This window comes from Rhineura floridana, chromosome 16 (assembly GCF_030035675.1).
Source record: "Rhineura floridana isolate rRhiFlo1 chromosome 16, rRhiFlo1.hap2, whole genome shotgun sequence".
In the NCBI taxonomy this organism is placed as follows: Eukaryota; Metazoa; Chordata; class Lepidosauria; order Squamata; family Rhineuridae; genus Rhineura; species Rhineura floridana.
The window spans coordinates 6,361,565-6,649,922 of NC_084495.1; the positions used below are offsets into that span (position 1 = coordinate 6,361,565).

Sequence of the window (288,358 nt, forward strand, 5' to 3'; positions counted from 1 at the left end):
CTCACAGAGCTGCAATTTATTGAGTTCCCCATGGAGGGGGATTTGTAATGTGAGTAGGAACTCAAGTGAATTAGATATAGTTGTATGGGGGAATCAGTTGGGAGAGGGACCAGTAGGAAAACGAAAGCAGAGCTCTTGGTTATGCTGCAACAGACTGTTAAGTAAAGTTTGTTCCTTCTAACAAGTATTTGTGATTCATTTCAACTCTTGCAAATATTACATGGTGTCAGAAGACTACCTAAAAACATAAGGCAGTGAAAAATGGACCAGTTGAAGCCTCCAGGAAAGTTGGTGTTTGAAGGAAATGCAGCAGAGAACTGGAGAAGATGGAAGCAAGGGTTTGAATTGTACTGCATTGCAAGTGGAGCAGATAAGAAAGATGAGAGGCTCCAGTCAGCATTATTTATGCATGTGGCAGGTGAAGAAGCAAGAGAGGTATTTAATACTTTCCAGTTTGATGATGATGCAGATAAAAATAAAATTCAAGTTTTGATGAATACATTTGAAGCATATTGTGTGCCCAGAAGAAATGTTACTTATGAAAGGCACAGGTTCTTCACTAGAATACAGAGTGAAGGAGAAAGGATAGACCAATATGTGACTGAGCTGAAGCTTTTGGCTCAGACCTGTGAATTTGGGGAGCTGTGTGATTCTCTTATTAAGGATCGCATAGTGTGTGGCATTCAGACAGACAGATTGAGAGCCAAGTTACTGAGAGAGAGTGATTTAACCCTTGAGTGTGCAGTGAATATATGCAGGGCAGAAGAAGTGGCTGCAAAACAGATGAAAGATTTTGGGGCAACAGAAAAACAAATGGATGCCTTACAGGGCAAAAGTACCTTTGAAAAGCCAAAAGTAAGCCAACCTCAGAGCAAATGGAGCTTTGGCACTACTACCAGCCCCCAAGAAAAGGAAATGCCACGGAGGCCTGTAGAAGCAGCAAAGGCCTGCTACAAGCGTGGTATCAGTCATCGTGACATAAATGCTTGTCCTGCAAATGGGAAGGAATGCAGAAGATGTGGCAAACTTAATCATTTTGCTAAAATGTGTAAAACTAGAGATGGAAAACTTCAACACAGAGAAATGTTCTCAGTAGCAGATACAGCTAAAAATGCTCATGATTTCTTCATTGGCACATTGAATTCTACAGCTCTGGAAGATGAATGGTGTGTGGATCTTCTCATAAATGATCACAAGTATGTGACCTTTAAGATTGACACAGGAACACAGGCTAATGCAATGTCTTTAAAAACATACAAAGCCTTGCAAGCTGAACCACTTCAGCATTCAAATACCAGATTAATAACCTACTCTGGAGAAAGACTGCATGTGTCTGGTAAATGTAACCTGGATTGCAAATATAAAGATCAAAGAGCTGAGTTGGAATTTCACATAGTAGACTTTGATGCACAAGCTGTGCTTGGTCTCTGGGCTGTGACTAATTTAAATTTGGTGCAAAGAGCTAATTTAATGAAAAGAGCTCCAGTAGATCAATGGAATGCTGCAGCTGAATACAAAGATGTATCTGAAGAAGCTGAGGTTGCTGTTAACCTCATGTTCTCTTATTTACCAATCTCCGAATCAAAACTGAAAGAATTTCAGGTGGCTACTGAAAATGATAGCATTTTGCAAATCCTGAAAAATGCCACTTTGCAGGGGTGGCCAGATAGAAGAGTAGAAGTTCCAGAGTGTATACGTGTTTATTGGAATTACAGAGAGGAATTAAGTGTTCATGATGGACTCGTTTTTAAAAGTGCCAGAATCGTAGTACCACAAGATTTGAGGAAAGAGATATTGAATATTATACATGAGAGTCATCTGGGTGTTGAATTATGTAAAAAGCGGGCACGAGAAGCTGTATATTGGCCAGGTATGTGTTCCCAAATTGAAGAATTGGTACTGTCATGTACCACATGTCACACCTTCAGAAATAAAAACCAAAAAGAACCAATGTTACCTCATGAAATTCCAAGAAGACCTTGGCAGAAGCTAGGAATGGACTTGTTTGAATTTGAAAGAAAGGACTATCTACTTTTGGTTGATTATTATTCAAAATATGTGGAAATATGTTTGCTTGAAGACACTACAAGTAGATCAGTAATTTTACACTGCAAATCTATATTTGCAAGACATGGTATACATGAAGAGGTTGTCAGTGATAATGGCCCTCAGTTTTGCTCTAGAGACTTTAAAATGTTTGCCAAAGATTGGGACTTTGTTCACACAACATCCAGTCCACTATTTCCTCAATCAAATGGAATGGCAGAAAGAGCGATCCAAACAGTAAAGAGGATTCTTAAGAAATCTAGTCTGAATAACACAGATCCTTATCTTAGTTTATTGGATTACAGAAATACGCCTATAGTAGATACAGCCTCACCTGCACAACTTTTAATGGGGAGACGTTTAAGAACCAGGTTGCCTACCTCAGCACCGTTGTTACTACCTCAGCAGGTAAAAGGTGACATACAGACACATCTGAAGAGAAGACAAGAAAAACAGGAGCTTTACTTTGACAAAGGTTCAAAGCCTTTACCACCTTTGCAGGTTGGTGATTCTGTTAATGTTCAGCAAGATGGAGTGTGGAAACCAGCAAGAGTGACTGGACAAAACATGACTCCAAGATCATATTTGGTTCAGACTGATGATTTAACTGTCTACAGACGGAACAGAAGAGATCTTCAAAGCACTCCAAGTTGTGAACCAAAAATGGATGAGATTACTGAGACTGCAACTGCACCTCCATCAGAGGTAAACCTATCAGAGTCTCAAGACAACAAAAGTGGAACAGCTGTAGCACAAAGTGCCAGTGATATACCAGAAAAGATTTTGGACTCTGAGTTACCTGTTACTACATCAAGAGGCAGAGTGATCAGAAAACCAATTCGATATAGACAGTAGTTTCTATCTTTTTCTTTTTTTAAAAAAAGGCAGATGTAATGTGAGTAGGAACTCAAGTGAATTAGATATAGTTGTATGAGGGAATCAGTTGGGAGAGGAACCAGTAGGAAAACGAAAGCAGAGGTCTTGGTTATGCTGCAACAGACTGTGAAGTAAAGTTTGTTCCTTCTAACAAGTATTTGTGATTCATTTCAACTCTTGCAAATATTACAGGATTGACTATTAAGCCACTCTGAAAATTGTGCGTCTGTGCGGGGGACAGGGGTCTCCTAACAACTCTCAGCTCACAAGTGCCTTACAGCCTGTAGGTGTGAGTTGAATTGGGGACTCAGAGAGGAGAGCTCAGGCACCTTATTCCCTGCACTACCAAGGCAAAGAGTTTCCTCTCCACTAGTGTTGCCATTGTGATCAAACCGAGAGCACCCTGCAGCTGGATTAAAATACCAACAGAAAAGGTTCAAGGTTTTTGTGTTAATTCACAATGCCCTAAAAAGTTTGATCCCAAAGTATTTTAAGGACTGGCTGATTCCTTATGCTGTGCCTCAATTGCTGAGGCCGTCTGATGGGGCACTTTTGGTGGCCCCACATGCCCCTAAGGCTTGGCTGGCGTTTGCCAGCATCTAAAACTTTTGTGCAGCAGGCCCTGCCCTGTGGAACTCCTTGCCAACAGATGTAAAGCAGGAGTCATTCTAAAAGTTATATTATTCAGACAAGCCTTTCATACTTGAGGTTCTTTGCCAATCAGCTTTTATTGACATTTTAAATTGCTTTTACTGTAATGCTATGTTTTTAGGTTTCATACCGCCTTGTGATTTTTTAATACAAAAGTGTGGTTTATAAATGTTTAAATACTGGGGGGCCCTGCCCTCCTGCTTGCTCTGCTCAACCCACTTGCCCACCCACGCCACCACCCGTCAACCCCATGCCCCTCACCATCCTGCTTGTCCTGCCTGTTCCTCTGCTACCGCTACACTGCTCCACTGCCCTGGACAAACACTGCCACCGTGCCACACACCCAGGCCGCATACTGGCTTGCCTCACTTGCGCCACAACTGCCTGCCTCACTCACCTCGCTCACCCATCATCTTTACTTCCCTCAAGCTCCAGCCTCACTTGCCTCACACCCGCTCATCCTGCTGTTGTGCCACGCCACACCCCCAGGTAATGCTGCGTGGTGGTTTACTAAAATGTTATATATATACAAATCAATATTAAAATAAAAGCTGGGAGATCCAGTCATCGTGGTAATGTGTAGTTTGACCCTCTGCTGTCCTATTTCTGTACTCTCCCCCCCAGCTCTATGACACACTTTAAAGATGATGAAACAGAAATACAATGTTCTAAATGTGGCTGCATCATACATTCATTTTTATGTAAGTTCCCCATTACAAAAGGGCACACTGAACTCTCAAAAGACAGAGGACAGAATAGGCAAATCCTAGCAAGAGGTCAATTTTGAAAGTCTGCTGGTTCGTTGGATAGTGCATTGCTGCCCATGTGATGGTATTAACTAGCTGTTGGAAGGTACATGATACTATTGCACATTTCAGTGCTGTATGTAGGTCTTTTTTCTTTTTCTTTTAATGAGTTGTAAGTCCAAGAAAGACCCTCTTCAAAGTTCCAGAAGGTACACAATTAGACTTCAATTCAAAGTCAATCATCATTCTATTGAAAGGCAATATTATTAAAGTATGTTCCTCAAATGGAAGAGCTTTGAGAAAGACTGTGGCTCAGTGGAGGAGCACCTTCTTTGCATGCAAAAGGTCCAAGGTTCAATTCTTGGCACCTCCAGGTAGGGCTGGTTATTTCCCCTTTCTGAAACTCTGGAGAGCCACTGTCAGTCAGTGCAGACCACTGTTCTTCAACCTTGACTCCCCAGGTGATGTTGGACTACAACTCCCACCATCCCCAGACAGCATGGTCACTGGTGGGAGATGATAGGAGTTGAAGTCTCTCAACTTCTGAGGACCCAAGGGTGAAGAACGTTGGTGCAGGCAATGCAGAGCTAGATGGAGCAATGATCATCTGTCCCACTTTCAGTATAAGGCAGCTTTTTATAAGATTTTATCTTGTTGTACACCGCCCTGGGAGCTGTTAGCTATAGGGCGGTTTAGCAATGCAACTAAATAAATAAATAAATAAAATAAACCCTTTGTTCCTAGCAGAGAATTATGTATCCCCCACATAAAGGCAATTATTCAGGGTTTACCTGCAAGGTCTCACACTCTGATTTGTTTTATACCATTCTCTGTGACTCAGGCAGACATGCAGTCAAGGTGGAATGCTGTTGAGGAGCCTTTTGAAAAAGAGGGACGCTGCATCCTGACTCATCTTGGCTTTGCCTGTGAATGTCCTCGCAAGGTAAGAACCAAACTGGAGACTCTCCTCCTTTCTGTTTTGACTCCAGTACAGCTCAGAATTCAACTGGAGCTGTAGTGGAGGGTGAGAGACAGCTTAACCCTTTCTAGACTGGCTGTCTGCCCATGAAAAATCCATCTTTATTTATTTGCTTATTTTATCATGTTGTACACTGCCCTGGGAGCTGCTAGCTATAGGGCGGTTTAGAAATGCAACTAAATAAATAAATAATAATTTATTATCTGATTTATATCCAGTCCTTCCTCCCAGCAGGAGCCCAGGGCAGCAAACAAAAGCACTAAAAACACTTTAAACTATCATAAAAACAGACTTGAAAATACATTTAAAAAAATCTTTAAAAACATTTTTTTAAAGCTTTCAAGACATCTTTTTTCAAAAAGGTTAAAAACATCTTGGGTTTTTTAAAAAAAGGTTTAAAAACATATTAAAAAGCAATTCCAACACAGAAGCAGCCTGGGATAAGGTCTCAACTTAAAAGGCTTGTTGAAAGAGGAAGGTCTTCAACAGGTGCCGAAAAGATAATGGAGATGGCACCTATCTTTCAGGTATCCTGGTCCCGAGCTGTATAGGGCTTTGTACACCAAAACTAGAACCTTGAACTTGGCCTGGTAGCAAATGGGCAGCCAGTGCAATTATTTCAGCAGCAGGGTAACATGTTGGTGATACCTTGTCCCAGTGAGCAGTCTTGCTGCAGCATTTTGCACCAGCTGCAACTTCCGAACCAACCTCAAGGGCAGCTCCACATAGAATGCATTACAGTAATCCAGCCTAGAGGTTACCAGTGCGTCGACAACAGTGGTCAGGCTATCCTGGTCCAGAAACAGCTGCAGCTGTCTTACCAGCCGAAGCTGGAAAAAGGCACTCCTAGCCACTGAGGTCACCTGGGCCTCTAGCGACAAAGATGGATCCAGGAGCACCCCCAGACTACGGACCTGCTCTTTCAGATGGAGTATAACCCCATCCAAAGCAGGCAACTGACCAAATATCTGAACTCAGGAACCACCAACCCACAGCGCTTCCATCTTGCTAGGATTCAGACTCAGTCTATTGGCCCTCATCCAGCCCACCACTGAGTCCAGGCATTGGTCCAGGGCTTGCACGGCCTCTCCCGATTCAGATGTTACGGAGAAATAGAGCTGGGTATCATCAGCGTACTGTTGACACCTCGCCCCAAATCTCCTGATGACCGCTCCCAAGGGCTTCATATAGATGTTAACCAGCATGGGGGACAAGATAGACCCTGCGGCACCCCACAGCACAACCGCCAGGGGCCACAAAAATACAATCACCCAATGCTATTCTCTGAAAATGACCTTGGAGATAGGATCAGAACCACTGTAAAACCACCTCCAATACCAATCTCACCAAATTGGCCTAGAAGGATACCATGATCAATGGTATCAAAAGCTGCTGAGAGATCCTTCTCCTGATAAAGGTCATCCATCAGGGTGACCAAGGCCGATTCAGTCCCATAACCAGGCCTGAACCCAGACTGGAATGAGTCAAGATAATCTGTTTCATCCAAGAGTACTTGCAATTGCTGCACCACAACCCTCTCAATCACCTTCCCTAAAGAGGGGGTATTTGCAACCGGTCGGTAATTGTCGCAGACCAGTGGGTTCAGGGTGGGCTTTTTCAGGAGCATTCGGATCACTGCCTCTTTCAGGGTGGCTGGAACCACTCCCTCCCACAACGATGCATTGACCACACCCTGGATCCACTCGGTCAGACCCCCTTGGCAAGCTTTAATAAGCCAAGAAGGGCAAGGGTCGAGAAGACATGTTGCCGGCCGCATCATCACAAGCACCTTGCCTACGTCATCAGGCCACATCAACTGAAACAGTTCCCAAGAAGTTGCAGCAGACATTGCACTGGACACCTCATTGGGGACTACAGTAGATGTGGAGGGGGCATCAAGACTGCTACGGAAGCGAGCAACTTTACCCTCAAGTGCCTTGCAAACAATTCACAGTGGGCCTCTGAAGGGTCTAAAACTCCATTTCCTGGAGTTGATGTCAACAGACCCCGGACAATGCGGAAAAGCTCCGCTGGATGGCTACTTGAGGATGCGATGGAGGCAGAGAAGTGGCCTTCTTCACCACCCTCACTGCCACACAATAGGCACGGTTATGATATTTTACTTATGCCCAATCAACCTCACAGCACGTCTTTCGCCAATTGTGCTCCAGCTGTCATCCAGCTTGTTTCATTGCCTTTAGCTCATTGGTGTACCAAGGTGCAAACCAGGCTCCACAATGCCGGAGAGGGCGCTTGGGGGCAACCATGTCAAGAATCTGATGCATCTTGCTGTTCCACAGCATGACAAGGTCTTCAACAGGGTCACCTGCTCTATCTACTAGGAACTCCCCCAGGGCATTCAGGAATCTAGTGGATCCATTAGTCTCTGGGGTGGGCCATCTTAATCTGTCCACCACCCCTGGAGGGAAGGATCGGAGCCGTAAGTCTATACGTCACTAGGAAGTGGTCTGACCATGACAATGGGGTGATATCTGCCCCCCTATCTCCAGACCACCCCTTCCTCCATCTGGAGCAAAACCCAAGTCGAGGGTGTGCCCTGCCCTATACGTCAGGCTGGTGACAACTTGAGGCAGCCCCATGGTTGTCATGGAGGCCATGAAGTCCTGAGCCGGAACATTAGAGGCAGCCTCAGCATGGACATTGAAATCACCCAGCACTATCATTCTGGGCTCCTCCAATACCACAGCTCAGTTGACCTATGCCAGCTCAGTCAGAGAAGCTGCTGGGCAGCAGGGTGGACAGTACACCAGCAGCAACCCTAGTTTACTGTCTCCTTGGCTCGACACCAGGTGCAGGCCCTCACAGCCAGCTCCAAGACAGAGTGGTTTCCTGGTGACAGAGATGGAAGTTCTGTAGACCACAGCAACTCCTTCCCCCCATCCCTGCAGCCCTGCTGGTGTTGCACCGAGTATCCAGGTGGGCAAAGGTGGGTCAGATCAACTCCTCCCAGCTCACCCACCCAGGTCTCGGTAATGCACACCAAATTGGCACCTTCACCCACGATCAAATCATGGATGAGTGTGGTGTTATTGTGTACCGATCTGGCGTTGAACAACGCACACAGGCCAGTGGACACAGCAGATGAGCAACGAGGAACCCACCCAGCAAGAAACAAGGCGCAGATAGCCTTGCCCTCGTCTTCTATGGTAATTCACCACCTCCCTATAGCTATACCTTCCTCTACCCATGATCAAAATAGGGGTGGCATCACCAATGTCCTTCCTTACTAAGACTCCTCCTACACACCTGATCGGGCCCAACAAGAGCCCATGAACAAAACCTACCTGAACCAATTATCCCAGCAAGCCTCTGTGAGAATTAGGAACAGTAAGACCCACTCAGTATTTTTCACACAGGGCACATCTACTTCCCCTCTGTCTCACACGCAGGGTGGGCCAGCCTTCTGCTAGTTACAGACTCTGAAGGCATCTGGCAGCTCTCACCCTGCGCAGGCACTACACGTGAGCCACACACCCTCCCCACTACCCAATCTCCTCCAAAACAAAAGAAAGAAAGAAATAGAAGGGGTAGCGCCTTCGCCCTCAGGACTCCCTAAGGAATTCCCCAAGGGACAACCCCCTTTGGTGTCGCCCCTTTGTTGGCGACCCCACCAGCAGCAAACCCACAGCCCAAGGGCAGCTGGGCTTTTATGCCTCCTGACCTAGCCAGGAGCTGATGCAAGAGGCTGCACAATTAACTGCAGCCTCTCTCTGGAGCCAGGGTCAGGCAGGGGGTCCCAGTCCTTGCAGCACTTACCAGGGACTTCCGCTCTCTCAGAAGACCTTCCCGCTTGGAAGTGATTTCCCACCAGCAGGACAAAAGTGATCAAACCAAACTATGAGGAGGAGTTTCTGGCCTAGGCTAAAGACGGAAGCCTTGTCTTAATTAACCCTGCACCCCTTTTAAGGATCTGGCCATGCTCACAGCCATAGGGATATGTTTTTTTGTGAAGGATCACTTAAGGGTTTTGATTTGTCACATTTGGAATATCCTGAACTCTGCCTAGTCTGAATGAATGAGCCAGACTCACCATCATCAGCCAGGTACTTCTCTTAAGAATCTTTGGGCAACGAAAGCAATGTTCAGGGGGCCACCTTGGCATGACATCTTCAGAGCTACGAGCTGGAAGTCCAGATCTTTCTTTCCCTCAGTAAATACTGGAGGGGACAAACTTTGTAGCAATGCAGAACTGTAGAGTTGAAAACACACTGATGGCCATTTGCTTCAGTTTATGTATTTATTTCAACCATTTTTATATCACTTTGGTACCATCTTCTCTATATACAACAAAGAGAAAATCTGTTACGGGACTAACCATAAAATCAGAAAACGTACTTAAAATTCCTGCTGGAACAAAAAGGTCTTCACCAGGTGCCAGATTTAACGCTGGCTTGGGCTGGGACCTTCAGTTTGGACTGTCTTCCACCCCGTGGTTAGGAAGCTTATGCACGAGTGTGCTGTGCTCCCAAACACTTCCCCCCTCCCCTCCTCCCCCGCATGGCCATTGTTGCAGCTATGGAGGATGGGCCTTGAAGGGAAGTCCAGAACTCCACAGCCCAGGCCTCCAAATGAGCACCCAAAGAGTGGCAGATGATGAGGGCTGTGGGAAATGGGTCTAACATCACCACCTGGGCTGGCATGGGCATGTCAGGCGCTGCCAAGGTCAGTGCTGATTATTGCAACTTTGCAGCTCACAGGTTATCAACAGCAGTTGTTAGAAGGCAGGCAAATGATAGAAGAGACCCCACTCAAGGATTCTTGAATCTTAGGAGGTACCAGAAATTTCTATTCTGGACCCAGACTTCAGACTGCAGAATAATCTTTATAATATGAGCTATTTAATTATTCCTATCTTGCACACTACAACTATTAAAATGCATTCTAGGTGGCTTTAGCCAGCATAGCAGAAACAGAAAAGAGGGATGCATAGCAGCAAGTAAGACATGGCTGGATATCCATTTAACATCAACGTATAAGACTTCGAAGGCACCTCTCACTTAATCAAGTCACAATAGATGGAAGGACTGGGTTACGACTCACAGTCTTGTTACAGAGCCGAAGGAACAAAATACATGGAAATACATGTCATAATACGTCACCCATCAGATGTCATGGAATAGATGGATCATTCTCCTGCATTCTCTTTGGCCCTCACTGCAGCCAGAGTTGAGGGTAGTGAGTGCTGCATAGCCTGGCTTTTTACACGTTTTTGCATCAAAGAGAGGGCTTGTTCCCATGTCTTCCCAGTTGCTGCCTTGCCATGCTTTTTCCATGCCTTCTCTAGAGAAGGCACGTATGACTAATGTCAACAACTAGTTTGCCTAGCCGGACAGACTCCTTGAAAAGTCAGCTTGCCACCTTTCTCTCTCATCACAAAGCTTATCAACAAATGGGAAGCCTCACTTAATACTCACGAAGGTTTACAAACACAATGGAAGAGTTGGCTGCCATCCTAGACTTTTATCACTTTGTACTTCACTTCAACACTCTCATAGACAAATACTGCTTTATTCAGAAGGGAGGTCCAAGAAGGTCCCCCCTTTTTTTACTCTTTGCAACTTACGCATCAGTAAGCTATAAGCTAAACAAATGTAAGCAAATGCAAGCGATTGCAGCAACTTTATGCACATTTTAAGCCAATATTTGGGCTGGCTCATTACAGGTAGCTAACCATTTTCACCCTGTGGGCTGCATTGACAGTCAGCAACCCTTCCAAGAGCCACATGTCAGTGGTCAACGTATCCAGTGTGTACATGAGCACATGCTTGTGTGCATACATGCAGACCACACAGACATGCACAGTCATCAGATAGACAGCACACACACACACACAGTGCAGCTCCCCAGACATCCAGGCACACAGCATTCACCCTCCCTCTCTCTTTCACACACACATATGGTCCCTCACACACAAACACATGCAGTTAGCATTTCTAGCCTTCCCCACTCCAGCGCCAGGGTGGGGGCTAGAAATGCTTCCTGTACTTTGCACAGATCATTCCAAGCAAAGCAAAAGGCAGCATTTCTTCCTAATCTCCACTCCAGCACTGGTGTGTGTATGTGTAAATGTTGTCTTTTAGTCTTAAAGAGCAGGCAGGCTCTGTTTCCAGTCTTACCAGCCTGGTGCTTAGTGTGAAGATCAGAGATAAAATGTGCGTCTGGCTGCCCATTAGAGAGGATCTAAAGCTGTGGGAGCTGGTGGCCCACTTCCTGTGGTTCAGATCCAGCCCATGGGCCGCAGGTTAGCAGTGCACCCCTCATTTATAGTCAGGGGGAGGTGGGTGTGTCCATTGTTACAGGTGTTCATTTTATTATTATTATTACTTTAAAATATATTGGAAAAGCAGGATATAAATCTAATTTAAAAAATATATTATCCTTTCCTATAGCAAATCAAATGAGTTTTGCATCAGAGTAGCAGAAACAGACTTCATTTCTATAGCCACGGTGGTGCCATGATTAAAGCAAGTTTAAAATGTGAACCTGTACACACTCAGAAAATGTATTTCTTTTTTGAATTGGGGTTGGCAATCTGTCCCACCCCCTTCTCTTCTAACATTCCAAGGATCTAGAAGTAGTTGTAAAGCCTAGAATGGCAGTTGGGGAAGGGGGAGGCGGGGGAGAGAAGAGTTAACTGTGTGCCTGACAAGTGAGCTAAGGCACATGGCCATCTCAAGGAGGCTCCTGTGCGACAAGTCCAGGGTCTAAACTTACCTAGCTGTTTACGATGAGCTTTAATTCCTTATTTCCTCTTAAACTACAGTTTGCTGTGTGGATTGGCAAACTGTGGTTTGTGTGATTCCCTCCAAACCAAGATTGTGAAGGGCACAGTTTGATCCTGCTTAACAATCCGTTGTTGTTGGCTTTCCTCTTACTGCAGTAGTTGGCTAAAACATTCTTTTGGGGCTCTATCTAGTACACTGATGCAGGGATGCACAAAGAGTTTGCACAGACAGTGCTTGGGTGTAGCATGGGGGGGCCTCTCAGCACTGTGCCCTTTGAACAGGGAGGTTCCATTTAGTCACATGACTGATAGGAAGAGCCAGAGGTAAGAGGGGCTTTGGATAGGTGGAGTCATGGGAATGTCTGACAGTGAGCAGCTTGGCAGGGTGAATGGCACTTGTTGTAACACTTTCTCTACACACACACACACACACACTCTTTTTGGAAGCACTACATGCTGCTGGCAACAAGCTACATATACACACTTTCCTATGTTTGAAGTAAAAGAGAAAAAGAACTTGCTTGCAGATGTCTTCTTGCAGTTCCAGCCCGATTTCTCATCAACGCTCGGGGGTTAGCAATGATGTGCTCTGTGCATTGGATGGACCCAGATGCTCAGAAGTAGCATCATGTGCCTGTTCAGAATGATTTCCTAGAAAAGGCAGAACTCGCATCAGTCTTGGCAGGCTCTTGGATCTCCATGGATATTGTGTAACTCACACGGACTTTATTTGTGTGTGTGTGTGGGTGTGGGAGGGAGAACAGTGCAGTGCAGTTTCATAAAACACATCATCTAGAAGAATTTTATTTGCAACATTCTCTCACTCTCAAGGAGGAGCAAAAAATCAAAATTACCTACATGTAATTAATAAAAACATTAGAAACAGTGAACAATAGATTTATTAACCCCATATGGATAATTTTGATTTTTTTGATAATGAAATAAATATGCAAATATATGAAATTCTAGCTCAAATTTACTGTCATTTAATAAATTGCATTAATATGAAATTTTGTGAAACGGATGTTTATCAGAGCATTTATTTATTTATTCATTCAATTTGTTTATATACTACTCAATCATTTGCATGTCTAAGTGGTGTACATAAAAGCAAGCCATACATAAAACAATAAAATCCTTGCTACCTTAAAATGTCTGCTGGAACAAGACAGTCTTGAAGATGGAAATGGGCTGCCTTCAAGTCGGTCCACTTATGGCGACCCTACGAATATGGTTTTCATGGTAAGCGGTATTCAGAGGGGGTTTACCATTGCCTTCCTCTGAGGCTGAGAGGCAGTGACTGGCCCAAGGTCACCCAGTGAGCTTCATGGCTGTGTGGGGATTCAAACCCTGGTCTCCCAGGTCATAGTCCAACACCTTAGCCACTAATTAGTCTTAGAATGAACTAATGTGCCTTCAAAAAACAAGAGTTGGATATTGTAACCAGTGGAGGGTCTTCCACTAGAGCTACTGGGACATGGCTCCCAATGAGAATGTTAATTTTTTTTAAAAATCCCCCCAAATCTCAAAGCCACACACTCTTTTCTGTCCCACACATATTTTATATTTCTGTGGATTTACAGGCACTTGTGGAGTCATTTCGGTCAATCTCCTGTTCTCTGGCCGTTCAGCTGTCTGTACCATTTAGCTAATGCTAATCCAAAAGTACTCCTATGGCAAAGATGTCTTTCCCATATATCTCTGGGCAGGAAAACCATGGGACTCATTTAAATTCCTGTTGGGCAGGGTCCCACTCCCTCTGTTATCTGCAAAGCTTTGAAGAACAGCCCTGCACCATGTGGTAGGCTATCAGAACCATCCATCTGTTCTGTGTGTGCACATAGCTTGTAGCATGTCCTGGTCAAGAGAAAAGCAACAGGGAATGTTTCCTACTTTCAGGAGCTGTTTTGTTTTGTATTTGTTTTGTGACCTTGCTAGAGAGAGAGAGAGCGCGCAACCAACCATGGACAGCGTGAGTCTCTTATCTATCTAGTACATTTTTTACTTAATAATTTTGCATTTATTTTTGTGATTTGGATTGGGAAATGGGGGATGGCTTATGTATGTGCTGCAGCTAAGTCCCATTCATAATAAACCCCCTGAAATTAACGAATATAAGTTAGTCAAGTCTCTTAGCCAGCTAGCATTGAATACCACCCTTTTACGTTAATGTGACCCAAGACTCAGGAAATCTGAAAGATGCACGCTGAACCCAGGCAGGCACTTCAGACTTGTAGGGGGGCAAAACACAATTGCTTTATTATTAAACAAACTCCTTGCAAATATTGGGAGTCCTGAATGAAGTCCCGCAGGGCCCTTCCTGTCAGCCGGGTAAATGGGATGAAGACACCTCTTCCCTAACACAGGCGTAGCCGGCTGCCGGATCTCCTGATCCTCACAGCCATTCTGTCCCATGCCAACTCTCTCTCTCCAGCTCCTTTCCTTGATTCTTCCTCAATCTTCTCTTTGCAGAGCAGCTCCAACACTCCCTCTTCAATTGCCCTGTTCCAACTTTTATCCCTTTCTCCTTCTCCCCCAATGATTTGTTCCCCATGCAACTATTGCTTATGAGGGTGACATGAATCATTTCCCTGCATTCACTCATTAAAAGCTGCAGCAACTGCTGAGTGTGGCAGAGCCAGTTGATTTGAGCCATGTGCAGTTCCAGAATATTTTCCAGAAAAGGTGCGTGGTTCTGCTTCCAACAAGCCCTTCCCCTCACTTAAATTCAGAATATTTTAATGTAGAATTTGTGCGTGTGCGTGTGCTGCTGCTGCCATTATTTCATGTTTTTTTTGTGTGAGTTTGTCAGTGAATTTTTAAAATGCAGAGTTTGTGCTCTATGCCTGTCTGGATATCACACTGACTGACTCCACATCCTTCCCCAAACCTGGAAGACATTCTTCTTAAGCTCAGACATAAGAGGTGGTTTATAATTACTCTGGTGTGATGTGCTCTGCAGATGAGCAGAGATTATTACTTCACATTTTCAAGACTCAGCCATGCATTGCAAATATGTTCTGCTGTGCTCTGATGTGCCCTGGCTCAAATGAAACAATCATTTTTTGCCTGTTGGTTGGAATACTTCATTCTTTGAATTTAGAGAAAAACATGTTTCTCATAATTTTGTGGAGGGAGGGAATCTGCATACAACCGGAAGCAAGTGTTCCTCACATTTTAAAAGTGTGTGTGTGTGTGTGTGTGTGTGTTTAGTTTTTTGGCAATGGATGTGCAGGTATAATCAATACATGAATTCAAAAACATTTTACCTTGTATGCCTTAGTTTTTAAGTAAGAGATATGGAGTCAATCTTGTCTGAAAATCATACTTGGCCCTCTTACATGGAAGCTCTTCCATTTCCCCTAGCTGTGGCATTCTGCACATGTGCAAAGGCACACTTTCCTAAATAAATGTAGCACAAGTCCTATTGTGATGAAAACAGCAAGGTTAAAAACTGCAGTCCTACACTGACTGTAACTTTTCTTATTTAACCCATTTCCTAATTAGGTTCTAATTTAAATAGACATTGATAGCAATATGGGTAGCAAGATGGGGGAGGGGGTCACAATATGTGGTTTGCATCAGATGCAGTTATGGTTAGCTATGGCACTGCTTGTCCTGAATTTTCCAACATTCAGCTTCATTGGTTGGCCCTGTTGGGTTCTAGTACCGTGTGTGAAAGAGAAAAACTTGTGTTCACAGCACTACAATGTCCTTGCATCAGTTTGTGTTTTTATGAAACATACTAGGGGTTCCACCCCTGCTTGCTTTGCTCGCCAGCTCCACCTACCACCACCAACCCCCTTACCCCCAGGTCACCAAAGCCCACCTCCCTCCCCCCAGTTTGCCATAGCTTTCTCCCTGTTCCCCTCAGGTGTCGCTAGAGCTCCCCTCCCCCTTCTAGCTCCCCCACCACCCCAGGGGGTGGCACAGCTCCCTCTTCTCCCCCCTAGGGGTCGGTAGAGCTCCCCTTCTTCTTTTCCCACCACCACCACCCCAGGGAGCGGCAGAGATCCCTTCCCCCTTCTCCACCCTCGCCCCCAGGGGGTTGCAGAGTTCTCTCCCCTTTCTCCTCCCACCCCAGGAATTGCCAGACCTCCTTTCCCCTGGCCAGCCTCCTACTCACCCGGTGAGGTTGCGCCTGCCCGCTGCCCTTGCCTGCCTCACCTAGAAGCGTTATACTGTACTACCCATGAATGCTTACGAAAATATAATATAGGTAGACACCCAGAGGAGAGGGAGCATGACAGTAAAAAAGCTCAGGTTCATATGTGCAGTTTCCTGGACTTTAGATTGCAACAGAGACTGGCATTTTTTAATTGTCATCTCCTCTCCTTCCCCCTCTCCGGGCAACTCCTTGCATGCAGAAAGTTAGCATGCCAGCCCCACTTTCTCTTTGGCATACTATTTTAAAATAACTTTTTCATGGAACAAGCAGCACTAAAAAGTGGTACAGTCCTTATTACTCACTGCACGTGTCATCGGGGTGTGAGTACTTGCCAGCCCTATGGAGCTGCTTCCTCCAACACAGCCCTCCCAAAACCAACCGTTAGTAAGAAAAATGCTGTTCTCTGTGCCACCTCCATTTGTTTCTGTGGCCTACAGCTTGTGCTGCCTTGTTGCAGAGCTGACCATGGAAGTCTTTCAGGGTGTTGCAGCCAGTAGGAGAAATTGGTCCCATCGCATCCTCGCTGGGGGAATTCTCAGTTGCTTCTCATATGTACCTCTTGCATTCTTGCGCTCAGATTTTGACAAATATGTTTACGTACAACTTCAGAAGAGCCTTCGGAAGCATAATGAGGCTTAGTGCTCACTGCTCAGCTGGCAAAATGTTGCAGGGTACAAATTATATTCACTACATTAAGTTCCAAGCCTCGTACTACACTTGCCTAAGAAGAAAATTACATTAATATTTTATGTTCAAATGGATAAACTTATTAAAACGGCAATGCAAATGTTTGTCTGTAGCAGATGCACAAACTTTTGGTTAATCCTCAAGAGATAAATCCTAATTTTGTCCTAAAGCTCCAGGGAGCCATAAACAGGGCTTGCATCCTTTCATATACTATATTAGCGTTGAGACTATTTGGTACACTCTTCCCTTGGAAACAAAGCATGCGCCAATGATTCTGTTTTTGGCACCTGCTGAACACTTTTTGTGTCACCACCACTTTATCAGATCTTTATTTTTTATTATTTGGCCCAGCACATTAAACTATGAATGTATGAAATCAGTATATTCAATTTTATTTTGGGTTTATTTTGTGTATACTGCTTTGATATTTTTAATGTTAAGCAGTTAATAGATATTTTAAAAATATTAAGGGGGGAATTAAAAAGCGATTCAGTGGTGGAGGGGCCTTTGTCTCACACGTGTCAAATATCTCACAGAAGAATAGTATATTTAATATGAATGCTCCCAAACCTGAACATATTTCCTCTGAAGTATGTCCTATTGATTTTGATGGTCTAATCCAGGTTTCTCCAATTTGGGGCCTGTTTTGGACTACAACTCCCATCAGGCGCCGCCAGCCCAGGTGTATGATGCTGGATCCGATGGGATTTGTAGTACAAAATGTCTGGAGGGCACCCAGTCAGGGAAACTTTCAAGTAAGCATGTTTCTGATTACAGCCTTATTTTAGGTTTCAGTTCATTTATAAACTGTGAAAAAAGCAGACAGAGCTGCCTTGTTCTCTGGTATTCCAGCAGGCAGGACTAGAACCCATGGGTAGAAACTGCAGGAAAGCAGGTCTTGACTAAACATGAGCAGAAACTCCCTCACACTAAGAGTTGCCTGACCATGGAACAGAGAGAGCTTCATGGGCTGTTTAAACAGAGAGGCTGAATGGCACTCCATCAAGGATACTGCAGTTGCCCTTCTGCATTGCAGATCCTGCACTGAGCAAAGAGGTTGGACCAGGACCGGCGCCAGGCTGGGACAGGCCCATGGCACCTTCATGCACCTCTGTGGCCGCCCTGTCCCGGGTCCTGATGTCAGCATGCTGCGTGCACACTCTCTGACGTAACCACGTGGAAGCCCACGACAGCTGTGTGTTGTCTGTCAGGGTGGTGGATCACCTGCTCTGCGTTCGGTGTTGGGGTATGGCCACAAATCAGGCTCTGCAACCTGATGCTGTTGTGGATTGTGTAGCTCCACCCTCCCAGTCCCAGCCTGTAGATCTAGGCAGGGGGCCTCACAAGAGGCCCAAGTTCTTGGGAGTAGCCGGGGCCTTTGGCCCGTGCCTCACCTGGCCAGCCACTGGTGCTGGGCCTAGGTTGGACAGCGTGACCTCCAAGATAACGCTCAACTCTGTAACTTGGAACATAAAATGACTTAAGGAAATTGACCATTCCTCCCCAACTCTGTGGGCCCCGTGCCCCCAGAAAAGTCTCTCCAGATAATTGGACTCCTGAACAATGTGAGATAGGGCGTCTGAATTTGGGGGGGGGGAGGAAGAGGGAAGAGATGGGTAACTTTCCTTCCATGAACTTTCTTAAGTAAAAAAATTCTTTTGTTCCAAATTTAAGCTCCCCTAGCAGCCCCATGGATCCCATCATACATAGTTCAGGAGGTAGGCCCAACCCTCCAGGGGTTTTTGAAGGTCAGAGATGGCTGTGATTTAAAAGAGGAGAGACTGAGGCTGTGGGCATACTAGTCACTTAAAAAGCAGCGCCAATGGTTTTTCTGGCTGCGTTTGGAAGCGACTCTGCCCTCGGCTGGCCACATTCTCCATTCCCCACTGCTGACTTCAGACCTTTCAGAACTGCCTACAGCAAGTGTTCAGCCAATTGTTACGACACGTGTTCTTGGGAACCTGAGTGTGTGAACTTGCCACCCACATGTCCCATGAAACACACCTCCTTGAGAGGAGGGGAAACTTTTGCTAGGGATAAAACAAGCGCTCTGCTCTGAAATGTACTTAAATGGTGCATGTATAACTAGGGTTGCCAGGTCCATGGCCTGAGACTGATCCTGTATCTTTAGGAGAAGAGAAAGTCAGCCAAGTGCAGGTGTTCTTGCAACCCTGTAATGGGAAAAACCACAAGGTGGAATTCTCCCTCCCCCCTCCACAACTTTTAAAGATACAGAAGACCTCTTGGAGGACGGGCCTGGCAACCAAGAGGTCTTCTGTATCTTTAAAAGTTGTGCAGGGAGAAGGGAGAATTCCACCTTTGGCTGACTTTCTCTTCTCCCAACGATACAGGATCAGTCTCAGGCCAGGAACCTGGCAACCCCTATGTATAACCCATGAAATGCAGGTCCAAACCAGACTAAAGCAAAGCTATCTTTTATTGAGAGAAAAAAACAGAATAGCATTACAAAATTACTGGGTGCGTGGCAGCATTAATCATTAGTATCCTAAGCCATTCATAACTTCAAACTAAAGAGATTAAAGGACCCTATTACTCTAAAGAGTGACAGGTAGGAGAGATTACCTAGCGTAGGCCCAGGAGTGAGCAGTTGAAAACAGCTGAAGCAATACAGAAGAGCTCTGGTCCCCAAACAGGAAGGATTCGGTTTGTCTCAAGGCTGGTGCTGAGACACAAAATCCCTTCCTGGTTCGTCTCCCTGCAGTCCTGCGTGGAGAGTGTTGTTACACGTGTTGGAGCTCAGATAGCCATTACCTCCCATCCTCTCTTTTTAAAATACACTTTTTCTCTCTCATCCCCTGCGAAAGGAGGGGGTCTGGGTATGAAGTGATTTTGTGTGTGTGTGTGCCTGTTTCTTGCTGACCCTGAGAAACTCGGGATACTTTCTAATACTTTGAACAATGGGATAACTCTGCTAGGTGTGAGGGAAGTCTGCCAAGGAGAAGATAACATTTATTCCAATTTCTCTTGGTTCTTTTTGTTACTCCCAACATGTCCTTGAGCGGTCCCTTACTCACAGACCTTTCAGAACTGCCTACAGCAAGTGTTGAGCCAATCACTGTCTCTGCCTGAGCCTGCAACAAAGCATTTCTATTGGCCACACTTGGAAGACAAATGCATTGAACTACCAATCAGCTGCAAAATCTGTCAGAAGCTGAATTTTTTTAAGAAGCACTCAAGCTGATCCGACCAGAGTTTTAGGGTAAAAAGGGGCAGAGTTTGACTAGTGTCACATGTCCCTGTTTTGAGAAAAGAGAGGTGGAGATGAAATGGAACCAGCGCAACAGTAAGTGGGTTGGTTCACACTGCAGCCGACTTCAGCTGAATTGCGGATTAAAGAGGAAGCTTTTCTCATCGCGATAGGGTTTAAAGGTTCACACTTCTTACCTTATGTGAGCCCTCAAACTGCTTTTTTCTGTTCATACTGAAGGGAAAGGGTTAATCTCACAGCTTCCTAATGACCACGCCCTCTTAAGGTCAAAGTATCTCTTCCTCTGGTTACTTTGGGAACCGAGCATGCTCAGTTTGTTCCAGAGTAAAAAAAAAAAACAAAGAGAGGAGGAGGGAGTGGGCGGGGACTCGCCAAAGCATCGGAGCCAAACGGCCACATGCCCTTAGAGACGCGAAGCACAGGCGGTTTGTCCTTCCCTTTTCGGATTTAAAGTGAATTGATTTGCTTCACATTTACAGGGGAAAGCGGCAGGACCCTTTGCCTCCAATGTCATGTGATTGCTGCGAATTTAATAGGTATGCAAGGAGACTTGATCTCAGATTAAACTGCTGTGTGAATGAACCAGTCTGTGTCTCTGCCCTGAGAGAGGCGGGACCCTGAAGGTTTTCTCTGAGGGAATTTCAGTCTGTTAAAACCCATGTATGTGTGACTCCCCCAGATGTGTGTACACTGCAAGAGGTCCAGCATGTATTTGGAGCTAACAGGATGTTTTATTGGAGTTAAAAACCACATGTTGCCCATATACAGTAGGGCCCCACTTACCGGCGCTTCGCATTCCAGTGTTCTGCTGATGCGGTGGCTTCAATTAGGGGAAATTCCCCTTTTTAAAGCCATTTTTGCGCTTTTGCAGCATTTTGCGGCATTTTCGCGCGATGCTCCCCATTATACTCAATGGGTTCCGCTTTATGGCGATTTCCGCTTTACATGTAAATGTGTTTAGCATTAGGGCAGCGGAAGCAAGCTCTATTCTATTCCTGGAGTTACAATGGTGCTATGATCTATGTGACTTTAAAATGTGGAACTGCACATGCTCAGAGTATTTCTTTCTTTTTAAAAAAATCAGGGTTGACAAACTGTTTTTTGTTTTTGGCTCCAACACAGCAGGAATGTAGAAGCAGTTGTACAGCACAGAGTGGTGGAAGTGGTGGGAGAGTTAATTGGTGTCCATCACAACCTAAGTAATACATAGGGCCATCTAAAGGGGGCTTCCCATAAGACCTTTAAGTCCAGAGACTAAAATTACCTAGTTGCACCACTAAACATGAGGCTAAATAGGCCAATGGCCTGATTTGAAGGCTGACAGCTTTATGTGTTCAAATTCCCAGAGGGATCTTTTGAATAACAAGACAACTTGAGGAACCACCATCATGACCATAGCGATGTTGACTTGAAATTATATTCAAAACTATGAGTTTATGGGAGTCAGAGACAGACATTTGCTCTGATTATCCTTCAGATCTTCCCTTCTTACTTTAAAATCTTTTTTTATTGGACATTTCTGAAGATATGTCTCTGAGGCAGCTGTATAAACCTTATTAGACTGAGGTCAATTTCTAGCATTGTTTTAAGTTTGAGAGATCACACAGGTGGTTGTCAAGGCAGTTGTAATTTAAACTCCTGATAACTCTCACAACTCAGCAAAGCCACAGAATGCATTTTTGAGGCTATAAAAAAATGGGAAACCAAAGAGTACTCATCTGTAGGAGATCAAAGTAAATAAAGACTGATTTTCCTGTCTCCGAGGTTTACAGTTTAATCACGTATTGAGGTGTGCAGAACAGTTACAAGTCAAGTGCTATTGATGCATGCAGGTTTGGGAATGGAAATTTCACACAACATGAAACGCACCAGACATGGCTCATCAGAGGAGGCTTAAGCTGTGATCTGGTCACAGTGATATCTCTTTGAACATGAATGGAGAACCCATGACCTTACAGATGTTGTTGGACTTCAGCTCCCATCATCCCTGACCATTGGCTATGCTGGCTGGGAATGACGGGAGTTGGAGTGTTCTGACCCTTTCTCTAGCCAAAGCTTTGGTGGAGGCTGTGCCAACTTGTCCTCAGATCTCCAGGTGCTGCTTGTCAATGCCACGTCAGTCCGTAATAAAATCTCATCCACGATTTAATCGAGGGTGAGGGTGCTGACCTGGCGTGTGTAACCGAGACCTGGGTAGGAGAGCAGGTTGGGGGTAGCTTCGCCCAGTTGTGCCCACCTGGGTACTTGGTTCAGCACCAGGGTAGGCTTGATTGCTGTTGTCTACAGGAATACCATCTTGCGTTCTAAGCTCCCTGTTTGTCTGAGTGTCATTTTGGAGGGCTTGTACCTTTGTGTTAGGCCAGAGGGACAGACTGGGGATGCTGTTGGTGTACCGTCCACCCTGCTGCCCAACTATCTCCCTACCTGAACTGACAGACGTGGTCAGGAATGTGGTGCCGAGGACCCCAAGACTATTCATCTTGGGAGGCATCAATGTTCATGCTGAGTCTGCTCTGTCTGAGGCAGCTCAGGACTTCATGGTCTCCATGGGACTGTCCCAAGGTGTCTTTGGGCCAATGCATGTAGCAGGGCACACTCTGGATTTGGTTTTCTCAGTTGGACACAGAGAGGGTGATCGGAAGGTGGGGGACATAAAAACAGTCCCCGTGTCATGGTCAGATTGCAGGGGTGGGGGACCTGTTAAGAGTGTCCACCCTCAAAGACTGATGGATCCTGTCAGTTTTTAGAAGTCTCTGGGGAGTTTTCCAGTTGCCTTGGCCGCCTCTTCTGTTGAAGCCCTGGTCGATCTATGGAGTAGAGAGATGACTCTGGCAATTTACATGATTGGACCTGAGCGCTGTCTCTAATTGGCAGAGCTCAGAAAGTTCCATGTTATACCCCAGAGCTAAGAGCAATGAAGTGAGAAGGGAGACGGCTTGAGCACAGATGGAGAAAAACTCCTAACGAATGCATCCAAACACTGGTACGTGCTCATGTTTGAGCCTACTCAGTGGCAATGGAGGCGGGAAAGAAGACTTACTTCTCTGACTCCATTGCGTCCTCAGCTTGCCGTCCAGCTGAGCTGTTTAGAGTGGCTAAAAAGGCTTATGGCATACTGGCCGTAGGGAAGTGATAGAGCCATCTAAAGCCTGTTGTGACATGTTTGCTAAGCATTTTGAGGATAAAATTGCTTCCATCTGTTGGGATTTGGACTCCATTGTTGATGCTGATGATCCGGATGAGGTGTCCGGAGCACTTTCTTGTCCAGTGTTGTTGAATGAGTTTCATTTGTTGTGCCCTGAGGACATGGCCAGTGTTCTTGGTTGGGTTCATGTAGCCACTTGTGTCTTGGACCCTTGCCCCTCATGGCTGATAAAATATGGCAAGGAGGGGACAGCTGGATGGGCCAGGGAAATAATGCTTCTCTCCAAGGAGTGGTCCCAGGCTGCTTGAAGGAGACAGTGGTAAGACCACTCCTGAAGAAGCCTTCCCTGGACCTGGAAGATCCAAATAATTTTAGACCAGTAGCAAATGTCCCTTTTCTGGGCAAGGTTCTTGAGAGGGTAGTTGCCAGCAAGATCCTGGTACTCTTGGAGGAGACAGATTTTCTAGATCAATTTCAATCATGACTCAGGCCTGGGTTGGGTATGGACACTGCCTTGGTCACCCTGTATGATGACCTGTGATGGGAAAGAGACAGGGGAAGTGTGACTCTGTTGAACTTCCTTGATCTTTCAGCTGCTTTTCATGGTATCTTCTGGAGTGACTGTCCGAGTTAGGTACTGCGGGCGCTGCATTGCTGTGGTTCCATTCTTACTTGGATGGCCAGTTTCAGAAGGTGGTTCTTGATGAGTGTTGCTCGCCTCTATGGGTTCTCCAGTATGGAGTCCTGCAGGGGTGGGTTCTGTCCCCCATGTTTATCATTTACATGAAACCACTGAATGGGTTCATACAGAGTTTTGGAGTGCGTTGTCATCAGTATGCTGATGACACACAGCTCTATTTCGCCTTTTCATCTTCTGCAGGTGAGGCAGTGGATGTGCTGAATCAGTGCTTGGTTGCGTTAGTGGAGGGAATGAGAGGGCCAATAAACTGAAGCTTAATCCAGACAAGACTGAGATCCTGTTGGTGGGTGGTTCCTCTGACTGGCTAAGTGGTGTGCGGCCTGATCTATATGGGGTCACACTCTCTCTGAAGGAGCAGGTTCATAATTTGCAGGTTCTCCTGGATCCGTTGTTGTCACCTCAGGCACAGGTGGCTTCAGCTTTGGCTGGTGGCCAAACGAGCCTATCTGGACAGGGAAAATCTGGCTACAGTAATCTATGCTCTGGTAACCTCAGTGCTGGATTACTGCAATGCATTCTATGTAGGGCTGCCTTTGAAAATGGTTTGGAAGCTTTACTTAATGCAGAATGCAGCTGCCTGATTGTTGACAGGTTCAAGGTGAGCAGAGCATATAACACCTATCCTGTTCCAATTGCATTGGCTGCCTATACGCTTCTGAGCCCAATTCAAAGTGCTGGTTTTGACCTATAAAGCTCTTTGCAGCTCAGGACCACAATATGAACCTACTCAGACCCTTAGATCTTCCTCTGAGGCCCTTCTCCAGGTCCCTCCTTTGAGGGAAGCTTGGAGGGTGGTGACAAGGGAGAGAGCCTTTTCAGTTGTGGCTCCCCATCTGTGAAATATGCTCCCCAGTGAAATTCGCCTGGTGCCTTTGTTGTCATCTTTTCAGCTCCAGGTAAAGACATATCTTTTCTCCCTGTCATTTGATAGATTGAGATGATGTTTTGTTTTTAATATGCTGCCAGACCTTCCTGTGGCTGTGTGGGGGGTGCTATTGCTATATTGTTTGTTGTTACATTTTTATAGTGTGTTTTATTTGTTTTGTTTTAACATTGTGTAAGTCACTTGGGGACCTTTGGGTATCAAGCGACTAATAAATTTAATAAACCACACCAACACCTGGAGGGCCAGGGGTTCCCCGCCCATTTTAGAAGCAAAGCCATGTGGGTAGCTCACTTATACAGACAGGATGGCATGTGTGAGAACAGGTTGCTGGATGGGCCATTGACTTGATCTAGCAGGCTTTTCTTATGGTTTTAACATGCATTCTGGGGTTGTTCCTATGTCCAGCACTGACGGCAGTGACCAAGATACCAGTTTTTTACCTTGGGTTGTATATGTGTATTGTGCTTCTGTTCTGGGACTAAAATGTTTTTTCACCTTGCCAGCAACCATGCTTCCTTCTCATACTCCCAGCTGAACAAAATCTGGGAGCATGTCTACTGGTGGCAGTATCTGCCAGCATTGTAATTGCCAACACGTGCAACTGAGGATTTGGAATGTTTTTGAACATTCCATGATGTCACAGCAACTCATTCATTGGAAAGGCAACAGATAGTTTTTGGCCATATATATGCATTTGCTTTAGATGTTAATTTATTTATTATGCTTTATTTATTATTATTTTGCTTTAGATGTTAATTTATTTATTAGATTTATATCCCACCCTTCCTCCCAGTAGGAACCCAGGTGTTGCACAGCCAGACAATTTACTCCAAAAAAATATTGATGAAAGCTGATTGAAATCTATGAAGGGATACTATTAGGGAAAACTCTCCTTTATAATGTCCTTGTTTAGTCCTGAATACAGAGGGTTGTAGTCAGTGCTCATCCAATTCATTGTAGACCCCTTGAAGTTAGTAGGCAAGACTTACTGAAGTATATTAATTTCAGTGGATCTACTCTGAGTAGGACTAGTCTTGGTTACAGCCCAGACCCTAGAGTAGGGATGGGGAACCTTTTCTTGCCAGTGGGTCAGATTTTCTCCTCATCCCTTGACAGGTCAAATCTGACAAGTAGGCAGGGCTGCCCCTGTCAGTCATCTGACCTCATAGTGACATGAAGTGATGCTGCCCTTTGAAGTCCCGATTGTCAGAACTTCAAAGCGCAGCACTGAAAGCCTGTTGGAAGCAGCTTCACACCCTACTGAAGGAGGAGGAAGTGGTTTCTATTCAATGAAAACTATTTATCCCTCCCTGTGATTTCAGAGGTTTAAAAGAGCAGTGCAAAGTGGTTTCCAAGGGGCTTTGCAATCTTCCCTGTGTGGTTCCTTTAAACGTCCAGTTTTGTGACTAGAGGTCATGCAGAGTTGAACAGGCCACTAATGAGTTTCTCCAAAGCAAGCAAGACATTTGCCAAGATTCCAATCAAATATAATGCAATCAGAGATTCAGTTCCTTGAAAGGTCATAATACATTTTATGATTTCACTCTTTTTACTGCAAACCATTACTTAGCACTAAGAAAGGGCACATGTACCTGGCATTGGGGGGAGTAGGAGGCATCAGGTGTGAGAGGCATCTGCTGAAGTCCAGAAACTGTTGAGGGCCCCACATGAGAAATCTTTTCCCATGCACATTAGTAGCAGAAATCTTTGGTGCAATCTAGAGATGTAAATTTCATAAATGTATGAAATGAGAGGTGCTGCCTGGAAGGAACAGGCTTTGATCTTTACTGTTTTGAGTCTGGTTTGGTATGAGAAAGCATAGCATCCATTCCCTAGGATGGGTCTTTTTTTTTTATGCACCAAAGGGCAAAATGCCACTAGCTGGCCCACAGCTAACCCTTGCCCAAAGAGCCCCCCAAAATCCAGTCCAACTCTAAGAGGAGAAGGGATATGATCAGATACTGTTCAATGCACATCAGATCCCTGACATCCATATGTTGCCGCCCTGGGCTCCATTTCAGAGGACGGGTGGGATATAAAATTTAATAAATAAAAATGATGTGTTGGGCTTGCACTATAGTTGAGAAGAAGGCAATGTTAGTCCAGATTCAATTTGCATGATCTAATGAGCAAAGGTTGGATGCAGGGCTCTCCTGGTCAACAGTGTACTTGCTACTGAAGGGCTTGAGGACACTGTACGCCCAGAGGCAGCCTGCCTTGGCATGATGTCATGGCGTATCAGTCAGTCAAACTTATTTGTTAAAAACCATTGGTCATTGCCCCTTCCCCTGACATAATCAAGGTGAAAGGTATTTTTTAAGCATAAGTGATCCCCAGTGCATTAGGCATCATTTCGTATGATACATTTTTTCTGATCTGTTAGGCTGGCAAGACAAACACAGAAACCGTAGATGTAATATACCTGTATTCCTTACTGACAAATAAGTAACAGATTTTATACCTACTGTCCAAAAAAATAAAATGTCTCAATCTCTTTCGAAAACCAATCCCTGGGGAAGGAGGCACCAACGTGGCACTGGAGAGCACTTGTGCACCAGCAAAAGCCTTCTTTGGTGCACACAGGGTCCCCTCCCTGTGCCTCCCCCCTCTGAAATTAGGCCTGAAAGAAGCATTCTAATATAGCAGCAGAAGAGGCGGCAGTGTGTGCTTGGTGTCCACAGCAGTCTCTCCAGTTTCCAAATGTGCCTGTGAGCCAAAAATGTTGGCAACCATTGCCCTAGGGCACGTCCCTTTTCCTTGGCCTTTGACACCTGAGATCTATGTTTGAGGACCATCCATTTCTCTTGACTGTAATTTGTTTTAACTGATTTTAAGATTGTATTTTTAAATAATTGTAACCCACTGTGAGACCTCATGATGAAGGGTAGGTTAGAAATCTGAATGAAAATAGTACTACTACTAATAGGAACGATAAATAACACATAGTGAGCAATATCTTCTATCTCTCTCTGGCCCGAAAGGCATAAGCGACCATTTTAAGGCCTTCCAGCATATCTCCCCTCTCACTGAGGGCATTGCTGTGGGCATTGTTTGAAATCCCAAAGCAGTAACTGACAGATAAATTGGGGGGGGGGAACAGCCTGGAATGTCGTAATGAGTTAACAGAGTTATAAAATAGTGAAAACTGCATAGCTCAAAGTTAACATCTACTTGACTAAAGGTTCCACTCTTTAACTATTTTAATGCACTGTTTTGGTTTAGATGCAATGGCATTGTTGCCCCCCCCCCAGTTGTCATGAGCCCCAAGGAGAACCTCTGGCAATATTGTGAGGATGAAGAGTGGGTTACAGATGTCACGGAGGGAGTTGGGGAAAACACGGGAGAAATGTTTCCAGAAATCTCTGGTAGCTCTGATTCTGGTGAGTCTAATGGTGCCCATAACACCCTTGTGTCTATGACAGAAAGAGAAGAATTCTCACTGGCACCCAGACCAGACCTAGATGTTGAACAGATAAAACTTAATAAACAGCCTGGAGTAGTCCAGAGAGAGCAAAGTGAAAGTAGTATGTCAGAGTCAGAGACTACACTTTCAGTAAGGTCACACAGATTAGACAAGAGACAGCAATAGCTAAAGAAAATGCTCTCTGCTTCTAGAAGCCTTTGACTTGCAGCAAAGCTAGAAAGTACTAGAGAATGCTCAGACAAGTAATGTGCCTGCCCACCTCTCTTACATTTAGGATGGGTGGATAAGATTAGGGTATTGTGACAACAGCCTGCTGTTGCTTCCACATGTGTAGTTTATATCATGATATATGCCTAGTCTGTTTCTGAGATATGTCTAGTCTGTTAGTGTTCTGAATCATGCCTAGAATGCCTGATGCTGTCTTTCTGTACTGACTTATGGAATAAAGCTTTATGAAAAATCCATCTCCAAGTCCTGAGTCTGCTTCTTTGGTTGGGAGCAAGGACAGCAGTTGGCATAGGAGGCCTCTGTGTGTATGTGGAGATCCCTACCACAGAAACCTTGAGAGCAGCAAACTCCTTTGCCAGAACATTCAGGATTCTGGTGTATTCAGTGGCCACATGAGGGACTCCAGGATCCAAAATGGATTCTGGAAGTGGGGCAAGGGAGGGAGGGTCAAAATGAGCCTGCTGAACCTGTTGCCAGCGTGTAGGTCATTGCTAACTGCTCCTTCCATTTAAGTGAATCAGTAAACCCTTGTGGGCAAAATAACTTCGCGTTTCTAATGAACTGCTGGATTGGGAGTGTTTGGCTGCAGTTGCTGGTGGCTGTTCATTGATGTGGAGTGCAATAATCCAAAGTGGCTCTTTCATGTTTGAAGGACCACACACAGCTCCAGCCTTTGGCTTCCTATGCAGTTCATAGGACTCCTGCTGCAGAATGAATTGCTCACTTGTGTGGAAAAAATGGATTGCCAGCAAGATTGGTTTTCTGGCCAGTCAGTAAAGGCAGATAATTGAACCCAACAAAATGCTACTTTCCATTTAAAATTATTTTTATCAAATGGTTCAGACTTCATGTTCCAGAATCCCTCTGAACAGCCAGTGGTTTTTATTAAATAGTTCTAGGGAAGGCTATTGTTTATGATGTTTTCTGTATCATTTGTGTACCTAATGCCCCCCCCCCCAGTCCAAACTGTTAATTATACAGCAACAAAGTTGCCCAGTTTCTTCTGTGGCTGGTAATTCCAGCCTCCCTTGTAGAATCTGGTTCCATATTTATGAGCTGGTCAGGTCTCTCGCCAGGCTGTTCCTCCATTACCGCAGAGGATTTAATCAAATGCAAAAATAGTTTATTCTCATCCTGGTTTGAATGATGTGCGAATGTGAAAATGTTGCAGATGTATGCCAAGGAACATTTTAATGTACAACACGGTGCTCAGCAAGCAAACATCATTATATCAATCATTTCTACAGAAAACTCTGGGGCTGAGTTCTTGACTGAATTTTCTTGCAAATTACTTTCCAAAAGAAATTTCTATTTAACATATAGCATATGATGGCCGACCCAAGGTGAGTCTGTGGCAAAACTGGTGTGTGTGTGTATTGAATTCCTGGGCAGTTAGTTCAGACAACTTGTTAGTTCTGGCAAATGGCTGCAGTGTCTCAAGCCTCCGTTCCTCCAGAGGAGGATGTGGATCAGCGTTGCTTGATGTCTCACCCAGTCTCTGCTTATTCAAGGGGTTACCACCATCCTTGAAGTGTGAAATCCCAGTGCTAGGAGTCTTTCTGCCCGCCCCCCTTGCAATGGACTATATCTTCTGATATGGTTAGTAGGACTATCTAAGGAGTCCAGCATTCATCCTCCTTACCCCAAGGAAACATGCTCTGCTGGGCCCCTAGCCAGTATGGGTTAGGTGCTTTCCCTGGCACATTGTGGATATCTGAAGCTGCCCTCCATCTCTCCCCCTTCAAACACTACAATACTAAGCCATGGTTAGGGCTACACCCCTCCAATTAAGGGAAACTGTGAACTATCTTGCAGGCTGCATTGATAGTTTAACTTGACATCTCCAAAGACTGCAAACAGATCCAGCTACGACTGACTTCCCTGAACATACGCTTTTAAAGCAGCTTTTCATAGAATCAAAGAACCATAGAATAGTAGAGTTGGAAGGGACCTATAAGGCCATCGAGTCCCATCCCCTGCTCAGTGCAGGAATCTAACAGGTGCCTGTCCAGCTACCTCTTGAAGGTCTACAGGGTTGGAAAGCTCACCACCTCCCTAGGTCATTGGTTCCATTGTCATAACTCTCTAACAGTTAGGATGTTTTTCCTGATGTTCAACCAAAATCTGGCTTCCTGCAACTTGAGCCCATTATTCCACTCTGGGATGATCGAGAAGAGATCTTGGCCCTCCTCTGCGTGACAAGTGCTGTCATATGTCCCCTCAGTCTTCTCAAGGCTAAACATGCCCATTTCTTTCAGTCTTTTCGCAAAAGGCTTTGTTTCCAGTCCCTTGATCATCTTCGTTGCCCTCCTCTGAACCAGTTTGCCTGCATCCTTCTTAAACTGTGGTGTCCAGAACTGGATGCAGTACTCAAGATGAGGCCTAACCAGTGAAGAATAGAGGGGAACTATTTTTTTATTCATTTAGATTTCTTACATGTTACGTCCCAAGTTGACAAGGCCAGACACAATAGCCCTTATTTCATTTCAGCCTCACACCAACCCTGTGAGGTAGCTTAAGATGAGAGATGTCAACTTGGCCAAGACTCACTGAGAGTAGGAATTTAAACTTAAGACTCCCGCACCCAACTAACCTTGTCCAAAACATCACAATAATGTTTGCATATAGCATTGTAACAATTGCTTAATGTTACTGCAGTCATTTAGACCCTTAGGCCAAAAAACTCTCCAAAGTGATTGGTTTGAGATCAGCAGCAGTTAAATGCAGATAATGGTGCTCACCAAGACTGCTGAATTATTAACAGCACATGTGGCACCCACTGGTAATTCACTTGCACTTGAAATTGTGCCTGCAGTCGTTCCTGTACTGAGCCAGCTGTTGGGCAGGCAGCTTCACGTGACAGGACTGGCCTTTTGCATCCCATAAAAGCCAATATGGCTTACCTCAAGCCTACAAGAAGATGGATCTCATCCACAGTGGCACATACATATGGCTGGTGCACCGCAAGCAGAAAACCAGTCTGTACAGCTGTTTCAAGTACATTTCCAGATACATTTAAGTGCGTGCAGAAAATGGTTGAGTGAATCCAACTTACTATTTTATTACATTTCTACCGCACCTTTCTTTCCATGATAGAAACCCAAGGTGGCTTACATATGGTTTCCAGACAGTCTCCCATCCAGGCACCAACCAGAGGGTGCTGGCCTCATGTGCCTTCAGACCACAGCCTGGGACTTGAGTTGGCAACAACACAGAATAAGGGGCTAAGGAGGAGTCATTTACTGAGCAATGGCCAGAGAGGTTAACAAGTGGGTCCCAAGAAGAGATAAAGCCCCATTGAAAGAATTTACCCTTAATTAAAAGGTTTTGGTGCTATTGCGCTGAAGATTGTGTCCCTGGATCAGGTGCCATTTGGAGAGCTAAGGAGACCACCAAAGAGCTACTGTTGTGCTGACAGATTAAATTCGTTGAGACTTTTCCTTTTTATGGGCTGTGACACACAAGTGTGCAACATCAAGTGATCACTTGCATGTATGAATGGGACATTATATGCTGAATATCACTAGTAGATGAGAGTTCCACCGGTCACTTTGAAAACAATGTTGGAGTCCGTTCAGAAATTCAGCTGCAAGGCAGAGGCCATTGGCAGGTCAAAAGTTGACAGAGAAAGAGGACACGCAAGGGTTCAACTCTTGATCAAGACTCCAGGGGGAAAAAAGACAGTCTGGAGCAGGTGTTTCAGGACCCTGGACAGAGCACCAGGTCCGAGGAGAGCTCAGCCTCATCTGAGCTCTTTTGTACTTCTGCGCCTCATTGCCCCTTTCAGGATCCACCCGATTGCTGAGGTGCACAGAGCTTCAAAGGAAAAACAAGACTCTAGTGGCCCCTTAAAGACTAACACATTTAGTATGACAGACAATGAGGACATTGAACTTGTCAAGGATCATTAATACCTCGGCACAGTCATTAACCAACATGGAGAACATAGTCAAGAAATCAGAAGAAGGCTAGGACTGGGGAGGGCAGCTATGAGAGAACTAGGAAAGGTCCTCAAATGCAAAGATGTATCACTGAACACCAAAGCCAGGATCATTCAGACCATGGTATTTCCGATCTCTATGTATGGATGTGAAAGTTGGACAGTGAAAAAAGTGGATAAGAGAAAGATTAACTCATCTGAAATGTGGTGTTGGAGGAGAGCTTTGTGCATACCACGGACTGCAAAAAAGACAAATAATTGGGTGTTAGAACAAATTAAACCAGAACTATCCCTAGAAGCTAAAATGATGAAACTGAGGTTATCATACTTTGGACACATCATGAGAAGACATGATTCATTAGAAAAGACAATAATGCTGGGAAAAACAGCAGGGAGTAGAAAAAGAGGAAGGCCAAACAAGAGATAGATTGATTCCATAAAGGAAGCCACAGACCTGAACTTACAAGATCTGAACCGGGTGGTTTATAACAGATGCTGTTGGAGGTCGGTGATTCATAGGGTCGCCATAAGTTATAATCGACTTGAAGGCATATAACAACAACAACAAAAGCTTTTGTGGATAACAGACCACTTCATAAAACCTATTTTGTGAAGGGCTGGTTTGTTAATGCTATAGTGAAAGCGGGGAGCTCTTCCCCGTCTGCTCTCACTGTCCTAGGAGTCAATCCCCGGCCTTGGGCAATTGATCCCAGCAAATCCTGGTTTGCCAAGGTTGTGCACGTCAACACCAACCCTGCAAGGTAGTACTGCCACCACCCTTCAACTGGTTAGCTACTCTGGGGCGAAGGGAACCCCAGAGCCCACTTAAACACCTGAGGCTCTCAGGACCAGAGTCTAGATACACTCCTGGCCTCTTCTGAAGTCTTAGGTAAAAACGTTTCTCTGTTACACGGTAGTTGTGGTCAAATGGCAAGGACTGAATTTAGGAACTGACCCCTTTCTCTGGAATAAACACACGCTGGTTTAAAGTAACTAAAGTTTAGTAAAAAGAAAATAAGAAAAGCATAAAAAGGTTACAAAAAGCAAAAAGGTACACACAAATAATTTGTAGCAGCAAACTGAATCCTAAAACCATACACCCAAACGGGTAAGGTGTTTAGTAACAAAGGTAAAGGAAAGTTTCTTGGCACAAATCAAAATAACAAAGCTGTTTGCCTAGCTATACTTACAAGACCATAGGATCTCTCAATGAATAGTCTTCTTCCCCTCAGGGAGTTGCAAGTCAAGATGTAAATGGAGCCACAACAGACCATCACCATAGGCAAGGTGGTGCTCCGAAGTGGGACACAAACCCAGAGTTCTGAGCCTCCTCTTATGGAGGAAAATTCCCTCCCAGCCGGAGACAATTAACCAATTAACATTTTCATCAAAGGGATGACAAAACAAAATTACTGTAAGCGGGTACAGCTGTGTTATAAAAATTACCAAGTCACAGTGATGAAAGAACATCAAAGATTTAACTGCTTGCTAGCATGCTAACAAGGAAGATGTCAAGGGGAAGAATTCCCCATAAGGCTTTGGGAGTTAGCCATTTTAACTGCAGGCCAGGGTAAGGCTGGCAAGCTGGCATGACAAATGCTACAAATAAAAAAATAGAAATAAATATGACTCTTGGTGGGTTTTGCTGCAGCAAATGAAAGGGTGCCAGATGTGGCCTCTATCTCAGGCCCCCGGGACTCTCCCCAGGACATACTCCTCACTGGCCCTCCTTGTGTGATTTTGCCTGGCTGAAATGTGTCCTTGAGCTGAAATAATGCCTCTGGCTTTCCAGGGTGGATGTCCGTGTGCATAGCAACCTCTGGCTTTTGTGTGGCTGGAGTGTAGTCTACCACACACAAGTCAGAGTCACAGCCACTGGCCCCACCCAGATGCGCGCCTGAGGCGAGCCTGTTGCTGCATCCCTCCTGCTACTTATAACAGCTAATTAATGTGTATTTTCTTCATCTCCCCCCTCCCCAATGTCTATATACCCACAAGCACCAAACAGTGATTCCTCCACTTCATTTAATTAGGATCCACGTCTGTTTTATTGCAATGGCCTGTTAGGAAGAATTGCTTTTCAGCAGAGACCAGTGGAAGCTGCACTGCAAGGTTGCCTTGTTTGTTGGCGGATGAGGTGATAGAAGCAGATCTAAGCGGGGAGATGAATTTGCTGTGGACACACAATGCGGGAGAGTATTTGCTTGCCCCCTGCCCTGAGAAGAGTCTTTTCCACATCTGCTGTTTCTCTTCACTTGGCTGATATGTCCAGTCCGCTTGGGAGAGGTAGAAGTCTAATAGATCATCTGAAAGTAGCAGCCTGGTGGCAGAAGGAGAGAGCAGCTGCGTGGCTTCCCTGAGGTCAAAGAGCAAGCGAGTGCAGCAGATCTGAGAGCTTTACACAGGCATACCCTGCTTTAACATACGCAATGGGCCCAGAGTGTGCATGTAAAGTGAAAATGTACTTAAAGTGAAGCAATTATCTATGCATGTACTGCACTGAAATCGCCACTAGATGGCAGCGGCGTCATGCCATTAAGTGCCCGTAATTGCGAAGCACGCGTACGTTAAGCGGGGTAGGGTGGCGTATGGAGCATGTCTGTTATAGGGAGGCGACGTTAAGTGAAGCGACGTTAAGCGGGGTATGCCTGTATGAGAAAGGGGCTGCACGTTGGTCCTGGGGCATTAGCTGACTCCCTAGGTATTAGGCCAGGAAGATTCCAGGCTCTTGTGTAAGTGTCCCACCTGGAACTGCTTGCCATTCTATCCCCTAACCAGCCATTCTGAATAGAGCTCAGGGATCCCAATTTGATCTGTGGCAATTGATCAGAAAGTAGAAAGTCGTGGACATTGGATGATAACACTTGGTGGTGCTTGCTGGCAATGTTTCTTTTTGAGCTTTCCTAAGCGGATGATATAGTTGGTGGTTTTGAAACATTGCTCCCAAAGTGATCTTGTCTTTGTTTTGCAAAAGGCATTCCAAGATATTTCCCCCTGTGCACAAATAATGAAAACCAAAGAAAACTCCTCTGCTCCTCTCCAAATGCTATAGGTTTTTTGTAGCCATAAGTTTGAACCCTTCATCCAATATGGACCGCCTGTTGCGCCTCAGCCTCTTCTGCCTCTGGAGGTAAATGATCACTCCCAGAAAGGTGCTGGCAACAAGGAACAGCACAATCCCAGACACTGCAAGGAGAATAATCATTGCTTCTACTTGCCCATGTGCCAGCTTTGATCCAAACAAAATGACAGCATGGTGGTTGTCTTCATCTTCTAGAGGTCTCTCTGAGAACAAGTGGAGAATGAAAAATCCCATGTTAGAAAAAGGAAATGAAGCTGTATAAGGGAGTTAAGACTTGGGAACAGCAGCAGCGAATAGCCATTCTGCTCTTCTATCAGAGTATAGAGTCAATTCAAATGTTCCAGAAAAAATGTGGCAAGTCCTTGTAGGACTGTCATGCTACGTGTTGTTCAAAAGCTCCCTGCAGGTGGATAGCTGGAAGAGAACTCTTTTTCATTATGTTCTAGCTTTCTACATTTGGGGAGATTTTGAGCTGGGGGAGAATATTTAATCAAATAATTAAATTTCCCCCAGTAGTAATTTCCCGGGAGGATATCAGACTTTCCAAAGTGGAAGAAAGTTCCCTCCACACTGGAGAAGGAAAAGAAAGTGTTCTTTGGCATCTGTCTTGGATTTTTTTGATGCTATTGGTAGCTAAGCCAACATAGGACTTGGAGAGTCAAAATGCTTATTCTATAGAAAAAGGATTTTCTGAATATTATTTCTTAGCAACAGGCATCCCAACAAATGATAGGCATCTGATGACATTTCCCTGTTAGGGCCAATTTCCACTTCAGCACACAGTAGGCTGGCTTTAATAATGTGGGTTATTCTGTGCTTGTAATGAGAGTCTCCGGCTGGTCTTCTGCATGTGGTTCTAAACCATGCCCGTTCCCATCTAAGGAGTACACCAGAGGGGGTGGAAGCTGGGGTGTCCCAGAACATGTCACACTGGAATTCTGATCAGAGTGTCACTGCTGCAAGAAGGGAAGGCCAACATCCATTCCCAAGGCACCGAGGAAGACTATCCTGGCCATTATTCCTATTGGACTTCATGCTGAAGTCTCTCATGACCAAAGTGACATCTTCACAAACTAGGTAGTGTGGCATGGCACTGAAGCACCCACCATTTGACCAGAACACAAGACAAGCAGAATCATGGCTTCTGTAGGAGTCACTGCTCTTATACAATCACCTCTGCTTGTGCCAAATAACTGACACCACAACTGAAGTGGTCTTGTGAATGGGTTGGCTGACATGCTAATAAATCTCCAACAGCCTCTAGGCACGATGACAGGCAGCTCCCAAAACTCCCCGTTCCAGCACAGATGCAACACTAGCTCCCCACAAACCAGGTCTGGGAATGAAAAGCCATTCTGGGAGACACATGCTTGCTCTCTCTCTGCCTTGAGTATACGGATTGCAGTATATGCATTCATACCATTTTGCTATATTAAATATAATGAACTGCATAACTGAAAAGGCTCCGGTTCTCAATGATGCAGCAGAACTACCTAATACAGAAAAACTCTTTGTCAGAGATGAAAAAAATTAGTTAATGCAGTGTCTCAATAAGCATGCAAAACCCTCAGAAACACACAAGCCTCTATGATATAGTCCCCTTGGATAGGCAGATAAAATATTCCTTATGAGGAAGTCCATCTCTCCTTACTGAACAGAGACTGATGCTCCTAGGGCATGCACATTTCTGATGTGTGCAGTGTACAAACTGACTGCATAAACAAGGGTATACATACAATCTGTTTGGAGTTCCTCTTCGTTGGGAGTAAAGCACCACCGTTTGTAACAAGTAAACTGAACCTGTGTGTATGTGGCTCTATACAGAAAGGCAACCTGTTCTTCCCTCCCTGATTCCTTCTTTAGTTGATATGTAGATTATTTTCCTTCCTTCCTCCTTCGTAGTTAGAGTCAGGGTTAACCTCGTGACTCCAGAATGGCCACCTGCATGTCTGCACTCACAATGGCTGAGGAGTAATAAACTTGAAGTTTCTGTATTCTTTCAACCACCAGTCTTACCAGACAATTCATTTCTCCACTCTGCTGATACATACATACATGTGTGTGCGTGTCAAACTCCAATACTCTTCTTCCATGAAGGCTGTCACTCTCTTAAATAAAGGGTAGAGTCACACATACTCTTGTGCTGGTTCCAATGTATCTCTGCCTTTCTTTTCTGAAAACAGGGGCAAGTGATGCTATTCAAACTCTGCCCCTTTTTATTCTAAAACCTGGTGGGGAGCAGCTTGAGTGGGGTTTTTTTATAGTTTTCTCAGCTGATTAGCAGATCAGCCCATTGCCCCTCCAGGTGTAGCCAATAGAAAAGCTTTGCTGTAGGTGACTAGTTTGCCCACAGCCAAAGTCTCTGGTTCTTTTAGGTGAGCATTGGGGAGCCTCTTGCCCAAGGGCCACATTAGGCCCAGAAGGGATCCTAAATGTCCTGTGGGGTTGTTTTCCCCAAATCACATCCACCTGCTCCATACCTGATGTCATGGTTAAATCTGACAAGATAATTTGCAATGAACATGGAAGAAGGTAGCTGGAGGGAGGGAGGGCGCACAGCCAAGACTGACTCCCAGTTTGCATGCCAGGGTTTGCAGGGAACCAACAGCTCTGGACCATGGGGTGAACTTCAGGAACATTGCAAGAATAATGGTGGGCAGAACTAGGGTTCACACCAGGAATGCCCTTAACAATTAGGAATACTCAGAAGGGATATATATAAACCTGTGATGAAATGACAGCCATACCTGTAAAGGAATTGGTGTTCATAAGTACAGAATCTGAAAGGAAATAAATACAAAATTTAGTAGGAAGTTATTGGGTGGTACAAAAGGACAGCTCAGGAAGCGGCCTCATACTGAGTCAGACCAAAGGTCCATCCAGCTCAGGGCTGTCTGCACAGACTGGCAGCAGATTCCCAGGGTTTCAGACTGGGGACAATTCGCAGCCCTACCCCAGAGATGCCATTGGGGATTGAACCCTGTGACCCGCTGCAAGCAAAGAAGATGCTCTAAGCACTGAGCTACAGCCCTACCCATATCGGGGGACACTGACACATCAAATCTGTGTTGGAACTATTTTCAATGGATTTTATGTGTGGGATTGTTTTTAATTGTTTCATATATGGACTTAGTTTTAATTGTGTCCACTTTTTAATAGTTGTAGTGGTTTTGTTTTCTAATTGCATATTTTGTTGTTGTAGCCCACCCTGGGACCTTCGGGTGAAGGTGGGAGGATACGAAATAAAATAAAATAAAATAAATAAGTGTGAGATAATCCCTGTGTGAAAGCCAGTGTGGCATAGTGATTAAGGTGTTGGACTACGACCTGGGAGACCAGGGTTCGAATCCCCACATAGCCATGAAGCTCACTGGGTGACCTTTGGCCATTCACTGCCTCTCAGCCTCAGAGGGAGGCAATAGTAACCCCCCTCTGAAAACCCTCTTCATAGGGTCACCACCAGTCGGAATCGACTTGAAGGCAGTCCATTTACATTAATCCCTGTGTGCAAACCAGCCAAGACAGGGCCCGTCCATCACATCCTGCCTGAACTGACAAAATGCATCTTTTTCATTCAGGCAACGCTCCATGCCCCTATTTAAAATCCCTGTGTTGCGTGTGACTAGGACTGGGCTGAGGTCAGAGATTTGGCTGGGACCCTCTTGAAATGAGCAGGAGAGCCCTGCCCTTCAGAAGGCATTGATTCTGGCTCAGCCACAGATCCCCAGGTGCCTGGGAGCCCCTGTCCACTCCTTACAGCAAGGTAGGTACATCCAGCCCCCTGTACCTGCTGCCCCCACACTCTATGCCTTCTTCCAGGCAGCCAGAAAAGATTGCTTTCCCTCCCAGCCCTCATCTCTCATCCTCGCAAAGCATCCACCTTCCTCCACTTATGGCTCCCCCACTCCACTCATCCTCAAGGACTTTTTCGTGGCTTATGGAAGTCTGCACGCTGACAGCAACATATCACTTCCACCTTGACCATGCAGTTGTGCCATGGCACCACTGGATGGTTGCACATGGCACAGCCCAGACAGGCAGACATCCCTCCCTGATGATGTTTCAGAGGCTTCTGAAAACCATCTTGTACCTTTCAGAGGGACTAAAGGGAGAGCCTGAAACTGATTTCATTCCCCTCCCCTTTGTTTTTAGGTTTACCTCTTTAGCCCCCTTTTATTATCATGCCCTTAGATTTCTTAATTGCATTTTACATATTTTTTATATCTATTTTTGTGGTGTTTTTTTTACTGTGTATGATTTCATTATGAGCCACCCCGAGTGCCTTATTGTAGGGTACATGGGCGGGATAGAAATATTTTCGATAAATAAATAATGAAATAAATACTGGACAACTGCTGTCTCCTTACCTGGCCTGGGTAAGACAGTGAAAAGTGTCTCCATTCCAGCATGGATGTGGTCAGCCACATGGCAATGAAGCAGCCACGTGCCAGGATTGCCAACCAGCATCTCAACCATTTCAAAGGTCCCGGGGAAGAGATCGACAACGTCTGCTCTGTAAGTCTTGCCACTCTGTCACACAAGGGTTGCAGAGAGCAAATATTAATTTGGAACAGAAAAGCAAAGCCGGGGTTTAGCTACTGCTGAATTGTGCAACTTGTACATGTTAGGCAAGCGAACTATAAAAACATTTCTTAGATTACACGAATATATTCTGCAGCTTTAGGCATATCTGGCTAATTTATTCTGCTGGTGGTGGTCATGGAGAGGAGCGAGACGTTTGGCTGGGCCTCAAGGATTACCCCACCCAATCCAGATCACTGGAAATTCTTAGCCCACAAGAGATTCACTAGGAACTGCTCACATACCTTTAAGAACCATAATGTCTAGAAACTTGCTTTTAAAAATAAAAGATGAGTATAGAAAGAAAGACAGCAAAGATTCTCAAGAAGCTGAATTTTATACCCAAGACAACACTTGGCACTTACATCACAGCCTGACTGCAGTTTGCCTACCTTGCAACAGGAATAAGGCAACAGTGACAATGAACTGTACCTGTAACTTTTGTGAAGCTCTCGCACAAACTGAACTAAATAACAACAGTAATGGACAGAATCATGTCATCATAGAATGGGAGTATTGGAGGGAGCCTGTAAGGCCATCAAGTCCAACCCCCTGCTCAATGCAGGAATCCAAATTAAAGCATACTTGACAGGTGGCTGTCCAGCTGCCTCTTGAAGGCCTCCAGTGTTGGAGAGCCCACCACCTCCCTTGGTCATTGGTTCCATTGCCGTACCCTTCTAACAGTTAGGAAGTTTTTCCTGATTGCAGCTGAAATCTGGCTTTCTCTAACTTGTGTCCATTATTCCGTGTCCTGCACTCTGGGACGACCAAGAGGAGATCCTGGCCCCCCTCTGTGTGACAACCTTTCAAGTACTTGAAGAATGCTGTCATATTTTCCCCAAGTCTCCTCTTCTTGAGGCTAAACATGCCCTGTTCTTTCAGTCTCTCCTCTTAGGTCTTTGTTTATTTTATTTTATTTATTTATTGTTTGATTTATATCCCACCCTTCCTCCCAGCAGGAGCCCAGTTTGTTTGAGACTGAGCCATTGACTCTCAGCGTTACCCTCTCTGTGGCCAGGGTGCTTCCACATAACGTACAAAGCTGGCATTTAGTGCATTTCTTCTTGCCCTTACTCTGCTGCCTCTTGGGATGCCAGCAGTAAGCTCAGCACCTTTTGCACTCCCCCTTAAAAAAAAATCAAGTACCCCTCCCACACCTCACACCCTGAATGTGGGGTGGCAAAACTGGAGGAAGCATTTCATTCCCCCCCCCCGGCCATAATTTCTGCCTCTAAGTTGAAGACACAAAGTTTTATCTCCTAGGAACAGAGGAAGTTTATACCAAACCAGACCACTGGGCCATCTAGCGTAGGGTGAACTACAGCTCCTATCAGCCCCAGCATCAGACGGCCAGGCCGGCTGGGGCTGATGGGCTGTAGTCTAAGTCATCTGGAGGTTCCACATTGAGGAAGGGTGGTCTACACTGACTGCCAGCAGCTCTCCAGGGTTTCAGGCATGCAAAGCAGGTGCCACTGAGGTATGGCTGTTGCCTTTCGTAAGAGATGCTGGCACTCCAGCACAGAGCCAAGGTGCACATGTGAGAGAAGGTGAGAGTCCTGTTTCTCCTTCAAGAACTTGGCTGGCTTGGCAGGTGAAACTCTAGCAGCAGATAGAAATGTGAATCTAGGCTTGCAGAACGCAAGCAAAATTTACTGCAAATAACAGTGAAGCATACAGATTAGCTCCAAATACGAGTTTTCTAAGCTCTTGGCGTCAGAGCAAGACTCACCTCCGCGGCTTTTCCCTGCATAATCTTTCTGCCTTTCTCTCCCATTATGTTCCTGCCCATGAAAGTCACTCTCACAGCTTCATCCACCCACAGATCTCTCGCCCTTTCGCTCTCATGCGGGGCCAGCCATCCTCCCTCCTCAAAACTCACCTTTTCCTTCAGGCTTTTGGCTTAATTACCATCATTTTAAAAACATTTCTAGACGGCTCCTTCGTATTTGTTTCAAAGGTGGATAATATTAGCAGCACATTCTGTTGTGGGGTGGGGCAGGGCAGGGGGCAGACTCTCCCTGGATGTGGAGATAGGTGGTGTCGGCTGCCACCTTCGTGGGTATGGCAAGAGGCCCTGGTGACTGAGGGTGGGGCTGGCAAGACAGTGGGGCTGGGGGGAGGCTCCAAAGTCTGCCCCATTGCTGTGGTGATGGAACTCCTGCTGTGGATGTCTCTCTGAGGCCTGAATGCCTCATCACGAGAGGCCTCTGGGTGCACGCAGGGTTGCCATGCTGACTTCAAAGTGCAGAGGGATGAAGCTGAGAAGGGCACTTACCCCATGGCTCCACCTCTAGGGGGCAGACTACCTGATGGATTCACTAGGTGGAAAAGCTCTGCTGGTGGCAATGGACTGAAATGAAACAGGGTCACAAGGATGCTTCATCAACTGCTGGGGAGTCTCACCCGATATATGAATGTCTCAGCGTGGAAATGAACCGTGTGAATGTCAATCTCCTGGCCCATTCCCAGCAGGTACCAGTTCACCCAGTCTCCTTCATACATTGTCAGCCCAGGCAAGTTTGCATAGAGCTTACCGTTGATGGCTAAGGAAGGAAGGAAAAAAGGTCTGTTTATTACATGGCCCAGTACCTACAGGAGGGGTGAGGTTAGGATTGCCAAAAAGCATAGGCTCTTCTCTGTGGTTCTGCAGTATAATCCAGCACAGTTTGCCTCAGTAGCCAGGAATTTATGCAGGAGTAGAAATCAGTAGTGGATGGCATGGCGTGGTGCTGATGCTCACCTGACCACCCAACCTCCTGACAGATTGGCTCCTGCCGGTGCATTTGTACCACGCCAGCCTCCCTGCTGCCTCCTCCTCCCAGTATGCAACAGCAGCTCAGCACACAGGAGGTCACGTGAGCACCGCCGGCCCACCGCAGCATCTGCTACTGATAGAAATTTTACAAGAGGCTAAATCACCATCGTATCAACCACTGAACGGCTATGAGGTACTTTGTTCTGGTGGGTGGACTTCAGGCTGCATATATTTCAGCCTTGTCCAGCCTGGTGCCTTCTGGGAGTTTTGGACTACAACACTCTTCAGCCCCAGCCCCACACAAGCATACTGGCTGTAGCAAAGAACATCAGGGGGCATTAGGTTCGGGAAGGCTGAAATGTTTAATCCTCACCATTGAGACACTTCTGCTGAAATTAAGGAAATACATCCGGTTTATTTTCTCTTGGGATGCTTCAGTGGATGGATTTCTTTTTTCCAAATTTGGGATCTGGATGACTGCCCTATCTGGGGTCAAAGAGGAACCTTCCCCAGGTCAGACTGGCTAGTGGCCTTGGTAAAGGTTTTATTTGCCTTTCTATAAACCACAGAGCTTCGGCTATGGAGCGGTATACAGATGTAATAAATAAATATAATGTGGCTTGTTTGCAGAAGTCATCTCAGCTGCTTTGCTTTGGAAATCCTTCCTTCAAGCCCCCGCACTCTGCTTGAGGATTTCAATTCCATGGGCTGTTTTGTGGGATGGCTGCACCCACAAATGCTCAACACCCTTCTTCTTGGCTTCTAACTGTATCATTTATTCAGAAATGGGATCCAAGCTACAGCCAAGAGGCAAATCCTAGTGCTTTTTGGAGTCTTTCATAGATTACTTCAAGGAATTAATCATGTGTAAATTGCCTACCAGCAGGTTTTCATTTCAGTCATTAGAGCCGAGCTTTGCTTGCAAATGAATGACTGAGCCGAAAGCAATATGGATAGAGACCAGGCAGCAGCTTTTCCACAGGCAAAAATTCTACTAAGGTAAAGAGAAAAGCTAATAAACTGCAAAGTGGTGGAATCTGAAATTGGTGTTGGTGCTCCCTTTCCAGTCACATTCTTCCTTTGAAAAGGGCCTTACTCCTCCTTGCTCAGAAAGTGCATTGTGCAGGGTGCCAACTCTCAGCTGATGTACCTGATGGCTGAGGGCACCCTAGGATAACAAGGTGGAAGTAAACAATATGAAAATATGACACTGCTGCCCATCTATTTCTTTTTTTAGAAACTACCTAGTTCTTTATTAAATCCCATATGGTCAAGGGCACAAAAACGTTATTTCCCACTGCACAATGGCAGATTTGTGTTCCTTCCCCTGTACAACTTCTAGTTAGTACAAAGAACTGCAACACTTCCCATCATTGTGCTGTGGGTCTCCCCATTTGCTCTCCACCACCTCACTGGCTGCCACTGGCGAGGGCAGAAAGCTCACAGCCCAATGACGGCAGGTTGCATAGTTGCTAAACTGTATGGAGGAAGTTCAACACAGGGCTGCTAGTTTTGGCAAGAGACCCTTGTTCCTCAGTTCACTGTGGGCTGGAGTCTGATGCTCCAAACCCAAATTTGGGAGAAGGCAGACTTAAAGTCTATAGCATGGTGAGACTGGATTACATGTTCAATTAAAATGAACCTATTGTGTTGGGGGGGGGTCAGTTTATTTATTTTATTTATTTATTTGTTTCATTTATAAACCGCCCATAGTGAGTGGCTCTCTGTGAGTTCTGTGAGTTTGCAGGAGTAATTAGTCCCATAATACACTATTAATATAAACTTATGAAGGTTTTAAAGGAGCCAATCTTTACCTTCATTTTCTTTCTTTTTATCTTTTCTCATCTATTTCTTTTTTAGAAAATACGTAGCTCTTTATTAAATCCCATATGCCCAAGTGCACAAAAACTTATTTCACACTGCACAATTCTTTTTGACACTGCACAAAATGTGTCTAGCTGCCTGTTAGATTAAACCCTGAAGCCAGGATGAAACCAGGCTCATCCTGTAGCAGAAAAATGAGCTGCAAGTACAGTCTTTTTATATTAAATCTCTCTTCACACTAAACGGAGTTTCTGAAATGGTTTCTGAAGGAGCTTTATTAAGGGGAGGTTTTGTTTTGCTTTAGTTAGGGCTGTGGCTAAAACAAAATTCAAAGTTCTTCCTCAAGAAACACTCAATTCTGTGCCTGGCATAAACTGCGGAAGCTCAGCTTTTGTATGCATCTCCTTATTTTACATAATTTAATTTGCTTTTTTGCACATCTGGAAGGGCCAGGAGCAATGCAGAGGGCTGAACCCCATCACCCGATCATGGGGAATTCTTTTCACAGCCTTGAGGGCTAGAAACTTGGGGGTTTTTTTCTAAATATGAAGCCTGAGATTCTCTGAATGCTGGATTCTTTCCCCAGTATCAAATCCCAAAAGTCCTCCTACCCCTGTATTTAGTGGACAGGGACAAGCAGGGAGTATTCTTAGCCATTTCTTTATTTTTAATGTTGTTATGCTTTATGTGGCCTATCTTATAAACAGAGTTTTGCCCCTATCCTCCTGAAGCCTTTCCAGTGAGAAACCTAAATAAATAAATATGAACATTTTTTTAAAAGATGAAACCCCCTTCTGGTAGCAGTGAGAAATAAATACCCCAGTTTTCCATACAGTCAATTTAGGCAATCCTTTGCACTCAAGTGCAATGGCAGCCATGCAGGGAGGAAACATAACATGCAAAGTCACCATGCATTTTGTTGCTTTCCAGAAATTCTTCATCCTCTTGACGGGAATGGTTCCAATTTCTTTGGGCATACTTTTGCACATTCTCCTCAAGGTACCAGGACTGATTTTCATCAAACACCAAGAAGAGGAGTGCAAACTCCTTGTTTACACCTTTCCTTCTCCCTTCAAAATCCAGCGTCCCTTTACGGCAGACCTTCAGGGGACCAATGAGGCCACTAAACATATCCTAAGGAAAAAGGATAGAGAACAGTGGGAACTCTACCCTTGGCTCTTGCGCGCAGCAGGACTACTCATAGAGCTGTATTAGCTGGAGCTGCTTTGGAACCAAAGGAATTCTGCTCCAGAATCCATATCTGCAGGCCTCAACCATGGATTTCTACAGAAAATCCAGCCCCCCCTGTCAGATTTGGGCTGGTTCCCTTTGCAACTGCTGACTTGCAGTTACAGCTGCATGCATTGGTCACTCACAGTCGCACTTCATCATGGGTTTGGAAGATTACAGCAGATGCATAGACACCTGCAGTTCCTATTCATGTCCATTTCATTCAGTTGCACTGCAGCACAGGCATTAAGATGGCATGCACATTTGGCAGTGAAAATCACGAAACCCAGGATGCTAGGCAAAATAACCCCCAGTTATGCAGCAACTCATTACACATCCTTCATACAAGTGCAACATTGCATAGGAACTGGGGATAGGAGAGAATATCCACTAAATCCAACAATACCAGATTTTGACTGAATTGCTGTCTTTTCAGACCGGCACTGATTTCTTGCAGCAGGTTGCGGTTGTAATCAGCATAGCTTTTTTTTTGCGAATTTCCCCCCAATGTTATGTAATTATCTTCATAATTACAATGGCTATTATCCACTAACTTCCATGGATTTACATAAGCATTTATGTTAAAAGTTACATAAAGTTTTTTCACCACAAAAAACACACACCAGCAGATCAAATCAGCAAGTGCAAAAGCAAGTGGGAACAAAAAAGGCAGAACGGGATTGAACAATGGACTATCGGAATACAAGCAGTGAACCCCACCCCTAACTAGGCAGTGAACCCCACCCCTAATAGGAACAGAGGAAGCTGCTTAAAACCAACATAAAAACCAACAACAAAAAATTCTATAAATACATTCAAAGCAGGAGACCATCTAGGGAGGCAATTGGACCCTTGGATGATAAGGGAGTCAAAGGTGTACTAAAGAACAATAAGGAGATTGCAGAGAAGCTAAATGAATTTTTTTGCATCTGTCTTCACAGCGGAAGATATAGGGCAGATCCCTGAACCTGAACTAACATTTGCAGGAAGGGATTCTGAGGAACTGAGACAAATCGTAGTAAAGAGAGGGGAAGATCTAGGCTTAATAGACAATATAAAAACTGACAAATCACCGGGCCCGGATGGCATCCACCCAAGAGTTCTCAAAGAACACAAATGTGAAATTGCTAAAATATGTAACTTGTCCCTCAGGTCCTCCTCCGTGCCTGAGGACTGGAAAGTGGCAAATGTAACGCCAATCTTCAAAAAGGGATCCAGGGGAAATCCCGGAAATTACAGGCCAGTTAGCTTAACTTCTGTCCCTGGAAAACTGGTAGAAAGTATTATTAAAGCTAGATTAACTAAGCACATAGAAGAACAAGCCTTGCTGAAGCAGAGCCAGCATGGCTTCTGCAAGGGAAAGTCCTGTCTCAGTAACCTTCTTTGAGAGTGTCAACAAGCATATAGATAGAGGTGATCCAGTGGACATAGTGTACTTAGACTTTAAAAAAGCTTCTGACAAGGTACCTCACCAAAGACTTCTGAGGAAACTTAGCAGTCATGGAATAAGGGGAGAGGTCCTATTGTGGATAAGGAATTAGTTAAGAAGCAGAAAGCAGAGAGTAGGAATAAATGGACAGTTCTCCCAATGGAGGGCTATAGAAAGTGGAGTCCCTCAAGGATCGGTATTGGGACCTGTACTTTTCAACTTGTTCATTAATGACTAGAATTAGGAGTGGGCAGTGAAGTGGCCAAATTTGCATACGATAATAAATTGTTCAGGGCTGTTAAAACAAAAAAGGATTGCGAAGAGCTCCAAAAAGACCTCTCCAAACTGACTGAATGGGCAGAGAAATGGCAAATGCAATTCAATATAAACAAGTGTAAAATTATGCATATTGGAGCAAAAAATCTTAATTTCACATATACGCTCATGGGGTCTGAACTGGCGGTGACCGACCAGGAGAGAGACCTCAGGGTTGTAGTGGACAGCACAATTAAAATATCGACCCAGTGTGCGGCAGCTGTGAAAAAGGCAAATTCCATGCTAGGGATACTTAGGAATGGTATTGAAAATAAAACAGCCGATATAATGCCGTTGCATAAATCTATGGTGCAGCTGCATTTGGAATACTGTGTACAGTTCTGGTCACCTCATCTCAAAAAGGATATTATAGAGTTGGAAAAGGTTCAGAAGAGGGCAACCAGAATGATCAAGGGTGTGGAGCGACTCCCCTATGAGGAAAGGTTGCAGCATTTGGGACTTTTTAGTTTAGAGAAAAGGCGGGTCAGAGGAGACATGATAGAAGTGTTTCAAATTATGCATGGCATTGAGAAAGTGGATAGATAAAAGTTTTTCTCCCTCTCTCATAATACTAGAACTCGTGGACATTCAAAGAAGCTGAACGTTGGAAGATTCAGGACAGACAAAAGGAAGTACTTCTTTACTCAGTGCATAATTAAACTATGGAATTCGCTCCCACAAGATGCAGTAATGGCCACCAGCTTGGATGGCTTTAAAAGAAGATTAGACAAATTCATGGAGGACAGGGCTATCAATGGCTACTAGCCATGATGGCTGTGCTCTGCCACCCTAGTCAGAGGCAGCACGCTTCTGAAAACCAGTTGCCGGAAGCCTCAGGAGGGGAGAGTGTTCTTGCACTCAGGTCCTGCTTGTGGGCTTCCCCTGGGCACCTGGTTGGCCACTGTGAGAACAGGATGCTGGACTAGATGGGCCACTGGCCTGATCCAGCAGGCTCTTCTTATGTTCTTAGCAAGTCAGACCATGAGGTTCATCTAGTTCAGTATTGCCCGCACTGGTTGGCAGCAACTTTCCACCATTTCAGGTGTGTGTGCACGAGACAAAGACAGGACAAAAGAGTGGCAACACTGTAAATATTAATAGGCCTAACAATACATCCTCCTGCACCCTGCATGCACACACACACTTTTGCTACCATAAAACACGAGTTTTAAACCAAGAACAGGAGTTCCCAAGTATCAAGAGCCATTGGCCATGCCAAATAGGAATGGGATGTTTTATTTATTTATTATTTGATTTATATCCCGCCCTTCCTCCCAGCAGTTGACTAGTTTGCACCAATGCAAGTTGGCGCAACTTCTCTTTACTGACACCCTCTATAGGGTGAATTTGATAGATAAGATGCATTTGCCTAAGCAAAGGCTAACCATGCACAGGACCTCTGTAGGAGCTCCTTGGAAGCATCTCGCTTCGGTGTTGTTCACACATGGAGTAAAATGTCTGTCACAAAAGAAAAGAGAAAAGAAAAGGCACTTTTTAGAGGAGGCTCATGGATGACATAGGAAGGCCTTTGGTCCATCTAGCTCAGTATTGTCAACACAGACTGGCAGCGGCTCTCCAGGATTTCAGGTAGGAGTCTCTCCTAACCTTACCTGGAGATGCTAGGGACAGAATCTGAGACCTTTTGTCTCTCACTTTTACTGTATGAATGGAGCTCCAGTCAGCAAGAGGCTTCTGTTTGCACAATGTAAATGCTTGGACAAATCTGGATTTGTTTAATCTGGATTAATTTCCTGGTGGAAATGATAGGGTGGATTAGTCTTCTCCCAAAAGTTAGTGGAAAACTGCAAACCTTTACAGGGTCCACACTGGAGTAGTAGATCCAAGAGGCACAGGCAGAATCATTTGGTCCTGGACCAGATCTTTCAGGAACATCCCACTGGTAGGTTATGATTTCACCTGAGAGAGAGAGAGAGAGGACTCATCTACATGAGCATTTCTTTGTAGCAAATAAAGTCCATTTACCTTTGTTATAGATTTGCTCTGTCCACAGAGCTCCTGCTCAATGTTAGCTGCGAATTGCTTTTTTCCATTCACACAAGTAGGTGTTCCTCTGAGAAGGATTAGTCTCACTGTTTCCTTGTGGCCCCACCCTCCAATTATACATTTCCACTCCCTCTGATTGCTAGGTGACTGAACATGCTCAGTCTGTTCTACCAGCTGCAGTAGGTTCCTTTTAAAAAAAACCTGGAAGTGCAAATATCTGTGTTTTCCATGCTTATGGTTGGTAGGATACAGCTGAAGTACAAATATTTGTTTGAACAGTGTTATGCTTTTGCACACAAGTTACGGGGAAAAGAAAATAAAGGCACTGTTTGCAGCAACATAAAAAAGGCCAGCAGAATGGAGGAGAGCAGCGGACGTTGCTTGTCAGCCCACAGAAAACAAAATGAAAGAAGGGAGGAGGAGATAGTGGGTGTGGAGAGGGAAAAGATTGACACAGCCACCTAAAAGGATCAGAGCAAAGTGTCTGCAAGCATTAGAGATACAGAGTGGAGATGTTTTTCCTCCTCTTTTTGTATTATCAGCAGATCGGATTAGTGTGGATTTACAGAGGGAAAACTGCATAATACCTTGTTTGCCAGTAACATCATGTGAGCCACTCAAATTTAAAGAAGATGTGAGTAGCACCAAACACACAGCACACCACCATGTAGATGAGCCCAGAAAGAAAGGGAGGGGGGAAATGTATGGACACTTTCCTGCCTCTGTTAGGAATCTCATCTAAAGGTTAGTTTCATATCTTAAGATTAATTCATCCAAGTATTACATCCTTCTTATGGACATTTGCCGAACTAGGTGGGCAGTCATTATATAACAACTAAGAAAACACTGGGCCAGCTAGATCACACAAGGTGCACAGAATTACTCAGCAACTGTGCACAGTGGCAGCAACTGAAATCAGGACATAATTTGTCCAGAGTTATGGTACCTAGTTCTGTAATGAGCAGCAGCATGTATACTCTCTTCTTTGATATATTGGTTAGCTTAACAGACTGATGCTACATATTACTACTATTGCAGTCAGTTAGACTGCATGCTCTTCTCTCCAACAGCACTGCCCCAAGACCAGTGGACGCTGGTACATTGGGGCAATGGGGCAGTACCCGACCAACCTCAGTCTGCCCTCAGCCAGCCCCCACCTGCCTGCTGTTGGTGGCCCTGGCTGTTGGCTTCCTCCTCCTTAGTCTTGCGTGTTGCCCCTTGTAGAACTCAGCAGAGAGGAGGAGGAGGAGGGTGACAAAACTAGAATAAGCTAGCTCCGCCTGTCCTGGGCTCTGGCTCCACCTACTGTTTGGCCTCCCTTCCTTCCACCTTACCAGTCCCAACGGGCACCAGCCACGACTGCCCAAGACAAACAGGTTAACTTCTGGCCAATTTAATATTGCTACCTGCTATTATGCAATTAGAGGCTGGTTGGGTTGTATATAATTTGCATATGTCTGTTATCTTGCAAACTATATTTGCACAGTTTTATGCAATTTATACTGAAGTATTTATTATCTATATTGCCTGCTCCACTTGATTCCTGCAATAGGCTTTCTTTGGTCATCTTAGCCTTTTGCTTTTAAGGCCATATACGTGGCTTGTTTTCCTGTATACATATGTGCCAATGGCTAAAACAGCAGCAATGATGACTGACTGAATAATAAAACCAGTATATTATTGAGGGACAGAGATGTATAGCGGTCAGAGTGTCAGACTAAGTCTGGGGAGACCCAAGTTCAAATTGTGACTCAGCCATGAATCTCACTGGGTGACTTTGGGCCCTTGACTCACCCTAACACCTCACAGGATTGTTGTGAGGATAAGTGTGTGTGTGGGGGGTAGGGGTAGGAGAACCATGTGCACATTGGAGGAAAATGCAGAATATAAACGGCAAAAATAAAACAATGCCAAAAATACAGTTACATGTTAAGAGTATGAACCGAGAGGACAGGAGCAAACCAAACTAGGCAGATAGATGTTCTCAAGTGTTGTCAAGGGGAAAGGCCACAGCTCAGTGGTGGAGCCCCTGCTTTGCATGCAGAAGGCCCCAGGTTCAATCCCCAGTGGCATCTCCAGGGAGGGCTGGGAGAGAATCCTGCCTGAAATGCTCAAGAGCTGCTGCCAGTCAGTGTAGACAACACTGAGCTGGATGGAACAAGGGGCTGATTCAGCATAAAGCTGCTCCCTCTGTTCCGAGGGGAGCTTAATATGAAAGGGCTCAAAATGGGAAATTGTTCCCCACCTGGAAGGCCTTCTTAGTCTCAACTCCAGTCTTCTGGCCTCTCCAGGTGGGCCCAAGGCATTTTTCTGCCTGAGGCAAAGTAGAAGGCGGCGCCCCCTCCCAATCCTAAACAGACGCCAGCCAGACTGACAGTCATCACTCAGTTCAGTACTGGCAATGGGGCAGCCTCCTCCCCTGTACCTCAGGGCAACAGGCGAGCTTAGGGGACACAAGGCAGGCCCTGCGTGGCACACACAGCTCCATTCTCCTCCAGTGCCTCATCACCCCACAACATCACCTCTGCTTAATGGAAGGGCCGGCCCCGGACCTCCCCTGCCTGGGCCGCAGGAGACACTTGCATCAAGGTGGCAGTGCATGATGCGGGAAGGCTCAGGATTTAGGTCTAATTAAGGGGCATTTCTAAGAATAGGGTGGCTTTTTAAAAAAAAAAAAAAGTGGACCAGGAACTCTTCAAGAGCAGCTATAGCCCAAGGGCTCAGTCAACCTAGTGCATGGTGGCCACCCAAGATCTCAGTGGGCAAGACCCCAAAGGCCCCGGAGCTTCCTGGGCCCTCTTGCAGTTCCCTCCCAGAATTCACAACATAGCCAGATCACCCTTACCAGGGGTCGTGGGCCTAAGGCTGCAATTTGATACAGTCTACTCAGAAGTAATCTCCATTGGGTTCAGTGGGACTTACTCCCAGGTAAGTGTATATTAGATTGCAGGCAAAGGCAGCTTTCTTCAGCTTGCCCCCCCCCCCAGATGTTGCTGGACTACAACTCCCATCATCCCTGACCATGGCAAAGCTGGCTGTGGATCATGGGAGTTGTAGTCCAACAACTTCTGAGGATCCCCAAGGATAACGAACATTGGACTGAGGCACACATACACGCACGCGCGCACACACACATTGTCACCTTGAGATACTCCCAAATAGCTGCCCTGCACGAGCTCCTGAGGAAGGGCTTGTCTCCAGGGAGTTTCTGTGCACTGGACGAGAGTAGCCTGGGCCCTTGGGCGAAGCTCTTTTCTTAGAAGCTCTAGAGCAGGGGTGGGGAACCTGATCGGGCCAGATTCTCATTTCCCCTACCCCTTGTGGGTCAAATTTGACAGGTGGGCGGGCCACCCACTACTTCTCTATCATATGACATCAGGTGATGATGGTTGGATTTCAACGCACCACACAGGACTTGCAGAGGACCCTGCTGTGTGGTGCTCTGAAGCTCCACTGATCAGCAGGGTTGAAGTCACCACCTACCAGCTGACAGGGAATGATTTCAAGCCTGCTTTCTGCAGGCATCCAAACAGGGAACTCAGTGTCATGCAACTGATCCAGTGGGCCCGCTGAGTGGCGACTTCAAGCTTCTTAACTGCATGGGGAATGCAGCCAATCAAGCTATATCTTTACCAGACCCACAGCTGACGTCACATATGACATCAGGTGCAGGGCAGGAGGGCATGGTTTGGGGAAAATAGCTCCATGGGACCTGTGCCGGGTCAAACTGCCTTTAGGCCAGAGGTTCCCAACCCTGGTTACATGGCCATTACTGTGCTCAGCTACAGTCTGGGTACAGCCACGGCCCAGGGGGCTCCATGCACACACAGCAAACAGAGGGTGGATTTGGGTGGCCCAGGCATATGGAAGTCCTCCACATGCTTGTGCCCCTGGAATTCAGAAAAGGCTCCTACCAATAAGTTTCCAGCTATCAATTTTGGGATCACCAAACGCCATCACCTGTAGCAGCTCTGAACACTGGGTCAGACAGGATAACTATGAAGACAAGATGAATTTCAAGAGATGTGTGTCTTAACGTCCCTGAGAGGTGTTATGAAAGGAAAAAGGATGAAGCTGTTTCGCTTCGTGTCTCTTATTAAAAAATAATCTACTGGGGATAAACTTAATAAGAAGCTTGGTCACTCTGTACACATTAATACATGACACAGACAGGAGTGCAGGCAAGTGGAGGTCTGCAGACTCACCAGGCATTGCTGCTTTGGAGCCTCTGTTGCTCTTCTCCAAGACGCCATGAGCATGGAGGGAGTATGGCCGAGTAGCATTGTTCCGAAATACAATATTGAGAACATCTCCCACTTCTGCCCAAAGGAAAGGACCTGGAGGGAGGGAGGGAGGGAGGGAGGGAGGAGGCACTTGAGGGCACAAAGACGATGGCGTTGGTACAGTGGACAGGAATAAAAAAAATGCACTCTTGAAAGCAATATGTGACTGACAGCAGGACAATATTCTGATGTGCTCCTACCGTAGCTGTGGTGGTTGCTGGGACAGTACAAAGAAAGCCCAGCTTTTCCATAGTGCAAGCCGCAGGAATAATGGGATATATTCAGGCCTGCCAAGAGGTGCCCAGGGAGAGGGAGGGCTGTTTGCAAGGGATATTGCTGTACCACGGCCAGAGCCGGCCTGGGGCCCAGACTCGAAACTTTCTTCTATTCTTTTTTCAAGTAAGTCTCAAAAATCTGTCTGAGCGATACCAGGCCTAAGACTTGCTCTATATGTGCAGAAGCATGAAGTAAAAATATGGCAGGCGGTAGAATGGAAGATACCATTTCTGACTGCAGGGGATCCTGCTCCTGAATGTTCTCCTAGATTACCAAACTAAACAATGAAAAAATCCTCCTGCAAGTAGAAAATTGGCAGGGCAGGATCTGAATCTTTCTCCCTGTTGTAACAATCTGTAGTCGGGTAGCCAACCAAGTCAGTCTATCACAGTACAAACAATGGAGTGTCTTGTGGCACCTTAGCACATTTATAATACATTAGTCTTCTTCACTTGCAGAGGATGTTTTACATGGGGACAATTCAGAAATGACCCCCCCCCATTCGCAGACCAAAATGGGGCAGTTCTTTCTACCACCTCCAAATCTCATTTTGCTACGTGTGTTGACCAGGCTTAAAACTGAGGGTGCTTCCAGATGAGTGTTTATTGTGGGACTGGTACACCTCAGGCGTGCAATTTTTTTGCAGTGTCAAAATGCCAGTCCATATTTTATTCCAATCCATATTTACCCTTTTCTGTGGAAAATCTGATAGATACTCAAACAAACAACCCTGTTGCCAAAGACCCGTTTGCAATTGCAATATCTCAATACCCTGTTTGCAGAATAAGCCCGTCTGGAAGAGCCTCAATCTTGCCTGATTGGAGGCAGCACCTCCTGCAGGTAAATCCTTACCCAGTATTCCTAGATGCTCCTCGCCATCCGTCCTGTTCTTCGGGGTCTTGAACGACCCATCAGTGTATTCTCTGTAAACAGCTTTCTTGTACTTGGAGCCAAGGAGTCCATTCCCACAGCTCAGAAATATATTGCCGTAGCTGCGGATTTCAAAATTCCTTTTTGCATTAATGATGCTCTGTTGGCATTAATAAAACAACACAAATCTGTATGTGGCTAGACAGATTTGATCTCTGGGAAGCAGCTGAGATGAAAGGCTTCAAGAGTCATGAGGAAAAGGCTTAGCTTAACAGGGAGATTGTATGGACCCTGGACTGGGGAGAACGAAAAGTGCAAATATCCCGGGGTGCCTCCTTGCTGACACTGGCGGAATGGCTTTGGGGGGATCCCTTAGGCCAGGGGCAAGGAAGCTTTTCCAGCCGAGGGCCTTATTCCCTGATGGGCAACCTTCCAGGGGCCGCGTGCCAGTGGTGGGTGGGGACTGAGGCAAAAATGGCTACTAGCCATGATGGCTGTGCTCTGCCACCCTAGTCAGAGGCAGTATGTTTCTGAAAACCAGTTGCCGGAAGCCTCAGGAGGGGAGAGTGTTCTTGCACTCGGGTCCTGCTTGCGGGCTTCCCCCAGGCACCTGATTGGCCACTGTGAGAACAGGATGCTGGACTAGATGGGCCACTGGCCTGATCCAGCAGGCTCTTCTTATGTTCTCATGTTCTTATGTGCCTCTGACCTTTGTCTGAGGCTTTTCCACACCGACCCATCAACTCTCCATCCAGGCAAGGAAAAGGTGTTACGTTCAAGGGCACATTCCAGCCAGGCAGCAGCACTCAAGGGGGTGCAGAGGTTTGCTGCTGAGAGTTGTAATCCTGGGATAGGGGCTGTGGCCTGGGGTGTCCACAGGACTGAAGAAGGCATCATTTGGCCCCTGGCCCGAGGTTCCCCACCCCACCTTAGACCATCTTGCTGCAATCCACATATCTAAGGCCTCAAAGGCTGCCCGTCTCCTCCACATTGTATTGCTGGGAAGGCACAGCAGAAGAGGGTCGAGCAGGTTTGAGGCCCACACGCACATCCTTTTAGGTGCAGATGTTTGAAAAGGTCAGAATGGTATGCAACAGCAAATGTCAGGCGTTTCAGCTGGAGCTCAGCGTCCACCCAGCAGCCAGGTGGAAGGGAGAGCAAAGGAACCTTCACTGAATGCTGCCTCTTCCAATAGATTGTGGGGAGGGGAATGGGGGATCCAAGGTGAAGTGTGTGCTCTCCAGGAGTGCTATCTGGGGAGGGGGGCTGTTATCCAATCCTGTCCAGTGTTCTAGAGCACTGTTCTTCCACCTTGGGTCCCCAGATGTTGCTGGACTACAACTCCTATCATCCTTGGCCACTGGCTGGGGTGGATGGGAGTTGTAGTCCAACAACACCTCGGACCCAAAGTTGAAGACACAGTTCTAGATCATTTGGGGTAATTCCACAAGGAAACATCCCTAATACTTGCCCACTTACTTGTTCTGCAATCTAAGCAACTATTGTGTGATAAAGAGAGAAGGAGAAAAGTTTTTCCTCTGTTCTTGTTGCATCGTTTTTGTTGCATTGTATTTTTACTGTATATTTTTTACTGTTTATTTCTTATGTAATTTTTTTTGTAATATGTTTTATAATGTTTTGTTCACCACTTTGGGGGCTTTTGCCCAAAAAGTGGTATATAAATTAATAATAATAATAATAATAATAATAATAATAATAATAATAATAATATTCAATGGGCCCATGTGCTTAGGTATGAATCCTCCTCGGGGACACACTGCAACAATTAATATGAAGGAGAAAAAGTCACAACGACAACTGTGCTTCAGACTCACTGCTTTCCTTTGGTTTTGGCAAGTGGACCTTGAACGTGTCTTCCAGTGTGGGCTTTTGAGCTCTTTGCCTTTCTACATGGCACCACTGAGGCAGAGCATCCTTCCTTCCCATCAGGAGCACAAGTAGGGCATTTTAGACCTTGGACTTAATGGTCTTTTGTGGTGGTGGTGTGCTTTAGATGTCCATGTGCATTACTTTGGATGTGAAGGACACAATTAACATCTCCACCACCTTGCCCTGGCCATTCCATGCTTTTCAGCTGTTTCTAGATTCTTATTTATTATTTATTTATTATTTAATTTATATCCTGCCCTTCCTCCCAGCAGGAGCTCAGGGCGGCAAACAGAAACACCAAAAACACCTCAAAACATCACAAAAAGACCTTAAAATACACTAAAACAAAACAACAAAAACATTCTAAAACATTCTAAAAAAGATTCTTGAGACGTTGGAGAAAAAAGGAGGGGACAGGAGTTTGCCAACTCCTATTCAAAAAGAAATAAATTGTCTTGAGTTATGTGGGGTTTTGCATTTTAAAATCTCACTTAAATCATCATATATAATCATGAATAAAATGGAGCTTGTTCCTGCAGCCATAAACAGATTGGGAAGAAATTACCTGAAGGGCTGCCTGCACCCGGCCTTAGAGACTTTGCTGGCCTGCCACCAAAGAGGATGGAAGAGACAGGATCTTTTCACGGTGGCCCCACATGTTAGGGATCTACCTCCCAAGGGAGGTCCATCTAGCTCCTTGATTGCTTTTAAGTGGGCTTTAAAAACTAGTTTATTTCAATCTGCTTTGAGTTAAAATGATGTGCTGGGTTTTTAAACTCTCTGTTTTAAAATTGTAACCTTCCTTATGGGTATGGATTAGGAATTGTCTTATGATGCTCTTTTTAAATGGTAGATTTTTAAAAATGAAACTAAGCTGCTGTGTGAAAACATTTGTTTTGAAAGGCAGCATGCAAATTTGTAAAGTGTTTTTTAAAAACTTACATCGGCCAATGTGGCATGGAGATATCAGACCTAGCCCAGACCTGGTGCCAGACTCTGAGTCTCCAGAGGATGAACAAGACACCCCACAGGTCAGGGACCTTGAGGAACAGGCAGGGCCCCCTGAATCCAAACCTTGAGGGGCCCTCTGGGTTGATACCTGAGGAAGAACCTCTGGAAATGTCAGAGGAGAAGGTGCAGGCCAAACCCCCAAGTCCTCAAGAGTGCTGGCACCAGAAGCTTCAGGTTCAGGCCAAAGAGCAACACCACAGTAAGTGTTTTTGGACCCAGAGTCAGTGGTCTACTTGTGAGTAAGGGGTCAACCCATGCATAAGCAATCCCTGATATTTCTTCACTGCCAGCAGCTGTGGGTAGGGTCAGTTTAGGAGGCCAGAGGATACAAGCACCTCTTCTGGAGCCTTCCACTTGCTAGACACAACCCAGGTCTCCGGCTCTGTGTTCCTGGCACTAGTGATGCTGCCCTGCTGTACCTGTGGAATACCTGGCAATACTGATCTTCCTTCTGGACTTTGTTTTGTCCTATATGGATTCTCTGTGTTTGGAGTATGCTGCACCAGAAGCCCTATCTGTCCTGGTAAGTACTTTGGTGAGAGAGCGCAGGGACCTTACTCCAGAGGGTGCCCCCTGGAGCGTGACAGGAGATGAGGCAGAAGTCATTTCTGAACCTGTCGCAATACCTTTCCTCCGCAGAGCTGTTGTGCCTTTCCAGCTCCCAGCTGCGGTCTGGGGCGTAGTCCCACTCCATCTCCTCTGCCATGATGTACACGGTCCTTGCTCTCTCGTATTGTTGATCAGGAAATGGTGTCTTCCTCCCACACGGCTGAACTGAGTAATGTCCTCTCATCCCAGACTGATAGTGGTTGCTAGTCTGACAGTATACCTGAAAAGTCCCTAAATGACAGCATAAATGACTTGGGTCCCAAATATCTGAAAGACCACCTCTGCCCCCCCCCGCCGCCCCCAGACCCTCTTGGATGTTGAGATCAGCAGAAGGTGCCTTTTTGGTAGTTCTGCCACCCTCAGAAGCTTGGGGTGGTGGTGGCCCAGGAGAGGGCATTCTTTGTGGTAGCCCCTAAGTTGTGGAACTCCCTTCCCACAGAGGAATTTCTGGCAACTTCACTGTTCAGTTTTAGGTGAATGCTGAAGATGCTCTTCTTTACCCTAGCCTTTGACCCCTGACATGAATATTTTTAGGGTCTACCCTATTTTTGTGGTATTAGCTTGTTTTAAATTGTTTTTGACCCATCCTGGGACCTCTGAGTGAAGGGCAGGCAACAACTTTTAATAATAATAACACCCAAATGATGACAAAGAGGCTCCTTCAGCAGAATTATACTAAGTAGCCTTTCCCATGCTTGTGCCTTCCAGATGTTTTTGATTACAGCTCCCACCAGCCCCAGACAGCACCGTGTGCTCTCATGAGCCCCAGCATCATGTGGTTGATCAGGCCGGGGCTGATGGGAGTTGTAGCCCAAGCATCCAGAGGGTGTCAGGTTGGAGAAAGCTGTGCACAGTGGCTTCTCTACCTCCTGCGAGAGCCCACCTTTCTCCTGGCTTTGTCATTTGCAGGACAGACTTGTATTCTATCAAACCAAACAACGGGTACTTCAAATCAAACAGGGCTTCCAGTAGTGCTCTCTAACTAACCCTAACCCTACTGTTATTTATTTACTACATTTTTCCTGCCTTTTCTCCAAGGCAACATACATAGTTCTCCCCCCTTCATTTTATTTTTACATCAACCCTGTAAGGCAGTAGTTCTCAAGCTTTTTGTTTTTTGCACAGACCACTTGAAAATTGCTGAGGGTCTTCGCAGACCACTTAATGATTTTTGTGCCTCTTGTAGCAATTGCCATGCGCTCAGCTAGATGCTGTATGATCTTTAATTGGATGTTACTGCTTCTTTTATGTCCATAGGATTCAAATGGTGATGCAATCCAAGAAATAAAAGCAACAACAGAAATGCAATGAAAAATCAACAGGAACATTTAATGCAATGGATTTGCCACCTCTTGTCTTCAACCATACATCCACAGACATGCCATGGGACATCTGAATGAAGGTTGCAAACCACCGTTGGGAACCCCTGCTGTAAGGTGGATTGGGCTGGGAAACAGTGACTGGCCCAAAGTCACACAGTTAGCTTCATGGCTAAGTGGGGGTTTGAACCCAGGTCTTCCAGCACAAGAGCATACACGTTCATAGATTACCTTCGTTTGAGAAACAACAACTTCTGCAAAATGTCTCTAGGGATTCTGGAGAAGGGAGAGGCGTCTTCCATGTCAGTTGCCACCATCCCTAACAGGCTTTTGCTGCAATCTTGCAGAACTGCCCCCCCCCCCGCAGTTCACCCTTGGAAAGGAAAAGTTATGTTTGCACTGCACATATCGAGGGTGCTTCCAGACAGACCCTGCTGCTCTACAAATGGCATGTCTGCCTTCACTGTGAAAGCGGCATGGGAAGCCCCACTGGAAGGACCGTAGGAACCTGCCTTACAGTCAAGTCAGACCCATTGGTCCATCTAGCTCAGTATTGTCTACACTGACTGGCAGCAGCTCCCCAGGGTTTCAGGCAGGGGACATCCCCAGCCCTACCCAGAGATGCCAGGGATTGAGCCTGGGACCTTCTGCATGCAGGGCAGATGCTCTGCCGCTGCGCTATGGCCTTCCTTTCCCCAAGAAGCCCAATGGAAACCTGAGATGGGGGGGTGGGGTCAGGCACTTACCTTCGCTATCGGGCTGCATGAGGGCCGTGGCAAACGTGTGAGGGAAGAGGTTGGCTGCATCTCGCCTCATCCCATGGATCAAGACCGTATTTCCCTCGAAGACTGCGCCATGGATGTCTGCTTCAGTGCCAAGGCCCAAGAGATGCCACGAGACTGTTTCCCCCTTGCATACATCCAGGAGAGGCACATTGCTGAATATGAACCCATTAATGGCTTGAAGGAGGAAAAAAATGAAAGGGAGACAAAATGAAAAGACATGGATTTATTTGACTCTTCGTCCAGTTAGGGTCACAGGGTGGTTCATAATATCGTAGAAGCATTTGCAACACCATGCATAAAACCTCTCAATATCAGATGAAACCAGGAGTGTCAGTGCAGCAGCCTTCCTCAACTGCTGCCCTTTAGATATTGCTGGGCTACGACTCCCGCCACCTTTGACCATTGGCCATGCTGGCTTGGCCTGACAGAAGTTGTAGTCCAACAATACCTGGAGGATGCCAGGTTGAGGGAGGGGGGCTGCAATACAGCATCTGGCAAAAAGACAACACGGATGCCTCATGATACAGCTGGCCACTGGCCACAAGAGCCTAACAGCTTGCCCAGATGGCAGCTTCCCCCAATGACTGGCTCTTCCCCGTAGGACTAAACTGAAAAGGGAGACCGAGGGGGGGGGGAGGAAGCGTCAAAGATATATTTGAGGGAAGGGTGGGCTTGTTTCTTTTGAGCTGCCATTTAGAGCACCGTGGGGATCGGCCCAGTCCTCATCTGACGATTGCACACCTTGTATCATAGTACGGAAAATACTGCAAGAAGCATTCCTAAGATTAGTTGCAATGCAGAAATATTCAGTGGAGAGGGTTGTTTTGTTTTAAAAAATTGCACATGAGACTAAAAATAGCAACACTTTTTAAGAGAGCAGGAGACCTGATCTCCTCTCTGAAATATTGGACTGCCCTACAGATTTGTCAAAATGCAAACACAATTTGGGTGGTCTTCCACAGTCCAATCCAATTCCTGTGTATCTTGGAAGCATTTAGTAACATGTGCCTCTAAGCATATGGTGAGTGGTTGCAATACCTGCCATCTGCAAAGATGGAGAATGACATTTTTGTATGTTTGTTGGTGTTCTTCTTATTTTACTTCTTCCCTGTGTTACTACTGTTTCTACAGAGAATTTAACCTAGAAAATTATATTTCTCTCATTATTCATCCTAGAAATCTGTGTCAAATTTATTTTTATTAATTTCAAAGCCTTTTTATTGGTCAATGTCATATGATGGTGAAGACACTCTTTTGTGTTTCAAGTTGGAGGTTATGCTCCATTTCTGTTTGGGGCGCATCAACCGTTGAATCTGAAACTGCAGTTTGAAGTAAAAGCAGATGGATTACAATATATGCTGCTACTTAAACAATGACTCTAGCTGTTGGAAAAAACAACCTTGGCCTGCCCAAGATGCATGTTTTCAGCCTGCTATGCGTAAACCATCCCACTTAAGGAAAGGCGGGCATGGTCAATTAAAAACATAGAGCAACCTAGAAATTTGCTAGAATATATTGCACCTCCCACTGTTTTATCTTGTGCAAACTGAGACACTCATGTCCATTGGAAACTATTCTGCAGAACAGTCAGTGCCATTATTCCACAATTGTTTTGGAGCTTTTTTAGTGTTGCAAAGTGTTGCTGCACTTCACATATTCACAAAAACAGAAGCAAAAGAAAATGATTTACTATAGGAAACTTCACTAAAATTGCAAAATAAATCAAACATATTTAAAGTGAACTGTATCAACTGTCTTAATACTGTTGCTTCCTCCATGCTAAAACAAGACCAACACAGCACGTATTTTTTCTGTTATTTGGGCTGATTGCAGGTGTTGCCACCACTCACCATACGCTCAGAGGCACGTTACCAAATTCTTCCAACCTACACAGGAAGTAGATTGGACTGTGAAAGACCAACCCAAATTGTGTTTGCATTTTGACAAATTTGTAGGGCAGTCCAATATCTCAGAGAGGAGGTCAGGTCTCCAGCGCCTCTGGTGCATTCACTATAGTTGCCCAATTTCCCTGCTTTTTAAAGTTTGACAGAAATATCTGTTGGCTATAGGTACATTCTTACACTGCAAGGTTTTTTTGGCCTATTAGTGAATTTCCCTGCTTTTTAATCCGGGAGCTAAGAAATGGGATCCTGCCCAAGTTTGCTGAGAATGGATTGATCATTTGCATGCTTATTGAGTTCAGTGGGGTTTACTCCCCTGCAATCATGCTTAGGATAGGTGAAACTGACCTGGGGGAGGGGCAGGGAGGGGAAGAGATTGGGTGGGCGGACACTGGGCAGAGGGGAAGCCCCTTTACTTTCCAAAAGGGAAACATTGTGAACGGTATCATTCTTTTTCAGCATTTCCCCCACCTTATTATTCTACAGCAGGTACATGTAATCTCCCACCAAAATTTAAACCAAAACTGTCCCTGGCGACACCCACACCAGACCTTTATTTAACTTTAGACAGTCATGGATTCTCCCAAAGAATCCTGGGAAGTGTAGTTAGTGAAGGGTGCTGAGAGTTGCTAGGAGACACCCTGTTCCCCTCACAGAGCTTCAATCAGAGCGGCTGACTGTTAAACCACTCTGGCCACTGAAGCTCTGTCAGAGGAATAGGAGGATTCCCATGATTCTTTGGGGGAAGCCATGACTGTCTCAAGTGAAGTAAAGGTCTGGCGTGGGTGTGACCCCGATTAGGCAAGCCAAACAGCTGTGAGTTTGGCTTTTAGAACACTGACAGTGTTCTTACTGAGCATGCCTGATGTAATAATAGACTTCAATGTTAAATTTCATAAATTAATTAAAAAACAGCCAGGCATTTTTTAAACTTTTAAACTGCAGAAGATGAAGGTCAGAGTATGGGGCAAGCTCAACTATAGGATTATAGGTACTCTGTGAACGTGGCTGATTTTTAATTATTTTCAACAGATTATGAGAACTCTGACAGAAAAATGTCCAACAGGTCTGTTTTTTCTCTTTCTTTTTACACTTTGAACTCTCAGTTCTCTCTGACTGTTTTGTGTATTGCCATGAAAACTTAGAGGGTTGTTAAGCAAGCATTTCTGAGTTCAGGACTATTCGTTTTGTAAGATTTTGTTTTGAAATGAACTTATGGGAAGCATGAGAATGGCATGGGGGTATTTTCCATTTAACATTGCAGAATGCAAAAAATCCACGCAGGCTATAGTATACAGCCACTCTTGTGGCTGTATAATAAAAAAGAAACAAACAAATAATAATTGCCCAAAGTAAAAATTACAGAATGCTTATGGATAATGGAATACCCTTTGTAACTTCCAGATAACCTGTTTATGCTTCAGAGATGGAAAAGAATAAATAAATAAAAAAATAAAAAAGAGAAGAAAGCAAGGTCTTTTGTAGAACATTAGAAGCTTTCCATTTAGTACTGGACCTTCATGTAACATCTTTAAAATAAAGATGTATAACGATCTTAAAATAAATTAATTAAAGGTACAATAAATTAAAATAAATAAATAAAAAGATCTGAATGGCATGGGGTGGTATTTTCAATTTAACATTGCTGAATGCAAAAAATCCATTCTGGCTATAGTATACAGCCACTCTCGTGGCTGTATAATAATAAGAGCAGCATACAGCTCCTTTAAGCCAAACACTCTCAAACAGAGTTAGGCATGGTCAACATCTATACAAAAATACTGTGACAAAGTTCCACACAGACATAAAGTAACAAAGCTTACCCAACTTAAGCTAAATTGTCACAGACAGAAAAATATAAGAGCAGGTCCCCTTAGCTCCTTATACCAATAGACATCACACAGTCAAAATGGAATGGAGCCATCAGCTATACCGTTAGCCCTTCTTTTATGGGAATTTGCCTAGCAACAGCAAGAGGGTCAATTAGCCAATCATGGCACCTCTTGATGATGGAATGGTCAAGAAGCTCATTGCAAGGACAGGGCTACTAATTTATGGCTACTCAGGCCTCCTGACCTGTACCAGGCAGTACAGATAGATACAGCTGTCTCCCTTTTAGACCAACAAGCAGCTGGACAGTATGAGACACCCTAATTTTTCCCAGCTTAAAGCATCCCAGAAACCTACGCATGATATTCCCCATAATCCCTCCAGGCTAAACCATTTTATTTTGGCCAACCTTTTCTTGACCACAGTATCTTTTGCACTTTTCCAGCCACCCACCCTTTGTACAGGTGTGGGGTTCAAGCAGATGATTTACAGAACTGGAGGTTTAGGAAGCAAAGTGAGGCGAGGCAGAAATCCAATGGGATTGGGTGTCCGTGTGTGAGGGAATCGTGACTCCTGGGGTGCCCCATCACATTGGATCGAGCTCCATAAAGGAGAGAGCCTGTGGCAGACAAATTACTTATCAGGATCCAGAGTGGGACCTTTGGCTGGGTCTTTCCAGCCCTGTGTTTTAGTGCACCAATTGCCAATGCGGTTGCCATGGGCACACATGTGACCACAGAGGCCTTCCCTGGTGTTCACGGGGTTCCCTCCCCCACTGAAATTAGCTTTGAAAGAATCATTCTACTGTAGCCAATAGAAAAGGTTGTGGGGTGTACTTGGTGTGTGTGAAAGGGGAAGGGCCAAGCGCAGTGGCAGAGCATCTGCCTTGCATGCAGAAGGCCCCAGGTTCAATCCCTGATAGCATCTCCAGGTAGGCTTGGGAGAGACCCCTGCCTGAAGTCCTGGAGAGTCACCGCCCGTCAGTACTGAGCTAGATGGACCAATGTGTCTGACTCAGTATAAAGTTCCTATGTACGCGCAACAGCTTTCTCCTGTTTGCAAATGTGGCTGAAAAAGGTTGGCAACACCTGTTTTAGTGCTCAGGTTTTGAATAAGAAGGCCAAGCCTTCCAGCTGGAAGGGGTGGCGGTTCAGTCCTCTAAGCTGTCCTTGCATACTTGGGTGACCATCCATGCCTGTCCCAAGGATTCCTTAGCCTGTCCACCTGCCCAGAATCCAGTTTGAGAAGCCAGAACCATATTCAGCAAAAGGTAACTTGGACTTTCAGTACCAGCTTGGGTGCCTTGGTTTCTCAAAATCTCACACTACAAAGACTGTTGGGTTTGCTTGGGAACTGCCGTCTCTCAGGGCTTGCCTTGGGCTCATTCCTGGAGATTCGTTCTGTCTGATATATCTCTGGGCCTGAATCCTGCCAGCATGCCACAGTCACCTCTAGAAAGGGCCAAACAGTAGTCATTGCTTCCTCAATATGAGGACTGGAAGTGATGTTTAGGATTGTCAGATGGCATTCCTTATTGCACAGAGCGCATCCATCCAGAACATCATAGTTCTGGAGGGGTCACAGCACAGCTGCAGAATGCACAGGAAGGGTTATAGCTTAGTGGTACCTGCTTTGCATATAGAAGATCCCAAGTTCAATCCCTGCCATCCCCAAGTTGGGCTGGGAGAAACCTCTGCATGAAATACCTGGAGAGCAACTAACAGTGAGTGTAAACAGGAATGAGCTAGACAGACCAATGGCCTTCCTCTGTATAAGGCAGCTCCCCATGTCTTGGCTTCTCTTTGTATAATTAAGTACTTCTCCATACAATACATTATTAAATAATGGGATTTGATGCCTTTAATTGGGGTTAGACAAATTCATGGAGGAGACAACATCTGTTAGCCATGATGGCTATATGGAACTTCCCATTTCAGAGGAAGTCTACCCCTGAATATCTGCAGGAAGCCAGATTTTGCCTGGACATCAGGAAAAACTTCCTAACTGTTAGAGCCATACAACAATGGAATCAATTACCTAGAGAGGTGGTGGGCTCTCCGACACTGGAGGCCTTCAAGAGGCAGCTGGACAGCCATTTGTTGGGAAAGCTTTGATTTGGATTCCTGCATTGAGCAGGGGGTTGGACTTGATGGCCTTATAGGCCCCTTCCAACTCTACTATTCTATGATTCTATGAATACTGGTTGCTGGGGGGCATGAGCAGGGAAGGCTATTACCTTCAGGGCTCTTCTCCCATTTTCCAGATAGATACTATGGGAAGCAGAATGATCAATGAAGCTTTGGTCTGATCCAGCAGGACGCCTCTTATATTCTTATACTCTTGATTGGATTATCCTGAGTGAAAGTTCAGACTGGAGGTACAGAAGCATCAAATACCTATTACTTATCCCCATTATCATTTAGTCTCTTTTCCATTTATGCCAATCCCCACCCACACACATGCAGTTATTTATGCCCATCTCCACAAATTTTAGATGCAACTATTAATCGCTATGTCATCTAATGTTTAGCTGAGTCTTCATTCCCTAACCTCCAAGAGCAGGTATGTGGACGTACCATGCATCCTGTTGGACTCCTTGAAGGCTTGATCCTCAAAAGCATGGTCGTTGCTCAAGAAATATTTCAGGTTTGCATCCAGATACCAGCTTAAGTTTTCATTAAACACAGCGAACAAGAGATAGAACTCCTTATCCACACCTTTCTAGGATAATGAAAACACACAGGGTGTCAGGTTTTAAAAATAGGCAGATTCTCATGTGCCAATAATCTGTCATTTATAGACTAGCGCGCACCAAGAATGCATTTTTATTTCTTATTTTTACTGCTAAATGGTGGACTGAAAGCAAGGAAGGCAAAACACACACATGTCTGGGGATCCCCAGTTGGCAATTCCAAGAAAAAACAAAATGGAACCTGCTTAAAAACAGACGAACCACCCAACTAGATCAGACCAAGGTCCCTCTAGTCCAGAATCCTCCTCCCAGTGCTGGCCAAGTAGCTGCTTCTGGCAGCAGGGCTGGTAGCTGCTTCTGGCAGCAGGGCAGAAACACAAGAGCCCCTTCCCATCGTTTCACTCCCAGCAACTAATGCTGCAATCCTAGCCCCACTCACCTGGGGCAGGCCAAGCCCTACTGAATTCAATGGGACTTATTTCTGAGTAGACAGAGCCTTCAGATAGGGTTGGGCAAACCTGTCCAGTCTGGGCTCTCTCCGTTTCTCATTTTCCCAGTCTTAAGTTCAGCTGTCCACACTTTCGTGCTGCTTTGCGAATTTTATGTTTAAAAAAATGCTCATGAAAATTCATCAGCATTTGAGTGCAAATTTCTCCTAATATACACATTTTTGCAAGCAATTTCCCCCTACTATAATGCACTTTTGTATGCTCTTTTCACAAATGTATGCATTTTTATGCACACTTTCCCCTAACCTTTGCTTTTCTGAACACACCACTCGGCTAGAGAACTGCGCTGCAAATTTCAGAGAAGATCAAATTTCAAAGGGTAGCTGTGTTTTGGTTTGCATATTATTTCAGAAAGTATGAATTAGGGAAGCTCACCATTAAACGCAAACTGAATCAAATTTCTTCCCTATTTCTCTAGTTTTTGCATACAAATATTGTCTACCCTCAGAACTTTATTATGAGGGGACCTTGCACTTCTGAATTTGCCACTACACTACTAAATGTGTCAGTGCCCTGCTTTTGCTTTTGTTTGCCGCCCTGACCTCCTGCTGGGCTAGTTAATATGTGTTTTTTTAAATAATGTTTTTAACCCTTTTAAAAAGATGTTTTTAAAGCTTTTTAAAAAAATGTTTTTAATGTTGTTTTGTTTTCATGTATTTTAAGGTCTGTTTTTATGATGTTTTAAAGTGTTTTTAGCGCTTCTGTTTGCTGCCCTGGGCTCCTGCTGGGAGGAAGGGTGGGATATCAATCAATCAAATAAATAAATAAAATAAAGTAATAAATAAATGTGCCAGGTTGCAGGTTTATCAGGTTGGAGCATCTCATAGGTGCCCAATGCACCTTATACAGAGCCAGTTTTGTATTATTTATTTATGATGTTTATATTGGCCACCCGAGTATAAAAGTGTATTAAAAATATAATAAAAGCAAATGCAGCATAAAACATTACCAGCAGAGAGACACCTAAAAGCCAAATTCATAGTATAACTGAAAAGATAGCATACAATCAATGGGATAACATTTGAAAAAGCCTGGCACCGGAAAGACCATGAAGCTGATAGCAGGGAAGCCTCCCTGGAGAGGCAATTCCATAGTTGAGGTGCCACTGCTGCAAAGGCCCTCACCCTCTTGGTTACTTGCCTCCATTGTTCAGTGGAGGTCCTCAAACCAGGACCTCTGAAGAGGATATTAAGGTCTGGACAGATATATATATGGGAGAAGGTGGACTTTTCAGGTAACCTGTTCCCAAGGGCTTGAAAGACCAACATATTACATTCTTCATCCTCTTCATCCTCCTGCAAGTCCCCACCCACCCACCACAAACCACAGCAAATCAAGTGGAACAGAGGAATTCAGACCTTGAAGGGCTGGCAGTTTTGATGGTGGAGATGCAGCAGCCCTAACATAGTTTGGGACTCGAAAGATTACCTTCTCCAGTTCCTTCTGCTGATATCAGTCAACAGCATAACTACAGAGCAATATAACTTACCTGCTTATTCCTTTCATTGAGAGTTCCAGGTCTACAGATGAGTAAGGGGCCCACTAAGCCAGAATTGGTGTCTCTCACCGGATCCACTGCAGAAGAGTACATCCACGTCAGGCAAGGAGGGTCTGTTGCTGTGGGCCCAACATGCTGCGGGACTTTCCAGTGGTATACGAAGTTCCCAAGAGGTTTCACGGTACCCCCGTTCCTGGACAAACCTTTAACATGCAAGAAGGATCATGCTACTTGTACCTTTAGTATTAAGCCTGCATTTGCAGGCCCTTCAAAGCAGCTCAGAGGAGACAGTGCAAACCAGGGATAGCCAGCCTGGTGCCCTCCAGATATTGTTGGATTTCAGCTCCCATGAGCCTCAGCCAACATGGCCAATGATCAGGGATGATGGACACCACAGTCCAACCAATATCTGGAGAGCACCAGTTTGGCTATTCCTAGTGTAAACAGTTAGAGCCAGTGAGAGCTCTTACTGCTGATCAGTGCCATTTGATGGCCCCAAGGCCATTATGAGTGGTAGGCACACATTTTTCTAGTTCCATTTTCCAAACCATCCATAATTTTATATTCACTAACAGGAAAAAAAACCTTGCGGTTTAAGAACATACCTATAGCCAACAGACATTTCTATCAAACTTTTAAAAGCAGGGAAATTGGGCAACTATAGTGAATGTACCAGCGGAGCAGGAGACCTGACCTCCTCTCTGAGATATTGGACTGCCCTATAAATTTGTCAAAATGCAAACACAATTTGGGTTGGTCTTTCACAGTCCAATCCACTTCCTGTATAGCTTGGAAGAATCTGGTAACATGTGCCTCTGAGCTTGGGTGGGTAGACATTGGGCAGACAGGAAACTCCTTTCCTTTCCAAAAGGGAAACATTGTGAACAGTATCATTCTTTTTCAGCTTTTCCTCCACCTTTTTATTCTACAGCAGGCACATGTAGTCTCCCACCAAATTTTAAACCAAAGCTGTCCCTAGCCACATCCACACCAGACCTTTATTTCCCTTCAGACAGTCATGGCTTCTCCCAAAGAATCCTGTAAGAGTAGTTAGTGAAGGGTACTGAGAGTTGCTAGGAGATGCCCTGTTTCCCTCACAGAGCTTCAATCAGAGCAGCTGACTGTTAAAGCACTCTGGCTACCAGAGCTCTGTCAGGGGAATAGGAGTCTCCTCTCAGGCCCCTTCATAAACTATACTTCCCAGGATTCTTTGAGGGAAGCCATGACTGTCTAAAGTGAAATCAAGGTCTGGCATGGGTGTGGCCTCCTGATTAGCCAATCCAAACAGCTGTGAGTCTGGCTTTTAGAACATTGACGGTTCTTACTGAGCATGCCTGATGTAATAATAGACTTCAATGTTAAATTTCATAAATTAATTAAAAAACAGTCAGGCATTTTTTAAACTTTGAAACTGCACAAGACGGTCAGAGTATGGGGCAAGGTCAATGATAGGATTACAGGTAGTCTGTGAACATGGCTGATTTTTAATGAATTTCAACAAATTATGAGAACTCTGACAGAAAAATGTCCGACAGGGGTCTGGTTTCTCTCTCTTTTTACACTTTGAAAGCTCAATTCTCTCTGACTGCTTTGTGTATCACCATGAAAACTTAGAGGGTGTTAAGCAAGTGTTTCTGAGTTTAGGACTATTTGTAAGGTTTTGTTTTGAAATGAACTTATGGGAAGCATCAGAATGGCATGGGGGGTATTTTCAATTTATTGCGGAAAGTGAAAAACCCATACTGGCTATAGTATACAGCCACTTAATTTTTTATGAATTTGATTTGTTTGTTTTAGGTATCTATTTGCCCCCTTGTCAGAGCAGCTTGTGACAGGAATATAAGCAAAAGTAAAAATGCATACAGCGAAGTTTTTGGAGAGGGGATGAACAGAACAGCACATGATATGCCAAATGTAGGTGCACCATCCATTATTTCAGGGATAGGGAACCTCCAAGTTTGGGGAGGGTCAAGCGAAGCCCTCCAGGCCATTCTGTTTGGCCCTTGGGACTCCCCCCTGGCCACACCCTCTCCTGAGCCACAGCCTTTGCCGGCCTGCTTTGAGTGTTTCTGGCTGGCTGGAATGAGTCCCTGAACGCTGGACATGCCTCTTGCTTCCCTGGGTGGAAGATAGAGGTGGGGTGTCAGTGTGTCTGCAGAAACTAGCCTACTGTACAAATGTAACACTCAGACTTGCTGCCCTGTCCATTTTTGTCTCTGCCTCTGCCCACCAATGGCATGTGGCCCCCAGAAGATTGCCCAGAAGGTAATGTGGCCCTCAAGCTGAAAACGTTTTCCACCCCTGATGTATATAAAGGCATTATGATACTTGCCCTTTCATTGTCAATCTTTTTTGAAGTAGCCGGCGCTTTTTGTGTGTGATGGAATTCACCGGTAAGAGTACTGGCACCTCTTCTTTTGGCTGTCTATGACAACCATTTTGTGCTATTGCCCAAGGGACTCTTATCTGGCACCTCTATTTTTTTTTACCAAACAAACCCACGGGAAGTAACTGAAATTACTCTCTAGTTTCTCAGACCAAGTTATTTATCCTGGACTTACTTTAGCTAGTGCAGATCACAGTTTTTTATACAGCTAAGGTTTTTAAACTGTTCAACTTCTATGCTAAAATGAAAATGCACAAGTAAGAACAAACCATCATGGTATGGGGTTCCTTCCCATTCCTTTTCATAAAACACACCATGGGGCTGAATACTGAAAGGCCAAGAGGCCTTGTTGGCAAATGTAACCTGGATGGTATCTCCAACTTCAGCTTTGATCACTGGGCCTGCAGGGGGGGAAAGAAGAGGCAGGAAAGAGGCCTGGATGAGCTGATATCCAAAATGACTAAGAAAATGGGGGTTTTTTTGGAGGGGAGGGAGTTACCCATGGTAGTTTGTTGCAGCAAAATGAACAAGGAAGTTTGTAATACCTTAACGATTAATGCATTAAATAATGTATTAACCAAATAAATAAATAAAATTATGACCTTAAGCCCTTAACACTTTGAACTTAAATAACAGCAGCGTTGGTGTCAGATGACCTCTCTTATAGAGGAGGGAGTTCCACAAATGGGGCAGGCAGGCAAGAAGGCCCTCTCTCTAGTTGCTACTCAACTCACCTGACCTGGCACGTAAGCTCTGAGGAAGCCCTCAGCAGATGTGCACCTGAGCAGATTGGCTTGGGAAAAGGCGTTTCTTTAGATATCTGGGTCACTAGCCATTTAGGTCAGTGATGGGGAACTTGTGGCCCTCCAAATATTGTTGATTCCAACTCCCAGTAACTGGAGCCAGCATGGCCAGTGGTCAGGGATGATGGGATTTGTAGCCCAGCAACATCCGGAGGACTACAGGTTCCTCACTCCTGGTTTAAAGTTTTATAGATGCACACCAACTCTTTGAATGTGTGCATATTGAACACGCTAATTAATTAATTCCCCTTGAGGATGCACACCTTAACGTGGTGAGGGGGTTTGAGAGTGTCAAGGAAACAGAGCAATGCTTTCAAGAGTCTAGACCAAGAGGCTAGACTCCTAGCAGGGGCACCCAAGGTGGAATGGTTAAAGCTGAAACACCAGATTAAGATGCATCCAGACTCAGAGGAAGGCAATGCTAAACCACCTCTGAATGTCTCTTACCACGAAAACCCTATGAACAGAGTATCCAAAATGCAACACGAGAGAGTGCTGGACAGGGCCAGCTCCAGACATGCCGGGGCCCTTGGGCATCAGCTTTCCCTGGGCCCTGGCATGCTTGCGCATTCGCGCTTGCATGCTTGCACGTTTGCGCCACCCACACACCCACCTACCTTTCTCCTGTCTTTTACATTGGCATTAACCAAGATGGCGGCCGCAGTTTCCCTAAGGGGATGAAGCCTCCACCACCATCTCTGTTGATGGCATGCGTGCGTGCTACATCTCTGCCATCAACTAAGATGGCGGCAGGGGCTTCAGTACTTTAGGGAAGCCGCGGCTGACATCTTCATTAAGGGCAATACTAAAAGGCAGGAGACAGGTAAGTAGGGGGTGTGGCGGGGCCGCGAATCGCTGCGGATCACGGAAGGGGAGCGGAGGGGCCGCTGAGGGCCCCTGTTACCCTGTAGCTCCAGGGGCCCTCGGGCCAGTGCCCCACCTGGCCACCCTTTAGAACCAGCCCTGGTGCTGGAAGATGAGACCCCCAGGTCAGAAGGCACTCACCAAGCTACTGGGGAAGAACAAAGGACAAGTACGAGTAGCGCTGCAACTGGGTCAAAGCCGAAAGGAAGCCCAGAGGCTGATGCACACACATGCGAGTCTGGAGTTGTACGACACACACAATAGGAACATGGAATGTAAGAAGCACAAACCAGGGGAAATTAGAAATTGTCAAGCAAGAAATGGAAGGTATCAACATTACAATACTTGGTGTGAGTGAATTAAAATGGACGGGAATGGGACATTTTCAATCAGACAACTACAAAATATTTCATGCAGGAAATGAGAAATTAAGAAGAAATGGGGTTGCTTTAATTGTGAGAAGTGTTGTAGCAAAAGCAATTAGGAGCTATTAACGCAAGGTCTGAGTGAGTGATATCAATGAGATTAAACGGGAAACCTATTAACACAACCATCATCCAAGTTATGCTCCAACAGCAAACACAGAAGAAGATGAATTGGAGAGATTTTACGCAGAAGTACAGGAGGAAATTGATCACACACCAAAACAAGATGTGATGATAATCATGGGGGGCTGGAATGCGAAAGTAGGGAACAGAGAAGAACTAGGAATTGTGGGGAAATGGGGCTTGGAGACAGAAATGAAGCGGGAGAAAGACTTATTGAATTCTGTGAAGCCAATAATTTCTTGCCAACACATTTTTTGAGCAACCAAAAACATGACTGTACATGTGGACATCACCAAATGGTCAGTATAGGAATCAAATTGATTATATAATTGGTAGCAGAAGATGGAGAAGTTCCATACTTTCTGCAAAAACAAGACCAGGAGCAGTCTGCAGTACAGATCATGAACTGGTCGTATCGAAAATCAGAGTAAAGCTAAAGAACAACAACAAAGCAATCATAATGCCAAAATATAATTTAAATAACATCCCAGAAGAATATAAAGATCAAATAAGGAAGAGGTTTGAGGCGTTAAACTTGGTTGAGAGAGAACCAGAAGAACTATGGATTGAAGTCAGAGACATTATCAGGGAAGAATGCAAAAAGACAATACCTCTTGTTAAAAAGAGAGAAAGACCTCAATGGATGACTGAAGAAACTCTTAAAATGGTTAAAGAGAGAAGAAAAGCAAAAGCAAAAGGAGATAGAAACACGGTCAGAACAATAAATGCAACAATACAGCAACTAGTACGTAGGGACAAAGAGAACTATTACAATAGTTATTGTATAGAAATAGAAGAGGACAACAAAAAGGGTAAAACAAGAGCCCTATTCCAAAAGATTAGAGTAATGAAAGGGAAATTTAAACCAAGAGTAGGGATGTTGAATAATCAACAGGGGAACACACTGACTGACCGAGATGAAATAAAAGAAAGATGGAAGCAATACACTGAAGAACTCTATAAAAGAGATGCCAGGATGACAGATTCATTCATGAAGGAACCGTATGATGAAGAACCAGAAATTATAGAATGTGAGGTGAAAGCTGTTCTGAAAATACTTGGAAGAAACAAATCACCAGGAACAGATGGCATGCCAATAGAGCTGCTACAAGCTACTGAGAATGCATCAGTCCAAATTTTGACAAAAATTTGTCAAGAAATATGGAAAACTAAACAATGGCCCACAGACTGGAAGCATTCAATATACCCAATTCCAAAGAAAGAGGATCCCAGGGAATGCAGTAATTATTGAACTATTGCCTTAATATCCCATGTAAGTAAAGTAATGCTCAAGATTCTACAACAAAGGCTCTTACCATATATGCAGCAAGAAATGCCAGATGTCCAAGCTGGATTTAGAAAGGGAAGAGGCACCAGAGATCATATCGCAAACATACGTTGGATAATGGAACGGACCAAGGAATTTCAGAAGAAAATCACCCTGTGCTTTATAGATTACAGCAAAGCCTTTGACTGTGTAGATCATGAAAAACTTTGGAATGCTTTTAAGGAAATGGGGGTGCCACAGCATCTGATTGTCCTGATGCGCAACCTATACTCAGGACAAGAGGCTACTGTAAGGACAGAATATGGAGAAACTGATTGGTTCCCAATCGGAAAGGGTGTGAGACGGGTGTATTTTATCACCCTATTTATCTAATCTATACACAGAAGATATCATACGGAAAGTAGGATTGGACCAAGAGGAAGGAGGTGTGAAAACTGGAGGGAGAAATATCAATAATTTAAGATATGCAGATGATAGCATACTACTAGCAGAAACCAGTAATGATTTAAAATGAATGCTGATGAAAGTTAAAGAGGAAAGCACAAAAGCAGGACTACAGCTGAACGTCAAAAAGACTAAAGTAATGACAACAGATTTATGCAACTTTAAAGTTGACAATGAAGACATTGAACTTGTCAAGGATTATGAATACCTTGGCACAGTCATTAACCAAAATGGAGACACTAGTCAAGAAATCAGAAGAAGGCTAGGACTGAACACTAAAGTCAGGATCATTCAGGCCATGGTATTCCCGATCTCTATGTATGGATGTGAAAGTTGGACAGTGAAAAAAGCGGGTAAGAGAAAAATCAACGCATTTGAAATGTGGTGTTGTAGGAGAGCTTTGCAGATATCATGGACTGCAAAAAAGACAAATAATTGGGTGTTAGAACAAATTAAACCACAACTATCATTAGAAGCTAAAATGATGAAACAGAGGTTATCATACTTTGGACACATCATGAGAAGACATGATTCACTAGAAAAGACAATAATGCTGGGTAGAACACAAGGGAGTAGAAAAAGAGGAAGGCCAAACAAGAGATGGATTGATTCCATAAAGGAAGCCACAGACCTGAACTTATAAGATCTGAACAGGGTGGTTCATGACAGATAGTGTTGGAGGTTGCTGATCCATAGGGTCGCCATAACTCGTAGTCGACTTGAAGGCACATAACAACAACAATTAATGGCTACCTCTTATACGTCTGCAGTCACTGCTGGTGTGGAAACTCATTTGGTGGGCAGTTTGTCCTGTGTGTGGTGATGTTTTGGTGAGTGGTCCCAATCCACCTTGCTCCCCACCTGAGCACAACTTAGCCATTTGGTTTCCAGTAGCCCAAACAGTATGAGGGCACCTATTTCCACTGATGACTTCATGCTGAAGGCACCTCCTTATCAGAATGTTGATAATAGCTGGACTTCCGGGAAGGGTGACTTCGCTTGTGCCTGCTTTTGGGACGGGCTCCCGCCTCAAAAGAAGCTTATTCAGATATAAATCAGTCAGAACATTTTTTTTTTTGACTGATGAAATTTCTCCCGGGCAGGGAGAAACGTAGAGATCAACCTCAAAGCCTGTTTTTGTTGGGAGGACTGGATTTCATTAATTTATGAGATAAGGTCCAGCCAACAATGCCGGACGGACTTCCTAACAAGCTCTATCTGCTTAAGCGATACGTTTATCTTTTCTTGAAAGAGAGAACGGACTAACAGGCAAGCACCCTTCTTTCTATTATTTTTTTTACTTGGTTTAAATTGTTGCAGCAAAAGGAGATTTGTCAGATTGATCGGCTTTGGACAACTTCTGGGTGAGATATAGCTCTTCTCTGTTATTCACGAAATTAACAGCTTATCTCTGTTTCTGTCGCAAAAAGCTGTCCTGGAAGTGCATTCTAAAGATAATAAACAGAAGAGAGATTTCTATTCCTGATTTCTATTCCGAGGAATATTATATTGTCTGGGACTATTCTCTTTTTGGTCTATTTTATTTTGACGAATCTGCTTCTTCACGACGCCACTAACTGTTTTGATGCTGGGAACTAAATTTATTTTGCATTCTTGAATATAGAGAGATAAGGCAGGTTGCTCTGTTTATACTGTGATGTCATCAAGCCTGGAATATTAACCCAATTGTTGCTGAAATAAGAAGTAGTTCTTCTTTATTTTTGTTTTGTTTTGTTTTTGTGGTTTTAAAAATGGCAATCAAGAAAGTGGCTGAGAATCTGGAAGTAATTATGTTTCAGAAAATAATGGATGAGATTGAGATAACAAAACAAACCCTGCGACAGGGTAGTAAGGAGCTGAAAATTGAACTGAGCAAAATGACGCAGGAGTTTAAAGAAATAGGGGACCCTGTGAGAGAGGAGAATGAGATCAGAGATGAGAAAAGAAAAAATAAAGGGAAGATACAAGCCCTGGAGATTGGAACAAATGTGGAATTGGAAAAAGATCTGGAGTTTATGGATTTTAGAAATAAAATCTACTGTTTGGAATTTAACGTTATCTCTGAAGAAATTAATGAAGATATTAGAGATAAAGTTATCAATGGCTTGGATAATCTTCTGGACTGGAATGATGTGATGGAGCTTGATATAGAGAAAATCTATGGAATTAACTGCAGTCATGTGACAATGGAAAAACTCTCAAGAGATGAGCCAGTGCATTTTCTAAAAAAGAAGAACACAGATATGAATTTACAACAATGTTTCAGCAACTTATTCAGAATGGATGGCAAGAAAATATTTGGGATAGAGGAAATTCCCATCAGACTCTTATTATATGACTATGGCTACAACAGCAAGATTATTATGGAATACTGATAATGGAAGATTGGACACTGAAATTACTGGACTTAACAGGACTATTGAAGATGGAAGATGGAACTAATAGGGATAATGGAATAATGGCTATTGAAATTATTGGACCTAACAGATTCTGATGAGATGGATTAATCGAAATGTTTATTTGGACTATGATTATGACAATAAGATTATTATAATTATTAACGAGATGGATTAATTGACATGTTTATTTGGAGAAAAATTGATAGATATATTTCTTAAAGAATTGAAACCTCTCTTTGACTTTTTGTGGAAAGAATAAAGTAATGTTTATGAGATTTGATGATTAATTAAGATAACTACTGGAGGAAAGTGATTTTATAATATGATTTAAGAGACAGGATTGTTATATATTGTAGACCTATAACTGATTTGATATGTGACAAATGGGAAGTCAACATTTTATTTTTTTTTGTTTAATCATTTTTGTTTTGTTTTGTTTTTTGTCTTTGAATGTTTTATAATTTTGTTTTCTATGTTTTATGAAAATTTGAATAAAAATTATTGTAAAAAAAAAAAAAAAAAGAATGTTGATAATAGCTAAACATCAGTCTTGTGCATGACTTCTACAGTAAAACACAAAAAGATGGATAGGAATGTGTTCGTGTGTCCCCACAAAAAAGGTTGAGGCCTCCATTTTGCCCATAGTAAAACACAGTACCTAGGGACTGGGAACTTTGGCTTTTTTGCACTTGCACGCTCCTGGCGGAAAAAAAAAACTTTTAGAAAAGATGTGTGTGCGCAGTTACAGAAATACTTACATGGATGCCCAGAACAGGGAAAGGTAGTGGAGGGAGAGGAGCAGTAGTGATTGGGGAGGGGGGAAATCAGAAAACATTCCACCAACTGCTATCCCATTGCTGTGGACAGGAAACAGCATAATACCTATGAAAAATCTAAGACTGAAAAACAGTGTGTGTGTGTATGGTCTCATGCCAATGGTGCAGACAGAAAAATTGGATCTGAACAATTTGTTTGTGACATAAAGCCCCCGTGTGAAGGAAGCAGCCTCAGTGATCACACACAGATTGTGGAACTCTCTGCATGCCTAATGGCAATTGATCCCTCCTTGATTATTTTCCATGGCCTCATGAAGACATTTTTATGCTGGTAGGCACTTCATATTTTGGGCTGCAGATGTTTTCAGGTTTTTGTGATGCTGCATTGATCTGCTGTCTCTGTCAAGAATGCCTGGTTTGTTAAGGTTGTTAATTAAAATGGTTCTGTGGCAAGGAATTGTGTGTGCGCGTGGGGGGGACATCTTGCCTGAATTAGGGCCTCTAGAAGGCCATGAGACTGTCAGTTCCCACAGCTGAATCCAATTAATTAGGCAGTGAGTAAGAACACCTGCTTATCAGCCTAAGACTGGTACCTCAAGGCCACAAGCCTGGGAAAGTTGGAGAAGCTCACAACCGTTAGCCGTGAAAGCTTTGGAAGATTTTATCATCAGAAACCCCCAATTGGGTAATTGATTCCTGGCTATTGCTGGGCTTTCCCCCCATGTTCCTTGGTGCTACCTGATGTTGGGGTTCTATCTTCAATCCAGGCTATACATCTCTGGGGGAGATATAGAACTCAACCCTGGTAAGGGAGGCACAGGTTGTGCCTGGCTGGGAATAATTGCCCTGGGCTTGGGAGTTAACCTCCTGATGAGAATTCCTTACAGTCTCCATTTCCCATTTCTTAAAACATTTATAATTGATGCAAGCTGTCTTGGATGTCTCTTTTGAGACAGACAGTGTGGGATACAAAACTTCGAAATAAATAAATAAACTTTCCAAGGTGCCTCTCAAAATTAGTTGCTCATTCCTGCTGGACAGCAGTAGCGTAGTGGCAAATTCAGAAGTGCAGGGTCCCTACATATTAATCATAGTCATGCCCTTCCTCACTTTTTTTTTTGGTGTGGGGTTGAGAATGAGATCCTTGTTAATACCTAGGAGCCAATCAGCATGGAAGATGAGAGTGTTAGCACTGATAAGAGTCTTCTCAGTGTTTGACTCTTGTCCTTTTACTCTGATTGGCTCCAATCAGCAGAAAAGGAAGCATGTTCCTTTTCTGGGGAGAGTGTTCTTGCACTCGGGTCCTGCTTGCGGGCTTCCCCCAGGCACCTGGTTGGCCACTGTGAGAACAGAATGCTGGACTAGATGGGCCACTGGCCTGATCCAGCAGGCTCTTCTTATGTTCTTATGTTCTTATGTTAGAAGACTCTTCTCAGTGGCCAACACACTCCCCTTTCATGCTGATTGACTTGTAGGATGCTGGAGATATAGCCGTCTAAGACCCGCTGAGACCCTGCACGGCTGCACCCCTGCTGGACAGGAAATTCAATTTTGATGTATTACCCAGTATCCCAAGATGTTTCTCTTCTTCTGTTCTCTCTTTCTCCACCCGAAAAGTTCCATCCATATATTCAATATATTTGGCCTTCCAGTATGTTCCCCCAATCCGCGTGGAAGTTTGCTTGAAAAATTGCTCTGAAAAACTAAACACAAACAAGCAAACGTGATTCTAGAACACACAACAACAGTCAAATCTTTAAATTTGGCAGCTTTTGTTTTTTAAAAAAGGGTGCACTGTTGCTTTTGCAAACCCAGCTGTGTCGGAGACTGTAGTAGTTTTCATGCTGTTCTATGCAAGAGACTCGGCAAACCGAAAGGATTATTTATTCATTTATTTCTGTATTTGATTTATATCCCGCCCTTCCTCCCAGCAGGAGCCCAGGGCAGCAAACAAAAGCATTAAAAACCTTTTAAAACATGATAAAAACAGACTTTAGAATACATTAAAACAAACACCTTTAAAAACATTTTTTTTAAAAAAAAGCTTTGAAGACATCTTTAAAAAAAAGATTAAAAACATATTTTTTAAAAAAAAAGGTTTAAAAGCACATTAAAAAGCAATTCCAACACAGAAGCAGATTGGGATAATGTCCTGTAAATTTCTCAAATCAGATTGGTTTAACTGAAACAAAGCTGAAGATATGCAGTAATGCCATATAGCCCCTGAATAAATGTGGACTCATTGCTGTTTTTAACTGTTGTTTTATGGTTTGCACTTTGGAAGAGAATATATTTTAAATTGTTATTCAATGTGCTATTTTTCTATGTCGGCTTGACAATGTTTCATTATAAACGTGGGGTATATCTTTTAAATATACAAATAGGTGCCCTGGGACTTTTTTGAGAGGAAGGGTTGGGTTTGTTTTTGTAATAATAATAAATTCACAATAATAAAGTACAGGCGGGCCCCGTTTATACGGCAGGTTCCGTTCCGGACTGCCACCGTAAAGCGGAAATCACCATAAAAATAGCCATGGACGGTTTGCCCATTTCACCCAAATCAAGAGAACACCAGCTTTGAATGAAGGAGCCCTGAGAATGGCAGTGAAGCTGGTGAAGGCCCTGGTCGCACTGTGGAATACGGAAATGACCCGGGCTATTGACACGATCGCTCCCGCGCGCCCCCTCCGGTGTAGAGCTCATACCACTCCGTGGTATACCCCGGAGCTGAGAGCGATGAAACATGAGAGGAGGAGGCTGGAGTGCAGATGGAGGAAAACTCCCAGTGGATACAATCATGCCTTGGTAAGTGCCACCAATAAGTTGTATACAAAAGCGGTAAGGACAGCAAAGAAGCTTTATTTTGCTGCCTCTATTAGATCATCCCTATGCCGCCCAGCGGAGCTTTTTAAAGTCGTGCATGGGCTCTTACACTCTGGCCCCCACGATACTATGGAAACATCGGAAGCCCGCTGCAACGAAATTGCTGGACACTTTCAAGATAAGATCGCATGTATCCGCAGGGACCTTGACTCCGATGTTGCGACAGATGAATCCATTGAAGTGTCCGGAGCACGGCCTTGTCCTTCATTATTGGATGAGTTTCAGTTGGTGCAGCTCGAGGAAGCGAACAAGGTGCTTGGAATGGTTCGGGCAACCACGTCTGTTCTGGATCCTTGCCCATCTTGGCTAGTGAAAGCTAGCAGGGCTGGGACCACTGGTTGGGCCAAGGAAGTGGTTAATGCCTCCTTGAGGGAGGGAGTAGTCCCTGGTAGCCTCAAGGAGGCAGTAGTGAGACCTCTTTTAAAGAAACCCTCCTTGGACCCAGATAACTTGAACAACTATAGACCGGTGGCAAATGTCCCTTTTTTGGGCAAGGTTTTGGAACGGGTGGTTGCCGGCCAGCTCCAGGCGCTCTTGGATGAAACCAATTATCTAGATCCGTTTCAATCCGGTTTTAGGCCCGGTTTTGGCACCGAAACAGCCTTGGTCGCCCTGTATGATGACCTTTGTCGGGAGAGGGACAGGGGGAGTGTGACTCTGTTGATTCTCCTTGATCTCTCAGCGGCGTTTGATACCATCGACCATGGTATCCTTCTGGGGAGACTCGCGGAGTTGGGTGTCAGGGGCACTGCTTGGCAGTGGTTCCGCTCCTACTTCGCGGACCGTCACCAGAAGGTAGTGCTTGGGGAACATCACTCGACACCATGGACTCTCCATTGTGGAGTCCCTCAGGGGTCGGTCTTGTCCCCCATGCTTTTCAACATCTACATGCAGCCGCTGGGTGCGGTCATCAGGAGTTTTGGAGTGCATTGCCATCAATATGCTGATGACACGCAGCTCTATTTCTCCTTTTCATCTTCTTCAGGTGAGTCTGTTGATGTGCTGAACCGTTGCCTGACCGCGATAATGGACTGGATGAGAGCTAATAAACTGAGACTCAATCCAGACAAGACCGAGACACTGCTGGTGAACGCCTTCCCTGCCCAGATGGTGGATGTTCACCCTGTTCTGGATGGGGTTACACTCCCCCTGAAAGAACAGGTACGTAGTTTGGGGGTTCTTTTCGATTCTTCCTTGTCTCTCGAGGCCCAAGTGGCCTCGGTGGCACGGAATGCATTTTACCATCTTCGTCTGGTAGCCCAACTACGCCCCTATCTGGACAGGGATGACCTCGCCTCCGTTGTTCATGCTCTGGTAACTTCAAGATTGGATTACTGTAATGCGCTCTACGTAGGGCTGCCCTTGAAGACAGGTCGGAAGCTTCAGCTGGTGCAGAACGCGGCTGCCAGACTATTGACGAGGACCAGTCGGTCTTCGCATATAACACCTATTCTGGCGCGTCTGCACTGGCTCCCTATTTGCTTCCGGGCGAGATTCAAGGTGCTGGTTTTGACCTATAAAGCCTTACACGGCGTGGGACCTCAATACCTTGTGGAACGCCTCTCTCGCTATGAACCTACCCGTTCACTTCGTTCAGAATCTAAGGCCCTCCTCCGGGTACCAGCTCATCGGGAAGCCCGGAGGGTGGTTACTAGATCTAGGGCCTTTTCTGTGGTGGCCCCTGAGTTGTGGAACAGCCTCCCCGAAGAGGTACGCCTGGCGCCTACACTTCTATCTTTCCGGCGCCAGGTAAAGACCTTTTTATGCTCCCAGGCATTTTAATCTTTTAATTTTCTTAATCTTTCTACTTTTAACATGTATCCTTCTTAATTTGTGTTGTATTTCGTTTTTGTTGTGCTTTCTGTTGTTTGTTTGTACATGTTTTTGTGATTTTTTACTATGATATATTGTATTTTATCTTGTTTGTTCACCGCCCTGAGAGCTATTCTGCTAAGGGCGGTATATACATTGAAATAATAAAATAAATTGAAATAATAAAATAAATAAAAGTGCAGCTGTTCAGTAACTGCAAAAAAACCAAACAACTGCCAAACAGTTTGGGATCAGGAAGAGATGAATAGAGTACAGACCTGAAATTGGGATGCAGAGCCACCCAGCCTGTTTCCTGCAGCTGAGCTCACAGCAAGGGCTCTGGGCTGCAGCAGGCTTTACTTATACTCCTCACTCACTCTGGGAAACTACTCCAGAAGATTGCAAAAGATTTGTGTTTACAAAGATATGTGTGTGCATTTCTCGGTATGGAAATGCAAAGCATTGTTGAGGGCTTTTGGCCCTGAAGATCTACCCCCGCCATTGTTAATATTTCATTGCAGTTTTGATTTTCCATTTGTAGTTCTTTTGCTGCTGAGCATTCACCACTACTCTCCTTTATTTTTGTTCCCCTTCTTGCTTCTGTAGCCCAGTGAACTGTGATCTAATATGTCGCCTGAGGCACGAACTCACCAAATGGACATTGGCAAGTCACTATTTCTTATCCCTTTTGTTCTCGTTACTGATTACTGAGATAATGTATTTTTTAAAGTTTCTTTTTTTTAAAAAAAGAAGAGGAAATCCTACAAGAAGGAAACTAGCAGAGTAGGGGGAGAAAGTTTGTAGCACAAACCTCTTTCTGCTATGCTACCTTTCTACTTGCAGGGAACTGTGTTTTTTCTTTTACATAGGGAAGCATTAAAAATGACATCCCCCCTCTCTGTCTGACATCACACAGCCTGTTCTGTCCTCTCAGGAGTCTACAAACTCCTTATCACTAAATTTGGCTTCATGGGTAGATCCAGTCTATAATGAATGACTGCTTTCCTGGGTCAGACCATGAAGGTTTACCTAGTCCAGGGTTTTGTTTAGAAGCAAGATGCGTTTGGGAAGCTCACACAGTGCATAAATTATGGGATTCTCTCCTAGACAAGGTAGTGATGGCCACCAACTTAGATGGCTTTAAAAGAGGATTAGGCAAGTTCACGGAGGATAAGGCTATCCATGGCTACTAGCCACAATGGGTATGGTCTACCCCAGCCTTTCCCAACTAGTGGGCCACCAGATGTTGTTGGACCACAATTCCATCTTTCCTGACCATTGGCAATGCTGGCTGAGGCTGATGGGAGTTGTGGTCCAACAACAACTGGTGGCCCACTAGTTGGGAAAGGCTGGTCTACCTCCACTGTTGGAGGCAGTCTGTCTCTGTACACCAATTTCTGGGAAGTGCAAGGGGTGGGGGCGAGCGCTGTTACACTCAAGTCATGTCTGTGGGCTTCCCATAGGCACAGGATGCTGGACTAGATGGACCTATGGTCTAATCCAGTGGTTCTCAAACTTTTTTGGTTCACGGCGCACTGTAAAACATATAAAAATTTTCTGGTGCACTTCATGTACAAAATTAAAAATATATTAATATATTTTAAACTATGAATAAAAATAACTTAAAGTTTACAAATGGGTTTCTTCTCATTTTTAAAATATACTTTCATAATATTCGTGGTACACCTAGTCACCTCTTGCGGCGCACCAGTGTGCTACGGCGCACTGTTTGAGAATCACTGGTCTAATCCATCAGGGCTTTTCATGATGCTGATGGGCTGTCCCATTGCTTGTCCCCAGCATGTGACTGAGCAGCAGACTGCTCCTGTACATGAAAGTTCCACAGACTGAGTGGCCTCTCCTCCTCCCCCACCATTGATCTGTCTAATTTTGTTTTACTTTCACTTAAACTGGTACCCATCCACCCACGTCTCGTGTCAGTGAATGACAGAAGTTTAAATACTTAGGTGTTGGGTGGAGATTTCCTTTGCCTTGGCACAGTCCTGAAATGGCTATGATCATTTTTGCTGGGTGTCCCTGACTTCTTATCTTGCAGGAAGGAGAAGAGAATTCTGTATGTGCAGCATAACAGGTAACAGCCGTTGGGCTCCCTACAATAAAGCAAAATAAAGCAGAAAGCACCTGCCACCTTGTGTAAGTTGAGGGATTTGCTGCGTTCCTAAGAACAGCACAGTTGTACTCGCTTCCCGACCAGGCAGAGGGTGGCCAGGGAGATACCCGGAGGAGTTTTTAAGGGAGTTGACAGGGGTGTAACACACCCAGAGCGGCTTATGTTGACTACTCATTTTTTTTCACACCTCTGATGCTTGGAAAGCCGGTTTTGAATGCAGCATAGCAGCAGTAGCCCTTTTGCTTACCTCAGAAAAGTGTTTCAGAATTTGTCAGACAGTTGCAGAATCACAGCTAGGTGTGGCTCAGGAAATGGGTGCTGAGGCCCCTACTTCCACCCTGGAAACAGCACCAGGGGAGGGGAGGAACCTGAGCCCCCCAAAAGGGTGTGGCCCGGTCAGCGGGGGTGGGAAACACAAGCAGGTGCTACCTAGCTAATAAGGTACGTTGGTTTCTTAGGATGCTATTACTAGTGACAAGGTTGGAGGTTTTTTTTAAAATGTACCTAGTGTTTTGCTTCCTGAGGAAGCACAACAAATCATATTACTTCACCTTCCAGTATCTAACTGATTTCTGAATTCAGCAAACTGCAGGGGCCACCCTGTCCAGATATTCCGCTAACATCACAAGTCAGTCTTCCAGATGTTTCGAATGAGAGCTCCTGTCAGCCCAGGTCCAAAACCCCTTCAGGGCACTGAGCTGCGGGTGGCTGTGCCAGAGAGTTTAAGGCAGTCTAAGAATGAACTGGTGCTGCCTGCATACAGATGCTCCCTGCTCCCCTCCCCCTGCTGGCTTTGTTCTCTAGTTCTTCTTTGGACCTCAGCCTTTGCACTGGCATAGATTTTTTTCTTAGCAGCGCAGTTAATGTCTTTCTGCCATATCTGGAAGGCTTTCCTTTTCTTGTCAATGATATGTTCAATCTCACTATCATTCTCAACAAACCAGTCCTTACGCTTCTTAGTTTGGTATCCGTGGCCTCCTTTTACCAGCTTTTTATCTCCTTTTGGTTAATGACTGTGCCAAGGTATTCATAATCCTTGACAAGTTCAATGTCATTGTCAACTGTAAAGTTACATAAATCTTCTGTTGTCATTACTTTACTCTTCTTGACGTTCAGCTGTAGTCCTGTTTTTGTTCTTTCCTCTTTAACTCTCATCAGCATTTGTTTTAAATCATTACTGGTTTCTGCTAGTAGTATGGTATCGTCTGCATATCTTAAATTATTTATATTTCTCCCTCCAGTTTTCACACCTCCTTCATCTTGGTCCAGTCCTGCTTTCCGTACGATATGTTCTGCATACAGATTAAACAAATAGGGTTATAAAATACACCCCTGTCTCACACCCTTACAGTAGCCTCTTGTGCAGAGTTTAGGTTGCGCATCAGGACAATCAGATGCTGTGGCGTCCCCATTTCTTTTAAAGCATTCCATAGTTTTTCATGATCTATACAGTCAAAGGCTTTGCTGTAGTCTATAAAGCACAGGGTGATTTTCTTCTGAAATTCCTTGGTCCGTTCCATTATCCAACGTATGTTTGTGATATGATCTCTGGTGCCTCTTCCCTTTCTAAATCCAGCTTGGACATCTGGCATTTCTCGCTCCATATATGGTAAGAGCCTTTGTTGTAGAAACTTGAGCATTACTTTACTTGCATGGGATATTAAGGCAATAGTTCGATAATTACTGCATTCCCTAGGATCCCCTTTCTTTGGAATTGGGATGTATATGGAACGCTTCCAGTATGTAATTGGGATGTATATGGAATGCTTCCAGTCTGTTTTCTGTGTTTCTGTTTGCTGCCCTGGGCTCCTGCTGGGAGGAAGAGCGGATATAAATCAAATAATAAATAAATAAAATAGTTTGTTCACATGCTGCAATAATGGATGTCTTCAGTTTAATCCAGTGTTCCTCGACATTTTCAGGGAGTTCCATCGGTAGATGTTTCTTAAGAGTTGTTTGAAAGCAGGCTCGCTTAATAGGATCTTGAAGGGCATGGATGTTCATTTTACGCCTTGGTTTTCTTCCTTGGAGCCTACGTTGAGGAACAATATTAATGGCCATAGTAGGTGAAATTAATCAGTGATCTGTCCAACAGTCATCAGCACTCGGCATGGCCCGAGTGAGAAGTACATCACAACGATCTCTGGCACGGACAATTACGCAATCCAGAAGATGTGAGCTTTTTGACTGAGAGTGCTTCCATGATGTTTTAAATTTATTTTTCTGGTGAAAGAGTGTGTTTGTAATAACAAGATTATGCTCTGCACATTTAGTCAGAAGTAGAATGCCATTCAAGTTGCTATTGCCAACTCCTTCTTTCCCAATGGTTTCTGGCCATAAATCAAAATCACGCCCAACTCTTGCATTGAAATCGCCCAAGAGGATAATTTTATCCTCCTCAGGTATCTCTGATAAGATGGTGTCCAGCTGGTTATAAAAATTTTCCTTGATGTCTTCATCAGCACCTAATGTTGGTGCATAAGCACTTAGAATAGTTGGCTGCTGGTTTTTGGCAAGTTTTAACCGGAAAGTTGAGAGTCGTTCATTAATGCCAATAGGAACTTCTGACAAGAGCTTCACAAGATTGTTTTTAATAGCAAAGCCTACTCCATGTATTTGTCATTCTTGTTCAGGCAGTCCTTTCCAGGAGAAGGAATAACCTCCTTTTTCTTCCTTCAGTTGTCCTTCTCCTGCTCTTTGAGTTCCTTGGAGTGCTGCTATGTCAATATTAAAACTTCTCAACTCTCCTGCGATGATGGCAGTCCTGCAATACAGTATCTGTATTGTCCAGCAATGTCCATATATTCCATGTTCCAAAGTTCAATTGTCTTTTACAACCGCTAAGCAGTGACTCCACTGGATGTGGTAATCCACTCAGGGAGAGAGATGAGGCAGACTCTGTTTAGGGCACCTTTTCTAGCCCCCTCCCCATACGGGGTAAGCAGAGTGGATCCTGAATAAGACTACTCAGTTGTGGATACAGCTGCTGAACTACTCAACTGCCTCGGTCCTTGAGCCAGAACGACTGAGTCTGTATCCACCACCCATGTGCCGGTCCATGACTAAGGGCTTCCGAATTTCACAGTCTGCCCCCGTTGCCATTCGCCAATCGCCATGGGACTTTTGGTTTGGTTTGGTTAGAAGACGCCTGTGCGTGAATTTGTTTTATGTGAGGAGATCCGCGCACAACGATCAACACACAATCTTGACAGAAAAAGGCTTTGATCCAATGGCATGGATACCACGACGATTGGAAGTCTTTTATCTGCTGCAGCCTTCATCCGCCTTCACAGCCGTTGGAACATACACATTCACATACAGTCACATACAGTCAGGGAGGTGGCATAATAACAAATGGTACTGAATCTAACACACATTGTCTTCAGAGTCTCTTGGTAAATATTTAAAGGTGTTTCATTCTGAAACTGGTGGCAGCTTCATACCATCAGGGCAACTCTTGAAGGAAAGGTTTGCCTCACATACACAACCTAGCAATAACTATAACTACATGGGGTTTGGGGGGTACCCAGGATCACCCAGAGATAAGGGTGGGATACTGTGGAGTGCCCAGGTGTGGAGTGAAAAACATTGCATGGAAAGGTTGGGAAGTACGGTATAGCCTCTGTACATGTGTAGAGGGTAAATTACAGAGACAGGCATCCCCCTCATCTGCTGCAGGAGGGCAGGGATAGGTGGGTGGGGACATTACAGTCTCCTCCCTCCTGGGGAAAGAGGGTATAAATCCCGCAGTTGGGTCAGTGGGACAGCAGCAAATGCTGGGAGGAACCCCCACAAGCAAGCAGTTCTCTTCCAAAGGCCTCCTGGTCTCTGGTCATCCCCACTTGTATGCTGTTAGTAGTCAGAAGACCTGAATAGGATGGGCTGTCCAGCAGCAGTGTGGCTTCAAGAAAGAACCACAACTTTTTTGGCACTTCTTCTGGGAAGTGAGGATGGGGGCATACAGCCAAAATGCAACTGAAAGAAAACACACTATGGAGACAGGCTAATGTTTTGATGATTTCCCTTCCAACCATGTGAAAGGGCTTGGGAGCTCTAAGCATCTGCAGAAAACTAGAATTCCCAGAATTACAGTTTGGGGTTGTTGTTATTATTATTATTATATAATGAAAAAATGAAATGGACTGCCTTCAGGTTGATCCCGACTTATGGCGACCCTACGAATAGGGTTTTCATGGTAAGCGGTATTCAGAGGGGGTTTACCATTGCCTCCCTCTGAGGCTGAGAGGCAGTGACTGGCCCAGCGTCACCCAGTGAACTTCACGGCTGTGTGGGGATTTGAACCCTGGTCTCCCAGGTCATAGTCCAACACTCTAACCACTATGCCACACTGGCTCCATTAACAATAACAACAACAACAATATAGATTTCTAACCCACCCTTCCACCAAAAGCAGGACAGCCACCTAGGGCTTTATTGCATGTTTATTTTGACTGAATATTCTTTGTATTACACTGACAGTCCCTGGTTTCTTTTATTTTGATTTTATTTTCCTGGAGAAGAGGGTGGGGAGGCAATATGGCTCAGAAAGAGAGTGGAGGAGAAGCATAGGGGAGTCCTGCATTCCAGGAAAGCGTACATGATGCACCTCAAGGGAGCAATACTTTTCCTGCTCTTGGTCCTTTGGTGTGCCCAGACCGGAATTCAATCCACCTGCTATTTAAGACCCGTATTTTGCTGCCTTGTTATCAAATGGACCACAGGTAGACAAACTGCTACAGGTCACTAGTTTCAAGCTGCTTTATGTTTATTGTATGAGTTTCCTGTATGGAAATTCAACAACACATTACAAAAGTTCTTCAGAGATAAACTGGTTCAAAAGATTTCAGTTCTGTCGGGCTGTGAACTTCAGTAAATCACACATTTGCGACTTACAAAGTGCAGGCTTAACAACTCTGCTGAAAAGTTCAAGTTTTCCGTGATGGGCCCCTTTCAGCACTGTGTAATGCACTGCTAGCCAAAGCAACAACTCCACTTTACCAAGAAAAATCCCCTTACCTGTTTGGCTCCAGCAGGCTTTTTCTACTGCTCAGGTCTAATCCTGAGGGTCCATAATTCCACTGAACTTCCTTTGCTGCTATGTAATATTTCCGAAGTTTCCCTTTCAGGGCAGCCTCTAAATTTTGATAGGAGCAGTTCTTGACTACGTAGAAAGCCTCCATCCCAGCTGTAGGAAGCATAAAGGATACATGCTCAGCCTGCCTCACCTGTCAAAACAGCCTCCCAGCCCGTCCCGTCCCCCAAGCCACATGTAGCTTTTTATATGAAATATCTTTCCTTGTACATTAGTGATTGGTGGTAACACACATATTTCAACTCACAGGGTAACTCAAGGCAACACAAAAAGAATACAGTAAAAATGCAAAACAGTTGGCAGACGTAATTACATCAGCTGCCGCCCAGAACGGCTACATGAATGCTGCCCCCTCTTTCTTCAATTCCTTCCTCCGTCTGCACTGACACCTGTCAAGGAGAAACTAAGCCCAAGAATGAGCAACTGCAGGGGTATATCTTCTCATTTGCCTTGCTTTTGTTTTCTCTCCCGGTGTTGAAATTCAGGATCAAATTATTCAATATGTTAAATGGGTGTTTGCATTTCCATATCTTTAATTTGTTTTAAAATAGCAGCTGTGCCCCCACCCAATCCAGATCAGGAATTCAGCATCATGGTTGGAGAAGGTTTAAACCTGTTCCTCCTGCCCTTTTCCCGAACAAAATTACCCACCCCAATGCCCTGGGATGGAAGCACATCTTTGTATCTACAGCAGCTTCAGAGACTTCTATCAAAAAATGTGACAGGGACAGAGGGTTAAATATATACACACACCCATTTTGCAGTCCTAATCCAGATCAGGAGATCTGCAGGGTTTTTTTAAAAAATAATTAAAGGCAATACTTCTAGATGGGGGCTTAATATTGCAAACAAATTGTTCAGCTATCACAAACAGACCATGGGCAACAAGCTTCTGAGTTGTACCTGATCCTATTTCTACTCAAAGTAGACCCATTGCCGTTAATGGACATGGCTAATTTAGGTTCATTAATTTTAATGGGTCTACTCTGAGTGCAAGTTAGACAAATACAATGTTTTTAAATTTATTAGATGTTCCTGGAAAGGGTAAAACTGGATTAAAGGTGTGTGTGGGGGTGTAGGCTACCATTTTGATGCTAACACTGTCATGTGGATGCTGTGAAAAACTTACAAGCATAAGCAGCAATGATCCCACAATAAACACCTACCTAGAAACTCCCAAAGTTATAGAAATGCAATCACACATTTAATGTGCTACTTTGACCCTCAGAATGTAAGCTTTTTGGTACAGGGAGCTGCCTTTTTGCTTATGTTACCCAATAACAAGGGCCATGATACCGATGGCACTATGTGTCCTGGGTCACCGTCCCAAGAACACTAGGACAACGCTTTTACTTTCAAGTAACAGATTTATTCAAGAGAACTTGACACAGGTTCAGAGGCAGGCTGGGCTTCAGATGGTTGCAATGCAAGAGTCTAGGACAAGAACAGGCTCCAGAGTTGGACAGTAGCAATGAATGTGTCCGGACAAGTTACCACATCTTTCTTGTCTAGATTTAAAAAAGCAGGATGCTGTGAGCTCACTCACACAACTCTTGTCCTGTATGAGAAGACAACTTCCCTGGATCTTCCCAGTGAAGTGTCCTGCTGTGGGGTCGCTGCAGGAACAAGAGCTGGAGAATCTGCCACCTCTTCCCTAACATCCTGAGTCCAGGGGGCTGGGTCCTCATCCCCCTCCCAGTTGGCCCCAGCTCAATCACCCCCTTTGCTAGTTCCTCCAAACACTGTCATCATGGTCCAGATCCTGCTGGGACCATGGAACTCATGGCATCGTATCAAAAAAGAAGACAGACTTCTATGCAAGCAGATTGACTGCGCAAACATCATATGGATAATGCATGCAACCGGAACAATAATTCACTGTCCTCCCCTTTCCCTACATTTAGACCAGTGGTGTCCAATAGCTTTTTCATACTTGCCAAAACTGTGGCAAATGTGTTAACATTTTCACCACAAGACAAAAAAAAGTTAAACTGTGTCTTTGAGGGTGGAAAAATGCACAATAATGTTTTGAAATTTATTGATAGAATTAGTGAGAAATCTGACATATCTTTTTATTATGTGGTGCACGGAATTCAGGCATAAAATCAGTTAGACTATACCTCAACTCTGCCTTCAAATTTTCATCCAGTAACAGTGACCTATATTTTGATTTCACCATTTTTACCACAGAAGAAGTTGATTCAGAGTCACATTGAACCAAAAGTTGAAAATAGTTTTGGAATAACTATATAGAACTGAGAACTCATTTCAAGTTAAAATACTAGTCTACATCACAACAACTGAATCATCTTCCAAATGTTGAGTGCTTTGAAGTAGAATTACATCTGTTTTGAAAAGGAGCCTCTTCAAAGAAAGAAGTCTCACAAGCTCTTGAGACAGCTGAGAACTGTAGATGTCAAAGTGCATTTTTCAGCATATAAGACCTAAGGATGAATCTGCGATTGTTAAGGGTGGATGAAGGACACTTTTTCAAACTGGGACAAGTACAAAAGAATTTTATTAAAAATCTTCTATTTAAAAAGTAAGTGGTACAAGTAAAGCACCAATTCGCCACAGGTCCATAGCTATTTTGCCACATGTGGCAAGTGGCTACCGTGTTGGACACCAGGGGCTTAGACTGCAAGCTCATCAGAGCCGAGTACTATTCTCTTGTACTCCGCAAAGTACCATGCACATAAAACGGTGTTATATAATAATCACATTTAATAAAAAAAAAATCTAATAAAATCTAATCTCAAATGTGAAACCTGAAAATATGAAATTCACATGCTGGGATTTGGTCTGATTTTAAAATTCTGCCAAACTTTGTTTTGGTTCTACATTCAGCCCTCCTTACAGTCTATTACAGCCCTCCCCAACCTGGAGTCCTTGAGGTGTTTTGGACTACAGCTCCCATCAACATGTGCAGGCTGGGGTAGATGGAAACTGTTGTCCAAAACATTGAGAAGACACCAGGTTGGGGAAGGCTGGTCTATTCAGTCATCTGTGAAACAGGGAATCATCATTCAGCCAGCTGCATGTCCACTTGCTGTAGTGGGCAAGGAAGACAGAGAAGAACTAGCAGCTACTCTTGCTAAGGGAGCTCAATTTGGGATGCTGCCTTACCTTCCAGGTGATCGTGGACCTGGCAGCTCAGCAGCCATTTCCCAATGTTGTGCGGGACCATTTCAGCTGCCACAAATGTGGCTGGGAAGAGGCTGGCCACATCAGTCCTGTGGCCTCGGACAACTAGGGTCTGTCCATGGAAGAAGGCGGTATGGACATCAATCTCACTGCCCATTCCAAAGAGATGCCATGATACATGATCCCTGGCACACATGCTCATCTCAGGTAAGTTCCCAAAAACATAACCGTTAATTGCTGCAGAAAGAAAGAGCAAGATAATGGGTAGAAACACACTTGCTGTTCTGCCAGTTCCAGTGCGTCTCCACCTCTCTCTTCTCAAAACGGGAGACACACGGCACTAGTCAAACCCCGCCCCTTTTTACTGCAAAGCCTGGTGGGTGAGCTCGAGTGCGGTTTTAAAAAAATTCAGCTTCAGAGATTTTGCAACTGATCGGCAGATCAACCTGTTCCCCCTCCAGGTGTGGCTCGTGGAAACACTTTGCTCTGGCAACCAGTGTGTTCACAGCCAGTAACAACGTAAAAAGGTTTTGTATCAGTTCAACACTGAATTTTGTGTATGTGGTTTTTTGTTATATTTGTTACTATCGTTACCTGCCCTGAGCCCTTGGGAAGGGATGGGGTAGAGACTGAATTTTAATACATTTATGTATACAGAGCACTTGTGTGTTACACATCTTCATACATGCAGATCAGAACCCAGGTGAAACGGTACCCAAAACCCCCTATGAGCAGCCCTCCCTTTCAATTATGGCTCAGATCCTGGACATCAAAGGAACCAAGGAAAGCCCACCATGCATCTTGTTGCTCTCCGTGAACTCCTCGTCTTCCTTATCGACAGAGTCTGGATCTTTGCAGAAGGAGGCAATGTTCTCATCCAGGTGCCAACTTTCATTCTCATCAACCACAGTGAACATCAGAAAGAAATCGAGATCTGCATCATGACGTTTTTGGGAAACACTTTTCAGAGTCCCTGGGCCAGGAAAGGAGAGGAGTAAATGGAAGGCGCAAAGCAGGCCTGATGCTATGTGGAATCCGTTGGTTTTCTTTCTACTGTCATGAAAATCCACCTCTCTTAGGACTCAGAGGAAGCACTTCTGCTCTCAAAGCAAGTCTGATCAAGAACTGAGATACTAGCCTCATGCAATGGTGTGAAGCATCCCCCTTTGTGGTTGCTACCTGCCAACATTTAATCACCCTTGTCTTATTTCAGATCTACACCTTCCACAGAATTAGGTAAGAGATGGAAGGCCCCTGCTGACATCACGCTTAGAGTGTGGGAACCCCGGCAAAGTGTGCTTCTCTCAACCTGTATCTCTTCAAACAGCCTCCCCCAACCTGATGCCCACCAGATATTGTTGGACTACAACTCCCATCAGCCCCACCATCATGTGACCACACTGGCTGGAAGCTGCAGTACAAAACATCTAAAGGGCTCCAGGCTTGTGGAGTCTGCCTTGGAAGATATGGGCCATGTAGGAGGAGAGGAGCCCACCCTGTGGCTCCTTCCAGCACCACTTAAGGTACACATTTAATACCCTGAACTAAAAATAGTATATAAGCTAATGTAAGTATTCCATAAAACCAGCATAAGCTCACTAGCAAATTTCCACATGCTCCTACAGGGAGGAAGGGCGGGATATTAATTAATAATTGTTATTAATTTAATAAACAAACAAATAAATAAATGCAACTTCAAATCAATGCCCATACATAATAAAATACAGAGCGCGGCTAAATGCGTCTCGACAGATGTCTTCCTCAGTAGCCAGCAATATGCCTATGAGGACCGTTTAACGTTGCTCGAAATATGACAATAGGTAGAAATGGGATTTGAATTCTTTGAATTTCAAAATGATCAGCCTCCATTTATGAAATAAATATAAAATTTGTGTTCTTATCAGTTACAAGGTTGCCGGAAAGGCCATGAATGGGCATTGATCTGTATGCAGAAGTTTGCTAGTGAGCTTATGTTGGTTTTATAAAATATTTACATTAAATTATGTTCTGTTTTTAATTCAGTGTATCAAATGTGTACAGTAACTCTTTTTTTAGCATACTGTTACTGTTAAAATGGAAATGGACCGCCTTCAAGTCGATCCTGACTTACGGCTACCCTATGAATAGGGATCTCATGGTAAGCGGTATTCAGAGGGTGTTTACCCTTGCCTCCCTCTGAGGCTAGTCCTCCCCAGCTGGCTCGGGCCTGCTCAGCTTGCCACCGCTGCACAAGCCAGCCCCTTCTTTGTCCACAATGGCCAGCTAGGGGGCAACTGGGCTCCTTGGGACTATGCCCCTTGCCCACGGCTGCACAGGTGGCAGGGTACGTAACCCTTGAGCCACTCACTGTGGGGTGATTTTTAGCTGGCCCTTGACGCCCAGGAGACACGAGCGGGGATTTGAACTCACGGACTCTGGACTCTCAGCCAGGCTCTCCTCTCCTCTGTGCTATACCAGCTGTTGTTACTGTTAAGGTTGATTTAAATTTCCCAGTGTTTGTTTTCCTTCCAACACTAGCATTGGCTCTCCCAGACAGCAAAGCAACCCTGGTGTGGGGATGGAGGAGGTGCAGCACTACTTTCACCAATGCAGCCTGGAAACTCGGTTAGCAGAGGAGTGTGGAAGACGCAAGGAGCCCACACCCTGCAGGCAAGGATGCAGTGGGGGTCACCCTGAAATGAAAGACTTCTGGACTATAAGAGGAACTAAGGAACTATTAAGGAACCCTTTGTGATTTATTGCACCATTTCTAAGAGAATTTCAAAAAAAGGGCAGTCTTACCTTCTCTACATATCAGCAATGGCCCAATTAAGCCAGCAGCAATATCTTTTGGTGCATTGATGTGAGAATGGTAGATCCATGTTAAACAGGCAGGATCATCAGCGGTTGGCCCATGGTCCTCAGGAATAGTCCAAGTATAAGTGTGGTTCCTTCCTGGTGGGATGGCATCATCCTGTTTAAGATCTTGTGAGGATGCATCAGGATACAGGGACCCTGGAATAATTGAGCAATTGCAAGATCCATTCAGTTTTAGTTTGTACAATAAATGTAGTCCACGCATCAGTTTTCATATAATACTATTGCACTATCCTTTTATATTATTGCAAACTACCTAAAGCTACGTTTTTATAATATATTTTCACATTTTAGCATCCCTCATGATTGCCTGAAACAGAGGAAGGAATCTGTGGCCCTCTAGATGTTGCTAGATTATAACTAGGCCAAATTTCAGGATTTTGGTTTTGGTGTACAAAGCCCTACAGAGCTTGGTACCAGAACACCTGAAAGATCGTCTTATCCCTTATATACCAAGTTGATCACTGCGCTCTGCAGGTGAACGCCTCCTGCAGATATCATCTTATAAGGAGGTCCATTCCGCACAACATAGGAAGTGGACCTTTAATGTTATGGCACCTCCCCTTTGGAATTCCCTCCCCTTAAATATTAGACAGGCACCATCTCTGTTATCTTTTTGGCACCTACTGAAGACTTTCCTCTTCCAGCAAGCCTTTTAAGTAGAGGCCTTATCCCAGTCTGCATCTGTGTTGGAGTTGCTTTTTAAGATGTTTTCAAAGTTTTATATTAAAGTTGTCTTAATACATTTTAAAGTCTGTTTTTAAGATGTTTCAAAAAAATTTAGTGTTTTTGTTTGCCACCCTGGGCTCTTGCTAGGAGGAAGGGTGGGATATAAAATAAATAAATAAATAAATGTCCCTAACCACTGGTCGTGCTGGCTGGGGCTGATGGGAGTTGTAGTCCAAAGTGCTTGGAGGACACTAGGATGGGAAAGGCTGACCTAGTGAGCTCATTGAGAATAAGATTACAAATGGCTGCTAGTCATGATGGCTGTGGACTACCCCCAGTATCAGAGTATGCTGTTGATATAGAATCATAGAATAGTAGAGTTGGAAGGGGCCTATAAGGCCATCAAGTCCAACCCCCTGCGCAATGCAGGAATCCAAATCAAAGCATTCCCGACAGATGGCTGTCCAGTCGCTGAGAATTATGAGAGAGTGCTCTTGTGCTCATGTCCTGCTTGAGGTTTTCCAATAGGTATCTGGTTGGCCACTGTGAGAACCGATCCTGGATTAGGTGGCCTTTTGGCCTGATCCAGCCAGTGGAGACTGGTGGTTCCGATGTCAGTGGGGCAGTGTATCAGTTCCAGGTTTTACATTGAACTTTCAAGAAGCTGTCCAAGGCGCTGAACCTATTTTGGGAATAGGTTTCAGCACTTCAGACAGCTCCTTGAAAGTTTGCGCCCAACACCCAGAGTTGATTCACTGCCCCACTGACGTCAGAGCCACCATCCTCCACTAGATCCAGCACAACACTTAGGTTCTTATACTTTTGACAGTTTCCATTGGGACAGCAGCCTCCACACTCTGATGCCCCGACAATTGCTGCTGTAAAATGGCCCAAAGTTTCAATGCCCCCATATTCAGGAGGGCCAGCTATGGGGTTCTCTGCACCGCGGCTGATAACGTTCGCTGGAGGAGCTTCCCTTGATATAGACCTATGCAAACTGCCAAGCCTTGCAGAAGAGTTCATGAGCCAGAGTAAAGAGAAAGAAGCTCATTTACCTTCCGAGTCCTTTGTGTAAAAGACCCCATGAGGATGGATGGTGAATGGTCGGCTACCAAAATTTTTCAGGTGTACGGTGATGGTGTCACCCACTTCTGCTCGTATGATGGGCCCAAGGAATCCCAGCCAGGCAGGTTTGGGTACTTCTGATGTATATGTGGAATCTAAGTATTGCTTATAGACAGATTTCCTGTAGATGCTGCCTATTCTGTCCTTGGCAGGCTGGAGGAATCTAGAGGCTGCCCTGAAAAAGGTGGGAGAACAATAACAATATTAGCAGCAACTTTCATGCTAAGATGTCCTATGAAGCAGCTTATCGCCTACTACCTGTATGCACAGCTGACTGTTCTTAAGGCAGGGAAGAGAGCCAAAATGAATCGAAATGCAATGTAACTTCTTACTAGTCTAGCGTTACACAAGTGCACCTCCAATTTACAAAAGCATGGATATTCAGAATGACTTAAGAACTGAGGCACAATTAATCTGTATTTAGTGGATCTGGAATATGCTCTCTTGCAGCTTAAGAATTTCACCAGATCCAACCGAGCAACACTGACTCGAGCACTCTTTACAAGAACCAGTCATGTGTTAGAGGTCCCCCACCAGAGATGGGTCAATGGTTCACCAACTGGTCATCCGTTTCCGAACACTGTGAAAATACAGATGGGAACTTCGGGTTCTGCTCTGGCAGAGAACTAAGTGATTACTTTTATCAAAGATAAAACAGCCAGTGGGAGTCCTAAGTCCAAGCGAGCAGTGACACACTTTTATTACTATCTACAGGCGAGAGGAGCACAGTCATTAATGTGTCAGACCATGGCTTCTAGAAGCACTTCCCCCAGATCTACCCCAGCCCCTTTCCAAACGCCTGTAATCCACTCTTTTCCCCAATTGTGCCAAGAGATCTTCATGGATCCCATGGCAGAGACGACTCTCTTGTAGCATTTGCAGTGACACAGAAAATGGAATTCTAACTGACACAACTTCTCCCCCCATGTCACATAACAAGCTACACCAGTCAAAATTCCCTCTTCCATATAACGATGTTCAGGAGCACTGCTGTCCTCCTGTAGGCATTTGAAATACAATATTTATATTTATATCTATATTTGTAGAGCGAGGGGACACAGTGAGTGTCTTTACTCAGGAAGCCCCTTCAGGCTCCCTTCTGATAACATTGCTGATTTTTCTCCAAATTCCTTCTGGAGCTGTGACATTATTTTTTAGAAAGAGGGAGGCACTCAACTCTTCAGAGCCAGAAAGTATTCACAACTGAGGACACCATATGTTGATTGTCAACTGTAGACACAGAACATTATCCCTGCTGTGTGACCAAGGAAGTTCCCAATGCAAATCTCGTCTTTGCCATAGATGGCCTTGTGTGAGCCTGCCCTAACAGTAACATCAGGAGATAAAGATAGTCACCTACCTTGTTCTTAGGTTTACTGAAGGCCAAACTGTTTTTGATTTGTTTTCTTTTAAGTAGCTGAGGGGCGCTCAAATCAGACTAGCACCACGGTAGTGGGAAAGGGCAGTATAACTTTTTCAGCCAGTACTGACACTGATTAAGAATACCTCTTCCCTCAAAACCGTTATTTGCTTCACAGGGAAGAACTTGCAGGTACACATGTACTTACAGGTATAGCTATAATTTCCCAACATCATCAGCACACGTGTACATGACAAAGAGCAGTTTTGAGAAAAATATTTGAATCAGGGAAATATCATGTGGGAAAGTGTTCAGCCCCCTCCCCTATTTGGGGGCTTCTGAGGCTATTCGTTTTTTGGGAGATCCTAATCACAAACCTGCCATGTCACATTTAGCTCGGCTATGAGATGTTTGAACACCTAGTATGATACTTATTAGAATAGTAAGATCTCGGGCAGGAGTGGCTAGCCTGTGGCCTTCCAGATGTTGTTGGAGTCCAACTCCCATCAGCCCCAGCCAGCATGGTGCCTCTTGCACCTCTGCTGTGCATATGTTTGAATTGATGCTCTTCATATAATGGAAGTGAAAAGATCCAGAATGATGTTGCCTCTTGGAAGTTGTACAAGCATTAATCTTCTTTAATGTCTCCACAGATGGCTTCAGGAAGGTGATTGCTCTGGAGAAAGGCACCATGACCTCTGACAAGAATTCTGCCAATGATCAGCGCCCATTTTTCAAATGAGGCAAAGCCAACTTGCTGGCAAACATCAAGCTGAAGGTATTGCACCTCAGTTCACAGTTTTAAATGTGTGCTCTGAAACCACTGCAGAGCCTTTGTGCTGGCATGGCTAAATGTCTTCCTCTCATCAGTCTTGGAGGGAAGATATAAAAAAAATCCCCTATTGTGAACACAAGTGCCCTTGTGATTCCAGAGGTCAAATTAGTAACCCACATTCTTCTGTACTGTCTTTTTTTATCATGATTTATGCAAAATCTTCATTGCAAAATATTATATTGAAACTGCCAGGACCACCGGATACATTTCATGTCTCTCTGCTCCTCTGTGATTAAATTGTAGGCACATCTGTCAGTGTAGCTAAATTTTGTGCTGCTGTGTGCAAAATTAGTCAAAAGTCAATTCTAGCCATCCTCTAATCTTCCCTTTTGGAGTCTGTGATATGATCATATCTTTGAAATATTCTTGCTCAAATATCTGTATCTTATTCTCTTCCGTGTCATGTTATCTTATTCTATGTTATTTTATTCTACATATGATATGATTTATTTAAGTTTTTATAAGCTGCACTTTCATAAAAGTGCATGAAGGTGGCTGACAACATACAAAAACATTATAAAATTAAAAACCAATAAAACCATCATTAAAAACAATAATAAAAGCATCAACAAATACTGCATTGGTTAAAAGAAAAATACTTCATGTTGAAAGGCCTGCCTAAAAAGGTGCTTGCATTGATGCGGCCAGCAACGTGTCCTCTCGACCCTTGCCCTTCTTGGCTTATTAAAGCTTGCCGAGGGGCTGTGACCGAGTGGATCCAGGGTGTGGTGAACGCATCATTGTGGGAGGGAGTGGTTCCCAGCTGCTTTGAAAGAGGTGGTGATCTGACCACTCCTGAAAAAGCCCACCCTGGATCCATTAGTTTGTGACAACTACAGACCGGTCACAAATACTCCCTTTTTAGGGAAGGTGATTGAGAGGGTTGTGGCGCATCAATTGCAAGTATTCTTGGATGAAACAGATTATCTTGACCCATCCCAGTCTGGGTTCAGGCCTGGTTATGGGCCTGAATCGGCCTTGGTCGCCTTGATGGACAACCTTTATTGGAAGAAGGACAGGGGGAGTGCGACCCTGTTATTCTTACTTGATCTCTCAGTGGCTTTTGATACCATTGACCATGGTATCCTTCTGGGCCGACTTGGTGAGATGGGTATTGGAGGCACTGTTTTACAGTGGTTCCGATCCTATGTCCAAGGTCGTTTTCAGAGAATAGCATTGGGTGATTGTCTTTTGGCCCCCTGGCACATGTGCTGTGGGGTGCCGCAGGGTACCATCTTGTCCCCCATGCTGGTTAACATCTATATGAAGCCCTTGGGAGCAGTCATCAGGAGATTTGGAGCGAGGTGTCAGCAATATGCTGATGATACCCAACTCTATTTCTCCATAACATCTGAATTGGGAGAGGCTGTGCAAGCCCTGGACCGCTGCCTGAACTTGGTGGTGGGCTGGATGAGGGCCAATAAACTGAGTCTGAATCCTAGCAAGACGGAGGCGCTGTGGGTTGGTGGTTCCCGAGTTCGGATAATTGCTTAGTTGCCTGCTTTTGATGGGGTCATACTCCATCTGAAAGAGCAGGTTTGTAGTCTGGGGTGCTCCTGGATCCATCTTTTTCATTAGAGGGCCAGGTGACCTCAGTGGCTAGGAGTCCCTTTTACCAGCTTGGGCTGGTAAGACAGCTGCAGCTGTTTCTGGACCGAGATAGCCTGAACACTGATGTCCACGTGCTGGTAACCTCCAGGCTGGATTACTATAATGCCCTCTATGTGGGGCTGCCCTTGAGGTTGGTCTTGAAGTTGCAGCTGGTGTAAAATGCAGCAACGAGACTGCTCACTGGGGCAGGGTGTTGCCAACATGTCACCCAGCTGCTGAAGAATTGCACTGGCTGCCCATTTGCTACCAGGCCAAGTTCAAGGTTCTAGTTTTGGTGTACAAAGCCCTATACAGCTTAGGACCAGGGTACCTGAAAGACCGTCTTATCCCTTATATACCCAGTCTATCACTGCACTCTGCAAGTGAGGGCCTCCTGCAGATACCATCCTATCGGGAAGTCTGTTTTGCACATTATAGGAAACGGACCTTTAGAATGGTGGCACCTACCCTGTGGAATTCCCTCCCCTTAAATATTAGACAGGCGCCATCTCTGTTATCTTTTCGGCACCTATTGAAGACCTTCCTCTTTCAACAAGCCTTTTAAATTGAGGCCTTATCCCAGTCTGCTTCTGTGTTGGAACTGCTTTTTAATATGTTTTTAAAACTATTTTTTAAAAAGCCAATGTTTTTAACCTTTAAAAAAAAGGCTTGAAAACTTTTTTTAAAAAGTGTTTTAATGTATTTTAAAGTCTGTTTTTATAATGCTTAAAATGTTTTTAGTGCTTTTATTTGCTGCCCTGAGCTCCTGCTGGGAGGAAGGGTGGGGTATAAATCAAATAATAAATTAGTTAATTAAATAAATAAATAGTACAGTTTTCAAGAGATGCCTGAAAGAAAGAAGGGATGATTCCTGCCGAACCTCTATTGGCAGGGAGTTCCACAGGGCAGGCCTGCCTCACTCAAGGTTCAGTCCCTAGTGGAGGCCCACTAAACCTCAAGGGTGTGGGGAACCACCAAATGTGCCGCCTCAGAAGATCCCAGTGATCGAGATGGAATATAAGGAGTTAGGCAGTCCTTAAGGTACTTTGGGCCCAAGTTGTTGAGAGCTTTGTGAACAACACAAGTACCTTGAACCTGACCCGGAGGCAAATTGGCAACCAGTGCAGCTCCTTTAGCAGCGGGGTAACATGTTGCCACTAATCCACTCCTATAAGCAGTCTGGCCACTGCATTCTGCACCAGTTGCAGCTTCCGGACCACATACAAGGGCAGCCCCACATAAAGCATGTTACAGTAATCGAGTCTTGAGGTCACCAACGTATGGACCACTGTGGTCAGGCTGTGATGGTCCAGGAATGGTCGCAGGTGGCATACCAGCCAAAGCTGGCAGAAAGCACTTCTGGCCACACAGCCACTAGTGACAGAGGTGGATCGGGAGTACCCTTAGTCTGCATACCTGCTCCTTCAGAAGGAGTGCAACCCCATCCAGGGCAGGCAATCGATCTATCTACTGGACACAAGAACCACCCAACCACAAGGCTTCTGTCTTTCCAGGATTCAAGCTCAGTTTATTGACTCCAGCCCACCCACTGGTCCAGGGTTTGCACTGTCTGTCCTGGTTCAGATGTAATAGAGAAACAGAGTTGGGTATCATCAGCAGACTGATGGCACCTTCTTCGGAGACTCCTGGTGACCCTTCCCCATGGCTTCATGTAGATGTTGAAAAATACTGGGAACAAGATAGTACCCTGTGGCACTCCATAGTATAAACACCAGGGGGTCGAGGAGCACTCTCCCCATGCTACTCTCTGCCATGACCCTGCACACATGAACAGAGCCACTGCAGAGCCAGTCCAGAAGGACACCATGGTCAATGGTATCAAAAGCCACTGAGAAATCAAGCCGGAAGAGCACCTTGTCCTTCTCTCTATAAAGGTAATCCATCGAGGCAACCAAGGATGACTAGGTCCCAAACCCAGGCCTGAACCCAGACTAGAATGGATTCAGACAATCAGTCTCATCCAGGAATGCCTGCAGCTGTTCCACCACAACCCTTTCAACCACTTTCCCAGGAAGGGAGTATTTGAGACTGGGAGATAGTTGTTACAGTCTATTGTTTTATGCCACTGTCCCTCAACTTCGTTGGACTACAACTCCCATCATCCCCAGACAGCATGGTCAATTGTCAGGGATGGTGGGGAGTTGTAGTTCATCAACATCTGGGGACCCAAGGGTGAAGAACGCTGTGCTGTTTTCCAATGCTTTCTGTGTTGGTCATTGACCATGATAAAGAAAGAATGACTGCTTTTAAATGTTACTGCGGCGAGATTAGTGAGCAAAGAGTTCCTGCTTGTGCGTGCCAGCATGTGCATGCGTGAGGGGTAGGTAGAAGGGAGGCGCAGCTTTGCTAATGAGTCAACAGTAGCAGAATTTACAGCTACCTCGTTACTGCTTCAGTACATGATTTATTTCCCACTGCCTTAAGATTATTTTGAGGTACAGACTTAGCCAGCCTTTCCCACCCCAACATCCGCAAGACATCTTGGACTCCTACCAGCCCCAGCCAGCATAGCCAACGGTCAGGGATGATGGGAGCTGCAGTCCACAGCATCTGCACGGTCACAGCTTAGCTACTCCTGGCCTGGTTTAGGATATGGAATTGTGTGATACAATTGTACAGTATTCTGCATGGTGCACTACTGCAGTATGGAAATTCTTCTGTTCCTTGGATGAAAGAGGCTAACCATTAAACCAGCACAGATCAGATACGTGTCAAGCATATATTATATATTATCAAGCAACTCTGAAATGATCAGTATAACTGACTTCCGGGAAGGGTGACTTAGCCTGTGCCTGCTTTTGAGACGGGCTCCTGCCTCAAAAGAAGCTTATTCAGATATATCAGTCAGTTTTTTCTTTTTTTTTTGACTGATTAAACTTCTCCCGGGTAGGGAGAAACGAAGAGATTAACCTCAAAGCCTATTTTTGTTGGGACGACCAGATCTCATTAATTTATGGGACGAGGTCCAGCCGACGAAGGTGGGACGGATTTTTAACAGCAAGCTCTATCTGTTAAAGCGAACGTTCATCTTATCTTCTAAGAGAGAACGCACTAACAGGCAAGCACCCTTCTTTCTATATTTTTCTTTTACTTGACTTAAATTGTTGCTGTTTAAAAGAGATTTGCCAGATTGATCAGTTTTTGACATCTCACTGGGGAGCCATAACTTCTCTCTGCTACGCACTAATTAATAGCTTATCTCTGTTTTTGTTGCAAAAAGCTGTCCTGGATTTGCATTCTAAAGATATACACAGAAGAGGGATTTCTATTCCAGATTTTTATTTTGAAAAATATTATACTGTTTTGAGACTACTCTCTTTTTGGTCTATTTTATTTTGACGAATCTGTTTCTTGACGATTGCCATTAATTGTTTCGATCCTGGGAACTGCATTTTGTTTACTTAACTATTGGAGAGATAAGGCTGTCTGCTCTGTTTATACTGTGATGTCACCAAGTTTGGAGTATTAACCCAATTGTTGCTGAAATAAGAAGTGGTTTTCCTATATTTTTCTTTTAAAATGGCAATTAAGAAAGTGGCTGAAAATCTGGAAATAACTATGTTTCAGAAAATAATGGATGAGATTGAGATAATGAAAATTGAATTGAGTAAAATGAAGCAGGAGATTAAAGATATAAGGGTCCCTGTGAGAGAGGTGACCCTGGAAGGGGTCCCTGTGAGAGAGGAGACCCCGGAGATTGGAACAGGGGTCCCTGTGAGAGAGGTGACCCTGGAGACTGGAATAGGGGTCCCTGTGAGAGAGGAGATCCCGGAGATTGGAACCAACGTGGAACAGGAACAAGATTTGGAGTCTATGGACTTTAGAAATAAAATCTATTGTTTGGAACTCAATGTTATCTCTGAAGAAATGAATGAAGATTCTAGAGATAAAGTTATCAATGGCATGGATAATCTTCTGGACTGGAATGATGTGATGGAGCCCAATATAGAGAAAATCTATGGAATTAACTGCAGCCATGTGACAATGGAAAAACTTTTAAGAGATGACCCAGTGTATTTTGAAAAAAAGAACAGAGATATGATTTTACAGCAGTATTTCAGCAACCTATTCAGAATGGATGGCAAGAAAATATTTGGGATAGAGGTAATCCCCATCAGACTCTTACTATATGACTATGGCTTTGACAGCAAGATTATTATGGAATACTGATAATGGAAGATTGGATATTGAAATTACTGGACTTAACAAGACTACTGAAGATGGAAGATGGAAAATGGAACTAATAGAGATAATAGAACAATGGCTACTGAAATTATTGAACCTAACAGATTCTGATGTGATGGATTAATTGAAATGTTTATTTTGACTATGGTTATGACAATAAGATTATCATAATTAGTAATGAGATGGATTAATCGATATGCTTATCTGGAAAAAAAAATTGATAGATATATTTCTTAAAGAATTGAAACCTCTCTTTGACTTTTTGTGGAAAGAATAAAGTAATGTTTATGAGATTTGATGATTAAGTAAGATAACTACTGGAGGAAAGTGATTTTATAATATGACTTAAGAGACAGGATTGTTATATATTATAGACTTATAACTGATTTGATCTTTGACAAATGGGAAGTCAATATTTTACTCTTTATTTTTTATTTTTGTTTTTTTTTTCTTTTTTTCTTTTTGTTTAACTATTTTTGATTTTGTTTTTTGTCTTTGAATGTTTTATGATTTTGTCTTGTATGTTTTATGAAAATCTGAATAAAAATTATTGAAAAAAAAAAATGAAATGATCAGTATAACTATCTTAATCAGATGGGCCCTGGTAACCAAGAAATTAAACCCACCTGTCATTAGCTATGCTTTGTCCTGTGACTGCGTTCTTCCCCAGGGGAGCATAGTTCCATTCCACTTCATGGATGGCCACGTAGTAGACTCTGGTGGCACCTTCTGCCAGAACAAGGACAAGGAAGTGGATGCAGAGTATGGCATGCAACATTTGTTGATGGGATGGCATCTCAGCTCTTGCAAGGTCTGTTCAGGAGTCAAGATCTTCAGAAAGGGAAGAAAATTAATAATAATAATAATAATTTTATTTATTTATTATTTGATTTATATCCCACCAGGATATCCAGAAGGTTGCAAGTGAAGAAGCATGAGTCCCAAGGCAAGAAGTAACACAGGCTCGGTACTGTCCATGCTGACTGGCAGCTGCTCTGCAGGCTTCCAGACAGGGACTGTTTCCCAGCGCTAAATGAAGCCACCAGGGACTGAACCTAGGACCTTTTGCATGCAACAGTGAGCTACGGCCCTTCTCCGAGAAAGGAGGGCAGGAAACAGTGCAACTGCCAAACCCTCTGGACTCCAGTGAAGAAGTCTGTACAATCTGCAGATTTTATTTGGATGCAGATGTCATGGAATCAAAAACAGGAGAATACAGAGCAGAACTGTGCATTTAATAGCCAGGGGACGTAAAGTGGCATATGCCTACAATGATGCTTTTGCTCTCTTGGCTTTGGCAGGGGGTCACGTCAGCCAGGATTCAGACTATGGACTTCTAGACACCACCCTTTGTGGCAAATCATGTGAGGGTGAAGATTGGAGCCGCCCTGGGCTCCTACTGGGAGGAAGGGCGGGATATAAATCGAATAAATAAAGAAAATAATAAATAAAGTCAATATTGTCTTCCCAGGCTCAATCACCAGCCTGACTGGCAGCCCATCAGTTCCTCTGATCCCAGCTGGGGCCTTTGCCTGAACAATACCCAGGCCTGTTTGCATGGATTTCTCAGGTCTCTGGCCTGGATCAGCCTGCCTCCGGTCTACTCTCCAGTAAACACATAGAGGATGGGGCTAAGATGAGATGTATCTAAATGCCCCCTATGAAAATCTCAACACATGATGGGATAGAACAGCCTTCCACAACCTGATGCCCTTCAGATGTTTAAACTACAACTCCCGTCAGCCCCATCCATCGCAGCTGTATGATGGTAAGGCTGAAGGTAGCAGAGCCATGCTGGGGTTAATGTGAGCTGTAGTCCAAAACTTCTGAAGGGCACCAGAGTAGGGAAGGCTGAGAGAGAATCTCAGCATGCAATGCAAAGCAATATGCCTCTCCGCTATAAAATATCACAAAAGCCCTCTTACAAATATGTTGCTAGCAAAAAGAACTACTGTATATGGAGTAATATAGGAACATTTGTTTGTGTATGTGTAGCATAAAGGTTAAAAAACAGCACTATCATCAATGCCCTGGTTTTATATTCTTCTTCTTCTTGTTACCCACCCTTCACCCAGAGGTCCCAGGGCAGGTTACAACAGTTTTAAAAATATTTAAATACATCATTAAAACCTAAAATCACAATATCACAAAAAATAGGGTGAGTCCTATAAATATACGTCTCACGTGTCAAAGGCCTGGGTAAAGAGGTGCATCTTCAGCATCCGCCTAAAGTTGTACAGTGAAGTTGCCAGACACATCTTGGTGGGGAGGGAGTTGCACACCTTAGGGGCTGCCACAGAAAATGCCCTCTCTCCTCCCAAACTTCTGAGGGTGACAGAACTACCAAAAGGACCCCCTCTACTGACCTCAACACCTGAGAGGAGCTGCAGAGAAGGAGGTGGTCTTTCAGATATTTGGGACCTAAGTCACTTAGTGCTTTAAACATTAAGGTGAACACCTTGAACTGGGCCATGAAATGAACTGGCAACCAATGCAGCTGTTTTAAAACAAGGGTTATATGAGTTCTAAAGGAACTCCAGCTAGTAATCTGGCTGCTGCAGTTTGGACCAGTTGATGTTTCCAAGTCATCTTCAAGGGCAGCCCCACGTAGAGCACATTGCAATAATCCAATCTGGAAGTTACCAGAGCACGAAGCACTGTTGCCAAGTCATGTCTGTTCAGCTGGAGCTGTTAAAAGGCACTCCTAGCCACCAAGGCTACCTGAGCCTCCAGTGATTATGTTGCATCCAGGGGTACTCCCAAGTTGCAGACCTGCTTCTTCCAGGGGAGAGCAACCCCATCCAGAACAGGCTGTATCCCCACCTCCCAGACATGAGAACTCTGGACACATAATGCATCTATCTTTCCAGGATTGAGCCTCACATCCAGCCCATCACTGCCTCCAAACACCGATCCAACATCTCAGCTCCCTCTCCTGATTCAGATGGAACAGAGAGATAGAGCTGGGTGTCATCTGCATATTGATTGCACCTCACTCCAAATCCCCTGATGACAGCTCCCAGTGGCTTCATATGGATGTTAAATAGCATGGAGAACCAGATGGAACCCTGAAGAACACCACAGGGCAGCTGCCATGGTGCTGAACAGTGGCCTCCCTATTTTTGGGGAGCTGAACCAATGAAGCACAGTGACCCCACCCCCACCTCCCTGAGACGCTCTAGAAAGACACCATGGTCAACAGTTGAAAGCCTCCAAGAGATCAAGGAGAATGAGCAGCGTCACACTCCTTTATCTCCCGACAGATGTCATCAACCAGGTGGGCCAAGGTGGTTTCAGTGCCATGGCCACGCCTGACGCCAGACTGGAATGGATCCAAGAAATCATGCAACACACATAGCAAGCTCAGATGTGCATTTGAAGCCAAACCATTCTTGATTTTGTCTTGGGATCTGTGACAATGACAACCTGTTGTTTGGCCACAGAGCCCAAAAAGAAAAGATCCCCGTGTTTACAGCAGCACACAACATTTCCAGTTGGCAATTGCGTTTGAGACCTATGCTTTCCAATGGGGTCAGACGCTTCCATGCTTTATTGAGAGTGCTCCCCCTTGGCTGCCAGACCAAAATGATACCGATAACTGGCTGACCTCATATGACACCTTAGCATAGGTGCGTTTCTGAGAATTCTCTCTCTCCAAAAGTGAAAGGAACTTTAGCTGGCTTTTTCATTAAGGAGGGCCAACCAGCTGCAAACCTTAATTAGTGCCACAGTGTAAGAACAATCGCAGGCCAAATAATGTCCTCAAAAGTGACCCCAGATAGGAAGGAGTCAGCCAGCAACGGCCATATGCTGCCAGCCGTGCCCTTCTGCTTCACTGGAATCCTTCCCGGTAGGAAGCTTATTCCTTCCATTACTTATTCTACTTCTCAGACTTCTAAACCACAGAAGTACTCAAGCCTATCCGCCAGGACAAACCTCCCATCGCTGTAGAGCTGAGGCAGCCAACATGGCGCCTTCCAGACATTGCTGGACTATAGTTCCCATGCTCCCTGTCCATTAGCCATGCTGGCTGGATCTGGTTGGACTGGAGTCCAACAACATCTGGAAACCCCATGTTGGTAACCATGCTGTAGTGTGTGTGTGTGGGGGGGGGGAGATCTGGGCAGCGAAGGAATTCGGTTCATTTGGTAAAATCCCAAGAATGCTTTCTCGAAAATGAAATTCCAATCTGCTCTAAATATTTTTGGCTCTGTGGGTCATTAGTAAGTAAGCACGTTGACCGCTGGATCATTTTATGGGTCAATCAAATGCACAAAGATCCCACAGGGCCAATTCTATGCAAGCTTTCTTGGGAATAGATTCCACGGTGTTCAGTGGGTATTACTCCCAAGTAAGTGCTCATAGCATTGCTGCCTTAAAGTCTGAACTGTGGCCAACCTTGAATAGAAGCCATTTCCTGACTCATCGTGTTGCCCACTTTCATTTTCACTTATGTAGGACAGCATACCTTGCTAGAACATGCAAATAATCCAATAATGAGATGCAAGGAAAAGAAACATGCAAGCATATAGTTGTTCTCTCCTTGGTCACTTTTCAGTGGCACAGACATATCTTTAAAGCACATTCAATGTGCACATGCACCCCCCCCCAAGAATCCTGGTACCTGTAGCTTGTTAAGGGTGCTGGGAATTGTAGTTCCCTACAGTTCCCAGGATTCATGGAGGGGGCAGATAGGCTTTGAATGAGCTTTAAAGGTACGGTGTGTACACAGCACAAACCCTTTAAGACATCTGTAAAGGGAGCCTCTTGTAAAGAGAACATTTCTGATTAAGGGGAACTGCTGACAAGCTTCAGCACAGCCTTTGCCAACCTGTTCCCCTCCAGCTGTTTTGGATTATAGCTCCCAGCCCCAGGCAGCATGACAGAGTTGCAGCCCTGAACATCTAAAGGGCATCAGGCTGGTGAAGGCTGCTTTAGGACCACTCCCCTCCCCTCCTGATCCTCCCCACATCACCCCTTGTGCCCCATTGAGAGGTGGGATCCACTGGTATGGTGCTTCCTCACTTGCATAGAACTTCTTCATAACCATCAGCCCAACCCTTTGCACATTTACTTGGAAGTAAGTCCCATAGGGATGTATACTCAGGTTAGTGTGGCTCAGATGGCAGCAACTCCCCCCCTCCCCATCCTTTACTCTAACCAAGAAAGTGTTCAATTAAATTAATGGATGGATCCCTTACTTGGATAAAGAGAAGAGCTGGTTGGAAGCAGGAAGGGCTTCAGAAGCATTCCCTAAGCATTTTCTTCCAGTTCCTGAAACTCCAAAGAAGCCCTATGAGAGCCACAGGCGCCGAGGGGGCAAAGTCTAGGCCATAAAACCAGCTGATCCCTGGGCTTGAGTGCTGGCCTATCTGGGGCATGCAATGCCTTGGGAACGCACAAGATGGAACAAATATTTTGCTAGGTGATTGGCTGCTGCGCAAGCCAAGGCAGGAGCACTGTGGAAGAGCCTCACGCAGATTAGTTGGACTTCATCAGCGTAATCATATGCCTACATTTCTTTCATTTTGATGCTTTAAATGGCAAGGACAAACTGTGTGCGTAGTGTCACTCCTGACTAATTATGATTGCATATTGCTTTATGGCAGGGTGGGAAATCAATGATAATTTGTTGACAGGAATTAATTGTATGAGAAGTAGAAAATCACTAAAATGGACTAAACTATAGACCCGAGGTGGTCCAGAGGCCTCTTCACACAGTAAATCTGTTTTAAAACCCAAGATGTTTTAAGAATGTAACTAAAAATCTGAAGTGGGCATGTGCAAAACATGCATGTACATTAGCAAACCCAAGTTTCTTGCTACAAGTGCAAACTTGTTCTGGAGGGATATATGGTGGGGGGAGGGGGAGGGGAGGCGTCTTTTTCCCCAAGGGGGAGAAATTCAAGACCTTCCTCCTCAAAGGTTTGTTCCTCAAATTTTGGGGTAAGTTTGCAACCTAATAAAACTGAATTTTGACTGATTTGTTTGTTTGTTCCATAGCTTATTCACAATGCTACTAAATGGGTGTTCAAAGTGTGGGCAACTAGATGAGCTGACACAAACAAAGGAAGGACAGGCAGGCCAACCCCCAGGAAAGAGCCATCAACTTTACCCAGCTTTTGTTCTCCTAGCTGCTCTCTTTAGTCTGCACAGGGATGCTAAGAACATGTATGTGATTTCAAGCAGGATTTTTAAAAACTCTTCTACGAAGGCCGGCTTATAAAAGGAAGTCCAACTCTATTTGACTCCGAGTAGAGAGAATGGGTTTCCTTTCCCACGACAGGTATGTAATTAACTGAGTAGCGCCAAGCTGATTGTTTGGGCTCCTCTCGCTGCTGATGTCAAAAGTAACGGCGCTCCTCAGTTTGCACACATTCTAGCTCTGCGGCCTTGTCACGAGGACCTCTACTTCTTACGCTTCATCTCCTGCACTTGAACGACCATGCATACACTTCCACAGCTGAAGAGAATAACCCTTCATGCATATGGTGGAGGGGCCTCTGATCATGGAAACTTTTGCCATCACAAATTCTGTTGTGAACAAGTTCTGGTCAGTCTTTTGCTGCAACAAAAGACAAACAGGGCCACCTGCTCCTCCTTAAAGGGAGGGGGGCTTGCGACTGGGCATCTGGTAGTGGCAACCTGCAGCTGGGACAGAAAACAGGTAGGGACGCCTGTCAGACCCCTACTCTAGGTCTGGTCTTGTAATGGATCTCTCCCACTGGCCCCAGCACAGGTCTCTCACGATCCCACTACTAGGCGCCACCATCGGACACTCTGTAACGCAATACTGGCCTGAGACTGTACCTTAGTGTCCTCCACAGATTGCTACGTAGTGTCTGGGTGCACTTACAGGCCGCAACCCCCCTGTGTCTTCCTGCACTTAAAGATTACAGCCCTGGATTGCTTTGGATACCTGCTGCTGTTACACTATCCCTTCACCGCTGCCACCATTGATACTGTTCCCAGCGTTAGTATTTGCTCTGCCCACCCTTCTGGTCTGCAATATCCCAGCCAAGGATCAAGCGTGATGTTAAACCAAAACTATTTAATAACACAAGGAATAAACAGGATTACTGTAAGTTCAGTCAACATGCGTGTGGTTGCATATAATAGTTTTCTCTTTATATATCTTAGTTCTAAAACCTCCCTCACTACCCGCCTAACAAAAATCCACCCTTCCAAAACCCAGAACCAAAAGCAATTGTCTCATTTATACCTCAATCACCCAGATGCTCAGCCAATCACAACTCAGCATTCCTCAACATTCCACCCATGTACTCTCCCCTCTCACTCACTCTACTTACCACATTTACCCTACAAAACTAAAGCAGCTACTTTACTCCCAACTTAAGAATGGAAAACAGAATATTGGTGGACAGCAAAAGAGGTTTACAAATGTTCTCAAAGCTAATCTTAAAAAATGTAATATGAGCATCGAGAACTGGGAAGGCTTGGCCCATAAGCATCCTAATTGGAGGTTGGCCATTATCAAAGGTGCTATGGACTTTGAAGAAGCACAAGTACAGGGCGAAAGGGACAAACAAGCTAAGCGGAAGGCACGTTAAACAAATCCTCATCATGACCATCCTCCATCATGACCTATGTCCTCCCTGTGGGAGGCTGTGTGGATCCAGAATAGCTTCCACAGTCTCTTACAGACCCACTGTTAAAGACTTTACCCTGGAAGACAATCTTACTCGGCCATGAGTGATCGCCAATGAATGAATGAATGACCCAAGTCCTAGCTTTTGGACACCCGGTGGACATAAATGAACATAAAAAAAGTTAATCAACAAACCAAGAACACAAATTCAGATTGAAAGCCACTGAAACACTGGCTAGAGGTATGGCATTTTTGTGAATAGAAACAAGAACATGGGGAGGAACACGTTACACAATAGGGTTCTTACAAACCACCAGTCTTTGGGGGGGGTTATTAACAGTCTCTCTGCCTGTATATTGTGATGTCTGGCTCTCTCTGTCTTCATTTCTCTCTCCCCCCCCCAAGAATTCTTTTCCAGCAGGCTGTGGATCACAAGCAGCAGCTCTTTGTTTTAATTTGCTTTTTAATTTACATGTTTACTGATGGGTGGGCAGGCTAGTAAGAATTTTACTAGGCTAGTAAGTTGCGTAAATGCATTTGCAAGGCTGTATTCACTCCCTGTTTTTATTATTATTATTATTAGTAGTAGTAGTAGTAGTTTATGTGAACCACTTTCACCTCAATCCAAATGTCAGGACTTATGCATGGTAGAGGGGCTTCCACGTGGAAAACACGTGAATGAAAAAAAATGGACACCCAGGAACAATTCCTTTTAAAAATGCCCTGGGGACGTCTGAGCAAAACTAGCTTGAAAAAGCTTCCAAATGAAGAGCAAGAAAAGGAATGAAAAAGCAATAACTTATTGCTTTACAATAGATAGTGCCTCCCTGGCTGCAGGCAAGGAAAGGGTTAACAGCGCGGCGTCCACGCGCGCATCCTTCAGGGCACGCGCGGCGGTAACGTCACTCACGCCCCTCCGAACTCCTTCCCTTGCCAAGAAGCGGGCCACACCATCGTCCCCTGGCGGGCGGGACTAAGAGCTAGCGGGCAGCCAATGGGCGGCCGAGTATAGTCGCAGGGTCACGCCCACTCACGCAACGTCCTGTTGTCCCGGCGACGCCTCAGGCCTCCCTGCGTCGCGTCGGAGCGAGAGCGAACCGGGCCGGAGATGAAGAAGGCGGCGGCGGCTGTCGTGGCGGTGGGGGTTCCCGGATGTCCCGGCGTCTCGCCGGTGCCTGGTTTCCTGGCCAAGCTTTGGGCCCTCGTGGAGGATCCTGGGAGCGACGACGTGATCTCGTGGAGCCGGGTAAGGGCCCGCTGGGCGCATGCGCAGTATCACCAACAGCAACTACAGCACGCGAGAGAAGTTATAATCGCCGCTCTTCCAGAGAGTTTGGCTGGTCGCCAGGGACTCATCCGGAGGGGCAACAGGCATCCTGCAGGCGGAGTGGGGGGGCAGTATGGTGGCGTCTGTCTCTCAGAGGAGCACCTGGCGTTCTGTTCTGCTTTATTTTTAAAAAGCTGTTCTACTCAAGGTAGCTAATAAATCAACATCAGAGCAATATATAATAGGCAACAATCTCCCCACCACCACCAACGTTGTAATCAAGATGTTAACATAAAGCTAAAAACCAATCTAACCAGTCCAAAAAAGCAGTCATAAAGAAGCTCAAAAGTAAGCCAGCAAATACATTTTTAATTAGTTGGTTAAAGGCCTTTTTTAAAGGAGCCACCTTTTCACCAACTGTCTAGAGAAGATTAATGATGGGGGTGTTTCAGGCACACCCATTGCAGACACAGCAGAACCATCTGCTTTCCAATCCAGCTGGAGGCTTCATATAGGAAAGGAGGCAGCATCATAGCAGTGATTCATGCAGAGATGTAATGGGCAGCCCCCTCCATTGTCTTATACTATTGGCTCATCCAGCTTATGGCTGGCAGTGACTTTCCAGAGTCTTGGGTGGGGTTCGTCTTTCCCAGCCCTATTTAGAGATGCTGAGTACTGTGACCTGCCTGCAAGCATGTACTCTATTACTGCGCCACGGCTGTTATTTCAGCTGATGGGAACCCTTATGACACAATCTATTAAAAAGTTCTCATGTATTTAGGATGGTAACTATTTTATTCCTTGTAGTCCACTAAGACTTATCCTGTGGCACTGTGATGTGGGTGTAACCTGTTTCTTGAAATGCACAATTCCAAGAATTCCACAATTCCATGTTTTTTGGAATGCACAAGTACATTCAGTATGGGTGTGTGGCCCATGCATGTTCATATTTACATGTTATAGGCATATCTGTGCTGCAAAAATACGTATAATTCGCATGCAGCTCATCTTGCCTGGGCGTATCTGTCTCTATCGTGCTCTCTTAATTCCTGATCAAAGGAAGCCAGACATATCTGCATCCAATTTGCAAACAAATGGGTTAGTTGTGCAGTAGTGAACAAGCCAAATGCCATTTTGGTGAGGTCCAGTGGCATTCTGGGCTAAAGGTGACTTGAAATATTATAAATATAAAATTACATGTTATCATGTAGCTTCCACAGCATGTTTTTATGCTTTACTGAGGGTAAACTGACCCTTGCCTGTAAAATTGTGCATCCTGCATTGTGCAGTTGTTTAAAAATCAAGATATGCCGTAAAGTTGGTGGATTTCACTCCCACACATAGTAGCTGAAGTTGGCAGGTAAATGCCAGTGCTGGAAGTTAGGTTACTTTTGTGATGCACAATCAGGCGCCTTATGTGGCTTAGAGGAACAGAATGACATAGACTGCAAGCAGCGTGGATGTGGATGCATCTTTACGGGTGCTTTTAGATTTGATGGAACTGTTCTTTGGCTCATAATGTGTGTGTTGTACAATGGAGTGAAAGCTGCATGTCTTAATTTGGAAGTATCCCTCCATATACAGTAGGGCCCCGCTTATACGGCAGGTTCCGTTTCAGACCTCTGCCGTAAAGCGGAAATTGCCATAAGGCGGAACCCCATTGACTTTAATGGGGTGTGTTGTGCAACATGAAAATGCCGCAAAAGCGGCTTTTAAAGAGGGGAGGAAAGCCACCGCATTAGCGGAACGCCAGGAAGCGGGGCCCTACTGTAAATATATATATATACACACACACACCATATTACATGGGCATACCAGTACAACTATGGTTTGTGTTAAGTATTTTCACACCAGGACTATACTTTACATCAGACAGTATTCTTGTGCAGTGCTTGCACACAAATATGTGGGTTTTACAAGTAGGCAATGTCTTCTCACAAGCATAGAGTACATGGTGCAGTGTAAGTGTGTCACCATGAACCAAAAATGTTTTGTGGCACTCTTTTGCAGGGTGGGGAATTAATTTGGGCATGCCCGTACCTTGATGTAGGTAAATGCATTTTGTTTGCACAGTTCTCAAACTGTGTTTCAGAACCCTAGAGTCCCTCAGAAGGTTATCAGGGCTTCTTCATGAAGGAGATTGCTTTTCTTGAAATGAAGATTACCCAGTACTGATTTTACCTGTTGTTTGTAGCAAAGGGGGTGTTTTCTAGGGAGCATTGTCAGTTCTTGCAGGAAAACAGGAACAATGAGGCTCAGTATGGCAGTGTTCCACACCTGGAATGTGTCTCAGACTCACACAGTTGTTCTGCAGTTCAGGGCAGGGGTTCCTTAGCAGACACATCAATTTATAACGGGCCGCCTTAGTAGTGACATTTAGAAACTGCTGTTTCTGTGTGGGTCGAGCCATATTTTGTTAGCATTTGTGATAAACTTAGTTGCTCCCTCCAGGCATCGTCATTCCTACTCTTGACATAATCTAAATACTATCTTTACTTTTTCCTCCCATTATTTCCAGTGGTCCTTTTCAGGTTGAGCATTCAAGTTTTCTTTATCCATCCTACATGGATGTGTGCCTGAGAAGTCATTTCACCAATGCAAGTTCTGCGGATCTTTATAAAACAAGTTGGAGCTGGTTAGAAGCTTTGAATCACCATTTCCCCATTTTGTTTGATCAGCTTAGGTGGTGAAAATGCCACAGGCAACTTGAATTCCTTTCTCTGGGATTATAAACAACAGAAATATTTTTTGTTAGTGTACTGGGGCTTTGTAGAACTCCTTACTCTAAGGCAAATTGCAGAGTGGTCATGTTCCTTTCTGACCATACTAAGATGGGATTCACTGAAAATACTACAGTATTTTCCAAGGATTATTTTTTTGCTAAGCATTGCACACAAACATGGGTGTGTTGTCTTGAAATTAGGGTGATTATGTCTAATCCCATTTGGAATTTAATCCTTGCACATGAGAGAGGGGAAAACATGTTTGATGGAAGAGCTTTCTCTACTTTTTTTTTTTGCTTTCTAGATTGCTAATTTCTATATTGCTGAACGAGCTTTCATGTTGGTTGTACTCCCTATCTGGGCCATAACTTACCTAAATTGGTCTCTCTGTACCACTCAGTGTATCTGTGGAATTGTTCAAGTATTTATAGCGATGTTCTTGGCTGAGAAGCCGAGGTTCCCTAGTGGTTTGAACTCCTAATTACTATGAGATTGTAATCCTTCTTTGCAGGATTTATTCTCTTTTAAAATGTTCTGTTCAGCCGATATGAAAATAGATTCCTGAATGGCTCCTTGGACTTCTTTTCCTGTACTACAAATTGCCTAATGACAGCAGGAGCAGAGATATAATTCACTGCAAACCATATGATGGTGTGAAATCTCTCTGCATTCATGGCCAAATGGTCTGACTTTATGAGATCCGTACATTTTCATATGCAGTGTCTCAATTTCTGGGGCCTTGGTGCGAATCAGTGGTTCCTGAGTCTGAAAGAGACTGTCCTAGGCAGTTCTGCACTCTTATGTTTAGACAGAAGTAGCCAAAGCCTGTCCCTCCTTTATTGTCACATTTCAAAAGCTCATGTTTACAAGCTCATGTACTATAAGCATCCATATTGGCTCTTTCTAGAGCAGCCACCCCCAACCTGGTGTGCTCCAGATTTTTGGACTACAGTTTCCATCAGCCTGAGGCAGCATGGCCAAAGGTGACAGATTATGGGAGTTGTAGTCCAAAACTTCTGGAGAAGGCACCAGGTTCGGGAAGGCTGTTCTAGAGTAATGCACTTACAAAACAAATGCACATTTCTGTGATGTCATTTTGTCCTCCCTGTTAAGACTGCTGGTGTTTTGGGGTGTCCCATTGAGCCCAGTGCAGCGTAGTGGGAAATACCTTTGAGCGTGCCCAGTGCCTACGTTTCCTAAGAGTTGTCTGAGCTTTCCCAATACACTTATCTGTGGTGCCTAAATAGTCTGAGTGAACCACAAGCTTCAGTTACCATTCAGAACCATTGCACCTGTGTATTTCCCATAAACTCCTGACTGCTTACTCACTTGTTCTACTCATCAATTGCCCCCCTTCCTCCGAGGGATATTCTTGGTGCATGGAGATCTTGTGGTGCCAGCTGGCAGGTCAGTCCCTTCTGCAGGATGGTTTTCCTCTTGCCCCAAGACTTTGTGACTCTCCCCAGCAATGTCGGAATGTAGTCGCGTCTCCTGTCATATCTTCCCAAAAGTTGTCTGTGCACTCTTCCCCGACGTTTTCATTGTGTCTTATTTTTTCCTTCTTTACATTAGAAATGACCAAGGCAAGGGTTTAGTACTTCTGATTTTTTTTACTACCTGTGATTATTCAGTCATATTTGCACTGGAATAAAGACTTTCTGCTTTGGTGGTTAGTTCTGCCTAAGTAGGAGCTGTGTTCCTTGCTCTGTGTTCAAGAGGTGAAATGTTGTCATAAATGAGCTGCTTTTAAAATGTTGCTAACAAACTTTCACATCACCCTGTTACATTTGTAACACATTTTAAAAGTTGAAAAATCTGTCCCCCATCCCAGCTACATAGCTTCAGTAGATTCAATATCATAATAGAAAATTGCAACATTTTCTGGAACCTGTTGCCCTCCAGATGTTGTTGGAGTACAACTCCCAGCATCCCTGCCTGTTGGCCAGGCCAACAACATCTAGAGGGCCAGAGGTTCTCCATCCTTGCTCTAAGATTAGGCAAAATTAGGTGGGAGCTTTCATGCAATCTGCTGATTTTCTGAGCAAGAGGAGAATTGAATCTAGGATTTCTACATGCAGTCCTAAAGCACTAGCCATTGTGCCTTCCTCTTCCTCCCCCATGATTCCTACAAAAGCACTTTCTGTTAAACTAATGTATGTCCAATGTATAGGAGGCTGAGAGATGTATGACTTATGTTCCTTACTGTGCTGTTTTTCCCCTTTAATTTTTCTAGAATGGGCAGAACTTTTGCATTCTGGATGAACAGAGGTTTGCTAAGGATCTGCTCCCCAAGTACTTCAAACACAACAACTTGTCCAGCTTCATTCGTCAGCTCAACATCTGTAAGTATCAGCTACACTGTGAAGGTTACTGTTTTTTCCACATAATATTCAGTTAGTTAATAATATAAAACACTAATGATGGTCTCTAAATGCAAAGCAAACGATTGCCCTTTGAAGATGACCAGAAGGCCAATTCCTGAAATTGCCCGACAGTTGTTAGTCCACAACTGTTCAGCTTTGTATCGGTTAGCCACAGCACTGGAGGCAATAGCAGCAATTCTCGCTAAACCTCTGTCTAACCAGTGAATGTTGTTTATGCTCAGATCCAGCAAGAGAGGCCTGGTGTTGCCGAAGTGCTGAGGCAGTTAGCCTGTCGGCTGCTTTGCTCAAAGGGGGAAAACACAAAGAAAGAGGAGACACACGCACACAAAAGCGTTCACTTGGCATCAGAAGGAAACCAGAACTAGATCAGTTACAGAGATTGGAGGCAACAACAGCTGCTGTCTTCTGTGCCTTGCTCTGCTGGGTGTGAGAGTGAATCATAGAATCATAGAGTTGGAAGGGGCCTTGTAGGCCATCGAGTCCAACCCCCTGCTCACAGCAGGAAATCCACAGCTAGAGCATCTCCCGCAGATAGCTGTCCAGCCTCTGCTTGAAGACATCCAGCGAAGGGGATCCCACCACCTCCCTAGGCAGTCGGTTCCATTGCCGAACTGCCCTTACTGTCAAGAAGTTCCTTCTAATGCCCAATCTGAATCTACGCTCCTGCAACTTAAAACCATTAGACCTAGTCCTACCCTCTGGGGCAGCAGAGAACAAATCTGTACCCTCCTCTATGTGACAGCCCTTCAGGTACTTAAAGAGTGCAATCATGTCACCCCTCAGCCTTCTCTTCACCAGACTGAACATGCCAAGTTCCTTCAACCTTTCCTCATAAGACTTGTTCTCCATACCGGCTATCATCCTCGTCACCCTCTTCTGAACCTGCTCTAACTTGTCTATATCTTTCTTAAAATGAGGCGCCCAGAACTGAACGCAGTATTCCAGATGAGGCCTGACCAATGCAAAATATAGTGGGACTATTACTTCCCTCGACCTGGAAACTATAGCTCTGTTTATGCAGCCCAAAACCGTGTTTGCTTTTTTTGCCGCAGCATCACACTGCTGGGTCATGTTCAACTTGCGATCCACTACAATTCCAAGGTCCTTCTCACACGCACTACTGCTAAGCCGGGTATTTCCCATCCTGTACCCGTGCATTTTGTTTTTGTGGCCTAAATGCAGAATCTTGCATTTGTCTTTATTGAATTTCATTTTATTAATTTCAGCCCAATTTTCTAGTCTATCCAGGTCCCTTTGGATTTTATTCCTGTCTTCCATTGTGTTAGCTGTCCCTCCCAGTTTCGTATCATCCGCAAACTTCATAGGGCTTCCCTCCACTCCATCATCTAAGTCATTGATAAAAATGTTGAAGAGTATCGGCCCCAGGACAGAACCCTGTGGCACTCCACTTGAAACCTCCTTCCAGTCCGAAGCAGAGCCACCGACAACCACTCTTTGAGTACGGTTTTCCAACCAGTTGTGAATCCACCTGACAGTATTTACATCTAGTCCGCATTTGACCAGTTTGCTAATCAAAAGGTCATGGGAGACTTTGTCAAACGCTTTGCTGAAATCTAGATAGATGACATCTACAGCATTTCCACCATCCAACATGTTCTGAGGCACAGTATCTCCCGCAATGCAAGAAGGTGGATGGGCAAGTTGATGTGGAGCGGGTTCCTTGTATGGGAAATGTCTTGAAAAGCCCTGCCCTAAAGATCACCTTAATTTTAAAATGTGGGAAGCTTTTTGTCTTGGAACCTTCAATGTTTGTGCCTATATTGAAATACTGATTTCTGTCAAAAATGAAGGAAACACACACAGTTGTTCTAGGGAAAGAATAGAGGCGTTGTTGTCTTTGGCACAATGACAGTTTTCTGGTCTTCGAATAAAGCAGTGAGATGGCAGGAAGTGGCAGGAGTCGGACCAGCGATGGTGCCATTTGTGATGAAGCTTGTCTCTGTGCAGTATCAGTAATGACCTCCTCTTTCAAAGTGTAGACTTAGGGCTTAAAAGGAACAAAGGACGTTTGTGGACAGGCATTTAAACTTGGGAGAATCATACGTTCCTATTCTTTGTTTTTGTCTGTGTGGCTGTATAAAAAGTCAAGAATGATTTCCTATTCAACAAGCTATTGAATCTTCCATTGGAAGAGTGCCCATATCTTTTATGTTCTTGTACTAGAAGAGTTTTAAATTCTTGTACTAGAAATAATTCCATAAAGAAGCACATTGTGGTATGCTATAATATAGGGAAGTGATGGATCTTTTTTAAAAAAATCAATGCTTCAAAGAGCTTAGATGAAGAAACATGGCTGACTATAAATTTTCATGGATGACTACAATATTTTTGAGAAAACTTAGCACTTTTCCAGATCTGTCTGTTTTCATTTTCATTTGAACTGGAGGAAAAAAGCATTTCTTCTTCCTCTCTCTCTCTTTTTTTTAAATTGGCTCTTGAATCCCTGCCCATAGCGGAACAACATATTTTTGGCTTTCTTAGCCAGACCAACCAACCCCACCTTGTCAAATTGCTGTTATGCTGATCTGGGTAAATGCTGGTCAAAAATGAAGAATGGGGTTGAGTTCTGTAGAATTTCATTGCATTGCTAGAATAAGATTTCGAGTATTCTGGTGCGATAACAAAAAGTAATAAAATCATGATAGATGAATCGAAACACTGGTTTGGGATAGATGTCCCACTCCTGAAATAGCAAGGCTGTAAACCAGAGATGTGGAACCTGGTGCCCTTCAGATGTAGATGGACTCCTTTGCCATCAGCCTCAGCCAGTATGGCCAGCGATTATGTGAGTTGCAACGTCTGTGCATTGAGCGAAAGAGGTTAGACCAGTTCATACACTGAAGAAAGAAATGCGGTACACCTCAGAGCACGTGTGGCATTCCTGGTTTGGCTCTGTCAAATCATCTGCCTGTGGAATGTAGGCAAGGGCAAAAGGTTTTAAGTTCACCTAGCTTTCTGTCTGTGTACACAGACATTCTGGCCTAAGATACAATCAGACAAGCAGTTCCTCCTCCTCTGATGTTCTTCAGTCCTCCTAAAGAGTACGCTCTTTGGTCTCCTGAACATTTGAATTTACTTCCTTAATGCAGATGATTTGGGTCTCCAGAAAAGAGGGGAAAGAGGATACATGAAGATGGGAGTGAGAGGGAAACGTGTCCTTAGGCCAGTGTTGCAGAAAGACTGGGACATTTTTGTTCTTGCACGTAGCCCCTTTCTCACCTTTTGGGTATTGAGACCCACATGGAGAAGAGAATACCCACTTAAAGTTCTTGGCATTCATTGCTCACTGGAGAGCCTGTGTGGTGTAGGGCTTAATGTCAGGTTATGACTGTGGAGACCCAGGTTTCAGATTGCCAGTTAGCTGTGAGGCTCATTGGCTGGCCCAGCCTGATCTGTTTATTTATTTATTTTATTTATTATTTAATTTATATCCCACCCTTCCTCCCAGCAGGAGCCCAGGGTGGCAACATAACGGAGGGGGGGATATGCTGCCCTGAACTCCTTAGGGAAGGGTGGGATAGGAGTGCATGAATGAACGAATTAAAAGCATCACTAGTAACATCAGTTTCTAGAGAAGTGACTGTGTTAGCCTTTTGCAGCAAAATCCTGTCCTGTGGCCACTTAAAGACTATGGCACAATCAGGTGCATCTAATGAAATGGACTGTAGTCCATGAAAGCTTACACTGTAATAAATGTGTTGTTCTTTAGGTCTGATGTTACTAAAACAACAATCAAAACCAAGAAGCAATCAAGAGACTGCCATTCTTGCTGTTAGAAGAAGGAGTGAAGAAGCCTTTGCTGCTTCACTCGATGATGGGGCCAGGTTTGGACAGCTGGGGGCTCTCTGCAAGGAGACACCGCATACTTGTTTTTAGTTCTGGGTCTGATCCTGACCATTTAATTGCTTGGGCACAAGCTCTCAGGGGAATCCGAAAAAAGTTAACACTGGAAAATGTGAGTCATGAGAAAGGAAGAGTTGAAAAGCCACCAAAAGAACTTGCTGGTCATCCGTGTCGTATCAGCTTAAGTCATGGATGAAAATAGCACCTGTTGTCTCCACGCACACACACACACACACAACAGCTGTTTTTAGCGCAGGAAAAAAAGGTGTCTTGCCATGTTTTTGCTGAATGCAAAGGAGCTGGAGCACAGGCTTCTAGTAAGCGCTATTGCAACTGGCCCCAGCTCCTTTCCAAGTCATAAAACAAAGAGCTTGACTGTAGCTTGGTGAATCTATTTCTCTTCCTCCTTGATTGTTGGGGTTGCACTTTCCATGGCTCCTAAAAGTAGCTGTGAATATAGTTCTCTCCTCCGCTGTTACCCACAGCAAGAGGGAAATTTTTCCAGTCGGGCTGCTTTATTTATTTATTTATTTATTGTACTTATATACCTCCCCATAGCTGAAGCTCTCTGGGCGGTTTACAGTAACTAAAAACATTAAAACAAATATACAAATTAAGGTGAAGATCACTTATGTGACTGCACCAGCAGTTATGCTTGTTCTATAACTCTGGGAATTGCAGAGAGATGGGCAACGCATCCTATCAGCCTCCTGCCCACCCCCACCAAAAGCTGAAAGTGGTACGATCGAGGCATTTTTGCTCATGGTATATACACGTGCACCATGATTGCCTCTGCTAGAGGTTCAAATAACCTCCCATGTCTGTTTGTCCTGCTATAATCCACAATGAAGAAATGATTGCATATTGTACACCATGGGCAAGTTTGCTTAAATCATACCCTCCTTGTGTTGCTCAAAAACTACCATCTGTAAAAACAACAACAACACCCTACTGTTTGTCTTCAGCTGTTGTATTCTGTTACATTAGCACAAGGAGAAGTTAAAAGGTCCAGAATGATGTTGCCCCTTGGAAGATGTATGAGCATTAATCTTTAATGTCTCCACAGATGGCTTCAGGAAGGTGATTGCGCTGGAGAACGGCATGATGACCTCTGACAAGAACTCTGCCATTGAGTTTCAGCACCCATTTTTCAAACGAGGGAAAGCCAACTTGCTGGCAAACATCAAGCGGAAGGTATTGTACCCCAGTACACAGGATGGTGAACACCTCTGCTTTTAAATGCGACTGTGGAGAGATTAGTGGCATGCAAAGAGCTGCTGTGTGTGTGCGCGCGTTCTTAATTCAAAGGTTGGTTGCATTGCAATAAACAGACTTGACTTCTTAGTAAATGTGATTAGATTTGGGATAGAAAAGGTATAATGGCTTTCCTGTTGCTGACCTAGCATTCCTATAAGTGAGATGGGGTTTGAACCCAGACAGCTAGAGGAGTCCTACCCAATATCCTATGCTGAATTTAAAAAAATAAGATTTTAGTTACAGTAGGTTGGGTACTCTTTTTTGGTCTTTTTACAAAGCTATTGGCCCAGCATGTGTGGGATTCCTGCTTTGGCTCTGTCAAATCCATCTGCCTGTGGAATGTAGGCAAGGGCAAAAGGTTTTAAGTTTACCCACCTTTTTCTCTGTGCACACAGACATTCTGGCCTAAGATACAATGAAACAAGCAGATCCTCCTCCTCTGATGTTCTTCAGTCCTCCTAAGTCTCCATCTGTTTTGCCAGATACTTATTGTGGTTCATCAAAGATCTTCATCAAAGCAATGTATAGGATCTTTTTGCCTTTTTAAAAAAGTGCTTTTGAGGCGAATGAAACATTCTTTCAAACTTCTTTGTGAATATTTTAAAATATTAACTCAGCATGAGAAGTGCAGGTTGCAGTATGAACTTCTAAATGGTCCACAGTTTTTTGAGCCCCACTTCTCCGAGACCTCCCCTTGTTTCAGATTGCAACGTAATTGTCCTTTAACTTTACTTGGTTAGGGTACCTTATGAAGCACCTTTCCATCCATCAGCTGACTTGAGCCCTGAGGGTGACTGAGTGAGGCCCTTCTGGTTGTCTTGCTGCTTGGGTTTGGCTGACTGCAGTGAGGCAGGGCAGGGTTACTGTTTTCTTCTTGGTTTTATAATTGTAATTGTGTGTTTACCGTTATAAACCACCATGGGTCTATTCTGATGAAGTGTGGTTTTGCAGTCTAATAAATAAAACAAAATCAAACAACCACTGTTTATTGAGCTAATGGAACCAGCAATGCAGATGTTTCAGGGTGAGGGAGCAGGTCAGGAATATCTAACTTCTAGCCCTACCTTGCCTCAGTGAGTTACATCCAATGATGTGTGTGGGCGAAGTTCCATGCACGCAACAGGATTTTCCCTTCCTCTGCTTTCCCTGTGCCTCCTCCAGCATGCTCAGGAGGATCCCCTGACCCCCTGGAGCAGACTTTGAGAATGTGTGGGGTGGGAGGCAGTAGTGGAGAGGAAAGGAAGGGGAACTTCCATTGCACAAGCAGAATGACAGGATTGGATGCAACCCAATCAACAGAAGGAAAATCTCACTTTGGTTGAATGCAGCTTTGCTTATTATTTTTTGTAACACTTGGTAGTACTCTAGAATGCGTAGACCAGTGGCTCCCAACCTTTATGAGTACAGGACCCCCTTTGTAAGCTCAAAATATTTTGTGACACTCACACACACTAATTGTAATTTTAGTCTCTGTTGATTGAAAAAATAGTGTGTGGCAAAATCACATCTCCAAATATCCCTTTCCATAAAAAGCTCCCTGCAAACAGGGAGGTGTTGCTTTCTTTTCCTAATGCAAAGGTTCATCAAACTGGGATCTCCTCCCCACTGACAGTCTGAAGATGTACAGTCCTGTCTCCCAACACCAGCAGGTTAAATTGTTGGGCTAAGATCCAGGTTCAAATCCCCACCCAGCCATGCAGCCCACTGGGTGACCTTGGCCAGACACTATCTCTCAGCCTGACCTATCTCACAGGGTTGGTGTAAGGATAAAATGGAGGGGGGGCGAACCATGTGCACCACCTTGAGCAACTTGGAGGAAAGGTGGGATATAAATTCAGTAATAATTAAACAAATAAATACATTTCAGCTGCAGTATGTGGACCCCAGCCTCAACCAACCTGCTGAGCTTTTTAAAAATCATCATCATCACGAAGAAGCAGCAATGTGGTAGGGATACTGCATTGTGAAGATAAAACGGTGGATTGATTGAGGAGGGGGCTTAGTGCTTTTAGGCCTTGGGATGATCATCAGAACTGATGACTTGGCTAGCTTGCGCTTGGGGAATGAGAGTAGAGCAGAAGACATCAATGCGCGCACACACAAACACACCTGCCCCTCCTGCAAGCATCTGCAGGTGTGCATGCATTTGGGCACGTGGGAGGGGGGAAGCCCTCAACTGCAGCATCTTGGAGAGAGAGGTTGGGGGTGGAATGTAGGTGGAAGAAAGGGGGACACTGGCACATACACACTCACAGCCTCAGAGATGGCGGGCGAGCAAGTCCTGAGCTTCCTCCCTGGTGCTTGGCTCCATCTGGGCTGAAGGCAAGATCTGGGTGGCCTCGTAAATAAGAATAACTTTTAAAAGGAGATGGCAGTGAAGCAGAGTCAAGAAAGGCAGGCAGGCAGGCTGGCCGTCCGGAAGGAAGGGGGAAAGCAGTCTTTCTTTGCAGCCTTGCTTCTTTTTGCTTCATGAACAGCCCTCTCGTTCTGAGCAAGTACGTCAGCAGCAGCGGCAGTACGAGGAGACAGGAGTCAGGATAGTAATCCCCTCTTCTTCCTCGTAGCACCTCCCTCAGCCTCCTTTAGCATCTGTCATGTGTGGTATAGGCAGATGCCTGCCCTCAGCGCGCCTGAAAGACACTCTGGCACTTCAACAAAGTCCTCCCCTCTCGTTTGGAGCAAGGGGGAGATGTCATCTGCAGCGGCAGTGGAGAACAGACGGTGTCCAGATAGTGAAGACTTTTTAAAGAAAATTAATAAATAATTCATTTCTTTAGTGTTCGCAGCCCCCAGGTTGGGAACCACTGGTGTAGACTTTAAAACTTTATTGCTCCAATCTCTGCATGTTTTCATGCTGTGGGAATTAGAGCTGAGAAGAGTGCAGCTGTGGCAGAGGACACCCAGTGACTCTTTGGCAAAGTTACAGGTCCAGGAACTCCCTCTCAGTGTTCAGTCTGCCCCTGCTGTGGCCTGCCATGTACACGTTCTGGAGTTGCTGCTTACCATGTTCATTGGGCACAGAATGTGTCTGCTCCTCCTGATTTTCCTGAGAACCGAAGACTTTATTGTATGCCAGGAAGCCTCTAACCAATGCCGTGGAAGAAAGTGCTAAACATGTTGGTTACTGTTCAGTTATTAGGAAAGCTCGTAATTGTAAGGAAAATGGCCACCAGGCTTTTCTGCTCTTTTTACAAGCTGGATGGGAATTGAATTGGAAACTGCAGCCCTAGCTGATAAAGCGCCAGGTGACTGTATCTGCATTGCAAGCAGGAATGCAGAACGTTTCCTGGCAGAGCTTGTAAATAACGCCCCCCCCCATGCCACAGGGTTCCTGCTCCTAGGAAGAGAAAGAAAAACAATTTAATCTTGGGTGCCAGCACTGACGATCTCAAAACCCTGGTTCCTCTAGATTGAGAACTTGTTTTAAATTGGGCTTGCTGTGGCTGAATCAGCCACTTGCATTTTCAGCTTGTGTTTGTCCCTCCCTTGCCCATCTGATGAGGTGTTTTGATCGAGGGGCCTCTGTCTCCATCCCTTATTCTCAGTGTGGCCAAAACTGGCACAGGACCATGGAAACTGGGCATGGCCAAAGAATGGTTAGGTCATCTAATGTGCATCTGGCAATGGAGTGTTGTGGCAACCATCTAATTAATTCTAGCAACTGATTGTGGAATTAAACACTGTAATCCTGGGACTGTAAGCGCTTGAGTTGACCTCTGGGCTGCATTCTTTTTGCTACTTACAGTGGCGGGTGGGAGAGTGGCTCGGCCTGGCTTAAAATAGCATATTGTAAAGCTGGGTTGAGGACCTAGAACTGGGAAAAGTGTGATGAGACTGGCTTGCATCAGATTTGGTAGCTTGCTCCATTTGCCTGCAAGGAAAGCCACTTCAAATCATAGGAATTTGGGGGAAAGGAGGTGGTCAATAAAAGAAACTTTTTTATCACGAAGAAATGCTGGGTGGACCGTAAAAGACTAGCACTTCCAAACTGGTGCCTTCCATTGTTTCTGTTTCCAGAGGAGTAGCCTGACTTGCATCAGAAACCCCTCAGTCTAGTGGCACCTTAAAGGCGAACTCCTTTACTATGGCCTAAGCTTTCATGGGCTGGAGCCCACGCATCTGATGAAGTGGACTCTAGTCAACAAAAGCTGTATGCAATACCAAATTTTGTTGGTCTTGAAGGTTCCACTAGACAAAGACAAAAAGGATGTACTTCTTCACAGAGCACATATTAAACTGGGATTTACAAGATGTGTTGATGGCCACCAACTTAGATGGCTTTAAAATGGGGTTAATCAAATTCATCGAGGGTAAGTGCTGCCTCCAGTATCGGGCAATACGTCTTGGGGTGGGGGGAGCGCGGTGTGTGTTGCTCTTGTGCTCGTGTTCTGCTTGTGGGTTTCTGGGTGGCATTTGGTTGGCCACAATGAGAACAGGATGCTGGACTAGCTGGGCCCCTTTAGTCTGATCCAGCAGCAAAGCTGTTCCTCCTTTCTCAAGGGAAGGAGAGGCCTTCTCTTCTCTCTGAGCAGGAGTTGGTCTGCTCAGGTCCGGTTTTGGAGTTGGGCCTGTGGGTGTGTGGAAGCATCTTCCTGTTGCCCAAAAGTGGGGGAAGTCCTTTGCTGCAGTTTCCCCTCATGGACAAAGAACCAGAGCCAGTCTGCTGCTGCTAGGAATTCTGCACCCACCTTTCTCCCCCAGAGGGAGCTGGATTCAAATAAGAAGGTATGCACTGTGTATGACATCTCTGAAGGCAGTATCATACCATCAAGCTAGAGTGCATGGAATGACCCTTTGTGCTATGAGAGTGCTGAGCTGTTTTCTGTCGTCTTGGCTTGGAGAGCCTTTGCACTAGAGAAGCAGCCCAAGCTGTTGCGTGAATAACTTGCAGGCCTAGAGAGCCTTTGCATGTCAGCAGAGGGGCGATTGATCCTTGTGCTTTTGCAGCTCAGTAGTCCTAGGAGGAGTTAGAAAGAGCCGAAGTGATCTCGTTGTGAAGCATGGTGCCCTTTGAATATGATCCATTATCTGCTTCTGGGGTGAGTGCCGTGAGTCCAGCATGCCTTTTAAGAGCATCTTCACACTTACAAACCTTTGTGCCTATTAGAAGCCACAGGTGAACCCTGCTTGGTGGTGCTCCCTTCTGTTTTCCCCAGCATTATTGTCTTTTCTAGTGAATCATGTCTTCTCATTATGTGTCCAAAGTATGATAACCTCAGTTTCATCATTTTAGCTTCCAGTGATAGTTCTGGTTTAATTTGTTCTAACACCCAATTATTTGTCTTTTTCGCCCTCCATGGTATCCGCAAATCTCTCCTCCAACATCACATTTCAAATGAGTTGATTTTTCTCTTAGCAACTTTTTTCACTGTCCAACTTGCACATCCATACTTAAAGATCGAGAATACCATGGTCTGAATGATCCTGACTTTTTGTTCAGTGATACATCTTTGCATTTGAGGACCTTTTCTAGTTCTCTCACAGCTGCCCTCCCCAGTCGTAGCCTTCTTCCGATTTCTTGACTATTATCTCCATTTTGGTTAATGTCTGTGCCAAGGTATTGATAATCCTTGACAAGTTCAATGTCCTCGTTGTCAACTTTAAAGTTACATAACTCTTCTGTTGTCATTACTTTAGTCTTTTTGACGTTCAGCTGCAGTCCTGCTTTTGTGGTTTCCTCTAACTTTCATCAGCATTCGTTTCAAATCGTTACTAGTTTCTGCTAGTAGTATGGTATTGTCTGCATATTTTAAATTATTGATATTTCTTCCTCCAATTTTCACACCTCCTTCATCTTGGTCCATTCCCGCTTTCCGTGTGATATGTTCTGCATATAGATTAAACAAATAGGGTGAAAATTCACCCGTCTCACACCCTTTCCGATGGGGAACCTGTCAGTTTCTCCATATTCTGTTCTTACAGTAGCCTCTTCGGAGGGGGAAACGGGGCAGTTATTTGAATAAATAGACTCTCCAAATGTAGCAATTCATCCATTTGCTTTTGTCATTTTGGTGATCCCAGGGTAAACTGTAATAGTGAAAGCACTTGACATACATTATAGCAATAATTCTTAGTAAAGTTCTGCAAGGTAGGCCATTAATGCTGTTCCCAAATGGCTCATGGCGATGGGGGTTTGGGGGTACCCTGAAGTGTAGAGTACTGTGGTTTCCTTACTGAATTCCCAGGCTCAGATGAGAACTAGGGATTTCTAGTCCACAAGTTTGTCTCTCTCTTAGCCACTTTGTAACAGCAGCCTGGGTGTTTTCCACTGACCAGTAGAATTGATGTCCTAAAACTTTGAGAATTTCTACTCTAAGATTATGGCTTGGTTCAGGCATAACTGGAGCCCATTCCGGGAACAAGCCAGTGAGCCTCAGACGTTTGCTTCCTCCTCCCGTTTCTTTTATGGCTTCAAGGAGGAGATTGTGTAAACAAACTACAGTTCCCTGTTAATGTCTGAACTTGAGAAGCAGTGACTGATTTAAGCTCTAAGGATTTGAAATCATGCTTTGATATTGGCATTTGTTTGCTAACTAGAGTTTAAACAAACAATTTCCCATGTTTATATGTAACGGGGAATTGTGGTTTGTGTTTCGAAGCAGAAGCAGCATTGAATTTCCTCCTCCATCGCAAGAGGAGGATAGGGTGAGCATGCAAACCTGAGGCTTGCGATGGCTCATTCATGGAATGGGAGACTGTGATTTCCCTTCACATCTGAACCGGACCAATGTGAGTATGAAGCCAGTAGCCTCCTGCGATTCTTCTAAACAGTCTCCCAGCTACACAAAGCTGCTTATCCAAGAATGACTACTATGCAATTGCAAGGATGTTCCAATTGTATAGGAAAGACCCATGTGGTCACCAGTATGAGATCCATATGTGTACAATCTGTGGAGGGTTCACTCTGTGGCTATGAAACTGTTTATAATGGGCTCATTTCTGAATTAAGCTTGAGTGAATCTGTGCAGGTAGTTTCCTTACCACAACATTCAAACACTATTTGTTTTCAGAATTCTGGAGTGCAGATGTGCTGTGGCCAGCTGAGTTGGCATAAGCACCAGCCTAGGGATTTCTCCTGTGATAGATAAGGGTGAGGCTGTGTGTGGCTTCCAAAGCCCTCACTCTTCAAGAAGCAACACTTTAATTGCATTTCTTCCCTGTTTTAAAAAAATGGCCTGATCTGATTCCATCACAGGTGTCCACAGTGAGAGCCGAGGATCTCAAAGTCTGCCCAGAAGACCTGCACAAAGTTCTGTCTGAAGTCCAGGAAATGAGGGAGCAGCAGAACAACATGGATCTCAAGCTGGCGAGTATGAAAAGGTGCCAACGTTTCTCTCATTGAGCCTGTTTCGTCTTGTAACCAAACTACTCATTGCTGGTTTCACAATACGGCCATGAGGCTGACATGGTGGTAAATGGGTGTGTGTGTGTGTGTGTGTGAGGGGTGTGGCGGTGTGTGTGGCATGTTTCATCATCAAGGCTAAATGTGATATTAAGTGCAAAAAAATGCAGAATCCTGATCATTTAACACACCTTTTAATCAGCTTTCTCACCATTACGGTGGAATAGCTTGTGGATGCCATGAAGTTGCTGTCCTTGCTGCGTTTAAGCTTCGCTTGTGTTGTATTACCTAATCAGTTTAGTGCAGGGCACCAGATTGGCCTGCTTAGTTCTAGATAATCCAGCAGCGCCTGTCTTTTCACGCCCAGTGCTCATCTGTTTCTTGCGTCAGGGCCTGCATGTAGATGATTCTGAGGTGGCCGGTGGGAAGGTCTGTAGCTCACTTTTCATAAAGTCGTAAGAAGAATCCTGCTGGGCCAGACCAAAGGGTCAGCTTGTTCAGCATCCTGTTTACCTAGTGTCTGACCAGATGCGTCTGGGAGGCCCACAAATCAGACATGAGGGCAATGGCCTTTCCCTGCTTGTGTTCCCCAGCAAATGACGTGCAGAGATTTATTGCTTCTGATATTGGAGGTGGCACACAGCTATTGTGACTAGTAACCATTACAGCGTTATCTGTTTCTGGTCTGTAGACCAAATAAAGTGAGTATTAATTTGTCTGAATCAGGAAGGTGTGTGCGTCAGAATCTTCTGCTAAAAGAGAGAGTCTTCAGTTTAATATTTTCCTTCGTCACGCAAACTTGCATGGGATCCCCTGTAAAACGACCCTGTATCAGGAAGGGTTGTGCATCTGAATCCCCTGCTAAAATGATGGGGGGAACCTCCCATTTAGCAGCACCTTTCAAGGTGCTTTGAAGTCCCAAAGCACCTTGCACGTTACATCATTGTTATGTCATATAACTGACAGGTGGCTCCACCTGCCTGTCAAATTTTGCCTGTGGAGCCAAAAAGGTTCCCTACCCCTGAAGTAAACCATGTGCTCTGCCGCTGAGTTATGGCTTCATCTGGGTTTAGTGCTCAGGACTCTGGGGAGGACTGAGAAAGGACCTTGGCTGATACCTTCAGGAGCCGCATTTAACAGTAGTGGACTAGCTGGACCAATGGTCTGATTAATGATGGCATCCTCCTATGTTCATGTCGCCTAAGGCGTTGTACGCTAAGACTCCGTGCAAGGGAAAAGAGGCTTGGGTCCTTCGATGCCATGCTGGGATAAAAGCCTGTAGATCCCTCAGGAGACTGAGAGCAAGAGTAGTCAGCCTGGTGCCCTCCAGATGTTGTGGACTACATTTCCCATCCATCCTGGCCATTGGATGTGCTCTCTGAGGCTGATGTGAGTTGCAGTCCAAAACATAAGAAGAGTCTGCTGGATCAGACCAGTGGCCCATCTAGTCCAGTGTCCTGTTCTTCCAGTGGTTATCCAGATGCCAGTGGGAACATCTGGAGGGCACCACATTGGCTGCTCCTGCTTTAGAAGGACACTTTCTGCCATGATGAATGGCTGAGCAGCAGGGAAGGGGTGTGTAAAATCCCCCAGTACCAGCCCAGCGTGGTCCAGCGTGATGGAGAACAGAGCAGGTTAACTCAAGAGTTGTGCTGGTGATGTGTAAGTGCATAAACACTGTTTTGTGGCACAACAGCAATTTTCCACTGAGTACCCAGCTGTGTCTGCTGTGCCTGTAAGAAATGGGTGTGTTGGCTTCACACTTCCTGTTTCTGGTTGTACATCTGAAAATGCAACGTGCGAAGGGACCCCAGTCTTCTGACTCCAAAGACGAGGACGTGGTCTCCTGTTGCTATTGTGGAAACTGGAAAGTCTATGCAAAGCAAGCAGAGTCCCCTCTTCTGAGCCGCTTATGGCCCTCTCTCTCTGCCTCTCCTTTCAGGGAAAACAAAGCTCTCTGGAAAGAAGTGGCATCTCTACGGCAGAAGCACAATCAGCAGCAGCAGCTCTTATCTAAGGTACCAGAAGCAGACACTGTCTTTGTCCTGATGCTGTAAAGCAGCCTTTGCCAACCTGGTGCCCTCTAGATCTTTTGGACTACAGCTTCCCAGTAGCTTTGGTGCAACATATGGCCTTTTGGCCATAAGGCAGGGTATAAATTTAATAATTTATTAAATTGGAAGTTGGTGGGCAAAGGACACACAAACAAATGGAGCCCATTAACTGCTTTCCTGGTGTTAGTGGCTTCCATCCTAAGGTAAGCTTAGAGAAGGAAAGTTCCCCAAGCCCTTTGCTCAGGCCTACAATTGCCTGAAGCCTCTTGAGGGTTGAGGCACTTAAACAATGTGGGATGATATTGGGGGGGAGTAATAACTGGAGGAGGGGGCAAGAAAGTTCCATTCTGTGAATTTCCTGACATTAAAGTATCTTAGAATCCAAACCAATTATCTTTAAACATATTAGATACTTCTGTTTCTCTCCTTCCAGCTCTTGCTAGGTCTCTGAAGTGGGCTACTGAAAGTGTGTGGAAATGAGAAATTTAAGAACATTGCCTGAAGTCAAGAACTTGGATCAGAAGTTTTCAGGATATTGAAACTGTCTCTTTTCTAGGCCAAGCAAAGGTCCAAGCCCTGTCTTAAGAAAGTGGACATTAAAAAGGACATTCCCTACCAAACCCTCTGCTACCCAAAGCTCTGATTGTCACGTAACACTTAGCCATGGTTTGTTTTGCCTTACTATGGCTTATTTAAACTTATAAGCCCAGCAGACTAATCATGTTTTGTTTTTTCCCCAGCAAACTGCAATGTAAAGCCATGGGGTTGCATCCAACATTAGTCGTACTGGGGAGTAGATTCAGTGAAATTAATGGACATAACTAACTTGGATCTATTAGTGTCAGTGGGTCTGCTTTGAGTAGAACTTGGCAATCTGTACAGCATCCTTTTAAGGTCGGGTGATGGAGCATTATGGCTAAAACTGAGCATACATTTGGAAGTCCCCCATTCAGACCTCTCCTGCGCTCTCTAGGAGGCAAGCCACTGTCTGTCAGCCTCACCTCCTTCATGTGGGGTGTGGGGATAATATGCATCCCTGAAAGGTGGTTATGGAAGAGTGCCAGAGGTGGTAATTAGTTTGCATTATTTAGCTGTTTTGAGCATTTTTTCCTTGCTCTTCAGCCAAAAAGGCTCCCAAAGCAGCTGACGTAGAGACAAGAGGGAAAAGGAGGCCGGAGAGAAAGCAGCCCACTTGGGCACTGGTCCTAAATGATGCCCAGTTCCTATCAGGACAGCTTGTGTGGAAACAGTTCTAGGAAGGAAGGGGCCGAATGGAGCTGGTCCCTCTCCACAGAGCGATGGAGCGGGCCCTCCTGTTGTGTCCCCAGGAGCCCTGATGAAATGGCTCCTGCCAGACGTCAGTTGCAGTTGGGCTGCAAAGCATTTTTTAAACTCAAGCCAACTTCTCTAGCTTACAAAATGGAATGTTGTGGTTGTGCCTTGGTCACGCATTCCCAGCTGGACCTCTCTGCTGACCTTGAGTGAAGATGTAGCATTTAATGTTTGCTCTCTCTTTCTGCAGATCCTCGAATTCATTCTGGGATTGATGAGAGGAAACTGCATTCTGGGGCTCAAAAGGAAAAGGTAGTAGCTCACTGCTTTGTTCTTTCGTCAACCACAATGAACCCATAAAAAACTTCCTTGTATTCAGTCAAAGGAAGGAATGGAAGGCTCTTTTTAAAACTCACAGGACTCCCACCTCTGTGAAGGGCAGAGACAAGACTGACTGAAATGGTGTGCTGAGGTGCCGAGACCCCAAATATTCTCAGTGGTGCTTGTTTTTGAAACAGGGCACTTCCTCTTTCTTTTGCGCTGTGACTGCACTACTTTAAATCCTGTGGCTTCCTGTTTCTGGGTTCTTGAATCTGGTTTTGTGGATGTAATGGTTTATTCAATGTTTATAAAACACCTAATGGTTTATAAGGAGCTACTTCCCTATCTGTGTTTAAGCTTTTTCAGGATGCTTCAGATACTCAGTAGGCTTTCCTACCACAAAAGGTATGAAGGTCACACAAAGCTTCCATTGGTCTCTCTAGTCCCGTATCGCCTCCAGGGTCTTCCCCTCATCCCTACTACCTGAAAATCTCTCGACTGGAGATGCTCGAAATGGGATCTGGCATGGAGTCCTGCATTCAGAGCTCGCACTCTGCTGCTAAATAGCTGCTCCCGCTTGGTAGTTACCCATTATGTCCTTTTTTCTGAATGCTCCCATTGTATTGTCCGTATACCGTGCGGAGTCACAACCAGCAGCAGCTTCCCAAAAGCTGTGCACCCGGGTGGGAAATGCTGCATTTTTGAATTGTTGCACAAGACATATGGCTTTTGCGTGTTTTACTACAGAGGACTTCCCTAAATAATAATAATTTTGTTTCTTGCACAACTGAAAACAACAAAAGGCCACTTTGGATATTATCACTTACTTTTGATTTGTTGGAGACTTCAGATTTTGTTGTGCATCAGTTGGCTTGCGGCCCACAAGCATTCTTCAGGTGGCCTGCACCATGGCTGGATTTGTGACTAAAGACAGGAGATGGCACGTCCATTGCATTAAATGTTCATATTGACTTTTAGTTGTGTTTTGATTGCTTCTTTTCTTATCTTGTATTTTACTGTGTTGCAGTTTGAATTCTGTAGAATTAAAATTGTAACCCAATAAAATACAATATGTAAGAAACGAAAGAAGCAGTCCAAATTCAATTAGGCATCATACCATGTCTAGCACAGCACATTACAATTGCTATAAAAGGAGAAAAATCATTAAGTGTGCTGCCAAGGCCCTCAGCAATGGTCCATGGGAGATGGGGGGGGGGGGAAGAGGTCTGGGAACCACTCCTCTAGAGTAGTCCACATGTTTGCCCCTTGGCACTATACAAATCAAAACGTTAATCAGTAGACTGTCTGCAAGCTTAAAATCTGTGAATGTTTTGAGAATTTTAAACCCTAACTTTAAAGAAATCACCATGACAGTAGTGAAACTGGGTAGCTCTCATATCAAATTCATTTTGGTAACTGAGGAAAAGAAAGTTCCGTTTACCAAGACAGCATTACAAGTCTAGAACAGAAATGCAGTTAAGATTCAAACTTCTCACTTTAAAAAATCATTTGATCAAATTTTCAGTTAGATAGCCTGTGTGTCTCTCTCACAGAGAGGTAACTGATGGAGTGCTTTCAGCTGATACACAATCATCGAACTTGTCATGTGATTAATAAAACTGTGGTAAGCTTAGAGGGAATGCAGGATCCCTATATGAACTTGCCTTTTCATGCTGTGAAAGAGTCTAAAAACCTGAGTGAGTGGATAACATTTAGACTAGCAAATCTATACTTCTGGCTTCTCCCTCTATTTTTTTTCTGTAAGTAAACACAACTAAAGGCCTCCTAAGATAATGATAGAAAACACCTGCACAGACCACACAGAGGCTGTTACATGCAACACTCTCTGAATAAGGTGTTCTTGCCTGTCATCTTTTTCCAAGCATGACATAAGAATCTGGCTCTTGTTGTGTCCTCTCAGATCTCTGGCTGATGCGCCAAATGCCTCACCTTCAAAATACAGCCATCCGTATGTTCGCATTCCTGTGGAGGATTGTGAAACAGTAAGGGATTTTTTTTTTTAATTCTCTTTTCTGTGTGTAAGATAGCCCAAGTTAAACATTTAATCAGTATGAGATTAGTCAGACATAATGCCTTCTTGACTGTTGAGATTAAAAGCCTTTCGATAACGTTTTAACTTAACCAGTAGATTTCACCATCACTTCTGCAAGCTCACTAACAGGAAACGGTACCATTTTTTAAATGAAGATAATATCATTGGGTGGGGGGAAGTAATAGAGAGTGGATACTCTGTCTTTACTGGTGTTCTTACTTCCTGCAGGCAGCTATTTCAGAACATAGTCCAGACTGCGAAGACTCAATTATAATTCGTGACATCACAGATGCAGAAGAGGAAGAGAAGGATGTTGGTGGCACAGATAAGCTGCTGGCTCTGGCACACACGAGTAAGGGGAATCGGTGAGGATACAGAAATCAAAATATTTTTTCAGATCTTGCACTGTGGTGCAGGCAGACTGTTTCCCCAGAAAACAATTCAGATGCTGAAAATGGAATTACATCTTTTTGCTGTGTGTGTGTGTTGGGGCGGGAGGGGTCATTGGCTGCCCGTTTGCAAGCCCAATAATGCAAGGATATGAATTGTTACATGTTTTATTTTACAAAATATTGCATATTCCAGCTGCTTCCACTTTACAAGAAACTTAGCAGAGCTGGTGAATGTAAAGAAAGGAGTAATTACAAAACTGGGAGTTCGGCTAGGTGGATTTTCTTTGTTGAAGAACAAGGCTTGGACAGATCCCAAACAGAGCCTCCCCCAGGCCTCTGCCTTAAGATCCTTGTAACTGGAGATGCTGGGGACTGAACATGGGCCTTTCTGCATGGAATCTTGCACTCTGATGCTGGGTTATAGAACTGTTCCATAAAGGGACCCTAATGTAGACTCTTAGAAAGTCTTAAACTGGTACGAAGATCATGAACAGACAAGTCATTCACGCAGAATGCAAACACGCAGGGGTGAGACTGAGTGGCTGAGGGTTTAAGAACAGATTTCCATAAGATGTAGCAATAGCCACTCAGGTCAATTCCTTTTTTTCAAAAGACTAAGTGAAATTAATGGGGGATTGGGCTGTTGATCGCCCCTGGTCTTTAATGTCAGCTACCAATGCAGCGTTCACTCTAGGAGACCTATGGAGAGCATAGATGGTGTGGGACAACATGGGCCTGGGGATCATAGCCTTAGCAGGCTTGTGAAGTTTCCATGGGGCATCAAGTTAATGGGCCATTGGTCTTAGCCTGGCATTTATTTTATGGCTAGTTTTGTCTTGTTTTTTAATAAAATATCCAAAGGATTTGATGGTGTGTTGGTTTGACTGCATTATATGCTAAAAAAAGAACTGGATTCTCACCTTGTGCATGTGACTTCTTGTACAGGGAGGCCGAGATGCCCTCAAGAGAAGGCAGTACTGCCTGCAAAGGACTTCAGACTTCAGAACTGGAGCTCCCAGAAAGTGACTACCCAATCCAGCTTGTAGAGTCGCCACTCAAGACCAGTGCGGTGGCGGCTAATGCTGTGGAGTTGCATTCTGCACAGTCCAGTGCTAATGAAGACCCTGCAGCAGTGATAGACTCCATCTTGGATGAAAACCAAACGGTAGCACAGAATGACTCTTTGCTTGACAGGTGCGCGTACTTTCACAGGGGCATAACCTTGTTCCTTTAGTTGGGCATCCTGGTACATCAGCAAGTATTTAAAAAGGATTTCTTATTGGTGGCCTTGCGTGATCGTCTAATACTGGGGTGATCCGGCTTCAACCTTACATGATCTAATTCCCTCTTTCCTCCTTCTAGTTAGAATATCCCTGTTTCACCAGTGTGTTAAATTTACAAAGCAGGTGTGGTTCTTGAGGATCTTTTTACAATTAAGTGAGAACTTACCAGGGTTAAGCGATCCTGTGTGTGTGCTCTTGCTTAAGAACAGCCTTTCTTAACCTTGTGCCCTCCAGATGTTTTGAACTACAACTCCCATTGGCCCAGCCAGCACAGGTTGGGGAAGGCTGCCTAAGAACGTTAAGAAGTGCCTTGCTTGGGTCATATCAAAACCTGCTTGATCACTCTTGGCAAGAATCCCAGTCTACGTTTCAGTGGGTCGTCAGCACTCAAAGCAAGTTCTCAGCCACTGAGCTGTGACTCCTCCCATAGAGCTTATCCTTTGCATCAGTCTTTTGCTCTTGCTGTGTCGTACATGATGGGCTCTTTTGCCAAGGGAATGCAAAGTGAGATGCACTATGTTCTCAGTCCGTGCCAGCTTTCTGATGAGCCTGTTTGTGAAAGAGCCAGGAGAGGCTTTCTTTCTGAACCCTTAGAGAGGCGCTGCCAGTTGGTGTTGACAGTATTGAGCTAGATGGACGAACGAGCTCAGTGACTGGGTGTTGTAAGGCACCTTCCTGTGTTCTTGTTGAGACACAGTGTATGGGCCCTGTATTTTTAAAAGTCTCATGCTACTCTCGTTTCCAGCCCGGTTGCTTCTCCTCCCTGGCTTCCCCCAGGAATGCAGTAACTATTGCCGGCTTTCTCCTGCCTGTTGGCCTTTTTATCTTCAGGCTCACTGCTTTCTTTCATAGGGAAGAGATGCAAGACTTCTTGAATTGTATTGATGCAAGCCTCGAGGAACTCCAGGCGATGCTGTCTGGAAAGAAATTGAACTGTGCCTCAGAAACGCTTCCCGATGTAAGTCCATCTTCGCGTGGTAGATTCGTGGATGGACAGTATTTGTAGCAGAACTGTATTTGCATTTAAAGCAGTATCATACCACTTTAAATAGTCACGTCTTCTCCAGAAGATCCTGGGAACTTTAGTTTGTTAAAGGTGCCGAGAGTTTTAGGAGAGCCTGTTCCCCTTCCAGAGCTACAGTTCCCAGATTTCCCTGCAAAGAGGGATTGATTGGTAAACCACCCTGGAAATTGTAGCTCCTTAAAGGGAATAAGGTTCTCCTAGCTACTCTCAGCAGCACCCATTAACAAACTACAGTTCCCGGGATTCTTTGGGGGAAACCACAACGATTTAAAGCAGTACAAATACTGTTTTAAATGAATAGTGTAGATGGAGCCTATGCCACATTCTTCCAGAGGACAAAAACAGCCTTTGTGAATGAAAAGTGGTATGTGGTTAATATTACCTTGGGCAATAAATAAAGATAATTGGGTAACTCTTGTTCTTTGCAAATTTCTCCCTCTTGATTTGGATCACTCTGATCTACCCTGCCTAGTGTTTGCAAATGGCAGTTCGGATCTTCATAGGGGTCTCCACACACAGGCCCTGTCTGCCTAAATAGCTTGCATAGGGCCGATGTGTGGTGGGCTTTGTAGACCCCTGTGCAAATGTGAAGCTCAGCACATCAGCTGGATGTGGAATTTGTGGGTGGAATCGTGACCAAATCCTAGATGCCTTTGGGAAAGCATCAGCACAGGGCTTCTGTTTAACAAATACAGAACAGAAAGCTCCGAGTAAAAATAAAATAATCACTTTACTCAGCTATTTAATCTCATAGACTGGAAGTTGTTTTGTGCTGTTTAACTTTGTGTGCTGTCTCATCAGAGCCTGCTTTTATTGTGTGAGGAACAGAGATCTGCAGGGCTGTTGCTGGATTAAAAGCACTGGTCAATTAATCATAAGCACTGTACAGAATTAGTCTAGTATTTTCCTTGTTTCTAGACGAAGCGTGTGTGCGTTGCAGCCAGCACCATCTTAGAAAGGGTATTTTTTCTGTGTGAGAATGAGGAAGAGGAGCACTTCTTCTGAGATGACGCCCGTCATCTAGTTTTTATAGGTCTCTATATTTAAAGTATTTTGCTTGACTGATGAGATGGGGGTGGACCTTCTTCTGGTGGATCCAAAGTATTTCATCAATTAACTGATATGTTGTATTCTTATTTACTGTAGTATATAGATATAAAGATAATATATCTCACTCTTCTTGATTTGTCCTTTGAGGCCTTCAGTCCTGAGCTTCCTGTATTGGATGGGACCTTGACAGAAGTTCCTGCTGGTTTGGAAGATGTAAGTGGCAAGGCCATCTTTGATTATGAGCAGGGAGGAGTGGGGCAGCGCTGTGGGGAGCTGTCTTTGAGTTCACTTTCATGGGTATCCTCTCTTTGAGACCAGTGAATTGGACTCAGCTATGCAGTGTGTTCAGTTGCATCGTCCCAGCAGGTTTGCCAAATAAATAGAGCAGTAGAAATTGTGTGTGTGTGAGAGAGAGAAATTTTCCAGGCTGCTGCAAAAGCTCTCTTGCTCTGGGATTTCAGTCACTTCACCTGCAGGTCCTGTCTGCACTACCTGGTTAAACCAAACTCAGCCCTGTCCTAACTCTCTCATAGAGAGTCCAACCAAGGAAGCCAAATAGGAATGGAGGACGACAAAATCTTCATGCATTTAAAAATGTAACACCCCCCCCCATGGGACAGAACAGACATATGACTGGGCCCATGCAAGATTGACACAGAACAGAAATAGTCTGATCCTGTCCTGAAATATCCTGCCCCAGAAGCAATCTGATCCTATCCTCAGATAACTGTAGTTTGGCTAGAATAGTTAATACTTCCCAATCCCTTAACCACAAAAAGGGTTGCCTGAAGAAGTCACAGTGGTTGAACTGACTTCAGAGTGGTTTAAATGCTTGATTTCATATTTATTTATTTATAAATCTATCTCTGTCTCCCGCCCTTCGTCCCGGTATGAGCCCATATAGGCTATATAGCATAAAACCCAGTGTCTGGAAGAACTGCAGTCAGAGGTGAGGGATGGTCCCTTGCGTATTTGATCATTTGTCGAGGCTTGTGAAAAGTCTTGCAAGAGCTGCTCCCGCAGGGCCTCTGATAGGTTCTCTCGCCTTCTCCCCTGCCAGGATAATTCCCTGTCCTGTTTAGCCATTAAATGGCACAAAATGGCTTTCTTCGGATTGTTTAGTGGCTTAAGGCTGGTTAGCAAGCTAGATAGCCTATGGGCAGATTGGGGCTAATTCTTTTGACTGGCCTTGAGCTGCTTTGGGGGTCTCTTAGCTGATGGGCCGGGAGATGGCTGAGCTCTGTCAAAAGCAGGATCCAGCTTCCTGGTGAGTTTTGCCCTGCCAGCAGCAGCTACAGCATTGGCTGAGGCACTTGAATGCAGGCCAAAGAGCTCAGGGCGGCAGCTCTGTGCTATCCTGAAGAGCAACCGTGAGATACGCTGCTTGTTGAGCTTCCCAGCTTAGCACAAAATGGCTAGCATTTCTCCAGACTTTGGTCTCTGTCCTGTTGAGCCCAGCACTTGATTCACGGCATAAGAACATAAGAACATAAGAAGAGCCTGCTGGATCAGGCCAGTGGCCCATCTAGTCCAGCATCCTGTTCTCACAGTGGCCAACCAGGTGCCTGGTTCTTCATGTGAAGCATCTTTCCATTTTTCTGTGAATCCTAGAACCCGCCTGACTGAGGGGGGGTGCTGAGTTCTCTAGGCCTGTGCATAGAACAGACCCATTATGCAGTAGCGGATGCCTGGGTCTTCTCCCACATGCCCAAAGCCAGTTAAGGGGCGGAGGGGAGGAAGAGCCCTGCTCAGCCTGTGTGGGGCCACCCAGCGGCCTCGGGCAATCCCTGGCAAGCTCAAGGCCAGCCATGAGAAGGAGTCCTCCCCCACCCCCAATCCAGGATCCAGAGCACTTCCAAATTATGTTGTGTTTTCTTGACCTCTGTCTAACTTCTCTTCAGCATTTGTTGGGGTCCAATACTTTAAACTCTCTGGTGTTCTTCTCTCCTACTAGTAGCTACCTTTTCACATTTTAAGAGATTTTCCTCTTTGTCTCTCATAAGTGGTAGGGGCATATCTCTTCCCTGCATTTCTGCCTGAGAGGCTGTCGTCAAAGACACGGGATCAGGAAAATAACATGGCAACTCCTGTCAGACCTTTTTCTTCTTCTTAGAATTATAGAAGGGGAAACTTCCCACAAATTTTATCTGAGGCTGCATGGAGAGAATGCTAATTTTATGTTTTGCGATTGCATGGGGGGGGGGGAAATCCATGTCTTGCAAGCACAATGTCCACAGTGGCCTCCTATGTGGGGGAGGAAGAGTTTGCAGAGTTCAAGACAAACAGTTTTCAGTTGCTGCTGCAAAAGGCCTCTGCTAAACCTACAATCTCCTGTTGACCAAGTTCTTAGAAGAAAATGCGTTCACCTTTTCTTTTTGAATAAGCTCTTTTTCCAGGATGGTTTGGATTCTGCTAATTGGAGTAAAACTCTGGCAGCTTCCACCGGCGACGTTGGTTCTGTGAGTGTTGCTCAAAAGAACTCTGTAAAGTCTGACCTGCTGGGAAAGCACGGTGTGCAGGTTTCTTAAGGGAAGCTGTTGGGTGGGGCCGGGAAGCCTCTTCCAAAATGTAGCACAGGAACCTGAGCAGGAAGCATTGGCTGGTCTTGTTTTGGAAGTGTGTGCTCTGCAAGGCACCACTTCTTGCTTTCTGGAGAAGCCAGTTATTAGGCAGTGGGAACATTGTGAGCGAGGACTCCCCAGTTGGGTGCCACCATCCTCGCTGCCCCATTTCATTCTGGAGTTGCCCCGAGTCAAGGAGACCCAATTAAAATACCTGAGATGCTAGAAATAATGTGCCATTTGGTGAATGAGGCCAAGAGTGAGGGATTGATTCAGGGTCACCCTGTGAGTTTTCAGAGTGTCTCCGCAGTCCTGTCCTGACACTCTGTAGTCGCTACACCTTGCTTAGCATATCACTCCTCAAAGACTGCATGCAGTAACAAGTTCTTATTGTAGTCCCATGAGCTGGATACTTTAGAAGAAGGAAACTTCGTCCATCCGTAGTGAACTTATTTGAAAGTAAAGCCAGTGTGATAGTGGTTAGCACAGGAGTGGGGAACCTCTGGCCCACAGACCAAATGAGGCCCAGTGTGAGTCCCAGTTTGGCCTGCAAGGCAGTTGCTTCCCTCCTTCAATCACAGCCGTCTGCCCCACACCAAGGCTGCTGTTATAAAGGAACATTTGGGGGCCTTAAAGGGCATCCCTGGTTGTTCCTTGGCAGTGGCAGCAAGCCCTTGGTGGGATGACACTGTTACTTACTTAATATATATATATATATATATACACACACACACACACACACACACACTGCAGGTCAGCAAATCAGAATTACCAGGATAACAGGCAATAAAGTGACTTTGGACCCCTTAATATTTTAGCTGACATACATGGACAACATTAGAAATGCATACTGGGAATTACTGGCACACGCCTGGTAACAGTGTTGTGCACAAGATGCTGGAGACTAAGCAGAGTGTCAGCAACAAAATGCGTGTTTAGCCTCTGGCAAACAAGATGAAGCATATGAGAGTAAAGGCGACAGAGCAGATCTGTTTCAGCAGATTAGTACACAATTTACAAAGATTTATTAACCCCTGGTACAACAAACTATGCAAAAGTCATTTATATTATGAATAGTTTAGTCATAATCCAGCCAAAGTCTGTTTGTTTGTTAAATTTATATCCCACCCTTCCTCCCAGAAGGGAGCCCCAGGCAGCAAAGTTAAGTAACTGTCAAGTCCCATTTGGAGTGTTTTGAAGTGTTTATCCTTGTTTTCTAGGAATCTACAAAGAGTGAATTTGTACAAATGTTGTATTAACCAGATTATTTAAAAGAGGCTTCTAAGCATGTTTCCTTTTATATTTGCCTAGATAGAGGATTTGCCAGAAAGCACAGGCACGATTAACGGGATGAACGAGCAGGAAACACTGGGGCAGAACGGTGAGCCGCTGGGGAAATTGTGAATTGCTTTGGAAACCTGATTCGTTCCCAGGTACCTGGTAGAGTTTAGAAAAGTGAAGCGTGAGCGTATCAGCAAGGGAGCCTTGTGGGGGAGGAGGCAGAGGGCAGACAGTATCCCTCCTACCTTATGTTCCAGACCACATGTGATTGATCCATGGGAGCACCTCTGTCTCCATTGGGCTGGTTTTACTCACTATACTGGAGAAAATAAAATGGATCTGTGCACTAGAGAGGCATGTCAAAGGCACAAATCCCTTGGCTTAAGATGAGTGAAATAAAAGGAAATAACTAGCATCAAGTGTAGAAGTCTTATCTTCTTAAAGTTCTCTGCTCTTCTTTGAATTTTTATTTTAAATATAAGCAAGCAGTTCTTTAACTTTTGCTAAGAAACTTGCTACTTCCACTCTCAAATTTGAAATGATGATATCCCAGTCTAAAATTATACATCCATTTCTCGATTTAAGCTCACTGAATTTCGGGGAACAAAGTCAACTCCTTCAGGTCTTGGCTTCAGAACGCTCCTGGGTTTAGCTGCTGCCCTTCGTTTGGAACTTGTCATCAGCCACAGAAAGCTGGGAAAGCGTGGTGCTCCAAACGTGGCACTCTCTCTTTCCAGGCTCTTTTATGTAGTCTTATCCATTCTACACAAGGTACAAGATCGTGAGATGCAGAGAGAGAGAGAACGCAAGTAGGCTGTGAAATAAAAGGTGACCCAGTTTTGTGAGTGTACCTGGAAGAATCAGATCTGCCCTCCTTCACACATGTGCCTTCAACACATCCTGGCTGGGCCATTATTATTATTATTATTATTATTATTATTATTATTATTATTTATTCATTCTTTTTACAGAATGAAACACAAAGCGACTTACGGAAAAATCTCAAAAAGTATTCAGAATAAAGGTCACAGTACAAAAAGAAAACAATATACCAAGCAAAGCTCAAACAAATACAATAAATAAATCACCAGACAATATACGATGCAATTCAAATAGAGTACAGCATACAAGGAGGAGTCATTTTGCAAGCCTCAGGAGATAAAAATCATTAGATAAAGGGACCTCCTCATGGATACTCTTAGAATTATCATGGTAGAACAGTACAAAATAAAAAAGAGGTCTAAAGTAAAAGAAAATATGTAATAAAGTAATTTAAAAAAACAACCACTGACCCACCCACCCCAAACCCCTGAGCAAACAATCTGCTATATCACCTACTGCATCTCCTACAAAACCTCATTATTCTGAGCAGAGGCTTGTTTTGGAGGGCTTCAGCAGGAACAGTCTCTTTGTAAGCAGGGGTGTGGACTCTTCCTGCCCTTCAACACCAGTGCAGGCAGGTGTAGGCTTCCAAAGTCATTTTGGGGCAGGGCAGGTCTCCCTCCAGGCTGGCAGAGCTTCTGCAGAGAGCTCCTTACTCAGGCCACTGCAATGCCCTCTGCATGAACTGCTTTTAAAGACCGTTCAGAACCTACGATGGTTACAGAATGTGGATGTTAGAATGTTGGTTGATGTGCAGCTACTGGAGGATGTCACACCAATCTTGCACCAACCAGATTGGTTACTTACTGGCTTCTGGGCTTAATTTTTAAAGTTCTGGTATTTATCCTTTCAAGCTCTTAATGGCTTCAGTTCAGGTTACGTTAAGGATTGCTTTTACCCATATGAGCCTTGAGATCCTCTTTGGGGGCCCTTCTCCAGGGTTCACCCCAACAGGACATTCAGCTGACAGGTACCAGCGATACCTCCTTCTCAATAGTGGCACTCCACTTACAGGATTCCTTCCCTGGAGAGGTTCAACAAGCTCCCTCTTAATTGTGTATTGCAAACTTACTCAGACACATATATGTATGTGACATTGGTTTTAAAACCACTATATTGTAGTTTACAATTGGCTTTTTAAAAAATTATATGGTTCTTTGAATGCATTTGTAGAAAAGTAGGGTAAAAATGAATAAACTTCCACAAAAAATAATTTTGAGTAGACACATTGAAGCTTCATGAAACAATCCCTCCCCCTCATTCCTTTGTTCTTCCTTTCTCTTTTCCATTATTTGCTCTTGCGTCTAGAACATGCACAGACACACACTGCACAATTCCTCTGTGTGTGATTACTGCACGTGATTGGCAGCTGAATGTGTGAGTGGACTCTATTAGAAAGGGTTACAGTTCAGGCCGTATGAAAGTCTTGTCTGGTGGTATTGTATATGTGACCCATTCAGACATGCAAGTTATCACTTGGTGTTGCTTGTTCATCCGCTGATGACTGTACATGATCACCGGCATTTAGCCGTAATGTTGATGGATATATTCTCTTTTCCCCCCACCCCAGACATGCAGTTGATTCAGTACCGAGGGAACCCTTTGCTTTCGCTGTTTGAAGAGCCTCCTTCTAACAAAGATGCATGCATAGTGGAGGATGCCGGTGATGTTCTCCTGGCTTCCCTAGAGGACAGGCCTTGCGATCCTCTTCCTTTGAGTGGCGAGGCACCTCAGCAGCTCCTGGATCCAGCAACTGAGGCAGGTGGGACCACTACCTTGGTGTCCCTGGATCAGCCCCTTCTCCCGGAAGACATGAATGGGGACTATAAACTCTTTCCGCTCCTGCTTCTCAGTCCAGTTGCAAATTTCATAGAAGAGGCCTCAGAAATAGACACATCTTGAACTGTGTCCGAAAACCTTCAGGAAACTGCTTTCTTGCTGTAAAAAGACTCAGAATGTAAGCCTGGTGGGGATCCTGCTTCTCTCTCTGCAATTCTGTGTCCTACATGGACGAGGGAAGGTTGTTTTTACCAAAAATAGTGCTGTTTAAGAAAGGCAGCTGGAAAGCCAGAGTTGTACTGCACTGATTTTTTTTAAAGGAAGAGAAGAAAAACTTCATACTACTCTCAAGATTATTTTATATATGAGTATTTTATTCCCAGGGCAATTGTTTGTACCTCATTGTAAAGTTTGCCTATTAACATATGGGTTTTTAAGCAGTCTAGTGTCATATCTAATATTGCAAAATTGCATTTATTTTCTTGTTAAACTCTGCCTCTAAGGTGGCTTATACTCTGTCAGAATTAGTTTGTGGTTGGTTTTTTCAACATTGCAAAGGCTCTTTTTTCTTTTTTCCTTCTGCCCTTTTTGCCACACTTTTGGTTTTGTCTTTGGCTACACCACATTTTATATATTCTTAGACCTCCCTCTAGATAGCAGTGTAAGCAATTTCTGTTTCCTATGGAAAACATATTTTTAGCTTGTCTGTTTCAAATGACACTAGTATATAAATACTTTGCTGGATATTAAGATATTCTGCAAAAAGCTGATTTCTTGTGCTCGTTGTATGCGTAATCCTGATATAACATTCACAAGTCTCCTCAGTAAATTGGTGGAAATATACAAAAGAAACATCAAGATAACCTTTATTCTTGTGCAAAAATCAGTAATGCTTTGTTTGATACAACTGCTTCCCCTAAATTCCCCTGCTTCCATTGTGTAGCTGTTTACCCCTTCCCCAGAAGCAGCCCTGTTGGGCAAAGCCATCTGTAGCCCTTGGCAGGAGTAAATGCCCCTCTGTTTTGTGCCTGAGTGAGATATGACCCTGACCTTTAAGCTTTCAGCATCCAAAGCAGGAATATGTTGATGAACATCAAATACATGGAGATAATTAAGGCTTGCTGATGGGCTTTGTTTCATGAGCTACGATTATAAGACTTAACAAAACTGTCATCAGAATAGGTGGCTTTTCTTTACAAGTAACTTCCTGCCTCATATGCTTGAAAAACTGGCTAACAAAGACTTCTGCAAATTTAATCTCATTTGTATGTCAATTGAAAATCTGGGCATAACCAGAGATTCTCCAAATCAATTGGTTTGGTTTATCCTAAGCTGTGTTTTTCGTATAGTTTCTCTTCCACCTTTAGTTGCGAAGGTCCTTCCTGCTCTTTTGCTGTTTCCTCCTCTTCTTTCGTGCAAAAAACACCCACATCCTCTATATGTCCTGACTTCACAAATTAAGATTCTATGTGTTTTTTGTATATAATAGAAAAATTATATGGGAAAGTCAGAGCTCGAGCAAGTTTACTCCTGCTAAATCACAGTGCTCATCCGAGATTTTGCATTTTTGCAGTCTTTGGTCCAAGGGATGAATGTAAATTTAAACTCAATTTTGGGAGCGAAAATATTTATTTTTGTCTGTCTTTAGAAATGCCACAAACTCAAGACCTATGTACTTTGAAGGAATGTAGCAACCACTTGGAGTAGTTTCTCTTTCTTAGTACAGTGTCAAACCTTTGTAAGTTTCCTGTCGTCCGTGTACGCAGGATGTGGAACTGGTTAGCTGGAGGAATTTGCACAAGTCATTAAATTTCAGGATTGTCACACCAACAAATCTTTGTTTCTCTCTTGGCAGACCGAGGGAAATGAGCTGAAAGAGCAAGGGTCAGCTGCAAGAGCTCTTGCTGCAGTGACTCAAGGCACTTCAGGGTGTTGTACCGTTCCAGTGCACGAAATGTTCTAGAGGACATGGGAAGTGTAAATGAGAATAAGTCTGTCTGTAGTCAGTGGCACCAGTCGCCACTTAATCCTTCCAGAGCTGCTCTGTTGTAGTCTCAGCACAAGTCCTTTGCCTGAGATCTTGAAGTAATGGGCTATTGGAGAGACTTCAAGGTACCATCATTGCAACTTCCCTAGATTGGGTTCCGCTGGCCTTGCCCTGATTTGGAACACTGTACTTGGCAAATGAGTTTGGAATCAAATATGGAGACAGGTGAATGTTTTCCTCTAGCCGAGCACAGTCTGCTTTGATTAGCAGAAGAGCTTCAAGGTGTCTTGGGTAAAGAGAGCTGTCCCCCAGCACTTTGCCCTGACAGTAGAGCAAGGCAGGCCCTATTGTTTATTTTTCACACTTACATTGATTTCCTGCCCCTTATTCATTGGGCCTGGGATGGCTTACATACGTAAAATCCAGTACATAAAACCATAGCAGATGTATGAGGTGAAGAATCTCCCCAATATTTTGTAGAGAAGCCACCTGTGCTTGGCAGCTCTGGGGACAAGCAGCATCCTTTGCTGTACCACCAGGCTCACTAAGCTAGATTATGGGGCACAGCACAAGCCACATGACCCAGACAGCTCTGGCCCCTGGTGCCTTGATGCTGCTCTCTGCTCCTTGCTATCTAGTGTCACCTGCCTCATGGTTGGGCCAGCCTTGCACAAGAAGTGTTTAGAGTGGGATGCTAAAGAATGAAACCTGGGACCTCTTGCATGCAAAGCACATGCCTTATAGGCTTTCCCTTTTTGTATATGAGTATCAGGTGCTGCCTTATCCTTAATTCAGTCAATTGGTCCAGCTAGTTCAGTAATACCTGCACAGACTGGTAGTAGCTCTCCCAAGGCCACAGGTATACACCCTCCAAGTTCATTTAGCTGATGATGTCAGGGTTTGCATCTGGGACCTTCTGCATGCAAAGCGTGGCTTGTATCCTGCACTTCTGGTTTAGGAGGAATCGTTTTTTTGTGTTCACAAAAATGTGGCAAGGTCTGGGTGGCTTCCAACAAACATGCCTGTGATGCAAAAGCCAAAAAATGGTACTTGTGTAATGCTGCAAATTGGGGTATTGCACTAGAGCAGCAACACCCAAATATTGGGCTGATGGAGAACACATTTCTAACATTTTTCTTGCTGTTTTTCCTGGCAGGTCTCTGTGTCTCAACATCTTCTGAGCAGGCAGGATTTCAAAAGCTGGACTTTTTCCTGATGCACATACAGTGATGGAGAAAGCTTCACCTATTGAAATTCTGTTTCTGGTCCATGCATATAGAATCCCAGCTTTCTAAAAGTTGGCCATGGTAGCAGCAACTGGGGATGATGTGAAGTCCTCCACCTTAGATATTAGTTGGAACTCTAAATGTATGTGTGGTACTGATGCTGTTGATCACCTGCTAGAGCTCTTGTGCCATTAATCCCTGGAGAACAGAAGAATATTCACCAGCTGAAGCTTTTCCTGTAACTTTTGTAACTGCAGATCCCAAGGAAAGCATTTTGCACTGTTGTTGAAGGCACAGAAACTGGTCCTTAGCTCTTAAGAAATGGTTCAGCAAATTCATGGAGGGTAGGCTTATGAGTGATTGTTAATTGCAGTAGCACAAAGGTCAGACAGATTCTGGCCGTTAACACTGGCATTCTGGCCACTGTTAGGCTCAGGGTGCTATACTAGATGGATGCTGGTCTGTTCCAGTAAGGCAGTTATTGCAAAACCAGCATGCATGGTTGGGCAAGAGACAAAATAACATTACAAAATGCAGCTGTGCTGGAGCCAATGAGAGATTTCCGGAGGGTCACTGCACAGTAAAGTGCAAAATATAGTTTGTGCCTGCATCTTCCTTTTTTTTTTTTTTTTGGTGCCAGACAGGATTTAAGAAAAGAACAGTTTCTTCTTCTAAAGCAAGTGTCTTTGGTTTTTCAGAGAAAACGCTGGAGAGGAAAAGGGTGTTTATGGATATAGAAGCTGTGTTTGCATGAACAAAAGCAAGCAGCGTGAGGCATTCCCTGGGAGTGGGGTGTGTGTGTTCAGGGATTGTATAATGGCCACCTTCAGGCATTCTACTGGTGTAAAAACTACGTGTGAGCAGAGATGAGTGCTGAACCCTGCCCCCTGTCACCCTCATCAGAAGCAACGAGTCACCTGGTTGTGGGGTCTTCCTGTGAGCTTTAGAACCGGGGGCTGTCAGGGTGCTAAGTTGTGAAGGGGTCTCCACTGAGTACAGGAGGCTCTGCACTTCAGAGGGTTGCCCTGCAAAGAGTGGGCAGCAATGGGAAGCACCTGGCGTGCTCCTCCTGGCATCTGTGTTGCTTTTACAGACCTTAATTTAGTACCCTGTAGGGAAATACTGGTGCCTGATAACTAAGAGCAGCCTGGGGGGGAAGGTAGGCATTACAGAAGAAAAAAGGTGAAAGGGAAAGCATTAAGCCCCCTCCCCAGAAATCTGATCCCTAGTGCTACTTTTCCAGTCAAATTCAGACACACACACCTTTCCAGAGTTGCAATAAAGTACAGATGGAATCGCTGGAAGGTCCAGCAACAGATCTACTTTAGAATGTGTAGCATGGCTGTTAAGTAGCCCTCACTAGGACAGCCACCTCAGAAATAAATGGAATATTAAGCCATTGTCAGATTCAAAATAGAAAACTCCAGGATTTCCTTTTTAAGGGATGATGGTTCAATTTAATTTTTAATATATCCAAGAGTTGCTGTGAAATTGTATCATCATCCACCCTGAAATTTGTTTCTGTTGAAATGACCTTCACGCAAAAGCAACCCACAATGCATCTCTTGCAGCTATTTATAACCGCTTGTGTATTCCTCTCTGGTACGTTTGTGCTTCTTCCTCCTGGGATTGTGGCCGTGGTGGTGATTTTAAAATAACACTGAATAGATGCAGAAACAGCTTGCCATGCTGGGCACACTCCTTAAACTGTGGGGGGAAATCCTAATAAAAAGACAGGAGAACTTCATTATGTAATAGAAAAAATATAGGTCATTATGATAGAGGTATGTGAGCGTGTGTAGGTTGTAGGAATGGGGTTGAAATTTGATTCAGTTCCCATTTAAAGCTGAATTTATCAAATTCACACTTTTTGAAACAATATGAGAGCAGAAACAGTCATCCTTTGAAACTTGCACTTACCCAAATTTTGCCAAACAATGTTTACAAAAATGCATATATTAGAGGAAAGTGAGCACAAAATTAAGATATTGATGAAAATGGCATACAAAATGCATTATATTGGGATAAATTGCTTGCAAAAAGGTGTACATTAGTCAAAACTGCATACAAAAATGTATTATGAGAAATTTGCACTAAAACACTGAAGAATTTAATGAGGTTTTTTTTAAAAAAAACAAATTGCTGCAGAAATGTGGAGAACCTAATTTTAAGATGACAAAAATATGAAATGGAGAAAACTGAAATTGACAGATCTGTCCATCCTTAGTAGATTGCAAGGACTCCAGAAGTATCCTGAGCACTAATGTTGGGGGTGGGATGGCACACACTGGCACAGAGACATAGATTGAGGATCCCTGTCAATTTAACCTGGGCTACCCAGTGTTGGAACGAAGGGTAGATTTCCCCCCTCAGGAACAGTCTCTGGAGATGGCGTACACAAGTGGCCCCAAGTGGAGTGTTTGACTCTCCCTCACAGGGACGAATGTTGGGAAATATGGCTGCTTCCAGACAGTTGCTCTTTTTGAAGGGGATTCAATCACTGGCAAATTCAGGCTACACAATTATAGTTGACTGGGTGGTTTTCTGCAACAAACCCATTTCCCCAAAAGGCCAGGCATTCTGCGATGAGGAAAATGCACTGGAAATTGAGAGAAAACATCGCTTTTGAAACAACATTGTCTAATCTCCCTGCAAATAAAACAAGATGTACAGAAGCATTCTAACTTTTATCTAGGTACTACCCATCCACAGACACTTAAACTAAAAAAGGGTTTAATGGCTATTGTTATTTCAACAATGAAATGCACATAAATGTGCATAAAATGCATATAAGGGCTCACCAAATATAGGGAGAAAGGAGCAGAGCATTCAGATGTTTAGTATTCCAGCTCCTATCACTGGAAGGAATGTATCTCTCTTGCTGCCCCACGTGCAACGATTCCCTTATGTATTACATTTATATTCCACCTTTCCTTCAAAGAGTTCAATGTGGCTTACAAACATGGTTCCCTCCGGATTTTATCCTCACAACAACCTTGTGAGGCAGGTTAGGCTGAGAGACAGTGACTGGCCCAAGGTCACCCAGAGAGCTTTGTGGCTGAGCAGGGATTTGAACCTTGGTCTCCCAGGTCCCGGGTCCAACACTCTAACCACGATGTTGCACTGGCTCATATAGCTATGCTTTAGCCCAAATACAGTGTTAAGTGAAGCTGCCACGCACCCAGGCAGGCCTTTGGTCCATCTACCTCAGTACTATCCACACTGGCAACAGCTCTGCAGGGTTTCAGGCCAGGGCCTTTCCCAGCCCTGTTTGGAGATGATGTTAGGGATTGAGTCCTTGAATCCTGAAGAAGCTTTGTTCATAGAGGCTTTGGAATAGGCATTGTGGGAAGCAGAATGGTGTGTCAGAAGGATCCTGCGGCTGAATCCTGTAGCTGTGAAATGTATTAAGGGCCAGAGCAGACTCAACATGAGGAAATTGGCAGGCCTGGGGACGCCTGGCCAGAGCTTGGAAGATTACTTTTAAAAAGTAATAAATTACAGTTACAATTACTTGGCCCAAAAAAGTAGTAATTACCGTTACAATTACAATTGCTCTGAAAGTAACTGATTGCTTTACTTTTCCTCAAAAGTAAGTACAATTACATTTCAGTTACTTTTTTAAAAAAACTCCTACAAGGTGCTGGCCTTGGCTGCTGCACATCTAAGAAGCCCAAAATAATATTAAAAATAAACACACACACACAGGGGGTAGTAGAATAAAAAAAATTATCCATAAGATTAACATGATGGCATAACAGAATCTCACATCCCCCCAAGCAATGAAGATACCCCAACTCTTGAAATCAAATTTTACACTTGAAATGCTTTTATAATATGTTTCTGTTATGTCTCAAAAGAACAAGATGCTCAAAGAGCATGTCAGACAAGGAATGTCTTTTTACAGTCATTACGTTGCCACCAGTACTCAACAGGCGTTCTACTGCGGCGCTTGAAGGCATGCCTGTGTTGTGCTGCAAAAAACACTGCAGCACACGTGGAAAGCCATGGAGTGATGACACTTCCCTGCTGGGAGACCTCAGGTACCTCACCAGTTCCTCCTCAGCAGTGTCCACTGCTGACTTCTTGCCCTGGGGCAGAAAGTTAAAGAAGTCATCTTCTAAGTCATCTCCTTCCTGGTCTTTATCTGAAGACTGATCACTGTCCTCATTAAGTACACCCATCTTTATTTCAGCTTTCAACAAGGCTTCCATTGTGTATCTAAGAAAGAGAGAGGATATGTTAACACATATATGTTAGGAAACCATCATCTGCTCTTCATTTCCTGATGCTTGTCATGTCCCCTGGTTCAGGGTCCAGCCTGAGCCTGTGGATGATGACACGGAAGGTAGGAAGGTGACCAAGTCACCACACTCATGGGGCAGCACAGCAGACCCTTAAGGATTACCTGCAGCAACCCAAGGTTGTGATGAGGAGCCCCAGGAAGAAAAGGACCAGCCCCTGCCTACCACCTTAAGCCCTCTGATGCCTCCCTTGAGACAACATTTCCCTTGGAGTAATCCACCCAAAGGGCTTCCCTAATGTTCTTACTTGTTGGTATGGGTGGTGGCCTGACACGATTCCAGCCAATCTAGTTTGAAGCGAGGGTGTAGGCAGGCTGCCAGAAGAAGCCTCTTGTCCTCCCAGATAGCTGCAAACTGCTTTCTTAGGGCTTCGCGCACACCTCTCAGCAGCTGAAAACAGTATGTGTATCTCTCAGGTTTGTTTTCCAGTCCTTCTAACTTGCGGTCCAGATTGCAGAGCGTTGGTAGCAAATACCCCATGAACATGCCGTTCTCCTGTTGCAGGATATCTAGGGACTGGTCTAGTGGCTCCATAATCTCTGTGTATTCCTGTACCACTTCAATCTCAGCAGCTGTGATCCTGGATAAGGAGCAGCGGTCCTTTATGGCATGCATTTTTAGTGGCACAGTTGACAGGAGCTCATGTAGTTGCTTCAACACATCAAAGGTGGAATTCCACCTGGTCTTATTCGGTACCTTCAGATACACACCACATTGCACACGGATATACTCAGCAATCTGTGCTGACTGGTTCTGCTTGGACCACAACTTGCTGCACTTTCCCATCAAGGAACGAAACTGTTTCTTGAAAGGACCAAGAAGACTACTTTTGGAGGAGTCAGAAAGCATGGCCTCTATGTCTTGTGTTGCCACAAGGTTGAGGGTGTGGCTAGCACATCTCTGGTGTGGTGGTAAAACAAAATCCTCTCCTGAGTCTGCAGCTTCTTCCTCTGCCTCAGGTCCTGTGTCCAGGATCTCACAGATAGGCACAAACTCCACCTCAGCCTCCTCCTCCTCCTGGTTATCACCATCATCGTCACTGGTGCCTGTAGCTTCCACTGGTTCTTTGGCCATGAAAACTCTGAACGCTCTCACAAAGTTGGAGCCATTGTCTGTAGTAGTGCACATAACTTTGTTGTGGATCCTGTACTGCACATGTACATCATGCAGTGCTTTTGAAAGGACATCGTATGTATGGCGCCCCTTCAGACGCTTACAAGCCAAGGCCCCGACCTCACGTTTCAGGGTAGTTGGGTTGATCCAGTGGGCTGTTACCCCAAAGTAACTCTTCTTGCCATTGGTCCAACAATCTGCAGTGGTTGCTATATATGCCACAGCACCCATTCGGTTTGCAAGAGTTTCTCTCATGTGGCATGCTCTCTTCTCAATTCTGTCTCTCAGAGTCTTGGCACATATGATGGTGAGATCTTTGGGGAGTCCAATGCGAACCAGATTAATGAATGATGGTTTGTCCACAGTCTGAAGTGGTAATGTCTCCTCTACAATGAAATCAATCCTGTCGAGATTGCTCTGGGTGACAGGCTCCCTGCCATATCCCCACCTCTCAAGGGTTGTCTGCTGCTGCTTCAGCATTTTGGGAGGAGGGGTGTCATGCATTGGTTCAGGAAGGCCACGTCTCCTTGCCTTTATTGCTTCTTCAATTGCTCTCAGCTTCTCAGGGTGTGCCCTCTGAGGAAGAAGAACAAAGCATGAATCCAAGAAAAAATGGAAGAGGAACTTCACAATTTAAACATAAATAGACAATGGACACTCTTTGAGGACCAGCATGACAAAGGCTTACCTCAAAATGTTTCTTCACATTGGATGAGGAGGAAACAGCTGATCTCAGATTTTTGATCCTTGGAAGGCAGTAATTGCATCGTAAAACATTTTTCCCACTCTAGCTCAAAAATGTACAAGCTTTCTCAAAGCCAAACCATGGTACTTGCTGTTCTGCAGATGTGGCTGTGGGCAACTGGCACTGCTTCATGCCCTCCTCCTCCTCATGCACAGGGCCTCCTTTCTGAACCTCACTTTCCAGTTTTGCCTCCTCAGGATCAACAAGCTGTGACTCAAGTGGCCGCACTAACTGACTGCTGCTCTCAGCAGCAAAACCTGCAACAGGCGTCTCTGTAATAAACAAGAGATAATGCTCCTATATGGGTGAACTTCAGCTGTGATGTGCCCCCATCTCTTCCCCATGCTGCAAGATGCCCCAGTCAGAGTGGAAGTAAGCAGGTCGATAGCACAATTAAAAGAGATCCTATTTGCATCATTTTTGCTCACTGAATAACCCTGCCTGGGCCAGTCTAACCTACTATCTCACAGGGTTGTTGTGAGAACAAAATGAGACTAGGGTTCAAATCCCCACATAGCCATGAAGCTCACTGGGTGACCTTGGGCCAGTCACTGCCTCTCAGCCTCATGAAAACCCTACTCATAGGGTCACCATAGGTTGGAATCAACTTGAAGGCAGTACATATATTTTTTATTTTGAATATGATGATTATGATAATAAATATGCAGCATTTCAAATTAATTCTGTATGAGAAGCATTCCATGCCAAGCTTGGAAAACCAAGGATGAGGTATAAAATGTAGACAAAAATACTTTTGACAAAATGCCGTTTATCTTTTATATCTATATCTATAATTAGCAATACAACTGAATGATGTATGTAAAGTATTTTTTCTTTCCCTTTTCTTTTTTATTAATATTTTAGTACTACTGCTAAAGTTCTGATGAAAGAATAAAGCATTCATTAGCCAAATTCAAATGATTAGAACACATCACATAAATTCCACTGAAGTTGGAGTTTTTGCCATAGAAAATGAAAAAAAATATAACCTATGATAGCCCAATAGACAATCAGAACTAATATAAAACCCTATTGCTTCTCATTTGCAAATCTTGCAAGATCTAAGGTAACTCTAGATCATGTGAGTTCAGGTGATGCATGTTATGTACATTTGTATAGACATTAGCAGAGATTGTCAACAGTCTATCTCTCTCTGGGACTGGGAATCTCTCTCTTTCTCACAGAACATGAGTTTGAGAGCTGGGGGACTGAGAGGAGGAGCTGCAAGGACCCTACTTCTCACCTCATCTCTGCCAAGAACAAAAAAATCAGCCTTAAGCCATTTATTATACGCCTAATGATTTTTTATATTTATTATTATTATTATTACTGAGACAGTTTTTGTCCCACATACAATTCAGTCTTGTGATTAAACAGGACAAAAATACAAATAAAAAGAAAGATGGAGTTCAAATAAATATACAATAAAAAGCTAGCCGGCATTTTAAAAGGCAGGAGTGCTCTGTCTGGATAAATACAGCACACAGGTATTTTATTTTATTTTTTTTAGCCGAAAAATATAAGAATTGCTGGGGCAACGGTCTCTTTGTTGCCTTTGTCGATTTGAAATCGGCTTTTGACTCCATCCCAAGGGAGATACTCTGGGCTAAATTCGCTAAATCTACAATCGATAAAAGACTTCTTTTTTTAATTAGTCGTCTTTACCAACACACATTTCTCCGGGTTAGGTGCAGTCGCGATGGTCACCTTACAAATCCTATTAATACTACAAAAGGAGTCAGACAGGGCTGTATCCTTGCCCCGCTATTATTCAATTTTTTCATGAATGACTTGTCTTTACACTGTCAATCCCCGGATTTCCATCCCCCCAAACTAGCGAATTTGCATTGCCCATTGCTACTGTATGCTGCTGCTGCTGCTCTTCTATCAGTATCTAGAGTAGGACTTAAACGTTTAATTAGAGTCTTTATGAGCTATTGTAATAAAACAAATTGGTTATAAATTTCTCCAAAACAAAGATTTTAGCCTTTGCTAAACATTCTTCTGCTCATGAATGGACGATCAATACTCATAAAATTGAACAGGTTCCCCATTTTAAATATCTTGGGTTATTATTTCATTCTTCTCTGTCTTGGACTCCCCACATTAGAGGTGCAACTGCTACCGCCAGAAATTCAGCCAATGGCATCCGAAGGTTTTTCTTTACTAAAGGAGGACAGTATATTCCGGCAGCCATCAAGGTTTTCAGATCCAAAACTATTTCCCAACTTCTTTATGGGGCTCCCTTATGGATTGGTGCCTTCAACCCCTCAATGGAGGCAGTTCTATCTTTATTCCTTAGACAGATTCTAGGTGTTCCCAGATGTGTACCTTCGGCTGCCCTCAGGTTGGAAACCGGTCTGGCCTCACTTAAGTCCCAAGCATGGATGACTGCCCTAAATTTTTGGGTTAAAATGTTTTATGAATACTCTTCTGGTTATCTCCCTTTACTCCGGGAAGATCTTTTTATTTCAAAATGGGCCCAAACATTTATAAACTATCTTGCAAATATTGGCCTTTCAAATGAACATCTGATGACTCAGGATCCAAAGTCAGTTAAGCTTTCAATCCTGACTCGTATCAGTGATATGGACCTTCAAAGTTCCATCACTGCAGCCACTTCGACCTGTTCCCCCACTCATTTTGGTTTGAGTTTTGCACCATCATCCAGCGCCTCTTATCTGGAATACCTTACGATCCCCAAATACCGTCTAGCCTTCATGAAGGCTAGATTTAATTGTCTTCAATCTGCCTTACTAGAAGGGAGATTTCAGCGCATTCCTTATGCAAATCGACTATGCCCATGTGGTGTCAGCGCCATAGAAACCCTATTCCATGTCATCTTTGAGTGTTCCTTATATGCTGCATTTTGCTCTAAATTTATAATTCCTATTATAAATAAATTCCCTAATAAACCGCTTGACCGCTTACTCTGCTACCTTTTGTCTGCGGCTAATAGGGATACTACCTTGCTTGTAGCCAAATATATTTCTGCGGCTCAATCAGTCCGGAGGGTACTTACCCCTTCAGTTGTTTCCCTCTCCATGTAACTGTTTTTATTGTTTTTATACTTCTCTATGTTTGTATAGATGTATTTTTGTTACAAATGTACATAGCTTTATTTATATAAATGTTTTGGTCTATGACTGTAACAATAAAGAATTTGAATTTGCATGGGAACAAGGGGGAGAGTTCAAAAAGGGGGGGAAGGAAGAGAAGTAAGCCAGAGCTTGGAAAAGTTACTTTTTTGAACTACAGCTCCCATCAGCCTAATCCAGTGGCCATGTTGCCTAGGGCTGATGGGAGTTGTAGTTCAAAAAAGTAACTTTTCCAAGCTCTGGCCTACTTCTCTTCCTTCCCCCCCTTTTTGAACTCTCCCCCTTGTTCCCATGCATACCTAGGCAAGGAGAGGCAGTGGGGGGGGCAGAACGGGCCATGGGGGGTGGGGGGGCAAAAATGCCACGGGGGGGCACACACACACACACACACACACACACAGAAATCATCGTCACTCACCTCCACAGCTCTTCACCATTCTGCTGCTGCCTTCTCCGTTGTCCTTGCCCTGGCTTTTTCCTCCGGCGTCCATTTTTTTTCCTCTCAGACGCTAGCAGGCCCTGCCTATTCACCTCTTCCCTCGTGCTTCCTAACACAGATCACGAGGGAAGAGACAGTCTGCGCAGAGGTCCAATCAGTGTGAGGCACATGTCTTGTGTTAACCAATCACAGCCAGGAGCTGACTTCCCCTTGTTCCCGCCCCCAAGTAACGTCCAACCTAATGTGGAAACGTTAAAGTTGCAGCTGAAAAGTAGGGAAATTACTAGTCGTTCCGTTACTTGCCAAATGTAATGGAATTACCCACTCGCTATTTAAAATTGTAACTAATTACAAGTAACTCGTTAAAAATAACGAGTTACTTCCAAGCTCTGCGCCTGGCTTGAAAGGGGTCCATGGAGAGTTGGTTTAGTTTTACTTTATTAAATTTTTTGGACATCGTTTTTTACTTTGAAAAAGAGTCAAGGCGTCTCACAACCAATTCAGATATGTAAAAATTGCAAACAAAAACAATAGCGAAAAAATTCTGTTCAGTAATAAAACTACTTCACTCCCACAAAGAGTCAAAATAATCAGGAGCAACTAACGAACATAAGGCCAATATTGCAAACTAAAATAAAAACGGTCCATCATGTGTCATCAAAAGCCTAGAGGAATGTCTTAATCTGGTTGCAAAAAGATGATGATGTTAGCACCAAGGAGCCCTGCCTGCGGAGAGCTTTCTGTAGATGAAAAGCCAGCCCTTTCTCCAGTGCTGTTTCCCTGATTTTTTATTTTATTTATTTATTTAATTTAATTTATATACCGCCCTAAGCCCAAGGGCTCTCTGGGCGGTGTACATAAAATAAAGCAATCAGGAATATATAAATACAATAATACAATAGAATCAAACCAACAAAGGTAAAGAAAAATAATCAAACAGTAGCAAAATACAACAATACATATAATAATACGCATTAAAATGCCTGGGAATATAAAAAGGTTTTCACCTGGCACCGAAAAAATAGCAGCGTTGGCGCCAGGCGCACCTCATCGGGAAGACCATTCCATAGTTCGGGAGCCACAACCGAAAAGGCCCTATTTCTAGTTACCACCCTCCGAGCTTCTCGATGGGATGGTACTCGGAGGAGGGCCTTAGATGTTGAGCGCAGTGTACGGGTAGTTTCATATTGGGAGAGGCACTCCACCAGGTATTGCGGTCCCATGCCGTGTAAGGCTTTATAGGTCAAAACCAGCACTTTGAATTTAGCCCGGAAACAAATAGGAAGCCAGTGCAGACGAGCCAGAACGGGTGTAATATGAGCGGACCTTCTTGTCCGCGTCAACAATCTGGCCGCTGCATTCTGGACTAACTGTAGTTTCCGAACTGTCTTCAAGGGCAGCCCAACGTAGAGCGCATTGCAGTAGTCCAATCTAGAAGTTACCAGAGCATGAACGACTGAGGCGAGGTCGTCACTGTCCAGATAGGATTTACCTTACCTTGCCAGCTGGCTAAAATTATACAACCTTCTAAGATTATATAATAATTTGGCTAGGTTTGAATCCTGCTTTAGAAGACTCTTCTCAGTGGCTAACACTCATTTTCCATGCTGATTGACACTAGAATCATAGGGATCCAGCTGGGACTAAGACCCCTGGACTCCTGATTCCAGCATCGTGGCCCCACCAATCCATTTTTAAAGGCTTTTTCCTTTAAAACGAAAACAGCAGCAACCATGTAGGAGATCTGATCACATAAGTCCTGCTGGTGCCTTTTTCTTTTTTGTGTGTTCATTTTGTGTTCGTTTTTAAAAGTCCACATTTATATTGTACAGATTTTGTACACATTTTTAACATAATATATATATATATTTGTGCTCATGCTTTTGGTGCAGGGAACCTGTATAACAAAAGATGGAGCTGTGTGTCCAGGAATGGAGGAGAAATTCAGTTTTGTTCAGGCTGGGCTGTCTCCCGGCCCTATCTAGAGAGGGACTGAATCTGGGACCTTCTGTGGGCCAAACAGGTGCTCCACCACTGAGCTATGGCCCTTCCCCAGAACCTTTTGCACCAGGAGACTCCCACCACCACCACCACAACCACCACCATACTGGGCTATGACAATCAGGTTGTTTTATAGCAGGAGTGGGAACCGCAGCGCCACTGGCCAAATGTGGCCCTCCAGCCTTCTCTAGCTGGCCCTTGAAACTCCCCAGGTCAAAGCTCTCAGTGACTGCCAGGTCCCAGCCAGGGAAGACCTCATCGGAGGACGGCCAGGAGGCTCCGGTCTTGGACCCATCCTGGCTCAGGCTCCATCGAAGGGTGAGGGGCCAGGATCCTGTGATAAGGCCCAGGCCAGGTGTCTGCACCCAGGCCATGTTCGGCCTCTACGTCAAGACTGAACAGCCCTCAAGCCCAAGGAAAGACATCGCCTCCGGCTCCAGACGGAGGTGCGGCCCATCCGGAGGCCGTGCCCGACTACAGGCCTGGACTCCTCAGGAGTAAAGGTGATCAGTGGGAGTCAGCGGAGGTTTGGGGTGTGGTTCAGCAGCTGGAAGGGCTGCTGGAGGGAGCAACGGCTGTATTCCAGCCTGTACCTGACCCATCTAAAGACTGCCTCTGGACCCTTGCCTTGCTCCTCCACTGCGTTGCTTGCCGACTGCTTGGCTTCTGGCCCTGATTCTTCCCTGACCCCCATGGTGTGAGGTAGATGCTGGACTTAGGACTGGCCCTGGATGCTGCCCTTGTGGCACCCTCACTTGTGTGTCTGGGGGGAGTCTCTCGCCCCCTTAAGGAGCCCGGTGAGAACAGGACGCTGGCCTTGCGTGGCACCTCCAGTGCATTTTCCTGCCTGAAATGTTACCCTGAACTCTGGTAATGCTTCTCTCTTGTCCGCGTGGAGCATAGAGAGAGGGATGTGCACGTCTGCGTGGTAACTAGGCTGCCCTGTGGTTGTTGCTCTGCCCGCCACTGCTTTGTGGCCTTCGGAGGGACATGCAGCCCTCTGGCTGAAAAGCATCCCCCCCCCATTTTAGAGTGACTACCTTGTCTTTACCGCTGCTCAGCTTGTCCGGCCACTCCACGGACAAGATTCCTCACTCCCTCATCAGCTGCCACTTGCCGCCATCTTGGTAACTGACGGCAACACATAGCCAGTCTGAGAAATATTTAATGAACATGCTGAGATAAGCATTTTAAAGGCCTGTAAAATATGTAATGCTTGGGATGAGGATGAGGATGGATGATTAGGGAGGGCAGAAATGTTGCCTGCGCCAGCATTACTCCGTTCCTTCTGGCCACTAAGTTTGACAGCTACGTCAACTGCAGTTCGTAGTCTCTTCCTCTGTGGCAGCTTTGTGGGGGTGAAACCCTCAACTTCTCCTTCTAGGGCAGCTGTGTTGCAAGCCTGGAGGAAAGGGGATGGCGTATCCCTCCCTGTAGCCTTTGCACACGTGGGCTGGAGAAGGGGACTTGGGCGTGAGTCAGCCAAGCAAAAAGCACGTGCATCGTTTTCCTTCATGTCAGCATCTTCCTCTTCCACTTTGGTAGCGCTGGCTCCAGGATTATGGGAGCCTTTGGGCAAAGCATCCTCAGTGGGCCCCTTTACCTGGAAAGCAGTGTGCGCGCGCCTGCGTGTCCATACATGTGCCATGCCAAATGAGCCGGGTGACCCTGCTGTGTGGTAGGCTGATGGGGGACTTGGTTGGTCATGGGGGGTGGGGCGGGGAGGAGCTAGCAAATGCCTGACCCTGATACTGCTCTTCAGATTGCGATGCCTTGAGACCTACAGTTTGGCCACATATCTCGGCCTGAGTTCGGCATGCATCCCACAATCCTTTGGAGTCTGTTTTCCATTAAAATGCTTTCTGTTAAAGGTATGCAGAATGAAAATGAGGCAACAAAGAAGTCTTGTCATGGTTTAAGAACGCAAGAGCCCTGCGGCTGGATCAGAACAAAGGGCCATCTGGTGCAGCTCTCACAGTGGCCAACCTGAATGCCTACGGGAAGCCCACATGCAACACATGAGTGCAACAGCACGTTCCCCACCTGTGAGGTTTTGTCTGGAAAAGTTTGTCCTCCTCCCCCAGCTTTCTCTACTGGGGCTTTTAGTGCTTCAAGATATGGTTCCCCCTTCTCCCCCAAAAAAGCCCCAATTCTGAATTCAAAGGATAGAGAACAGGATTAGTGTATTGCCTCGCTTCCCTAGGTCCACGAAGATTATTGACTAAGAGAATGGCAATTGATCTGTCTGTATCAATTCCAGCTTTGGAATTTTCTTGGCTGTTCCAGCCTGTAACCTTTGCCTGTGCTATAAATGTGACCCTGCAAGAATGTAAATAATGAACTGATGGAGACAGTTTTGAAAAAGTGAGAGAGTGAGCAGGAAGACAGCCATATCAGGTCCATTCACAAGGTTAACTCAGGGACAGTTATCAAGGCCATTAATTGGACTTGTTCCCAGAAGAAAGACGTGTGTCTGTGTGTGTGTGTGTGTGTGTGTGTGTGTGTGTGTGTGACATCTGGGCAGTTAATGAGGGAAGAGGACAGTTAGAGAAAGGGGTTGCTAACAAGCTGTCAGGTTAAGACAGGTGTGTATAGAGCGGTGATATGGATGGATTGGTTAATATAATGATTTTATATTTCTGTCAGAGAAAGTATAGATCTGCTGTAGAGATTCCCAACAATAAGAAATCTATAGAAGAAAGACCTTAAGGTTGTATGTATCTGATTACCTGTAATTTAATTATCTTCCATTTATTACACTGGAGCACAGAGCTTTCTTATGTAAATAAATGGACTTCTTTGTGTATATGTTAAGGGGAATGTAAATTGAGTGGTTAATGTGCATAACATTGAACTTGTCAAGGATTATCAATGGCACAGTCATTACTAAAATGGGGATAGTAGTCAAGAAATCAGAAGAAGGCTAGGACTGGGGAGGGCAGCTAAGACAGAAACCAGTAATGATTTGAAATGAATGCTGATGAAAATAAAGAGGAAAGCACAAAAGCAGGACTACAGCTGAATGTCAAGAAGACTAAAGTAATTACAACAGAAGAGTTATGTAACTTTAAAGTTGACAATGAGCACGTTGAACTTGTCAAGGATTATCAATACCATGTCACAGTCATTAACCAAAGTGGACACAGTAGTCAAGAAATTAGAAGAAGGCTAGGACTGGGGAGGGCAGCCATGAGAGAACTAGAAAAGGTCCTCAAATGCAAAGATGTATCACTGAACACTAAAGTCAGGATCATTTAGACCATGGTATTCCCCATCTCTATGTATGGATATGAAAGTTGGACAGTGAAAAAAGCGGTTAAGAGAAAAATCAACTCCTTTGAAATGTGGTGTTGGAGGAGAGCTTTGCGGATACCATGGACTGCAAAAAAGAAAAATAATTGGGTATCAGAACAAATTAAACCAGAACTGTCACTAGAAGCTAAAATGATGAAACTGAGGTTATCATACTCTGGGCACATCATGAGAAGACATCATTCACTAGAACAGACAATAATGCTTGGAAAAGCAGAAGGGAGTAGAAAAAGAGGAAGGCCAAACAAGAAATGGATTGATTCCATAAAGGAAGCCACAGTCCTGAACTTACAAGATCTGAACAGGGTGGTTCACGACTGATGCTATTGGAGGTCGCTGATTCATAGGGTCACCATAAGTCGAAATCGACTTGAAGGCCCATAACAACAACAATGTGCATAACAATTGGCCATTCTGCACATTCCCCAGGACTTGTGTGTATCTATGAAGAGGGAATTGTGCACACTTCCCAGTCAATATGCATCATCTCCAACTGGCCTTGGGAAATGCACATATATCAGCTGAATTTTTTACATTCTCTGGTCAGTGTGCATAGTGTCCAAGAAACAACTTGTTTGGAGGTGTGAAATCTGTCCCCTCCAGTCTACGTCTGCTCCATTGTCTTATCTCACACGGCCCACAACAAATGATTCTGCAAATCAGCTGATCAGCAGGAAGAAAGGGAGGCTCCAGATTAAGATCACCTTTTTTCCTGCAGTCCAGCCCCCTTTTCATCATTCTCACCTGTTCCCCAATGAGCTAAGTAGCACAAGATGGGTTGCATGGAAGGGAAAGGTTTAAACCTTCCCCTCCTCTTCCCACAATTCTGATCGAAACTGCTCCCCAGGCTACCATCAAGCTTAGGAAAAAGCATCAGAGCAGCATGGTCATAATCAGAATCCTGCTCTTTGCCACAATCTTTTCAAGGCTTTAGGAGTGGATGTTAGCAGGTCAGAAACACAGCATATATACATCATCTGAATACTGGCTGTTATCTATTAAACTCGTATCCTGCATCTTCCTCCAAATCATTCATGCCAATACTAAAGCAATACAATTAAAACTTGGAGAAACATTTTAAAACTCCTAAAAGCTCAAACTGATAATTCTAGGGTTGCCAGGGACGGGACTTTTCAGCCACCAAACCCCTGGGTAAACAGGAATGTGTTTAAATTTATCCTAAGAGCTAACAGTGAGGGAGACTGATGCATCTGACTAGGGAGGGCATTCTAGAAATGGCATTCAAGAACTACCAAGAAGGCCCTGTGGCAGGCCACGGCCAATAGGGCAGCACCCCAGTGGCAGCATGGCCAATACGGCCTCCCTTGCTGACCACAGGGCCTGCGATGGTTGGTATTAGGGAAGATGTTCTTGGGTACTTGGGTCCCAAGCCATTTGGGCCTTGTATGCTAGTACCAATATCTTGAATTAGGGCCAGTAGCTCACTGGTGGCCAGTGCAGAGCTCTTAGATCTGGTGACATATGGACCCATTGGGCTGCCCCACTTACCACCTTAGCAGCTGCATTCTGCACTATCTGCAGCCTCCAAACCATCTTCAAGGGCAGCCCCACATACAGTGCATTACAGTAGTCCAGATGGGAAGTCACCATTGGCAAAGAAAGGTCAGACGTGCTCAATTTCTACTTTAGCTCAGTCTTCTCCCAAAAGAGGGTCTATGATCCTCCTGGAAAACATGAAGTACAAGTTGAACGGGCAAAACTACACTGGGCTGAAAACAACAGAATGAAATTTAACAGGGATAAGTGCAAAGTTCTACACCTAGGAAAAGAAAACCAAATGCACAGTTATAAGATGGGGGATACTTGGCTCAGCAATACTACATATGAGAAGGATCTTGGAATTGTTGTTGATTACAAGTTGAATATGAGCTAAGGATGCAATGTGGCTGCAAAAAAGGCAAATGCTATTTAGGCTGCATTAACAGAAGTATAGTTTCCAAATTGTGTAAAGTATTGGTTTCCCTCTATTTGGCACTGGTTAGGTCTTATTTTGAGTACTGCATCCTTCCTTTAAGAAGGATACAAACAAACTGGAACAGGCTCAGAGGAAAGCAACAATGATGATTAGGGGACTGGAAACAAAGCCCTATGCGGAAAGACTGAAAGAACTGGTCACTTTTAGCCTTGAGAAGAGAAGATTGAGGGGTGATATGATAGCACTCTTCAAGTAGAGGAGGGCCAGGATCTTTTCTTGATCATTCCAGTATGCAGGACACAGAATAATGGGCTGAAGTTAAAGGAAGCCAGATTTTAGCTGAACATCAGGGAAAACATGCCAACTGTTAGAGTGGTATGACAATGGAACCAATTACCTAGGGAGGTGGTGGGCTCTCCAACCCTGGAGGCATTCAAGAGGCAGCTGAACAGCCACCTGTTGAGTTTGCTTTGACTTGGATTCCTGCATGGAGCAGGGGGTTGGACTCAATGGCCTTATGGGTCCCTACAACTCTACTATTTTATGATTTTGCAAATTTAGGGAAGGGCACAGAAACTAAATACTATAGGGTATGTTTGTTAAGTCCTCCTTGAAAGTCCCTCTCTCTAGTCTTGTTTCTGGCCTTTAGATTTCCCTTCTTGTTAGACAATCAAGTGAAAACCTTTTGACAATACAAAGGATGAACTAAGAATCAGAAAGTAATTGTGGAAAGTAATTGGAATTTTTTATATTGGTTGCTGGGTCAATTATTCTGTCTACAAATCCTGAAAAGGCCTCATGCTGAGCTGCACATATTGAGAAAATCGGAAATTAGACCTGTAGCGTACAGAGCAATATGTCTATTCCCCTAGGGTTGTTTTCATCCTTTGCCATCGCGTGATTAAGAAAAGAAGGAAAAAATAACCACTAGGATTGAGTATAGTGAGTGCTTTAAAAGTGTAAAGGATAGCCATTTTTTCAGGTCACTTTAAGACATTTTTTATTTCACCCTTTTGCAATAAGCTCCCAATCCTACTCTACTCGTTTTAATAACTGCAGAATAAACAAACTCTTGCTTCTTACTGCAGGCAAACAAACATGCTTCTTTATTGTTGGCTGGAACTGAAACTGAAAAGCAGAGCAAAGGAAGGTCCAAGGGGTGGAGTCTAACTCTAGCCTATAATACAAAGTACTAATTTTTGAGTGAAGAGTGAAGAAATCTTTATTGTTCAAAGCCATAGGCCACCACAAAAACAAATATAAGAAAACACAGAATACATATTTAAAAACAGATCATATTACAATAAAACAGAATTCTTCAGCATAAAATGGAAGAGCAGTAGTACAATTCAAATAAAATTTCCTCTCCTGGAAGATACCTTAACCCTCCCCATATATAAATACATAGATGCTACAGTCAGAATGGCGCAGAGGCACATGTTACCACATTCTTCCAAGCTACACAGGAAGTGGATTGGACTGTGAAAGACCAACCCAAATGGTGTTTGCATTTTGACAACTTTGTGGGGCAGTACAATATCTCAGAGAGGAGGTCAGGTCTCCTGCTCCCCTGGTGCATTCACTAGAGCTGCCCAATTTGCCTGCTTTTTAAAGTTGGATAGAAGTATCTGTGGGCTATAGGTACGTTCTTACACCGCAAGGTTTTTTGCGTATTAGTGAATTTCTCTGCTTTTTAAACCAAGAGGTAAGAAATGGGATCCTGCGCAAGTTTGCCGAGAATGGATTGATCATTTGCATGCTTATTGAGTCCAGTGGGATTTACTCCTCTGTAATCATGCTTAGGATAGGTATGGGGAGGGGTGGAAGGGCAGAGGGGAGGAGGGAGATGGGAGCAGGCAGGAGGGGGAGGGGAGGAGAAGGATAGGTTTGATCGTTTGCATGTTTATTGAGTTCAGTGGGAGTTACTCCCGTGCAATCAGGCTTAGGATAAGTAAAACTGATGGGGAGATGGAGGGAGGGCTGGAGTGGGCAGGGGAGGAGGAAGAAGGGAGAGGAGAGGGGAAGGAGAAGAAAAGCAGGTCTGATCATTTGCATGCTTATTGAGTTCAATAGGATTTACTCCTATACAATCATGGTTAGGATAGGTAAAACTGACCATGCGGGAGGGGGAGGGGGAAGGGGAAGGAGCAGATTGGAGGGGATAAAGGAAGGGGGAGGGGAGGGGCAAGAGGGAGGGGATAGGAGGAAGGAGAAGGGAGGGTGGGTTTGATCATTTGCATACTTTTTGAGTTCAGTGGGATTTATTTCTGTGAAATCATGCTTGAAAATGAAATGGACTGCCTTCAAGTAGATCCTGACTTATGCTGAGCCTATGAATAGGGTTTTCATGGTAAACGGTATTCAGAGGTGGTTTTACCATTGCCTTCCTCTGAGGCTGAGAGGCAGTGACTGGCCCAAGGTCACCCAGTCAGCTTCATGGCTGTGTGGGGATTCAAACCCTGGTCTCCCAGGTCGTAGTCCACCACTGACCCAGGGAAGGGGCAGGGAGGGGAGGGGGAGAAGATTGGGTGGATGGGCACTCGGCAGAAGGAAAGCCCCTTTCCTTTCCAAAAGGAAAACATTGGGAACAGTATCATTGCTTTTCAGCGTTTCCCCCACTGTTTTATTCTACAACAGGCACATGTAGACTCGCACCCAAATTTAAACCAAAGCTGTCCCTGGCCACATCCACACCAGGCCTTTATTTCACTTCAAACACTCATAGCTTCTCTCAAAGAATCCTGGGAAGTGTAGTTAGTGAAGGGTGCTGAGGGTTGCTAGGAGACACCCTGTTCCCCTCACAGGCTTCAATCAGAGCGGCTGACTGTTAAACCAGTCTGGTCGCTGGAGCTCTCTCAGTGGAACAGGAGTCTCCTTTCAGCACCCTTCACAAACTACACTTCCCAGGATTCTCTGAGGTAAGCCATGACTGTCTCAAGTGAAATCAAAGTCTGATGTGGGTGTGGCCTCCTGATTAGCCAAACAAAGCAGGTGTGAGGCTGACTTTAGAACACTGACAGTTGGTTCTTACTGAGCATGCCCGACACTATCATTGGGTTCAAGCCAAAATTTCTTAAATTAATTAAAAATCAGCCAGGCATTTTTTAACTTTTAAACTGCAGAAGATGAAGGTCAGAGTATGGGGCAAGGTCAGTAATAGGATTACAGGTACTCTGTAAACATGGCTGATTTTTAATGAATTTCAACAGATTATGAGAACTCAGAGAAAAAAGGCCAAAAGGGCTCTCGTGTTTTTTTCTTTTTAGATTTTGAACTCCCTAATCTCTCTGACTGTTTTGTGTATCGCCATGAAAATTTACAGGGTTGTTAAGCAAGCGTTTCTGAGTTCAGGACTATAAGGTTTGTAAGGTTTTATTTTGAAATGAGTTTATGGGAAGCATCAGAATGTCATAGGGGGTATTTTCAATTTAACATTGCGGAATGTGAAAAATCCACTCTGGCTATAGTATACAGCCACTCTTGTGGCTGTATAATATGTAAAATGTGAGCAGAGGGAGAGGGTGCCAAAATGGAGGGAGGAGAAAAATGTGTTTGAAAAATGCCTCTGATTTTAAAATGAAATGCTTTCTAAAGATTATGTGGAAATGGAGAAATAAATATTGCTAGGGTTTTCCAAATAACCCCTTGCCATTGCAAATCAGTGCATTTTCCTAACATTAATTTCAAAGGTGGCAAAATTCCATTCTGTTGTTTCATCAATCTGCTTGCTCCAGTAGTCTCCTTTGACACATTCAGCCCATTGCAAGATTTCCCCACCTTTTTTTTGCAGAAGGAAGGAAGGAAGAAAAGTAGCAGCACTAGCATAAGATCCAAGATAATATAGTGAACAGAGAAAAGGAAGTTGTGTCTACTTCGCTCCTGCTCTTGAGGGAGTAGAGGATCTAACCAGTGAAAAGCAGGAAAGTCAGACTCTGTGAGGAATGGGACAACTTGCTTGGCTGTGGCTTCTGCCACTTGCATCCACCATCTCTGGAAAAGGTGAGCCCTTAATCCCAATTCAGGATACAATTAGATGTGAATGTTGTTTAGATAAGATCAACAAGACTTTGTTGTTCAGGGGTTGTAAAAGGAACAATCAGGGCTGCAATATTCTATGGGTGCGATTGAAACTTTAATAGGTTTTAAACTAATTCTCTAAGAAAGGTGCCCCCAACTAACTAGGTGGCAGGTTTTGTTTTTTTTAATCTTTAATATGTAGGGATGGGTAAATCTGATGGTTTTGCTTTCTCTCAATTTCTTATTTTTTCAATCTTAAGTTTAGTTCCCTCACATTTCCACATCAGTTTGCATTTTTTAAAAAAATAAAACTCCTTATGAAAGCTCATCAAGTTAAGTGTGTATTTTTCCTAATATATTTATTTATTTATTTATTGCATTTATATACCCGGTTGTCATTTGTATGCAATTTTGCCTAATATACATATTTTTGCAAAGCAAAATAATGCAAATTTTGTATGTTATTTTCACTAATATATGTATTTTATACACGCTTTACGTCAGTATATGCATTTTTGAGGCATTACTTGGCTGAAGAACTGCATTGCAAAATTCAGAGAAGTGCAATTTCCAAAGGAAGGGTATGTTTTGGTTCACGTATCGTTTGGGACTTAGGGAGGATCACCTTTTAGTGTGAACTGGATCCAGTTTCTTCCCCATCTCTATTAATACAACAAGTATTTATGAAAGCAGCCTTGAGACATTTCCTCTTCCTTTTGGAATGCCTCTTCTTCAATGATGCCTCCTGCTAAGGTAATGGGTAGATCATCTACAAACAAGGAACACACCCTTCTTGCTTTAAAACAATTGCTTTTATCTATATGCTAGTGTAATAGTTCAATTATCAGGGAAAACATAATCAATAATGATTTCTTTATTACTAGAGCTGACACCCAATTGATCAGAATGTAGATCTTTTTAAGATCTTTGGGTGAAGGTGCCTGATGAAAACTTGCTGAAAACATTTAATACAACTGAATATATGTTTTGGTGCCCCAATCAATGTCAAGTCGTGCAAACAGCACTAGTCGGAAGAACTGCTTTAAAGAGTTACAAGTGGGGGCCAGCAACGCACACATTTGCAATGTATCTAGCCCCTTAGAGGAATTCCCTTCTTCAGGGCTCCAACCAGACATGTAGAAATAGCTATCTTATGTTGGGATAGGTTTGTTTCAGTTACAAATTGATAGTCACTTAACCATCCCATTTTGCTGTTAGCGTGAAAGATTGTGGAAAAGAAACTGTGGTGAAACTCACTGCTGCCCTGGGCTCCTACTCGGAGGAAGGGCAGGATATAAATAAATAAATAAATAAATACTATTTGCGCTGAGTAATTATTTCTCAATTTGCATCTATATAAATTAGCTTATGCAAATTTGTGTCCTCATTTGGGGAGGGCATGTCCTGTCTTTTGACTATACACAAGTAGTCGCCCTAACCTGGCTGCAGTTCATCTTTGTGCTTGAAACCTTGGTAGGTTTAGCTTTGAAGCTTGAAGAGCAGAGGAGAGACCATGGGCTCATCCACATGGGAGCATCTCCTCTCATGCACTGATTGTGCAATTGTAATAGATTTGCAAGGTCCACACTTTGTGTTCAATGGTAGCTTCAATCCATTGTTTTCCACTCACACAAGTAGGCCTTCCTCTGGGAAGTATTAGTGTTGCTGTTTCTTTGTGACCCCGCCTTCTGATGTTACATTTTTACTCCCTCTGGTGGCTCAGTTACTGGGCATGTGCAAATATTTTTGACCTGTGCAGTATTTCCATTCTCTCCTGCCCCCACTGCTTCCTGAAGTTTGGCAGTTGAAAAGAAGTGGGGTTATCCGCCCCCTCCCCTTCTTCCTTTTCCTGGCTTGCCATCACAGTTCTTGTAGTCACACAAGCAGCTCTCCCTCCCTGCCCACTTTACACTAGCCTGTTAGGAGGAGAGAATGTATTTGGGGAGTTGATGAGAAGTGGTCCCAGGCTACGGTCCCAGGCTACAGTCTGAGGGCACATGAGGCCACTACCTTGCTGAAGCTAAGCAGGTCTGTGTTTGGTCAGTGCCTGGATGGGAGACCATCTGGGAACCACATGTATGCCACTTTGAGTTTCTACGATGAAAGAAAGGTGGGGTATAAATGTAATAAATAAATAAATAAATAAGTGGGGTCACCGGCTGCCACCACCATTCCTTTTCCCTTCGCTATCTTATTACTTTATCATTTTTCTGATCTCTTCTGTTATTTCATTTATTTTATTTTTTGCTTTGCAGAGAATTATCAATACTTATTCATGAGCCTCCACTGGTATCAGTGTTTATTCTCAACCCTGTAATGATAGAAAAAACATAGAGTATTGATCACATTATCAATGAGTGTGGCCCCCTGGTGGCCATTAATGATCCAATTCCTTTCCCCTTTGCTATCATATCTTTTTTCCTGTTGGTGGTCAAACTGCTGAGTAAAAGGTAGATTTCACAGCTTACTGATTGAAGGAAATAAGATGCAGGAGATAGCTCACAGGCACCTTCTTTCTCTGCCGCCTCTTGCTTTTTCTGAGTTAATTTTTCCCCACTGGAATATATATTTTCTCAAAATATAGATATTAATATCAATATTTTTTGGATGACTTTTAAAATAAAAATCTACTTTAGATTTTTTAGGGGAAAAAATGGAAACCAGGTGCAGACAGATATTACTTCAAAATTCTCTCTGCAAAGATAGAGAATATGAGAAAGAATGATAAAATCCAATGGCAATTCCCATCGCTAGTTACAAGGAGTGAAGGCAGTTTACTTGGGGAGAAAGAGAGGAAAGAAGGGAGGGCTGTGGCAAACTCTGAAGGGGGGAGGACAGAGCAGCCGGAAGTTGCTGGATAAACCACCGGAAACAAAATGGGATTCATGGGAGAGTTAGTGGATGGAGAAAGGGGAATAGCTGAAAGTGACGATTCACCCGCCCACTAAAAACCATCAAAGCAAATTGTCTTCAAAGACATGTGGAGTGGAGTGGAGCCATATTGTTCTAAACTTTTCGTATTATCAGCAGATTGGGTTAGTACAAATTTACAGGGGGGAAAGTATGTGATAGCTTCTGTTTGTCGATAATGTCAAGTGAACTATGCGAATTAAAAAGAGATGTGAGTAGCACCAAACACACAGTTAACTACCATGTAGATGAGCCAGCCCTCTGTCTGTTGCCCTGAGCTTCTTGGGAACATTGGGAGGAATAAACATGTAATAAATGCTGTGGAAAGAGATAAGTTATAATACAGGCTTGCTAGAACAAAAGAGAGAATATTTGGAGAGACTGAAGAGGGAATGCCAAAGGTGGACATAGCTCCGCTATCAAAGATCAAATCCACACCATACATTTAAGGCTCTCTTGTGCTACTTTAACAGTTGGGACTCTTCCTGGAGAATCCTGGTGACTGTAGTTTTTTAAGGATTCTGAGATTTGTTAGGAGATCCCTCAAAGAGCTACAGTTCCCCACACCCTTGACAGTCTGTTGTTTTTCGGATTCTTTGGGGGATGCCTGGAGTGTTGGGGTGGTATGGAAGTGCTTTAAATATATGGTGTGCATGTGAATAAAACTATTTTTTGCCTGTTTAGGATAGTTTAGCATGTAGTTTTAGTGTGGTATAGTGGTTAAGGTGTTGGACTACGACCTGGGAGACCAGAGTTCACATTCCCACACAGCCATGAAGCTCACTGGGTGACCTTGGGCCAGTCACTGCCTCTCAGCCTCAGAGGAAGGCAGCGGTAAACCCCCTCTGAATACCGCTTACCATGAAAACCCTAGTAAGCCATAAGCCAGAATTGACTTGAAGGCAGTAGGATGATGATGATGATAAGTTGTTTCATAGCCTCTAATAGATGAAACACACATTTCCCCCAAAATGCAATTTGAGACAGACTTCCCTCTTACACCTGAAGTAGACAAGAATTCCTACCTTTTATGTTTTTACATGAGCTGCTAGTCTGCCTGTAGCTACTGACTGAACATAGGCAAACCTAGAGCAGAGAAATATACAGAGATGCAAAATAAATAAACACATACATACATACATAAATCAGACCATAAATAAATAAATCAGGGTAGGCAGTTCTGCTGCCCAACTAACTGAATGCTTTCATCACACCTGAAGCAAAAATGCTCCAGCACCAATGGACTGAGAGAACGCCACGTCAGAAGAGTGACTCATGAGCTCCATCATGGAGCAGGGGGGGCATCCTTTGGCACATTTGGCACTGCTGAATGTTTTTCTAGGGGATGCAGATTGACATCATAAGGAATTATGATTGCCTCTTGTTGTCAGCAGCCAGATCAGTGGTTGCATGACCCTAGAAATATTTATGGGGATTCATCTAGAGGACTGATATCAAAGAGTATGGCAATTAGCCCCTTCAGAAAAATTCACCCCCAAATTAAAAGTGCGTCATGGAATAAAAAAGAAAGATAATTTTATTCCTTTGTGGTGCAGATTTCTAGAATTTGTTAATATAATGGATCATTCATCGCCAAACCGCACCAACACCTAAACCCATCTCTGGATGAACTTTTTTTTTCTTTTGAATGCTTGACTGTATATAAGATCTTTATTGGGAATTTAATATATCACTTCAGGGTTTTAAGATTGGATTTATCTTTGCTCTGTATATGTATTTTGACTGCTGTACTAGATGAATAAAAAGGAACAGTAAGGGCAGTTCGGCAATGGAACCGACTGCCTAGGGAGGTGGTGGGATCCCCTTCGCTGGATGTCTTCAAGCAGAGGCTGGACAGCTATCTGCGGGAGATGCTCTAGCTGTGGATTTCCTGCTGTGAGCAAGGGGTTGGACTCGATGGCCTACAAGGCTCCTTCCAGCTCTATGATTCTATGATTCTATGAATGTATTATTATTGTTGTTGTTTATTTCTACCCCGCCTTTTGGCAAAAAGGCCCTCAAGGCGGCTTACAAAAGATAAACAAATATAAAAATACATCAATAAAAACAATACAATTTACAAAAATTAAATAACAATTAACATTTTAGTTACTGTAAACCGCCCAGACAGCTTCAGCTATGGGATGGTATACAAATACAATAAATAAATAAATAAATTATTAGAAAGCAGCAATGACAACTTCCAATAAAAATACAGTAACAAATCACAAAGGAAAAACCAAAAGGGTAGCAGTGAACTTTGCATTTTTGCCTCCAGCTCTAATTAGGGTGTGGTTAAGTAATTTTAGACTCTGGGCTTTATGGCCCTATGGTCAGGGGTGTGGCTGGTGAGGGAGAGTCGCCTGGGGAGAGTCTCCAGAGCCAGATAAGAGAGGTCTGGGGAGCCACATTCACCCCTGGACCTGAGATTCCCCAGCCCTGCTCTAGAAGACAATGTGCGTCCTGTTGCATTCGGGGACCCAATTAGTGAAAATAACTTACAAAGATGCATTCAATTACAAGAAATTGCTTGCAAAAAGATAGTCTGTCAAAACTACATACATAAGTGTGTTTATTAGGAGAAATTGTCATTAAAATGCTGAAGAATGTTCATGAGGATTTTTTTATTGAAAATTCCTGCAGAAATGTGCAGACCTGGATTTAAGTTTGGAAAACTGAGAGAAGCAAAATTGACAAATCCTTCCATCCCTAAATAAATGGCATGAAATTCACATCATATAGAGAGCACCCCTCTGAACATGCCAAGAGCGTTGGTGTTGCACACATGTCATCCACCTGGAATTAACAGAAGGGGGATCTGCAATGGCATACAGGACCAGTATGTTGGAAAATGGAAAAACAGATGCAAGAGAGTGGACAGAGTGTAGGAGTGCCTGGTCATAAACCTGTTTCAGTTCCCCACTTGGGAAATCATAGGGGAAACCAGAGGAGATTTGCACCTCCCTGATTCCTTTCGACATTGTCAAAAGAGAACTTCAGCTGTTCCTCTGATTATGGGCTCATCCAGGTGCCCTGTTTATTGAGCATCCATCCTGATTTGCTTGTACAATGGTTGTATGTCTTTCCATTAATAAATTATTTAGTGTATTTCCCTATCACTTTCCTAACTGCTAAGCATTCGGTTTTTAAAAAAATAAAATTTTGTTGTGCCAGAGATCTTTATTCCACTTTAATTGCACGAACCTAGATTTCCAGGAAGCGACCGAATCTCTCCTGCAAAACCTACAATAATTACAAAGAACAACCGTTTTTCTTTCTACCGCTTCTCTTCCCAGCTGTCCTGGATCTGACGGGCACCCAGGAGACTCAGGGCACCTGGAGAGCTTCGGTCACTTTGCCATGTGTGTACAAGCCATCTCCCGACTTCCAGGAGCAAAGCGTCATTTGGAGGCAGCCAGATCATAATGCTCGGTCCATCTTTCACAGGGATAAGAGCTCTGGGGATCAGACACTCTTGACATCTTACAAAAACAGACTCACGGTTCCAAAACAACCCCCGGGAGATGTCTCCCTCCAAATCGAGGAGCTCGAAATGACAGACAGCGGGCAATATACTTGTGAAGTTGCTTGGGTGGCCAAAAACAAGAGCAGGATAATAAAGGCAAGGACCATCATGCTCAGGGTCGAAAAAGGTAACCTGAATTAATATGATGAGAAGACTGCATATTTAAAACATGCAAAACATTGAAAATCAGTGCATAGTAGTATTTTCTGTTTTATTTATTTAGAGAATGTATGGTTTGCTTTTCAAACAAGGTTCTCATGTTAAGGAACAGAATTTTAAACATATAAAGATCGACAAGCACAACTTTGCTTTCGCTGTTCAGGGTTTCAATTTCATTTTTGCAAGGGGAATGGTGACAGATGGGGAAAAAAGGAGGAGATAGTTTCCCAAGCTTTTCTCCACAATGATAAGGGCTAGGAACTTGATGGCGATGCAGTTTCTTCAATTACCCTTCCTTATGTTCCCCACGCATTGTATCTGCTTGAGCTGTGCAAGCACCTAATTGCTGTAGGTGTTCGATAAATACTATTCTGTTCCCCAGTTCCAGTGACCAAGCCGGTCATTAAGCCCAGCAGCATGGGATCCATCCTGCCCAGAGGGACAAAGACCAACCTGACCTGCTTGGCCAGTGGCTCTCCACCCATCAGATACCGTTGGTTCAAAGAAGTGTTGGGAAGCAACGCGAAGCGTGTGGGCGAGGAAGCAGTGCTTGTGTTTGACAGGCTGCAGACATTGGATACAGGCAGATACTACTGCGAAGCGGAAAACCGAGCCAGCACACAAAGCGTGGAGCAAAGTGATTTTGTTCAGCTGATGGTGGAAGGTAAGGAAGCCAAATTACCTCTGCTATGGGAATCCTCAATGCGGATTCAGAGTGATTCAGTTTTAAGGAACCCAGTTTATGGGAAACATTTTTGGTAAGACTTGACATCTGTATTAAGAGCTCCAGTATCTGAAAGTCTTCCCTTAAAATGGATAGGATTTATTTATTTCATTTGACAGATTTATAAACTGTTTAACACACAAAAATGCTAAACAAGCACACAAGAATTAAAACCACAACAACCAATAAAACAATAGAAAATTCAGTTCACAAGGATCAATAAATCACATGGCTAGAATCATATGCCTGAGAAAGCCTGCGTGAACAAAAATGTCTTAGGCATGCATTGGAAGCCGAGTATTGTTGCTCATCTGATCTCAGTGGGGAGAGCATTCCAGAGGGCAGGTGCTGCACTACTAAAGGTGTAGCTCAGAGTAGACATGGAAAGCACCACAGCGGCATGTGGCACCACTAGGGGGGGCCTCTCCCAGTGACCCCAGTGAGCAAGCAGGTATAGGAGGGGTAAAGCCGCCTATCTTTGTCTGGAACAGGAAAGCCAGCTCTTTCTTCTTCCTTTTCCTCTTTTATCCTGCAAGTTTATGCAAGGGTAGTGTGTGTTTGCATACTCAGTGGCTTCTCCATTCAGTGGCAGGCACGTCTTCCAGGTATCCCCCTCTGTGTCCCCAAACCTGTTGACCTTGATAGTCCCTGACATTAAGCTGTTTGGGTATAGAGAGAGGTAGTGAGCCAAAGGGAAGAGCTTTCTCAGATGCTGATCCAACAGAGCATCCATTAGTTGGGCTGAACGTGTTCAGAGTTAGAAAAACTATTCTTAATGTTGATCCTGCGCCAAAAATCTGCAGGAATTCCAATTCTGAAATGCAGATCCCTCTTTTAGTGTTCTGTGTGGGCTCCCATTTATCATGGTATGTTAATCCATGTTCTGCTGGGCAGCCACGTGGAAGGTGCAGGATGTATACATTATGTAAATAAATAAGTACTCTGGAATACCAACAGTGCCACAGCACTGCCAATGTGCAGAGTGATAATCAGAATTTGACATGTATGTTTTTATGTTGTACATCGCCCAGAGTGGCTGGATAACCAGCCAGATGGACGACTAATAAATTCAATAAATAAATATATAAATAACTGATCCACTCTTCAGAATAGCAGAGGGAGAGAGAATGATGCCTGGTGCTTTTGCTCATAGATTTTCCACAGTCATCTACTTGGTGGCCTAGCATTGAGTTCACAGCTGTAGCTGAGGCAGGTGAGCTGTCTGCTGAATGGTGGGCCATTCAGTTTTTGCGTTTTGTGGGAGTGGGATGCAGGTCAATAGGCTGAGGCAGGAATGTCTGCCTCCCTGCTCATGTACTCTGTATCTAAAGCCCGGTTGTGGCCTGGGGCCTTTAGAAGGGTCCCTGGATGCCCCTGTTCGTGTCCACTGTGATGCCCTCATTGAAGGTGTCCTCCAGTTGCCTTCTTGATACAAGGTAATGGACAGAGCTGTTCTGTGTGTTGGGGGGGGGAGAAGTTGAGGATTCCTTTAGTTTTGTGCCTCCAAAGACTAAACTGAGTGTGTTGGCGGCAGAGCAGACATGTCGCTTCTTCAAGTGCGTATCAACTGGTGATGGAGGCTCAATGTAGAGAGCAAAGGGGCGTGTGGAAGGGGGCTGCTGGAATGTCCCCACATGCAGCACTTGTCACCCCATAGCACCTCCTATTATGTGCTTCCCCCCTCCCCCTTTTTGAGAGAAAAGTAACACGAGGGGGTGGATTGCAGGTAGATTGTAAGTCACGGAATGAGGACCCCAGCCTGACACCTGTTTAATATTGTTGCAGAAATGACAACCACAGAATGGAAGTTCAAAGCAAAAAGCACGGCTGGCCCCTTCAACCCCAAAAGGACCACCACTCTAAAAAGTGAGGAGAATTAGCATGAGCTTCCTGTTGTTTCAGACTGTTAGAGAAGAACGAATCAAACCGTCTGAAAAAAGTGGGATGTGGCCTGCCTCTTTACATTCTCTGGACCAGTTCTGCAGCTGGTGCAACAGGGAAAATCCCTTGCTCAGGGACCCTCCCATTCAGTGGTAAAACCGCTCTCCACATCTCTAATCAGAACCATGCAGCTCTTTCCTTCTCCCTGAGGGCCAAGCAGTCAGAGGTCTGCTTCTGTTTCCAAGCCGCATTCACCCTTCAAAAGCTAGGAGACCTTGCTAGAGTTGGGGTGGGCTTTTGGGTACTTCTGGGTTGACCCTTGAGCAGGATTGCTCTCTTTGCTTCAGAGGACAGCACATCACTGTGCCATTCAATGAAGCTTGCATTGCGGCAGGCACAGGAATATAGTCTTGGCTGCTCTGCATTTTTAAAAAAATAATATGAACCATTTAATGTTTTATTTCATTTAGTTAGGTCACTTTAATTTAATTTCACTTTTGCTTCATTTGCAGCTGTTTTGTTTCATCTTCATTGCTGTCTCCATCTTAGTTTCACCTTTATTTTTGTTTATAATATTCAATGAAGAGCCTTCCTGTCTTCTGTTATCTATTCTTTTGGCACTCTCCATCCAAATGTAATGAAATTTGCCAGAGTCCTATGGCTCTCCCAGTGCATCCAACTGGCCAAAGATCAGACAGAGTGGACACAGAGAGCCCGTTTTCTTTGGCAATTAAAGAAGGCCTAATGTTCTCTAAGAAACCTACTGCCTTCAGTGGAGATCCACCTTCCTGTACGTAACATTGATGCTGTTCATTTAAATGGCATCTTGACATCTTTATCACTTTGAAGGAACACACTTGCCAAGTTTCAGGCAGATTGGTAAAAGGAGCCGCATGTCACAGCAGGCAATTTAAAAAGGCACCTTTTCTATATGTTTATGGAATGATCTCCTCAGGGAGTCCCGCCTGGCGCCAGCCTTGTCGTCATTTCATCGCTAGGCAAAGATGTTTTTGTTTTCCCAGGCATTTGGGCAGCACTAGGGATATGATTTTGTGCAATTAAATCTGTTTTTAAATCTGTTTTATATTATTTTAGTATTGTATTATTTATTGTGTTTGTAAATCCCTTTAGGACTTTTTTTTTAAGTGGGAAGTGATATATTAAGTTGATAAACCGAAATCAAAGTTTCCCATTGCCTTCAATGGTATGCCAGATAAGGAACCTATGTCTTTTATAGGTCTCCAGAAAGAATCCCTCCCCTTTCCCACTGTGATTGGAGGGCTGAAGATGGAGTGGGCTGAAAATCCTATCACAGCCTTCTCCAACCTGGTGCCCTCCAGATATTTTCAGCTATAACTCCCACCTGCCATACGGTGTCATACAGTAATATCACTGGAGTGGGGGAGAGTCCAAAACATCTGAAGGGCACCAAATTGGGGAGGGCTGCCCTGTCAAACTCCTGGAGATTTCTTGCAGATGCGGATCTATTTTTGTTTGTTTGTTTGTTTATACTTCTGATTGGAAGAGAGTTGGCAAACCTTACTGTTCTGCCTCTTCCAGCGCATCTCCACTAGGGACGGAAAGTTCACTCCGTTTCTCAATTTTCCAATCTTAAATTCAATTCTCCACATTTCTGCAGCAATTTGCAATTTTTTAAATGAACAATCCTCGTGAAAATTCTCCAGCATTTTAGTGCGGATTTCTCTGAATAAACATATTTTCGTAGGCAGTTTTGACGTATACATTGTTGCAAGCAGTTTCTCGTCATTCATATATCTATTTTTTTGCACACTTTCCCCTAACATATGAACGTTTGTAAACATTGTTTGGTTGAGAAACTGCATTGCAAAACCCAGATAAGTGTGAATTTTGACGGATGGCTGAGTTTCTGTTTCTCATATTGTTTCAGAAAGTGTGCATTTGATAGATTTGGCTTCAAGTGCAAACTGAATTGAATTTCTCACCCATCCCTAGTCTCCACCTCTTTTTTCTGAAAAAGGGGCACATGGCGCCGGTCAAACCCTGCCTCTTTTTACTATAAAGCCTGGTGAGATCAGCTCGAGTGGGTTTTTTTGTTTTAAATCCCTTCAAAGAGGCAGATCAATCAACTCCTCCAGGTGCGGCCAATGGAAACGCTTTCCTGTAGGTGACTAGTGTGCTCCTCACAATCACAGTTTCCCCCTCACATTAAACAGTGTTTCCCAGGAATGCATCCACTGAGAGTGCAATGCCTCCTGTGACAATAAAATGAAGATGGCTGCATAATTTCCTCAATTTCCCCCCCAGTTTGCACATTAGCTAATGTGGGTCCCTTCAATCAGTTTTGTATACATTTCTGAAATAAATGCACATCCGTGTTTGTTTCTCTTGTGGGAGATTGGACAGGAGTGTAGCCTTCATGGTGTGGCTCCCAAGAGTTGTCCCCAATGGGCATTCCTCCCCCCTGCTCCCAGTGAGATGGAACCATTGCAAGCTCTACCTTCTTCCCCGAGTGAACAGGTTGCTAATGTTCCAGATTTGCATGGTGGTTGCAATAACGCCCCCCTCAAAAATCTTCCACTTTGTTTTGTTGGATAAGGGTGGCTTTCATATGGGAATTTAATATTGCATACAGGTTATTGAGATGTTGCAAACTGTTGGTTGGTGACAGGGATTGGGGGGGGTAATTTAGTGGATTTTCCCTAGAAAAGGAAAATCTGTGTTAAATGATGAGGAAGGATCCAGGATGGCATTTTGATGCCAATGGTGTAATGTGGACGTTGCAAAAAACTTCCATGCATGAATTGCGCTGATCCCACAATCAGCACCCTAAGCAGAAACATCCTAAATCTGGCCAGTCCGTTCCTTTGAGCCCAAAGTCGCCGCTGTAGGGCAGAAGATGAGACTGGCCCTACACTGTGAATATGCTGGGTTGGGAATAGGGGTAGTTCAAATTGTCCGTGTAGATTCTCTAGGCTTGCAGTTGCTCCGTGGGTGCAAGTTTCCTTTCTGCTGATGCAGGATCTTTACTTTGATTTTCAGATCCAGTTTCAAATTCATCATCAGCAACTCATGAAGAGAGGGCTTCAGAATGGCCAGGTAAATATTTCAGAAAGGCTGGGAAAGTGAAAGGACAAGCCGGAAGTGAAGCTGCCGCCAGCTGGCTTAGCGGGAGTTGGTAGAATGGACTGTACCATTGGGGCTGCAAGTGGGAGGTGCCACTTTGGAATGCACCCAACATTGGGGAAAACTTCCTACAAGATAAAAAGAAACCAGCGCCTGGCATATTGGGGGGAAAGGCTGTTGTCCCACCCTTTGCCTGCTGTATTGCTTTTCTCTTCCAGGAAAGCATTCAAAACGTGACAAGTGCTGTAGCCCATTCTACCACCGCACTCTTCCGGGTGGGGAAATCAGGCCCAGGCTTGATGCCGATCAGGTTCAATCCTGCACCTTTCAAACTGTACAGGTGCCTCATGCAGTTCTTGGCTGACCTTCCTCTGCCTACGCATTGGCAGCCGGTCGATATTGTTGACCCGCAGCTCTTGCATGGCCATTTCCCCCCAAACGGGCATGAGCGCAGGAGGGCTCCTTTTGGAAAGCCACGGCAATCCAGCTTCCACCACTGCTCTTTAACTTCAAGGCAGCTGCTGGGGAGGCAGCAGGCAACTGGCCGGCTGGCTGGGAAGGAAGGTCCACCTGCAGGAGATGGTTGAAAAGGGAAAGCTAGGACCCAAGGGAGGCAGAGGTACCTCCAGGAGCAGATCCAGACGTGCAGGGTCGCTTCATGATAGTCTGCCATGCCCCCTCACAGCCACGCCCCCTCGCTTGCTTGCTTGCGTGTGTGCATGCTTGCTGTCCATCGTCACTTCCACATTCCTCAGTCCTTCCTGCAGGTAATTTCTCCCACAATAGCAGATGTCCCTAGGAGCCAATCAGCGTGGAAGGGGAGTGTGTTAGCTACTGAGAAGAGTCCTTTCAGTGGCTAACTCACCGCTTTTCACTCTGATTGGGTCCAGTCGGCAGAAAAGGAGAAGGAAGCCGGTTAAAAGGTACTTTTCAGTGACTAACACATTCCTCTTTCATGCGAATTGGCTTGTAGGATGCTGGAAACATAGGGACCTGCTGGGACCCTGCTCCCAAAAACGTAAGGGGTCTAAGAAAGCCCCCTGAGACCCTGGACGACTACACCCCTGGTTACCTCCTGACTTCAGGGAGGGAGGTGGAGTTTTGGTCTTGCCTTATAAAGGCTGTTTGGAGAGCAGCTGATGGAAAGAGGGATGAACTTGGCAGCTTCTGTTTCCAAGATTTGTTGGGTGTGGGTACCTCTCTCTTGCATCCTGCTGAGGTCGTATTTATTTATTTATTAAATTTATATACCGCCCGACTAGCATAGCTCTCTGGGCGTTGAACAACAAATTAATACAAAATACAATAAAATCCAATAAAACGAACCACAAAGTACAGAGAATGGGAGATCTAAAAACAATTACAATACAATTTTAAACAGAATTAAGTTAGATTAAAAGCCCTGGAAAAGAGGAAGGTTTTAACCTGGCACCGAAAAGACAGCAGCGTCGGCGCCAGGTGTACCTCATCGGGGAGACTGTTCCACAGTTCGGGGGCCACCACCGAAAAGGCCCTAGTTCTTGTAACCACCCTCCGAGCCACCCTGTGGGACGGAGCTCGGAGGAGGGCCTTCGATGAAGAGCGCAGTGTACGGGCAGGTTCATATTGGGAGAGGCGTTCCAACAGGTATTGTGGTCCCGCGCCGTATAAGGCTTTATAGGTCAAAACCAGCACTTTGAATTTAGCCCGGAAGCAAATTGGAAGCCAGTGCAAGCGGCCCAGAACAGGTGTTATGTGTTCGGACCGCTTAGTTCTTGTTATCAGTCTGGCAGCCGCATTTTGCACTAGCTGAAGCTTCCGAACTGTCTTCAAAGGCAGCCCTACGTAGAGCGCATTGCAGTAGTCCAGTCGCGAGGTTACCAGAGCATGTACCACTGATGTAAGGTCCTCTCTGCTAAAATAGGGACGTAGCTGGGCTACCAACCAAAGATGGTAGAACGCATTCCCTGCCACCGAGGCTACTTGATCCTCTAGTGACAAGGAAGGATCTAAAAGAACTCCCAAGCTACGAACCCGCTCCTTTAGGGGGAGTGTAACCCCATCCAGGACAGGGTATATATCCACCATCTGATCAGAGAAACCCCTCACCAACAGCATCTCAGTCTTGTCAGGATTGAGTCTGAGTTTGTTAGCTCTCATCCAGTCCATTATCGAGGTCAGGCAACGGTTTAGCACATCGACAGCCTCACCTGCTGCTTGCTGTCTTTGGGTGCAATGCTCAGGGCAGAGAGGGCCCAAAGCCCTCATGTTGCCTTTGTGCCTCCTTACGTCACCAGTCTACATCACTGACTTCTCCGGCGTGCATGTGTTTATTGAGAAGTAAACCCAGTGGGTGTTAATGGGCTTACTTCTAGATAATTTAGGATCACTGTCTACTTGTCCAAAGTGCTTCATGTTGCTTCTTGTAGTTTTTTAAAAGGATTTATTCCCTAGCAGTTTCTAAAATAGATTAAAAATGTAGCTCAATGAAAGACTCACTGATAAGATATTCCTTTTTTTAAGTCAAGCTAAAAAAGCAAAGTCATGCAAAACCTCACCATCCAATCCAAGACAAAAAAAAATCACCTTAAGAGAGGTATTTTCTGTTTTTTTCACTGGGCAGCTGGTTCTGCAGAACTGGGGCCACCAGAGAAATCCCAAACCCTCCCAATCTCCCTTTTCAGAGCATGATAAGATGTTTTTGAAGAGGAGCTGATCTTGGCAGGCAGGCACCCACCCTCATGGGGAGGCACCTCTTAAGATATACAGGACCCTGGCTGCAATTATTTCATTCTTCACAATAGCCCTGCAAGGTACGCTATAGCAGTCCCATTTTCTTCAAGGGACACCAAAAGGTTGCACTGAACAGGAATTTGAATGGAGGCCTCTGACTGTGAATAGACTGTGACTAATGCCCTGATTCTCTTTAAAACAAAACAAAACAAAACTTTTTTAAGAGGCATTCTCTGTCTCTCTCACTAGACCTGTCAATCTTTGCTATGTTTCTCTAGGTCCTCGGCGGGCCACTCTGCCACTCTACGTCATTATCCTGATTGCTGTGCTCTGTGCTGTTCTGGTCCTTGTGGTTCTATCTGTTGTCTTTTGCAGAAGAAAGACAAAGACTGGTGAGTCAGGTGTTGCTCAGGAAAGAAGGGCTTCTCTGATTTGATAGAATGAAATGCCTTCTGAAGAACTGCAGGGAGGTGCTCTGCTGCACTGATTTTCAGGATTGAGGTGGGAGAGGTTTGTTCACGGGACCACCAAAAGTGCTGGTAGATCTGAGCATAATTGGGGATGCCGACCTTGAATTTAAAATCTCAAACTTGGAATGCAAAAGAGCTTTTTTTTTTAGTTCTGATTTTTTTTCCAGTTCTGAGATTTAACTTTTGTGTAAGGTTTCAAGTGTGTGTGTGTGTGCGCGCTTGTGGATGGGGCAGAAAAGCTTCTAACTATGCAACTAGACTAGACTATGCAACTATACAACTGGTCCCAGGCTATGGTCTGAAGGCACATAAAGCCAGCTCAGGTCTGGTCAGTGCCTGGATGGGAGACTGCCTGGAAACCGTATGTAACCATATGTCTTGGGTTTCATGAAAAAAGAAAGGCAGGGTATAAATAAATGACTGACTGACTGACTGACTGTCTGACTGACTGACTGACTGACTGACTGACTGACTGACTGAATGAATGAATGAATGAATGACTAGGGATGGGATCCATTCGCCATTGCTGGTTTGAAAGCAATCCATCAACCCAACAGGCTGGTATCGATTCGAGTTCTTTCTTTGTCTGCTGCTTTTACCAATCTGTTTTTCCCCCTTGGAAAAAATATTGATATTAATATCAATATTTTTAAAGAAAATATTGATCTTTTGAAAGGAAACCGATAAATTTAAGGAAATGTTGATAAAAAACAGTATTTCCTTTTATTTTCTTTTTAAAAATCTGTTTCTGAAAATAGCCGCTGAAAATCACTACATAAAAATCTATCTGCAACTATAGCGAATAAGCAAATTAATGGAAATTTTGGTACCAAAGCCAAATTCAGTGGAATTCTAGCACATACCTAAACTAGACTGACCTGTACAAAAGAAATCATAACACCAGTTTGGAAGGTACTTTCAGACATTTTCATGCAATATGTACAGTTGGAAAGAATCAAAAGGGCATCTTATGCCAGTAGGAACTACCCTGGAAATAGAAATAGCAGCTTCAGAGAGGTGGTTTTTATCAGGGCTGTGGTGGTGGGGAGAGACAGCGTTAAAATCTCCACACACCCAGTCCCGAAGCTACTCAGGCTTCCCCAGGACTTCTCTTTATGTAACAAGAAGAACTGCATTTACACAATGTTTGCTACATATAGTTTGGCCCTAAGTCTGTGAGATGCTTATGTGGGCTGAGAGAGCCACACTAGTACAGACTGAACTCTCAGTCCTTCTTTCCCATAAGAGTGGAAAGAACCAGGTTTAGGGAACATGAAATTAGGGATGGGCAAAAATTTCGATTCAGTTCACATTTCAAGCCCAATTTATCAAATCCACACTTTCTAAAACAATATGAGTACCGAAACACAACCATCCTTCGGAAGTCGCACTTATTCAAATTTTTCGATTCATCTCACCAAACAAGCAATGTTTACAAAAATGCATGTGTTAGGGGGAAATGTGCGTGAAAATGAATATATGACAAGCAAAAAAAGTATTATATGACAAGAAGTGGCTTGCAAAAATGTGTACATTAGGCAAAGCTCCCTACAGAAAATGTTTTTATTAGGAGAAATTTGCACAAAAATGCTGGATAATTTTCATGACGATTTTTGACAAAATTGCAAGTTGCTCCAGAAATGTAGAGAACTGAATTTAAGATTGGAAAAATGAGAAACTGAACCGAAATGGACAGATCATTCTATGCCTAAAATGAAATACAAGACTGCTGCCAATGATGGAATGGCATCACCCCTCCCACCAGTCCATGACTGCTTATGGGAGCTTTCATTTAAGAGCTGCACCCATGCCGTGCTGCCAAATATGGAATAATGCAGACCTTGCTCAGATCGGGGTCTCAGCTGTGCTAAGAACAGCAGAGCCTCCCCATCCTTGGCCTCCGTTGTCCAACTGTTGTTCTTTTTACATTCACAATGAATGCTGTTTGCTATTTTAAAATTATTTTACTGTTCTGGAGGAACATTCTCATAGGGATGGGTGAGAATTTTGATTCATTTTACACTTTGAAGCAGAATCTATTAAATTTGCACTTTCTGAAACACAGCCATTCTTCAAAATTCACACTTATTCGAATTGTGATGCAGATTGCCAGCTAAATAGTGTTTCCTCTAATATATGCATTTCTGTAAAGTGTGCATAAAAATGAACGTGAGTGCTAATAACAGGCAAAAATGCATTATATGACATGAAATTGCTTGCAAAAATGTGTACATTAGTCAAAACTGGCTTACAAAAATGTGTTTATTAGGAGAAATCCTCACTAAAATGGAAATTTCAATTCTCCACTAAAATGGAGAATTTTCATGAGGATTCTTTTTTTAAAAAATTGCAAATTGCTGCAAAAATGTGGAGAACTGAATTTAAGATTGGAACAAACCAAAAGAACCAGAACCGGCTGATCTTTCCATCCCTCCATTTTCACCTAAAGCTCTGCTGTTTGTTTTCTTTTTCAGATCTCACCTATGAAGTAGCCTAGTAAGTGCTCGTCTGATGCTGGGGGTTGCAGCACTGAAATGTGCTGGCCAATAGTATCTTGGAGAGATGAATGTGCAGGACTCACTGGAAAGAGCTTGAGCTATAAATGTTACAGCTCATATTTCCCGTGGTAGGCCGATGGCGAATGAGAAGCAGGACTCCTGGACAGCCAGATGCCACCAGTGCGCTCAGCAAACCTCTTGTTTTGCAAAGGACATGGCAAGATGATTTGTTCTCTAAACCACGGATGCAAATAGGTTGATCAAAATCCAAGAACACTTGAAAATGAGTGGCCAGCTGCCAGCCCATCAGGCCTTCTCCAGGGGCCTGCCAGCTCCTCTGACTCAATTTTTGGTGTTGGCATAAGCGCTGCTGCAGGAAAAAACAATGGGTGCCAAGCACCAGCAGGCGCAAAGCCATTTTCATCCTCTTCGTGGTGGAGCACAAATGTGGTGGGGATTCAGATGGCCCCTCCCCATTCATCAGATCGAACATTTGATGAGCAGCGAGGGGACCATTTGCATCCCTATTGCGGTGGTGGGCTGGGTGGAGAAGCTGAAAAAGTTTGGGAAAATATGCTTTCACATCAGTTAGTTACAGCAGGCTTCCTGTATTCAGTCTTTTCTGACTTAAAATTGCATTACAGGACTGCCTAATTGATCAGTGAAATCTAGTAAAGTCTTGAAATTATTTTAAATTTTTAATCTGAAGTAGAAAAGTACCCCATCAGCCATGCCCTTCCGCTACAGAGGCGATAGGTGTTCTCAAAGCTGTCCACTCCATCTGTTTCTCAAGGAGCGCATATCAGCATGTGCATCGCTGCTACAGTATTGGGGGTGAGCATCACTCACTGAGGACTGGTACCAAGACTTTCTCCACACTATTCAGCGGAGTCTAAAAGTGCGAAGGGCATCATTTCAAAAAAATATTATTTCAGTGTTTGGATGAATGCATCTTTTCACTAAAAGTGAAAACATGGTAGTTGGTACTTGGGCATAAAGTTGTTTTTGTGTTCAGATACTGCTGAAAAATAAGTGGAGGGCAGTTCTTGAACCAGTGGTGGCTGGTGGCTCCATGTCAGTGAGGCAGTGGGATGCTTTGCACCTTGCAAAGCTCCTTGAAAGTTTGGACTAAAGCCTGGAGTGGATTCCACTGCCCCATTGACATGAAGCCACTATCCACCACTGACTTGAACACAGATCTAGGGTGCTTCCACATGGTAGTCTATCGTGGACTTGCTGCTGCTCATGCATGCAGGTTTGGCATAGCCTCATCCACATGCCAACGCCATCCCCAACAAAATGCCATCCCATTCTTTTCCTCCCATCTAATCTGTGTTTGCTATTTCCACACTTTTTGTTGCATTTATTGGGTTTTCCATGGAAATGGTAAATACTGATGACATGGGGAATGCTGAGGATGACGTTGTGTGGATGCTGCCCAAGGCTTGCAGGCCATGTGGAAGCACCCAGAGGCTGCGTCTTTCACACATACTAGTGAGTAGGCCCCACTGAACAACAAGGCAAGAGTTACTACTTAGTAAGCATGGGCAGGACTGTGGCGTGTTGGGAGTGGAAAGTGGTTTTTGGAGAGGCATCCCTTCCCATGGCACGTGTGCACACTTTCCTCCCGCTGCCTTCCCTGGTCAAGCAGGTTTTTGAAACAATACACTAACCAGCAAACCCTGTTTGGCCAGAGCTGAAAGAGCTTTTGTGTGTCCATGGCACAAGAAGCAGCAGCCTTCTAGGGAAGAAAAACTCTCCTCTGTCTCTCGCTCTCTAACCTGTGTCCTCCTGACAGACCCCTTTTTGGGGATTATTGGAAAGCAGCCAGAGGATGGGGTGCACTCTGAGGGGAGGAGTAAATAGCAAAATGTTACTCGTTGTGCCTTTTTAAAAGCGGAAGTGTGGCTCTGAAAGCGTGTACGCTGGAAGGATGTGGATAAATTGAGCCGGGACACACAAAGTTCAGCAGAACTGAATTGAGGAAGTGCAAGCCCACCTAGGCAGCTCTGCCAAGCGCTTGGCTTTCTTTCATTATGCCTTTTTATCTTTCTGGCCGATCGTTAAGTCCCATGTCTATCAATCCACTTCTCACATTTTCCTTTCTGTTTCAGCAACAATAATGCCACAAACATCACAAATGGAGACGTCTGCCCAGCCAGCCCTGGAGGAGCCACCGGTGCATGTGAATGCGAGTACGAGGAACCCACCATCCGGATTGACAACTACACCATCGACCCTATGAAGGGCAATGAATATGTCATCATGGACACCAAGACAGACAATGAATACGAGTCCCTCGTGAGGAAGATGGAGTCTGAGTATGAAGTGGTAGATACCAAATAAGAAGCCTGCTGTTGCCACCTCCAGCGCCGGATGAGGATGGAACCCCTGTGGCTGAACTTTTCAGACGCTGATGAAGAGGACCGTGTCCTCTTTCTCTGCCCTTTCTGTGTGGGCCTGTATTAGTGTGCTTTATTTGAGCTGGAGGATTGCATTGCCCTCAACCTGGGGAGGAGCCTTAGCCGAGTGGCAGAGCTCCCGCTTTGCGTGCAAAATATCCCAAGTTCAACCCTGGCATCTCCAGCAGAAAGGATTTGGCGGCAGGGGAGAGGGAAGGCCTCTGCCTGGGCCGCTGCCATTGGAGGAGACATGCTGGGGTACAAGGACAAACCGTCCGACAATACGACTTCAAATTGTTCATTGAAGATATTTCCATCGTGTGGTCAAGAAATCTGAAGCAAAAGCGTCTTCTACCTGCCTTGCATAGAGAAAAGGGACCCTTCCAGCTTAGATTCTCCAAAGGACTCTGTAGGGACAGAAACGGTGCATGTATCCCTAGCGCTATTGGGAACTGCATATGCAAACAAGTGCTGTATGCACCATTCCAGAGCCCAGTCCACAGCCATGGCTGCACCTGGACCGTGGCAGTCAGATCCCTTGCAATCATGGCGCTTGCAGCCATGCAGGTCAATTGCCCAGGAGGACAGAGGGCTAGAGACTAGCCTGAGTCTCTCTTCCCCTTACCTGAGGAACGGCTGGTATCCAACTGAGGCTGTGGAGGTGCAGCCACAACTCTGCAGGGGTATGAGTGGGTTGGGGCCTCAGAGGACTGTGGGAAGGCAAGAGAGGCCAAAATCCTGATGTTGTTGAGCAGGGATGGGCAACATTTTTCCTGTTCAGAATCATGTTCCTCCTGGGGCAATCTGGAGCCAAATGCGGGTGGTGGGCAGAGGCAGAGGCGATGATCAGCAGAGCCAGAGACAAAAACACCAAATTCTTTTTATGCGATAAAATAGTGCCCCTTCCAATTTGCTCTGAAACTTCATTGAGGGAGGGGAGAAATACTTTAAAAAGCCAGGCAAGTGAGGTGGGTAAAGAGGGGGATGCACTGCAAGAGATTCCTAGGAGGAGCAGAGTTGGGGTGGGGAGGCTTCTTCGGAGGGGGTCAGCCATGCATGCCAAAAGGGGTTTGGTTCAGTAACTCAGCGAGTCACCAAGGGTCACAAAACCAGCTTTGATTTGCTAGTTCCCCTCAGGCACCTCGGGAGACGGCCTCTCTGCCTCACTGATACCATCTGTAATGCGGAAGATAATCAGTCTGGCCTACCGGTGCCTGTGCTGTTTTTATATTTCTGTCATTTAAAGGGGGAACTTGAGATATTTTAGTACTGCCTCCCCATCTGCAAAAAGGGGCCAGTCAACCATGTATTTCGTAATCCACACTTTCTTACACCTATTTCTGCTTCATAGGGTTGTCCCCACTCCTTGGTCTCTCCTGGCATAATCAGTGTCAGCATTTACAGGTATAATAAACATCCCCCCCCCACATGCTTGCTTTAATATCTCTCTCCGTCCCTTTGGAGTCTGGCTGACATCACTGTGTGTGGTTTGAAGACCAGCCTGTCTCACTGCTGCTGTTTCCTCTATAATGTTTGGTTCTGATTTCAGCAAGGCCCAGATGAGATCTTTGGCCAAGATGCTCTTGCTTTCTCGCTTTCCATGACCATTTATGAAGGAGACATAGGACAAAACCTGCAAAACGCACCAGTCTAGAGGGGCCCTTGGAGGCCTACACAGAGTAAGCGAAAATCCTCAGAACTGGGAATTTGCCATCCCTACTGCAGAGGCATGTTATGAAGAGCCATCATGAACTACTAGCACCATAAAGCTTGGTTTTGAGTGAGGGATATTAAAGAATGCCAACAAGAGATAAAAACCATGGGAGTGCAAGTCCAGGCGGCACCCATCTCACAGCCACCTGAGAACCTGGTAAGGCAGCTACCATTGATGTGGTAGGAAAAGTCCCTGGAAAGGGGAGGAGGGCTGTGTGCTTATTGGAAATGGACTCTGCTGACATTCAGAGACCTTTTCTTCCAGCAAATCCCTTTAAGATCCGGACAAGTATAGATACATGTAGATGAGGGAAATCCATTTGCTCAGTGGTAGAGCGCCTCCACTTTGCTCGCAGAAGGAGCCAGGTGCAATCCCTGGTGACATCTGCAGGCAGAGCTGGGGGAGACCCCAGCCTGGATCCCTGCAAAACCGCTGCCAAGTCTGTGTAGGCAATACTGACCTTGATGGACCAATGGTCTGACCTGGTACACGGCACCCTCATATGTTCATGTTTATGTATTTATTTATTTATTTATTTATTGTATTTATATACCGCCCCATAGCCGAAGCTCTCTGGGCAGTTTACAGTAACAAAAAACATTAAAACAAATATACAAATTTAAAAACACATCTTTTAAAAACAATTTAAAATACAATTTAGAAATTTAAAACAATTTAAAAAACATGCTAAAATGCCTGGGAGAAGACCTGGCACCGAAAAGATATCAGTGTTGGCGCCAGGCGCACCTCGTCAAAAAAATCATTCCATAATTTGGGGGCCACCACTGAGAAGGCCCTCTCCCTTGTTGCCAGACTCCCAGCTTCCCTCGGAGTAGGCACCCAGAGGAGGGCCTTTGATCTTGAGCGTAGTGTATGGGTGGGTTCGTATCAGGAGAGGTGTTCCATGAGGTATTGTGGTCCCAAGCCATGTAAGGCTTTATAGGTCAAAGCCAGCACCTTGAATCGAGCTCGGAAACATACAGACAGCCAATGCAAGTGGGCCAGAATCGGTTTTATATGTTAGGACCGTCTGGTCCCTGTTACCAATCTGGCTGCTGCATTTTGCACAAGCTGCAGTTTCTGAACCGTCTTCAAAGGCAGCCCCACATAGAGTGCATTGCAGTAATCTAACTTGGAGGTTACCAGAACATGGACAACTGAAGCCAGGTTATCCCTGTCCAGATAGGGACGTAGCTGGGCCTCCAACTGAACTTGGTAGAAGGCACTCCATGCCACCTGAGCCTCAAGTGACAGAGATGGTTCTAGGAAAATGCCCAAGCTATGAACCTGCTCCTTCAGGGGGAGTGCAACCCCATCCAGGACAGGTTGGACATCCACCATCTGGTCAGAAGAACCACCCACTAGCAGCATCTCAGTCTTGTCTGGATTGAGCCTCAGTTTATTTAGCCCTCATCCAGTCCATTGTCGCAGCCAGGCACCGGTTCAGCACATTGACAGCCTCACCTGAAGAAGATGAAAAGGAGAAATAGAGCTGTGTGTCATCAGCATACTGATGGCAACACACTCCAAAGCTCCAGATGATCGCACCCAATGGTTTCATGTAGATGTTGAACAGCATGGGGGACAGAACTGACACCTGTGGAACCCCATACTGGAGAGTCCAGGGTGCCGAGCAATGTTCCCCAAGCACCACCTTCTGGAGGAGACCCACCAAGTAGGAGTGGAACCACTGCAACGCAGTCCCTCCCACTCCCAACTCAGCCAGTCTTCCCAGAAGAATACTATGGTCGATGGTATTGAAAGCAGCTGAGAGATCAAGGAGAATCAACAGAGTCACACTCCCCTTGTATCTCTCCTGACAGAGGTCATCATACAGGGCGACCAAAGCTGTTTCCATGCCAAAACCAGGCCTGAAACCCAACTGAAATGGATCCAGATAATCGGTCTCATCCAAGCAGGGGCATCACTACTGGGGTGCGGGGGGTGCGGATCACACCTGGGTGACACCATGAGGGGGGTGACACCCAGAGCCGCACCCCCCCCTGCACTCCCGCTAGTGACACCGCTGCATCCAAGAGTGTCTGGAGCTGGCCTGCATAAGCATAAGAACATGTTTTCCGAGCAAAAGGAAGAAGAAAGACACCAACCCAGGTGACCTTTTCAGCCCTCCAAGTCCTTTCTTTCACAGAGATTTTCTACAAGAGCCAGAGTCCCCACAGTGCCAAGGACACGCTAGACATATTATGTTATGTTACGGTTTATTTCTATGCTGCCTTATGGCCAAAACGGTCCTCAAGGCGGCTCACAAATAATAAACTCAAATACAAAATACACATCAGAAAAGAACAATACAGTTTACAAAAATTTAAATAACAAAATATTAACATTGTTTGAAAAGCAGCAGCAACATCTTTCAATAACAATGAAATAACAATCAGCACTTCCTAATGTTTTGACAATGTCTACTAGTTCTTACATCAATGCGTTGACATCAAAGGTGGTGCCACTGGGGTGTCCTGCTGGCACTGCACCTGCCAGTCCTGGTGCCGGAAAGGGAACAGGAGGAACCCCAGCTTTTTGCTGGTCTTATCTTTGCCATTCAAAACTAGCTGCAGTCTGGTGGAAACCTGCTATAAGTGACATTTGCATCTAAATCAAACCTATAAAATTACATCCTGATTAAAAAAAAATACTCTGATTCTTGAGTTAATGTCCTCATTTTAAAAGAGGACATACAAGAAGATCCTATTTGGGTTTTTTTATTACAAAAATAGTTTTAAAGAAAACATTTTACTTAAGTGCATCAGTTAAAATATTTAAATGGACTTGAAGTGTGCATTTAAGCATATTGTTTACTCATAAGAACATAAGAAGAGCCTGCTGGATCAGGCCAGTGGCCCATCTAGTCCAGCATCCTGTTCTCACAGTGGCAAACCAGGTGCCTGGGGGAAGCCCGCAAGCAGGACCCGAGTGCAAGAACACTCTCCCCTCCTGAGGCTTCCGGCAACTGGTTTTCAGAAGCATGCTGCCTCTGACTAGGGTGGCACAGCACAGCCATCACGGCTAGTAGCCATTGATAGCCCTGTCCTCCATGAATTTGTCTAATCTTCTTTTAAAGCCATCCAAGCTGGTGGCCATTACTGCGTCTTGTGGGAGCAAATTCCATAGTTTAACTATGCGCTGAGTAAAGAAGTACTTCCTTTTGTCTGTCCTGAATCTTCCAACATTCAGCTTCTTTGAATGTCCACGAGTTCTAGTATTATGAGAGAGGGAGAAGAACTTTTCTCTATCCACTTTCTCAATGCCATGCATAATTTTAAACACTTCTATCATGTCTCCTCTGACCCGCCTTTTCTCTAAACTAAAGAGCCCCAAATGCTGCAACCTTTCCTCGTAAGGGAGTCGCTCCATCCCCTTGATCATTCTGGTTGCCCTCTTCTGAACCTTTTCCAACTCTATAATATCCTTTTTGAGATGAGGCGACCAGAACTGTACACAGTATTCCAAATGCGGCCACACCATAGATTTATACAACGGCATTATGATATCGGCTGTTTTATTTTCAATACCTTTCCTAATTATCCCTAGCATGGAATTTGCCTTTTTCACAGCTGCCGCACACTGGGTCGACATTTTCATCGTGCTGTCCACTACAACCCCGAGGTCTCTCTCCTGGTCGGACACCGCCAGTTCAGACCCCATGAGCGTATATGTGAAATTCAGATTTTTTGCTCCAATATGCATAATTTTACACTTGTTTATATTGAATTGCATTTGCCATTTATCCGCCCATTCACTCAGTTTGGAGAGGTCTTTTTGGAGCTCTTCGCAATCCCTTTTTGTTTTAACAACCCTGAACAATTTAGTGTCGTCAGCAAACTTGGCCACTTCACTGCTCACTCCTAATTCTAGGTCATTAATGAACAAGTTGAAAAGTACAGGTCCCAATACCGATCCTTGAGGGACTCAGAAGTAATGTTTAATGGAACAGCATTTGTGTCCAAGTGCCTAGCATTTCAGCCTCAGATTCATTTTCAAATGTGAATATGCTTCAAATTTGTTTTATTGCATAATAATTGAAAAAAACCAGCATGATAAAAAAATTCTGAAGACTTTCAAGCAAGGGATCACAGTTTCTCTCAGGCAGTTCGAGAAACCAGCACATCATTTTCTAAGCCTTGGCATCTGGGTAGAATTCTAAAGATTTATTTTCTTTTTTTTCTAGATATGCCAATAAAAGCTATAGATTTAAACGTTTAATTTTATTTCCTCCTCTCTTTAAAAATTAATAATATCATTTCAGCTCTTAATTTTTCTTCAGTTCAACCATGCATACTAGTCCTAAATCCAACGGCTCTCAAGTAATAATTTCATACTCTAGAGAAGGCAGGGAGAGATTAGCCGCAGGTGGCAATCACACACACACACACACACACACACACACACACACACACACAGAGTTACTTGGGAGTAAGCTCTATTGAACTCTGTTGAACTCAATGACATTTAATTCTGAATAGACTTGTATAGGGGTGTACTGCTAATTGTAAATCCAGATGCACAGTAAGCGACGATGATGTGGACTCCATCGCCCTCTAGTGATGTGTCTTCATTTTATTTTAGTAGCAAAAGCACCTCTCCATTGGGAACAGGGTGAACATCAGACGGCAGCTTCACACATCCTGCAATTTCTATATAGAAAGCATTTATGTGCAGCCGGACAGGTGTGGAGAACGTTTGGCCCTTCAGATGTTGCTAAATTACAACTCCCATCACTCCAGGCCTTTGGCCATGCTGGCTACACCTTCCATGTGTGTAGATCTTGAACCCCAGAGGTTCCTTCCATTTCTGCTCTTGGCTGTCAGGATCTTTGTGAGAGGAAGTTTCTTGGGGATTGTCTGGATCATTTTAGCTCTTAAAGCTACTAGTCTTCACTACTGAGCCACTTTTCAGGCATATATTTATCCAGGTATGGCACGGGCCAGGGAGAAGCCAGATGCTCAAGCAATCTGGAGGTGAATATATCATTTTTTAGTAAATACATCCCTACAACTGAATATGAAACTAACTCAGTCTTGATCTCAGCTGATGTGATTACATCACATGACTTATGGTGACCCTATGAATCAGCGACCTTCAAGAGCATCTGTCATGAACCACCTTGTTCAGATCTTGTAAGTTCAGATCCGTGGCTTCCTTTATGGAGTCAATCCATCTCTTGTTTGGCCTTCCTCTTTTTCTACTCCCTTCTGTTTTTCCCAGCATTATTGTCTCTTCTCATGATGTGTCCAAAGTATGATAACCTCAGTTTCATCATTTTAGCTTCCAGTGATAGTTCTGGTTTAATTTGTTCTAACACCCAATTATTTGTCTTTTTTGCCCTCCATGGTATCCGCAAAGCTCTCCTCCAACACCACATTTCACATGAGTTGATTTTTCTCTTATCTGCTTTTTTCACTGTCCAACTTTCACATCCATACATAGAGATCGGGAAAACCATGGTCTGAATGATCCTGACTTTGGTGTTCAGTGATACTGTTACAAGGTGCAAGGCCCGGAACTATAACTCCCCCCTATCCCCCTTTTGTATGGCTGGCTATGCATTCCTGAGGTATTGTGTGAAGGACAACAAGGCCATTTTGGAAGCAACAAAAATAACTAAGAGAAACTGGAATAAATGTTATCTTCTCCTTGGCATGTTTCCCTCACGCCTAGCAGAATAATTCCATTGTTCAAGCAAGCATTAGAAAATAGCGTGAGTTTCTCAGTGTCAGCTAGAAAACACACACACAAAACCGCCTCATACCCAGACCCCTCCTTTGCAGGGGGGTGGGAGAGAAAAAGGCTTTAAAAAAGAGGCTTGAATCTAGGAGAAGGGGGGCGAATGGCGATCCGAGCTCCAACACATGGAACAACGCTCTCAGTGCAGGACTGGAACCAGGAAGGGAGTATGAGCCTCAGCCCAAACCTTGCGGCAAACAGATTCCTTCCTGACTTCAGGTCAGAGCTCTTACACATCACTATATTCAACTGCCCACTTGGGGGCCTAGGATAGGTAATCTCTCCTACCTGTCACTCTTTAGAGTAATAGGGCCCTTTAATCTCTTTAGTTTTAAGTCATGAATGGGTTAGGATATTAATTATTAATGCTGCCACACACCCAGTAATTTTGTGATGGTAGTCTGCTCTTTTCTCTCAATAAAAGAAAGCTTTGCCTTAGTCTGGTTTGGACCTGTGTTTCTTGGGTTATACACGCACCATTTAAGCACATTTCAGGGCAGAGTGCTTGTTTTATCCCTAGCCAAAGATTCCCCTGCTCTCAAGGAGGTGTGTTTCATGGGACATGTGGGTGGCAAGTTCACACACTCAGGTTCCCAAGAACACGTGTCGTAACAATACATCTTTGCATTTGAGGACCTTTTCTGGTTCTCTCATAGCTGCCCTCCCCAATCCTAGCCTTCTTCTGATTTCTTGACTGTTGTCTCCATTTTGGTTAATGACAGTGCCAAGGTATTGAGAATCCTTGACAAGTTCAATGTCCTCATTGTCAGCTTTAAAGTTACATAAATCTTCTCTTGTCATTACTTTAGTCTTGACGTTCAGCTGTAGTCCTGCTTTCCTCTTTTACTTTCATCAGCATTCATTTCAAATCATTACTGGTTTCTGCTAGTAGTACGGTATCATATGCATATCTTAAATTATTGATATTTCTCCCTCCAGTTTTCACACCCTCCTTCATCTTGGTCCAATCCTACTTTCCATATGATAAGTTCTGCATATTGATTAAACAAATAGGGTGATAAAATACACTCCAATTGGTTTCTCCATATTCTGCCCTTACAGTAGCCTCTTGTCCAGAGTATAGGTTGCGCATCAGAACAATCAGATGGTGTGGCACCCCCATTTCTTTTAAGGCATTCCATAGTTTTTCATGATCTACACAATCAAAGGCTTTGCTGTAATATTTATAGATATAAAGCATAAGTTGATTTCCTTCTAAATTCCTTGCTTTGTTCCATTATCCAATTTATGTTTGCAATATGATCTCTTGTACCTCTTCCTTTTCTAAATCCAGCTTGAATATCTGGCATTTCTCGCTCCATATATGGTAAGAGCCTTTGTTGTAGAATCTTGAGCATTACTTTATTTACATGGGATATTAAGGCAATAGTTCGATAATCACTGCATTCCCTGGGATCCCCTTTCTTTGGAATTGGGATGTATATTGAATGCTTCCAGTCTGTGGGCCATTGTTTAGTTTTCCATATTTCTTGACAGATTTTTGTCAAACTTTGGACAGATTCAGTCTCAGTAACTTGTAGCAACTCTATTGGTATGCCATCTATTCCTGGTGATTTGTTCCTTCCAAGTATTTTAAGAGTAGCTTTCACCTCACATTCTAAAATTTCTGGTTCTTCATCATACGATTCCTCCATGAATGAATCTGTCATCCTGACATCTCTTTTATAGAGTTCTTCAGTGTATTGCTTCCATCTTCCTTTTATTTCATCTCAGTCAGTTAGTGTGTTCCCCTGTTGATTATTCAACATCCCTACTCGTGGTTTACATTTCCCTTTCATTGCTCTAATCTTGTGCAACAGGGCTCTTGTTCTACCCTTTTTGTTGTCCTCTTCTATTTCTATACAGTAACTATTGTAATAGTTCTCCTTGTCCCTACGTACTAGTCACTGTATTGTTGCATTTAGGGTTCTGACGGTGTTTCTATCTCCTTTTGCTTTTGCTTTCCTTCTCTCTTTAACCATTTTAAGAGTTTCGTCAGTCATGCATTGAGGTCTTTCTCTCTTTTTAACTAGAGGTATTGTCTTTTTGCATTCTTCCCTGATAACGTCTCTGACTTCATTCCATAGTTCTTCTGGTTCTCTGTCAACTAAGTTTAAAGCCTCAACCCTTTTCCTTATTTGATCTTTATATGCTTCTGGGATGTTATTTAAATTGTATTTTGGCATTATGATTGTTTTGTTGTTTTTCTTTAGCTTTACTCTGATTTTCGATATGACCAGTTCATGATCTGTACTGCAGACTGCTCCTGGTCTTGTTTTTGCAGAAAGTATAGAAAAAAGCAGTCTACAAATCTTGTAAAAAAGACTTGATTGGAGGGCAGGAAGAGCTCTTCCTGCTTGCAGGCTTCCCCCAGGCACCTGGTAGGCCACTGTGAGAACAGGATGCTGGACTAGATGGGCCACTGGCCTGATCCAGCAGGCTCTTATTATGTTCTTATGTTCTTATGTTCTTAAATTGCCTAAGAAAACTTTTAACAAAATTCAGGCTGGGATTAAACAGGCCACTTTGGAGAATTGGAGAAGTCGATTTTATTATTATTATTATTATTATTATTATTATTATTATTATTATTATTATTATTATTATTATTATTATTATTATTATCTGGCCTTCCTCCCATTTATTATTATTTATTAAATTTATATCCTGCCTTCCTCTCAGAAAGAGCCCAGGGCAGCAAACAAAAACACTAAAAGAACTCTAAAACATCTTGAAAACAAAACGTATCAAAACAGCTTTAAACAACATCTTTAAAAACATATTAAGAAGCAATTCCAACACATACGCAGAACGGGATAAGGTCTCTATTTAAAAGTCTTGTTGAAAGAAAAGGTCTTCAATAGTCACAGAAAAGATAACAGAGTTGGTGTGTTGAAGCTGTTTGTTGTCTCTTTAAGGGGAACGGTTTGGGTGTAACACATAGAGAGGCCTAAAGGGATATCTTTTTATGTAACTCCTATTGAATATTATGAGAAGTGAAAGCAACTAGTTTTCCCGCCTTTTTTCTCTCTTATTCCCTTCCTTTTCTTCACAGTTTGTAGAAGCAGAGTTTAGTGTTGTTGTAAGCCGTGTGTGTCAATTAATAAATATAATCAGAGTTAAAGAAGTCAAGCTTCCAAGAACCATTTTTCCTGTTAAGAAGACCTGAGTTGTTGCAACAATTTTGGTGCCAAAACCCAGGAAGGAAAGATAAAAAGAGAAGACAGTTAGGTCAGAAAGAACAAGGGGACATGGCTGAGGCTTTGGAAAGGCAAAGGCACAAGGGGGCTGTAACTACAACACTGACAACAAAACTGTTACAAAAGATAGAATGTGAACTACAGAAAACTGATGTAGATGTGGCTCTGCTTGAGGAAAGCTTAAATCAGCTCACAGCAAAGGAAGAGGTTCTAAATGGGCTTGACCAAGACATAGAAGCAGGGATAACTGATCTAGATGAATTAGAGAAAGAGGTGGAAACAGCACAGGGCTATAAGGACCGCATTATGGCTGGGAAAACTCATGCAATGCGAGCAATTAACACTGAAGAGGCAAGAAGTCCCTCTTCAGCAACAAGGGCAGATCCACAGCCACTGATGGTCAAGCTCCCCAAACTGATGATTGAAAGATTTTATGGAGACATTAGCTGCTGGCAGGGATTTTGGAGCCAATATGAAACCTCCATTCACAAGAACACCAGGCTGACAAAGGTAGACAAGTTTCATTACCTAAAATCTTTCCTAGGTGGGGCAGCAGCCAGGGCAATTGCTGGTATGCCGCTATCCGAGGCAAATTATGATGCAGCTGTGAAAATTCTGAGGGAAAGATTTGGGCGCAAGGATTTGATTATTAATGCCCACATGAACAAACTGCTAAGCCTGAACCCAGTAAAAAGGTCGACTGACATCTTGGCTTTACACCACCTCTATGATGCCTGTGAGACTCAAGTACGCACTTTGGAGTCCATAGGGGTTTTCTCTGATACCTATAGGAGTCTATTGTTTCCTATACTGACGAAATTAATTCCTGAAGATATAGCACTGGAGTTCAGCCGCAGTAGGGATAATAGTGATGAATGGAAGGTACCAGAATTCCTGAAGTTCCTACAAAAGGAAACTGAGAGTCGAGAGCTTACCTCAGTTCTGACTAATATTGCAGCTGAACCACAGGAGAGTGATACTCCCATCAAGTATAGCCAGAAGCCAGTATGACATTATCCAGAACAGAAGAAAGGATTGGTCTCTGCACCATCTGCTGTAGCACTGAATACAATAACTCCAGAAGCAGCCTGCATATTCTGCAGTGCTCCTGACCACAGGGCAGCTGACTGTTCAGCTCTGACACTTATAGAAAGAAAGGAGAAGCTAAAGAAACAAGGCCGATGCTTCATATGTCTGGGGGCAAGACACATGGCCAAATTCTGCAAGGCAAAGGAAATTGTTTGCTCTAGTTGTGGAAAATGCCATCATAAGTCCATTTGTTCTCAAGAAGCAAAGCAGAACCCCACCAACAAGACAACTCCTGATGACACTGTTATGTCATCAATAGCTCCATTTCCAGTGCACTTAAAGTCACTGAACACAGTATTACTGCAAACTGTACAAGCTATAACCAAATGGACTGCGGGGAAGAAAACTGTGCGCTGTCTACTAGATGGAAGAAGCCAAAGAACATTTATACAAGAAGACATCTCCAAGGCACTAAAGCTCCCAGTAGTAGGGGAAGAGACCCTAACTATCCACTCGTTTGGGGTAAAGACACCAGTGACTACCAAAAGACGGAGAGTTAAGGTCACCTTGCAAGGCCTCTGCGGGAAAAGAGAAAAGATTGAACTGGAGGCCCTGGAAACACCACAAGTATGCAGAGCCATGGTAAGGGTCCCAGGAGATGGCCTGCACCAAGAATTAGAAACAAGAGGCCTCCAGCTGGCAGATGCAATCTCTCCCAAAGAAGACCAGGGGCCAGAGCTAGAAGTGCTGATTGGAGGAGATTTTTACTGGAAGGCAGTGACAGGCCAAATGGAACGACTTGAAAATGAACTGGTGGCACTTGAGACTATATTTGGATGGGCCGTTCAGGGTCCCACTACAACCTTCATAGGCACCAGTACCACAGAGGCCAGAGTACTGAAGGTCATAGCAGAGGAAGAATCTCCAAACAGCTGAGAGCCTTCTGGGAACTAGAATCAATTGGCATAATGGAAGAGGTGGAGGGGAAGACGAAGAGTGACAAAGAGATGCTCCAAAGGTTTGAAACTTCCATAAAATACAAGGAAGGAAGATACGAAGTAAAACTACCCTGGAAGACAGATCAGCCTGACTTACCAGACAACTTCCTTGTAGCCAAGAGAAGATTCAAACGGTTAGCTGGGAAGTTCAGAACTGATGCGCAGCTCTTTAAGAGGTACAGCAATGTCACTGAACAGCACCTTCAGAAGGGCATAGCGGAAGAAGTCACCCATAGTTCTGCACTTGAGACGGGCAAGGTGGTCTACTATCTTCCTCATCATGTAGTCATCCGGGAGGATAAGGTTACTACAAAACTGAGAGTAGTGTTTGATGCCTCATCCCATGAAAGGGGGTGTCCTTCACTTAATGATTGTTTACTAACTGGACCCAATCTGAACCCAGATTTGTTTGGCATTCTAATCAGGTTCTGCCAATACAAGGTAGCTTTCACTGCAGACATTGCAAAGGCTTTTCTTCAGATATCAGTAGCAAGTGAGGATCGAGATGCGGTAAGATTTTTGTGGATGAACGAACCTCCAAACTTCAAGAACCAGAACTAAAAATCCTAAGAATGACACAAGTGTTACTTGGTGCATCCCCCAGCCCCTTTTTGCTTGCTACTACCATAAGACATAATTTAAAACAATATCAGAAGGAACATCCAGATATCTGCCAGATGCTTCATGAATGCCTGTATGTTGATGACTTCATAGCCGGAGCTAACAGCACAGAGAAAGCTGCTAGTATTGCCATGAAGGCCAGAGAATTGCTTTCAACTGCAGGAATGGACCTCCGGAAGTGGAATACCAATTCTAAGGAACTGCAAACATCCTGGCAGAACAAGGAGAATGAACCCAATGTAGAATTGGAAGAACAAACTTTAGGACTTTCATCATTAAAGGTCTTGGGTCTGACCTGGAAGACTGAGGCAGATGAGTTCATATTTGAGATTCATAACCTGCTAGAATTCATGATAAGTAGAAGAAATACCAAACGTTTTGTGCTACAAGCAACAGCACATATATATGATCTAACTGGATTCTTGTCACCCTTTGTTATCAGAGTGAAATGTTTGTTCCAAGAACTGTGGGAACAAGGTCTTGAATGGGATGAAGAATTACCTAATGATCTAACCCTCAAGTGGAACCAACGGTGTCTTGAGCTACCACATTTGCAAGAACTAGGCATTCAAATATGGTATTTTCAGGGTACTTTGAGTGCACTATCAAAAGTACAGCTGCGTACATTTTGTGATGCCAGCAAAAGGGCATACAGTGCAGTAGTTTACCTCCGGTATGTAACAGAAAATGGAGACAGCTGTGAGTTTGATAACTTCCAAATCAAGAGTAGCTCCACAAAAAGAGTGACTCTTCCACGACTTGAATTAATGGGAGCATTGATTGGAGCAAGACTGGTGAATTACTTGAAAACTGTGCTAAAAATGGAAGGTGTAGAAGTCTACATGTGGACTGATTCAGTGATCACCCTCCACTGGATTCGTAGCACTGCAAGGCAGTGGAAGCCTTTTGTAGCCAATTGAGTGACTGAGATTCAAGGTTTAACTGATCCTCTAAGTTGGTCCCATTGTGCAGAAGATGAGAATCCAGCTGATCTCCCTACCAGAGGGCAACATATTGAGGACCTCAGAAAATGTCACCTTTGGTGGAAGGGGCCCTACTGGTTATCACTGTCTGAAGATGAATGGCCACAGTGCACATTGTCAGAAGAACGTTCCATAAAAGGAGATCCAGATCTCAAAGCAAGTCTTCAGATGCAGCTGCAACTCTGAGGACATGCCACCCCCTGTCCTAGCACTAGAAATACAGTCAGTTTAAAAGGGTACTTTGACTAACTGCATGGATACAGCGTTTTATATACAACCTCCGAAATCCACAACACAGAGAGGTCCTCTGATTGCTGAAGAGATATTCAGAGCTGAAAGATACTGGATTGGGAGAACTCAGGCATAAGCTTTGCAGCAGAATTAAAATAGCTGACAAAAGGTATTCCCATAAGAAGAGACTCAAGGCTGGTAGAGTTCAATCCATTCTCACAAGGATGGCTTGATGTGTATAGGTGGAAGACTACAGAAATCAAATCTCACTTTGGAACAGCAACATCCATGGATACTACCACTAAGGCATAAATTCACAGAGCTCCAGCTACCGTATCAGCATGAAAGATTAATGCATGCTGGATTGAGAGACACACTTACACAAATCAGAGAAAATTTCTGGATTATAAAGGGTAGACAGTTAATAAAAACAATGATTCAGAAATGTAATGTGTGCAAGGGGCATCGAGCACAACCAGGAAAAGAAGTGGCTGCTCCATTACCAAAGGACAGAATCCTAGAAGCACCATCGTTTGAGGTGACTGGAGTAGACTTTACAGGACCTTTATATGCAAAGACAAAGAATTCACCACAAAAGGCATACATTGCACTTTTTACATGTGCTGGGACCAGAGCAATTCATTTGGAACTTGTCTCAGATCAAGGCACAAAGAGCTTTCTATTGGCTTTGAGATTTGTTGCTCGGCGTGGACTGTGTAAGGTTATTTACTCTGACAATGCGAAGACCTTTAAAGGAGCAGCTCTGAGAAGACCAATTCAATTATTATATCCATTGGATGTTTAAGAAGATGAACTTGCATGAAGTTCATCAGGCCGGAGGATATTGAAACTGTTGTCTCTTTAAGGGGAATGGTTTGGGTGTAACACATAGAGAGGCCTAAAGGGATATCTTTTTATGTAACCCCTATTGAATATTATGAGAAGTGAAAGCAACTAGTTTTCCCGCCTTTTTTCTCTTTTATTCCCTTCCTTTTCCTCACAGTTTGTAGAAGCAGAGTTTAGTGTTGTTGTAAGTCAAGTGTGTCAATTAATAAATATAATCAGAGTTAAAGAAGTCAAGCTTCCAAGAACCATTTTTCCTGTTAAGAAGACCTTAGCTGTTGCAACATGGTGCCTGTATAATATTTAAGGGGAGGGAATTCCAAAGTGTCAATGCTACAACACTAAAGGTCCATTTCTTACGTTGTGCAGAATGGACCTCCTGATAAGATGATATCTACAGGAGGCCCTCACCTGCAGAGTTCAGTGATCGACTGGGTATGTAAGGGATAAGACGGTCTTTCAGGTATCCTGATCCCAAGCTGTATAGAACCTTGAACATGGCCTGGTAGCTAAGGGGCAGCTATTCAATTCTTTCAGCAGAGGAGTAACATGTTAGTGATACCCTGCCCCAGTGAGCAGTTGTGCCACTGCATTTTGCACCAGCTGCAGCTTCTGGACCAACCTCAAGGGCAGCACCACGTAGAGCACATTACAGTAATCCAGTTTACCAGTGCATAGACAGCAGTGGATGGGCTGGTAAAAAGCTCCTAGTCACTGATGTCACCTGGGCCTCTAGTGACAAAGATGAATCCAGGAACATCCCCAGGCTACAAACCTGCTCTTTCAGAGGGAGTACAATCCCATCTAAAGTAGTCAATTGACCAATTCTGAACTCGGGAACCACCAATCCCCAGTGTCTCCATCTTGCCAGGATTTAGGCTCAGTTTATTGGCCCTCATCCAGCCCACCAATAAGACACACACACACCCATAAAATGCGAACATGGTACATTAAGCTCATTTATTTATGAATTTATTTATTAAGATATTTATGTACCGCCTGTTATGCAGATATTTGAAGGCAGTGTACAGTAGTATCATAAAATATAATACAAAAATAAACAAATACAATTAAAATCTAGTCCAATCATGTAACTTACACTTTGCACATAATAAATTGTGCTTTGCATACTGGCAATGTAACTGGTTCCAACACTTCAGAAGCGGTGAAAGAAAATGTCTGCAAATTGGTGATGATGGAAGCAACTGAAAGAGCAGGGGAAGGCAGACCATCAAGTTGACTGCTGAGCCACAACTGACCAGACCCTTGTTGCGCTACAAGTAGCTTCTAGGTTGTGCCTGGAACAAAGAGAAATTAATTCCACAGCTGGGAGGAATCAAAGTAGCAAATGGTTGTAAGTAAACATCGGAAGAGTTTGGCAGTTCCAGGGCAGAGACCGGGCATGGTAATTGCATAGCTATAACCCACTTCAATTGCTGATGAGGTAGAGGCTCTGCTAAACCAATTCCCCTTGAAAATGTACTCTGTTGACCTCTCCTACCCCCTATATATCCCCAAGGATGGGCCCATCAGGGCAATTCCCATGCAGATCTAGCCAGCGAGCAGCCCTGTCCCAGCTGATTCTAGAGACAATGCTATCTGGAGATTAGATGAGTTATTTCCCCCTTTTAGGAGAGTGCCAGAAGACAGACAGTAATGGTGGCTCTTTCTTCCCTAGCACAATCCAGCCCCTGTGCCAGGGAAGGTGCCCAAATTAAGCATTAATAATAGAACTCTTAACTATAACAGCAGGGCAGGTGTTGAAGAAGCTGGGCAAGGAGCCTGTGGACGCTCTTTCCTTGGAAGTCAAACTGGATGGGTGTCCGGAAATAGTTTGGACTGAGTATCTGTTGAGTAGAAAAGGTACTTGGAAATGAAGCTTATCGTGGAAAGTAGTCTGAGCAGTGTCTTTTTTTATTTTCATACCGCACAGCCCACCATTGCTGGGACTAAAGCTCCAACACTTGTAATAAGTACCCTGAACTATGGGGGGGGGAATAGACGGAAAGACCATTCTTCCCTTGCTGATTCCTTCTTTAGTAACTGTTGATGTATATATTGTTCTTCTCAGGCTTTACTTCCTTCTTTTTAGTGTGTGTGAGTGCTAACCTCATGACTCCATAATGGCCACATGTATGTCTATACTCAGAATGTCTTTATCTTCCAGGAGTAATAAACCTTAAGCTTCTTTATTCTTTCAACCAACAGTCTTACCAGACTCTTCATTCCTGCGTTCCGCGCTGCAATATATACCAAACTCCAATCAGTATTTCCAGCACTGGCTGGCTGGTGTCCTCTTTTGCTGTCTGTCCACAGTTGTAAAGTGGCTAGTGGGTGGCAGTCTTTTACCTAATTAACCGGCATACTGGCAGTTAACAGCTACTGTGCACCATGAATTGAAGCATAAAATGTCTGGGCCAGTCACTGTCTCTTTCAGACTAACCTACCTCACAGGATTGTTGTGAGGACAAAATGGAGAGGGACAGAATGGCATACGCCACCTTCAGCTCCTTGGAGGAAAGCTGGGGTTTAAATGCAATCAACTAAACTAAGCTAAACTTTGATGGCTGGAGTTGTACATCATGCATAAGGCTACTCTGCAGCATGTTGCCAGACATGTGGGATGGTGTGGCAGGATGTACAGCTTGCCTGCCAAGAGGGGAAGGGCCTGAGGGGTGCCTGGTGGGTGCCTGGGCTGACAAACGTGTGCCCCCGGGGTGGTGAGGGTTGAGACCTCCCTGCCAGGCTCTGCTTAAATGAAACCTACCCCCAGCGCATAGCACACTTACTTGAAAGATGCAGGAGAGGGTTGCCAGGGTTGGGGCCTCTGATAGCAGGCCCTTCAACATTAAATTAAAAAGTTCTTTGAGGTCCTGATGGTGAAGGCCATTTTCATCGAGGTGGATCCATAGATTCAGGGCAGGAGATGACATGGAAAGGGGAAAAAACAGACAACCAATTTTTAGCAATGGATAAGAGGAAGCGTCACACTGAAGCAAAGTGGCAGAATAGAGAGAAGGGCCAGACTGGGAATCTTGGGTGGGCACGCCTCAACAGATAATGAGGCAAACCTCACTTTCAATGCCCACTCAAGAGCTTCGATCTGCGGAAGTGGCAAGGTTACAGGTGTCACTTAATACTCATTCCGCACTTGTAAAAATTTGTTCTTTTACCTACACTTTGGAACTCTGCCGAATGACATCAGGCAGGCCCCTTTGCTGCATCCTTTTCACCGCCAGCTTATAACATTCCTATTTCAGGAAGCCTATCCAGACACATAGATGTTGCTGTGTTTTGATCTCTTTTGAGTGTACTGCCCTTTCAATTGCCTTTTCAATCTTTTAATTACTTGTGTTTAACTGTTTTTATTGGTAATTGTCATGTTTCTTGTATATCAGAGCTGGAAAGCAGTGAAACCAACCCATTATCCCCGTGCTTACTGTCTCACTGCCAGATCAGCAAGAAACAAAAAAATAAGGGAAACTTTCGGGAGATGAACTGAACAGAAGTCAAAACACAAGAATAATGACCAAAGCAACCAAGAACTTACCTTGGTTGTCATCCTCGCCACGTTCGATCATTTGATAAAGTGGCATAAAGTCCATGTTGATAATGTTGGACCTCCGGTGCGTGTGCCAGGGAGGCTTCATGAAGTTGTCAGGATAGAAGAGAAAGGCCGAGATGGGGTTCTCCAAAGACCTGGGGAGAATCCCTGGGAGAGTCCCGAGCCCCCCTCATGCCTGTCTTACAACTTGGTCTGCTGAGATATTGTCCACCCACAAAGGAAGAAGCCTGGGCTGTGACTCAGACTGAGATGGGGGGGGCGCTGGGGCCTGGCCTGGTGTCTGCTCCCTCTGCCTCCACGGCTAGTCCTCCGAGGGATCTCAGAATCAGGAGCAGGCCTGACCCACAGCCCAAGCCCATCACATCTGGGGCTCTTGAGACAGAGCCCCCCGAGCTGGGATCTCCAGAATCTGTGTCCTCGAAGCCTCCACGTCCCCCTGAGGAACTGACCCCATCCATGCTAGGGACAGAAACTAGGAGGGCTGAGCAGGCCCCAAAAAGCTAAAGGGCACCCGGTCCCTTGCCCCATCATGCCTCACTGTTGGCTCCTCACCTCCACTCCTAATTCCCAATTCCTGGGAATAAATTTCCCCCTCACTGTCACCAACAGCAGTCCTGAGATTATAGATTGCCTCCATGGCCATCTGCAGCATGTGAGGGAAAATGCCCCACTTGTCGATAATGCACTGAGAAGGATTAAAGAGCAGAGGACAAAAGTCAGTACCCCGTGGATTCAGGAGGGCTGCTCCAGCCCCACACTCAGGGGCTGATTTCACCCACAGCTGGAATTTCTGTTCCCAATGCCTGCAAAGTTCAACCCTCTGCCAGACCCACAAGGTTCCCTGCCTCAGATCGTGACCCACATCCCACCTCCCCACTGGATTGTGCACCCTGTGTCTCACTCACCACAATGGCCTGAGCTGCTGCATTTTTGTTGTAGGGAACAGTATCCTGCCCCCTGGCCCAGGCCTCTGTACAGGTGGAGGAAATGCATGCTAAACACCTTTCGTCCCAGATGAGTTCAGGCTGTTAATCAGGGAAGAATGTTTTGGTTTGCAAGACTGCAGAACAGCAGAAGGGGTGGTCCCACATCCCAGGGGGCAAAACATCTCAAATGGACATTTTCCTGGGCTTGGGCTTGAGGGGCCACAAGGGAAACTCCCATGCCAAGAGGTTTCGTACCCAGCCGTCACTTCTGCTCCCTCAAATACTCACATCAGGCGAGGGGATGAACTCCTCTGTCCTGGGTTCTGCAATGGAAGGAAGAGGAAAGGAGAGGAAGAAAGGTTCACTTCTCACATGGATTCTTCTAACCTCTTCATCTGGATCTTCCCACTTCTTCCCTGAAGCCTCTCCACTCAGCCCTTACAAACCTCTCTGTGGCTTCCACCCCTCACTCCTTCTGCTCCTTCTCAGACCCTTCTGGAGGTGAAGAGGACCTTGCCATCTTCTGGCTAAGCTGCCGAGGGTCCCCTCTGCCCCTGCCTGCCTGCCTCCAACCCTCCCCTTGATCTCTTTCCCTCTCTTGCAGGGAGAACGTTCCTTGGGCACCCAACACCTCTCCTTCGCATCTGGCACCCTCCTCCTCCCCCCATTCTTTTGGGGATCACAAGTGTGAGAGGGCTCCAGTGGCTGGGCCCCATTGTGGGTTCTGTCCGTGCAGCATCTGGTTGGCCACTCTGGGAACAGATTGCTGGATTAGATGGGCTTTTGGTCTGATTTTGTAAGGCTCCTCTTACGTGGGGAGCCTCAGCACCGCTTTGCCATCATCGTAGAGTCTGCACGGCCATCCTAACCTTCTCCCTCCTCACAGAAACAGGACACCTGCTTGCACCAGCAGCCTCACCTGGCCTGGCTTCAATTTCAGGAGTGACCGGTTCCTACCCTTGAACCAGGGGCACTTCCACCTTGATCTGCAAGGCCCCCCAGAAGGGTTGACCTTTGTGGTCCTGCGATGAAGCAGGCCCCACCGGCATTTTCACCTAGAAGAGATGGGGAGAGGTCAGGACGAGACCCATAGCCAGAAACGTTGTGGAGAGGGGGCTCTAGGGCTAGTGGGGAATCTTTGCTGAGCAGCTGAAACAGAAAGAGGGGAGCCGTCTATGTTGCCAGCTCTTTCATTGCAGGTGTTGCCTCTCCCATTGCAGGTGCATCAGGATGGCTAGGGGTGGGGGTTGTTGTTAAAGCCCCCACTTTCCACTGATCCCTATAACCTACAGATTCCTGTCCCCGCATGGCAAAGAGCAGCTTGGAGCCAGAAATCTTTGGTACATCAGGGCAAGGGGGCCCCTAGGAGTGCCCAGAAAGCATCAACGTGTGTGACAAGAAGGAGGGACAGAATGCTGGACAGCAGAGGAGTGTGCTGGAGCCTTGGTTGTAGCCAGAGTGAGTGGCCAGCAGGTGGAGAGTGTCTGTTGTGAGCCTGACTGATGGAGAGATGAAAAGTGGAGGGGAGAGAGAGCACGAGCAAGAGGGGGAAGGAGATGGGAGGGACTTGAGAGGAGAGTCCTCCTGGTCTCTGAAGCTGAGCAGGTGGTGGAGCAGGCCTTGTGTGGACCATGAAGAGAAGAGTGGACTAAGGCTGTGGGGGGGGGACTCCGGGCCCTCCCCCCAAGACAGAAAGAATATGGCTTAAAGGTTTTTTTTTCTTTTGTGTGCAAGAGTCAGACCCTGGCTGTTGAAGAGGGCAGTGCTTTGAAAAACTTCCCAATATGACAGTATATAATCCAATACTTGCTTTTCTGGGAATAGAGCAATGCTAATCCCATGTACCTGGAGTAAACCCCATTGAATTCATTAGGACTTACTTTTGAGTAGTCATGGTTAGGATTGTGCTGTAAATTAATGGAACTTTTGAGTAAACATAGCAAAGAATTGTGTTTGTGTTGTAAATCTTTCTCTCCTCCAATCCTGTTTTAAAGCAATTAGGGAGGGTTTACCTAGGTATCAGGTTTTTTTATGTAGGTAACTAATACTGATTTTAAAAAAAATGTTCTGCAATGACCAACTGGTTTGACAATAAACTATTATATGGGGTGTATTTTTACACCTGCAAGTGTGTGTATGTGTATGGAGTCTTTCCAACAACCCTGTGAGGTAGGGTTGGTGATTGGAAACCAAGGCAGCTCACAATAAGAAATAAATCCCATTAAAAACCAATAACCGAGGCAGGGCTTGGACACCAAGAAAGTTGACGGCGTATAGTGAGAGCTCCCCAGCCCAATACAGCATTAATACCTTTAAGCACAGAAAAAAACAGTTTGTTTATTTATTTAACCAACTCCCCTTACAGGGTATGCTCTGGGGACAGCAGAGAAACAAAAACCTGGACCTCACAGGATATTTCAAACCGACAGGAAAGATATTGATCTCGAGACCAACTAAAGACAGACTACCAACTGTCTCCAAAATGGCGACGAGCGTGAGTAAGACCTCTATTGGCGCAAACAGAGGCAGAGGTGGGCACCCCTGAAACAATTGCAGGGACAATCAAGGAGGAAATTTCAAAGCACTTCCAGTCTCTTAAACAACATTTGATGGCTAGCTGGATGTCAATACTAGAGGAAAAACTGGGAGGTCACGGAGGTGTGACTAAAAGAATAGACACAGTGGAAAGAACTATGAATCAGTCGGAGGAGATGCTTAGGGACCAAGATACCAAATTTAAAATGTTAAAGAAAGACCATACAATTATCAAATTTAAACTGGAAGACCTGGAAAACAGAAATAGAAGATCCAACCTTTGTTTTAGAGGGGTGGACGAAAATGAGGAACAGGACAACGTTAGCAAATTTCTTACAAAATGGCTGATGACATTGCTGCCTGATTTTCCCCTGGAAGAGGAAGACTTTGACAGAGACCGCAGAGCCCTCAGACCAATATGCAGAGAAAGCCCCAGGAATATAGTAGTATGTTTTGCCAAATATTCCAAGAAAGAGGCCTTACTTAAAAGTCTCAGGGAGAAGGGTGAAGTGAAATATAAAGACTCCACAATTATGGTCCTTCAAGATCTTGCTCCAGAAATGTTAGAGAGAAGAAGAAATCTGAGACCTTGTACACTTATATTGCAAAAGGTGGGGCTAAAATACCACTGGGGCTTCCCATTTAAACTTATAGTTCCCTACAAAGGGATTACACACATGGCTTCAACAGAAAAAGAAGTAGCAAATATATTCAAAATATTACAGTTGGAACAACCAGAAGGAGAAAGAGATTCAGAAAAAGAGGATCAGGTTGGAGAAGCAGAATTAGAAGATACATAGCAGACCCAGTACGTTGTCTATTTAGTATAATAAAAATATGCCGACTCAAGGGGGCCCCTTTGGCCATAGTGGCACTGGATATTTATAAAGCATTTGACAGCGTGAATTGGACATTCTTATTAAAAGCACTGAAAAAAATTCAATTTGGCCCTAAATTCATCTCAGCAATGCAAGCCATCTACACTTTGTCCACCACAAATATAAAATATAATGGGATGGAATCTAGAACTATAGAGTTACAAGCAGGTACAAAACAAGGCTGCCCACTGTCTCCTTTGCTTTTTACCCTTGTGATAGAATTTCTGGCTAGTAGACTTAGGGAGAATAACAAAATAGCTGGAATTAGAGTGGCTCAAGAAGAACAATTTATCATCTTATATGCTGATGATATGTTGCTTATGCTATCCAATTCAAAAGAAACTCTGCCACACCTTCAAAAAGAACTGGAGGATTTTGGGAAATTGGCAGGTCTAAAGATACATTTTATAAAATCAGACCTTATGTGTTATAATATCCCACCTAAGGCACAAAATTAAGCGGTATGCTGGCTGGGGCTGATGGGAGTTGTAGTTCAAAAAAGTAACTTTTCCAAGCTCTGCTCCTAAGTCCCTGGATGGAAAAAACAGGTCTGCGAGGCCCTCACTGAGGGGGAGGAGCCCTCCCCCCAACCCACTATGAAAGGGGAGGTGGGCTGGGGAGATTGGGGGCACAGAAGGGGCGGGGTGGGAGCTGACCTCCTTAAGCGCTTCTTCCTCTTCTGCTGAGGTGCTGTTTTGGGTTTTTTTGCCTCAGAATTGCTCCTGCTGGATGCAAATCCGAGTGGAGAACAGCCTGCCAGGAAGAAGATGGCCAAGGGCCCGATGACAGCCCTGCAGGCCCCCTCAGTTCCCTTGGGATTCCACAAGCCCCTCCCTCCCTCTTGGCGGCCGGTTTCTGCCTAGGAACGGCCTTTCCCTGGGGTGGTGGGGGGCGTCTTGCAGGCCCCCCTTTGATGGGCCTGAGAGAGAGGTCCCTGGACTGTCAAGGGGAAAGGCACTTTGTGCATGCCCAGAGATCCCCCACCAGGCCAGGTGGCTGTGGGCTCTGCTCCAGGACTCCCACCTGCGGCTGTGTGGGCGGTGGGGCTGCTACTGCAGCTGTGTCTGTGTGCTCAGCAGCGGGTGGGGGCTGCTGCTGGGGGGGATCCCTGCAGGGGCAGCAGCTGGATGTGCTGGGCGGTGGCTGGAGTGTGGATGAAGGCGCCCATGTGGCAGACGTGGGCCAGGAGGGTGGCCTCGCTCGGGTGCAGGAACAATGGTGGCGGCAGCTCTGGCCCCAGGCCAGGCGGCTGTGGGCTCTGCTCCAGAACCCCCATCTGCGGCTGTGTGGGTGGCGGGGCTGCTGCTGCAGCTGTGTGCTCAGCAGTGGGGGGGCTGCTGCTGGGGGGGCCCTGCAGGGGCAGCAGCTGGACATGCTGGGCGGCGGTTGGACGAAGGCGCCCAAGCAGCAGATGCAGGCCAGGAGGGTGGCGTCGCTCACGTGCAGGAATGGCGGCGGTGGCTCTTGAGGCACCTGCTGGCAGCCGCTTGCTCCTCCTGTGTCTGCAGTCCCTGGCTGACTGAGAAAGGGCGGGAGGGCGGCCGGCCAGAGCCTTCGACGTATGCATGTGTGAATCACGCATGCATGGCTGAGGGGGCCACTGGAAAGCCGGAGATCCACGTGTTTGACATGTGTATGGCCGGAGGCCAGAGACGGCCACCTTTTGCCGAAGACTCCGGCTGAAAACCGGAGATCTGGCAACCCTAGTTTAGATGAGCCCCAAGCCTCCCTGCATACCTATTAAATTCGCAGCAATCACATGACGTTGGAGGCAAAGGGTCCTGCCGCTTTCCCCTTTAAATGTGAAGCTAATCAATTCACTTTAAATCCGAAAAGGAAAGGAAAAACCGCCTGTGCTTCGCATCTCTAAGGGCATGTGGCTGTTTGGCTCCGATGCTTTGGTGAGTCCCCGCCCACTCCCTCCTCCACTCTTTGTTTTTTTTTACTCTGGAACAAACTGAGCATGCTCGGTTCCCAAAGTAACCAGAGGAAGAGATACTTTGACCTTAAGAGGGCGTGGTCATTAGGAAGCTGCGAGATTAACCCTTTCCCTTCAGTATGAACAGAAAAAAGCAGTTTGAGGGCTCATATAAGGTAAGAAGTGTGAACCTTTAAACCCTATCGTGATGCGAAAAGCTTCCTCTTTAATCCACAATTCAGCTGAAGTCAGCTGCAGTGTGAACCAGCCCTGGGATAAGTTCTCAACTTAAAAGGCTTGTTAAAAGAACAAGTTCCTTATCACTTGAGGCTGCAGTTTTCTGCAGGGGGCATTTAAAGCAGCAGCAAGAGATGTCACAAGGGAGGGTGGGTCACTGGGACCTGGGCAACCCACCTGCCCTGTCGGGGGCATGGCCCCTCCTGAGCCTGGGTGTGTCTTCCCAAACTGGAGGCCCATTTGCTGGCTTCCCCATCCCTCTTCCTTTCTGTGTGTCTCTTTAACAATCAGTCCGGTTCTTCTCCATTAAGTGACATTTGTAAACAGAGACAGTCCCAACCTCCCTTCACAGACAGTGGAAACCTGCAAGGGCTGTAGCTCAGGGGCAGAGCGGCTGTTTTGTTTGCGAAAGGCCCTGGGTTCAGTTCCCGGCATCTCCAGGTAGGGCTGAGAAAGAAAGACCCGCTCTAAAATCCTGGAGAGCTGCTGCCTGTCAGTGCAGACAACACTGACTCTGTATGTCCCTATTTTGCCCTTTATCCTAAGATCAACAAGCAACCTTCTTCACAACACATGAGGTTTCATTCCTTTCCATATGGAAAGTCCTTGGATATAACGGCCTGAGTAAAATGGATCAGGAGAAGTTCTACCTCTGCCAGAAAGGCATTGGCGCTGCAAGGTGACCGGCTGCCCCAATGCTAGCGGCAAGAGACCCTCAGAAATGTCAAAGGCAGAAAAGAGTCATTGTTGAGCATCCCTGCAACAAAAGACACTGTGACTGTAAAAAAGGAGGGAGCCAGTGTCGCTTTGCAAGGTTGCCATCCAGTGCATTCTTTCCTGGGAGGTAGACCCATTGAGTGCAGCGGGACCTCTTTCTGAGTTAACCTGCAGAGGGCTCTGCTGTGAGCTCTCATTGACTTGAGCCCCAGCCCTCTAGCCCCTCTTTGCCTCATGCCACATTTGCTCAGTTGCAGAGCACCCCTACTTTGCACGCAGAAGGAGCCAGGGGCAATCCCGGGCAACATCTCCAGGTTCAGCTCAGGGGAGGCCCCAGCATAAATCCTGCAGAGCGGCAGCTAAGTCTGTCCACTGTTTTGCAGCGGTTGCAGGCAGCTCTCTCACGCGTGGCTGGAATGGTGCTCCTTGCCTGGTGGCACAGACGTCTCCACAGTAAACAGTGCTTTGGGTGCCCTGAAAGCACTGTTTACTGCAGACGCGTCTTCTTGAGTGTAAGGGAGGATCACAGAGAGACAGAGAAAGAGAGAGTGCAAGCACAGGGTGGTGACAGTGGTTGCCACTTCTGTTTCTGCTGAAGTGTACTGAGAGACACTCCAACTTGTGCTCCAAGGTTTAAATTGCTGCTGCAAGATGCTACATAATAAAAGAAAGAAGGCAAGGCAGCCCCCCTGGATGCATTTTGGAAGAAGCCTTCAGCTGGCCTGGATGCAAGGCTTACCTGGTGTGGTTGTTTCATTTCAGACATGGGTCTTGTTAGATTTGAATAAAAACTTTGCTGAAACAGGTTGAACTTCTCTTCTTTTGGGGGGTGGGTGTAGGAACCTATCCCAATTCTTTCCATGTTTTTCCCACCTCTGGTACAAAGTTTCTGTGAAAGAAGTCATGTCCAGTAATGCACCTCCTGAGGTATAGCAATGTGCTGTTAATTTTAAATTCGGCACAGTAGAGGTCTGTTGTGTGGACTCCAGCACCCTCCAGCGGTGTGCTGAAAGTGTTGCCTTCATTTATTTTAGTAGCCAAAGCCCCTCTCCCTCCCTGATTGCTCTCCCTCAATGGGAGGCTGTCCCGTAGCGGGCAGCTTCACACATCCCACAATTTCTACACGGAAAGCATTTCTGTCTGCGCAGGACCGGTGTGTGGAACCTTTGCACCTCCAGATGTGGCTGAACTGCAACTCCCATCACCGTGGACGTTGGCCATGCCGGCTGCAGCTTCCATGCATGTGGATTTTAAAACTATATGAAGAGTACTAATAGCATGAAATCTCCACCAGTGCTGTGTGTATATTCTGCACTACAGGTCAAAGATGATTCCTCTTATTAGGCATTTTTATGAGGATTTCTGATGGACTGAGGCATGCTGGAGTATTGTGTTGCTTCTGTGCTTATATGGGTCTAAAATATCTGAAAGTTTTATTTTCTCCACATGTAAGCGGAGGAGGTATCAACCCCTTGCCCCACGCCATAAATCACACCCCGCAGCCTGATGCGGGCATAGATCACGGTGCAGAAACTCCTCCCTCCCAGTCCCAGACAAGAACCCCCTTCCCCGATGCAGCTGGCATGGACTTAAATTGGCCTGGCACCCCGTCTCCTGCGTTGCCACATCAGCACATGCACAGGTCTGGGCATGCAGCATGCTGGTGTGGACACTGACACTGATGTGGACATGCAGGAGGCGGAGTGGCCGGGCCTATTTAAGCCCACCCTGGCTGCATGGAGGCATCATGACCCTGTGCCAATTAGCCATTGGCCATGCTGGCTGTGGCTTTCACATGTGTGGATTTTAAGACTTAATCACTTGCATACTTGCATAGGTTAAAGAAAGGTCAGGCTGTTCTAGGTGGGAAAACAACAAACACAAAAGACTTGCCTGGAAGGCGCAGCCCCTTGCTGAGATTAAAAGCAGCCAAAAGCTTAAACAGCCCCGCCCCTCGCTCAGGAAGGAAGCCTGAGAGAATACTAAAGAGTTAAGCCCCAGCTGATAGCCATCAGCCTCAAGTAACACATCATTGGCTGGCAGCAGTAGCTGGGAGGAACCAGCCACACATATAAAGTCAGAGCACCCTAGTGAGGGAGCCTGCTCCACGAGCTAGAGGGAGCCCCAGCTGACGAAGCGTCAAGGCGAGTTAAGCAGCAGAGCGAGTTCGACAGCAGGGCGAGGAGGCCAGGGGCCCCCACTCTGCCCTTCTGTTCCCTGACCTCAACTAAACTGCAGTCTCCAACCCATTGACGTAATAAACCTTAAACAAAACTATGCAGGTAAGAAGCCAGCAGGGGTGTGGGGGCTTTCCAGTGTTTTGCACCGCCTGCAGCATGTACGACTATCTGCCTGTTGGACAGAAGTCGTGGGTGTGCTCTCGGTGCAATGAGCTCCTGGCTCTCCGGGAACGACTTCATTTCCTTGAGGCCAAGGTGGCGGACCTGGAAAAGCTGAGAGAGGCAGAGAGGTGTGTGGAGGAGGCCTTCAGGGACGTTATAGCTGTGTCCCACTCCAACGATGACAGCTCTCCTGCTATCATGGACAACAATGGTCTCGGGGAAGGAGAGCATCCAGCTGAGGAAGAGGGAAACGATCCCTTAGAAGGGACCCATTCCTTGGGGGATGAGCAGCTATCCTCTCGTGCTGAGGATATATCTCCAGGGGGTGGAGGGATCCTTGTAGTGGATGATTCGATCATTAGGAACATAGACAGTGGGATGTGTGATGGGCGTGTAGACCGCAAGGTGTTTTGCCTGCCTGGTGCGAAGGTTGCGGATATTGCCCGTCATTTAGATAGTTTGGTAGACAGTGCTGGGAAGGAGTCAGTGGTCGTGGTGCACGTTGGCACCAACGACATGGGGAAATGCAGCCGTGAGGTCCTGGAAGCAAAATTTAGGTTGCTAGGTAGGATGCTGAAAGCCAGGACCTCCAAGGTGGCTTTCTCTGAAATGCTACCGGTTCCACGCGCAGGACCAGCCAGACAGGCCCAGCTTCGCAGTCTCAATGTGTGGATGAGACGATGGTGTCGGGTGGAAGGGTTTGGATTTGTTAGGCACTGGGGAACATTTTGGGACAAGCCGGGCCTGTACAAAAGGGACGGGCTCCACTTGAACCAGAATGGAACCAGACTGCTGGCACTTAAAATTAAAAAGGTAGCAGAGCAGCTTTTAAACTGACTGAGGGGGGAAACCCGACAGGAGCTGAGAAAGGTCCGGTTTGGAATAAACCTCCCCCCTGGGATAAAAACCAAAGAAATGATGAAATTTTAAAAGGGGTAGGCCTAGAAGTAGGCATTGTGAGAGCAGGGGCACAGGATATAAATTCAGAAGAGCAAAATTACCACAGGCCTAACCACAAGTGCCAAAGACACTTGAAGAGAGACACTGCTTACAAGTGCCTGTACGCTAATGCTAGGAGCCTGCGAACCAAGATGGGAGAACTAGAGTGCTTGGTCTTAGAGGAGAGCATTGATATAGTGAGCATAACGGAGACCTGGTGGAATGGAGAAAACCAGTGGGATACGGTTATCCCTGGATATAAACTATATCGGAAGGACAGGGAAGGATGTATTGGTGGCGGAGTCGCTCTATACGTGAAAGAAGGCATTGAATCCAGCAAGCTCGAAACCCCAAAAGAGGCAGACTCCTCCACAGAATCGTTGTGGGTGGTGATACCATGCCCCAGGAGGGACTTAATACTGGGAACAATCTATCGTCCCCCTGATCAAAATGCTCAGGGAGACCTTGAGATGAGATATGAAATTGAGGAAGCATCCAAACTAGGAAATGTGGTAGTAATGGGTGACTTCAACTACCCGGACATAGACTGGCCACATATGTGTTCCAGTCATGACAAAGAAGCAAAGTTTCTAGATATTCTAAATGACTATTCCCTAGACCAGTTGGTCATGGAACCGACCAGAGGGACGGCAACCCTGGACTTAATCCTCAGTGGGGACCGGGACCTGGTGCGAGATGTAAGTGTTGTTGAACCGATTGGGAGCAGTGACCACAGTGCTATTAAATTAAACATACATGTAACTGGCCAATTGCCAAGAAAATCCAACACGGTCACATTTGACTTCAAAAGAAGAAACTTCACAAAAATGAGGGGATTGATAAAAAGAAAGCTGAAAAACAAAGTCCAGAGGGTCACATCACTCGAAAATGCTTGGAAGTTGTTTAAAAACACTATATTAGAAGCTCAACTGGAGTGCATACCGCAGATCAGAAAAGGTACCGCCAGGGCCAAGAAGATGCCAGCATGGTTAACGAGCAAAGTCAAGGAAGCTCTTAGAGGCAAAAAGTCTTCCTTCAAAAAATGGAAGTCTTGTCCGAATGAAGAAAATAAAAAAGAACACAAACTCTGGCAAAAGAAATGCAAGAAGACAATTAGGGATGCTAAAAAAGAATTTGAGGAGCACATTGCTAAGAACATAAAAACCAACAACAAAAAATTCTATAAATACATTCAAAGCAGGAGACCATCTAGGGAGACAATTGGACCCTTGGATGATAAGAGAGTCAAAGGTGTACTAAAGAACGATAAGGAGATTGCAGAGAAGCTAAATGAATTCTTTGCATCTGTCTTCACAGTGGAAGATATAGGGCAGATCCCTGAACCTGAACTAACATTTGCAGGAAGGGATTCTGAGGAACTGAGACAAATAGTGGTACAGCTTGAGGATGTTGACAAGATCCTTGGACTGGTGCGGGCGACCACATCTGTTCTGGACCCTTGCCCCTCTTGGCTGGTGAAAGCTGGCAGGACCGGAACCGCCGGCTGGGCCAAGGAGATAATAAACGCCTCTTTGAGAGAGGGAGTGGTCCCTGACTGCCTAAAAGAGGCGGTAGTGAGACCGCTCCTGAAGAAATCCTCTTTGGACCCAGATAACCTGAACAACTATAGACCTGTGGCGAATGTTCCGTTCTTGGGCAAGGTACTGGAATGGGTGGTTGCCGGCCAGCTCCAGGGGCTCTTGGATGACACTGATTATCTTGATCCATTTCAATCCGGTTTTAGGCCCGGTTTTGGCACCGAAACAGCCTTGGTCGTCCTGTACGATGACCTTTGTCGGGAGAGGGACAGGGGGAGTGTGACTCTGTTGATTCTCCTTGATCTCTCAGCTGCTTTTGATACCATCGACCATGGTATCCTTCTGGGAAGACTCACGGAGTTGGGAGTTGGGGGTACTGCTTGGCAGTGGCTCCGCTCCTACTTGGTGGGTCGCCACCAGAAGGTAGTGCTTGGGGAACATTGCTCGATACCCTGGACTCTCCATTGTGGAGTCCCGCAGGGATCGGTACTGTCCCCCATGCTTTTCAACATCTACATGAAGCCGCTGGGTGCGGTCATCAGGAGTTTTGGGGTGCGTTGTCATCAGTACGCTGATGACACGCAGCTCTATTTCTCCTTTTCATCCTCCTCAGGTGAGGCTGTTAACGTGCTAAACCGTTGCCTGACCGCGATAATGGACTGGATGGGAGCTAACAGACTGAAGCTCAATCCAGACAAGACTGAGACGCTGTTGGTGAGTGCCTTCTCTGCTCAGATGGTGGATGTTCATCCTGTTCTTGATGGGGTTACACTCCCTTTGAAGGAACAGGTTCGTAGCTTGGGAGTTCTTTTTGATCCTTCCCTGTCTCTTGAGGCCCAGGTGGCCTCGGTGGCACGGAATGCTTTTTACCATCTTCGATTGGTAGCCCAGCTACGTCCCTATCTGGACAGTGACGACGTCGCTTCAGTTGTTCATGCTCTGGTAACTTCTAGATTGGACTACTGCAACGCGCTCTACGTGGGGCTGCCCTTGAAGACTGTTCGGAAACTACAGCTAGTCCAGAATGCAGCGGCCAGATTGTTGACGCGGACCAGAAGGTCCGCTCATATAACACCTGTTCTGGCCCGTCTGCACTGGCTTCCTATTTGTTTCCGGGCTAGATTCAAAGTGCTGGTTTTGACCTATAAAGCCCTACACGGAATGGGACCGCAATACCTGGTGGAACGCCTCTCCCAATATGAACCTACCCGTACACTACGCTCAACATCTAAGGCCCTCCTCCGAGTACCATCCCATCGAGAGGCTTGGAGGGTGATGACTAGAACCAGGGCCTTTTCAGTAGTGGCCCCCGAACTGTGGAACAGTCTTCTTGATGAGGTGCACCTGGCGCCGACGCTACTATCTTTTCGGCGCCGGGTGAAAACCATTTTATACTCCCAGGCATTTTAAAGTGTATTTTAAACAGCATTTCCGTATTTTGGATGTTGTTTGGTTCGTTATTGTTTGTTTTTTATTATTATTTATTGTATTTATTGTATTTATATATTGTGCTTGTTTTTATCTTTTTGTACACTGCCCAGAGAGCCTTCGGTCTTAGGGCGGTATATAAATTAAACTAAATAAATAAATAAAAATAAATAAATAATGAGAGAGGAAGTTCTAAGCTTAATGGACAATATAAAAACTGACAAATCACTGGGCCCGGATGGCATCCACCCGAGAGTTCTCAAAGAACTCAAAGGTGAAATTGCTGATCTGCTAACTAAAATACGTAACTTGTCCCTTGGGTCCTCCTCCGTGCCTGAGGACTGGAAAGTGGCAAATGTAACGCCAATCTTCAAAAAGGGATCCAGAGGGGATCCTGGAAATTACAGGCCAGTTAGCTTAACTTCTGTCCCTGGAAAACTAGTAGAAAGTATTATTAAAGCTAGATTAACTAAGCACATAGAAGATCAAGCCTTGCTGAAGCAGAGCCAGCATAGCTTCTGCAAGGGAAAGTCCTGTCTCAGTAACCTATTAGAATTCTTTGAGAGTGTCAACAAGCATATAGATAGAGGTGATCCAGTGGACATAGTGTACTTAGACTTTCAAAAAGTGTTTGACAAGATACCTCACCAAAGGCTTCTGAGGAAGCTTAGCAGTCATGGAATAAGAGGAGAGGTCCTCTTGTGGATAAGGAATTGGTTAAGAAGCAGAAAGCAGAGAGTAGGAATCAACGGACAGTTCTCCCAATGGAGGGCTGTAGAAAGTGGAGTCCCTCAAGGATCGGTATTGGGACCTGTACTTTTCAACTTGTTCATTAATGACCTAGAATTAGGAGTGAGCAGTGAAGTGGCCAAGTTTGCTGATGACACTAAATTGTTCAGGGCTGTTAAAACAAAAAGGGATTGCGAAGAGCTCCAAAAAGACCTCTCCAAACTGAGTGAATGGGGGGGAAAATGGCAAATGCAATTCAATATAAACAAGTGTAAAATTATGCATATTGGAGCAAAAAATCTGAATTTCACATATACGCTCATGGGGTCTGAACTGGCGGTGACCGACCAGGAGAGAGACCTCGGGGTTGTAGTGGACAGCACGATGAAAATGTCGACCCAGTGTGCGGCAGCTGTGAAAAAGGCAAATTCCATGCTAGGGATAATTAGGAAAGGTATTGAAAATAAAACAGCCGATATCATCATGCCGTTGTATAAATCTATGGTGCGGCCGCATTTGGAATACTGTGTACAGTTCTGGTCGCCTCATCTCAAAAAGGATATTATAGAGTTGGAAAAGGTTCAGAAGAGGGCAACCAGAATGATCAAGGGGATGGAGCGACTCCCTTACGAGGAAAGGTTGCAGCATTTGGGGCTTTTTAGTTTAGAGAAAAGGCGGGTCAGAGGAGACATGATAGAAGTGTATAAAATTATGCATGGCATTGAGAAAGTGGATAGAGAAAAGTTCTTCTCCCTCTCTCATAATACTAGAACTCGTGGACATTCAAAGAAGCTGAATGTTGGAAGATTCAGGACAGACAAAAGGAAGTACTTCTTTACTCAGCGCATAGTTAAACTATGGAATTTGCTCCCACAAGATGCAGTAATGGCCACCAGCTTGGATGGCTTTAAAAGAAGATTAGACAAATTCATGGAGGACAGGGCTATCAATGGCTACTAGCTGTGATGGCTGTGCTCTGCCACCCTAGTCAGAGGCAGCATGCTTCTGAAAACCAGTTGCTGGAAGCCTCAGGAGGGGAGAGTGTTCTTGCACTCGGGTCCTGCTTGCGGGCTTCCTCCAGGCACCTGGTTGGCCACTGTGAGAACAGGATGCTGGACTAGATGGGCCACTGGCCTGATCTAGCAGGCTCTTCTTATGTTCTTATGTTCTTATACAAGTGAGGTACTGCACCCACTGAACTTCTGCCTGGCCCTAAACCTCAGTCTCTCAGGAACCCAGGCGTAGGGTTGCCATATTCCAGCTCCACAAATCCAGACAGGCTAATTTGCATATTATGTAAATTATTTGCATATTATGTAAATTATTTGCATATTAATATTTGGATTGTCCAGTTGTTTTGTTTTTGTGCCTAGGAATTACCACCAAAAACTGGGGAAAGATATGAGAAATCTTTTTTTTTAAAGCAACATTTTCAGCCTTAAATGCCTAGACTCTAGTTTCCAACACTATGGAGTATTTATTGATTGATTAAGAGGATTTATATCCTGCCCTTCTGCTGTTAAAAACAGAGCTCAGCACAGCTTACAAATATAATAAAAACAATAAAAATACACAATCAATATAAAAACATAATAAAAACACAAAATAGCAACAAACATAAAGTAAGTCAGGGCAGCAGTACGGTTAACCATATACGATATATTTCAAAGATGTGGTGGGTGGAGAAAAACAAGAAGCCAAAATGTTAGGAAAAGGAGTCTTTCACACCACATGCTCAGTTCTAAATACTGTTGTAGCAAGTTTTACAAGTTCCTCCAGTGTTCCACTGGTGCAGGCACTCAGACATTCGAAGTATCTGTATGTTTCTTAGGTTTTATAAAAGCAGAGCTTTGCTTAACTCAAAATTTCTTCTCCCTTTGATCAACCACATCTACACAGGTTCCACCTCCATACTCAAAATGAAAGTGGGCCTGGAAGTGTGCAACAACCCCACACATACCTTGCTAATTAGATTACCAATGCCAGGGTGTCTGTCTTATCGACTACTCTCCTGCTCCCCGCCCCCCCCCCCGGGAATCATGAAAGACCCAGTCCTGGGCTCAGAAAGAAAATAAATATCTGGTCCTCTTCAAAGTATTGATATCCTCTTGTTTTAATTGAAATAATAATTATAAATTCTTGCTCTTATCACGAATGGGAGTTAATTATCTTGCATATGCTGCTGTTGCTTCTATGGCTGTAACGGAGTGAGGTTAAAGATAAGTGACATGCAAATAGGAAAAAAACAACACACTTTCCTAAATGCAATACCATACCAACCACAACAAGATTCCTATGAGTAAGGCAGAAAACTCAGCATCCCACAACCAGTCAGGATTCATAACCAAAAACCCAAACTAAAAAAATCCTAGCAGCCAGTCAGCCAAGGTCACAGAAATCCCCATGCAGCACAACCTGACCTGGGGACTGCAGTTAATGCAGAATGCTGCAGCACAATTGCTGACATGAGTGAAATCCTATCAGCACGTAATACCTCTGCTCTGAAATCTGCATTGGTTGCTGATTTGCTACCAGGCCAAGTTCAAGCTGTGCTTTCCATGTTATGGGTGCCACATAGTACTTGTTCTGCTCTTGTAAGAAATCAGTCCTGTTAAGTGGCAGCACCTACACTTTGGAACTCCTTGCCTATTGACATTAGGCAGACGCCTCTTTTCAGCACCTGCTAAAATCAGTTTTCTTGAGGCAAGCCTCTCCAGGCATGTGGAAGCTATTGTGTTTTAAAATCTGTTTTTAACTCATTGTTCGTTTTATTATTTTGAATGTTTTTAAGTATCTGTCCTTAACACTTTTGCCAATAATTTTATTGTTTTAATTCTTTCTGTAAACCGCTTTGAGATTTTTTACAATAAAGTGGTATATGAATGTTGTAAATAAAAATAAATAAATGTCACTGTGGCCCTTGAGTCTCTTCCCACTTTTAGGAACCAAGGAATCTGCCTTATACTGATTCAGGCCATTTCGTACCATGATTTCTTAAATGCAATACCATACCAACCACCACAAGATTCCTATGAGTAAGGCAGAAAACTAAGCATCTCACAACCAGTCAGAATTCCTAACCAAAAACCAAAAATATGATAAATGAAGAAATATTTATATAAGCATGACTATCAAATATATTTATTATTTACACAAACTGTAAAGATATTTATAGTGCAATCCTAGGCTTATTTATTCAGAAGCAAGTCCCAGTGTATTCAGTGGGGCTTACTCAAACAGAGACAGACATGCAACCTCAAGTGATAAGCAACTTCATTCACACAACCCAAAATTCCAAATCATGGCACTTTACGCTGTTTTGCAACTGTTTATACTTGTTTTTATGGTTATTGGATTTTAAATGGCTTTATTTCTTGTTGTGAGCTGCCTTGGTTTCCAACCGTACCTCACAGGGTTGTTGGAAAGACTCCATACACGCACACGCACACACTGCAGATGTATACATACATACAGCCCATATAATAGTTTATTGTCAAATCAGTTGGTCACTGCAGAAAAATCAGTATTAGTTTTAAAAAAATCAGTATTAGTTTCCTACAAAATAAAAACTGTAATACCTAAACAAGCCCTGCCTACTTGCTTTAAAATAGGACTGGAGGGGGGGGGGACAGAAAGAGTTAGAACACGAACACAATTCTTTTTTACATTTACGTTAATTCGGCCAGATAGGCGACCTAGAAATAAAAATTTATTATTTTATTATTATTATCCACTCCAAAGTCCCATTGATTTTCAGCACATTCATAACCATGTCTACTCAAAAGTAAGTCCTATTGAATTCAATGGGATTTACTCTGGGCATATGGGATTAGCATTGCTTTTACAAAAAGCAAGCATTGGGAAGGTTTTCAAAACACTGCCCAAGATCTGACTCCTGCACACAAGAGGAAAAGAAACTGAAATGTATATACTTACCCAATTTATGAGATTTTCAGATAAACGGGGGGGACCACCATTTTGTTTTCTAGACACTGCCTGAGGTCAATGAAACTGAAACACAATCCTGGTTTCACTGATTGACTGCAATCCTGAATGGGCGGGGTTCAAGCTACGAAGTGCTATAGTACTGTATACAGTACTGTTTAAAGAAAGATTTAACAGTCGGGGGGGCGGCTGACGTTTTTATGTATATCTCGAGAACCGGACCACCTAGAAACTTAATTTCTTTTTTAATTAAAGCTGAGAATCCGGGCCACCTAACGGACTAGCTGGGCGCTGGGTGGCATGCAAAGAATCCGGGTAAAACCCGGCTAACCGGGCAATATGCCAACCCTACCCAGGCAGCAACTGCAGTAATTTCTGAAGGAATACAAAAGTAACCCTTTCAGAGCAGGTTTGGAAGCACCATCACTGCATTCTGCCGAAATGTCTCTTCCATTTCCAGGACCAGGCTTTGGAGAAGTGTGTGGAGGGAGGGGCCAAGGTCTGTATGCTTGCAAGCAAAGCCTGCTGGGCATGGCGCTGACATGCTGGCTCACCTGATATCACCAAGAGGCCATCTTTTGTCTCCCCCCAGCAGCAGTTTTGTATATTAAAAGAAAAACCCATTTCTGTTGTTTATTAATAAGTGATGACTCAATGGGTAAAGGATCCACGGAACACTTTTTAAAAGAAAAAAAAGTGAGGTGAAGAGGCAACAACTGGCAGCTGAGCCAGTTGTCTCTTTGCTCATCTCTGCATCCGTCAATCAAACAGTGAAGGTTGTGAGCTCTCTCTCTATCTCTGCCTTTGCCAACCTGGCCCGCTCCAGATATTTTGGATCACACATGTGCTGCTGGGCAGAGCTTGGAAAAGTTACTTTTTTGAACTACAGCTCCCATCAGCCCCAGCCAGCATGGCCACTGGATTGGGCTGATGGGAGTTGTAGTTCAAAGAAATAACTTTTCCAAGCTCTGCTGCTGGGGCCCGATGGGATTTGTGATCCAAAGCATCTCAAGGCACCAGGTTGGTGAAGGCTGGTGGTGAAGGTTGGTGAAGGTCTGACTTATGGCTGACTTTGCCCTAAAATGCAGACTTAGCTAATGAAAGTGTGCACATGGCAAGTGACATAACTTATGAAATTCGTATTGCAGTTCTCAGATTTATGCATGGCACAATCTGACACCGCATGCCGGCACATGAGTAAATAATGAAACTGTCTGGGTTGGGCAAATTGGTTGGGTCTTTTCCTTGCAATCACCATTCGGACAGGGCTACATCTTTGGTGAGACTGTGGCTCATAGGAGAGGGGACACACTTCGTGCATATATGGAGCATCACAAGAGTCAGCACTGACTGTGTCAACCATTCCTAAATCATTCCTTTTGATCTGGTAGGTTTATAGATTGCATTGCATTCTGTTGCTAAGAGACAGAAAGTGGAAATGCTTGTTTAAAATTATGCATTTATTTAAAACAACCTCATGGAAGTCACAATGATTATGTTCAATCTCCACTTTTGGAAGCAGTATGCCTATGAATAACAGTTGCTGCAAGTCCTGCTTATGGGCTTCCTATAGAACAGCATGCTGGACTAGAATGACAGAATCATAAAATCGTAGACTTGGACCCTGCTGTTACGACATGTGCTCTTGGGAACCTGAGTGTGTGAACTTGCCACCCACATGTCCCATGAAACACACCTCCTTGACAGCAGGGGAATCTTTGGCTAGGGATAAAACAAGCGCTCTGCCCTGAAGTGTGCCTAAATGGTGTGTATATATATATATATATATATAACCCAAGAAATGCAGGTCCAAACCACAATAGAGCAAAGCTTGGTTTTATTGTGAGAAAGAGAAGAATAGCATTACAAAAATACTGGGTGTGTGGCAGCTTAATCATTAATATCCTAACCCATTCATCACTTTAAGCTAAAGAGATCAATGGAAAACGGAAATGGACTGCCTTCAAGTCGATCCCGACTTATGGCTACCGTATGAATAGGGATTTCATGGTAAGTGGTATTCAGAGGAGGTTTCCCATTGCCTCCCTCGGAGGCTAGTCCTCCCCAGCTGGCAGGCCAGCTTGCCACAGCTGCACAAGCCAGCCCCTTCCTTGTCCGCAACTGCCAGCTGGGGGGCAACTGGACTCTTTGGGACTATGCAGCTTGCCCACGGCTGCACAGGAGGCAGGGCACGTAACCCCTGAGCCACTCACTGTGGGGGTGATCTTTAGCTGGCCCTTTAGGACCCTATTATTACAAAGAGTGACAGGTAGGAGAAATTACCTGTCCTAGGCCCTGAGTGGGCAGTGAAATACAGCTGAAGCGATGTGAAAACAGGTAGGAATCTCTTGGTGTCAAGGTTGGCACTGAGACCCAGACTCTCTCCCTGGTTCTTTCCCTGCAGTCCTGCCTTGAGAGCATTGTTTTTGAGCTTGGCTACACGGGTTGGAGCTCAGATCACCATCAGCCCCCCTTCTTCTCCTCCTCACTAGATTCAAGCCTTGGTTTTAAAAAGACTTTTTCTCTCTCCCCCTCCGGTCTGGGCATCTGGGGGGGGTGTGTGTGTGTTGCTGACCCTAACCCCTGAGCCACTCACTGTGGGGTGATCTTTAGCTTGCCCTTGACGCCCAGGAGACACGAGTGGGGATTTGAACTCACAGACTCTGGACTCCCAGCTAGGCTCTTCTCCCCACTGTGCTATACCAGCTGTATTTCATAAAGTTACTTAAATTTTGAGACAGTTTTGGAACAAGAGGAGCAAAGCTGCTCCTGCTCAGCCTATGGAGGGGGCATCACTGTCTCACTTTTGCTGCATCCAGGCAGAAAGAGATGCTGTTTACTAGACCAGAGCTAGTTCCCCCTGGTCAGGCATTCAGCTGAGAGAATGAGAGGTGGGCAATGCCTCAGCTCCTGAGGACAATAACCGAATTCTGTAGCGCAGGGATTGAGGGTTCACATCCCATGATCTCCTAGCCTAGAGTAAGATAGGTTTCTCTGGCTGCCTTTCCCAAGGATGTTCTATTAGGGCAGCAGTTTGCAGACTGGACTCAGTCTGGGGAGACCTGCCTGCCTTCCCATGCCACGCAGGGCATGGCAAGCAAAAGCGCAGACCCACATCATGCATTTAAAGCACATTCAGCACCCATTTGAAGCACATGAATCCCACCACAGAATCATGGGAACTGTCATTTGTTAAGGGTGGTGAGAATTATAACTATGAGGGGGATAACTACACTTTCCAAGATTCTTTGGGGAAATCATGCGCATTAAATGCGAGTTGGGTGTGCTTTAGATGTATTGTGTGGATATCTACTGGGGTTCACTCACGTTCTGCAAAGTGGGTTGCAGTTCCAGCAAAGCCCTCACTAGGTGGCGCTGCAGGACAATTGCAAGGAATGCCCTCCTAGCACAGTCTCCGCCCCTTGTGTTTTCTTTACGCTTCTCCTGCTATAGAGCTAGATGAGAATGTGGAGCGTTGCAAACAGCCGCCACTTCAGGATTCCGTTTGACCTCAAGCATATACGGGGAACGGTTCTACTCTAACCTCCGTGTCCTAAGAGTTTGCATTAGTTGACCCACACACGGCTGGCTCTGGGCCGCTCTAGGCCCTGGTTTGGCCACAATGGCCGTGTTAAGCAGCATGTAAATAAATGAATAAATATATTGACCTCTCAGCCTGAATCTCCTGTTTGAATTGCTCTGATGTGTAATGGGATTGATGCTTGATGTTAAATATGGATATCTGTATTCTAATGTTTGAATGGGTTTGTTTTGTTGTATATTTTAATTTAGTGTTCAAATTGTGTTATTGGTTTGTATACCAATGTAAACCACTTAGATTCCTATTTTGGCATTACGAGGTAATGAAATAACTGGTCCCTGCACAGGATTGGGTGGGTTCAACCAGCCTTCACTCCAGGCAATGCCTCCTGTCCCTACCCTACTGAAACGAACCCGAAGCGCGTGCAGCTGCATGAAATATGCATACTTCTCCCACCCTTCACCATCTTCACACGTGGTTTTGACATTTCAAGGTCCTCGGGGCAGGGACCTGTTTTCTCATTTTTGGCAGGTTTGTGAAGCAGCGCACAAACTGACGGCACTACGCAGGTCATCTTATTGGTTCCTCCGCCGCCGCTGAAGTAAGCTGGAAACAAACGGTTGGTAGTCCCCTCCGTTCCTTCCTAATGCCAGAACTGAATCCATGCTGTGGAGAGCAAAGGATGGCGGTGAGCCCCCCTACCAACTAAAAACAAAAAGTGTCGATTTTGACTGAACAGTTCCACCCGCTTCTCTTCAGTCACTCAGAACAAAACATCTCCTTCTGTTCCAACAAGAGGAAAGAGATTTTACATCCTATCAGTGTAATAGCCGTGCTACTGATGGCAGCTCAAACTATTGACTAAGTAGTTTTAGACATATCTCTGCTTTGTCAATCACTTATTTGTCATAAAATAAGTGCAGCACAATCCTCTGCATGTTTGTTTAGAAGTAAATCCCATTGAGTTCCAAGGGCTTACTCCTAGGTAAATGGGTCTAGTATTGTGGTCTTAGTGTTCGACATTCATAGAGCAACTATGTGTTTGCAAGGCTATTTTGCTTGCTTTTCAGAATTTATTTATTTATTATATTCATATCCCGCCCTTCCTCCCAGTAGGAGCCCTGGGTGGCAAAAACACGAAAAATACTCTAAAACATAATAAAAACAGACTTTAAAATATATAAAAACAAAACATCCTTAAAAACATATTAAAACATCTTTAAAAACATCTTTTTAAAAATGCTTTAAAACATTAAAACAAGCTTTAAAAACATATTAAAAGGCAATTCCAAGACAGATGCAGACTGGGATGAGGTCTCTACTTAAAAGGCTTCTTGAAAGAGGAAGGTCTTCAGTACACAGCCAAAGGATAACAGAGATGGTGCCTGTCTGACATTTAAGAGGAGGGAATGCCAAAGGGTCAGTGCCACTATGCTAAAGGTCTGTTTCTTGTGTTGTGCAGAATGGACCTCCTGATTAGATTGTATCTGCAGGAGACCCTCACCTGCAGAGCGCAGTGATCAACTGGGTATATAAAGGATAAGGCGGTCTTTCAGGTATCCTGGTCCCAAGCTGCATAGGGCTTTGCACACCAAAACCAGAACCTTGAATGAGATATGTGTTGTATATATATCGCAATATCTGAGGCTAGCTGCAAAACCCTGTGCAGACTTGCCTGGAGGGAAGTTCACTTACCTATCCAATAGAACCTGGGGAGAAAACATAAAACAATATTCAACACGTGCCTCTAATGAATAAAAGCCAACAATAATGACATTCAATGTATTATTAGGATAATTATGCCTTGTTGTTATTGTTGTTATGTGCCTTCAAGTCGATTACGACTTATGGTGACCCTATGTCATATGTATTATTTATTTAATTAATTTCACATTAATATATACTGCCTAATACCAAAACAGTCTCTATATGCCCACCTCTCCAGATGTCCTTTTATTGTGCATTCATGATTATTTGTGTTCATTATGGTATTGGGGCAGTTATACCCAGGGGTTGTAGCCGTCTGGGGGCATGGGAGTTTGTAGACCCGTTATTTTGGGGGGAGCAGAGTCCCTAGCCAATCAGCATGAAAAGAGAGCATGTTAGCCACTAAGAAGTGTCTTTGTCCTTTCATGCTGATTGGAACCAATCAGAGTGAAAGGAGGTGAGTCAACCACTGAGAAGACTCTTCTCAGTAGTTAACACAAAGCCTCCCCTTTCATGCTGATTAATTCCTAGGGACGTCTGTTGCAGTGGAGGGTGGACTTGCGAGACGACGGGGAGAGCAAGGGAGAATGAAAAGAGGGTATGGCCGTGAGGGGCGTGGTGTGATTATCATGAAGGGACCCTGCAGTTCTGCATTTGCCACTACACTACTGGTTATACCTGATCCCACTTCAACACTGTTTGCACCTGCAAATGTTTTGGGGTGGACAGGCTGCTTTGTTTCCAAGCCATGCATGTCCCGCAACTTCCCGCTGAAATCCAGTATCTTTTTATACCATAAATGTTTGTGGGGGGGGGGAGAGTGCTTTTGTTGTCCTATAGGTGTGGTCTTCCATACAACAATAATGTGATAACATTGGGGAAACATTGCAGAAGAACTAATAAAGGGAAATGATACGTGGGACAGTCCAGTATAAAACCAGCACTAACAATGACACATTGCAGAATACACCCACACAAAAATATCAGTCTGGAACAGCCCTGTTGTTGCCCCCAGGAGTGCTGAGGAAGAAAGAACTGCTTAACTTAAACAACTTTAGAGATATACCTCCAGTTTGTCCCTTCCTTACTTTTCATAGATATTATACCAGCTGCCTCCTACCTGCCGTTGCTCAGGAACTTCTATTTATTATTTATTTATAAATATATTTGTATACTGCTATTTCATTAAAAACTTTGCAGCAGTTTACAAGAAGTTAAGAAACACAAGAACCATACAATAAAAGCATTAAAAATACAATAAAAACAAAAGGTCAACGATTGTGAAAATACATATTCTTAATTGCCTGCATAAGACTGGTGGAACAGAAAGGTTTTCAACAGGTGTTTAAAAGTTAACACAGAAGGCGCCTGCTGAATTCTAAGAACCAAAGAAAATGCCCCCAGAAACAAACAAACAAACAATGCAGGTGGGTACAGCACAGTGGGGAGGACAGTCTGGCTGGGAGTCCAGAGTCTGTGAGTTCAAATCCCCGCTCGTGTCTCCTGGGTGTAAAAGGGCCAGCTAAAGATCAGTCCCAGTGAGTGGCTCAGGGGTTACGTGCCCTGCCTCCTGTGCAGCCGTGGGCAAGCTGCATAGTCCCAAGGAGCCCAGTTGCCCCCTGGCTGGCAGTTGTGGACAAGGAAGGGGCTGGCTTGTGCAGCTGTGGCAAGCTGAGCAGCCCCTAGCCAGCTGGGAGGACTAGCCTCAGAGGGAGGCAATGGGAAACCCCCTCTGAATACCACTTACCATGAAATCCCTATTCATAGGGTCGCCATAAGTCGGGATCGACTTGAAGGCAGTCCATTTCCATTTCATAATCGGTGCAGGTTTGAAAGGCACACTCCACTGTCTTGATTCAAAATGGGGTCCAATTGTAGCCACACAGAGATTAAAACCTGCTCCTTGGTTGCAGGAACCATCATGCAAAAATCGGTTACAATATCTTAAGAGGTGTCCAAATGCAGACTGAACACATCCAAATCTTTCCAAGAGAGAGAGAGAGAGGAGAGAGAGAGAGAGAGAGAGTGTACATACTTAGGCTGCAATCCTAATTCTTCTTACTTTGGAGTAAACCCATTTTCATTCAATAGGACTTACTTCTGAGTAGACATTAACCATTCAACTTACATTACCGTGGCATGTATAATATCCCATAATGCCCCAAGCTATGGTCTGAAGGCACACGAGGCCAGCTTCTTGCTGAAGCTAAGCAGGGTCAGGTCTGGTCAGTGCCTGGATGGGAGACTGTCTGTGAACCATATGGAAGCCACCTTGGGTTTCACGAAAAGAAAGGCTGGGTGTAAAAGTAATAAATAAATAAAATAAATAATATACCCTTCTATGATCCAGAGCAGCCTTTGGGTCCCCAGATGTGGCTGGATTACCACTCCCATCAGTCCCGAGCATGATGGGAATTGTAGTCCAGCAACATCTGGGGATGCAAAGGTTGGGAAAGGCTGTTCTAGAGCAGCTTTCCACAACTGGGTGCCCACCAATGTTGTTGGACTCCAACTCCCATCAGCCCTTGGCCAGCATGGCCAGCAACCCTTCTGCCAGGGGCTGATGGGAGTTGGAGTCCAACAACATTGGAGGGCCCACGGGCTCTCCATTGCTGCTGTCCAGCCTGTCTGCCTGCAGCGCTGCTTGGTTGCTTTTCAGGCTAATATTGCTCTGTGTTTAATATTGCTTTTCTGTGTATATGTATATACTGTTAAGTTTCACATAAGATTATATAATACTGCTCTGTGTACAATATTGCATATATGTTATTTATATAATAGATGTTATATACATTATATATATATATATATATATATATATATATATATATATATATATATATATATATATATATAATATTGCTTTGTGTATAAAATTGCATATATATATGTTAATTATATAATAGATATGTTATATATTATACAATATTGCCCTTTGTATAATATTACATATATGTATCCTCCACATATTATCGATTGCAACATCCACCAAGCCTCCATTCTGTCCAGAGAAAACCTCTTCCATCATACTGAGATGTCAAAGAGCAGAGAGCAACGGATTCCATTTGTGGTAGATTTCCATCCAGCATCTCCTGACTATCACCGAGCAATCAGGGAGAGCTACCCATTGCTGGCAAACTCTGAACATCTTGCTAGCTAGAGCCATCAGCAGGCCTCCTGTTGTAGCATTTCGCCAACCTCCTAATTTGCGCAGACTGTTGGTGAGAGCTGTGCTTAAGCCACCTATCACCAATCCAGGGTCTCATCCTTGTCACTCCAAACGCTGTATCACCTGTGTACCTCAGGGAGACAGCCACTTTTACAAGCACTAGGACAGGCAGGACATATTACATCAAACATAACATCACCTGCAGATTGTACAATATGATTTATGTCATCGAATGCAAAAGACCAGGATGTCATATCCAATATGTAGGAAAAACCAGAACTGACCTACGCACATGCTTCAGAAACCACAAATCGGCAATCTTAACAAAAAAAAGTGGAGCAACCAGTTGCAAAACATTTCAACATTGAGGGTCATAGCCTGTTGGACTTTTCTATAACAGCAATAGAGATGCCAACTGATCCAGCAGCATTGACTAAAAGGGAGAACTTTTGGATTTACTCTCTGGACACATTGGCACCACATGGCCTGAACCTGGAGGACAGTACCACCACTACTTAGCTTCTGCAAAGGAAGCCCCTCTGAGCATTCCATCCTCAAAGCTCTATAACTGCCACCTTGGTAACAGCATTTGTATGTTGGCAGCTGATGAGGCAGAAGCTGAAACGTTTTGTTAATACAATAAAATCCTCTGTCTTGTTAATCACAATTATGTTCATATATTTTAGGTGATTAACCGAATCCTTATAGGGATCCAGAGCAAGCTTGAGTGAAGTTCTATTTGTTGCTTTCAAAACTGTCTAAATGTATGTACTATGTATATATATAATACGGCCGCAGAATCCTGTCTGTAAGCTTGCAGCGCCCGCGTGCGCGCCTAGGCGCCGCCAACCGAGCGCGGCGGTGAGTGGACGCACGCTTAGCCGGTCACAATGGCATTCGCTGGGGAACCTGAAGTGTCGCTCTGAGAAGGTGCTCGCCCCTCCCTCGAGCGCAGCCAGGCGTCGGAGTCGAGTTCCGAGCGGGCGGCCTCCCGAAGCCGCCGCCGGCAAGCCAGTCCCGCTCAATGGATGGCCGATGCGCCGCCTCCGCCTCGCCGGGCCGGGCCGGGCGGGGAGAAGATGGCGCTGTCCAGGGGGCTGCGGTGCTGCCAGCGGGTCTTCGGCTGGGTGCCCGTCCTCATCATCACCCTGGTGGTGCTCTGGTCCTACTACGCCTACGTCTTCGAGCTCTGCCTGGGTGAGGAGGGGGCTCTGGGGGCGGGGGGTCGCCGTCTGCCTGCGAGCCCAGGGGACCCGATCCCCGGGCGGAGCCGGTGGGAGAAGAAGGAGGAGGCCCCAGAAGAGGAGGAGGAGGCGAGGGCTCGTAAAAGGCTGCCGGGGAGGCTACAGGCGCCCAGGCACAGACTGCCCCACTGGAAACAGGCGGGCTTCCTCCGGAGTAAAAGTGAGCCCCTACCTGGGAGTAAGCCCCATTGAACCCAGTAGGATTTCCTTCAGAGGAAAGGTGTGGCCAAAGTGCAGAATCCTGTCTGCAGTGACCTAAGAGTCACGCCTCATTGGCCACGGGGGGGCTTACTTGCGAGTAAATGGGTGCACGTGCCTGCTGGGAGTAAGCGCCTTTGAGCCCAATAGGATTTCTTTCAGAGTGAACATACTGTAGGGCTGCAGGGCCCTGAGTGCACTTACCTGGGAGGAAGCCCCATTGGATGTGGGAGGGCTTACTTCTGAGTAAATGGGTGCACTTGCCCTGCTGGGAGTAAGCCCCTTTGAACCTGATTTGCTTCAGAGTGAACATACTGTAAGGCTGCAGGATCCTGAGGGCATTTACTTGGGAGGAAGCCCCCAGTGAATTTCCTTCTGAGTACAATGTACCGAAAGGCTGCAGAATCCTGTGTGCTCTTTTCTGGTGTGGGCTTACTTCTGCGTAAGTGGGTGCACTTGCCCTGGGAATAGAGCCCATTGAACTCAGCAAGATTTCCTTTTGGATAGACCTGTGGTGAGGCTGATGCATCCTGTGCACTTTCTGGGGTGTTAGGCCTGTTGGACACAGGAGGACTCCTGAGTACATGTGAACGGAAGGTGCCACAAGGGGGTCAGTCAAAGTGATCCTTGCAGAAGCTTGCAGGCCCATGCTGGTAGCCCCATTTTGCAGGCGAAGGGCGGAGGCTGAGAGTGGCTTGCTTTAGGCTGCAATCCAATACACACACTCACCTGGGAGTGAGTCCCATTGAACCCAACAGAGCTGAGTAGACGCATTTTGGATTGCAGCCTTAGTTTTCAAGTTGGCCCAGGACTTCTCTTTCGGGTGACCTCTGCCCTTTTTCTTTGCTGGAACTGGTCTTGATTGTGCTGCTCAGCTTGGAGAGGGAAAACTGGGGGGTTGTAGTAGGGAGTAACAGAGCCTGAAGTGAGGCAGAAGAACGGGGAGATCTAGCCCTGTAAGAGAAGCAGTAGGGTTTCTATATAAATTTATGTATTCATTTATTATTAAACTTATATCCTGCCCAAATGATAATCAGGATCAGAATTAAAGATTGCCTCTCTTTGTACTGACTGAATCCTCCATTTCCATCAGTAGCCGATATCATCTCTGATCCAAAATAGATACTTTGCTAAGAAGAACCCACATCAAACCTGTTTGCTGTTCAGTTAAAATATTGCAAATTCTGCTTTAGTTTCCTTCATGTGGACTTCCTTTTTGTCATTACTTTAAATGATGTTGGAGTGATTGATTATGTATGGAACCAGTGCAATATAATTACGATCGGGAGACTGGAATGGCAACGATGAGGATAATAATTATGGTGAGTCTGATTTGGAGACGATTTATGTCTGGAGACAGAATCTGGGGAAGGAGAAGCGTGCTGGCTTAGAAGGGGGCTTGTGGGGAAATTGGGGAAAGGCAGCGTTGGTGAGTTGGTTTCAGATTGTGCAGCGTTGACCAGGAAGCTCGAAGGCTGCGCAAGGATTAGACTTCAGGTCTCCCTGGGCTAAGTCCAACGCTGTGGCTTTGCTACATCGCTCTGATAAATGTTTGGCTGCCACACCACTGTTTAAAGTACAGAGCTGGGAGTCTGCAAGAGTCCGGAGCGAGGAGAGGAGAAGAGAGCAGCGCTCATTTCCTCCCCCACCAACAAGGAGGATAAGGCCATCAATGGCTACTAGCCACGATGGCTACGCTCTGCCTCCACTGTTGGAGTGTGGGGAGCATGCCGGTATGCCCATGTCCTGCTTGCAGGCTTCCCATAGGCATCTGGTCGGCCACTGTCAGAACCGGATGGTAGACTAGGTGAGCCTTTGGTCTAACACAGCAGGGCGCTTCTTCTGTTCTTAAGGCAGAAAGAGGGGGTCGGGGGTGGAGAGGGAATTTATATATATCCTTCCATGACTCCGCTTATAAAATAGGAAGTAATATGCTGGAATTTTATATGCTGAAGAGCACGCTGTAATGCAAAGCTGTTTGCATCTGCGTGTCCTTTCCGATCAGGACTTTCTTGGTTGTGGCCCCCTTCCCTGTGGAAGAGCCTTCCCAGGAAAGCCCCCTGTGCCCCTTGTTATCAGCCTTTCGGCTGGCTTGCAAACTGGGATAATTGTTCTGCTCTAATGAAACTGAATTAGTTGTAGATATTTGTGTGATTTCATTGTGGTTTTCTTGCATTTTTATGAGCCAGATATTTAGGGGAGACATCAGACACATGTCAAAATAAATAAAAAAGAAATGTTCTAGTTTCACACAGCCAAAGTCACTTCTTAAGGCCCAAACAGCTGTCAGTCACCTGTAGTTTTTCCTTGGTATTTCCCCCCCCTTTACCAAAAGCATCCACACAGGCGTCTGCCCTGAGAAGAAGACTAGCGGGGGGGGGGATGCTTAACAATTTCACTTCTGGAGGTCCTGCCTTTCGATATTATGCCCTCGCCCCCTCCCCAGCATGCATGTCCACCCACAGAAGAAACATCTTTGCCTCTTCCGCCGGGTCTGGTCATCTGCTAAAACGCACAGCCTCCCACAGCTGCTTTCAGTACTTGCTTAGGAATGAACAGGACTGCATTTTTAGCACGGATTGTCCCTTAGCCTGTGTTGATCCATTCACAAGATCAGGATATATGTCCCCACTGCCCTGCTGACTCAGGGTCGCAATGCAGAGGAGAAATGTGTTTTCCCTGGAGCGAACAAAGCGGGCAAACTGTCAAAAGCTCAGTCACGACAAGACTGATTTGTCAACAATGCTGTTCTTTGATCTGTCTTGCTAGCTTTGCTGCCAAGTGACCTGTCTGTTTGTATCTCCTTGGTTCCTTTTGCTGAGCGGAAATAGGTGTGGCACATACCTTTCCAGAGTCTTATTGACTTGGTGGAGGTATGTGGATTTCTTGGTGGTGGGTAGGAAGTGTGTGTGTGTGTGTGAAAGGGGGGGGGAGACTGAGACTGCTGTAGTGCAGAGGAGCAAGCGCATAAGGTATTAAAGAGAGGCAAACACATTGATAGGTAATTATGGAAGCGTACAGAAACCATAAGGAGAGCCTGCTGGATCAGGCCATTTAATCCAGTACCCTGTTCTCGCAGCAGCTAACCAGTTGCCCACAGGAAGCCCGCAGGCAGGACTTGAGTGCAAGAGTACCCTCTTGCCTCCTGCAGTTTCTGGCAACTGGTATTCAGAAGCATATTACTTCTGACTATGGGGGCGGCATGCTTTTGGAATCTTTTTGGAACCTCACTCTGCCCTTTTCTGGTTTCTGACAGGCTTCTAGAAGGCTCCACTTAGATACCTTCAAGATTTTACCTGCATTTGTGAGAGCTCATAATCATCTCTGATAGAGCATGAGGTTGCTGAACTGGAGCTCATAGCATAAATCTGGAACCATTTGGTCTGGTTTGTATCAAGACTTGGGCTGGTTGACCTGGGCGGAACGAGTGGCTGTTGTTGTTGTTGTTACGTGCCTTCAAGTCGATTACGACTTATGGCGACCCAATGAATGAGCAACCTCCAGTAGCATCTGTCATGAACCACCCTGTTCAGATTTTGTAAGTTCAGGTCTGTGGCTTCCTTTATGGAATCGATCCATCTCTTGTTTGGCCTTCCTCTTTTTCTACTCCCTGCTGTTTTTCCCAGCGTTATTGTCTTTCCTAATGAATCATGTCTTCTCATTATGTGTCCAAAGTATGATAACCTCAGTTTCATCATTTTAGCTTCTGGTTTAATTTGTTCTAACACCCAATTATTTGTCTTTTTCGCAGTTCATGGTATGCGCAAAGCTCTCCTCCAACACCGCATTTCAAATGAGTTGATTTTTCTCTTATCCGCTTTTTCCACTGTCCAACTTCCACATCCACAATAGAGATTGGGAATACCATGGTCTTTATGATCCTGACTTTAGTGTTCAGTGTTACATCTTTGCATTTGAGGACCTTTTCTAGTTCTCTCACAGCTGCCCTCTCCAGTCCTAGCCTTCTTCTGATTTCTTGACTATTGTCTCCATTTTGGTTAATGACTGTGCCAAGGTATTGATAATTCTTGACAAGTTCAATGTCCTCATTGCCAACTTTAAAGTTACATAAATCTTCTGTTGTCATTAAAGGTAAAGGTGTCCCCACACTTATAGTGCCGTCTTGCGACATTTAGTAGGCAGACCGTGTATATGGGGTGGGATTGCCAGTTCTTTCCCCGGGCTTTCCTTACCCCCCAGCATATGCCGGGTACTCATTTTACTGACCACGGATGGATGGAAGGCTGAGTGGACCTTGACTCCTTTTACCGGAGATTCGACTTCCTCCTTCCGTTGGAATCGAACTCTGACTGTGAGCAGAGCTTCGGCTACGTTACCGCTGCTTACCACTCTGTGCCATAGAGGGTCTATTCTGTTATCATTACTTTACTTTTTTCCAGTAATGTTGTCGTTACCGAGGACTTAAGAGCTGCAACTGTCCAGATCTCCTCCTCCTTGCCTGGCTTGTGAATACAAAATATGTGCTGTGTGGATATGATCATGCTCTTGAGTTTTTCCACCCATGTTGATGTTAATGTTAATGTTTATTTATACCCACCTTTTGGCCAAATGGCCCTCAAGGCGACTTACAGAAAAACCCGTCCTCTGCCTCCTCTGTTGCCATTTGCGAGGGCGAGAAAACTAGGAGTGCAATAATGTCACCATGAAGGGAAAAGTGACGGAGTGGTGGTGGCAGGTTTTGGCCACAGCCACGTACTTACTTACTTATTTCGATGTATATCCTGTCCTTCCTCCCAGTAGGAGCCCCGAGCGGAAATCCTACATAAGGCCAAGTGCTTCATTCACTACTAGTAATGAGCTTTCAATTTGTGGTGTCATGCAAACTGAGGCCTGCCTGTAGGCTAGCCTTTCCCAACGTGGCGCCCTCTGGATGTTTTGGACTACAACTCCCATGAGCTCCAGCCAGCCTGGTGGAGGGCACCGAGTTAACGAAGGCCGCTGGAGGTGTTGCTTTGCCAGGACAACATAGCATGTTGTTGTTGACCCCTGTTGACTGAATTTCATTTGTTTCAGCTGTTTAAACTCATGTATGATGTATTAGCCTTCTGAATGATTTATCTTTTGCTTGCATCTTGGAAAATAGTGTCTTCTCCTATTGTTATTTTTTATTATTTATTATTTATTAAATTTATTAGTCGCCCATCTGGCTGGTTTACCAGCCACTCTGGGCGACATATAACATAAAAACATATAATTCACATTAAAATTCCAACAATAACACTAAGACCTAACCCACCCCAAAAGCCTGCCTGAAGAGCCAGGTTTTCAAGGTCCGGCGGAAACTCATCATTGACCTCTATTGGCCTCCTCCCAATCCAGTTTGTGTGTGTGTGTGTGTGCCCATGAAATCTAATGTCAGAAACAATGTGTTGGTCTTCAAGGTATCACGGGGTTCCCTGCTTTTTTGGGGAGGGAGTGGAATAAAGGATTGCTACAAGACATTACCGTCTCTGCCTCATCTGCTTGCCACCTCCAAGAGAGGTTCAGAGTGGCAGCAAAGGAGTGGGCTTTTTGGATGTGTGTCTCCCTCCACATCTTTGGACTGCTCTCCTCAGTGAAGCTTGCCTGGGGCTGACGTGGTTGTCCTTTGTCCCCAGGTTAAAGCTTCTCTCTCCTCTCAGGCATCTGATGGCGTACAATGCGCTGCTTTTACAACCATTAGCTTTCGATTTGTGTTTGATGGTATATTCTGCTGGTCTTGATTTTGTTGATTTTTATGGGGTGTCTTTTTAGTATTATATTGAAGCATGGCAGGGGCTTTCCAACTGGTTCAGAATATGGCAGCTGGATTGCTGAGAGGAATCAGCCATTGTGAGCATGTTATACTTTTACTAAGGCTCCAGGGGTTAATTTGAAGTGCTGGTTTCATGCTGTAACTTCCTCCGCCTTGCACGCTTTGGGCCCAGACCCCCAGAAGGAATGCCTTCCCCCCCCCCACATACTTCTCCCTGGATTATAGAAACATGGGCTGAAAGCCATCTGAGGTATCTCGTGTGCATTCATATACAGAGACAAAAAAGCAACCTTTTCACCCCGGTTGTGACATCTTCCCAATGTAACGCCTTGCCAAGATAGACAGAGCGTCCAGTTTAGGTGACTGGTGGAAATGGAAAGGAGCGTCCCTGTTGGTGGGATTTCACAGGGGCAGTGAAGACACCCAGGCTTTTCAGCTGGGTTTTAGTGCAGTTCTTCATTGCCCTGAGAACTTGGAATGGGTTCATGTAAAGGTTCATATAAATATATCTCAATAGAAGGGGCGCACAGAATTCTCTGTGGAGCAGAAACTGGCCGAAATCACCTTTCTTGGGGTTTGGCTCTTTCCACCTTACAAAAGAAGCAGAATGCAGCTTCTTCCGTAGGGCAGGGTGGGTTGTTCGGCCAGTTAGGTGAGGTTATTCAAGAGTTTGTCAGTACTGTAAGTAAACAAAACCTGAGAATTAGCTACAGCTACGCCCAAAGTGAAAAACAAACAAAGTGGGTGCAGTGGCATGCTGGGTGTTTAATAGCACATCTTCAAAAATGGGCACATATTTACAGTGTAAGGCATTTATGGCAACTGATTTTTCCCCACCCTGAGTTTTTGTGCAACTTCAGTTAACTTCTCAGCTCTGAATCTCACACTTCTTTCCCAGTTACAGAGAAGGTAAATTATTTCACTAAATGGCCAGAATTCAGCTAAAGGGTTCAGGTTCTTCCTCTCCGTTGATCTGGGCTATTCTCCTGCCGCAACGTGTGATCTCTTTCAGACATGGAAACAGTGTGATGTCCACTCTGAGGCATCCCCTTTGTCTTTCGCTCCCTGGTAGACAGACAGGAGCTGGAATCAATGTGGCAGCGACATTCTCTGCTCCAGGGGGAATATCTCATCCCATTAACATTGCCATCCCTGCTGGAGAATTTGGTAAGAAGCCAGGCTCCAGAAGGCCTTGTTGGAGCAGCCGGCTGGCAGACTGCTGCTGCAGCATGAGAATAAGAGTGGGCAAATGTGCTGCCAGCTAGAGTATTATGCCATGTCAGGAAGGAGGGATATGAACACGCTGTTATGAAACCACAAGGTTCAAAGCGTCCGTTCCCACTCAAGCAGACCCTCTGGTTGATGCCGCCAAGGACAGTCCTGCTTGGAGAGTCAATGTGAGCCTCAGGAAGATCAGTGATCATCAGCCCTCTAGTGAGACAGAAGCTGCCTTGACTGCCCAGATTTCTCAAAGAAAGGAGAATACGTTGGTCTCCGTGACACACTCTGAGTGCTCCCAAATTTGAAACGGCCTGGGATCCTATTTCTGTATCTGCGTTAAACAAACAAACAAAAAATAGAGAGAACTCACAAGAAAACAGTCGTAACTTAAATAGGTTTGGGACCATAGGAACACAACATTTCCAGAGGTCAGTGGCCAGAGGTGTATTATAGGCATGTACAGCCTCTTCACGTTCACTTTAAGCCAGGGCTCAGCCTCACACACATGCAGCTCAGAAGGAATTTAGGCTGCCTGGAGACAGGAACATCCATTTGACTTGGCTGCGGGAAATACTTATATAGAGACAATGTAGGGCGAAGCTTTGTATGGAGCAAGACATATGTGCAGCTATAACAGAACGTAAGGATACCGGAAGAGCCTGGTTGCTGGATCAGGCCAGTGGCCCATCTAGTCCAGCCCATCTAGATGACCTCTGAGAATCCCACAAGCAGGACCGGAGCACAACAGCATTCTCCCCACTTGTGATTCCCAGCAATTGGTCTTCAGAGGCATCCTGTCTCCAGTACTAAAAATAGTGCACGGCCATCATGGCTAACAGCCATCAATAGCCTTATTCCCCATGACATTGTCTAATTCCACAGTTTAATTATGTGCTAGGTGAACAAGTACTACTTTTTGTCTGTCTTGAATCTTCCCACGTTGAATGACCCCCAAACGAGGGAGAAAAACTTATTGCTATCCACTTTCTCAATAAGGTAAAGGTGTCCCCGCACTTGTAGTGCGAGTCGTTTCCGACTCTTAGGGTGACGTCTTGCGACGTTTACAAGGCATACCGTATATATGGGGTGGGATTGCCAGTTCCTTCCCCGGCCTTTCTTTACCCCCCAGCATATGCCGGGTACTCATTTTACCGACCACGGATGGATGGAAGGCTGAGTGGACCTCAATCCCTTTTACCGGAGATTCGACTTCCTCCTTCCGTTGGAATCGAACTCCAGCTGTGAGCAGAGCTTCGGCTGCGTTACCGCCGCTTATATACCTCTATCATGTCCCCTCCTTATTTGCCCTTTTTGCAAACTAAAATGCCCCAGATGTTGCTTCTGGAATGCAAGGATGCACACAATCAGTTCTGAGATCTCCCACTGCAAAGAAGAGCCTTCCTCTCCAGTGACCCAGCTGGGTGCAAACAAGCCCTCTCCACCAGACGCCCTCGCTTGGCAACACAGTCCTGAAAAGTGCCATTTTAAAATGACAGATCGCCTGTTTGAACTTGTTGCTGGCCCCGAGCAGTATCCTTTCTTGAGTCCTGGCATTAGTCATGGCCATCCTTCCTTCACTCCACTCCATGGACGAAAGCACCCTGGGGCAAAAAATATGAACGATTCTGAAAACAAGAATGTGGACACATCCAGTTCTGACTGGTGCCTTGCAAGAGCACATTAAGATCTCTGTAATGAAGAAGCATGCTGGAAGCTCCTTCAGACAACATTGTGGTTCACTTCATCATTTCTTTATGAATTGCTTCCCATGGGCATCCTGAAGTGCTTTACGATATAACAACATAAAGCGAACACTTTCATGTCTAATAAAAACAGTTAAAACAGTTATATATATGAAAACAATTTTCAAAAACAATTATAAATACACAAATAGCTTAAAACACCAGCACATACATAAAATGAATTCAAATCCAAGACAGATGCCAACTGGGATAAAGATTTTAGAAGGCTGGTTGAAGGAGGAAAGTGTTCTGCAGGCAGTGAAAAGATAATAGAGAAGGCACCTGTTTGACATGCAGTGGGAGTTCCAAAAGGTGCCACATCATCACATGCAGGGATGATAGTGAGGTTAGTGGGAAAGGAATTGCAAAAAAAGTACAGACACCGATAATTACATTTTAGCAGGGGCAGTTCACAAAACACCGTCATGGACAGCACTGCTATCCTGGCATTGGTAAAGTAATTAACACATGTAAAAGCAATCCTTCGCCTTGATTCAGTCTGCAACCAATAGTGTGGATAAGGATCTAATTCACATCCTTATATGTAGCACTCCAATGTAAAAAGAGGCCTGGACCATCTCTGGTTCACCTGCTACAGTTAATCCCCCTCACAATCAAAGTGTTCTTTTGACAAGAATGGGAATATACTCCAGGTTTGGTTGGAGTGCTTTTTGGAGTGCCGCACCTGAAACGTAACAAACCAGATGGGGTGCAATTTCAGATGTTGTCACAAGTGCAGTGAGTCATCTGCTTGCTGTCTTTCCAGCCATACTTATTTGGAAATAAGTGCCCTTGAAACAAATTGAATTTATGTCTGAGTGAATGCAGTTATGATTGCAGCTGTAGTTTTTTGCCTTCACCTCTGTGCGGCCCAGTATAATATGGATAAATATGAGTATGTTCTAGCCAGTGGCAAATCCTTCATCACTTATAAGAGCAGAATAGGTAACCATCTAGTTGGGTGAATTTGATTTGATATTTGTATGCCACTTTTCCAACGACATCTTGAGCTCAAAGCTGCTCACACTAACGAAGCATTGAAATTAGCAAATAACATCCCCGTCAATATAATATATCAATAAACACAATTGCATATAAGTAAAGCAAAAACAAGCAATTCAATAAACAATTAATGCAGTCCAATACAAAGTAATGATAATTCAAAAGTCATATATCAGAAATGGCTGTTGAGCACAGGCCCCACCCCAATAGAAATAATTCCTATAAGAAGGAACATTTTCTCCCACAATCCCTGGCAGCAGGTTCTTTCATAGGTCTGACCAAAAGAGAGGCAGGGCTGGTCTGAGTCAGCCCTGAAAATGGAACACACACACACGCATTCCCTTGCAAACAGCAGCACAATCCCACAAAATTGGTTCTTGCATAGCTTCGGCCACAATGGAGGTGGGGCTGGTCTCACAACCTTCTGAAATTCACAATAATGACGCTTTTTCTTGTCAGCTGTTGGGAGGATGGATAGATTACATAGATCCATAGATGGGAGCTGTAGTCCAAAACATTTGAAGAAGGCTGGATCACATGTTAAGAACACTACAGAATCAAGCATGGCCATCCATTATTGTACTGTTTGCTGGCAAAGATGCGTTGATGTTCCTGCCTCCGTCAAGGGTCTGCAGTTGATGAGTCATGAGATGTGGTCCGTAATACTAAATCATGAGGCATGTAATGGGCAGAGGTGGGTTGTTCTTGTTTTGGTCAGGAATTGGAATTGGGAGGGGTCGCATTTTTACAAGGTGAAGGGGCTGAGTGAGACCTTTTGCCCTTGGCGAATGTGGTATACTCCAGTTCTTTGGCACCAACGTTGAAAACGAACAACATATCACAACCATTACCATTTCATTAGATTGGACGTACTTTTTCAATAAAGTAAAATAGTTTTCTTCTTGCAATTTTGTAGAATTCTATTTTTGAACATCTCAAGTGCATGGCACTCGTCTTCATTTGCTTCTTATGCGCTTCAGTAGTTTCAGCCCTTTAGTTGATACTCATTAGTTCACAGTTCACACCATCGGCTTGAGCATCACGTTGGAGACCACCCCAGGAATTTTTGCGCATTGTGTAAGACGCATCTTTGCTCTTCTCTTTCAGTGACTGTGACCAGTTCTGCAGAAAAAGGTATGTGGCGATTTATCACACTGTGTACCTGGGCCTTGGAAGTCACTTTGTGGGAGAGGGGCAGGGCTGAACCCGCCTGACTGTTCCGCTGATAAGGGGGAGGCAAGCGACAGACACTGCCTTGGAGCCTCAGCTGCTGTTCCCTTCCCACAAGGCGAGGTGGGGGAGGAAATGTTTTCTGCCAATGCCCTCCTCCACCTGCAGCCTCTCTGACCTGGTACTTCACCAGCCATCAGATGTTGTTGGACACCCTCAGCCCCAGCCAGCCTGGCCAATGGCCAGGCACGATGAGGAGGGCTGTAGCACCCAGTGGCATATGGAAAATTGGCTATCTCTGCACTATGGACTGCTGCCTTGTAGTTTCACACGCACACATTCAGGCGCATGGACACACACATATCATGAAAAATACAAATAGCTTCAAACACATAATATAAAGAAGACATATATGCCGGCGTTACTGCCTTGGTTATGACTGAAAAAGTAATGAGCTGTTTTCCGACTGAACACCCAGAAGTAAAAAGAAACAAACCAAAGCCTGAGTAGCAGCAGATAAAGAGTAGAGAACGTACAAGGAGAAGATATAATTATTGTTTTAAGAGGATCAAATAGTGTGTATTAAGTTTATGTTTGATGGAATGTGCCAGTCATATGGAATGTGCCTGGTCATATAAGTCACAAAGAGCCACCAAGTGGCTGCAAAGTCTGGGGTGGGGGGTATTGGGGGGTGGATTTTAATGTGTGTGCTTTAATGCCTCTGTTGCATTTTATTTAATTATTGCAGTTATGTTTGTAGTGTGTTAATATTTATTTTGTGATTTTGTTTGTTTCTCTGAGAGCCTGTGCTGAAGAGTGGTATATAAGGTCCACAATTAGTAAATAAATAGATGCGTTATACTGAGTGTAACCATTAGTCCACCCAGCTGGCTGGTTGGAACCACAGCTGAGTGGCAGAGTGCATAATTTTTTGTATTTTTCCTTGCCTTTTAAAAACATCAGTTGCAAGGAAGGGCTTTAGCTGCGTGATAAAGCACTTGCTTTGCATGCAGAAGATCCCAGGTTCAACCTTGGACATCGTCCCAGGTAGGATTCGGAGAGGCCCCAGTCTCCCTGGAAGAGCCACTGCTAGCCGGTGAAGACAGCATTGAGCTAAATGGACCAAAGATATAAGGCAGCTTCCCGGTATTCCCCTCCCTGCACACACGGCCCCAGTCTTGATTCCCACCCCTGACCACTCCCCAGCAGCTTTGTTTTTTCCAGTTTGCAGCTTGGGGAAAGAAAAAAGATCCATGCAAGGCTAAGCTCTGTGTTTAACGTCACATGTAGTGCCTGTCCTGCATCATTTGCGCAGACCAACGTTGCAAATAGGTATTGGCGTGTCTTGCTTCCTGGCAGACGAGACAAGCATTTCACGTTCATGCGCTTGCGCTGGAAGCTCAGGCCAAACGGGTGGCCATGGCACTTCAATATCAATTTGAGGGAGAGTTTGCTTATTATTATAATTCATCCCCCTGAAGACTAGCCTGTCTTGGAAGCCGAGCATTACAATGAAGAGCACCAAGATAAGCCGTGCCTCGCTTTATGTAACCCAGGAATGCTTTTTTCCCCCTCGTAGTGGTTTACCTCACTATATTCCATGTGATCTTCGTGTTCTTTGTATGGACCTATTGGAAGTCTATCTTTACTCCTCCGCAGCAACCGGACAAAAAGGTAAAAACCAGAAACCCTCTGGAGCAACAAAGGAAACAGCTGAGTTAGGAGTTGGCACCGCTGCCTCAACCTCTCCAGCCTTAAGGATATCAGATCAAGCCCATAGGCAGTTTCCTTGGCCAGACTCGCTTTCTGCCTGCCTGCCCAGCCGCCCCCTATTATCTGAGAGCAAGCAGTTCCACAGTGGGGCGTGTGTGTGTAAGAGGAACAGCATGAGGGGGCTCTGTGTGTGTGTGTGTGTGCAGGGCTGTGGAGTCGGTACATCAATCCGACTCCGACTCTGACTCCTCTGTTTTTCTACTGTTCAACTCCAACTCCTTCATAAATGGCAAGTGTATCTTTATTTATATTAAAATAGTAATATTAAAATATTAATTTTATTTTGAAGCCGGAGTCGGTACATTTCTTCCGACTCCGATTCAAAATTGCTTCTGACTCCGACTCCACCCAAAATTGCTTCCGACTCCGACTCTACGACTCCGACTCCACAGCCCTGTGTGTGTGTGTGTTACAAGATTCTAAAACAAAACGCCCCAAAGGGGCATCACCTGGAATAGGAAAAAGGTGCAGCAGTCACATTTATTGATACCAGGTGTAGAAATCACAATGTGTTTTAGTCAAATAATTCTTTGTCATGGGACTGTCTATCATAGTTTATGTTACTATAATATATCTATAGCTATATGAAGTTGGCTGTATATGCTATAACATAGCATAATTTATGTTTTAAGCTTAGCATGGCCATATGATGACGTGATGGCACGTAACAACAACAACAGTCATACTGCCAAAACGTAACTATAACCTGTACTATAGGGCCATGCTGTCTGGGGCTGATGGGAGTGGTAGTCCAAAACTTCTGGAGGCACCAAGGTTAGGAAAGGCTGAGAGCAGAAGACTAGGACCGGGGAGACCTGGGTTCAAATATTCACTCAGCCACAAAGCTCACTGGGTGACCTTGAGCCAGTCACACTCTCCTAGCTGAACCTACCTCTCGCAAGCTGTTGTGACAACAAAACGAGGGCTGGGAACATCCATGCATGGCCGCCTCCTCAGAGGAAGAGCGGGATACTCAAAGAGTGGTCGTCGGTGGCTCTGCTTCGGACTGGAAGGAGGTCTCGAGTGGAGTGCCACAGGGTTCTGTCCTGGGGCCGATACTCTTCAACATTTTTATCAATGACTTAGATGATGGAGTGGAGGGAAGCCTTATGAAGTTTGCGGATGATACGAAACTGGAGGGATAGCTAACACAATGGAAGACAGGAATAAAATCCAAAGGGGCCTGGATAGACTAGAAAATTGGGCTGAAATTAATAAAATGACATTCAATAAAGACAAATGCAGGATTCTGCATTTAGGCCACAAAAACAAAATGCACGGGTACAGGATGGGAAATACCCGGCTTAGCAGTAGTGCATGTGAGAAGGACCTTGGAATTGTAATGGATCGCAAGTTGAACATGACCCAGCAGTGTGATGCTGCGGCAAAAAAGGCAAATGCGGTTTTGGGCTGCATAAACAGAGCTATAGTTTCCAGGTCGAGGGAAGTAATAGTCCCACTATATTTTGCATTGGTCAGGCCTCATCTGGAATACTGCGTTCAGTTCTGGGCACCTCATTTTAAGAAAGATATAGACAAGTTGGAGTGGGTTCAGAAGAGGGCGACGAGGATGATAGCCGGTATGGAGAACAAGTCTTATGAGGAAAGGTTGAAGGAACTTGGCATGTTCAGTCTGGTGAAGAGAAGGCTGAGGGGTGACATGATTGCACTCTTTAAGTACCTGAAGGGCTGTCACATAGAGAGGGAACAGATTTGTTCTCTGCTGCCCCAGAGGGTAGGACTAGGTCTAATGGTTTTAAGTTTTAAATTTTAAATCTCTGTTTCAGTTTATTTATTGTGATATTTTGTATTTCTGTACTTTTAATCTTTTGTACACCGCCCAGAGAGCTATTCGCTATGGGCGGTTTAAAAATGAAATAAAATAAAATAAACAAAATAAATAAAGTTGCAGGAGCGTAGATTCAGATTGGACATTAGAAGGAACTTCTTGACAGTAAGGGCAGTTCGGCAATGGAACCGACTGCCTAGGGAGGTGGTGGGATCCCCTTCGCTGGATGTCTTCAAGCAGAGGCTGGACAGCTATCTGCGGGAGATGCTCTAGCTGTGGATTTCCTGCTGTGAACAGGGGGTTGGACTCGATGGCCTACAAGGCCCCTTCCAACTCTATGATTCTATAAAAATGTAAGAAATAAACTACCTTGTGATCCTTATATTAACCTTGTAAAGTAAATGCTAATGCCCGTATTAGGGCAATACTTGTATTAGACAAACCAAAATGTCACAAAATAGTGTGCGTGCTTCTGAGTTCTCCCGATCTCTTCATCAGACTAGATGGCAAGCAGAGCAGGGAAGAGAGACAATATTGGCCGGTAGTTGTAGCCATCTATGTTTGCATCGGATATGAACCTTAAGGCAAGATGTGGGAGGAAGCAGTAGACCTTCACATGAGGCTTTGGTAGGTATTATGCAGGTTTCAGTATGCAGTTACCCCAAGGCATATTGGAAAGGAGAAATGTCCATCTTTGGAAATACAAAAATCAGCTATTACCCAGGTCAGTCTCCGTCCTTAACAAAATATACAGGTTCTCTGATAGGTGAGAAACACGAGAATCTAGGCAGTCTTCAGATCAACAAAAGTGGAATTTAATTTTAGGTAGTGTGCTAGGGCAGTTTTACTATCCACATGTTTCTGCTCTACTGACCCACTGCTCCTGCGCACACACTCACTCCCCACACACATACACTCACCTTCATGCCACTCTCCAAGGTGCCTGACGCTTCTGGCCCTTTAGAACCAAGACACTCTGTTGTGTTTCTTTTTAGCAGGAGCAGGAGGGGCCTGGCTGTAGATAAGATCTATATCAATTATTTGCCAGATTTCCTTTTTCTATTAATCTCAGTGAATTAGTTTCTTCTCACTGATAATCTGTCTGAATGTTGGTTTGCTTATCTCAGAAACAAAAGCCTTTTTTATAGATGAGTGCAGCCTTCCCTAACCTGTTGCCCTCAGATGATGTTGGACTCCAGTTCCCATCAGCCCCAGCCATCGTGACCAACGGCCAGGCATGACGGAGTCCATCCAATGACATCTGGAAACCACCAGATTGAGGACGGCTAGATAAATTTATATCCCCCATAAGCAATGCCAGAGAGTAATGGTCTTTCTCAGCAACGGGGGTAAGTAGCGGCTAAAGTCTTCTTCCAGCCACGTGGGTGTAACTGGTCTTCTCTGCTTCCAGTTCCACATGTCTTACAATGACAAGGAGCGGTACGAGAACGAAGAGAGACCCGAGGGGCAGAGGCAGATACTTGTCGAAATGGCGCGGAAATTGCCGGTGTACACCAGAACAGGGAACGGAGGTCAGCTACGCGGACAGCTTCGGAGAAGTCTGCCTGATCCCTCTGTCTAAGCGCATGCGCTGGCAACTCGCGTGATGAATCGCAGCCCTGCTGCCACCAGCCAATTTGGTCTTAAGAGCCTCAATGCGGAGGAAATCGCGTTAGCGTAAAAGAGTTTCCGTTCTGGCTTCCTTCCTCAGCTTTTGTAGTAGGGAGGAAATCCCTTAAAGATGTCCTTGGTTTGTTAGAAATGGGCTCGATGCTTTGTAGCCATACGTGGCCTCAATCTCCACCTGCTGTGGGCTTTCGGAAATGGAATTAGATTCCAGGCCCAAACTGTGCTCTTAAAATACCATTGCTCCATGGAAGAGCGCATGCTCTGCTTGCCCACAGAGGGTCCCAAGTTCATTGCCTGACAACTCTAGGTGAAAGATCTTGGACAGGAAGTGAAAGATCTCTGTCTGCCTGAGGCTTTTGGGAACCACTGCCAGCCAAGAGCACAGATGGGCGAGAAATTCCATTCAGTTCACATTTCAAGCCAAGTCAATCAAATTCGTATTTCCCGAAACAATACGAGGACCAAAAGACGGCCATCCTGGGAAATTTGCACTTACTCGAATTTTGCAACGCAGTTTGCCAACCAAACAATGTTTAAAAAGATGCATATGTTTAGGGAAAGTGTGCATAAGAATGAATATATGAATGAAAATAACAAGCAAAAATGCATTATATGATGAGAAATGGCTGGCAAAAATGTGTACCTTAGTCAGTACCGCCTGCAAAAATGTGTTTATTGGGAGAAATTTTCACTAAAATACTGGAGAACAATTTTTTTTCTAAATTGCAAATGGCTGCAGGAAGGTGGAGAAATGAATGTAAGACTGGAAAATCGGGAAAGAAGATGGGCTTTTTTTTGTGTCCCTAGCCAAGAGTAAACAACGGAGGGCTAGATGAAATGTCGTTCTGGTTCAATGTGAGGCAGGTTCACACATTCCGTAGCAGTAAGCTTGATTCTGTCGATCAGCCTTCCCCAAGCTGCTGCCCTCCAGATGTTTTTGATTACAACTCCCATTGGCCCCCGCCAAGGACGGCTGTGCCAGCTGAGGCTGATGGCAGTTGCAGGCTACAACATCTGGAGGGCACCAGCTCTCGGTCTTGAAAAGATGAATTACATCCACCAGAATGTAGCCCGTCACAGCCCTGGCCGTGGCTAATGCTATCATTCCCTCTGTGGAATCTTATACTTGTTGGTTCCTAGGAGCTAATGGGACATGCCAGGTTCAAGACTAGACTGAGTTTTTTTTATTAGTAGGACTCATCTGTAATAGAGAACAGACATTTGTGGAACCTTGAAAGCCATGCCACAACCTTATTTTGGCATGTGTCTAGTACTTGCTGAGGGGTTCAAAGCTGTCAAGCTACTTTGATGCCTAGATGCCTTCGATTTAATAGAACTATTCGTGATAAATAGCATTTATATTCTGCATTTCAAAGCAGTAATCTGCTTATCTCAGTAATTTAGCCTATAGGGCTGGAGAGTATTCTTACAGGTGGGGTGGATGGGTGAAGCTGAAAAAAGGCTGTTGCTTAAAGCTGCCTGTTGTGTCAGGTTTCCTCACACGCGTCACTGTCATTATTAACAAAGGTATCTTGCTGTGTGTTCCTTCCAGCCATCCGATTCTGTGATAGATGCCAGCTCATCAAACCTGACCGCTGCCATCACTGCTCAGTTTGTGCCATGTAAGTTTACCGGGATGGTTGTTGTCACTGGAACTCCCCTCGTGAAGGAGAAAGGTAGCTCTAACAATTCAAGTAGAATGCTGTGAGTGGGCTAGGCTAGGACCTTTCTCTCTGATGAGCTAATAGTTTCCTTGCAGGGTGTTGTGTTATATGGAGGAACATTTTTAAATGTGACCAATCACCCCACCCAGTTAGTGCTGTTCACGCATCTCAGAACAGCAACACTAGCATAACACCTTTGCTAGGGCCAACTAAAAGTTGCAAAGTGTTGAACCATTTATTGTAGCTTCACAATGGTTTATTTTTTAATCAATTTGTTCATAATATCATAGTCCAAATGGACAAGATAAAATGTTAGTTATTGCATCTTATTTACAATAGTAGAACAAGCTATTATTTATTATTTATTTATTTAAAATATTTCTGTCCCGCCCTTCTACCCTACAATAGGGCACTCCAGGCGGTTACAATAAAATTGCACGCATATATAATAAAATACACAATAAAAACACAAACATTATAGTAAATTAAAATGCATAGAATACAATTAAAATATATAAAATGCCTTATGCATAAACATACACACACATATACAAACATGCATATGTGTGTGTGTGTGTGTGTGTATATATATATATATATATATATATATGAGGGAGTGAGAATAAAAGAGCTTTACAAGCCTCTGGAAAACCATCAGGGAGGGAGCAAAGTGGGCTTCTTGGGGCAGGGAATTCCAAAGTCTGGGAGCCACAATTGAAAAGGCTCTCCAAGTCCTCACATATCTGTCCCAGTTTTTGTCCATCATGCATCCCAAAGTGGCATCTGTGTTGTTGTTCCCAGATGGTCTCCCATCCAAATACTGGCCAGACCCACACCTGCTTAGCTTAGCTTCAGAAGGAGGTAGCTTCATGTACCTTCAGGCCATGCCCTGGGACCAGTGGGGGCTCTGGAAATTAAACAGTAGAGCAAAACATATCAGAATCAAGCAGCAGCAGTGGTTTTAATCCTGTTAATTACACTGATCTGAAAAAGCCCACTGAACTCAAGTGGCCTTTGTTGCCCATCTAAAAGGAGGCCATCAAGGACCCCCGTGTGCTTCTCTTGGCCCCACACAAGGAGAGACTGCATGAATGATAGTGGGGGGAACTAAATGAGGGCTTCTGATGCGGACCAGAGTTCTTGGAAGGCAGAGATTTGGGGATTTTTGCAGCGCACTTATAAACGGCATTGCTGAAAAATATAATATGGCTTTGGATAACCTGCAACAAAATAAAGGGGCTACCGTTTCTCCCCCTTAATTGTGTCCTGATCTGTTTTCTTTTTTAAACAGGTGTGTATTAAAAATGGATCATCATTGCCCATGGTGAGTGATGCCCTACTGAGTCTTTTCTTTCTTTCTTAAAAAGGAGGTCTGTTCAGGAGGGCCTTTTTAAATTAATCCATAATGCACCATTATTTTATACAGCCTCTCAGAATGTTCCTGTTCATCCAGGCTTTTTAAGGATTCTCAAGAACAGGATAATGTAATTCTGAGTCTTGCGAGCCCACCCTTCCCATTAAGAACTTAGAATTTGGGTCAGATTTCAGAGAATCTTTGGCTAGTGTGGTGTTTTGTGTATGCCATATCCTGGGCATGCAAATATCTGGAGTGGGTCTAGAATGGTGCACATGTGCAATCTGAGTATGAAATTGGGTATCACCACCTGTATTGGTGAAAAATCATTTATACAACATTTGGTATTGCCCCTGGGAATTTTGACTTGGTATGTTTCTGCTTTGAACTAGGTAGAATGAGGTGATAGAACTAATTTTGGTGAATTTATTCAACTCTCCAGCTCTCTTTCCTTATCCAGAAGCAGGGATGGGTGAGAAATTCGATTCAGTTTGCATTTCAAGCTGAATCTTTCAAATTCACACTTTCCAAAACAATAGAACTGAAACATAGCCGTCCAATTCACAGTTACCCGAATTTTGCAATGCAGCCCTCCAACCAAACAACATTTTACAAAATGCATATATTAGGGGGAAATGTGCATAAAAATGAATATATGAGTGAAAATAACATACAAAAATGCATTATATAATGAGAAACTGCTTGCAAAGATGTGTACGTTGGTCAAAACATCCTACAAAAATGTGTGTGTTAGGAGAAATTCACACTAAAATGCTGGAGCATTTTCATAAGGTTTTTTTTTTAATTGCAAATTGCTGCAGAAATGTAGAGAACTGAATGAGAAACTGAGAGAACCGAAATCGACAAATCTTCCCATCCCTTTCCAGAAGGGAGAATGGAGTTTAATACCAACCACAGGTGTCTAAATCCAGTTCTTCTCCTTTCATACTTGAAAGGTTCAACATCTGAAACACTGCCAATTGTAATTTTCTGTTTATCTTGGCTGCTGGCTTGTATGCTTGTCGTTCGCTTGTTTTATGTTAAAACGAATGCCCAACTATTTGTTCTCAGATCCCGGGGTGGGTTAGAACAATAAATACTTAATAGTAATAATCACAGTAGCAAACTGCTGGCTAGAGAGAGAGGCAGGGAATGTTATTTTCCCAGCAATTAAATATTTTTATTTGTGCAGTGGAAAATACAAATCATAAGTGCTAGTTTGTAGAACAAATTTCCCCAACCTATGCTCTCCAGATATTTTGGACTACAGCTCTCACCAGCCACAGCCAGCATGGCTGTAACGTGCTGGGGGGCTGATGGTAGTTATAATCCAAAACATAGGGAGGGCATCAGGTTTGGGATGGCTATTGTAGAAAAACATCTGTTCCAACAGTTGGTCTACTTTAAGCAAAAACAGAGTAATTCCTATGTCCATTTGCACTTCAGATGAGCAACTGCCCTTAGTTAAATGCATGAATGCAGTGGACTGCTGAACCCAGTATAGTGAGATGGAGTTCCTAATAATTAGTCGAAGGAAAATAGCATTTGAGATTACCTTTTGGTGGCATCTGCTGTGCATCAGGATGAACGGTTTCCCAAAGTGAAAAACTATATGAAATCATTACCCCAGATTTTTCCAGGAAACCAAGATCTCTTGTCTGAACACTCCCCAGTCTGGAGTTCGCACTCCGCAGTCTGGAGATCACACTCCCGGCCAATTCTCTTAGCTGAACTCCCCAGTCTGGAGGGCATTTTAAACCTAGATTGGAACTGAATGTCTGTGGTACCCTAGGAATAAGGAGCTTGAGCTGTGTTGTCTCTTAGGACTTTGACCTTAAGAAGCAGGTGACTTGTGTTTTTGATAGGAGCACTGAGGTTGGAATACACAAGTAAATGAGGCTGAGAATATGCCTATGAGCTGGGCTTGCCAGGGGCTATTCACCGAGTAGATGGTACTCTGCAATTATGCTCCATCAAGGAGATGAGAGCCCTTTGCTTCGCTCCTGGCACTGTTATGCTGAACCTGCCTTGACCATTTCTTTTTTATCCTTTGCTCTCCAGGGTGAACAACTGCATTGGATTTTCTAACTACAAATTCTTCCTACTGTTTTTAGCGTATTCTCTGTTGTACTGCATGTATATTGCTTCAACGGTCTTCAAGTATTTCATCAAGTACTGGACAGTAAGTTTTGGAACGAACTACTTTCTATGTATTCCCTACGCTGGGTTTTCAAACACACTGGATTCTAATATGAAAGCGGTGGGTGTAGCTCAGTGGTAAAGCACATTCGTCCATACAGAGGGATCCAGATGCCATCTCAGAGCGGGCAACCCTGTGCTAGGTGAACCAGTGGTCTAACTGGGTATATGAAGCCAAAACCAAGTGGTGTTGCAAATAAGTACAAGTAACGCCTACTAGCCCACAGAAGGTTTACTAGCCTATTCACATATAGGGCAGCCTGAGTAAACGAGGCAAGCCTTAGTAATTTTTTTTAATGTGAACCGAGCATATGCTCACAGGGGGTAACTAAAAATATATTTTGCAGCAGAAATAGGCTTCTTTCCTGGGACTGAAGCGGGTTTGCTTGCTATGGAAGCATTGAGCTCTTGCAAGCATGTATGTCTCCCTTACATTTACAAATGAATACATAAAGCTGCCCCCCTTATATGGAGTCTGATCACTGGTGCATCTAGCTCAGCGCTGACTAGCAGCAACTGTTTGCCTCATCTGTCTTTCTTTTGTGGCTTGGCTATTTCTGTGCCGATCAGGCTGAGATTGTTGGGGCCAGTAAAGATTCTCATTGCTTTGAATGTAGTGCCAGGTCATTGTTTTTTGCTGTTTGTTAGTCATGAAATTTTACACTCTATTTGTAACTGTTTTATAGTACTTGCTGAGCATAAGACAATGACTAAATAAAAATACATCATCAATAATAAAAACAACTCTCCACAGCTCTTTCACTACCAGATCTGCATGACTGATAATAAAGGTGCATGAAGTTTTATTATGGTCTAGTTCACACTGGTCTGCAAGCTTCACTCTGTTGGTCTATGGCATATCTGTGAAGAATGGCTGGAGCAGTGGCTGTGAACACCAGGCACAGCAGTGTCTCCATCCTTCTAAGAACCTGGTAGTCCACCCGGAAGATGAGCAGAATGCACCAGAGTGATGGGAAAGGAGTAGGGATGGGATCCGTTGGCTGGTGCCAGTTGAAAAGCATTCTATCAAGCTAACAGGCCGGCATTGATTCTGTATCCGCTAGGTGCTGCTTTTACTGATCTGAGGTGTTTTTTTCACTTTGACAAAAATATCAATATTAATATCAGTATTTTAAAAGGAAAAGGAAATATTGGTATTTTGAAGGAAATAATATTTCCTTTTAAAATATCGGTATTTTTAAAGGAAATATTGAAAAATTACCTTTCTTACAATCAATGTTTAAGAGGTGGATTTTTTTTAAAAAAAAAAACTGTTTTCAAAAATAGTCCCAGAAATTTGCTACATAAAAATCTGATCTGCAATGATAGCGAATAAACGTATTAATGGAAAATTCAGTACCAAATCCAGATTGGGCTGAATTCTAGCACATCCCTAGAAGGAGGCACTTGAAAGGAGCGGAGAAGATTAGGAGCACAGAAGACTGAACAAGAGGAAGCAACTTAAAAAGAGTGGAGAGAATCAGGAGCTGGAAAGGCAGAGCGAGAGGCACACCCATCCCGTTAAATATTCACATTGACCTTTAATTTCATTCTTGTTGCTGCTTTTATTTCCTATATATTGTGTGTGTTTTCTTGTATTAGAGTTTTAATTCCATAGATACAGTAGATAAGAAATAAAAGAAGTGATTTTGGAATTCAAATTGTAGTACATACAGTGTATAGGAAATAAAAAAGCAATATAAATACAATTCAGAATCATACATCCTCTAGCACAGTGCATTGCAATTGCTACAACAGACAGGGAAAAAATCAAGTGGTCCTCCAAGAACCTCTTGCAATTTTCAAATAGTCTGTGGGGGAAAAGGTTTGGGAGCTGTTGGTCTGTTTTTTCCAGCTTCTGCTCACCCTGTTTTGCTTCCCTTTTCTTTGCAGATGGAACTGACCAATGGCCGCTCCAAGTTCCATATCCTTTTCCTTCTTTTTGTGGCAATCATGTTTTTTGTTAGCCTCCTGTTCCTCTTTGGCTACCACTGCTGGCTCGTCAGTCGAAACAGGTCTACATTGGGTAAGCTATTTCACCTACTCCACATTGGTTTTTGGTTAGGAGCAGAGGGGCGTGGAGAGGGTTTGAAAGGACTGGTTTGTGCCAGAAAATGTTCTGTGCCTATCCAGACAGACATGAGATGTGGAGAGTGTGATGCCTGTAGATCAAAATCACACTTTTCCACTTGACAGATGTCCATTATCCAAATCCCTAAGAATGGCAGCCAAATTCCTACACTGGCATCCTCCCATGTGAGAACTTCAGCTGAGGCTGTAGGCTGAATGGGTGTCCATTAGAGCAGGGGGTGGGCTGACCTCGGGCTTGTCAGATCTACTCCATTTTTTACTGTCGCCCCAAGATCTGCTAGCCAAAGCCAAGTGTAAAGAGATAGCCAGAATTAAAGAATAGGATGCCTTTGAACTAAGGGTGGTTGAAAAAATTGATTTAGTTCACATTTGACACTGATTCTATCAAATTCATACTTTCTGAAACAATTTGAGAACTGAGGTGCAGCCATCCTTCAAACTTTGCACTTATGCAAATTTTGCAACGCAGTTCTCCACCCAAACAATGTTTACAAAAATACATATGTTCAGGGAAAGTGTGCATAAAAATGAATATATTCGTGAAAATAACAAAAAAGGGTTTTCTGTATATTAGGGGAAATTTATTTATTTATTTAATTTAATTTATATACCACCCTAAGCCAAAAAGGCTCTCTGGGCGGTGTACATAAAAGATAAAACAAGCAAAATATATAAATACAGTAAATATAACAGAATCAAAAATCAAAACAACAAACAACAAAAACCAAGCAACATCAAAATATAACAATAATAAGATACTGTTTAAAATACACGATAAAAACAATTATTAAGATACATTTTAAAATGCCTGGGAGAATAAAAAGGTTTTCACCTGGCGCCGGAAAGATAGCAGCGTTGGCGCCAGACGTACCTCATTGGGGAGACTATTCCACAATTCGGGGGCCACCACCGAGAAGGCCCTAGTTCTGGTCACCACCCTCCGAGCTTCTCGATGGGATGGCACTCGGAGGAGGGCCTTAGATGTTGAGCGCAGTGTACGGGTAGTTTCATATTGGGAGAGGCGCTCCACCAGGTATTGTGGTCCCATGCCGTGTAGGGCTTTATAGGTCAAAACCAGCACTTTGAATTTAGCCCGGAAACAAATAAGAAGCCAGTGCAGACGGGCCAGACCTTCTGGTCCGCGTCAGTAGTCTGGCCGCTGCATTCTGGACTATCTGTAGTTTCCGAACTATCTTCAAGGGCAGCCCAACGTAGAGCGCATTGCAGTAGTCCAACCTAGAAGTTACCAGAGCGTGAACAACTGAGGCGAGGTCATCACTGTCCAGATAGGGACGTAGCTGGGCTACCAGTCGAAGATGGTAACAAGCGTTCCGTGCCACCGAGGCCCCCTGGGCCTCGAGAGACAAGGAAGGATCGAAAAGAACTCCCAAGCTACGAACCTGTTCCTTCAAGGGGAGTGTAACCCCATCAAAAACAGGATGAACATCCTCCATCTGGGCAGTGAAGGCACTCACCAACAGCGTCTCGGTCTTGTCTGGATTGAGCTTCAGTTTGTTAGCCACCATTCAGTCCATTATCGCGGTCAGGCAACGGTTTAGCACGTTAACAGCCTCACCTGAAGAGGATGAAAAGGAGAAATAGAGTTGCGTGTCATCAGCATACCGATGACAACGCACCCCAAAACTCCTCATGCGGCTGCATGTAGATGTTGAAAAGCATGGGGGACAGTACCGATCCCTGCGGGACTCCACAATGGAGAGTCCAGGGTGTCGAGCAGTGTTCCCCAAGCACTACCTTCTGGTGACGACCCACCAAGTAGGAGCGGAGCCACTGCCAAGCAGTACCCCCGACTCCCAACTCCGTGAGTCTCCCCAGAAGGATACCATGGTCGATGGTATCAAAAGCAGCTGAGAGATCAAGGAGAATCAACAGAGTCACACTCCCCCTGTCCCTCTCCCGACAAAGGTCATCATACAGGGCGACCAAGGCTGTTTCGGTGCCAAAACCGGACCTAAAACCGGATTGAAATGGATCAAGATAATCAGTGTCATCCAAGAGCCCCTGGAGCTGGCCGGCAACCACCCGTTCCAGAACCTTGCCCAGGAACGGAACATTCGCCACAGGTCTATAGTTGTTCAGGTTATCTGGGTCCAAAGAGGATTTCTTCAGGAGCGGTCTCACCACCACCTCTTTTAGGCAGTCAGGGACCACTCCCTCTCTTAAAGAGGCATTTATTACCTCCTTGGCCCAGCCGGCGGTTCCGGTCCTGCCAGCTTTCACCAGCCAAGAGGGGCAAGGATCTAGAACAGACGTGGTCGCCCGCACCAGTCCAAGGATCTTGTCAACATCCTCGAGCTGCACTGACTGAAACTCATCCAATAAATGAGGACAAGACCGTGATCTGGATGCTTCATTAGGACCAACTGCTATAATATTGGAGTCTAAGTCCCGACGAATGCATGCGATCTTATCTTGGAAGTGCCTGGCGAACTCTTCACAGCGGGCTACAAATGAGTCTATAATATCCCGAGGGCCAGAATGTAAAAGCCCTCGTACAGTTTTAAAGAGCTCCACTGGGCGGTAAAGAGATGCCTTAATTGTGGCAGCAAAATATCTCTTTTTTGCTGCCCTCACCACTACTATATACCGCTTAGAACAGGCACTTACCAAGGCATAATTGCATTCGTCGGGAGTTCGCCTCCATCTGCACTCCAGCCTCCTCCTCTCTTGCTTCATCACTCTCAGCTCCACGGTATACCATGGAGCTGTATGAGCTCTACATAGGAGGGGACGCATGGGAGTGATCGTGCTTGCAAAAATATGTACCTTAGTCAAAACTTCATACAAAAATGGATTATTAGGAGAAATTCACACTAAAATGCTTTAGAATTTTTGTGAGGATCTTTTTTAAAATTGCAAATTGCTGTAGAAATGTGGAGACTTGAATTTAAGACTGGAAAACTGGAGAAAACCAAAATTCACAGATCTTTCCATCCCTACTCTGAATAAAATTTCACCCTAAGAACTGAACTGAGTTCATAGTCCTTTCATATAAAAGTCTGTTCCCAGTTAATGCAAGCTTTCTTTATTTCAAGCAGCTGAATTTAGCTGGGAAAAGGCTTTTCGTTGTCATTGTTGGGAGTCAGAAACTGTTGCTGAACTACTGCAGATTGCCCAGAGATCTACCAGTAGATCCCAAACTACAGTCTGACCATCCCTTCATTAGTGGTCCTTTATGGTAGTGGCACCTAGGCTTTTATTTATATTTTATTTTATTTACTTTAAATCCCACCCTTCATTTTTAAAGAAGAAAGGCTTCCAGAGTGGCTTACAAATCGCTACAAACAAGACAGTCCCTTCTGTCAGACATACAATATAAAAAATACATGACACAAAAAGAAAATGAATTGGAAGGGAGGAAGAAATAAGTAAACTCAGATGCAAATTCTTCATTATGAGCTATTCTAATGACAAACTGAGGTGGACTAGTTCAAGGGAAGGAGGAGCTAAAGGTGGTCTTTCGACTCTGTCGCCCCAGAACAGGAGGGCACCAGGTGGGAGATGGCTGCTTTTGAGCAGGCAGAAACCACTCCCATTTGGGGGTGGCGCCCCCTTTTCACTTCCAGCTACCAAGTTCAGTATTAGAAAGAATGGTGATAAATCAATTTTCACACTTTTGCGTTTTCCTGCAGAGGCTTTTTCAGCTCCAGTGTTTCCTAATGGCCCTGACAAAAATGGGTTTAATCTTGGCTTTGTAAAAAATCTTCAGCAAGTGTTCGGAGAGGAAAAGAGACTCTGGCTCCTTCCTGTGGTATCCAGGTGAGTGGACTGCTTGCAAGCAGAAAATGGAAATGGGCTGCCTTCAAGTCAATTCCGACTTACGGCGACCCTACGAATAGGGTTTTCATGGTAAGCGGTATTCAGAGGGGGTTTACCATTGCCTTCCTCTGAGGCTGAGAGGCAGTGACTGGCCCAAGGTCACCCAGTGAGCTCCATGGCTGTGTGGGGATTCGAACCCTGGTCTCCCAGGTCCTAGTCCAGCACCTTAACCACTACACCACACTGAACATGGGCTCAAATCAGGAGCGCAAGATCTCCTAATCATTCCTGGGGTGCAGGGAAGGTCTGGATCCAAGACTGAGTTTTGCGAAAAGTTTCCAGGTAAAAGTAGAAAAAAAGAATCTGCTTTATTGTATTGTATTCTATTTTGCCTCTTCTTCAGTGGAATAGAGCCCAGTTCCCTTGCCAATGTGCTGCTTTTGTCTCCACAGTCAAGGTGACGGGCATTTTTTCCCAACAAGAACGTTGAGCGAAGCGAGGAATCCGCTGCTAGCGAGTGAAGAGCAATGGGAAGAAGATGGCTTGGATGATGACTGCCGTGGTAAGGATGGGAAGTGTGCATGGAGCTTGTGCATTGATCCTGGGGGAGTCACTGTGTTAGTTTGTTGCAACAACAGAGTCTTGCAGCATCTTCAAGACTGGCACAATTGTTGCGGCATGAATCTGTTTCACAAGGTTCTTGGATGGTGAAAATGATAGACATATGAATGAATGGTTTATTGCGGTCGAAGACCAGCGTGTCAGAACAGAATAAAAATAAACACATTACATCTCAGAGAAGCAGTACAAAACAACATATACACAGCTGCTAGCGCTAGTTCATTAGCTCAGATTAAAACCATCTCTCAAATATTAAAATTAGAGTGCTAGTAAAGCTTTGCGAAATTTGATGGCTGCAGCACAAAACCCCGCCACTTTGGAAGAGACACGGGAATCAATAACTGCTAAAAGATAATTCACATAATACTCTGCATCCCTACCCGGGAGTCTTCGTAGGATGGGGGTGATAAGCAAACATCTAAGGTCATCATAAAAAGAACAATCTAGTAAAACATGTCTTATATTTTCAATGACGCCAGCTCCACAGGGGCAAAGACGTTCTGCAACTGGAATTTTTCGATACCTGCCCTCTAATAGGGCAGATGGCAGAACATTATGCTTAGCCAGAGTAAAAGCTTTCCTGATCCTGGGGGTATCCAAATAGGCCAGATGTTGCGCCAGGGTAAAAGGCTTTGCGCAACAATTAAAACCAGGGTAAGAATGAACAAAAACCAGGTGGTTTTGGAATTCCATATCTAAAATTCTCTGGGTAATGCACAACTTCGCTTGGAGGAAACCTGCCGCCAAAAGAATGGGAGTAGTGTAACCTAATCGTGAAAGTTTCGTGTCTAAAGATTTCTTCCATTTTGAATGGAAGACGTCGGATAGGACCAGAGGGGCCAGACTGACTGGGAGTAGCATTAATTTTAACCAGTATTTGAACTTAAGAATCCAAATACGCGCCTCAGTTGTGGGAAGGCCGGCTTCAAGGCGTAAAATGGCATTGGGGACACAAGGGGGAGTACCCAATATACTCCTAAGAAACTTAGTTTGGATGGTTTCAAAAGAGGAGTGATTGCCATAATTACTTGTCTGAGCACCATATAATAGTTGGGAGATAACTTTGGTTGTAAATACTTGTATGGCAGAAGGTACATGTTGTCCCCCTTTCGTATAATAGAAAGAGAGGAAAGCCTTAGAACTCATCTGGGCGTTGGCCAAGGCGTTCTTTGCCTGTACGTGCCACGCTCCAGAAGAGTGTAAGGTTATCCCCAGGTATCTATATGAGGGCACTTGGTCTAATACGGTCCCATTTAAACACCACCGGCGTTTTCTCCGCTTCCTGGAGAACACCACGACCTTGGACTTATCATAGTTGATGACCAACGACTCGTTGTTACAGTAGCTAGCCAAAGCTTTAAGCAACCGTTGGAGCCCTGTGCAAGTAAGAGATATCAGCATAGCATCATCGGCATAGGGAAGAGTAGATATAGGCCTATTTGAAAGAGTAGGACAATGCGAGGGGACCTCCAACAAGCTTTTGATTAAGGAGTTAATGTAGAAATTAAAGAGCGTGGGGGCCAAAACACAACCCTGTTTAACTACTTTGACAGAGGTGATTGGCCTAGACAAGCTGCCTGCACTATCGCATCTAATACGGACTTGGGTGTCCTGATATAAACAACGTATGAGTGCTAGTAAACGTCTATTGATGTTGGCAGACTCCAGTTTAGCCCAGAGCCTGTCTCTTGGTATGAGATCGAAGGCGGACTTAAAATCTATGAAGGCAGCATACAACACCCCACCCGGTTTGTTCGAATATTTTTCTATAAGATGTTGAAGGACGAGAACGTGATCAATAGTTGATTGATTCTCTCTAAAACCAGCTTGTTCCTCAAGAATATTTTCCTGCTCCAGCCAGCTGTGTAATTTTATAAGTAGATGTCTTGCATATAACTTGCTGACAAGACTCAGCAGGCTAATAGGCCTATAATTTGATGGGTCTGCCCGGCTTCCTTTTTTAAAAATGGGAACAATAATGGCTAGGCCCCAATCCTCTGGAATACAGGCTGTTTGATCTATGCTCGTGAATAGAGCTGCCAGGATCGGAGCCCACCACTCAGGGTCAGATTTAAATGCTTCTGCAGGGATATTATCAGACCCAGGGGCTTTACCCATCTTCAAGCTAGCTATTAACGAGATAACTTCCTTCACCGAAACGGGTGGCCAGTTAGGGAGATCCTTTAGAGGGATCTCAATGTGACTGGCCATAGTTTGACCCCTAGAATAGATATTGTGAAAATGCAACTCCCAAGCGGTCACAGAAATGTAATAATCGAGGTTAACAATGGACTTTGGCCAACCCCTGGCCACAAGCTTCCAAAAAGCGGATGAATCCTTGGCCCTTGAAGCTGTAAGCAGGTGCTGCCACTGCTGGGCCTGCGCTGCTCTTTTCCCCCGCCTAATTAAACATTTGTAACTATTCATATGAATAAAGTAGGGTGAGGAGGGGGCCTTTGACACAAAGTGGGATTTTTAAAATGAATAAGATTGACTAAAAACAGATACCACAAATTACTATTATTTCAATTTGTATACTGCTTTTCCACATAAATAAGTCCAAAGTGGCTCACGACGCAACAGCCAAAGTACGCATCAATACATTGTTACTAGGGATGGGATCCACATTTCGGTGCTGGTTCAATTTTCACTCCGTCAAACTTCCTTCTGGTACCGCTTCATAAGAAATCAATGTTTGCTAGTTGTGATAAATGCTGCTTCGGGGGGGTTTCCGGCAAAATATTTTTTAAAATACTGTCTTTTCATCGATTTTTTTTTAAAAAAATCTATATTTTCCTCAGAATACCAATATAAATATTTTGAGGAAAATATCAGTATTAATTTTGATATTTTGAGGAAAATATCGATAGTAATATCAATATTATTGAAGCATTTTTTAAAAAAAATCTGTTTCAGCCACACAAAACCGCTAGAAAAAAACCTGATCCATGAAGACAAAACAAAAGGAAATAAATAGGAAATCCGGTGTCAAATTAGAATTTTGTGAAATTCAAGCACATCCCTAATTGTTACAACAGTCTAATACAGATTTATTGCAAAACATTATTTATTAAATTTCTATCCTGTCCATTAAATGTATATCCATATAAATTTAAATTTATATCCATAATATGGCAATCCAGATTGTTTATTTGGATTGCCATATTATGTTTTAATAAATCATTATCATCATCATCATCCTTTCACTTTGATAATACCAACATTGTAACATTTTAAATTCATTATAAAATAGACAGATCATTAAAACTTGCATCAGTTGATATAATTTATGTTAAGATATGTAAACCAAAGCCTGATATGATAAACTCTCGGGTGCAGACAGGTATCAACTGTGATGCACAACCAGGAAAGGGCAACCAGATTTCTTACAGCCTGCAGCAGCAGATGATCTCTCACATGCTGCCTCCCCCCCCCCAATAATCTGGTTCAGCTCTTAAAGGTTCTGTCAGCAACAACAGAGGCATTGCAGGGGAGAGGTTGATGTTCAGTCTCTCTCCTCCAGCCCTCCGGATATTCCTGCTACTTCTGAATCAATCAGAAAAGGCGTTTTAGTCACTAAAGTTAACAAACCCATACTATTGCTGTCATTCTGTAAGCAGCTTAAAACAAGTTACAATTTTAAATTGTTGAAGCCCGCCTTGGGACCTGATGGTGAAGGGCAGCTAATAAATTGGATAATAATAAATGATGAAATGAAATAATATATAGCTCTGTGAATTAAGAGCAACTATGAAGCTGTCCCAGCTGTCTGGGAAGATTTGGGCAATCTATGTTTCCCCCCCTCTGATCCAGGAGTCAGGGCTCAGAGTTAGGCCTCCTCTTGTAGATCCCCAATTACGGGAGGGCTACATTACTGGGGGCCCAGATTTCCCTTCTCCAGACTTCCTGTTTCTCTCCACTCGGACAAGAGTCCCTGCCGGGGATGCAGCTGGGGAGGGCCAGGTGGCACTCTCTTCTTGGTCTCTTGGTCTGGGTAGCCCCCCGTGCCCCTTGTTCATGGTCAGTGTATGGAGTGGACAGGCCTTGCAGGGAGGAGGCCTGCCTCCCACCTTCTTTCCTGACCCTATTTGACCCTGAGCCCTTGTGGCCCACGTGCTGCCTTCCTATGGGGCTGTCCCAGTTTGAGCCCTTCCAGCTGCAGCCGTACTGGCAGGCCAGGCAACATAACTGGAAGAGGGATTTAGAAGTGGCTAGCAGGCTGAGGCACTTGCTCTGCTTCCAATATGGCCAACTCTCAACACGCATTGAGAGAATGCCCCAGAATTTTTGGTTGTCCCAGAGTTCCCTCTGAACTCGCATGCAGGATGTCCCTGTCCAAGAGAGCAAAGAGCTTTGAGAGGGCCCTGAGCGTCAAACCTCTGACACCTTGCCAGATATTTTGCATGTGCTTTAAAAGAGTAAGCCTCAAACTGCTGGTGAGTCCTCTGGTGCCAGTTTAATTTGTTACTGACTTTGTGCGAGTCTTGTCACGGAACTCGGAAAGGCATCCAACTTTCTCTTTTTCTGCTGCTGATTGAACCACCAGTCTGTCTCTCAGTACATGCAGAAATAAACAAATAAGCAAACAAACCCAACCTACCACGGTTTTTGCTTTAGGCAAAATCAGTTCATCCAAAGAGTATCTAAATGCTCTCACCCCTGTTCCTCTACCAGCATATCCAGTAAAGCCAGTCAAGGGAGCTGCAGAACTGGTCAAGTCGTCTTGCAAAAACTCCTCAGTGTCCTAGAAACCCTAGAAAGGGATTGAAGTGAAACTCCCTCTCCCTTTCTGACAATGCATTCCTTCCACTCTCTGCTTGTCTGCGTTTGCATTGACATTGTTCTGTGCTAAAACATGCTCTGAAGGATGCTTCACTGCAAAATTTAATAAGCCGCCTTGCGCAAGACTTGCACTTCAAGTGCCAGCACTGCTAGGGAAATGTACTCTCTGGGGTCTCAGAAAAAATGTTGCAGTGGCTTCCTTCAGCGTTGGCTCTGAGTGGCTTTTGTGCTCCTGGCTTTGGGCAACATCTCCTGATGTTGCACCATATCGATTGCAGAAGAAGAAATCCATTCCACGCAGGTGTCTGCCTATGAGAGAAAGAGAAAATGTTCTTAGATTACAGTGCAGTATACATACATATCTACTCAGAATTAAGTCTTCTTGCATTCAGCGGCGTTAACTCCAAGTAAGACGGTGTGGGGTTGCAGCCTTAGTCACTTTTAAAACATCTGTTTTTATTGAAAATATTTGCCCAGTAACTGTTAACAGATAAAAATACAATTCCAACATAATGAAATAGAACGCAATGCAAAGCCTCCTATCAGGCTCACAGTTTTAACAGAACCAGCAATAATAAATCCACATCCAGCCCAAAGATAAAACACAGACATTTTCACAAGGCCATCAGCCCAAAGGAACTCAATAGCAGCACAGAGAATCACCCATGAATAAGCCAGTGAAAATAAGTGGGTCTTCAAGGCCTTTGTCCTGGCCAATCCTGTTGGAATCAGACTCAGACTTGCCGGTGTATTTTTCTCCTGTGCTTTTAATGAGAAACTTCAGTTTAGAGTGCTTTATGGGTCAGCTTACAGGCCAGACAAGGTTCTGCTTCTCTGCACAGCATCACTGGGCATCGCTACTCTGACTCTGGCGCAGCAATTAGGTGCACCTCTTACAACCCTTAAGTAGATTTGGGTGGGCTCTTTCTGCTTGTGTGAGGAAGGTGTCACAGGACAAAAATGCACGCTAACGTGAGCGCTCCTCCTAGGTGGGAAAGTGGGGGACAGCTGAGCCTGCCGGCGCAGTTGTCTGCGTGTCTGGGGCGATGGGAGCGCCACCGCCTCATCAAGATCCTCCTCCTCTAGAGGAGGTGCACATGGTGGCAGCACCTTGGGAGAAGAGGGGGGTTGAGGGGAGGAGAAGGGACGGGCTCCTGATCAGCCATCCCTGAGCTGTCCCTGTCAAAAGTACTGAAGCCTCCTGCCCTAGCACTTCCTGGTTGCCAGCTGCTAGGACCCTCCGCCGGGTCCCATTCTGTGTCTTCGCCTTCTTCTTCATCACTCCAGGACCACTCCGTGGAGCTCTTGACAGCCTTTCTGAAGACCTGTTGTTAGCAGGCAATGAATTCCAAAGTCATTGGGCCACCTTGGAGGGATGCCTCCCTCTTGTGCCTGCCGCTTTCACTGAACTAGTGTCAGGAATAGAGGTGGTCCTTCACTTAACTGGGACCCAAACCATTTAAGGCTTGAAAGACTAAAACCAACACCATGATTCTTTCTTCTAGGAAAATCTTACAAAGGTGCTTCCTATCTTTCAAGCAGTCACCTGGATACAGGAGCCCCTTTAGTTGTATTGGTTTGGTTTGTGCTAATTCAAGTCTGACATGCAAAGGAGGTCTTCTAGGTCTCTTCTGCAGTAGATTACTCCTGGGTACCGTGAGTTTGAGCCTGGCTTATTTAACTAACCACTGTTTGTTGTAAGCCAGGATTCCTCGTTTACACATAATACTAGGCTGAGATTCTTTTAAATGGAAAATAAACTCAGCAGAAGTAATCCACCACTTCACTTGGGCTCACTGAGACTCCACATAGCATTAAACCACGGATGGGGAACTTGTGGCCCTCGCCGTGATGTTAGACTCCATCAGCCCTTGAGGCTGGGCCTGGCAACCAAGAGGTCTTCTGTATCTTTAAAAGTTGTGCAGGGAGAAGGGAGAATTCCACCTCTGGTTTTTCTCATTACAGAGTTGCAAGAACACCTGCACTTGGCTGACTTTCTTTTCTCCTAAAGATACTGGATCAGTCTCAGGGATTGAACCTGGCAACCCTATTTCAGCATGCTGCACATTCAGTTTAAACCATTGTTTATTTGAACTATGATTTAATGTGCTGAGTGGAACCAAGTCAGTGTCTGCTGCCGTCTCCCACCGTTCATCTCAAGAATCTGTAACTAAATGCAGACTCCATCCATGGCTCCAACATAGGCCTGTTTTGCACAGTATTTTGCCCTGTTGTGGACTACCTAATCTCCTGACTGCTTTCAAACTGGAATATATTTCATAATTCATTGACGGTCATTGAAGCCAATGTTAGAAGGGTGGAATAGTGCCAATAAATAAAGTGGTCTCAGAGTGGAAGTCAGGAGGGTAACCCTGGACCAGAATGATAGCCTGGAGTGACCTTTTATTGTAGTTGTGTTTTGCAGCATTCAGATTTGTCTTTAGGAATCCCTTTTCTTTGGTGTAACTGTTTATGCTTTACAAACTAGATTACCACCAAGGAACTTCCCTTTCTGTGGAAATGGAGACGTAGCGTTTTTGCAAGGCCAATGGTATAAAACTCACTCTCTCAGGTAAGCTTTTTATCCTCTGGTTTTTCAGACAACCATAGTGCCATCTCCTTTGATTTGTTTTGTAAGTGCTTCATACATTTATTTATTTATTTATTTGTTTATTTATTTATATTGCTCTTCCTCCCAGCAGGAGCCCAGGGCAGCAATTGACCTGGATCTGTTGGGAGTGATGGTATGTTCGCACAATCTGGGTTCTTCAGGCTGCTGCTCACAGACCCAAGATCCTCCTTTTATGAAAGGACGGGCATGTAAACAAGCTTTCTGACAAGAGTTTTGGTCAGCTTCTATCAAAGCATTTTGTTGGCAAGGAAGACCATGGATTGGAGCCAGGGGTGCCCTTTGTTTACAGAAAGGCTGTTTTACACCTTTTATTAGAGTAGGGGTGGATAATTCTCAGTTTGGGGGCCTGATCCCTGCCCCTTAAAAAATGTTAGCTGCCCCTGCAGCAGAGCATTGTGTGAAAAATGTGCAGCAAAATCGAAAGCTTGAGCAACCTGTTGTGCAGCATGAGAACTGCTACAGAATTTGCTATAGTATTGTGTGAACTCTTGCACATGCGTGTGTGGGCCAGTGTGACTGATAGTGACTATTTTTCTTCCTCTCTTGGTGTTTTAGATCCACCTCAAGAAATAATTTCCTGTTTTTCTTCATCCATTTATATCCTGGTCTGGAATAATAGTCTTAGGTTGCATATTAAATTACATGTGTGAATTTGCAGAAAATAAACCATCATCCCAAACAGCAACAATTCACAAACACCGTTGATTGATTAGCCTGCTCTTGAGCAAGAGCATCCCAGGTTGACCAAATCATCTCTAAATGTCAAAAAGTTGAAGAATATATTTCCAAACAAAACAGTCCTGATTGATCCTTTCAATAGGAACTGCTAAGTTGAGTGGCTTTCTAGAAAACCACTGAATGTCTCATCTATTTTAGGAAACTGCCTCCAGCTTAAAGGATACTTTGAATAAACAGACAGTGAAGATCTCATTTGGAAAACATTTGAGCAAACTGAACTAGCCGCTTCCAGCTTTAAGACTTGTGAAAATGTAACACTGGGGAATACGTTTTTTGTGGATGCTGTTAGAGCGTTAGGGAAAGTGGAAGATGGTTATATAACACCCTTCATTATAACTACAATATATATCACACAGAGAGATTCTAGTGAAAGTAGGCTTTTTGTTTTGTGGGCAGAGGAAATGCAGTCTCTAATTTTAAGCATCATTTGTAGAAATGGCTTTTCTGTGTTTCACTCCAGGATGAGCCTTTTTCAAGTGATGCCCCATGCATTCCGTATGCCTAACATCAAATTGTGGCAATCTTCCAAGCCGATCCCTGCTAGTCTCAGTGGCAGATTCTAAGGGCAGAAGTAGACAATAAGGAGCAAGTGCGGCTTCTTCCAAAACCAGCAACCCCATTGCCTCTTTGTCTCCTCTCCCCTAGTATCATCTAGTAAATCTCAGTGCATGATGGGATGTAGTTGCATTGAGTCCCCCCACCCTGCAAGCAGCAGCCAACGAAGTGGGGCTGGACTAACATGTCAGATATTTGCTCAGCATTATGGGATGGGGGCACAGAGGACAAGGAAACATGCAGCAGTTCCTTGGACAGCAGCCAGTGTTCTACGCATCGTCAGTGGCTGTGAGCACATTAGTTGCCTACAGCAAAACAGTTCCGTTGGCCACACCTGAAGGGGCAACGGGTTGACCTGCCAATCAGTTGCAAAATCTCTTTGAAGCGAATTAAAACACACCCGCACACTCAAGCGGCTCCCACCAGGGTTTTCAGTGAAAAGGGGTGGGGTTTGACGAGTGGCATGTGCCCCCGTTTTCAGAAGAGAGAGGTGGAGATGCCCTGGAACTGGCAGAACAGCCAGTGTGTGACTCAGCCCTGGTTCTGCCCTAAAAGAAAAGCTGTTGCACAAAATCCCCAGGCTGGTACCTCTCTCTCTCCTTCCCTATTCCCCTCCCCAACGAATGGTTTAGCTCTGCAGCACTCGTCGGAGCTTTCCTCCCAACACAGACAGTGGCTTCTGAGGAATAACTTTCATTAGGATTATAGCAAAGAAGAAAAAGTATAAAACTCCCCCTCCCAAGCCTGTTGTGGTCCTGGGAATGGTCAGTCTTTTCCCCCTCCCCCCCAGCTGTTATTTGCATTTTTCTAAAAAAAAACAAAACATGCATGTTAAATCCAAAGATGCATCCAATGTCATACCTAGTTTTTTCCTTAAGAACAGGGGAAAAGAATCCGCTTGCAACCAGTGCCATCCTAATCTCTCTCTCTCTCCCTCCCCCCCCCCCCGAATTTCAGCTTACTTCCATGATGGACATTCGTGGGGAATAACAGGAAAGGAAGCACGTCGATTATCAGGACAAGAAAATGTCATCATATGATGCTAGTCCTGGCTGTCTGAAATGGTCCTTCGGGATACTTGCCTGCTGACTCCCTCCAAGGGTTCCTACACATTACTGACTCTTAACAGGGCAGCTTTGGCATGAATGATGAAGGCCATTCATGACCTTTTCCTTTTTTGAATGTCTTAATCCAGCACAAGTGAAAACTGTTAGTGCAGATGCCTTTCCAAATGCCTTAATGGCAGCTATCCAAGACCTTGGATTTCACACATTATGTCTCATCTTGCCAACTAAACGAGAATGGCAACAAGGAGTAGATGGGTGGTCAACTGGACTTTTGAGCAGGAATCATGGCTGCCAAATTGGCTGTTGTCAGAAAACCCAGCGAGAGTGCACTGCACATGTAATCCGTATATATAAATCCCCCCCCCAATACCTAATGTCACTTTTTAAATCCTTTTGTTTGATTCTGCTAAGAACTTTGGCCCTTTTGTTCTAGAAACACACCCTCTTGGGTGCTGTGTAAGAAAAAGAAGAACCATAAAGCACAATCCTTGTTGCAGATGCCTACAACAATTGTCTCCCAAATGCCGGGCAGATTCCTGACATGGAATGCCTTTGACAGCAGTGGCCCAGCACTCCGTGAAGTGGTCAACCTGTGCCTGGTTTGCACCACTTCAGAATGTAGCCTTCACCAGTGTGGTGCCCTCCAGACGTTTGGGGATGCAACTCCCATCAGCCCCAGCCAGCATAGCAAATTGGAGCCATAGACCAAACGTTATAGACCACGTGCAGCAAACAGTTGTCAAAACTAGCTGTCTTCCTGACAAGCACTGCAGAGGGAAACGTTTTGCATGGAGAAACCTTCAATCATGTGAGCCTCATAGCAGGCTGAAGTAGTACAGCTCAGACACAGGCTACTATCACTGACTTTTTAAAACTTTGTAGAAAGAAAGTGATACACATGTAGAATGAGCAAATGAGACTGAGACTCTTTCTTTAAAAAAATAAAACTAAGAATCTTTTTTTGAAATGTCTAACAGACGTGCTCTTAGATGTGCTGGGCTCTGGTAGACCTTTTTTCCTTTTGTAACTACATCTGAGGTTTTCGGCAATGCAAGAACTATTTTGTAGGTTCCGCCAAATAAGACTTTTTCCTGAGACTTCTGTTGCTGTGGTCCATAACAATGCACAAGAGGAGAAAATGCAAACCTGCCTAACAGACCCGGGCACCAAAAGGAGTCCTTGCCAGCATTGTACTGACATCGCACTGGAGTCTTCAGCATGTCTGCTGCAGAGGTGGGGGTTGCACAGCTCAGTTCTTCAACAGCAAGGAAATTATTTTTTTACTGTCCTTGCTAAGAAGCTGGGAAAAGAGATGCTGCACCATTTTAAAAGCATTGTCTCGGAAATTCTTCCATTGGTTGCTCCCTTTTCACTGGTCTCATTTATGGGGCCCCACATTGCCTCTGGAAGGCTTCAGTTAGTGATGGACCATGGCTAATGTACTGTTTCCCCCCCCCCCAAAGTGAAGATGCCACCACAGAAAATGGAATATGCTAAAATCCCGCCGAAAGCAATCAAGCTTACGTGTGTTTAAACCTTGTCTCAATGGGACTTCTTTAGGCTTCACTTTCCCTGAATAATGTGCAGTATTGATCACTGTTTGCGTCTTAGCCATCTGGGTGTGCCTGTTGTGAACTTGGTCCCACATATAATTCCTGTGATGTGTGCCTGGTGCAAAACAGGCATTTGGGCAACTTTCACGTTATGTTTATATTCCTTTCCAAACGGAACTTCCATTTCCGGTGTCAGAAATAGTAATTTGTTACTGTTGTTACTAAACTATACCCCCCTTTTTGTTGATTGAAGCTGCTCCTTTTTAATCAATTCTCATTTAACATGCCAGTAACCCCTCTGCCCATTGATTCAAAACTTGTCAACGTAGCTCCTGGTTTTAAAAAAGCACCTTTTTCCAAAAAAAACACAAAACTATGAAGAAACAGGAGCCTTACTGAGATCTGCTTCTAAATGTGAAAACAGCTGAGCTAGCTGGGGCTGATGGGAGTTGTAGTCCAAAACTACTGGAGGGTGCCAGGTTGGCAAAGGCTGCTGTAAATCTTCTCTGTTAATACTAGAACTAAGTAGGATCAGCCAACAAAGTTGAACGTTGGAAGATTCAGGATAGACAAAAGGTAGTACTTTTTCACACAGCTCACAGTTAAGCTCTGGAATTTGCTGCCCCAAGATGTAGCAATGGCCACCAACTTAAATGGCTTTAGACAAATGTGTGGAGGATAAGGCTGCTGGTCACAGTGATGGCTGTACACTACATTTAGTATCAGTGTCAGCATGAGTGGAAATACTTGTTGCTGGGAGCCACAAGTGGGGCGAGCGCTATGTTGCTCGGGTCTTGCTTATTGGCTTCCCGTAGGTATCCAGTTGGCCGTTGTGAGAACAGGATGCTGGACTAAGATGGGCCCCTTTGGTCTGATCCAGCAGCCAGGCTCTTCTTATGGGCTTCCTTTGGGACAAAGGGCAGGGTATAAATACAAATAAATAAAATATGCGTGGCTGGGGCTTACTTAAACCACAACCCACATCCTGGTGCATAAGCTCTGCATGGCTAGAGTCTGGTCTTAATGGGGAGAGGACAAGGATAGCCACTGTGGTGCCTTACAGATTATTGGAGTCCTACTCGCATCATCCCTGACCATTAGCCATGCTGGCTCAGGCTGATGGCAGTTGTAGATCAGCATCATCTGGAGGGTACCAAGTTAGCAACAGAATGTTACTACTCCTAGCCTCCTTGTGCCTGTTGAATGGAAGGCTCCATTTTGTCACCAAAGCTGTGACTGGAGCTATTGGGCAGATCCAGGCAGCTGGTGGCCTCCCTCCAGTCTTTCAGAATTCTCAGATTTCATGCCACGGCTGGCAGTACAGAACCAGGAAGCAAATGCTGTTCTTACCACCTTCTCTTGGCATACACTGTCAGACTGTTGTTCTTATTGTCACTTCTGTTACCATGGTAGATGCCTGGGGCCCGTACAGCTGTTCACTTGTAACAGCACAATTAGGATACATGTGAAGTATTTTTATCAACATTTTAGGTAGGGGGAGTTTTGCTTAATTTCATAATCTACCTAACTAAAACTTCCCAGTATGAGGTATCCAAAAATGATTAAGTATATCTCTTGGAACACCTTCACAAGGGGTTTACTGCAACGCAAACGGGCTTCTTAAATGAACATCTTTGATGATGAACAGCCATCAATTTCGAAAGCCCAGAGGATTTTTCAGAACAGAGTATCTGCTAATATAAAGTCCAGCTAAGCATTATGAACATGGGACTCAACAAGCCGCTACAGCAGCCTTCCCTAACCTGGTGCCCGCCAGATATTTTGGTCTACAATGCCTATCTGTCCCTGCCAACACAGCAGTTCTAGGTCAAAACATTTGCAACAGAGAATGATTTGTGCACTCATGAATGAAAGAGAGCTGATGGCTGACAATTGCTAACAACTGATTGCTAACGATGCAGTATCTGTATACCACTGCCAACGTTATCCCCAATTGTAGGTCACAGATTAAAAACCCAAGTACAGAAAACTGTTTTACTATGTAGCTCTAACTTGTATCGCCTCTCTTCTTACCACCAGTTTCATGAGCCTTTTTTTTCCCTTCAAAGCATCTGTGATGAAGAATATCTAGACATGCTGGGTAAAACTAGCAACAGATGGAATATTTTGCAAGCGTCCATTGCCTGTTCTAAGGAACAGAACTCTGGCAATTTGTAGATAACAGGCGATAGGCTGCTCTGCCCAGTGAACACACCTGCCCAGTATCTTCAGATTAAAACATATTGAATACATTGTATATTTAAATGTGTTGGCACTTCCAACAGGTGAGTAAGTGGTGAGGGGGTGGTCTTTTGTGGTGGGCTCAAGGATCTCCTGACCTTATTTAAGCGGCTTACAGGATGGCTGGGCCCACTGCAAAGTACAGCGCTGGTGAGTTTCCAGTCCCCCACCATCTTATTTTCCCAGAAGCAGGTATAACATAAATTAGCATAAGAAAGATTTCTCTAAATTGCTGTCGTGGGCCTCTGCCCTAACCCTTAGCAATGCTCCTTATTTTGTGCAGTCATCCATTTCTTCCACTTCGTTCAGCTTTTCATATATTTTCAAGCCAAGAACAAAGGGAATGGTGACCTACGTTAGCCCAAAGGACCAAGCAAATGCCATGACAGGCGTGGGGACAGTATTTGCCTCTCTCCTGTGCCTTTGTGTAAAGCAGGAAACACAACTATTGTCAAATGAGGACGCAGAGAAAAAAAATCCATTCCGATGTTGCTCATTGAGCCCGGCTGAAATTGTGGCTGGTCCCTAGAGCAACCCTGCTAGCATCCCACTCTTGTGCTTGACACACAGGGAAGGTGCAGCTTACAGAGATCAGCTGTACTGAATGAGTATTTTTTGCTTGCTTCAGGGACCAAACAGGCACTCTTTGGGATATTTTATGAGTATCAGCAACAAATGTTAATGTTTCAATGGCTGCTTGATGAATTGATGATACCTAATTAAATGTGATGTGTTGGTAATTATCTCTAGCTGCATGATCAGCTCTTATATAGCTTCTGTAGTTGCAGCTAACCTGGATGTATTAGCCATTTAAGCTACCCAAAAGTCTTTTCATGGAAACGGAGTACTTCCTGTGTTTCATTAATTTAAATGGAAGAGGAATCCAACCCTCCTTTACCCCCCAATTTGTGTACTAATTCATAATAATAGATAGACCAAAATTATTATTGGTCTCTGAAAAAAGGTTAGACCCCCATAAGTAAATTGGAGGTGTAAGATCTGTACTGTCCCTAATGTATAACCTCCATCCTAAATTGTATATAGATTTGATTGGTGTGAACACAATGAACATGCTGTGTATGTCACATTGTTCCATTTCATAAAGTTCCTCTCTAAAGCACAGCCTTCTATAGGAGTACTTAAACAGGGAAAGAGTATGAGCGAGGTGCAGCGTAGATGCAACGCTGGATAATTCCTGCATGCAAAATTACCACCATGAAAAGATGGAACAGGGGGGAACAACTTGCACCGTTACCTTTCATGAGAAAAGTTACATACTTAACATTCCAGATACTCTACTCCAGCTATCAGCTTTAAGCACAGTTCTTCAACCTTAGGTCTCCAGATGTTATTGGACTACAACTCCCATCATCCCCAAACTGCATGGTCAGTGGTCAGGGATGATGGGAGTTGTAGTCCATCAGCAACTGGGGACCCAAGGCTGAAGAACACTGGCTTAAGGCATCACACTGATGACTACAAATACTGGGAAGTAAAATAGTGTTTCTAGGATTTTGAGTTTTGCAAACGTTGCTAGGCTATACTGGTTAATTTCATAAACTCCAGAATTGATGGTGTTAAAATGTCTATGAAGCAAAGAACAACTTTGAGAGAAAATACAGGGCAGACGAGTAAGATCCAATTAGCATGACAAAGCAACAGATAGTTACTGTCCAGAATCTACAGGATGGGTAGGTGGGGCATAGTCTGAAAGCACAATTTATACATGTTACAATACCAAGAACATTTTTTTTGTAATGCCAATATGAATGTGACATGCTCCTTTCTGCCCACCTTGGGAAAAGGAAGAGGAATACACTAGAAGGGCAGATATTAGTAGCAGCAAATTTATCTCCAAGCTTCTTGAAGATATTGCATGGGGCTACCACCCTTGCACCTCATCCTCCTGCAACCCACCAACAATGATGGTAGATTAGAGATCTCAGTGCCCCAGAAGCTACCTAGAGCAAGCTTTTTGAGACACTACAATGCAATAGAACTGGGAAAAAAAATTTCTTGGAAGGTTGTTATTTGTTCACTGACCACCCCCTCCCACTCAAGTTTGCTCTTCATGTATGTGTAGAATACAGACTTTTGAAATAACTAAAGTAATCTTGATTTTATTAAAGTACATTACCATGTTAAGTAAAAGGAAGACATTTTGGGGAATTGCTGATGGGAAGTTGCTTACTCCTCTAGCTTAATTTTTTTTTAAATGGTTGTACCTACTAATAAGTTGTACTGACCCAAGCAAATAGTTACTATGTTTTCCTTAAGTCACTCATTAGTTTTTAAGCTACATGCTGCATTTAATCATGTGGATTTTTCACAAATTGGATTACCATTTAATGCAGTCGAGTTACAGATTTAAAAATATCAGAGGAAGTATTGAAGATGGTTAGAACAGACTTCATATTAGAAGAAAGGTTATCAGTCCCTTACATGCCCATTTAAGAATGCATTTAATTTATACTGGAAAAAAACTGACTGGAAAAAACCAGCTAAGTAATTCTTCCAAACAAAAGAGAACCTCAACAGTTTGCATGTAGCCCCATCAGCTGTTGATCAACTGGATAGCTGTTTGACTGATTTCCTTCAAAATACCTTGCCATGCCTGCGTTTGTTCAAGTTATCAAGGCATGTGTACAACAAACAATGTTTTATATTGTTTGTTAAAAGGTAAAGGTGTCCCCCGCACTTATAGTGCAAGTCGTTTCCGACTCTTAGGGTGACATCTTGCGACGTTTGCTAGGCAGACCGTATATATGGGGTGGGTTTGCCAGTTCCTTCCCCGGCCTTTCTTTACCCCCCAGCGTATGCCGGGTACTCATTTTACCGACCACGGATGGATGGAAGGCTGAGTGGACCTCAACCCCTTTTACCAGAGATTCGACTTCCTCCTTCCGTTGGAATCGAACTCCGGCCATGAGCAGAGCTTCGGCTGTGTTACCGCCGCTTACCACTCTGCGCCACAGAGGATCAGATAATTGTTTGTTAGGAACTTTGAAAGTGGGACTTCCCAGGAGGATCCCTCCGCCTGTGCAGCTCTGAGACGGGCTCCCGTCTTGGATGAAACTTTTTCAGTTTTAAATCCAGTCAGAAGGGTCTTTTTTGACTGGGGATAATTTCTTCCGGATAAGGAAGAAACGTGAGATTTCCCACACAGCTTTGTTGTGATTGTTGGAGACTGGAATTCGTCAGAACTGTCTGTGAAAGAAGGTCTTCCAGCAGCTCGGACGGAGCGAGGATTTTTAACTAGCTCAGCTGAATAAGTGATCCTTTTTTTTTCTTTTAAAGAAAAGCGAACTAACAGGCAAGTATCCTCCTGTCTACGCTCATTACTTTCTTATCTATACAGCTAAAGAGATTTGTCAAAGAATCCAGCAATTAAGAAAACCTGGGTGAGCCAAAACTTTCCTTCTCTTTTACTCACAGAGCTAAGGGGGAAGAAAATAAAAATAGCCTATCTTTTTTTTTATTGCAAAAAGCTGACATGGAAAATAGCATTGTAAAGATTACAACGGATGAGGGGTTTCTGATTGGAAGAGAAAAGAAAATCTTTTTGATTTATAAGACTTTTGTGTAATATAAGTCTGGGACTATTTTTTCTGATCTACTTTTTTTTTGACGAATATGCTCATTCTCTCTGCTACTAGTTATTCGGACGCTGTGAACTAAAGCTGTTTTTGCACTTTTGGGTATACAAGAGATAAGGGCTGTCTAGAGTGTGATGCAAGTTGGTTTGAAAGATTGACTACTTTGTAACTGGATAAAGAAATAAACTGCTCTTTGCTTGGGACATTGAAAATTGAAGGAGTTTTGTTCCTTTGACTTTAAGAATGACAATTAGGAAGATCATGGATGTACAAGAAGGGACTTTATCTTTAGACATGTTTCAGAAAATAATGAATGGGATTAAGTCAATAAAACAAGAACTGAGAAATAATAGACAAGCATTGAGAATTGAATTTGACGAAATGAGACAGGAGCTGAAAGAAATTCAGGATTCTATGAGAAAGGAGAATAAAGATAGATCTGGAAAACCAAAAAAGGATGAAAGAGAAATTAAAGGCAAGGTTCAAACTATGGAGATTGGATTAAATATGGACATGGAAAAAGGTTTGGATTTCCTGGCTGTGATGGATCCTGGAGACAAATATTACGGTTTGGAACTCAGCGCTGTCCCTGAAGGAATTGAAGAGATTGGAGATAAAGATATTATCGGTTTAAAAAAATTCCTGGACTGGAAGGATTCAATGGAACTTGAAATGGAGAAAGTTAACAGAATTAATCCCTATTTTGTGTCAATGGAAAAATCTTCAAGAGATGTGCTAGTGTATCATGTAAAAAAGAGGAACAGAGATGCGGCTATGCAACAATACTTCAGTGATACGTTCAGAATTGATGGCAAGAAAATATCTGTGATAAAGGAAATTCCTATCAGACTCTTATTATATGACTATGACAGCAAGATTATTGGGTGCATAAAGATGGAAGATGGAACCAATATGGATAATGGAAGAAGAGCGATTTGAAATTACTGGACTTAGTAGACTTGATGAGTTGGATTAATTGACATGTTTATCTAGAAAAAAAAATTGATGGACATATATCTCAAGGATTGGAAACTTCTCTTTGACTTTTTGTGGAAGAATAAAATGATATGATGTTAATGAAATTTGAAACCAATTAAGATAACCGCTGGAGGAAGGTGATTTTATAATCTATTAGGAGACAGGCTTGTTATATACTATAGATTTATAGCTGAACTATGACAAATCGGAAGTCAATATTTTTATATTTTTTTCTTTTTTTATTGTATTAGTTATTGATTTGTGTTTTTTCTTTTTGTATTGTTTTGGTTTTGAAAATGTGAATAAAAATTAATTGGAAAAAAAAAAAGGAACTTTGAAAGTGGCAGCTTACTGCTTTGGTCCTTTTCCTGAGCAGGTTTCTTACCTTTTTCACAGTATCACTTTTCTGGTAGCCATTGAATCAAGCTTAGAACCCTTCATTCTATACATTTTAACTATTTTGGTCACCACCACAATCACATCCGTGGTCCGGCTAAGTGTGCTCCTAGTGTTTGAGACTTGATTACTTCATTAATCATGTTTCAAAACGGTACAGTTTCCCCAGTAGAGTACAGCAGGGAGCATAATAAGAAATGAGCTTCTGTAACTGTTTTTCCCTCCAAGCCTCCTTATAATCCTTGGACGTATCCATACTCAGCTTTCTGATCACAGAAAGTTCTACTTTCTTGAACCTTTTTGAATGTTTTAACTATTTCATTATCTCAGGTTTGTTCATTTAAAAGAATGTGCATGTTCATCCTTGTGGCAGCCTTAAGCATGGAAACATTTTACAAAAAAAGTATTTTATAGGATCAAGTTTCAGGTAAGTTTTAAAGTCCTGTTTAAAAAGTCTGCATATTGTTCACATCTTTCTGTTGGGTTCAAAAGTCAACCAAGAACAGTTGCGAGAATGGTGCCGTGTGTGTGCGCTTTTTCTTAGATTTTAACTAGGACCTTTCCAGTTCTCAAAGCACTTCCTACAGTTTATCCAAGGCTATTAATGTTGAAAACCCAGCATTTTGAAATAGTTTTCCTATGAGTGTTGGGGTAAAAAGAACTAGTCAAAGTTTACAAGCATTATTATATGAACTATTTGACAGTTTAACTCATTTGAACTAGCCAAAAATAAACTTTTTAAACAAACCTCCTTCAACTTTGCTCATTCTGCTATTTACAATCAATATGGAGTTCTCCGACAGCTGGTATAGCACAGTGGGGAGGAGAGCCTGGCTGGGAATCCAGAGTCAGAGTTCAAATCCCCACTCATGTCTCCTGGGCGTAAAGGGCCAGCTAAAGATCACCCCACAGTGAGTGGCTCAGGGGTTACGTGCCCTGCCACCTGTGCAGCCGTGGGCAAGCGGCATAGTCCCAAGGAGCTCAGTTGCCCCCCAGGTGGCAGTTGCAGACAAGGAAGGGGCTGGCTTGTGCAGCTGTGGCAAGCTGAGCAGGCCCTAGCCAGCTGGGAGGACTAGCCTCAGAGGGAGGCAATGGGAAACCCCTCTGAATGCCACTTGCCATGAAAACCCTATTCATAGGGTTGCCATGGATTGACTTGAAGGCAGTCCATTTCCATGGAGTTCTCCTAAGGTAACACAAGTATACAGACCCTTTCACATAGAGTGGCTCAGCAGGACTCAACCAAGTATCCCTTTGAAACACAGTGCATGACTTTGTGCAGCTATGGAGTCCCCCCCATGTCAGCAGTGGGGCAGTTGTGACCTTAAACCATTAATAGAGTGTCCCCCACTGAGTGCCACCATTTAGCAGTTGAAGGCAATTTGTTATGGGCTCAAGAGAGTTGTTGCCAGTAGAAATACCCTTAATCAGAGGGATCAATCCTCATTTAGGAGCACCCTGAGACAAAAACAGCACAGTAGAAGTACAGAAGGCTGGCAGTCTACACTACTAACAAAGAGCATGGCTGCAGCTTTTTATTCTTCAGTTTCCCCAGTGAACTTGAGAATACACAGTAAGTAAGTAAATTTTATTGCATATAGCCAATAAGCCGGTGCAACACAGACAGGGAAAGGGGAAACAAACAAGGTTAAAATCTTCTATACAGGATAAATATTTAAAACCGTAAAACATAGGCAAGACTCCATACAAATTTAGACAGTTTTAACAAGTGCTGCTCTTACCTTTTTCGCGGCCAATGCAAAGTTGGCTACAGAGATTATAATATGCTTTTGTGA

General features: G+C 44.5%; 4 protein-coding genes across 11 annotated transcripts; 3 read left to right on the plus strand and 1 right to left on the minus strand.

The window, feature by feature from the left end:
• Nucleotides 1–32,493: 32,493 nt before the first annotated feature.
• On the minus strand, nt 32,494–115,465 carry LOC133371517 (hephaestin-like). Of its 4 annotated transcripts, none has more exons than XM_061599053.1 (21): nt 114,998–115,465; nt 106,981–107,185; nt 98,294–98,538; nt 96,495–96,707; nt 94,507–94,686; nt 93,696–93,950; nt 90,494–90,662; nt 80,215–80,354; nt 71,799–71,930; nt 69,135–69,346; nt 67,021–67,165; nt 60,675–60,887; nt 58,627–58,840; nt 55,082–55,221; nt 53,876–54,007; nt 49,477–49,583; nt 45,601–45,826; nt 42,517–42,656; nt 39,900–40,062; nt 38,280–38,312; nt 32,494–32,689 (listed from the first exon to the last, which is right to left on the minus strand). In XM_061599053.1, the coding sequence occupies exons 2-21, from the start codon at nt 107,148–107,150 to the stop codon at nt 32,565–32,567; spliced, it is 3,354 nt and encodes a 1,117-aa protein (XP_061455037.1). In that variant the 5' UTR covers nt 107,151–107,185; nt 114,998–115,465; the 3' UTR covers nt 32,494–32,564. The 4 variants fall into 4 exon arrangements, with proteins under 4 accessions (XP_061455037.1, XP_061455035.1, XP_061455036.1 ...); XM_061599051.1 differs by lacking the exon at nt 32,494–32,689 and adding an exon at nt 33,507–35,735 and having other exon boundaries at nt 114,998–115,464; XM_061599052.1 differs by lacking the exons at nt 32,494–32,689; nt 114,998–115,465 and adding exons at nt 33,507–35,735; nt 114,582–114,626.
• Nucleotides 114,906–150,586, plus strand: LOC133371519 (heat shock factor protein 3-like). 3 transcript variants are annotated; one of them, XM_061599058.1, is made up of 13 exons: nt 114,906–115,209; nt 120,187–120,295; nt 125,268–125,395; nt 132,654–132,778; nt 134,743–134,818; nt 136,377–136,438; nt 138,369–138,450; nt 138,729–138,865; nt 139,838–140,086; nt 141,028–141,133; nt 142,397–142,462; nt 146,122–146,243; nt 148,544–148,629. In XM_061599058.1, the coding sequence occupies exons 1-12, from the start codon at nt 115,072–115,074 to the stop codon at nt 146,212–146,214; spliced, it is 1,371 nt and encodes a 456-aa protein (XP_061455042.1). In that variant the 5' UTR covers nt 114,906–115,071; the 3' UTR covers nt 146,215–146,243; nt 148,544–148,629. The 3 variants fall into 3 exon arrangements, with proteins under 3 accessions (XP_061455042.1, XP_061455039.1, XP_061455041.1); XM_061599055.1 differs by having other exon boundaries at nt 114,908–115,209; nt 146,122–146,191; nt 148,544–150,586; XM_061599057.1 differs by lacking the exon at nt 114,906–115,209 and adding an exon at nt 115,232–115,438 and having other exon boundaries at nt 146,122–146,191; nt 148,544–150,586.
• A 22,151-nt stretch (nt 150,587–172,737) lies between these two features.
• On the plus strand, nt 172,738–194,746 carry LOC133371364 (V-set and immunoglobulin domain-containing protein 4-like). 3 transcript variants are annotated; one of them, XM_061598713.1, is made up of 9 exons: nt 172,738–172,912; nt 179,137–179,493; nt 179,908–180,189; nt 181,403–181,462; nt 182,035–182,115; nt 185,152–185,208; nt 188,226–188,339; nt 190,892–190,913; nt 193,030–194,746. In XM_061598713.1, exons 1-9 carry the CDS (start codon nt 172,855–172,857, stop codon nt 193,259–193,261), a joined length of 1,263 nt encoding a protein of 420 aa, XP_061454697.1. In that variant the 5' UTR covers nt 172,738–172,854; the 3' UTR covers nt 193,262–194,746. The 3 variants fall into 3 exon arrangements, with proteins under 3 accessions (XP_061454697.1, XP_061454699.1, XP_061454700.1); XM_061598715.1 differs by lacking the exon at nt 181,403–181,462 and having other exon boundaries at nt 172,739–172,912; XM_061598716.1 differs by lacking the exons at nt 181,403–181,462; nt 182,035–182,115 and having other exon boundaries at nt 172,739–172,912.
• Nucleotides 194,747–239,797: 45,051 nt separating this feature from the next.
• ZDHHC15 (zinc finger DHHC-type palmitoyltransferase 15) lies at nt 239,798–282,335 on the plus strand. The gene is made up of 12 exons (XM_061598307.1): nt 239,798–239,989; nt 251,062–251,088; nt 252,704–252,798; nt 256,098–256,218; nt 257,868–257,937; nt 259,271–259,303; nt 261,395–261,515; nt 263,426–263,558; nt 267,277–267,403; nt 267,856–267,965; nt 275,295–275,378; nt 277,689–282,335. Exons 1-11 carry the CDS (start codon nt 239,821–239,823, stop codon nt 275,336–275,338), a joined length of 1,050 nt encoding a protein of 349 aa, XP_061454291.1. The 5' UTR covers nt 239,798–239,820; the 3' UTR covers nt 275,339–275,378; nt 277,689–282,335.
• Nucleotides 282,336–288,358: the final 6,023 nt, after the last annotated feature.

What these genes read in the sequence shown, in the direction of transcription:
- LOC133371517 (XM_061599051.1), bottom strand. Translation starts at nt 107,150, where the DNA reads ATGCCATCCCATCAACAAATGTTGCATGCCATACTCTGCATCCACTTC. An exon ending in TTACACAAAGGACTCGGAAG is followed by an intron (nt 96,708 to 98,293) that starts GTAAATGAGCTT and finishes CAATTATTCCAG; the next exon opens with GGTCCCTGTATCCTGATGCA. An exon ending in AGCCTGCTGGAGCCAAACAG is followed by an intron (nt 80,355 to 90,493) that starts GTAAGGGGATTT and finishes GTTTGTGTTTAG; the next exon opens with TTTTTCAGAGCAATTTTTCA.
- LOC133371519 (XM_061599055.1), top strand. Translation starts at nt 115,072, where the DNA reads ATGAAGAAGGCGGCGGCGGCTGTCGTGGCGGTGGGGGTTCCCGGATGT. An exon ending in ACGTGATCTCGTGGAGCCGG is followed by an intron (nt 115,210 to 120,186) that starts GTAAGGGCCCGC and finishes TAATTTTTCTAG; the next exon opens with AATGGGCAGAACTTTTGCAT. An exon ending in AATGACTCTTTGCTTGACAG is followed by an intron (nt 140,087 to 141,027) that starts GTGCGCGTACTT and finishes TTTCTTTCATAG; the next exon opens with GGAAGAGATGCAAGACTTCT.
- LOC133371364 (XM_061598713.1), top strand. Translation starts at nt 172,855, where the DNA reads ATGGGACAACTTGCTTGGCTGTGGCTTCTGCCACTTGCATCCACCATC. An exon ending in AAGGACCACCACTCTAAAAA is followed by an intron (nt 182,116 to 185,151) that starts GTGAGGAGAATT and finishes TTTGATTTTCAG; the next exon opens with ATCCAGTTTCAAATTCATCA. An exon ending in CAGAAGAAAGACAAAGACTG is followed by an intron (nt 188,340 to 190,891) that starts GTGAGTCAGGTG and finishes TTTCTTTTTCAG; the next exon opens with ATCTCACCTATGAAGTAGCC.
- ZDHHC15 (XM_061598307.1), top strand. Translation starts at nt 239,821, where the DNA reads ATGGCCGATGCGCCGCCTCCGCCTCGCCGGGCCGGGCCGGGCGGGGAG. An exon ending in CGCAGCAACCGGACAAAAAG is followed by an intron (nt 252,799 to 256,097) that starts GTAAAAACCAGA and finishes CTCTGCTTCCAG; the next exon opens with TTCCACATGTCTTACAATGA. An exon ending in ATTTCATCAAGTACTGGACA is followed by an intron (nt 261,516 to 263,425) that starts GTAAGTTTTGGA and finishes TTTTCTTTGCAG; the next exon opens with ATGGAACTGACCAATGGCCG.